The sequence below is a fragment of the Gobio gobio genome, assembly GCF_949357685.1.
Source record: "Gobio gobio genome assembly, chromosome: 1".
In the NCBI taxonomy this organism is placed as follows: domain Eukaryota; kingdom Metazoa; phylum Chordata; class Actinopteri; order Cypriniformes; family Gobionidae; genus Gobio; species Gobio gobio.
The window spans coordinates 32,458,228-32,741,563 of NC_137097.1; the positions used below are offsets into that span (position 1 = coordinate 32,458,228).

Here is a 283,336-nt window from a genome sequence, read left to right on the forward strand (position 1 = left end):
AAATTTGACACAACATGTGTTGTCCCTGAGCACACTCACTACATGTGTTAAAACTAACACAACATGTGTCATTTTTAACACATCTCTTTTTAGAGTGTAGTGTGTGGTAAGTTAACCATGAGATAGTAATGCCGTGCCCCCTGAAGTAAAGTCATGACACAATGATGCACTAACAATTCATTCATTACAAAATGAATATATACACTAAGAATCCTTATTCCTTTACACCCTTGGTACAAAAAAACTAAGACAAAAAGTATTTGTAGGCTAGTTCTTTTATTTATATTTATATAATTAAACATATATGGACTTAAAAGAAAGCCCAAACATACCTGTAAAGACACACATAAGGCATGTTTACATGTAAAACAGGGCGCTTCCACCTGCTAAAGCTAATCGAAGCATATAAGTTACATTTAAACAATTAAAAGATACAGTTAATTAAAGTACACACCTCCAGAAATATCCCAATACAACAATCATACAAACACGTCTTAAATTATTATTTCGGTTAACCAAAGCAGTCGACATATATTATTTGATGAAAATGCCAGGAATAGGCCTTTATCACAGAGGAATTGAATACCGGAAGTGCGCGTCGAAGCAGTGTGCTGATTCTTCCGGTTATGCATGTTTTCAATGTGCTGTGAACACCTAGCTGAACAAATGACAATTAAAATAAGCATCTGGAGGATGATTTAAAAATCCAGACATTTTCCGAGACAGGAGAAGAGATAAACTGATCATTACTGTGTACAGGATTTTCCAAACTCTGCTGAACTTGTAGTTTTTTAATCCGACATAAGCCGAGGTTCGTAAACACACGTGATTATTTCACCACACGGTGTCAGTGCACGTCTAAATAGTGTCCGCGATTAAGTGTGTGTGAGACATGACGAATAAGATCTGAATGAACATATTGATTTGTATTAATATTTTAGTCATTGTTCTGTCACTTTTCAATGACAATCATTTCACTGTAGCCTACAGTATATGTAATTCACACATTTATGCCAAAATTCAGTCACGCTGTTAACGTATTACTGTTTAAGATTAATTAGATGCTTAACATTGTTTACTTTCTTTAAGGCAGTTACCGCGCATTCATTCATCTATTTATTACATGAAAATGAACCATGGTTTTTATTAAAAATAAAATAAAACATGGTTATTGTAGTTTATCATGGTATTTGTAGTAAAACTAATACAAATGGTAGTCAATCCACGAAAAAAAAAAAAACTATAATAAAACCATGGTTAACTTTCGTAAGGGTGTTTATCAGTCAAATTAATTAAAAAATGTAACAACAGGTATGAAATATGATTAGCAAGAGAAACGTTGATGTTAATGTTAATGAGAAGACAATCACTGGACTGCGGCAGGTTAGAAATGTATTTATTATTCAGAATGCACATTTGGATGGAACATTTCAGCAGGCTGACGATATGAGACACGTAAACATCCGCAGTTTGGAAATGCATAGGCCTACAATACACAAACATACAACTTCATCCCACCATATCAGTCTCACCCATGCTCTCCTCTATTCTTTTAGTGTCAGGAAATGGTCAAATCTGAGGTAAGGATGTCATTAATTAGTATTAGAGCACGGGATCGCTGCAGTTACACCCGCGTTTTGATTGAGTCGCGATGGGACCGGAAGTAGAGGTGCGCTGCTTCACTTTCCGGAAATAGGAAGTGTGATAAAGGCCTATACCGAAGGAACACAACTAACGCGCTAGGAGCACCGAGAGCGCCACTAATGAGTATCCCACCAGAAACAAACCCTACACACTGTAGTTCCGGGAAGAAAACTAGCTGTAACTAAACGTACACTGTAAAAAATTTACCGTAAAATTTACAGTAATTTACTGGCAACGATTGGCCAGTAAGTTACTGTGAATACTTTTTACAGTAAGGGTACTGTACTTCCATTTAGGGCTGGGCGATATATATCGTGAGATTGTTATGCGCATCTCATCAGTAAAGCCGGTTAATTGATTAGTAGTAAATCGGCTTCACCTGCTTTCAGATGGCCCGGCATTTACTACAAAGAGCCGTAGTTAACTGACAAGCTGAGCCATATCGCATTAATATCGTGGACGTATCGCCAGCGATAATTAATGCGATATGGCTCAGCTTGTCAGTTAACTACGGCTCTTTGTACACAGCAAAAACTCCAGTGTTAAATTAACACTCCTGGGAGTGTATATGAGTCCACTCAAGAGTGTTGAAGGTAATGAGATAATTAAGTGATTAATTTAGTGATGATTGATCATTATTGAAGACACCTGATGATAACAAGCAGAATCTCTGAAGGAGAAAATCTCAAATTGTAAGCCACCGTTATGGGGATGGGTGTTTGCTTTAGTTGGGCTCTTGACCCTTATGTTATTAACTTTAGATTTTGTCTGGCTGCTGTATCTGAGTTATAACTGCCAGAAGAACAAAGATAAAAAGTGATCTGTTTATTATATTATGACAATCATCATTTGAACTATAATTTTGATTTATGTTGCGGTTTACAGCTTAACTGTGATTCTGTATACAAAGTTTTAGATATAATATAACGGAATTCTTAAAAGTTGTTTTAAAAAAAAAAGTATTTCTTTTAGCCACACACAGAGGTCAAGATTCAGTCTATGCATCTCAACAATGATGATGAGCAGAATATTCAATTAGGAAAAGAAAATTACATAGACAATTCAGATCATAATTTATCCATACCGCAATGCATGATGGGAGCCATTAATGAGTTGTGATTGGTGGTAGCCACTGCAATATGCTTTATTATTGTCACCATTGTTGAGACTCACAGGCTGATTATTGATGTCTGTGTTTCTAAATAAATTAATTAGAAAGTATTTTGATCAGAACAATGTTTATTAAATATTTTGGATTATAAGAAAAAATGATAATCACATACTGTAAAATCACAAAACTGCTGTTAACAAGTTAAACCAAACTATCTCAAAATGTTTCATTTTTCTGATCATAGCATGATTATGTCAAAACATAGCCAACACTATCAGATCACACTTTTCTTTATTAATTTGACTGCTTTAAATCAATAACAGCAGACAAACAAAATCTAAAGTTAAGAATATAAGGGTTAAGAGCCCAACTAATGCACACACCCATCCCCATAACAGTGGCATACAATTTATGATTTTCTCCTTCAGTGATTCTGCTTGTTAACATCAGGTGTCTTCAATAATGCTCAATCATCACTAAATCAATCACTTAATTATCTCATTAACTTCTCTAACTTCTTTCTTAATTTAACACTGGAGTTTTAGCTTTGTAGTAAATGCCGCTCCATCTGAAAGCAGGTGAAGGCGATTTACTACTAATCAATTAACCGGCTTTACTGATGAGAAGCGCATAACAATCTCACGATATATATCGCCCAGCCCTACTTCCATTTACATTTGAGCCCCTGCCCCTGACGAACTCTCTGCACGGCCCTGACTTAAAGCTCACCTTCGAGTATTTATATCATATTCCGGTAATGAATTCTGAACAACAATAATCTGGGGCCGTCCATGTGAAAGGGGTACAAAGAAAGATATGATAAAAAAAAAGGAAAATTACAGTAGTTTACTTTACTATTTACAGTACTATAGTGGCTAAATTGTGATTTTTTTACAGTAATGCTTTGACTACTGTGATTTCAACTGTAATGCTTGGACTACTGTGTTTTTTACGGTCTTACTGTAAACTTTACAATATTCTACTGTAAAAATCGTTTACAGTACTGTTACTGTGAAATCTACAGTAAATAACTGTCGATTTCACAGCCATTTTTTACAGTGTAGCCTAATTGAACTATAAAAATTAATTATAATTAAAATTAAAATGATTAGCGATAGTTATTAGTCTATTTTCCATGTTTGATTAGACAAATGTGTGTAATTAATGGCTCACAAAAATGGCTAAAAATCACAAAGCTGCAGATGGCAGATTATAATAGGCGATTACAGTTTAAATTATGACAGTATTAAATCACATGTTTAATTCAAAGTCAGAGTACTTCTTATTTATTCTTAAGGAGCCTGTTTGATTTAGTTTAACCATACATGTTAATTAATGCATTAATTATCAAACATGTACTAACATGTATTAATGCTGCTGTTATTCATGCATGAATCCTTATGACTCCTGTCTTAGTTCATGATAGCTCCTCATTTGTTCATGATTAGTTCATATCTTCACTAATCATGAGTTAATGTTTAATTAACTATTAATTAATGTATTAATACATGATTATTCATGTACTGTTATTGTAAAGTGTTACCATTTATCCTTCAGGAGGAAAGATCATTTTATTGCTATTGGTGCCAATACAGTTGACTCACAAGCTTAAAGTGGATATAATAAATGACTATTTGCCAAAAAAAGAACAAAAAACTTAAAATACAACATAAGACGCTTGCTTTCTGATGATTTAGTCATCAACAAGGAGTTGACAACACCTAATGTCGCTTTGTCTTTGCTCTCACAGACACAACTATTGTGTTTCACACACACAGTTAGAGCAGCCAAAGAAAAGCTAACTAAAATATCGGGACCAAGAGCCCAAATAAAGCAAACGCTTCCCACCACAATGGTGGCCTCAAATGAAACATAAATATCAACATCTAAAGCTCTGTTAATTCTCAGTAAGAGCTTCTGTAGATGTCTGACAGAAATAGTCAAAGTGTGTCTTATGTCTGTGATTAAGGGCAGCACCAGTGTCTCAGTGGGAAACACTGTCTCCTCACAGCAAGAAGATCCTGGATTGAATCCCACGATACTCTCACAATCTAAAGATGTGTGAATTACAGATGCTAAGTTGTCTAAAGTGTCCAAAGGTGTGAGCGAAGTTTCTTATATTTTCATGATTTCTGGACAAACACACACTGTCTGGGAGTTGCTTTGCAATTACAAATGGAAAATATGTCCACAATGAGCACATTTGATAGTTTATAACCTTGAGGTTCCATGAACGTCTATATCGGACGTGCAGAACACGTCAAAAACAGACGTCATAAAAACTTTCATTCTGGCTCCTCAGTGGACGTCTTTTCAACGTACGCCTCTAGGGGCAAAGACATTGAAAAGACGTCTTTTGGACATAACTTTGCTCAGTGGGATGTAAGATGCCATAGATACTTTAACCTAAACAACCTCTGACTCCAAGAGTAGAACAACCTCAGAGACTGGTCTCAGGTAAGTCCTTGGGGGGTTGTGGGAGGCCACCTTTACTTCCACTTTCCTAACCAGCTTCCGGGTCTGAGGAGACTGGTATCAATGGCCTAGAGTTAATTATGGCCATGACCTCTGCCATCAATGTGCACAGGACTTCATGGGTAATCTTCGACCTTCCTTCTTAGAGCAACATTGAATCCAGGATACGCCGTGCCGTTCTTATCATGCGTTCCCAACTGCCTCCCATGTTAGACGCATGTGGGGGGTTAAAGACCCATGGACACTTTTGACTGAGTAGGTATGCATTGACACTGTCCTCTTGAGAGTCTGTGACAAGCTTTAACTCGTTGGTAGCACCAACAAAATTTGTCCCGCAATCTGACCTAATCTGCTTTGCTGGTCCCCTGATCGAGAAAAACCTGCGGAGGGCATTTATGCAGCTTGAAGCAGTCATCGACTCTATCACCTCCAAATGGACAGCTCTTGTGGACATACAAGTGAACAATATCGCCCACCTCTTGCTGTTGGCACTTCCACCTCTGGTCCGGCGTGCCACGACTTCCCAAGGCCCGAACACGTCTAGCCCTACATAAGTAAATGGAGGCTCTTGCTGTAGGCGTTCTGGGGGGAGGTCCGCCATCTGCTGCTGTTACAACCTGCCACGCAATTTTCTGCACGTCACACATTTCACGAGTTCACACTTACATATAATTTATGGAGAGAAGTTTAACTGCGTATTTGGCGTGCTGTCCGGGGGAGGGCTTCGAGCTCGGAATTTGGCCCGAACCCAGAGTACCCCCCGTATATGAAAGTGGTTGATAAAATAAAAGTGTGGAGAAGGGGTGGTGGAGGGATGCTAGAAACTGTCAATGAATGGAGGTCTGCCTTGGTTAACTCAGTAATTGTAACGCCTTTCTTGCAGTAGTGCCATCCAACACATTCTCCGTTATGTGCTGGTTTGTGTAGGCTTCGTGCCACATGTAACAGTCGAGCTACAGCTCTTGTCAGTCGACTCCATGATGAAAAGCGTTCAAAACGCTTAGTGTCCAGTTGTTCTCCTGAGACCTTTGTCGAATGCGATGTGACCTTTGGGCGAAGTTCCACGTCCGAGTCTGGATTGACCAGTTCAAAGACCATAATATCTGTTGATGACTCCTCAGGTTCCAATAAAAATCTTGGTCCCATCAACCAACTGGTTCCTTGCAACTGACTTGCAGGCACGGATCTTGAGCCGAGATCGGCTGGATTATTTTCGGTGGCTACGTATCTCCACTGACCCGGATGGCTAGACTGTCTGATGCGTTGCACGCGGTTATTCACATATACGTAGAACCTATTATATATTATATATAAGAATTAGTTATATATCCCAAAACAACCTTACTGTCCGTGAAGAACGTGATCCTGTCCAACTTAAGCCCTATTTCCTCTCTGATCTGGTCTGCAATCTCGGTTGCCAACACTGCAGCGCAGAGTTCTAGTCTCGGGATGGTAAGCTCTGCCAGAGGTGCCAGTTTGGCCTTGCCAAGTACGAAATTGACTTCTGTTCGACCTTCGTCAGTTTCCACCTTTAAGTAGGCAACTGCTGCAATTGCCTTTACCGAGGCGTCAGAAAAGACGCATAACTCTGTAGCTTTTGCCCTGGTCAGTGAACATATAGCATAGGTGCGAATGATGTTCAGATCATTAAGCCCTTGCAGTGAGTCCTGCCACCGTTGCCACTTCTCAAATTTCTCCGGAGGTAGGGGTGTGTCCCAATCTATACCTTGAGACACTAGTTCTCGTAGAAGGAGCCTGCCCTCGACCGTCACAGGCGCCAGGAAGCCCAAAGGATCAAACACGCTGTTGATCGTCGAGAGCACCCCTCTGCGTGTGAAGGGTTTCTGGGACTCAGGAATGTTAAAGGTGGATGTATCCCTTGTCATATCCCAGGCTACACCCAGACTGCGCTGGATGGGTAAGTCATCAACCGCAAGGTCCAGAGTCTCCATACCCTTGGCTCGATCTTCTTTGGGAAAGGCATTTATAACATCAACCTTGTTTGATGTGATCTTGTGGAGCTTTATGTTGTAACCAGCCAACAGATTTTGGGCTCTCTTTAGAACATCAACTGCTTCAACCTCAGTCGGAAAAGACCGCAAGGTCTTGGCCACACAGTCTTTCTTAATGAATTCACAGATATCCCTGCCGAAATCTTTCTCTCCCTCCTGTGCTGTTCTCCTCAACCCGTAGGTTGCCACAGCAGGTGATGGGGAGTTTCCAAACACGTGGACCCTCATCCGGTAATCCACCACTTCACTTTCAGGGTTGTTGTCCTTGAACCACAAAAAGCGCAAAACATCTCGATGCTCTTCCTGGACCAGAAAGCAATAAAACATTTGCCTAACGTCCGCAGTTATGGCCACCGGTTCCTTCCTGAACCTAAGCAGAACTCCCAGAAGACCATTGTTGAGATTGGGCCCCTGAAGCAAGACCTCATTCAGTGAGACACCCTCAAAGCGAGCACTTGAGTCGAAAACAACCCTGATTTTACCAGGCTTATGCGGGTGGTAGACTCCAAAAATGGGAAGGTACCACACCTCCCTACTCTCTGATGGTGGTGCCAACTCGGCATGGTTGTTATCCAAAATCCCTTGCATAAACTCAGGAAATCTTCCTTCATGCTGGGTCTCTTCTGGAAAGCTTGCTGCAATGACATAAGCCGTTGGTGTGCCTGCTGCCTGTTGTTAGGGAGCGGCTTTCTTGGGTTACGAAAGGGCAAGGGTGCCACCCAGCTGCCACTTTCATCTTTAACAAACCCCTTGTCCATTAGCTGTAAGAAGGTCAAATCGTCGATTGAAGGTGCTAACTGATTGTCCCTTTCAGTCCTTTGAAAGACTGTAGCACCAAGGAGGTCCTCTTGCTTCTCCAGAGAATGAGGCCAAGGTAAAGAGGTGTTCTGATGAAGAGTCTGACCGAAATCCTCTTTAACTTTGACAAGGTTCTCACAAGGGCGCATATAACTGGGACGGCCATTGTCCATAATACATGTTTTAAATGTGTTTACTTCTGTAGGAGTGTGGGCTCCACCCAGACAGACGTCACTGACAATGACCCATCCGAGATCGTGCTTTTGGGCAAATGGAGCGTTGTGTGGGCCATTAAACTGCCGACGCACTTTATGGACCTGGAGAATGTCCTTCCCTAACAGGAGCAAGATGTCTGCAGCGTCATCGAGAGCAGGTATTTGGTCAACCATAGCTCGCATATGGCTGTGGTGGTATGCTGCTTCTGGGGTTGGGATTTCTGCTCGGCTGTTTGGTATATTCCCACTGAGCAAAGGCGTACGTTAAAAAGACGTCCACTGAGGAGCCAGAATGAAAGTTTTTATGACGTCTGTTTTTGACGTGTTCTGCACGTCCGATATAGACGTTCATGGAACCTCAAGGTTAAAAACTAGTTCAAATTGTGGACATATTTTCCATTTGTAATTGCAAAGCAACTCACAGACAGTGTGTGTTTGTCCAGAAATCATGAAAATAAAAGAAACTTAGTTCACACCTTTAGACACTTTAGACAACTTAGCATCTGTAATTCACACATCTTTGGATCGTGAGAGAATCGTGGGATTCAATCCAGGATCTTCTTGCTGTGAGGAGACAGTGTTTCCCACTGAGACACTGGAGCTGCCCTTAATCACAGACATAAGACACACATTGACTATTTCTGTCAGACGTCTACAGAAGCTCTTACTGAGAATTAACAGAGCTTTAGATGTTGATGTTGATGTTTATGTTTCATTTGAAGTCACCATTGTGGTGGGAAGCGTTTGCTTTAGTTGGGCTCTTGGTCCCCGTATTTGTGTTAGCTTTTCTTTGGTAGCTGTTACTGTATGTGTGAAACACAATAGTTATGGCTGAGAAAGCAAAGATAAAGCGGCTTCAGGTGTTGTCAGCTCTTTGTTGATGACTAAATTATCAGAAGTCTAGAATCTGATGTTGTGCTTTTGAGTTTGATATTCTTGTATGGCAAATAATCGTTTGTTTACATACTATAACCTCGTGAATCCACTGTATCGGGACTAATAGCAATAAAATAATCACTTATCCTGAAAGATGATAAAACTGCATGTGCACATTGTTTTGAGAAAATATTTCACATAGTCACACGCAGACATCAAGATTTTGCATATGATTCACAACAACGGTGACAATCATAACAAAAAAAACTTCATGCTGCAATGCATGATGGGTAGCTTCAAAGTACAAAACTCATGCTTGATTGTTACCGTTGTTGTGAATCATATGCAAAATCTTGATGTCTGTGTGTAACTATGAGATTTATTTTCTCCTAACAATGTGCACCTGCTGTTTTTCATCTTTTAGGATGTGATTTGTTTATTGCTATTGGTGTCAATACAGCAGCTTCACAAGGTTACAGTGGCTATAAAGAAATTATTATTTGCCGAACAAGAACATAAAACTCAAAAGCACAACATCAGATTCTAGACTTCTGATGATTTAGTCATCAACAAGGAGCTGACAACACCTGCAGTCACTTTATCTTTGCTTTCTCAGCCATAACTATTGTGTTTCACACACACACTGTTATAACATCCAAAGGAAAACTAACTCAAGTACAGGGACCAAGAGCCCAACTAAAGCAAACGCTTCCCACCACAATGGTGACTTCAAATTAACTATGGCCCGGTTTCACAGGCAGGGCTTAGACTAAGCCAGGATTAGGCCTTAGTTCAATTAGGACATTTAAGTAACTTTTATAAACGTGCCCAAGAAAAAAACATTACTGGTGTGCATCTTGAGACAAAACAATGCCACTGACGTATTTTAAGATTTGTCAGTGCAAGATTCTTTCAGTTAAAACAGCTCAAACATGCATTTTAGTCTAGGATTAGCTTAAGCATTGTGTGTGAAACCGGGGGCATAAGTATCAACATCTAAACCTCTGTTAATTCTCAGTAAGAGCTTCTGTAGACGTCTGACAGAAATAGTCAAAGTGTGTCTTATGTCTGTGATTAAGGGCAGCACCAGTGTCTCAGTGGAAAGCACTGTCTCCTCACAGCAAGAAGATCCTGGATTGAATCCCACGATTCTCTCACGATCCAAAGATGTGTGAATTACAGATGATAAGTTGTCTAAAGTGTCTAAAGGTGTGAGCTAAGTTTCTTTTATTTTCATGATTTCTGGACAAACACACACTGTCTGTGAGTTGCTTTGCAATTACAAATGGAAAATATGTCCACAATGAGCACATTTGAACTAGTTTTTAACCTTGAGGTTCCATGAGCGTCTATATCGGACGTGCAGAACACGTCAAAAACAGACGTCATAAAAACTTTCATTCTGGCTCCTCAGTGGACGTCTTTTCAACGTACGGCAAAGACATTGAAAAGACGTCTTTTGGACATAACTTTGCTCAGTGGGTTATTACACTCTATTAGAGTTGGAAGGGCGATACTTAGCTCTCCTGTGAGTGGCTCAACCATGTAACCATGAGCTCTTCTACCAGTCACCTTGACAACTTCAGCACATGTAGTTAGGATGTTTGGTATTCGTGGTCCTTGTATTTGAAAGGCATCAAAGAATTCCGTCTTGGCCAATGAGACGTTACTCTGGTCATCTTAAATCACGTACATCCTTTTACTCTGCTCTGGATGACCTTCAGGATAAACATTAACCAGACAAATCTTCGAGCATGATTTCCCTCCGAAGCCTCTACCACAAACTTGTGTACACAATGGTTTAGCTGCTAGGATTTGCCCATCATTGGGTGTGGTGACTAGCTCCCCGCCATGAACCTGGGAAGGGCTCTGTTCTTTGGAGCCTTTTTGCTCCTTGTAAGAAATCAGCTCCTTTGACTCTCTTGGAGCAGGGCCAAAGTGCATAGCGGCCACATGACGTTCACTTCCGCATTCTGCGCATTTGATAGAAGCACCACAGTCCCTGGCCTGATGGGAGACTGAAGCACAGCAGCGAAAACACACTCCCTTATCCCGGAGGAATTTCTTCCTGTCATCCAAGAGCATAGCTCGAAAGCTCTTGCACTTCTTAAGTGCGTGTGGTTTCTTATGTATGGGACATAGCATGTTCACGTCTTCTGTTTGGTTTCCCTCTCTATCTGTGGCCGTTTCTTTCTTGCTCACACTTGTCTTGTGCATAGACACAGGATTCTTGTAATTAAGATGCCCCATTCTCTCCTTTCTCAGAGCTGGTGCAGCTGTATTGGTCACATACAAACTTGGATCGTTTCTTGCCCTGGCTTGTCTCCTTACAAATTCTGAGAAGACTGAAAAGGGTGGGAAAGGTACCCTGTGATCTTCCTTATATTTTGATCCAACTGTTATCCATTTATCCTGTAAATGGAAAGGCAATTTTTCTACAATAGGACATTATAAATATTGACTTCCAGCTAAGGAAGTTTTCTGACTGATCATCAAATCTGGTCAAACCGCCTGAAACCAGCTGACTTCTTATTAAGAACTTAGCTAAGTCTGACGTTTTGCTATTTAGAACCTGGCCAGGAGAGGGATTAGGAGTGTAGTAGCTAAACACTTGCTGCTTTTTATGATTGGAAATATCAACTTGTTGCCTTTCCTCAACCTTGATTTTTTGATGTAGGCTTTGAATTTGCTGACTGGAATGCTGCTGGCTATCTAGCTTATGGGTATGTTGGTAGCTATCTGGCTGATGTAACTCAGAATGATGGAGATGTGCCTGATGTGGGCTTGAGTGGTTTGGCATCTCACAATCTCCATAAGAGTGGTGTGGTTTAAGACTGAGGGACTCAAATGCTTTACCAATGGTTACGTGCTCTTCATCCAACGTTAACAGGGCAGATGGCCTCTGTTGGCTTATATCAAACTGCTCATCTGGGTGAGAATCATCCCTTTGTGAGTGCCTTTCCACATATTCACTCACTTTGTCTTGTGGACTTTGCGATGGTAATGACTCAAAGTCCTGCTGGCTCCCATGAGAGCTTAATTCGACGGCAGCATTTTCCATGACAATGGCCTTCGCAATAGCTGCCTCTGCGTCTGCTTCTTGCTTGAGCGCATCTAATTCTGCCTCTAGACGAGCCTTTTCGATTTTAATGTTAATTTCCTTTCTGATGAAGGAGGCTCTGGCTTTAGCTGCTTCCGCCTCTGCCCGTGCCGTAGCAGCTGCCACGTTGACCATGGATCGTTGAGAACGTGTAGATCGACGTGCACTAGATGACGTGCGTGATTTTGCATCAGCGTTCCTTATATTGTCTTGTATTTTTGGGGTCTCAATCATTGAAACTTGAGACTGAGGTTCTTTCTCCGAAACCATCTTTTTCTCAGAGGACGTCATTTTACTGTACTGTTCTCATCTGACATGAAACAGCAAGCTAAACTCGTTCCTTCAAAAAGTTTTCCTCCAATGAACAGGCGGTGTGTTGTACTTGGCAGGTAATTTTAATGAAGAAAAGGTAAAACTGAAATAACAAACACATAACAAAGTACAGATAAGTAAACAAAGAATGTAATCAGCACAACAAATAAATTACTCCTAAATAGGGTCTTAAGTTATTAAATTAAATATACTCACTGACGATGCCCCATGAACAAATAAAAGATGGATGGAAAGAGATGGCATTAACTACAACATGTGCTTCTTCAACATGACCGCAACTGCAGCACAACAGGAAATGCTCTCACCCACAAGAAATCTAAATTACAAAATAAAACACACCCCTTCAAAATAAAGGCATTCCACATTAAACAGTCTCTTGCAACTTTCTTCATTACACCACAGCCCTCAACAACACAGACGACACTGAGCTTCAATTGAAAATGCAAGCAGCACAGCATGAGCTCAAAATGCTCTCAATGTTCACACAGTTTCTTGCAAGATCAAATTCCCCATTTCCACCTATCTACCAGGCACCAGTCCAGCCCTCACAGTACAACCCAAGACAACTGCCACTTCAGCCTACCTTTAACAACTTTACTCAGCCCCATGGGTAAATTTTGCATGGGTTCACCTCAGCCTCCGCCATGTAACCAGACAACCAACCAGCCTCTATCTTTTCTGCAAGATCTGGCTCAACCTCCTGCACATCCTCCAGATCTACCTCAGTCCTTCAGTCAGGTGTCAGCACACCCTCAAGGTCCAGCTCAGCAGCCCTTACACAAGCACTATCACTACCAAGTGTCATTAGCACATATGATCCTATCACACAATGTCCTTATTCACTATGTCTGTGTAGAGGGGGAGAGAGAGAGAGAGAGAGAGAGAGAGAGAGAGAGAGAGAGAGAGGGCCTATATTAGATCTTATTGAATCATATAAGCTCATATTATATTTTATTGTCACACTTTAATGAGTAAATTAATTTATTTAATGGACAAATTAAACACAAAAGTGTAAGGCTTTTATTTGTACACATAGCTTTGAAACGATGGGAGTGTGTTGCGGTTGCTTCATCTGACAGCTTCTTCCACAGGCTTCTGGCTGCTTTATTTTAAATAAGCACCAGATGGTGCTATTCTCGACACTCTTGAAGCTTCGACTCTTTTCCCGGAACAGTCAGGGGAAAGCCTCAGTGCTTCATGAGGCTTCATTTCCCCATCCCTACCTTATGCAAGTGTCCAAACATGTATATACAATCCAAGTGATAGTGAATCCAAATGCATGGAACTGGAAAGGTGAGACAATAAAAACTCTGCAGTCCAGGTTAGGTGATCACCAGTGCATTTGTAGTCCCCTGTTGGTTATCCACATAGACAGTAAAAGAAATGGACAGAGCGACTCCATAGACTTCAACGGGGAGAATTGAAGTCAGGTAGAAGCACTCACTCCCTGATGGCTGAGCGTACTGCGCAGCCGCAGACTGAGCTTGATGACGTAGATGTGACGTGATCAGCCTGTCGGACAGTGGCAAGTCTTCTAGTAGTTGTGCAATGTAAAATCTGAATCACCGAATCTTGCAGAGACAGAGAGGGTGAGCAGGAGCAACTTTTGATGAATGAAGCAGGATCTGCAACATCTCTATCTGTGTTTATGCCTCCACGTCCCCCCGATTGTCTCATAGACAGTAAAAGATTGCCTACGAGCTTCTCCTCGGGTCTATACGGTAATTTGCTCAACAGCGCGACACAGTCGCGTGGTTATGACGCAATGGTTAGCCTATATTTTACAAAAACATCTTCAACGGGGCGATAGAGTAAGATACAAGGTAATGGAGCCTTTTATACATTGTCGTAGGGCTGGGCGATATATATCGTGAGATTGTTATGCGCTTCTCATCAGTAAAGCCGGTTAATTGATTGGTAGTAAATCGCCTTCACCTGCTTTCAGATGGAGCGGCATTTACTACAAAGCTAAAACTCCAGTGTTAAATTAAGAAAGAAGTTAGAGAAGTTAATGAGATAATTAAGTGATTAATTTAGTGATGATTGAGCATTATTGAAGACACCTGATGTTAACAAGCAGAATCACTGAAGGAGAAAATCTCAAATTGTAAGCCACCGTTATGGGGATGGGTGTTTGCTTTAGTTGGGCTCTTGACCCTTATATTCTTAACTTTAGATTTTGTTTGTCTGCTGTTATTGATTTATAGCAGGCAAATTAACAAAGAAAAGTGTGATCTGATAGTGTTTGCTATGTTTTGACATAATCATGCAACGGTCAGAAAAATGAAACATTTTGAAATGGTTTTCTTATAATCCAAAATATTTAATAACCATTGTTCTGATCAAAAGACTTTCAAATTAATTTAATTAGAAACACAGACATCAAAAATCAGCCTGTGAGTCTCAACAATGGTGACAATAATAAAGCATGTTGCAGTGGCTACCACCAATCACAACTCATTAATGGCTCCCATCATGTATTGCGGTATGAATAAATTATGATCTGAATTGTCTATGTAATTTTCTTTTCCTAATTGAATATTCTGCTCGTCACCATTGTTGAGATGCATAGACTGAATCTTGACCTCTGTGTGTGGCTAAAAGAAAGACTTCTTTTTTTAAACAGCTTTTAAGAAGTCATTTATATTATATCTAAAACTTTGTATATTTATGCACAATCACAGTTATGCTGTAAACCACAACATAAATCAAAAAAATAGTTCAAATGATGATTGTCATAATATAACCAACATATCACTTTTTATCTTTGTTCTTCTGGCAGTTATAACTCAGATACAGCAGCCAGACAAAATCTAAAGTTAATAACATAAGGGTCAAGAGCCCAACTAAAGCAAACACCCATCCCCATAACGGTGGCTTACAATTTGAGATTTTCTCCTTCAGAGATTCTGCTTGTTATCATCAGGTGTCTTCAATAATGATCAATCATCACTAAATTAATCACTTAATTATCTCATTACCTTCAACACTCTTGAGTGGACTCATATACACTCCCAGGAGTGTTAATTTAACACTGGAGTTTTTGCTGTGTACAAAGAGCCGTAGTTAACTGACAAGCTGAGCCATATCGCATTAATTATCGCTGGTGATACGTCCGCGACATTAATGCGATATGGCTCAGCTTGTCAGTTAACTACGGCTCTTTGTAGTAAATGCCGCTCCATCTGAAAGCAGGTGAAGCCGATTTACTACTAATCAATTAACCGGCTTTACTGATGAGATGCGCATAACAATCTCACGATATATATCGCCCAGCCCTACATTGTCGTGTTTGTTTAGAAATAAACATTGGACGAATGGAGTCTTTAAATGCCTCAGATGTAAAGATATTCACTGTCAAAGTGAGGCCAAAATCAATGGGAGTCAATGGGATGCTAACAACAGGTGATGGCTTGGTTAGCAATGGCCGCGCCTATAGAGTGCCGCAGTTATGACGTCACTTTGTAGGCCAAAACAAGGAAGTGAAATAAGGCCTGTGGTTAACAAAGCCTCTAAATATTTTCACGTTTTGATCTATGACATAAAGCACATTAGTTAAAACCTGCTTGCGATTTTTTTAAAAGCTTTATTGTGTCTTAAAAACGGTGGTAGCTAACAAGTTGCTAAAACCCACTGAGCAAAGGTGTACGTTGAAAAGACGTCCACTGAGGAGCCAGAATGAAAGTTTTTATGACGTCTGTTTTTGACGTGTTCTGCACGTCCGATATAGACGTTCATGGAACCTAAGGTTAAAAACTAGTAATGTGCTCATTGTGGACATATTTCCCATTTGTAATTGCAAAGCAACTCACAGACAGTGTGTGTTTGTCCAGAAATCATGAAAATAAAAGAAACTTAGCTCACACCTTTAGACACTTTAGACAACTTAGCATTTGTAATTCACACATCTTTGGATCGTGAGAGATGTTTTCCATGATGGAGGCGATTTTAAAACAATTCCACACACTTGTTGGCGGAGATTCATCCTTTGAGGAGAATGAATGTGCTCACATTTCACAGAAATGTACCCAATTGATTTGGATTTGCTTTAACATGTTGAATGATGGGACAGATAGATTGAGTAAGCCTGACCAAAAATCAACATTGATTCAATGTTTGTCTTTTCAATACTGAAAAGCATGGAATTATCAACATTGATCCAATATTATTTAGCATTAACATTTCAACCTCAACCAAATTGATGATTCTGATGGAATTTCAACATTGACTCAATGTCACAATGCTATCTGTGGCATCTTGTGTGACAGTGTCACATGTTTTCGAATAACACGCAAACAAATTTTACGTAGTGTTTGCGAAAATAGACATTTGTATCTCCGCAATTCTATATTGTATTCTAACCAAACTTGGTACATATCATTACAAGCATGACCTGAAGCCACATGCTGCGTTTCGGCGCAGCAGCACCTACTTTGCGGAGATACGAAACATTTCTATTTTTTAAACGGTTTGCCCAAAAATCATAAAAATGGTCTCAATAGATTTGGGGCGACATGCTGAGTTGAATGATATCCAATTTTACCATATCGGCCGTTTTGGCTTTTGACCATTTTGAATTTTGTGTTAAAATGCTGTATTTTAAGAATGCATGAACGGATTGTTACGAAACTTAGTATGGGTCATCAGCACAATGCTCTGAAGGAGCTTGAGTAGTTTCAGACCAGCGCTACCTAGTGGTAAAATTTCAAACGCTTATAACTTTGGGTGTGGTCAACTTATTTTCACAGGAGTAAGATCAGCATGGGCACCCTGACTGGTCTGCGGCTATGCAGCCCCATCCGCAACAAACTGTGATGCACTGTGTATTCTGAATCCTTGCCGAGTCCAACGATCCCAAGCATGCCAGGTTTCACCTTATGGTTTGTGCAGCGTTGTGATTTAGTGCCTAAAAACATTTGCAAATATCTTCGAAACCGTTAGTCCGATCGAGACGAAACCAGCATAGGAAACACCCCAAGCATAAGGATTTGAGCAAGTTTGACCCAGTCGTCTAACCATCACAATTCGGCCCTTGTCAAAATCCTTACGCTTGCCCATTTTCCTGCTTCTAACACATCAACTTTTAGGACTAAATGTTCACTTGCTGCCTAATATATACCACGTCGTGATGAAGAGATCATTTCACTTCACTTTCATCTGTCATATAGGCTATAGCTTATATATATTTAGTTGTGGAAACTGATTGCTATACATTTCTCAAGCATGTTTTACTCAAAAGTTGTTAATACAAAGACAAAAAGAAATTGTTGGGACAACAATGAACCATGCATGTATGTTTAATAAACTGCAAATGCTTTGTTTATATCAATGCAATTGAATAAATTAAAAAAATAAAATAAAACCATCAACGAAGTAGGCCTAGTTAATAGACAAATAAAACAACGTGCAGCATATTACATGGAGGCGTTTGCAATAGGTACAGCTGTTGTCAGGTATTTAACCTTAGTGGACACGCACCGTAGACGGAGGAGCTGCTGAAACCCTCCAGATCGAGAGGTGGCGCGGGTGCTTCATGTTTCGACTCCTGCCCCTCAGTCTGCTTTTAAAGAAGAAGACATGGCGTCACGACTCTTCATAAACAGTTGCAGGTGAAGATATGGAGGATTTGAGCTGATTTAAACTCAGACAGGTTTTTCGGTAAGATCGTGCTGCTGTTGTTTTTAGATGTGTGTCTTTATCGCTTCCGGCGACTTCGCCTTTACTGTCACTCATTATTCGTGTGAATTACAGGAGGTATTTACGAACTGCATTAACCAGTCAACCCCCCCTTTAATGTGTTACTTTATCAGACAGTGTAGGAGTTCTTTCCTGCCTGTTGAATCTCTAATAATCTTTAAATATATAACACCACACGAGCATACATTATTTTATTCCTTTGTAGTCATTTAAGAATGATAAAAAAGGCAGAAAAGATCCAAAAGCTGAACTGCATTGATGTAATTTGACAGGTTGTTTTTGCATGTTTACCCCCCCCCCCCCCCCCGTCAAAATATCAGACATTTAATATTAGACTTGCTGTCATTATTATGCGATATATTTATACCTACATTTACATGTTGAAAATGAAATATATTTTTATAATACATTTTACATATGTGTATATATATTGGTATAACAGTTATATTAGTACTGTAAATATATCTATTTTTATAGAATTTGTTGCAATGACAAAGTTATATTTCATATTCACATTCATATTTTACTTGTGCAGTTTATTAACAATTACAATTTTAGCTTAAAATGTGTATCTGTTATCCTTTTTTTTTGTAGATATTTTCACAGTTTGTTTAAATTGTCCTGTGCTGAAACTAAGAACAAATATTCCATGTAGCCTGTCAATTGTTATAAAGTATAATAATAAATATGTATTAAGTTATGACAAGAATTAGAAAGTGCTGTAGTTTGATGAAAGTTTTAGATGATGTATAGCATGCTTGAATCGTGTGCTCCTCTGTGTTTCTCTCAGCCTGAGTGATTGTTGAGATGGAAATAATGGCAGTGAATCTGCCAGCCACCTCTCCGTCCAGCTCCACGCTCCCTCCGTCTCCCTGCGTGGAGGACTCCAGCTTCCCGTTGGCCTCTCTGGACAGCGAAGACTACGTGTTTGTGGAGGCTCGGCATCCTAACAAGGTGCTGGAAGGCTTGAACAGCTTACGGCTCAACAACGCCTTCTGTGACGTGACTCTGTGCTGTGGAGGCCAGGAGTTTCCCTGTCACCGGATTGTTCTGGCCTCATTCAGCTCCTATTTTCAGGTAATGACCAATCAGTCGGGCCGAAATTGGGACTAGTTGTTGACCAAAATTGTACAAAGGAAAAACTTATCAGTTTTTTGTGCATTATTGTCGTGTAAACATACCCTAAAACACACTTTTAATTTATTTAAAACCAAATAAATATTACAATGCATATCTATTATTACAATTACACTTTTGGCAAAGATGTTATTAATTCATATATACACCGATCAGGAATAACATTATGACCACATATGGGTGAAGTGAATAGCACTGATTATCTCTTCATCACAGCACCTGTTAGTGGGTGGGATATATTAGGCAGCAAGTGAACATTTAGTCCTAAAAGTTGATGTGTTAGAAGCAGGAAAAATGGGAAAGCATAAGGATTTGAGCGAGTTTGACAAGGGACAAATTGTGATGACTAGACGACTGGGTCAGAGCATCTCCAAAACTGCAGCTCTGTGGGGTGTTCCCGGTCTGCAGTGGTCAGTCTCTATCAAAAGTGCTCCAAGGAAGGAACAGTGGTGAACCGGCAACAGGGTCATGGCCGGCCAAGGCTCATTGATGCACGTGGGGAGCGAAGGCTGGCCCGTGAGGTCCGATCAAACAGACGAACTACTGTAGCTCAAATTGCTCAAGAAGTTAATGCTGGTTCTGATAGAAAGGTGTCAGAATACACAGAGCATCTCAGTTTGTTGTGTATGGGGCTGCATAGCCGCAGACCAGTCAGGGTGCCCGTGCTGAGCCCTGTACACCGCTGAAAGCACCAACAGTGGGCACGTGAGCATCAGAACTGGACCACGGAGCAATGGAAGAAGGTGGCCTGGTCTGATGAATCATGTTTTCTTTTAAATCATGAGGATGTCCGGGTGCGTCGCTTACCTGGGGAACACATGGCCCCAGGATGCACTATGGGAAGAAGGCAGAGGCAGTGTGATGCTTTGGGCAATGTTCTGCTGGGAAACCTTGGGTCCTGCATCCATGTGGATGGATTGCAGTGACACGTACCACCTACCTAAGCATTGTTGCAGACCATGTACAGCCTTTCATGGAAACGGTATTCCCTGGTGGCTGTGGCTCTTTCAGCAGGATAATGCGCCACCACAAAGGTTCAGGAATGGTTTGAGGTTTACTTGGCCTCCAAATTCCCCAGATCTCAATCCAGTCGAGCATCTGTGAGATGTGCTGAACAAACAAGTCCGATCCATGGAGGCCCCACCTCGCAACTTACAGGTCTTAAAGGATCTGCTGCTAACATCTTGGTGCCAGATACATTTATATTTTACATATATGCATTTGGCAGACGCTTTTTATCCTTACATTGCATTCAAGGTACACATTTTACATTTTTGTCAGTTCTTGCTTTCCCTGGGGATCGAACCCATGACCTTGGCGTTGCCAGCGCCACGCTCTACTGTTTGAGCTACAGATACCACAGCACACCTTCAGGGGTCTAGTGGAGTCCATGCCTCGACGGGTCAGGGATGTTTTGGCAGCAAAAGGGGGACCAACACAATATTAGGGAGGTGGTCATAATGTGTGTATATATAGATACTTGACTTCATTAATTAGTAGAAATAAATAATAAAAAAAACTAAAATATAAATATATATATATATATACCGTTAGCCTCGGTGTATATATATATATATATATATATATATATATATATATATATATATATATATATATATATATATATATATATATATATATATATATATATATATATATATATATATATATATATATATATATATATATATATATATATATATATATATATATATATATAATATATATATATATATATATATATAATATATATATATATTAGTAATATATATATTAGGTTTTTTTTATTATTTATTTCTACTAATTAATGAAGTCAAGTAATTATTGGCTAAAGGCCAAAATATTGATCTCAAAATAATGATATTCTAGAAAAGAGTCAATTGTGCACTATTTAAAGTAAAACATATTTGCTAATAATTACCATTATATTTATAGATGTGATTGAAATGACCAAAATCATAAATTGCAATATTAATACGTTCAAATGACTGCATAGTTGTTTTTGATTTAGCTGTTTAAAACGAAATTTATAAAACAGGTTTCAGTTCTTCTCAAATCACTCCTATCAGTCACATTATGAAAATGCTGTACATTTAAAACTGTTGTGAATGGATGGGTGAAGCCCCTGCTGAAAGCTTAAAGCTGTGGTGTGTTTTTGGCTCAGGCCATGTTCTCCACCGACCTGATGGAGTCCCGGCAGGAGCGAGTGGCCATCAATGGGGTGGAGCCGCAGATGATTGGCATGCTGGTGAGCTACGCCTACACGGCGGAAGTGGTGATCTCCAAAGCCAACGTGCAGGCGCTGCTGGCAGCCGCTAATCTGCTGGACGTGATGGCGGTGCGGGAGGCCTGCTGCAGGTTCATGGAGCGGCAGATGGATGAGATCAACTGCGTGGGCATCCACTGCTTCGCCGAGGCGCACTCGTGCCGAGAGCTGGAGCGACGCAGCATGGAGTACATCCAACAGCACTTCAGCTGCGTGTGCCAACAGGTGAACTCAAGCACTTTAGAGCAGCTCCTAAAGTCATGTGCACTTAGCACAGCAGGTCCATGTCAGCATCACACATTACCTTTCCCATTAAGGGTGGATATTTAGGTGCAATTTTTATAATTACCTTGTTAAGCCTTCTTCCTTCCCTTGGGTCAGTTTGACCTTAGGACTTTTGTCGCACTTGCACCATTAATACAAAAAAAATTGGATTGAATTTAAGGAGTTTGTGTGGTTGAAATAAGAAAGTAACAAATCCTTCCCTCGCGGGTCAATTTGACCCACTTTGGAATTAATGGAATGCGATGAGTGCTTACTAGAAAAACAGAACTGACTTTAGGACCCAGCGGAGCAGCTCATTTGCTCCATATAGAGATATAAGGCCATGTAGTGGCAAGAGTCATGAAATATCATGTTGTTTTATTATTTTTCCACAAGAGTTCAGCAAAGACACCCAATGTAAGATATTTTGAGCTGAATTAAAAGGGTTATGCATGAAATTATTTTGAATTTAATTTGAAAGAATGTGATTAAATTAATATTTGTTTCTTATTTATTGATTAAAAACGAATAATTAAAGGTAAATAAAAAAAATAATATATATAAAAAATATTATCAAAAATGAAATTATAAAAGTTTTCTGGACAATTATTTTAATAATTTTAGGTCATTTTGACCCGCGTGAGGGAAGGATGAAGGTTAAATCTGTCTGTATTCTGTAAATGTTCGACAAAAGAAACAGCACATTGTAGTAGGTTACCAATAAAATTGATAAGCATCAACAAAATCCATGATTACACTGCAAAGCTGGAACCGAAGCAGCGACTGACATGACATGACATTTACACTTATACAGACTGCAACTTTTTTTTCCTGCTGGTGTGACAAAATTTTGTTAGAGGTCGCACTGGTGCCACCACCACGTTGCCTAAATGATAAGAGCTGCCATTTCTGTTACATATGAGAAACTGTGAAAATGAAAGTGAAAAACAACCACGCTACTCGCTTGAGCTGTGCAGCTTGGAGCAATATTAGACAGTGCAGCGCAAGCTTAGAACAGGTTTACAATTACTACACAGCGCTGGGAGATCCAGTGAGAAAGTGTTTGAATTCACTCCAAAATTTTTAAGTTGAAAGATATAGGAAAACTAACAAAGGCATGAAATGACCACTATAACCAGTAGATGGCAGCAGAGGAGCATTTATTGACATATTAGCCATTTCCACTCCTTAATATATGGAAAAATAGGAAAAACAAAAACCTTTCTACAAAGAAAGCAAGCAAAGAGCACTCCTTTTATAATCTCTGAAGCTGTCGGTCAGTTCAGTGTGAGACTATAGAAGAGCAATGGTACATTTAATAAGAGCAGAATATTACATTTTCCCTATAAAAAATTAGGTTTTTGTACATTAATAAATTAATTAATAAAAGTTAATTTTATCTGCATGTCAATTAAAGCGCAGTGCTTAACTGTTAAATGTCCAATAAACAAGCATGTAATATTATAAGTAACTGTATAAATGCAAAACAATAGTAATTTTATGATTTAAATTAACTTTGATTTAAAATCTCCCCAGCACTACCAAATCAGGTGTTAGTCTGGAGCCCTGATGGTTAAATACATTTGTAAGTAATAATCGGCTTTTAATAGTAAGTAACAATAAACAAGTCTTTAACCAAATATCTCTTAGTAAAATTCATCTAAACACTTCTGATTGGCCATTGCATTCATATGCTCAACAGATAGGTGTGTGATTGGTGCAAAAACGGCAGACGTGTAATTTCGACACCTTTTATTGATTTTCATTTTAAACACGATAGTTGTAATCGTTTTAGTGTAATTCTTTTGGGGTTTTGATCTTATATAAAAGCTCAGTCGTCTGCATTGTTGTACCAAAATCAAGCTCTTTTCCTCTGTTTTCTCTTGTCATGTAGCACAGATTTCAGAAAATGTTTCACTCTTCTACCCCATAGACAGCCACATTTTATTAAAGCCCACCTGTCCATTGGTGAATTACCCCTTTAATGGCAAAATGTGGCAGAAATTACATCACTAAGAGCACATTTATCATTTATAAGTATTAGTATTATCTGTGTAAGTTAGCTATCTTAGTCAAGAAACCTTGACTAACATTGTAAGTTGGAAATAAAACCTAGAATTTGTAGAAAATGGTAATGAATGATAAAGTTTTCAGTTTTAGAAAGATGTGACATGATTTTAAGCCTTGACCTTGACTCTCTTAATTGTAAAGGTGTGATATCATTAGGAATCTAACTGTCATTGATATTTTTAGATGAGAGTTAATTATACCTTCTTTCTCTTCTGTCTCACCCTGCAGGAGGAGTTTCTTTCTCTTTGTGCTGATAAACTGACCGAGATCATTTCCAGTGACCTTCTGAATGTGCCAAAAGAGGAGACCGTGTTTGAGGCGGCCATTGTTTGGCTGGAGAAAAACCCCTCGCGTAGACAGAGCTTCGAGAAGGTCAGTCAGAAGCCCTATTAATATCTTCCCGACAAGTGATAGTTTTCTATGGATTTTAGTAATTCCATAACACTTACAGGGCAGTAACAATTGACTTTGGGGATGTAACATTTCTTCAGACATATGACATCACATTCTGCAACCTCTTATTTAAAACCTAAATTCAACATATAATAAATCCAAAATGTGGAAATATGCAGTCTACACTTCCTTGCAATGCTGCGAACCTTCAGCTTTTTTGTGTTCTTGTGTTCAACTAAGAGGTCATGGCACAAAGTATTACTCTGTTGTTCACATGTCTTCAAGTGATACTTGCTGTTCCTTTAATCATCTATGGCTAGTGCCCAAAAATATTGATATTTTGATATACATCGATACTGGAATATCTGAAATTGAATATATGAAAGTTCTATAGATTGTAACAATGTTCTATAAAAAGGTTCTTTTTAGAACTGATCACTGAGGTTCTCTGGGGAACCAAAAATGGTTCTTCTATGGCATCGCTGTGAAAACGCCTCTTTTGGAACCTTTATTTTTAAGAGTGTAGGATAAAAACATTTTCATATGGAAATAACAGGTCTGTTCTTAGTACTTAGTTCTTAATACATCTGAGATAATTTGACAGATCACAGATCTTCTAATCGTGATAACTGATAATTTTCTGGCTAATTTGGTTCTTCAAACCAATTTGTGGATTGGATTAAAATATTCTGGATTAAGTTGTCTAAGATTACTGTACGTTCCTGTGTTCCCTGAAGAGGGCAGATCGCCTGGATGTAGGGCTGGGCGATATGGCCAAAAATTGATTTTGATAAAATCTTTTCATATCAGTCGATATCAATAATTATCACGATAAATGTCAAATATTTATTTATTTCAAATTTAAAGGCAGATTTTTGCTCCTAAGTGAAGGTTGTACAAACCAGACTGTTAATTGTGGTTTTAAACTACTCTTTATTGTCAGAATATGACAAACACTTCACGTTTTTGAATTACTTACACTTTTCCAGTCATTTTTCCTTAACAAAATACATTTCTTAATAGAAAAAATTAATGTTTTAGCTTCTGCATGTTCTAATAGGTGATATTGTTTCTAGTCATGAAACAGGTTTGTGTTGCTATGAGTCACTTAGTTGTTGCTCTGGTTGGTTGTATCCAATTGAGCAGAGGCATTTTCTTTCCTGGTTCGGTTGAAACCAGAGGCAGACAGTATTTAAGTATTTTTACTTTCCAAGTAATTTTATTTTTCAAGTATATGTACTTTATCAGTGTTCTTCTTTGGAAAACTTTTACTTCACAACCTTGTACTGCACTGTTTCGTATTGAATATCATTTAATACTTAATTACATAAAAAATTTAGTATTGTATACTTTTACTCAAATAAAAGTAATTAATTTTACTTGAGTACAAGTAAGAAAGTACTATATTTTTTTATTATATAATTAAGTATTCAAGGTTAAAAAAAAAACTACTTTTATTTATGAAATGTAGTGCAGTAAAAAGTATGACATTATAAATTATGCTTTGGAATGTAATGAATAAAACGTTTTCCAAAGAAAAACACTGATAAAATATATACTTGAAAAGTAGAAAGTAAAAATACTTGAGTACTGTCTGCCTCTGGTTGAAACACGCCCCATAATCACAGTCCAATGGAGCAGTATCAGACTCCTATTCTGACCAGAATCTGAGTATGATGATGTCAGGCTATAGGGCAGATGCATCGATACTCGAAACCACAATCAGCAATGCAGCGATTGGCTGGTGGCAAGACAGCAGCGTAATGGCATCATATAATTAAAAAAGACACCTGGCGAAAAACAATTTCTGGACCTTTATAAGGAAACAGCCATGCAACCAAAACAACATAACATTACATTTAAATTTCAATGTTGTAATTCATTTAATTTTACCTGTGAAGCAGATTTGTTACATGACCGCATTAATTAAAGCTTCTTATGGGTCAAGATCAATTTCTCTGCATCAAGCCACTTCCATAATATCTGTGTCATCACTCAAATTAATGCACGGCTCAGATTAGCTGTACAGCATGTGTGTAAGACTCCAATACAATTATAAAGTAATTATTCCATCACAAATACATCTCTCAATCAATAAAACTGACTGTTTATAGTATTATACACATTTTACACAACATTATAATATTATTTTCAAATTAATTTTAATATTATTATTATTATTATTATTATTATTTTACATTATTATTGTCCCTGGTTCAGTAATGAACTCTTGTAATAAATGTATAAATGGGACACTTTAAGTATCAACGGCGCTTAAAAAGATGCAATCTAATCCTGTTTACATGAAATAAACCAAGATCAAGCCAAATCGTCAACAATCAAATCCAGCTGACTAAGTTAGCAACGTATGAAGAACGGACGCCTGGTTGGACACTGTTGTCAAGCTGCACTGTTTTTTGAGACATGAGGTTTGTGCATTTTGGTCTTAGTAGAGCGGGTGGGTCTCTCTCGCATGTCCGTGGTGGAGCTCTGGCAGATGTCTGGGATTAGCCGCCTTTGTGTGTTTTGATGAACTAAGCCTGTGAAAGGTCACATGCTCCGTACAGGCTACACTCACAGAAATATTTCACCCAAAATTTAAGATTTATGTAATTTTATTAAATGACAAATTCCCATTTATATTTTTTTCATAATTTTAACACAAATCTACCAAATAAACTTTACACAATTTATTTTCCTTAGGATAATAAAACCTATTTATTTAAAATACATAAAGTTTATTGTATAAATTGCATAATAATTAAGAGAACTAAATCAGGATAATTTAAAAAGTTAAATAACATTTATTTGAATCATGTTAAATGTATATTCATGGCAGAGTTAGTTTTTATGCATTTACATCTATTTGATTTTATTTAAAAACTCATATTTTTAAAATCTATACATTAAAAGTAAATAAACTCTAAAAGATTTAATCAATTTTACAATTTATTTAATGCAATTAGTTAATAAATACTAACATTGTTTGAATAATAAGAGTTATAAAACAAACAAGATTCTGTTATTTAAAGTTTATGTGATTGGTTTTCATCAAAGTTATGAAAAAAAATCCATTTGGGAAACAGGAAACGACGTCACTTTCGCTGGACACAAGCCCTCGAGATATTGTGGGAATCCGTCACACACATCCCACTGAGCAAAGGCGTACGTTGAAAAGACGTCCACTGAGGAGCCAGAATGAAAGTTTTTATGACGTCTGTTTTTAACGTGTTCTGCACGTCCGATATAGACGTTCATGGAACCTCAAGGTTAAAAACTAGTTCAAATTATGGACATATTTTCCATTTGTAATTGCAAAGCAACTCACAGAGAGTGTGTGTTTGTCCAGAAATCATGAAAATAAAAGAAACTTAGCTCACACCTTTAGACACTTTAGACAATTTAGCATCTGTAATTCACACATCTTTGGATCTTGAGAGAATCGCGGGATTCAATCCAGGATCTTCTTGCTGTGAGGAGACAGTGTTTCCCACTGAGACACTGGAGCTGCCCTTAATCACAGACATAAGACACACTTTGACTATTTCTGTCAGACGTCTACAGAAGCTCTTACTGAGAATTAACAGAGCTTTAGATGTTGATATTTATGTTTCATTTGAAGTCACCATTGTGGTGGGAAGCGTTTGCTTTAGTTGGGCTCTTGGTCCCTGTACTTGTGTTAGCTTTTCTTTGGCTGCTGTAACTGTGTGTGTGAAACACAATAGTTATGGCTGAGAAAGCAAAGATAAAGTGACTTCAGGTGTTGTCAGCTCCTTGTTGATGACTAAATCATCAGAAGTCTAGAATCTGATGTTGTGCTTTCGAGTTTTATGTTCTTGTTTGGCAAATAATAATTTGTTTATTTACTATAATCTTGTGAATCTGCTGTATTGACACCAATAGCAATAAACAAATCACTCATATTGAAAGATGATAAAACAGCATGTGCACATTGTTTTGAGAAAATATTTCTCATAGTCACACGCAGACATCAAGATTTTGCATATGATTCACAACAACGGTGACAATCATAAAAAAAAACTTCATGCTGTAATGCATGATGGGTAGCTTCAAAGTACAAAACTCAAGCTTGATTGTCACCGTTGTTGTGAATCATATGCAAAATCTTGATGTCTGTGTGTGACTATGAGAAATATTTTCTCAAAACAATGTGCACCTGCTGTTTTATCATCTTTCAATATGAGTGATTTGTTTATTGCTATTGGTGTCAATACAGCAGATTCACAAGGTTGTAGTAAATAAACAAATTATTATTTGCCAAACAAGAACACAAAACTCGAAAGCACAACATCAGATTCTAGACTTCTGATGATTTAGTCATCAACAAGGAGCTGACAACACCGGAAGTCACTTTATCTTTGCTTTCTCAGCCATAACTATTGTGTTTCACACACACAGTTACAGCAGCCAAAGAAAAGCTAACACAAGTACAGGGACCAAGAGCCCAACTAAAGCAAACGCTTCCCACCACAATGGTGACTTCAAATTAACCATAAACATCAACATCTAAACCTCTGTTAATTCTCAGTAAGAGCTTCTGTAGACGTCTGACAGAAATAGTCAAAGTGTGTCTTATGTCTGTGATTAAGGGCAGCACCAGTGTCTCAGTGGGAAACACTGTCTCCTCACAGCAAGAAGATCCTGGATTGAATCCCACGATTCTCTCACGATCCAAAGATGTGTGAATTACAGATGATAAGTTGTCTAAAGTGTCTAAAGGTTTGAGCTAAGTTTCTTTTATTTTCATGATTTCTGGACAAACACACACTGTCTGTGAGTTGCTTTGCAATTACAAATGGAAAATATGTCCATAATTTGAACTAGTTTTTAACCTTGAGGTTCCATGAGCGTCTATATCGGACGTGCAGAACACGTCAAAAACAGACGTCATAAAAACTTTCATTCTGGCTCCTCAGTGGACGTCTTTTCAACGTACGCCTTTGCTCAGTGGGATGTGTGTGACGGATTCCCACAATATCTCGAGGGCTTGTGTCCAGCGAAAGTGACGTCGTTTCCTGTTTCCCAAATGGATTTTTTTTCATAACTTTGATGAAAACCAATCACATAAACTTTAAATAACAGAATCTTGTTTGTTTTATAACTCTTATTATTCAAACAATGTTAGTATTTATTAACTAATTGCATTAAATAAATTGTAAAATTGATTAAATCTTTTAGAGTTTATTTACTTTTAATGTATAGATTTTAAAAATATGAGTTTTTAAATAAAATCAAATAGATGTAAATGCATAAAAACTAACTCTGCCATGAATATACATTTAACATGATTCAAATAAATGTTATTTAACTTTTTAAATTATCCTGATTTAGTTCTCTTAATTATTATGCAATTTATACAATAAACTTTATGTATTTTAAATAAATAGGTTTTATTACCCTAATGAAAATAAATTGTGTAAAGTTTATTTGGTAGATTTGTGTTAAAATTATGAAAAAAATATAAATGGGAATTTGTCATTTAATAAAATTACATAAATCTTAAATTTTGGGTGAAATATTTCTGTGAGTGTATGATTATGAAGAGAACAGTCACTTCACAGAGCTGTGTGAGAAACGTACAATTAGCCCTGATTGGATGGGCTTAGATTGCTGTGTTTGCATATCATTGTTGCTATGCAGTTATTTAAAGACCAGACCTTAGTTGCAGCTCTTGAGAAGAGCTCATTGCATATCTCATGGGAATGTTCAGCAATTCTGAATGTACAGACTTGATTTTAGATTGCAATTTCGTGGCATTTGCTAAGACAAGTATCATTATCATTAATCATAATGTGCTTATAAAATAATTGTTCACCCAAAAATTTTAATTATCGTTTACTCATCCTGATGTCGTTCCAAACTCATCCAACCTTTCGTTAAAGGGATGGTTCACCCAAAAATGAAAATTAGCCCTTGATTTACTCCCCTCAAGTCATTCTAGATGACATTCTTTCAGACGAATACAATCTGAGTTATATTAAAAATGTCCTGGCTCTTCCAAGCTTTATAATGGCAGTGAATGACAGCACCAAAATTTGAAGCCCAAAAATGTGCATCTATCCATTATATAACAGCTCCACACAGCTCCGGGGGGTTAATAAAGGACTTCTGAAGCAAATCGATGGGTTTGTGTGAGAAAAATATCCATATTCATGAAGTAAAATATCTTGCTTCTGACGGAGCGCTTTCAGTATTCAACTTACAGAAAAAGCGTAACTGGCGTGACGTTGCGACTTTGGCGTTTAGTTAGTTAGTCTACGTTAGTGAGTAAATTATGGGATGATTTTCATTTTTGGGTGAACTCTCCCTTTAATCTTTGAAACACAAAAGTAGACCTTTTTTATTGGAACCTGACAGATTTCTGTCCCTCCATTGAAAGTCCATTTTACCAAATCTTTCAAGCTTCAAAAAGTGCATAAAGACATTGTAAAAGTACTTGAGGGGTTTAATGTGTGTTCTGAAGTGACATGATTGCTTTATATGATAAACAGATTGCATTTATTATTTAATTTAATAATTTTGTTCATTTATAATCATTGATTAGTGCACATACTTGGATCACATCAAATATGGTAAACGGACGTGCTTGTTTGATGCGTTTATGCGGCTGAATATTAGCAAATATTCTGTGATTGACTGATCACATGTGATTATGGTTTGCAGGTTGTAGAGCACATCAGGCTGCCGCTCATCAGTCCGTACTACATTCATGACGTCATCGAGACTCTGGATGTTGTGAAGGAGTCGCTCAAGTGCCAGAAGCTGATCTCTGAAGCCAAGGACTATTTGCTGCTGCAGGACCGCAGAGGAGAGCTGTACGGCCCCCGAGCACGGCCTCGACGCGCAACAGGTGACCACAGTATCCATGACCCGAAACCTTTCCTGCAACAACGCTTTATCGCCACATTTACACCGTCAACCAATTCCATTTGTTTCTACATTTACATCCGAGCCAATTCCTTTGTAATTCTGGATTTTTAGGGGCCAAGCAAAGAAAGTTTCTTCCTCCGTTGAGTCTGTGGCCAGCCCATTGAAATTTGGCGCATGGATAGAGGAGAGACAAATCATTAATCACAGCAATTTTAGAGTCTCTAACTCAAACCCTCTAGCGCCACCAACTGACCAAATTTGCTCTCATTTTTATGCTAATAACCTTTGAACCGTAAGGTCTAGAAACAATATTTTTCATCTGATTCCTTGTCTCAAGACGATTTGATTGCAAAAAAAAATTTTGTTTTATTTTTTAACTCCTCTTTGACAGTTTCTTTGTCTTATTTTCCAAAATTAGCTGTACAGGCCATGCTGGCAATTACTGTCACATATGGCAGTTAATGTTTTATAATTAATTTTATACTTTATAAAGGAGTATCTCCACAAATATTTGGTGTATTAAGACGAAACTTGGTACATGTCATCACAGGCATGACCTGAGGGTACGTAGACAGTTTCGGCACAGTGCGTAGCCTAGTGGTCAGGAGATTTATATTTTTGCTTATAACTTCCGAACAGATTGACCAAAATCACAAGACAGGTCTCACAATTAGATTTGGTACATACCAACTTAAACGGAACCCAATTTTTCCATGTCAGCCATTTTGAATTTTGTAGGAAAATGCTATATTTTACAAATGCATTAGCGTATTATGAAATTTGATGTGTCATTGGCACCCTGCCCTGAATGTACTTAAAGTTTCGAGACTGGTCAAAAATGTAATTAAAGCTTCAAAAAATAGCTTTAAAATAATGTAATGTGTTTGAATTTGGTTGAAAACCTATTTTTCAAACTCCTTTTAGACCATTAGCCCATCTTTTCCAAATTTGCTCAGAACATCTACAGAGCATGCTGGCAAAAAAATTATCAAAAGCTTTTTGATGGATCAAATCATTCTCATTCAATGCACTGATGAATTTGATGGCATGATGCCAAACTGAATCAAACAAGCTGTATCTCTGCAACACTTTTGCATGTTGACGCCAACGTTTGTGTGTGTCATTCTCACGGTACACTGACCACACCACATCAATTTAACATGTTGCCTAAAATCATCTACAAATGTCTTGAATTACTCATTTTTTCAGATGGTGTGCTTGGCCCTGATAATGGCTGTTTGCAGCTATATTTTGGGTAACACTATTTTAAGGTGATGCAGTTACTACATGTACTTACTATAGTAATAACAGTAAATTATGCGTAATTACAAGTAACTAACCCTAAACCTAACTCTATAGTAAGTACATGTAGTTAATTAATATTACTCAGTACTTATTTGAGTAAGTGTAATTTGTTTTTGTTATTAGACAGATAGGTTGAGCAAGTTTGTGCCGCCATTGACAAGTTAGAGATTGGAGTTAACTTTCCATATTTTAGAAGTGTAGTAAAGTCATTGAAACTCTGAAATGACACAAATGGAAGTATTGTAATTATTTAATGTCCAAATAAATTCTGAGGTGCATCCTGGGATGCTTTGATGTGGAACGAGCACAATGTGTGGATGACTGTACTCATCCAGTGGCGGGCATGTGTGTGTTTGTGTCTGTCAGGCACAGCTGAGGTGATTGTGACTGTAGGAGGAGAGGATGATAAGGTTGTGCTGCGCAGCGTGGAGAGTTTCGATCCCCTCACCAGCCAGTGGAAGAGTCTGGCCTGCCTGCCCTTCGCTGTCAGCAAACACGGCCTAGTCGTGTCTGGTGAGTAGGGGTGGGAGAAAAAATCCATGCATCGTGATTCTCTCCCCAACGATTCTGGATCCATTCTGAGAATTATTGAGCTTAGTCTTTAACCGCAGATGCGCAATGACGCTGAGTGTGCTTTAGAATAGAGCCTGACTGATATGGGTTTTTGAGGGCCGATGCCAATATTAGGGAGTAAAAAAAAGTCAGATACCGATATATCGGCCAATATTCTTTGTGTATATTATAGTACAGTACCAGTCAAAAGTTTGGACACACTTTCCCATTGATGTGTCCAAACATTTAACTGGTACTGTATATAATTCATTATATACATATACATGCATACATTGTACATGAATACCACAGAACAAACATACAAATGAAAAACAGTTCTTTTCAGGTTTTTCATGTAGGTCTAAACTATATTTTAAGGTACAGAAATATTAATCAAATGTAAATGATCACTTCATAGTCTTCACTGTATAAATACAGATGAGCCCTTATTAAAGTTATTCAGTCATATATATATTTCAAAGTTATATATTTCAAGAGATCTGTGCATTAGTGTGAATGCAGATCTCCCGCTGTCTATGATGTCATCATTAATAATCAAACAACAGTAAAGATGAGAGAGAAAAATCACTCACAGCTCTTGAATGGAAAGCGTTCTGATACTCTTATGCCGCGTTCCAGGAAACCCGTAACCTGTTTTTTTTTCCAACCTTCTACCCGTGAAAGTGCACTGGAACGGCAGTCAAAACTGTGACTTCCCACCTGTGAACTCGTACTAGATCGATGTACTCCCAGTTACGCGCTCTGACATCACAGCCCGCGAAACAGCAATGGCAGCCACTACGGATGCAGTGTTTATGAAAGTCGTACATGGTGAGAAATAGACTTTAGGACAATATAATGTTGGAAGCCCCGTACGATCCACCATGCTTTGTTTACATCTAGCTATCACAATTCCTTGCGCTCAGGCAGTTTGGCGTGACTTTGCCTGTAACGCTACAAAGTCATGAGTCGTGGTTTGAAGTCGTAACTTACAGGCTCAAAAACCTGCCTGGAACGCAGCATTAAATACTGAAAGCACTCTTTGTTTACTGCTTGTAATGTTTCTTTGTTCCTCATTATTATTTACTACTTTTTAAGTTTTTAAGCTATGTTAATTTATACATTTTACATTCTTAATATACAATTGTTCTAATACAATGTTTTAATTTGTAATTATTTTAAAATGTACTTGTATATGTAATGAAATTTAATAAAGGATTTCAAGATTTTCAAGTCGGTAAATCATTAATTAATAAGAAAAGAAAGTAGATCAAGATTCGTTTTGGAGTCGGATCGTGAAGTGAAAGGATGTGACATAGCTGTTCAACTTCCTGACTCAATCGCTCCTTGGCGTTTTCATTTGATATATTTAACTAGGACTGGGCAGTATATTAAATATTCACTATGTATTTGTAATGATTTTGTTGCCGATACAAAATTAAGCAACATTGCTGGAATGTTAAAAGTGTAAACATGTTTTATAGGGTCATATACATGAACATGATTAAATATTAACCTTGTGTTCATTATATGGAAACATATCTTGACTGTTTTTAACTAGATTTTAAATAAATTATTTTACTTCTTGCACGGCTGTTTGTAAGCGAATACTTAAATATCATGAGATCAAGTCTCTTCTGTTCACCAAGGCTGCATTTATTTAATCAAAAATACAGTAAAACAGTAATAATGTGAAATATTATTACAATCCAAAATAACTTGTTTTCTATGTGAAATATATTTTAGAGTGTAATGTATTTCTGTGATCAAAGCTGAATTTTGAGCATCATTACTCCAGTCTTCAGTGTCACATGATCCTTCAAAAAATCATTCATGATCAAGAAACGTTTCTGATTATTATCAATGCTGAAAACCGATTAATGCCAAATACTATTTCCTTTTTTTTTATTTATTCTTTGATAAGTAGAAAGAAGAAACAACAGCATTTATTTGAGATACAATCTTTAGATGGATTCTTTTAGATCTTGTGTTACATTTTAAAGTGTTTACTGTCACATTTGATCAGTTTAAAGGCCAACTCACGCCACCCAGACAAATGCCAACAAACACCTACAAACAAGTTGGCTGTTAGAAAAATAACTGGCATGTTTACACTGGCCCAACAGATACGACAGATTGAACATGTTGGTTCGGATGAAAACAAACCCCGGCCAACGCCAACAGATGCAGACAGGGGTAACCCACTGATCCAACAAAACCCAACAAACATGTCTGTGCGGTGTGAATTGGCCTTAATGCACCATTGCTGACCCCAACTTTTTGTTGGTAGTGTAAATGAGTTGTTGTTTACCAAGCGTTCAAGTGCCAGTGGTCAGAAATGACCAAGCAGTGTGTTTTTGTGTGTTTTCACAGGCTCCATGCTGTATTTGGCTGGCGGTGAGTTTCCAGACGGCTCGGCCAGTCGAGAAATGTGGCGCTATGACCCGTGTTTTGACTCCTGGTTAGAGATGGCACCCATGAACGTGGCTCGATCAGAACTGGGTAACGGACACCAAATCTGTACAAACGTATACAAAAGAGCAGGTGGCTTATGCTGCGTTTCCAATAGTCTTGTTGCAAGGAGATGTTTTTGTCTACAAAAGAACACCTCCAAAGCTCATGGCAGGATTGCTGATTTTCTTTTTACACCTTTTTCCAAAAATATCAGGCAATCGAATACTCTCATGGTCAGAAGTTGGTGGAAACAAGTAGGAATATCCCACATCCGACTTGGAATGGAACGCAGCCTTCCCATTGTTTGGAAATAAACAAGACCCATTTTGTTTAAAAAAGTGTTGTTCTTTTCTTCCAGGGTTGGTGATGTTGGACGGATATGTGTTTGCTGTGGGCGGCTGGGAGGGCCGTTCTCGTCTGGACTCTGTTGAGTGTTACAACCCTCACACGAACACATGGCAGTTTATGGAGTCGGTCAAGATGGCGGTCACTAGTCCAGCTGTGGTGGCGCTGGATGGATTACTCTATGTGACAGGTAGCAGGTTTCCTCCAACAAAAGCTCCTTTGATTCCTGAATAAAACACAACATGACAGGATGTGGTCTGAAAATAATGTAAACATAGACAATAAATGTCTAAAAGGCATGCTGGGTACACTGCCAATCACACCGTTGCAGAAGTATGTGAAATTGTGAGTTTAACCCTTAAATGCATGAATGTTTCGCCAATCATTATAACACATTCGGGTCTTTAGCGACCTGGATCTATATCTAACACAGATGGATCTCTACTGTCGTGATAATATAAAACTCTCCTAATATTAGAGTAACAATTACAGAAGAATAAAATAAAGTATATTTTGTTATCTTCTGGAGCTTGTAAGGGTTCAGTTTGAGCAGATGTTTTATACCATCATCACCGTCCTCGTCAGAGCTCATTTCAGTACATTCAGCATCTGCCTCATATTCACCATCTCAAACATATTCTCAATACTATCATCTTCTAAATCAATATTTTGATCACTGTCAGCTTCTTCACCAGATCCACCATCGTGACAGTGACAGTAATATTTGATTGCATTCAGCTGTAAATCTCTGAGCCATTTCAAGTTTTGCTGATGATTCTTCCTATTCTTTTGTTTTCTGCCTGCGGTGAGTGAAACAACACTTCATTATTGAGTGTCAGACATTGACATCATGAGGAATAAAGATGAACTGCACTTATTCAGTCAGCAAAGATTAATTTATTGTTGTGCAGAAAAAAAAAATACTTCCACTCTTACACCTCGTATCGCTAGTGACCCAATACAATGGGAAAAACATTTAATTTATAATTGTATTAATTTTTTTCCCGAGGTATGCGTTTTTAAGGGTTAGCTCAGTATATCCTGTAGAGGCACACTAAATAAAAAAATACTATTTAATTAGAAGAAATGGCACAAATGTTTAAATGTTTTACATGTGATGAAGACTTAGGAGGGAGTATGACGGATGCTATTATTTCTGAGGGCCAGAATAACTAATGCATATTGTTAAGTCTACATAACTCAAGTCGTTTATGACCTTATGCTAGGGTTTGCACAACTACTAATTTATGCTAGGCGGTGGAGCATTTTGGAGAAATTATTATATCATAATTTTTTTTTCCATATGGTGATGTTAAATTGTATACTCCTAAATATGAAGGATTGATAATGTTTCCTAGCCTGGCTCCGCCCTCCTCACACTTCCGCTCAATTTTCATTTTCCTTCAGTATGTCGTCTGGGATTGCGGTATATTCGCTATTTTTCTCCGGCCAAATTTTAACCGGTCCAATCAGTGAACAGAGGGAGTGGCTGAGAACGATGGCGTTGATGTCGTGCGCTAGTTTGATGTAGTTCAGTAATGCCGGCGGAGAAAGATGCGAGCGAAGCCATTCATTCCGTTGTGGCACCACTGCCGAATATCCAGAAGTTAAAGCCGGAGCAAGAACAATCTTGGCTGAGTTCTGTTGGTGGCCATGATGTTGTGGCCCTCCTCCCCACGGATCCAAAGGGGCTCTGGGCAGATCTAATAGTTTTAAACTTCAACAGAGTACCTGCCTTTAAGGAAGTTAACACTTGTCAGTGGAGAGTGGCCAGACTCTCTGTACAAATGAAATGAACGAGAGGCTGATAGGACCAGGCTAAATGTTTCCAGCATCCAGTGTGAAAACCCCCTTCACTCAATAGCGACACGAGTGGTCGTTAAGTGAACTGCAGCCACAGATCTTCACTCAACTGTTTCAAAATGGTTTACAAAATCGGAATGATTGATAATGTTTCTCTTCTGAAATCACACAGGAGGTGCAGTTTTAGAAGATGGCGACGGCACAGACTTGGCGCAGGTGTACAACCCTAAAACATGCGTGTGGGCCGAGGTGGCGCCCATGCAGATTGCTCGCTCTGGATCTGCTGCCTGTATCCTGAAGGGAAAGATATACGTCATCGGTGAATATGGAGGCCTTTATTTCATTAGTCATGTGAGGTTTTTTCTGTAGCTCATAGATGTTCCTCTGTAGGCGGCTGGCACGCTTCCACCGAGAACACGGATAAGGTTGAGTGCTACGACCCCAAGACCAACAAGTGGACCATGTGCGCTCCCATGAAGGAGAGACGCTATCGGCCCGGCGTGGCGGTGGTGGACGGAAAGATTTACGTTTTGGGAGGAGAGGAGGGATGGGATAGGTGAGTAATGCTACACAAGAACCCTATGAAATTGCCAGATGTGGTGGGACAATTGCGCAATGATTTCGTACCCATATGTCTCTTTTTACCTCTTCGATCGTGGCATCTATGCAATGTATTATTATTTGCAACCTCCTTCTCATTTTATGAGATTTGAAAGGCGTAGCCCTGTGACTGAAAGTATTTTTTAAAAGAAACCCCAACACTTCAGGTCGACTTTTCCTGAACTTTTCCCGTTTTCCCATTACAGACTTATTTTAAATATTGAGTGTCAAACAGAGATCTGATCAGTTATCCAGATACAGAAGCCACTTTAATCCTCGTGCACTTATACCTTCGTTGTGGTCCGGGTCAAATTGACCCTAATTGGATTCAATACAATTCCCCAAAAATCACACTATGAAAAAAAAAATACAATCAGGTACAAACAATTAACTTTTAATATCAATACTTTTCACACATTTCAAAGAATAAATATCTGAATTTACGATTTATAAAAATGTTTTTAACCACTATTTTTCAGAACAGTCAACCCATATATGGAAATCGAAGAGTCCTTATATGGTGTGGTCATCTAGAGGAAAAGTTTGGGACTGAGCACAAAATAATCTTACTGAAAGTTCTTTTTTTTTTTGGAGATATCAACCTAAAATTTGGCACATAACTTGTTCAGTTATTTAGCTTTGATGTTCTTGAAGTTTTAGAGTTGAACATGTTTTGTAAAATGTATATTTTATGTAAAATATATATTTTATATATTTTACATTTTCATAAACTTAAACTTCTATAACATGTTTTTAAAATGTACTTTTACAATTTTTTTTTACTTCTACAATAATCTGTGAAGCGTTCCCCAAACTTAAGTCTGTGCTCCTGAAGTATTCAAGATTTGTAACAATTTAAGTTGGAAAAGTCAAATTAAAGTCTATGCTCAAAAAGTGGGACAGACAGTTAACACAAACTTTGAAAATAAAAAGTTGTTAAACTCAGCAAGACACTTGCACTTTAGGCCTAGAGTTAAAGAGCTCTGACATACAACAAAGTGTTTTTTGTTTTGTGTCCATACAGTTGCGTTTGAATAGCTGTCTGTATGGGTCAAATTGACCCACAAAACTTTCTGTATGCATATTTCACAACGCATTAGCATGTTGAAACTTTGCGTGCATGTTCATGACCTAAATGAGAATTAAGTCACAAAATGTCAAGAAAAACAATGTAGGATAGGTAGTATTTCAGATAGATTGAAAAAATAAATGGCTAACTTTTAAAAATCACGAACGTTAGCCTAGAAACCTAGACGCACACTAGCGGCAGCAAATCTAATTTCCCGCGAGTGTAGTCTAGCAACTCTCGGTAGACCTGCGAGCTGGAAAAAACTAACTCTGGCCAATCACATCGTGTATAGAGTCGGTGGGCGGGCTTAACATAATGACGGCAGAGTTGCGCCCGTTCCGCGTGCTACTCGTAAACAAAGAAGCTGACGAACAGCGGCCTTTCCAATCGGTTTTGGCCGCATCTCTGGAAGACTTGGAGTTTAGCTTTTCTTTGAGAAAAGAACAAAGAACGGCACTGAAGTCATTCTTAAGAAATGTGTTCACAATTTTGCCGACCGGATACGGTAAAAGTTTAATCTATCAACTAACGTTAGCTCCACTTCAACTTCTTCTTTGCTCTGGTTGGTTGTGGCGCTCATGGCGCTATCCAATTCCGTGCAGAGGGAATTTGAAAGACAACCCTTTATCCCGCCCCTCGGATTGAGCCCTGTCAATGGTGAGTTTCCAGGCCAACATCTTGATGTGGGTCTGGCTTGTCAGGCTACACGAACGTAACAGTAATTTAGTGTGTATATGTCAAAACACATAAGCGTGTTGAAACTTTGCTTGCATGTTCATGACCCTAAATGAGAAAGTCACACAAAACATAGGTTAACTGATATTTTTGACAACTTAAAAATAAAAATGGGAACACAAGGGTTAAACGCAGCCATACTTGAACCCATTGTGAAATCTGCATGGGGAAATGATGCGCCCTCTTGTGAAATTCCCAAACGTGTCGATTCCTATTGAACTTAAAGCTGGGTAAAACAAAAACTACACAAACACTGAAAAGATTACCACAAAAAAATCACTCAAAAGGCTCAACCCAGGATTTGGGTCGAAAAAATGACCCTGAAATTCTGCTAGCGCTGTCTGTTGAGCATTTCTGACCATACTGCCTTCCCCCGCAGGTATCATGACACTATAGAGCGGTACTGTGAGGAATCGGACAGCTGGGAGATCGTGGGAGAGATGCCCACCAGCCGCAGCTGGCTTAGCTGCGTCTCCCTACAGCTCCGGAAGGACACTCATGTAGGCAGCCGTCCCGGGACGGCTTTGGAGACAGAGTTCCCCGTGGACTGAGAGCAACAGGATGCCACTTGCAGCACAACCGGCCGGGACGGAAGGCCAGGGGCCAGCTTTCAGAGTGCCCGGCTCCATGAACGTTTCCGTGGGCTATATACGGAAAAGGTCTGACCCAACCACGGGAAGGTCTTCAGAAAACACTCGTGTCATAAGCTACGCCGTCTCCAGTGCCACCCACAGCCATGGTGTGAGGCTGGATGGACCGATGGATATCTGTGGTGATTGTAAGTCTGTGTGTGTTGTGCGCCATCCCAGAGTCTCCACAGTATCAGTTCAATGTGATGTTCACGTGACGTACAGGGTTTCGTGCGCCGAGCACCTCGTGATTGTGACTTGTAAAAGTACTGATTTGTTTTCTAATGAAGTGTTGTGGTGGAAATGTTTTGTACTTTTTGTATGGTGATATTTGTTGTTGTTGTATTTATTAGATGTGTTTTTTGTTGTACTGAGAAATGTATGGAGCAACTAGCACAGATACACTGAAACATGTTGACTGAAATTCATTAAAACCGTGAATAGTCTGCGTATTGTGCACAGTATTACATTTTTCTGTATGTATACCCAAATTACCTACTGCTTTTGCCAAAATCTGCAGGATACACGTTGTCCTGGGTACTGTATCCCACAATGCATCATGTTCAACTTGATTGTCCACAGTATGATGAATGAACCTGAATTACAGCTGAAATTTTTACCTTATCTTTTCCCGACTCATTATTTGTTTGGATTTCTGGAAGTTAAGGGGCTCTATGTAGAATTCAGAAACGCTTGCTGTTAGCGACATCCGGTGGCCGTTATATGGACTGCAGCAGCAACTTATAGACTGGTCTATATTTAACTATAACTTTTCACAAATTGGCAATAAAAAAGCGATTAATACATGAAGAATCTTACATATAGCCCCTTTAAGACTTGATCAGGTTATGCACACGTAAAGGAATGTGGGTAACACTTTACAATAAGGTTTAATTTGTTAACATTAGTTTACTAGCCCAATACTAGGGTAGGCATGAACAATACAGTTACTTTCTACACTACCTATCAAGTCAATCCCTGAATATTGAATGTACTTTTAATTTTAAATAACCAGCTAATATTCATTAAGAATACAGACAAACTAATATTGCTCTCTAAATTGACATTATGTGGGTAAAACATTTTTTTTTTCCAACATGTAACTTTAAAAAAAAAGATTTACATTTAGCTCTCATTTTCATTCATGCCATGATTTGTCCTTCTCTGAGGGAAGTTGTCACTTTCCATAACTGTTTATTTCACACAGTGTTATAAAACTCCCGTGTTAAAAAACTACAAACATGACGGATGTGGAGTCTGGCGGTTAGATAAAGGGGTTCGAGTGATCAATTATCAGTATTTAACCTGACTAAAAAACATTTATTCAGTGTTATCCACGTTATATTTCACCTGCAGCAGCATTGTGAATTTTTGTAATGATAGCCTACGTTTGGCCATTAACTTTTAAATGCATCATTCAATTTAAACTGCAAACACATGAGGAGAGTCTCTGCATTAAAGACCCACAACGTGCTACTACATTTCTCTCAACACGGCATGCAATTTCACTTTTTAAACTTTAGTTAGTGTGTAATGTTGCTGCTTGAGAATAAACAGTATCTGCAAAGTTACAGCGCTGAAAGTTCAATGCAAACGGAGATATTGTCTTTTAAAGTTATGGCAGTTTATTGCCTACAAAAACGGCCGGTTTGGACTACAACAAGCTTCTTCCCGGGTTGGTGACATCCTAAACCCTTGCTATTAACATAAACACTGCCCCCGCGAACACGCAATAAAGTGGACGAAGCCACGTCGCAGTCATTACAAAAGAGAGAGAGCTGTTGCAGAACTACAAAATACTTTTGGCCATCTAACCAATCTAATGCCGCGTTCCAGGCAACCCGTAACCCGTGTTTTTCCAACCTTCTACCCGTGAAAGTGGACTGGAACGGCAGTCAAACCCGTGACTTCCCACCCGTGAACTCGTACTAGATAGATGTACTCCCAGTTACGAGTTTTGACGTCACATAGCCCGCGAAGCAACAATGGCAGCCCCCTACGGATGCGGTGTTTATGAAACAAATATACAAATAACGTAAAATAAAAAGTATAACAGCTTTTCTTGCCGTCTGCGCTGTTTTTCTCCTCCGTTTCCCTCAAATAAGCAAAGAGTAAGCACCTTTGGCGATAGAAATGATTGTAAATGAGCATACACCCCGTACGGTCCGCCACGCTTTGTTTACATCTAACTACCACACAATTTCTTGCGCTCAGGCAGTTTGGCGTGACTTTGCCTGGAACACTACAAAGTCGTGAGTCGTGGTTTGAAGTTGTAATTTACGGGCTCAAAAACCTGCCTGGAACGCAGCATAAGACCATTGCGTTTTTCTGAGGGATGGGCTTCATAGAAGCAGGAAGCAAACGAGCCGTTCAAAGGACAGTGGAGACAGCGGTGTGGAATAAAGGTAAAATATAAGAAAAATACAGCGTTTTTAAAAAAAAGAAGTATTAAGACATGTTATACTGCACCCCATGAACACAAAAAAACCTAGAAAAAAAACGCGGCAACCTCCCGCAGTTTCTCTTGAAGCCGGAAGTGCCTTAAACTGCAATTCATCGACTGGCCGCTAGGGACAGGCTCCAGAAGGGAGCAGAATCTCATTGAGCCCTATGTTAAAATGCCCAACTTTACAGCAGATTAGAACATGTTTACAGCCTGGTACAAATTGTGGTTTTGGTCTATATGGCTAATTTTGCCCTTTATGACAACTGTGAGGGGGGTGAATTTTTTTATAACTCATTTGTTAACATTATATAAAGCATTAAAGTTCTGCATAATTAAGGGCGTGGCCACTTCAAGTGACAGGTGGATAGCCATTTATCTGCTGTCTGTTAAGTCATGGCAACGGCCATCTCGTCCATACTTTGCGCTTCAGAACGGCTCATCAGAATCCCATGGGTGACGTCACGGACTATATTTTTTTACAGTCTATTTTTACAGGGCAGTTTAAAGGGTCATGAATTGAGAAATCAACTTTTCATTCAGTCTTTGATATATAAAAGTTTATCGTGATATAAGAATATCCTGTTTCGGAGCTGAAAACTTCCTTGTAAGTCAAAGAAAAGCTTTTATTGACACCAGAAATATGCTCACCCTTGACGTCAGCGTGTGGTGAAACGCCGCCTCAACTGAAGAAGAGCCTGATTCTGTAGCCCCGCCCACCGACTCATGGAGCAGCTAAACCGAGCTAAACGCGTTACAGAGCAATAAACATGCCGAGGATAGCGAGATATTGCGCTGTGCCTGGTTGTGAAAGAACACAGTCGCTGCATAAGCTTCCTAAGGATTCTAATATTAGGAATGAGTGGTTGAACTTTATTTTTAATGAAGTGCCAGCTCACGTGGGGAAGACATTGAGCGTTTGTTCGCGTCATTTCACCGCGGAATCGTTTGAAAACAAGAGACAATACGAGACTGGGTTTGCAGACATATTGAGATTAAAACACAATGCTGTGCCTTCTATATTGGATCCGACAGGGATGGTGCAACACACTTATGTGAGTAAAACATGTTTTGGGTACTATTGCATTGTTAAAGATCATTTGAAACTGATTATGTTAGTGTCACCATTCACAGAAAGGTCCAACTATGAAGCATGTAGCCTGTCAAACAGACACACGGCAGTTAACATCACAGGGCACGCAGCTGGCGATCAAGACCCTGGGGCCGAAATTCAGGAGCAAAGGTTTGTGTTTGTTTGTACAGTATGTGTGTGTGCGCGCGCTCGTGTACACTTATCACTCACGTGACGTGAGTGTAGTAGCATCTCTGTCAACTCAACTTATTTTCAACTTTTTTAGCGCTAATGTGCCTATGAAGGTTTTTGCACAAAAATGTCTTTATTGTTGATTGTGGCCATTCATTGTAATGCAAATTGTGACATTGTACATTGTAATTCCTGTGCTTTACTGGTTGATTGTATTTTTATACTAACATTTTACATATATGCTTGTTTTTAAGTCTTGAAGTTAATGGTTTTAGTATAGAATAACACTTTTAAAAAAAATGCTAATTGTGGTCTTTTTTATAGGAACACAGACGCCGGTGTCATGTAAATGTGAAGGTGTTTCAACCACTACATCTGGGGACACTTTCACACCTTTGATGGATTTTAGGCCAGCAAAAAAAGCTCGTCTAGAACTGGAGGAGGAGGAAAGTGTGACCTCTGAGGCCTTTGATAGTCAGGACACAACATGCGAGTCAGCTGAGTCTGTCACAGAGTCATCGCAACTTCCGTGAGTGAATGTTATCTTCTTTATTCTCTTGTTATAGCCTTGTTATAGTTTAAGACATAATTAGTAATAGTTTTTTCTCTTTCATTTGAAGATGTACGTCGATAGAGAAGGATGCAAAATACATTGTATTTGAAAAGTGCCTCCTGCAACTTTTTGAAACCTGCCCAGTGTGCACGAGACGCTGTGATGTTCGGGCTCGGAGAAAAGGGACTTTTGTTGCAGTTGATCAATTGTGTCCACATTGTCACTACTTTAGAAAATGGCAAAGCCAACCTGTTGTTGGCAGCACACCTTTGGGCAACCTCCAGTTATCTGCTGCCGTATACTTCACTGGGGCGTCCTTCTTCAAATTACAAAAGGTATTTTGAAAGGTAATGCTGAAATTCAATGATATAATTCAAGGATTCATTATAAAAAAAATTGTATATAGGTATTCAACGCAATGCATGTGAAGATGATTACACACAGCACTTTTCAAAAGCATGCCAGCATGTATCTGGAACCTGCTATAATCTACACGTGGAAGAAAGAACAAGAAGAAGTCTTGCGGCAGCTGAGCCACGGGGACAAAGTGAAAGCCGGTGGTGGTATGAGAGCGGACTCACCAGGTAAAAGAAGAATCAGGTTAGCTTTTACTTAGTTTTTTTAATCGTATCATTTATTATAACCAGATGTATATGTGGTCACACATATGAATATCTTTTAGGCCACTCAGAAAAGTACGGTACCTATACCTTAATGGACCTTGAGAGCAACACCATATTGGACATACAGCTAGTGCAGGTGAGTACCAATACATCAATGAAACAAATTAAACTGCACTAACTACATATAACATGCGGTGCCTGTATGCACTTTTATTTATGTTGGGTTTTACTTTATTATTTTCCTTTTTTTGTGCATATTTCTAAAACTAGAGCAATGAGGTAGCAGGGAGTTCCCATATGGAAAAGGAGGGACTAAAAAGAAGTCTTGAACATCTGGAGGCACACGGTGTGAAGCTTGAATGCGTTGTTACAGATCGCCACCCACAGATCCAAACATTTTTGAGGGAGCTCAACATAACACAGTTCTACGACGTCTGGCATCTTCAGAAAGGTGCCTTTTCCCCTTGATTTATACATTTCGACTTTTACTCATAATTCTCTTATGTTGAATGATGTGATTATTTCCAGACCACCCTTGACATTGTAATTATTTTATTCAGGCTTGTCTAAGAAGTTGGAAAAAATCAGCAAAGGTAAGGACTGTGAAGTAGTGAAAAAGTGGCAGCAGAGCATAAAACATCATGTCTACTGGACCGCAGCTTCTTCACAAACACATGTGGAGCGAGCAGCAAAATGGAAGTCCCTGGTGAACCATATTCAAGACATTCACACGCATGACGACCCATCATACCCACAGTGTGACCATGAAATCCGTCAATCGACTTATCGCAGAAAATGGTTCCAACCAGGTGTTTATTTGTATAATATTTATTTGTTTTAATATTTTTTACAAATTGGCCAAATACATTGCAAAAACATTTTTACACAATTATAATTTTATTTGGTTACAGGAAGCAAAGCACTGTATGCCGTCGAAAAGATTCTTACAAACAAGAGAATGATGAACGATATCAAGAAACTCAGCCCTGACTTTCAAACTTCATCTTTGGAATCTTTTCACAGCGTCACTTTACGTTTTGCGTCAAAAAACGTGGTTTATCCTTACCTCGGAAAGTTGTGCAGGTGTGTTTGAGATTAATATAATGATTACAACCTCTATGAAGATGTCTTTAATACCTTTTGTATATCTGTTTTGTTGTCTGTATTTCAGACTTTATTTGGCAGGTATGCATTTCAACGAGAACTCCAGTCGTCCTCGGGTTAAAACATCGACTGGAAAGCCAAAGTGTAGGCTTTTGTTTCCCAAAGCCAAAAAGGGAGGATACTTCATGAGGTCATTAAAATCACAGGCAACATATTGTAAGTTAAACAAATGTATTAATGTTCACAATAAGTAACTCATTCTTTTTTTTTTACCATACATAATATTTATTGTGCAGTTATATTTTTACAGGCTATGTCATCAATCTGATGACATTCCTTTTTGAAAAGGTAATCCCAGACCCTCTTCCCTACATGGAGGAGATCCACAAAATCAAGGTCCCTGAAACTGCCCAGTATGACAGACCCTTCATGGAGGAAGCCAGCGCAAGGCATGTCTCGCGGTTCAGTCAAGCCAGAGGAGCTGTAAATCCCACGTAGCTGCCTCCGGCATCAGGAAACTCTTGGCCTATGCGCAGGACAACACAAGACGGGATAACAACCCTGATGTTCCTGACCAGATACCCCAGCACCAGCTCACAAAGCTCCTGTACATTAAGTGCCTGTAGCGCCTAATGTGAAAGACATTCATAAAGTCAGACAAATTGCTTTATCTGCTATTTTTGTGAATTGAGGACTATTGTAATTACAGACGTGCTCAAATTTGTTGGTACCCTTACAGCTCATTGAAATAATGCTTCATTCCTCCTGAAAAGTGATGAAATTAAAAGCTATTTTATCATGTATACTTGCATGCCTTTGGTATGTCATAGAATAAAGCAAAGAAGCTGTGAAAACAGATGAATTATTGCTTATTCTACAAAGATATTCTAAAATGGCCTGGACACATTTGTTGGTACCCCTTAGAAAAGATAATAAAGAATTGGATTATAGTGATATTTTAAACTAATTAGTTTCTTTAATTAGTATCACACATGTCTCCAATCTTGTAATCAGTCATTCAGCCTATTTAAATGGAGAAAAGTAGTCACTATGCTGTTTGGTATCATTGTGTGCACCACACTGAACATGGACCAGAGAAAGCAAAGGAGAGAGTTGTCTGAGGAGCTCAGAAAGAAAATAATAGACAAGCATGGTAAAGGTAAAGGCTACAAGACCATCTCCAAGCAGCTTGATGTTCCTGTGACAACAGTTGCAAATATTATTAAGAAGTTTAAGGTCCATGGAACAGTAGCCAACCTCCCTGGGCGCGGCCGCAAGAGGAAAATCGACCCCAGATTGAACAGAAGGATAGTGCGAATGGTAGAAAAAGAACCAAGGATAACTGCCAAAGAGATACAAGCTGAACACCAAGGTGAAGGTACGTCAGTTTCTGATCGCACCATCCGTCGCTTTTTGAGCGAAAGTGGGCTCCATGGAAGAAGACCCAGGAGGACTCCACTTTTGACAGAAAAACATAAAAAAGCCAGACTGGAATTTGCTAAAATGCATATTGACAAGCCACAATCCTTCTGGGAGAATGTCCTTTGGACAGATGAGTCAAAACTGGAGCTTTTTGGCAAGTCACATCAGCTCTATGAACACAGACGAAAAAATGAAGCTTTCAAAGAAAAGAACACCATACCTACAGTGAAACATGGAGGAGGCTCGGTTATGTTTTGGGGCTGCTTTGCTGCACCTGGCACAGGGTGCCTTGAATCTGTGCAGGGCACAATGAAATCTCAAGACTATCAAGGCATTCTGGAGCGAAACGTACTGCCCAGTGTCAGAAAGCTGTGTCTCAGTCGCAGGTCATGGGTCCTCCAACAAGATAATGACCCAAAACACACAGCTAAAAGCACCCAAGAATGGATAAGAACAAAATATTGGACTATTCTGAAGTGGCCTTCTATGAGTCCTGATCTGAATCCTATCGAACATCTGTGGAAAGAACTGAAACTTGCAGTCTGGAGAAGGCACCCATCCAACCTGAGACAGCTGGAGCATTTTTACTCAGGAAGAGTGGGCCAAACTACCTGTTAACAGGTGCAGAAGTCTCATTGAGAGCTAAAGAAAACGTTTGATTGCAGTGATTGCCTCTAAAGGTTGTGCAACAAAATATTAGGTTAGCGGTCCCATCATTTTTGTCCATGCCATTTTCATTTGTTTTATTATTTACAATATTATGTTGAATAAAAAATCAAAAGCAAAGTCTGATTTCTATTAAATATGGAATAAACAATGGTGGATGCCAATTACTTTTGTCAGTTTCAAGTTATTTCAGAGAAAATTGTGCATTCTTCGTTTTTTGTGGAGGGGTACCAACAAATTTGAGCACGTCTGTACATCTATTTATTTTATTATAAATCAATAACATTCAAGCTGTTCTTGTGTTAAAATAGTGTTTTCATTTAAACATTCTATTGTATGAAATTGACTTAAATTAAATTCTAATGTAATGCTTTACAAAATACTTATTTTCTTACAAACTGAATTATATAGACTTTACTGACATAACACAAATCTTACTGTTCTATTCCTCTGAGTCTCAGAGGGCCATAATCAGCTCTGTAAACATTGCATTCTGTAGAGAATACACAGGCACACTGGTTCAAAGCCTGGGTGATGGGTCCGGCACCTGGTTAATCCTTACAATCTGCAAAACAAAAAAACTGTCATTCTCCTTCTATTTACACACACACACACACACATATAAGTAAACAAAAGCATTCTGTGCCTTGTGGGCTACCTACCTGAGGAATCTCCAAGTGGCATATATTTTCTCTTTCAGTTGGCATTACAGCACAGTTACACCTACAGATTATTGAGAAAAAGTGATTGTTTTTCATTTTATTTAAAAGACAACATAAATGTTTTACACCTCACTGACCATGTTGACGGGCCCATATTGATGCCCGTTTACTAATATCTGATTAAAATCAGAAGATGTATCTTTTAAAATTAGTTCATAAACCCAAACTAACAATTATGTTTATATTAAAATAATTAATAAATACTGTAAAGAAAGCTTACAGTAAGTTAATGCATTAGTATCTAATGCAACCTTATTTTAAAGTGTTATCGGAAATGTAATTTGAATATTATCACAATCTGAAATCAGATTGGATTCATTTAGATATTAAATATTGCTGATGCATGTCCTAATACTCACATTCTTTCTGCATGCTCTACCGATCAAAAGTTTGGGTCAGTAAGATGCAAAAATTAATACATCAAGGATGCGTTAATTAAAAGGTGACAGTATACAAGACATTTATAATGTAAAATATTTTTATTTCAAATAAATTGTTCTTTTTAATGTTTTATGTATCAAAGAATCCTGATTCCACAAACATATGAAGCAGCACAGCTGTTTTCAACACTGATAATAATCAAGACATGTTTCTTAATAATGATTTCTTAAGGATCATGTGACACTGAAGACTGGAGTAATGATGCTGATCACAGGAATAAAGAGAGATTACTGTATTTTTGATCAAATAAATGCAGCCATGTTGAGGACAATACTTCTTTCAAAAGCATTTAAAAATAATCTTACTGACCCCAATCTTTTCAACCACAGTGTGTGTTCAATGTACTTTCCTATCAGCAGTGAAGTACCTACACACCGTATGAAGTATAATTGTACAAATAGGAATGCAGCACTTATCTATCAACGAACATGGGAGTCTCTCTTTTATTACAAAGTCTGTAAAATGACTATATATAACTTAACTTCATAACTGTCCATGTTTCAATGTCAAACAAACTGATCAAAGAAGTGGTTAAAAAAAATACAAAAACAGCAAATGTATTCTTTCAGTAATAAAATATACATGTACTTGTGCTAACCAATGGCAAAATGAGAAGGATTAAAAGTAAACACTTTAAAACTTAGCAGACAAAACAAATGGAGCTAAGAGTGTGAAATGAGGCGCAGCTCTCAGACCAGCAGTCTCTCGATGGCCGTCTGCACCGACTGGATCTGAGGCCGGAGCTGAGAGCCTTCTTTGATGGTGACGGAGGTGGCGATGACAGGGCGGGACACGCCGCACGCGCGACCCAAGGCCTGCTTGGAGCGCACAAACACGTACGGGACGTTCTTGTCCTCGCACAGCAGAGGCAGATGAAGTATGATCTCCAGCGGTTCAGCGTCGGCGGCCATCACGATGAACTCCGCAATCCCACGGTTCAGAGTCTTGGTGGCTAAAACCAATCCAAACGGACAATAGGAAATAATGTTAGGCATGTCCCGTGCAGCATTGATCATTTCTAGCATCAGAGTTTCTGCAGGTTGTAAGAAGATGAACTTAACACTTTTTAAATATCTTTTTAAGACCAATTTAAGAAAATTCAAGGAATTAATTGGAGGGAAAACAATGTTCTCCAAGAGGAAACATTTGTATAATCAAATAAGTGATGATCTTCCTCAGTATTTTTAAGCTGTTTTCCAGTGCAATAGTTTATTTAGATTATTATTCATAAAGCTGCAGTCTGTAAGTTGTGTCTCTTTGTCGCCATCTCTGTTTGAAACCTGCAATTGCAGTTATTTGCTGAATTATCTTTACGTGGGTTGTGCATCGGCACGGCTCCTCAGCGCGGATTAATCTAATGTTTTGAGGAGTGTGTGGCGCGATGCCAAGGAAACCCTGTTATTTTCATCCGGATTTCAGGTCTGGGGTACTTGCTCTGTTCAGCCTTCCTTGTGGGACGGGGGTGCGTTGCAGAGCGTTTAACACACAGCATGTTATATGCACGTGTGTGTTTGAGACGGAGGTGAACAGGCGCGTGCGGGGCTCCCGCAGCACATCTAACAGAGGAAAACATCCACCGTCTTCGCGATTTCAATGCCAGATTTGAACAACGTCAGCTGCGTGAGACAAACACTGCCAGTGCGTGGATGCACGACGCGCGCGCTGCACATTTCACGGAGGAAAACTTCCACCATTTTCGCGAGTTCAATGCAGGAATCACACAACGGCTTGTCCTGAAAGCTGGATTTACAAACAGAAGCTGTTTACGGGCCACAACCTTTAAGTCTGATTTATTTTTCATCGATGTGTTTTCCTGTAATAGGTTGTAGCAAGGAAGTAAACAGATGACAATGCTATTCTGCAAACCAGTCTGTTAAATGCTCATTCATACTTAACGTTATCCGACGAACACCTAACGTTACAAACACTAACGTTAAAATCTCAACAGCGAACTTGGCATTAGTGTAAATGATTCTTTGATTAGAGCTTTTATGTATTGTTTATCTTCAGGCTTGCTAAACATGCTTCTGTGTGTGATTTGGCTAACTTACTAGTAAAGCCAGTGCTTAGTGTTCGTTTTGGGTTAGTTCTTGCGACAGATATTTGGCTATAATCGTTCTAAAAATACAAAAGTAACAGTGCCATTCAGTAGCGATCACTATAGATCCGCAGTCTTTACTCTTGAGGAATGAACAGGTTCTGCTCGATCATCTTCACTCAAATGTTCTGGGTCTGATTCGAGCTCATATGGTTTTATTGACGCCATTGTTTCTAATACTGCCAAAGCACAGTCTACCGGTAAGGTAAGGGGCGTGACGTTTCCGACAAACGTGCACTGCGGTTAGCGAATCACAACACACTGGGCCAGCTAACCAATCTGAGCCCATTGCGTATTTTTGAGGGACTGGCTTCATACAACCCGGAAAGCATCAGACCGTTTTACAAGGAGGGACAGAGCAGTGTAGAATAAAGGTCAAATATATGAAAAATAATGATTTTTTTTTTAAAACGAAGCATGAACACGTTACAGTGCACCCCACAAACACAATCAAGCCTTCAAAAGAATGTGTTTTACCACCCCTTTAATATAATAATTGAATCTAACGATCACTTAGCTCACCTACTAACCAAACTCCTTTTATTTAGATTATGCCAATGGGGATAGCCAATAAAAACAAAAATCAACTTAATTCAAAAGTATGTTTTCATAACTCATAGCTTTTATTGAAAAAAGTTTCATGTTTTAAGCATAAATTCACTTAAAGCTACACTGTGTGATATTTTCCCCCATCTAGTGGTGAAAAGGTATATGACCATCCAGTGAATATTAGTTTCTGTTCCTCTCAATTCCGATTTCATTTTAACTCCTACAGTGGCCGATTTAGTCCAAGATTAATATGGCTTCCAGTTCGACCTCGTCCACATTCGACATGATGCCATCAAGTGTTAAAACGCGAAAGGCGAAGCTTGAATACACGGGTATGTCCCTCTTTGGCCTCTTGTACTTTCAAGATGGAGGGGCAACATGGCGACCTGCATTCGAACCTCTTACCCGTATGTATTTTCAATGGCATATTATAAACTTACGAGAATACTTTATTACTTGAAAGAAGTAAATATGCATTAATGAGCACATATTTTTGAAAGAACTAAGTGTTTTTAGCTAAGAACAAACTAAAAAAGTTACACAGTGTAGCTTTAATATTGTTGTTCAATTTTTTAAAACTTCATTTTTGCATTTGTATCTCAAGTAAATATCTTGATTTAAAGATGTTTAGATATTTGTATTGGAAACAGGACAAAAATACTGATTTTTGTTTTGTTTTTTTTGCCAGGCATGCAACATTTAATGCAATAACTCAAGGGCTTTCAAACTTTGTCAACTGAGAATAAGCACACAAAAGCATGTTAACCAGATTAGCAAGATAAGATAACTTAATGCTAATGTAGCTTATGGTTAACCTGATAGCTGAAAAGCCAGATTAGAAAGAATGGCAACTGGATAGCTAGCCAACAAAGACACACACAAACCCAGGCAGCGTCAACTTCGGAGACGTATTTCTCAGGAACGGTAACGAATATCAAAAATCCGTTCAGTCATTTCTGTGCAGCTCAGTCCAAAGATTATCTGAGACGATTTTGGACAGAATTGGGCAAAATTTGGAGGAGGAGCAGCGAAATAACTGTTTCATTCGCTTATCTCTCTGGAACACTAGGTGGCGCTGTGTTCAAACTTCTATACCTTCAGGATATCTGATACGAGCTCTACTAAGGCCCTGTCCCAAGTGGCACACTCCATATGCACTTTTGGTCTTGTGGAATTACAATGGATGCCACATGCGAGTGTCCATTAAAGGGTTAGTTCACCCAAAAATGAAAATTCTGTCATTAATTACTCACCCTCACGTCGTTCGAGACCCGTAAGACCTCCGTTCATATTCGGAACACAAATGAAGATATTTTTGTTGAAAGCTGATGGCTGAGAAAGGCTTCATATAGGCTTCTATTGGCATTCAGTACACTTATACTCCCAAGACGGATAAAAGGCACTCAGAACATCGTTACAAAGTCCATCTCACCACAGTGTCTCTACAATAATCTTACAATGCGACGACAATAGTTTTTGTGCGCAAAAAAAATCTAAATAACACCTTTTTCCAACTTGTTACTGCCTTCCGTGTGTGCCTCCACGACGCATGCGCGAGAATATGACACAGATCCGGCGTTCGGACAGATGACCCAGAAGTGATTTGTTTACAATCAGAGGAAGACGCGCATATCTCAGCTGTTGGATTCTACATTGATCGTGCTTTAGGTCTCGCCGTAGTGCTCAAAATGGGGTTAGATTGCGCATTTCATGGATTCTCGAACCCCGGCGCTACGTCATATTCTCGCGCATGCGTCGTGGAGGCACACACGGAAGGCAATAACAAGCTGGATAAAGGTGTTATTTTGATTTTGTTTTGCGCACAAAAACTATTGTCGTCGCATCGTAAGATTATTGTAGAGTCACTGTGGTGAGATGGACTTTGTAACGATGTTCTGAGTGCCTTTTATCCGTCTTGGGAGTGTAAGTGTACTGAATGCCAATGGAGGCCTATATGAAGCCTTTCTCAGCCATCAGCTTTCAACAAAAATATCTTCATTTGTGTTCCGAATATGAACGGAGGTCTTACGGGTCTCGAACGACATAAGGGTGAGTAATTAATGACAGAATTTTCATTTTTGGGTGAACTAACCCTTTAAGTCCACGAGACCGTAATGCTGCGTTCACACCAAACGCGAATAGAGCGTCAAAATGGTGTCTAGTTGGAAGCTTGAACATTTTGAATCCATTCACGCATATAAAGTAAGCGTTTGAAGCGAAATAGACGCACATTCAAGGCGCTTCAGGAGAAATATGTCATAAAACACCAATCTGCCTCTTTTCATTTTCATTAAAAATACATATTAAGCATTAATAGCCACACAAATGTGGTCCAGGAAACTCCTACATTATCATCACTGCTTGTATATTTAAATATCCTTAAAAAATAAAGTTATGAAACTTCTTTGCCCTCAGTCAAAACGGTTCGGCAGACAACAAATTATAGATTCATGACACCAAAGATCAGCCGTTAGATATGCAAGACGAACCACAACAGAGACATCAGAGCCAGCGGCAAACGTCAGAAGGACTAGCCGAGGAAAGGCTGTTCTCGCCGGGGTTAATGAGCGCGGAGCGCCCGGATCTTTTTAAAATAGGCGCTCTCTTTATAAATAAACCACAGATTTGAGCTTTAAACAACTACATTCCCACCTGAAAACGTCTTAAAACTACATTTTGTGACACAATAGTAGTATTTTTAAATTATGCAGGGTTTCTCATCACGTGACCGCAGCAAGCAGGCTCCTGATTGGTTAACGCGGCGCAAATTGACGCCAAAGTAAAAAAAATTAAACTCGGGCGTCAGATGCGAATTCCCATTTGTCATTTTAGGTCTCAGAAAGGGGTTTGCGAGCGCCCCCTTTGCGGTTGATATGCGCCCTTGGTGCGCACTTATGCCGAACCCGCATAAGTCAAAGTGACTTCTCCCGACAGTCAAAGTGGCGTTACGTCATGAAAGTGCGGACTCGTAGGAAGAACGTGAGAGTTTAGGGTGCCATTTGGGACAGGGCCTATATAGTAGGGAAGTGTGTGAGTTCGGATGCAGCCTATGTGTGTCATGGGAGTAAAGCGGTTGGAAACGTTCTGGGAATGTTAAGAGAACGTTAGCTGAACATTTTATTTCCATAAAGAAATTGCTAACAGAAAAAAAAAACCTTAAAAATTGCACGTTTTGGGAACGTTCTGTCCCGAGAAATTGTTAGGAAGCAAAAACAGCTAGCTGGGTAACTACTGTACCTTCATTGGCTCCTTTTCTCAGTTGTTTGTAATTGGCCGCTTGTTGCACCAGATCCAGGATGGTTTTGGTGAGAGTGGCGTCAGCCAGAGGATAAGCTTTAGGATTGACGTCAGATTCAGCCTGGAGGAGAACAGCATTAACCCTTGTGCGGAGTTCAAAACCCTGCGACACCTTTTGTGTTCCCGGTCAGAAATAACCGCCGGCCTTTTAAAAAAAATAGCTTGTAAATCTCTCGTCATGCTGTATTATCATCAACAACATCATTGAATTCAAACTCGTTTTCGTTCAATTAGGACAGGTTTTGTATTTTCTTTCTGAAACTGATTGACCTGAGGATGAAGTTCATTCCTGTGAAAAAGAAAGCCTGTACACATACACCGATCAGGCATTACATTATGACCACTGAGCAATGAAGTGAATAGCACTGATTATCTCTTCTTCACAGCACCTGTTAGTGGGTGGGATATATTAGGCAGCAAGTGAACATTTTGTCCTCAAAGATGATGTGTTAGAAGCAGGAACAACGGTCTGCAGTGGTCAGTATCTATCAAAAGTGCTCCAAGGAAGGAACAGTGCTGAACCGGCGACAGGGTCATGGACGGCCAAGGCTCACTGATGCACTTTTCAATATTTGGTGATGATATAGCATAATGAGAGATTTACAAGGTTTTTCGTAGGCTGGTCATTTTTTTCTCACAGGAACACCACAAGTGTAACAAAGTGGGGGAATCATAAAAATTCTCAAAAATTGGGAAGTAGTTGTTTTACACCCTGTGTGAGCAAAGTCAGTAATTTTTTGCCCAATGCCATAACATTAACTGCCCGCAAGCGTGCCCACATTTCTGTCAGATAAATGTAGTTATTTACATGTAAAGGGAAGATCTCTAACTGGACCAGGGAAACATGAGCCTCTGTAGAGACTCTAAACACGTGAGATCTGTTGTCCCATGTGTGTCACACACGTCAGGATGTGCGCCGGTAAATAACCATTAAAACTTTTATTTCGAAAACAATAGCGAAAAATGTATGATACAAAAGCAAACAGCAGCACGTGTTGAGTGGACAGTCAGAGATACTGCACACACACCATGATCGAGATCATCTAACCACATATGGTTAAAAAAAACACATATTTACCATTTCTGCGTGCGTCAGATGTGTGTAAACGCGATCGGTCCTCTCGGCGTGTGCAGCTTCACGGAGGACGAACTGAACAGATTCAACGTTACCGACTTCAGGCGTGATTCGCACGGTGAACGTTCAGTGCGTGTCGCTCCGTGTTGCGTCATCAAAACGAGACGTAAAACAGGGAAAACAACTACATAATAAGGGTGCAATCGTTTGAAATCAAAAGGTTTTTTTTTGACCGACCGGCCTAAAACAGGGTACAATATTTGTACCTTAACCCCTTAACTGTCACCCCCCTCTTTGAGAATAGACGTGAAAATAAACTTAAACGGCTGTAATTCAAGATTGATATGTTTGGTCTTGTTTTTAGGGCAGGCAGAAAAAAAAGCACTTAAAAAAATAACGTATGACAACGCTATGGAAGATTAAATTTACTGTAAATAAATTTTTTGTTTTATACAAAATATTTTTTACTCTAGAATTACTATAAAATCACAGTCATATGTCTAAACAAGTTGGGTTCCAAATTTGAAGTTTATATCACAAAAAAATTGAAGTTCCCATGAGATTTTGTTTAGGCACTGTACCAAAAATTGCCACCGGGTGTCATCCACATTTTTTTTATTATTAATTATCCTGTAACAAATGACTACATTTCTGTACAAATATCACTTCTATCACAATACAGTCAACAAATATGGAATATTGAGACTATGAACGCAGACGATATGCATTTTGTCAAGATTAGAAAAGGTATGACACCGCCCCCTAGGGGAGGAGCCCGCTAGAAGAATTTGAATTACCCCTTCCATAGTAACGCATCGTCCCATTTCAAAACGGTTTTCACAGGAAGAAATTTGAGTTTGTAAGTTTTCGAATGATACTTATGATGCTTACTAAAATATGCGACAGGAAAAAAATGTGATTAAAAAAGACAGTTGACAGTTAAGGGATTAAAAAAAATACACCGCTTGACCAATGAAATGAACTGAAACTTGCACAAATAAAGAATAAACGCAGTTTAAACGCTGTTCAAACAGTCTTCTTTCTTATTAAATATCTCTGTGGCATTTATAAACTCCACACACGTCACACATGCTATCATCTCTTCTGAAGGACTGTTAATACAGATGAGCATTGTTTTTATGGATCACATTATGTTACCATAATAAATTAACTGTTAAATAAATTAATATATTTTTTCACAGAGGTCGCTTATTCAAAACCAAGGCGTATATTGATGACGCCTGGATTTCGCAGAGCTTTTATTCTGCCGCAGACGAGCGCTTCTGCTTCTTCTGCTCATGTGTATGTGGGGTAACGCAGCGCTGTTTATCATATTACACACAGTATTTGAGTGTGTTGAAAGTTATGTTATAATGTGCTCGGTTTCGCTCGGCAGCTGCTATGAGACACTTGTTCACACTGCAGTAAGAGATCGATATTAGACATGGTAAAACATGGTACTCGTGGTAAATCAAGAACAGCAGATTTAAACAATAAGACTAACTGTGTTGAGCTGTAGAACAATGATTACTTTCTGTTAATGAATGTCTCCAAACAGTTGCTCACCTGCCTAATAAAACACATCATATAAAGCGTCTTTGGTGTTTCCATGGTTTCTACAAAATAAAACCGGAAATCGAGGGTAACGTAGGTATGATGTCATTCATTGACAGTCGACGCACGGACACGGTCCATGTCCTGGTTAAAAATGATTATTTCTCTGGATTGGATTTAAATATTCTTGAAAACGTTTGGGATAATGTAGCCTAAGTACACAAGTCAACAAAATATATAACAATGTTCTAGTGGTTTTAGATGTTTTAATCCCAAAATCTTACATATTGTGCCTTTAATGTTGAGCGTTTGTCATTATAGAGGAGCAGAACCAAGGGCTGAAAAGTGAAGCCAAAACATTTTGATCGCGGTTTTATAAATCAGATCAATCTTTCGTTTGCTTTTGGCTGTATATTTTATAACATTAGTGGAAGTTTTAAATATTTTTGTTTTGTTTTGTTTTTTGTTATTGTATATAAATATATAATAACACTTGTTTTATTTTATATGAGTTATCCAATAAAAATTCAGCTTTATTCAGTTTCAGAAAGATTCGTTTTATTCAGATTTTATTCCCGTTGTTTTGATTTCTCGCTCAGATCCCAGGTACGTCTTGAATATTTTGTACGTCTCGTTAATATTAAACAGCTTGGTGGTGTTCCTGTGTGTCCGTATATGGAGTGTCGCCGGGGCGCACTGGATTGTGGGTAGGTCTTCAGATCGGCCATCGCTGTCTTTCCTCACGGCTGAAGGAGAGGAACCGAGTCATGACGGGATTCAGAGGTTTCACTCATCTCTCCGTGAGTCCTCTTTCTCTCACAGCGCCCGGCTTTCTCCTCTCTGTTTAAATGTCGTGTTTTAAACGCATACGCGCTTTAAGAGTCGCCACATACGAGCCATTTCAGTGTTGCGGGCTAATGTGGCTATCGCTAGTGTCATTGATGAGCCGGTGTTTGACATGCAGCAGCTGCTGGAAACTTTCTTCCGCTCGCTCCAATAAACACACAGATGGACCCAACATATCTTCTCGGTTGTCCTGATAGTGGTGTTTATTTGTGAATCAGATAAGCTGCTGTTGTGTTTCTGCGATGAAGGTCATCATGACACACACTCATACTGTACTTTCAGTCACATGTGACCTTTGACCTGGTATGATCTGTGACCATCATAATCCTAGGATCATGATGAGACCTCCAGATCAAACACATGATGATGATGGAGTCATGGTTTCATATGAATACCTCACAGAAAACCTATAGGGATATCAGGAAATTTTTAAATTGTGATTTCTAGGTTTGGAAAAATACTAAAAATGGACAAATAAATGATTAAAAACAAAAAATAAAATAAACGTTTGGATATTTGTGACCCTGGACCACAAAACCAGTCATAAGGGTCAATTTTATGAAATTGAGATTTACACATCACCTGAATAATTAAGCTTTTTTCACTGATGTGTGGTCTTTTAGGATTGGACAATATTTGGTCGAGATGCAACTATTTGAAAATCTGGAATCTGAGGGTGCAAAAAAATATAAATATTGAGAAAATCACCTTTTAAAGTTGTCCAAATGAAGTCCTTAGTAATGCATATTACTAATATATTTTTGCTATATTTACAGTAAGAAATGTACAAAATATCTCCATGGAACATGATCTTTACTTAATATCCTAATTATGTTTGACATGAAAGAAAAATATAATTAAATAATAATAAAGGATCATTTTGACCCATACAATGTATTGTTGGCTATTGCCACAAATATACATGAAGACTTATGACTGGTTTTGTGCTACAGGGTCACATTTATGTAGAAAATGTAAATGTTCTACACTGAAGAAATAATGGCTTTTTTATTAAAGCAAGCATGTTGCACATGCATTTTTAGTTGCACTCAGTCAATGTTTTTATGTAATGTCAGCTCAATTATATTGATCATATTCCTGTGTGTTTTTGAGTAAAATGGAAGCGTTTGATGTTCCTTTATCCCGAACATCTGAAAGACTTTCTGCACACACAGCTCAAGTTGGAAGTGATTTGTCACTGCGCTGACATTAGCAAATTACATTATAGTCTTAAAGTTACTATTAGGGTTGGGAATCGTGAGAAATTTTCCGGTTCCGGTTCCGGTTCCGGTTCCGGTTCCGCCTAACGATTCCGGTTCCGATTCCGGTTCCATTAAAATTATTAAACAAATAGTGGTAAAGGAAAAAGGCACAATACGCAACTCAAACAATCCATTTTGTGTTTATTACTTGCTCTAAAATTTATTTACAGGTTGGCAATGTCAAAAAAGTCCTGTAATGTACATATATTACAGTATTAATTAAGCCATTCTTGCAACACATTTTTTTTCAAATGAACACCTCTGAAATTGTCTTATTACATTTTATCTCTCTGTCTCTGAATAAAACCAAGTTATAAATTATATTTATTAGTTATATTTATTAATTAGTTATATATTAATTTAATAGTAATTCAGTTATTCAGTGAACTTGTAAATAATAATATTGCAATTCAGCATTACAAAGGTAATTGTGCCTAAACGCTTACCTAAACCATGGTGACTCAACGGTTGACAAATATATATATATATAGGCCTTTCACTATAAATCTGGTATAAGCCCTGTGGCACTCTGTGCTGTAGCAAATGTTTTGTCAAATTGCTAGTGCAGCCTCCTTTGCATGTTATTAACTTTTCACGTGTTACATTTTGCTTCATTATCATTCATTCTTTGGAAATGAATCCATACTTGTGACTTTCTCTTCGCTATGCTGGTGGTCAACGAGAAAATATCTGACGCAAAACCGTAAATGTGTAGCGCGAGGGCTTTCAGTGCTGAACTGCGTTGCCCTCCTGGAAGCGGCAGGCAACGTAATTAATATTCATGATGAGGTGAGCCAGGGTTGCCAGGTTTTCACAACAAAACCCGCACAATTGCACAATCGTTTCAACCCGCGGACATGAAACACAGCCCGCGGCAACAGTGGAAAACGGGAAAGCGGGAAAATCACGGAGTTGGCAACACTGGCTGTCACTCGCTATGAAAGGATACGCTTCCAGCGCTTCGCACACACATTGCACCAGAACCGTTTTCGGAACCGAAACTTAGGAATTTTGCGCGGTTCTGGTATTTTTCAAAAATCAGTTTCGGTTCTGCATAAGAACCGGTTCTCGGTTCCCAACCCTAGTTACTATGAAATCGTGAATCGAAAATAAATTTTTTATGGATTATTGCAGTGTTTATTATAAACGATTTATCCGTGCACTTTAATCAAAACCGTTCGTCTTTGTGTCATTACATCACGTCTGTATACATAAAGGAGGAGTAGTAGTATTAATAGTAGTATCGCATGTGAGGATGCTGCAGGTGGCGGATTATTTAAAGCCTTTTCTCACAGAAGCTGGAATAATTAAATTTATAATTTTAGATGGTGGATTGTAATCCAGAAAGATCCAAATGACAATCATCAGTGACAACTGGAGATTCACCCGAAGTCAAAAACAAAAGATTAGACTGGAATCTACAGGAAACACGAATACACACTAAATACATCACGCAATGCTGATGTTAACATTTAACAATTTGAGAACAAAGTATAACAATAATAATAATTTGCATGGTTTGATGTGATATGAGCTAAGTTATCGTTAGATTTAATCACTGTTGGTGGCGCGATTTATTGTAATGCCTTTTTTTCTCAGTTGGTCAGAACAGGAGTGTCAGACATGTTAGTCACTTGTTCAGATGACATTTTCTGGTTAAAATTCTTATTTTGGTCATATTTCCAAGACGTATAATCTGTGATTCTGAAGTATAGTATCCACACCGGTGCGGTAAATGAATGACAGCCACACACACTCCTCAAAACATTAGATTAATCCGCGCTGAGGAGCCGCAGATGCACAACCCACGCAAAGATAATTCAGCAAATAACTGCAATTGCAGGCTTCAAACAGAGATGGCGACAAAGAGGCAAAACTTATAGACTGCAGCTTTAAATATAATGTTCATGTTTTCAAATACATTCAGCGCTTGTTTTCTGTACTATTAGGCAACTCTTGGCAAATACTAGCTATACACACACACTAAGAATTAACCTACATTACAAAACTGACCCGAGATCAGTTAGACACCTGGGGCCCGTTCTTCGTACGTTGCTTATTACATCTGAGATGGTTTGACAGATCCCAGATCTTTTAATCGTGATATTAGCCTGAGATCAGTTTTGATTCTTCAAACGAATTTGCGGATTGGATTAAAATATCTGGATTAAATGATCTAAGATCACTGCGCGTTCTTGTGTTCCCTGAAGAGGGCAGATGCATCGATACTCGAAACCATGATCAGCAATGCAGCGATTGGCTGGCGTCAAGACAGCAACGTAATGACATCATATAATTAAAAAAGCCACCTGGCAAAAAACTTGACAAATTATACAATAAAAACCCCACGAATTTCTGGACCTTTATAAGGAAACAGCCAAACCACCAAACCAACATAAAAGTTATAATAGATAAATGATCAATGTTTTTTGTTTTTTTTAACATGATTACCAATTATTTATATTTATATTCAGATTTTATACTGTATTTGTACACCCTTTACATTTTTATTTCAATGTTGTAATTTAATTTTTCATTAAATTTGGAGCAGATTTGTAACGTGACAGTATTAAAGTTTCAAGGGTCAAGATCAAATTCAAAATCTCTTGCGCTGCATCAAGACACTCCCATAATATCTGTGATCACTTAAATTAATGCACGGCATTAACTGTACAACATGTGTGTAAACCTCCAATAAAATTATAAAGTAATTATTCCATCACAAATAAATCGCTCAATCAAGTGGCTGTGTCTATATTATTATATACAACATTATAATATTATATACATTCTCATATACATATACAATATAACATTTTTATATTATTATTATTTAAAATGATTATTATTGCCCCTGGTTCAGTAATGAACTCTTGTAATAAAGTAGCAGTGGCTGGGACAGATTTTAAGTATCACCTCAAGATGCAATCTAATCCTGTTTACATGAAATAAGCTGCTCATGAGCAGGTTTAAGCTTACGGACCTGTTGCTATGACAGCTTCGAAGAACCAAACAATCCAAGATCATGCCAAATCGTCAACAATCAAATCCAGCTGACTGAGTTAGCGACGTACGAAGAACGGCCCCTGTTCATGGGTTCACAAAATCAATACCATCTATCGTCGTATCATCATCAGACTTTTGAAATATTTCAAAACCAAGGTTCGAAACAATTTGACGTAACAAAACCTTGTTTGTTGAAGCCACGTGGCTTGACGAGTTTGAAACGAGCTCTTATTCAAAACCAAAGATTCATGAGGCTGTGTTTGGAAAGCGGCGATCACTGGTTTACTGACGGGGAGTGTTTTCCACAGAGACGCTGTTACGCTGCCGCCAGGAGGAGCGAGGCGTTGACTGAGCCTCTGGTCACCCGAAAGCCTGCAGCAGCTCCAGCCCTCCCGCCACAGGACGTCCAGGTGAAGGGATTGGACATGTGCCATTATGCTCTCAGTTCAAATGACAATACAAACACACTGCTTTACTTATGATTACCCCGGTTTGCTTTAGGTGTCCAAGCTTCCCAGCGGTCTTCTCGTGGCTTCTCTGGAGAACTACTCCCCCGTCTCTAAAGTCAGCGTGTTTGTGAAAGCCGGCAGTCGCTATGAGACTGCGGAAAACCTGGGCACCACTCACATGCTGCGATTAGCAGGCAATCTGGTACGTTCAGAAATGCTATCACACTGTTGTTATCTGAATCGGCCCTTTTTAAACGCCTGTGAGAGTTGATCAGATGTGCCGAGGATCTTTTGTTGGGTAATGAGTGTGTGCTGTGTGTTTCAGACCACTAAAGGTGCGTCAGCCTTTAGGATCTGTCGGGGTCTGGAGGCAGCGGGTGCAAGCTTGAGGTCAGCTTTGTATCTTTCTATGAATACTCCCTGCTTCTCGCACTATCATTTCTCTCACTGTCATGTTTAATTTCCTGTTGTTTAGCGTGACGTCTTCGAGGGAGCACATGGTCTATTCTCTGGACTGTCTACGGGATGATTTGTGAGTATCTCACAGTAGATAGAGGTGAAAGCGTAAAGGTCCGTTCACAGCAAGGATGGTAACTATTAGGGATGTAGCGATACATCGCGATATAAAAATGTGACTATGTATCGTTGATGTAAATATGATTCACGATATAGAGTTAGTTTTATTTATAAGGTATAATTCACACAAAATGTAAATTGTCATCATGTACTCACTCTCAGTTCGCTTCAAACCTATAATATTTTCATTTAAATTCCAAACACCAATGAAGATATTTTTCAAGAAACCACAGATTTCTGTACCTCCATTTAAAGTCCATTCCTCGGAAACTTAAAAGATCCAAAAAATGTCATAAAGGCATCGTAAAAAATAACCAATCGAGTGTCTAATCCAAATCCAATCTTGTGAAGAGACATGATGACTTCATACGATGAACAGATTCACAACGACGACGCGCATACTGTAGTAAACACGGACGTTGGGTCACGTGCAAAAACAACATGAGAGTGAGTAAATGCAGAACTAACCATTCACAGTTTTAGTCATTTTGACACGCTTTCCTGGGATTTATAACTGAAGCGCACACTCCTCAAAGTGAACGCGCACACATCACCAGATTTTAGTTTTAGTATTATGATTATACAATGCGTTTTAGATGGTTTATTCTGATATGTATAGTGCATTAATAGCGGGAGAGGCGGAGCATAGTGAGCACAGTGAGAGGAGAGTCTGTGCTGCACGCGGCGCGAGTACTGCATGAGAAAAAAAAAATGTTTACGGAGTTTCAGATACTTAACTACATTAAACTACAATATATAATGCAATCAGGGAATATCTGTGTGTCCTGATAATATAACAACAATAATATTTAAATAATAAAAAAATAAATGGCTTAAAATATCGCGATAAATATCGAATCATGACAACATTATATCGTTACACCCCCTAGTAACTATAATGATAAAGGTATAGTTTTAAAAACCACACCAAGTATAACGATAACGGCACGATTAAGTTAATAAGATAACAATATAGTTGTCACTTTCTAAAAAAAATTTCCAGCTGATAAAAGATAAACATTGTCAGCCAATCAGAATCCATCCTGATCTAAAGAGCTCGAGAATTTAAAGCGGCAGACGACAAAACTGCAGCACGCGCTTGTAATAAACAGAACGACATCGCTTTATAGCTCGTTCATGTCGATGCACATTAAAGAGCCGATTTCCAAGGGTCTTAAAGTTTTAATCGGACCTTCCACAATTTAAGGCCTTAAAAATGTTTTGAACTGGAACAGAAAGTCTCAAATTCAATATCATGGTATTCAATTATTTCCCTATGACTTCTGCGATGCAGAAAATGTGGACGGAATCGCAGAATCCATTCATAATAATGTAATTTACTGTATAATGCTGAATTTGTCATATTTTGGATGGATAAATCAATAGTAGGTCAGTGTACTTAAAGGGACAGTACACCCAAAAATGAAAACTGTCATCCTTTACTCACCCTAATGTCGTTCCAAACCTGTAACACTTTCATATAAAGCAATCGAGTCTCTTCAGAAAATTTGGAATAAACCGCTTGATTCATATGGATTAGTTTTACAATCTTTTTATGAATTATTCGAAGCGTTTTTAATTTTTCATAAAAAATATCTTCATTTGTGTTCAGAAGATAAACGGAAGTCAGTCAACCGTTAAAGTCCAGAATAATTTAAACAGAATAAACTATACAACAAAAAATAAACCAGATTTCATAGGGCCTTAAATTAATTGCAAAATTTAGTTGCACCCACTGCAAAAAAAAATGATGTTCTTCCCCAATATCCTTAGATGGAGATGCATTTAATGACACTCAAAATGAAACAAGTCTTGTTTTCTGAGAAATTGAACAAAATTAAGTGAGTTTTAAAACAAGAACAAATGTCTGTCATTGGGTATGAAAATAACAACGTACATTTGAAAGTTGATTTTTATGAACCTGTTGGCAGATATTTGTTCTTGTTTTAATCATAAAATCATTTTCACAAGATTTCCCAATATTTCTTATCTCCAACTTTAAGCTATTTTTGTAAAAACAAATAAAGTAATGGAGATCTGTTGGAAATTGTATTTTTTAACTTTGAAATGTCAATATTAAAACTCATAGTGAGCTTAGAGGACATATTGATTTATTCCTTACATTTTCTTTAATTGGTTTTAAAAAGGTCTTACATTTACTTTCATAGAACTTACAGAAACCCTGTTAAACACACTGTTTTTTACCGTTATAATGAGATTAATTCACTAAAGAATACATTAGCTTACTTGTTTGTTTATTTCAAAAATAATATTTGACCACAGCTGTTTCCCATGATTTTTACCTCTGTAAAAAGATATCAGCAACAGCTGTGTAACGATGTTGATGGCTATTCATGTCAAGGTAATGTAATCATTAAATTGGACTTATTTGGACAGTCACGCTAAAAGGGTGTTGTTTTAATAAGGAGAATATAAGGAAATAAATAATAAAGTAGTGTGTAATAACGACTGCAATCTTGTATTATTCCTGAGCCTGGTTTGATGTAAAGTAAATTGAGTACTGCTGCACACAAGCCTTCTGAAGCCATGTGGCAGTTGTTAAAAAAAAATTAAAAAGTATAGTTTTATTCAGTGATGTAGTTATTTGTTTAAAATTTGGGTGAACTATCCATTTAAATGTCTGTAGCTGTGCGGTATATTTGAGTTTGTTTTAGAATCAACTGCGAACTTTAATCCCCAAGTAAATCAGTAGTTTTATTGTTGTATTTTACTCAAATCCATTCGCTCTATCAGAAGTCAGCAACCTTAGGCACAGTTTTATTGTTCAGTATTCAGTTTTATTATATCTATTGTCGTCAAGAATTGCTGATGTTATGTGCTACTATGGCAAACAAAGTAGATATAGAAGATATTGCAACGCTCACCTGCAAAATGTAAAATCGGATTTTAAAACAAACGGTGTGTTTTGTTTGTAGTGATGGCGTGATCGAGTACCTGGTCAATGTGACCACTGGTCCTGACTTCAGACCCTGGGAGTTGTCTGACCTCTCGCCGAGGATCAAGATAGACAAGGCCATTGCGGACCAGAGCCCACAGATAGGTACAGCGCACCAATACCAAGAAATGAGTGTGAAAAATCATCTGATTACGTGCAGAGTCTATGCTGATGTGCTTTCCCTGCACAGGTGTTCTTGAGAAGCTGCATGAAGCTGCATATAAGAACGCTTTATCCAACTCCCTGTACTGTCCAGACCACATGGTGGGCAAGATCAGTGTTGATCAAGTGAGTGACTGACCGCAACGCTCCTCATCTGTTATTTAAGCCGAGCCGTTTGGGAATCCTTATCTCTTTCTGCTCTCAAATTCTAGCTGCACCAGTTCTTTGCGAATAATTACACCAGTGCCCGAATGGCTCTCGTTGGATTAGGTAAGTCTTTCTCATGAATATAAGTCTACTTGCTTGGTCAAAATTGTGGTTGCTCTTATTGAAATAAAAATACCCTTTTATGTGTTTTATGTATTCTTTTTCACCTGAAACGAGTCATGAGTAATTACTGCTGATCCTTCTGACCAATCAGAGCAGGGTAGACCAATCACAACAGACTGGACCATCTGATCAATCAGAGCAGATCAATCACAACAGTCTGGGGCATCTGACCAATCAGAGCAGAGTAGACCAATCACAACAGACTGGGCCATCTGACCAATCACAGCAGAGCAGGCTCTCAGAAAGGAGTTTAGAGAGACTGAATCCCTTATCAAACTATTTCAGACACTGAGAAAAGAACTGTTGCTGCAATTCAGAGAAAATTAAGTGTTTTTTTTAAACTTCAGATGCATGTAAACCTATTATACAAAATGTGGAACCTTTAAAATAGCATAATAGGGGCACTTTTAGAATCGTAAAAGACAAAAATACAAGTTTTGTAGCTGTATGACAAGCCCAGACAGTGTGATGACTGAATGTTGTTGATGTTGCATCTTTGTGTGTGTGAAGGAGTCAGTCATGCTGCTCTGATGAAGGTGGGAGAGCAGTTCTTCAGTGGACACACAGGGGCCGGCGTACCAGGGGCTAAAGCCGTTTACCGCGGCGGTAAGTGAGAATGAACATTATGCCTGCAAATGTGCTTAAATGTCAACAATTCCTTAATTTTCTTTGTAACAATAATTCAGCAAGTGTTTTTTTGTGAAATGTGAGCTGGAGATTGAGTGGACGGTGTTGGTGTGCTGCAGGTGAGCTGCGGGTGCAGAGCGGTGGAGGGCTGGTTCACGCGCTGCTGGCCTGTGAAGGAGCCGTGACGGGCTCTGCCGAGGCCAACGCCTTCAGCGTACTGCAGAGGCTTCTGGGTGCTGGACCGCACATCAAGAGAGGATCCAACATCACCAGCAAACTCAGTCAGGGCATCGCCAAGGCCACCGCTCAGCCGTTTGATGTGAGCACTGGTCATCTGTCATCTCCTCTCCTAAACTACGCATGCTTACACGAGCTCTAGCTACAGTTGAGATGCTTCTGGTGTGTTTTCTGCACAGGCCACGGCTTTCAGTGCCCCATACTCGGACTCTGGGCTCTTCGGAGTCTATATCATCTCTCAAGCGGACTCGGCCCGTGAGGTGAGTGCTCTGTGAGCCAATCTTTTTTTCTATAGCTTCGTTGCCACACAAATACAGGTTTTCTTCTCTACTTTGAGCATAAATAAGTCATCTGTATGTGATATGTAAAGCGGTCTCATCCCTTTTACCTTGAATTTAACTCTGCACACACATAACTCCACCATCTCGTGTTTTTATAATAACATAAAATGCATATAAATCCTGAAGCTTTTCATCACGGACAGATGGACTTAGTAGACAAACTACATTGTTAAAGAGAGACTGACATGACGTTCGTCTTGCGCTGTATTGAGCAGACACATTCAGTTTTTATTTGTAGTGTTTGTTCTCTAACTGAACTGAATTATTTTTTCTATAAAAATCAAAGCAACGGTGGGGGTGGTACCGTGGTGGGCAAGTGATGTAACAGGTGTTTCGTCTGAACACCGGTAACACCGGCAACAACGACTATCGCAGCAAGTCTAGTACACAGTGTGTGTACATTCACACAAATATGTCTGCATTCAGGCAGGAGTGCCACATGTTCCTTTTAAAGGTGCAGTGTGTAAATTATAGCGGCGTCCACCGCTCGCCCCTCCCTTTCAAAGCACATAGAGAAGCTAGGGTGGCCGACACAGGACAAAGATGTCGTCGTCTGATGCTGCGTTCACACCAAACATGAATAGAGCGCCAAATTCACATCTATTGCATCTAGTGGGACACATTTTGAATCTGCTCTCGCGTCTACAGCGAGTTGGACACGCGTATAAATCGAGTGTTTGAAGCTAAATAGACGTGTGTTCAAGGCGCTCAAGGAGCTGTGTCTGGATGACAGCTGCTTTCATCGGTACTTCTGCCTGTCTCGCGATCAAGTTCGACTTGGGAGAACGAACTCCCGAGGACGGGAGGAAACAAGTCCAGTACTTTGCTAATGGAACAGCAGCGTTTTGATAGTGTCACTCAGCTCGCTCTCACTCCTGTATGTATATTTTAGGCTACAATAAAACGAAATATGTCATAAAACACCACTCTGCCTCTTTTCATTTCCATTAAAAAAATATTAAACATTAATAGCCACACAAACGTGGTTCAGGCAACGCATACCTGGATTATCTTCACTGCATGTATAGTTATAACAAATTAAATATAAAACGCAACCATGCCTCTTTTCGTTTACATTTAAAAAAATATATTTAACACATTAATATGTGGTTCAGGCAATAAGTGTGCATATATATGATTATCACTGTAATAAAATTAAATATGACATAAAACACAACCCAGTCTCTTTTTGTTAAATGTCAGTTTATGTGTGATCAATAATAGCCATTATAAAAGTATAAGTAAAAGGTATAAGAAGCTATACAATAAATAAAGCAAACAATTCAGTCACACAAAGTCAGCGCTAGTAGGCTACAACGGTAAAGTTAAATAGCCTAAAAAAATAAAGTTATGAAACTTCACTTTGCCTTCAGTCAAAACGATCTGGCAGGGAACAAATTATAGTTTCATAAGACCAAAGATCGCCCGTTAGATCTACACTATACAAATTATATCTCATGTTTAACCACTACAGAGTCATCAGAGCCAGCGGCAAACGTCAGAAGGACTAGCCGAAGTAAGGCTGCTCTTGGCGGGGTTAATGAGCGCTGAGTGCCACTGATCGAATGGATCTCACAACTCTGAAAATGCCAGATGAAAATTTTCAAATAGGCGCTCATCGACTCATTATATGGGGTTTCTCATCCACTATTGACTTGCCATTAGTTTATCACGTCACTTCACACAACAGCAGTAAGCAGGCTCCTGATTGGTTTACGTGGCGCAAACAGACGCCAAAGTTCCGATTTTTCAACTCTGGCGTTAGACGTGAATTTGTTTCAAACGTGTGAATGCACAAAAAGCACCAAATAAAATCACTCTCGCGTAACACACATATCGCTGAAAGATGCTCAATTAGTGCAAACGAGGTGAGAACGAGTCCATCACGCCGCGCTAAACGCGTCTATCGCGCCACAGGACCTCCAGGCGCGCGTCAACGCACCTTTACATTGTCTTAAAGGGTTAGTTCACCCAAAAATGAAAATTCTGTCATTAATTACTCACCCTTATGTCGTTCGACACCCGTAAGACCTCCGTTCATATTCGGAACACAAATGAAGGTATTTTAGTTGAAATCTGATGGCTGAGAAAGGCTTCAGACAGGCCTCCATTGGCATTCAGTACATTAATACTCCCAAGACCCAGAAAAGGCACTTAAAACGTCGTTACAAAGTCCATCTCACCACAGTGACTCTACAATCATTTTACGATGCGACGACAATAGTTTTTGTGTGAAAAAAAAATCTAAATAACACCTTTATCCAACTTGTTATTGCCTTCCGTGTGTGCCTCCACGACGCATGCGTGAGAATATGACGCAGATCCGGCGTTCGGACACATGACCCAGAAGCGATTTGTTGACAAGCAGAGGAAGACGCGCATGTCTAAGCTGTTGGATTCTACATTGATCGTGCTTTAGGTCTCGGCGTAGTTCTCAAAACGGGACTAAAGTGTGCATTTCATGGATTCCTGAACCCCGGCGCTACGTCATATTCTCACGCATGCGTCGTGGAGGCACACACGGAAGACAAGAACAAGTTGGATAAAGGTGTTATTTTGATTTTTTTTTTGCGCACAAAAACTATTGTCGTCGCATCGTAAAATTATTGTAGAGCCACTCTGGTGAGAGACTTTGTAACGACGTTTTAAGTGCCTTTTCTGGGTCTTGGGAGTGTAAATGTACTGAATGCCAATGGAGGCCTGTGTGAAGCCTTTCTCAGCCATCAGCTTTCAACTAAAATATCTTCATTTGTGTTCCGAATATGAACGGAGGTCTTACGGGTGTCGAACGACATGAGGGTGAGTAATTAATGACAGAATTTTCATTTTTGGGTGAACTAACCCTTTAACATGGAAATCACTAGCTCCAGAAGCTCTATTCGCGTTCGGTGCAAACGCAGCTTCAGACAGCAGAGAGTAGCTAGCGCTCTGTAGAGACGCTTGTCCCTTTAGAACTACTGTAGAAACATGGCGGTGCAAAATGGTCATGTAAGGGTATGGAGTGTATGGAGATAGAAATGCCTCATTCTAAGGTAATAAAAACATAGCGGTACATTATGTAAGGTCTTTATACACCACTGAAAACATAGTTGTGTATATTCTGTTGCATTTCTGTCAATAGATCCTCATAAATACTACACACTGCACCTTTAATGCTGATGGTGAGCGAGTGATGGACATCTGCATTGATCTCTCTCTCTCTCTCTCTCTGTCTCTGCAGGTGATCAATGCAGCCGTGGCTCAGGTGACGGCTGTGGCTGAAGGAAGACTTACTGAAGATGACGTCACCAGAGCAAAGTGAGTCTATTAACACTAGCCAGTCAGCAGACCAAATGAAACGCATTGGCAAAGCTTTTACACCCATAATGCACTGCCGTATAAGCAGTACCTTCAGAACACAAATTTCAGGAAATTTTTCTGTTAAATGTAGGCTACGGCAGGCTTTCAGAAATATGCTGTGGTCCAGCTCAGAGCTGCTTGTGTTGGTATATATGGAGGGATGTGGTTTTGAATGAGGTCCTGGTGTTGTGTGTGTTCAGGAACCAGCTGAAGGCGGATTATCTGATGTCTCTGGAGAGTTCAGAGGGACTGCTGGAGGAGCTGGGCGTTCAGGTGATCAGCAGCGGCGCCTACAGCTCGCCACAGTCTGTGACGCAGATCATCGACTCCATCACCTCCAGCGACGTGGTCAAAGTAAGCCTTTTAACCCAAGACAAGTCAACTTTTCCTTGATCCTTTGAGTTCGTACTGAGGGTACTGAACTCCTCCTGTAAATAAAAGCCGTCAATCCAATTATAAACTGCACTTGTTCACAAGTTTGGAGTCGGAAAGTATTCATATTTAATATTAATGATCTAAAACAATTCTTGTAACAAATAACAGACTATTGGCTCACCTTGTGGTTTTGATAGTGGCTCCACCCTTGCTCATGAATTCTGTTTTTTTCCTACAGGCTGCAAAGAAGTTTGTTGAAAGCAAGAAGACCATGTCAAGTTGTGGACATCTGGCAAACACACCATTTGTTGATGAATTTTGAGGGAACGTCCTAATCTAACGTGCACACATTGTGCAGCTGCTTATTCAAGTGTAAAAAATTATTCTGAAGCCCTGATTTCTGTTGACTGTTGTTTTTTTTTGGTACATTCATCATGAAATCTGGTGTACAGTGAGAGCACAGCCATCAGTTTTGTCCTTTTCACTCTACATCTGTTGTACATTCATTAAAGCAAATCTATCTGTCATAAATGCTGCTCGTCTGCTTCAGTTTCCCTGTAGAGTTTTTGGGATCATGATTTCTGACCCATTGCCCATCTATGTCAGTTCTTCCAGTGGCCGCCAGAGGGAGACAATGATAAGATAAATGAGGAAAGAAATAACATTTTCATATTTCTGATTGTGTTTAAGGTTTTAAAAAGGTATGTGTGAGTTATTAAAAGTAAAAGACTAAAACAAAAGATGTTTGTTTTGGCTGCATTAAAAATTATTTGTTCCCCAGGTAAGTAAGGCAATTTGAGCTACAGTAGCTCGTCTGTTTGATCGGACCACATGGGCCAGCCTTCCTTCCCCACATGCATCAATGAGCCTTGGCCGTCCATGACCCTGTCGCCGGTTCACCACTGTTCTTTCCTTGGAGCACTTTTGATAGAGACTGACCACTGCAGACCGGGCGGGAACACCCCACAAGAGCTGCAGTTTTGGAGATGCTCTGACCCAGTCGTCCAGCCATCACAATCTGGCCCTTGCCAAACTCACTCAAATCCTTACGCTTGCACATTTTTCCTGCTTCTAAAACGACAACTTTGAGGACAAAATTTTCACTTCTAAAGTACGTCTTTCATATACAGTGATTTATACATACACCTATATGATCAAAATATCAGTCAATAAAATAAATATGAAAAAACGACTTTCAACATATAATTTTATCATAGCTAAACAAAATATTGAGTATGTGTCATAAGGTTACCCAAGTATGAACACTAACACTATTGTTAATTTACTATAATTTGGCTATTTACAATTTCCACAATATGGAAATAACTTGATTCTTGTATTTTGAGCTGTGTCTATCCATATGCTCATACATATGTCTACTTTTCGTCTCTTTAATTTAGTTTTTTTCAGACATTATCCAATTATGTAAACATGAGCTGATTAATATAATTAGTGCACGAATGCAAAACAACTCGCATTGTTATGGCTATCTCAGGCTTTTGGACCCCGCGCAGCTCATCATTCATAAAATAAACACGTTATGGTCTCTTTCTCCATCGTGCATAACGCATATATTGTTCCAGAAATGTATTCTGAGATTACTCCCAGCATTAAGTGGGTAATAATTACAGAAGTGCTGACAGATGTTGATGATGCCCACACACAGAGCGAGACCCCACGGAGTCTCGCGAGAGCAGCGGGCAGAGCGAGATCTCGCGGGCCTGTTGTGTCTGACGATAGACGCTGCGTGGGGGTCTTCGCTTGATGTCATTGGGAAAGACGCGAGAGGTGCGCTCACACTGCCGCTTCTCATGCTTCTGCGGCGTCGTCCAGTCCTTTCTTTACAAATTCACGCAGTTAACGACCTTTCCCCGGACATTTTGACTAGTTTTTTGGAGGGGATGAAGGTGATGCGGCGTTGCTGTGCTCGCGCTCGGCGTCCGTGCAGATGCGCGTGCAGCTGAGCAGGAAGATGGACCACAACACCGTCGAACAAAACGGCCCCGTACGGCTCTAATTCGTTGCTTTTACGCCTTTCGCTGTTAAATCCCGCGGCCGAGACTTTCTTCGAGATGGATATGTGGACGTCGAGTGGCAGCAGGCCCTCCGGATGGCAAACAAACCGAGCGGATGATCTGTAGCCGTTAGCTAGGAACAGCAGAAGCCCGCAGTCTGTGAGGATGATGGAGCATCAGCCCTGAGCTGCTGTTAGGAGGAAGATCAGGGGCACAGCCTGGTCTTTAGGGGGTTTGTTTCCTTCTGAAGCTGCTGGACACCAGTCATATCATATCTATCACGGCATATCATGCAGACAGACTCGAGCCGTGTTGTTTACTGACCGCTTGTGAGAGACTAGCTCAGTTCTTCACTCCTGTGTCCGAGCCCAGGGAACCTGAGATGGATAAACTCACCATTATTTCAGGATGTCTCTTTCTGGCTGCGGATATATTTGCCATAGCGAGCATTGCCAATCCGGACTGGATCAACACTGGCGAGTCAGCAGGTGAGAAATCATCAGATCAATAACTCTGTGTGTGTGTGTGTGTGTGATGTTTAACGTTACATGCCAGCATTGATGTTTAGCTGTTTAGATCATAATAAAGGTCTGTTTCGGATTACATAATAAAGATAAACTTCATAGTAACTTTCATTAAAGGCACAATATGTACGATTTTTGGATTAACCCTTAAAAAGCATAACTCGGGTCTTTAGCGACCTGTGACATCATGCGTACTTTTTTTTAAGTTAGGCATCATCCTCCTTAGTATTAATGAATTAATTCATTAGAAATAAAATAACAAGAAAAAAATAATAAAATTATAAAAGAGTGCCTGTTTTTCCCAAATTTAATTGTTTGTAAACGTTGTATTGGGTCGCTAGGGTGAGGAGTGTAAGTATATTTTTTTCTGCACAACAATAATTGAATCTTTGATGACTGAATAAGTGCAGTTCATCTTTATTCCTCAAGGACGCAATGTCTGACAAACAAGGATTAAGTGACGTTTCACTCATAGTTACCGCAGGCAGAAAACAAAAGAATAGGAAGAATCATCAGCAAAACTTGAAATGGCTCAAAGATTTACAGCCAAACGCAATCAAATATTACTGTCACTGTCACTTGATGGTGGATCTGGTGAAGAAGCTGACAGTGATCAAAATATTGATTTTGAAGATGTTTAAAATGATAGTTTTGAGAATATGTTTGAGATGGTGAATATAATTTTAACCGGGACAATGACATCATACCCTTTGCCTGAGTAAAAGCAAAGACGCTTTATATGATGTGTTTTATTAGGCAGGTGAGCAACTGTTTGGAGACATTCATTAACAGAAAGTAATCATTGTTCTACAGCTCAACACAGAGCTTAGTCTTATTGTTTAAATCTGGTGTTCTTGATTTACCACGAGTACCATGTTTTACCATGTCTAATATCGATCTCTTACTGCAGTGTGAACAAGTGTCTCATAGCAGCTGCCGAGCGAAACCGAGCACATTATAACATAACTTTCAACACACTCAAATACTGTGTGTAATATGATAAACAGCGCTGCGTTACCCCACATACACATGAGCAGAAGAAGCAGAAGCGCTCGTCTGCGGCAGAATAAAAGCTCTGCGAAATCCAGGCGTCATCAAGATACACCTTGGTTTTGAATAAGCGACCTCTGTGAAAAAATACAAAATACATTGGCTTTTGCTTTAAAGGTCCCATGGCATGAAATTTTCATTTTATGAGGTATTTCAACATTAATATGAGTTCCCCTAGCCTGAATATTGTCCCCAAGTGGATAGAAATGTTGATCGGTGTAAACCCGAGTTCTGGCTGTCTTTCTCTGCCTTTGAGAAAATGACAGGCCAGACGAGCCAATCCTGAAGTCTCCTGGTTTGACGTCCAAGCAGGAACGGTTTCCTCCCTTTCCTCCACCCAGAGAATCTGGCACGCCCATGCAAACACTCGAGATCATTAACGTTACTTGTGAACGAGTGAACACTGGCAGTTTCTCAGTGTTTGGATGTACAAATGAAAACAGAAGTCTTTCTTCAGTTCCTTCTGATCTGTGATCATTGATTTCTTATGTGTAGCTTATTATTTATTATTTGTGGACACGCACCGGCTTCTCTCTCTCCCGACAGAGCGGTGTTTTCGTGTTTTCTATCTTGTGAGTCAGTGTTTTTGTACGTCCTTGTCGCGTCTATCTGTTCTAAAATGTGCATACAGTCTTTTCTGTTTAACATCAGCAGTCACATCTTTAGAGATAAACTTCACGCACGCCGAAGCTCGGCCTCCAACATCCCCGACCCCCAGTACTGGCCCACAGCGGAGGCACCAAACGCGGCGTGAGATTAAGCAGAAGGAGGGTAAGCGTGAGGGTATCCGGCTAGGCTAGCCAGCTAACCCCACAATAAACTGGATTACATTCGATTACAGCTGTTGTGTCTTTGTTTGCGCTGTGTAACGTTACTCAATGCGCGTCAATGACGCTATTCATATGATTGGAACATATCTAGAAATAATGCTATACTCAACACTTACTAACTCGTTCATCTCGCTGTAATGGTACATTGCATGTGTTACAAAGTTGGTAGAATAATGATGAAGAGGACTCTGTGTGACTGGGACTCGTGTTTATTCAGAACTCTCAGATACAAACACAATAAACTCGCGCTGACAGACAGCGCTCTCACAACTCAGTAGTTACTATAAATAACTTTGTTAGCAATCGCTTCGTCTCCGTGATGTCCGGTTCGCAAACGAATCATTCTTTTGAATCGGTTCTTTTTAGTGAACCGAACCAGTTCACCAAATCGGACTGAATCGTTCTAAACGGTTCGCGTCTCGAGTCAGCGCCGCTGATCCATAATTTACTAAAGTTACTAACTTTCTGACATGAGTGACAGCCCCTCCGACTAGAAATAAACTAATAACCTGAAGTATATGCTAGTAACTACAACAGCTCACCCTGAACTGAGACATGCTGAGAGAACTGATGAGAAGTGAACACAGGTCCATCCGTCTCTCTGGCAGACTCATGCCTGCTCGTGCCTCGTTAAACCACGCCCCCTCCGCTCATTTAAAATGCAAAGATGTCAGCCAATCACAACAGTGGGCGTTTTTACTGAAGTCTCACAGCAGACACGCCTCTTGAAGCAGGGCATTCAGCCACAGGGCAAACAGCAGTATAGAAAAAATGCCTTTTATTTCTAAATTATGACATTTTATGATGTAAAAATCATACTAATAATATAAGTACACCTCAGAAAACACTATAAAATAATAGAAAAATGCCATGCCATGGGACCTTTAATTAAATAAAAATTTAGTGTGGCTCAGTATTGACACACAATTCAAAACATTTTGGCTTTTCACAAAACGTTCAGACGAGTGGAAAGAAAACATCCAAATACACATTTAGGTGCATCTTTTAATAGCACTTTATATATTTGCATCTGTAGATTTAAATTACAGTGCATCTTTATAGGCCATATTCTCTGTTTATTCTCCTGCACCGAGTCAGAAATCGGCCTATAAAGACATGTAATGTAATTTAAATCTACTATGCAAAAAGATAAAGTCAGAAATATCCACTTTAGCAGCTTTACTTACAGTTTATTTAAAAAAAAAAGTATTTTCTGATATATGGAGTGACAAAAAGAGAGATCCAAAATCCCTTCTATTAAAACCTTTGACTCTAAGAATTGCGCACATTTTTTTATTAATTTTTTTTTTTACATATTAATGTAATCAATCAACTGGGGAAGTATGGTGATATTTCTTTGTTACTTTTTTCCCCTATTCATCTGGGGTGTCTTGACTTGAGAATCAATATCAGTTGATCAAAATCGAAGATATAATCGAGATATCAATATTTTCACCCCAGCCTTAATATTTCCTACAGGTTTCCACGGTCATTTGTATATTAGGGAATTTTAATGTGGTCATTTTCAGGTCTTGAATACTCATACAATGGTTTAATCTAAGTATTTTGTACTTGTAATGAAATATTACATCTTCCTATTCTAAGCTCGTTTAAAGAGGCATATAAATGATTTGGATTTTATATATTTGCATTTTATTGTAACTATTGCAACTTTTTATAACTTAAGCTCAACTAAACATTTTGTTAATTAATAAATATTATTATTAATAATAACTCGTATTTTGGTAATCGAGTAATTGGTCAGTTATTTTGAGGATTAATCGAGTAATCTGTAATTAATTTTTTTGTGGTGATAAAATTAGACCAAACCCTTTAAAAATGACTTGTGTAATATAGAAAGATATTAAAATGCATATATAATAACAACGAGGCATTTAATCGAGGAATTGCGACAGCCCTAAAAATCATTATTCAGTAATCTGGAGTGACCTAAAAGACACATTGATGTATTGACACATCAAGCATTGCAGACAAAAATTGCATTATGATTCTTTTGTAATATTTAACCACATCATCTGACCACCAAAAAAATCACTATGCACTACTTTAAAGCTTTAAATGAAGCTCAAGATATGATGATTAATTGTACCTAAAGCGGTTAATTCATATCGAGCTGTTCAGCTGGCCAGTGTTATTTATCAGCACATCTACACCGTTGTTATTAAGCGTTTAAAGCCGATCACGCCTGTGTTCAGATGTCCATGTGCCGGCGGGCTGTTGATAAACAGCTGCTCTTTGTTCAGCACTCATGACTGCTGGGTAAGTGGGTCAGCGCGGGTTCATGCACAATCCACTCGATTCAGCAACACTCACTGGCCTTGTGCTGTTCTCTTACGTGTCAGATGCTGCGGTGGTGAATCAGGTGTCAAAACAAGCTGCCATGTGAAGAAAATATTCCTTTGTGTCACTTTCTGCCGTCCGGCACAAGATGTTTAGCACATGCTTCCTATCGGATTCATTTATCCCACATGACTGAGGTTTCCTATTGTCTGTAGAAGGCATTGTTGCCCCATAGTTATTATAGGTGAATGTCACTGACACGCACACACACAAATAGACCTGTCACGATTATAAAAATAATCGTTTGATCGCGATGAATTGGTCTAATCGCGGTCATTACAGGTGATCGTTATTATTGCCCACTATTAGAAGACACAAGGGGGCCCTGTAGTTAGTAGCGGGAAGTTCGGATCATTTTACAGACTCGGATCTTTGAATCTCGTTCAGCAAAATGAAAAAAAAAAAAAAAATTGAGTCATTTCAGCATAACAGGAAGAACGAAAGACTCGGACCCGGCGGAACGCGAACCTCGAAAGATGAACTAATAATTTCTCTTTCCGGTTCTGACAGCATAGTCTACTATAGGACTGACAGGAAGAACGAAAGACTCAACCCGAACTCGAGGGATGAACTAACATTTTCTGTTTCATGTACAGAACCTATGGGATTTTGCGCACACGCGCGGCCAACAAAATGAACGGATCACTCTCTGAGACAACTCGGTAGTCCCGAGTCATATTAAAGAATCATTCGTTCATGAACGACGTACCTGCAGCACTCTACTTCTACCGGTCTCCCTCTGAATTCATTACGCTGAGCATTACGTTCAAATTATATTGCCCTGTTGATTTCTCCATCCTGAGTTAGAGCAGCCCAGTTATTCAACAAAGATGGATTTAGTTTCAAAGCCGAAAACGACAACGCCAATCAACATGACATCATGGCTTTGCTTAACTTTCTAAAGCCAAATGGCGTGTTATCTGTACGCATTTTGAGCTATCCACGTGTATGTCTACGCAGTGTGATTCCGCTTGTATGTGTACGCCGAAACGAACCATCATCACCGCGTGTATGTCTACGCCGTGTGATTCCGCGTGAATGTAAATGGATTTATAAACATACTAAATTATGTTTTTTTTTTTTGAAAATGTAAAAATGCAGAATGTTTCTTGTGATGGGTAGGTTTAGGGGCAGTGTGTGTGTGTGTGTGTGTGTGTGTGTGTGTGATGGGTAGGGGCAGTGTAGGGGGGTAGAATGAAACGGCGTTGATAAACACGTTAAAAAGCGATTATGCGTCTTGATAGCACTCCAAAATGGCATAGCGAATTGGCGTGTCATACATAGGTTTCCTTCAATTTCCAAGTTGGCGAGAAAGTAGCCTACATGTGCATATGTGCAACAAGTACTGCTTCTGAAAGAATGTTCAGTACAGCTGGCAACATTGTCACCCCAGTTAGATGCTGTCTTAAGCCAGAAAAAGTCAACATGCTAGTGTTTCTTTCCCGTAATCTACCAAGCCATTAAGGAGCATGATTGTTTTTATTTCAGAATTTGATTTTTATGGCCTGTTCTGTTATGGTCATAGTTTATATTTGTGATTCATTGTTTCTGTTATTTACAGAATTTTCAAAGTTGTAAAATATATTTATATTTTACTTTAGTTTGGAATGAGATATTGACAGTCTTTTATGTGTTATGGTAACTTTATGGTGATTGTTTCTATTATTTATACTTTCATATACATTTACATTGTTTCTTTAAATGTACACATTTCTGAAAGATACATATTTTTCATTTATTAAATTACTTTAATATTTAAAGGCTTTAAGTGTATTAATGTGTTATTGCAAGTGACAACTTACAAGGGATTCAATTAAATAATCACAACAATTTGTATGACAATTAATCGACAAAGCCCTAAAACAGGCAATTAATCACCAAAGCCCTAAAACAGACAATTAATCGTCATAATCGCAATTATTTATTGGACAATTAATCGTCAGCCAAATTTCATAATCGTGACAGCCCTACACACAAATCAAACTAATTATTTAAATTATAAGTAAATTAAGCTTTTTTTTTTGAGACATTCAGACCTTGTTTACACCTGTAGACGGTCTTTTGTTTCTGTTTGACACATTGGACCACATGAGCGTCTACACTACGAAAGCAATCTGGTCGAATGTTTTCAACTACCTCTGGAAGTGGACAAGCTCGAAACGTTTTACACCTGTAGTGTATTTAGAGTTGTCCACATGTGATCCGATGACCAAAACACGTTTAAAGGGTTAGTTCATCCAAAAATGAAAATTAGCCCATGATTTACTCCCCCTCAAGTCATCCTTGGTGACTATGACTTTCTTCTTTCAGATGAACACAATCAAAGTTATATTGAATATACTGGCTCTTCCAAGCTTTATAATGGCAGTGAAAGGCAGCCCAAAAAATTAAGCTCATAAAAGTGCATTGATCCATTATAAAATACTGGCTAATAAAGGCCTACTGAAGCAAAGAGATTGGTTTGGGTAAGAAAAATATCCATATTTAACAAGTTATGAAGTAATATATCCAGCTTCTGGCTTTCTTCGTAAGTTGAATACGGATGACGGTCCGCCAGAAGCTGGATATTATAGTTTATAACGTGTTAAATATGGATATTTTTCTTACACATACCCATCGCTTTGCTTCAGAAAGCCTTTATTAACCTAGGATGGCTTGAGGGTGAGTAAATAATTTTTGTACATTTTTGGTGTAAACTGGGCCTATGATCCACTGCATTATTTAATGCTATTTAATTGACATTTAAGCACATTAGCCAACACGCACCCTAGTTTTCATTATTGTAATGTGTCTAGGTGTAAGTAGTAAGTTTTGGTGTAAGTTTCTCAGTAGTAATTCTCATTAGAGGCCACAATAAAGTTAGAGTTTAGTCTCTAAAGTTATACAACACACTCATCTTATAGTCCATATTACAGTCCTTTTTTATACTGTTATGAAATGAGAGGATTAAAATAGATGATGGATCACACAAAGATCTTTCAAACGTTTTAGTAAAAACATACTTTGACATGCAAATACATTCTTTTTTTTTTTTTTTTTTTACATATATAGCAATGGCAATTTTTGGAGGGTAACATGCTTAACAATAGCTATGTTTCAAACCACCTATTTTTATGTGCATTTTGGGATATTGCATAAGAAAATTGCTGAATGGAAATGGCAAGATGTGCATAAATTAAAAAAATGCGCAATTTAGGGCTGTGCAATATGGACAGAATAATCATATTGCTTCTTAATGAATATTGCAATTGTGTTGTTTTTGCTTTTTCAAACATGCCAGTGCACAAGAAGTGCATAACACATTTCACAATGAAATAACATAGTATTAACAGCTTGATAAACAATACTGTTATAAACTGTCTTTAAAATAGACAACATAAAATAAATTAAGGTTCACTAACCTAAATTCCAGTCGTAACAATCAATAAACATCAAAACTGTTAAACTCATAAACGGCTCCATCGTTCTGCTGGACCACATATATCTGTGGTCGGGGCGTAGTAAATGTGTTTTTATTCACTAGTAACATTTGTTTCATAACAACTAGGGTTGGGCATCGTTTTGATTTGAACGATTCTGATTCCGATACCGATTCTTAGTTTCGATTACGGTTCTTTTCGATTCTCGATTCCGATTCTTTGAGGGGTGGAGTCACAACATGTCACAGGCTCATTTCACAGAGGAAAATTGTATTTTGATTCAATAATGAGTTTTAGTTTTGGGACTCTCCGCTGGCATTTTCACTTGCTTTGCTGCAAAGGTGAATGGAGTTCCACACCGAGTCCCGGTTTAACAATAGCATTAACAGCAGTCATTAGGACTGCTACTAGCGTCGGCAATTTGCGTATAGCTACATTTATCTACGAGGGGGAAAAATAATTTCAGTAACGTTGTTGTTCACCACAATTCGCAATTTGGTCAAGGGGTTTACACTACAATCACTTACCTGATTATGATGAGGTGGGATAATGTTAGTTCACCCTGAAATGAAAATAAAGCCATCTTTTACTCACCCAGCTGTTGTTCAAATGCGCGTGTTCCTGTATGTGCGCACTCCAAGCCGCAGTAGCCTCGTACAACCGGTACACAATATTCACTTAAGGAGGTTATATTATTAGTATTATTTCTTATCATATACGTTATAGAAAAGACGAGAATCACGTTTTTTTTTATTGAGCTTGATTTCTCAAAATGGTGCGCGCGTGTGTGTGTGTGTGTGTGTGTGCTTATCGTGGGTGCAATGACAACAGTGCAAGTTATTATAGTAGGCATGAGCGCCGGCGGCTGCTGACAGCTCATAGTGTAACTAACTAACTACTATTTACACAGAGGAGCGCGCTCAGAATAACGGCCGAGCTCAGTGTTTTGACTGAATAATACGGTTTCTTTCTCGCAAAACCTATAGTGTGCCCCCTGAACACTTTCCATGTGGCGCGCGTCTCCCTGTATCGTTGCGTGATACATTTGTTTACTTTTTGTAATGTTTTAGCTGATCGCCATTCACTGCCATAATAGGAAGGAGCGCGTGCAGGAACAGTATTTTAAATGTCATAGGACATAGGGCACTGGGACAACATCAGGGTAAGTAAAAGAAGGCTTTATTTTCATTTCAGGGTGAACTATCCCGTTAATAACGTTGGTTAGCGCAGGGTTGCCCGAGGGACAGACCTGCGCAGCATTTCAAACACGCTACACTCATTAATTTATACACCACATATTTGTAGTGCATCCTCCCGTGCAAGAAATAAGTTTGTCATGTGTTGCACTGTGCCGACCCAGGTTTTTTTTTTTTTAGTGAAATAAAGCCACACTTTTGAGCGCCACTTACCGTGCTCCATGGCTGCAACAGAACAAACGGGCGCGGCAAGCACTTCCGAAAACTTGCGCGTTTGGAACCGATGATCGGAATCGAAAACAAAATTTCTAAACGATTCCAATGGCATCGTTATTTTTTAAACGGTTCCAAGTTGGAACCGGTTCTCGATGCCCAACCCTAATAACAACAAATAAATACAGTGCATTGATTCTAAAATTGGTTGACAGATTATTTTTCAGATTAATTTTGACAACATTGAAGTTCTGAATATAATTTAAATATGTTGCTTTGGAATTATATTCATTGTGAAATGTGAGAAATCTTGAATGAATTATTCATTATGCAAGTGGGTGGTAAAAAAACTGAACATGAAATAAATATTTCCAGATAATTTTCTAAAGTTTTCTTTGGCATTATTGGCAATATAAAAGCTAATAATTCAAGGGTGTAGTCATTTCCCTTCAGAGATACATTAATAGAATTCAGTCCTACTTTAATTCATATAGACCGATTTCCCTCAGCCATCGCTTGTAAAGGTTGTAAAAACTCTCAGTTCTTTCCGTAAAGAAACCTGCACTGCATGATGTGTCTGTGTGAGACCGTTGCTAACTTTCTACTTCAATAAGTCAAACTAACTTTACTTAACAATATTTTTTTCTCATCACCCTTTTGGAGCGCGCTGGTGAACGTGCGCAGAGTAGCCTATACTACGCTGATTCACGCACCACCAATAAACCGGGCTTCCGCCGTGTTGTGCTGATAATCGGTCTTTTCAGTTAGCACAGGAACTTATAGCGCTTATAAAAGCTCCGAACGCATGATGCATATAACTCATTATTTAGCCTAATTCACTCACCACCATATTTGTTACGCTGTGTCCGCTTGGGCCGGTCCGCTGCAGTGAGAGAACTGCATGCGCTGAGTGAGATCTGATTGGTTAACATCTTAAACATGTGCACAAGAACGTTGTAGTATTCTGAATTCAAATATAAATAAATAAATAAAATTGCAGCCTTATGCAGTTTAGAAATTTGCATGTGCTCAAATTGCGTTTGTATTGCGATTATTGCACAGCCCTAGCTCAGTTGAGACAGATAAAATTTTATCCGATAAGAGCTACAATGGAAACACGTTTACCGAGTGAATCCCTCGATGTGCAACAAAAAGATGCGGACCAATCGCATGGCAGCATCTCAAATGTTGGTTTGGTCGTTCTGAAACGCCCGAGCCAAAGCCTGTCATCAGAATTTGATTTAATTCCCTCCCAGAAGCGTCTCACATGATTGCCTTCCCAGACACCAGCATCCGAACAAAAGAGAACATTACAGCTCTTATTGTGTTTCTTCTGTGTGCAGTGAGACTCATTTATGATGGAGGAAAACCGAGCCACAGTTTTGTTCCCCAATGTAGATATTTTGCTCCAATTTCCCAGGGAGTGACGGTTTTGTTCTCTTCAACACTTGGGGATGTAAACGCTGCTTTTTTCACAAATGTTTTGTGTGATATTCCAATATTGAGCATGGTAAATTTGCAACTTTGGATGGAAACATAGCTAATGAAAACAAAACTAAAGATTCACTCTAAATCGGCCGAAAGAATGACTAAATGAAAACAATAAAGTAAAGGCGTCTTAGATTTAGTTTGTTTGTGTCGTTGTTCTTTCAGTTTGCCAAATGAAGGATTCTCAGTCGATTGTTTAGCTCATGACCGCATGCGATTTCGGTAAACTGAATGGGCTCCTTTGTGAGCCATTGTCCTATTGTTTCCTTCCTGTGAATGGTAAAATCATTAAAGTGTTTGTAGTGTCCCTGCCCTCTCTTTGATGCGGTCTGTGACCAGAATGAAGCAGGATAATTGGCTGATGAGACATTGTTTGGGCTCTTTCAGGGAAACCGTGTCTTTGATCTACTTCTAGACATTTTGACTAAACGGTTGCATTTGAAGTTTTGTCGTTGTTATTATTTGTTAATTTTTTCCCTGTGTTGATGGGTACACAAAGAAAGACATTTTTTCTCAGTGCAAGAAAGGTTGCTGTCTCTTTTTAGTTACTAACTAACTTTAGTTTAGTGCTATTATAATTATTATTGCTCATAGTTGGTGCTAGTGAATCAAATAAACCATTAGTCCAGTGTCTCAAACTCTGCTCCTGTCCTGCATAGTTCCCAACATAGACTATATAAAAATATGGGCGTAATATTACGTCTGTGATGTCAACTGGAGGTTTTTGAAGAGCATTTCTGAAGCCCAAAGTGGGCAGCGCGTCAGGGATAACCGAAAATGGGCAAAGAGGGCAGGACGCGGGTGGAGCTGAGATGACGTGATGGCTAACAGACAGCAGACAAACTACAATCGACCTGTCACTCAAAGTGGCCACGCCCCTAATTATGCAGAACTTTAAGGCTTAATATAATTTAAACGGATGAGTTTTTTAAAAATCCACCCTGTCACATATTAAATCCGCTGTATAGACCAAAACACTTTGTTCCAGGCTGTAAACATGTTTTTTTTTTTTTGCTGTAAAGTTGGGCATTTTAACATGGAGGAGATACAGATTTAAGGTCTCTAGTGTCCAGACGATGGCTTCATGAGAGACCGCGGGAGGTTTCCGCTTGGTTCCCAACCAACTCCAATTCACCTGCCTGGAAGTTTATTAGGCTGTGTCCGAAATTGCCCCCAATACCCTTAAGTGGAGCACTATTTGAGGGGACGGCCATTTGTAGTCGTGCCCAAAACCATAAGTGGACATTATCGAGTGCACTCATTCAATCCCGTAATGCAACGGAATAACGAGTGTATTACCAATGTACGCTCAATGGCTACAAAATAGGGATGCACCGGTTGACCGGCCAAAAATCGGAACCGGTTTTCTTTTGTATTTTTCTGCCGATTTTTCCGAAAGTGCGCCCGCGTGAACATACGCCTATATTGCAATCATTCGCGAACATGTCACTTGTGTGTTACAAACGGAAACTGGAGAACTGAGGGAAGAAACGAGATGCGCTGAAGGGAATGAAGAGCCGCTTTCCTGCGCGAGCTGAAGTTGCGCGAGCTTCTCACGTGTTGGATCGGATGAGAACGAAACAGACTAACTTGTGAAAAAGCCGAAATACTTCTTTTTGTAGCCTAAAGAAGAACATGCATGCACTTTTGAAATGAAATACTATCAGGTCTGTATAGGATGATCATTTTTATTTGACCTTAAAATTACATTGACTTAATTTGATTTAAAAAGCACCTGCTGTAGCTTCTTAGTTTTTTTCGTTGCACTAAACATTATTTGATTTAACATTTTTGAACAATTATATACTTTGGTTTTATTTAATTTCACTGGTAAAGACTTTTTTTCTTTACACTGAATTTAAAAGCAAATGCTGATTTAAGTTACATCTTTGTTTGGATTGCAGAATATGCAGTTGTTGCCTTTAATTTCACCTTTCAGCCTTTTAATTTCCAATTCAATTTCCCGTTAATTTCAGGAAAAAAATCGGAATCGGCCATGTAAAATCATGATTGGTGCATCACTACTAGAAAATACCCATAATGCACTGCGAGAGTTGCGCGCTAAATTAATTCCTGCCTCTTGCCAGAAGAAGCTGATTAGCGTTAAGCTCACGCTCTCTTCTGAACTGATAAATGGTCCGTGTGGCACGCGGTTCAAATGGGAAGTGTTGGTGTTTTTTTTTGGCCATTATTATGTTAATGCGCTACAAAAATGGCAGCGCTTATCAGTTTAACAAATTGGTAGTGGCACCAGTGCGACCTCAAACCAAATTTAGACGCACCAGCTGCAGGAAAAAAAGGTCCTGAGTCCTGTACAGACATGAATGACCCCTCAAATCGCGCTGCTTGTTTCAAGTGATCAGTTGAGTTTCACCTTGTCATCATTGAGAAATCATTTTAAACCCTTACTTGCGTTGAAGGAAGCACCCAAATATATCTAGAGCCCGTAATATCAGACCTTTATCAAGAAGACTCTTTTGACTTGGCCTAGAAAGCAACAACAAAAACAACTTGCTTAAAACGACTCCGAACACCGTAGTAAAAGCATAGCAACACTTTGTGACAAGTTTTTCACAGCCAGGCCTGACTTGTTTTTCAATGTTTTGAAACCTTTTCTAGAGCATTTTCATGAGTCGACCTGCAGAGACTTAAGGAGAATATGCTTGCCTTTTAAGTCCCCCTGGTTTTTGCATTTAATGTGTGTGTAATTTTGCCCTTGGGAGTCATTGGTGTTACTTTATTAAAAATGTAGATAGCTTTTAATATCAGAATCGCTGTGTTTGTTCAGCAGAGCCGTTGGCAGCATCTCATGTTTCTTTGTTTTGACACCAGTGGTGCTCAGCTGTTGTGTGTTTGTTTGCCCTTTTGTAGTTTTGTATGTGTACAGTTGTTTCCGAGCTCTTAATCATTTCTATGTCCAGCCAACATTATCCACTGGCTATTACCTTCAGCAAACATTTAGCCTTTTTCCTGAAGCAAACATGTTTTGTTGTTCAGTTAGAATGAGTCTTCACATTGGCATTGTTTACATGTTCACATCAAAATCAGGTGATGTTGGGGGAAGTCTTGGCACGTATACAAGATTATCAGCATCGGCCAGTATTTAATCCTAACTTTTCCTAAAGGGCATTTAAACTTTATTTTGCTCTCCGACTCATTATGCTGTTTGACAGGAATATATCCATCTGTCCCCTCGAACACTAGCGGGAAAAAAACTGGAAAACGGTTTGATTGGCATTTACTGCTCCGCTTCACATCTGCGCTGCCAGCGAGACGGCTGAAATGATGGTATGTTTGTTGGCTTTTTCTAAAGGAAACGACAATTCACAGGCAGGAAATTATGCAGAGGAGACCTTCAAACTCAACCCGTGACTGAGAAACCCAAGCGCTCGCAGGGACAAAACACGAGTTGGTGGTCGTGACATTTACAAAATGAAAAAAAAGCCCTGCGAGCCTTTTATTCCCAGAGAAACTCTCGCAGTGCGAGGAATGATTAATTCGGCTCACTGTCTCCGTGTGACAGCATACAGTACTCATTTCACTCTCCAGGCAGGGAGCTGATTGTTTGGAGCTTGTTTTGGAGGTGTCGAAGGCATTTTTAACAGCACTGTTTCTGTTTGCAGCAAAATAAGCGCCCCGGCTAGAAATGCCACTTCCTCCCACTGCTTCTGAAGCACTTGCTGATGCTCAATTCTGACTCGAAAAACAAAATATTCAAGAGTATTTTCAACTGAGGGTTGTTTTCAAGTCTTAGTCCGGTGTCAGATACACTTTTAGGTTTTATCACATTTAGTCAATCTTGTCCGTTTCTTTTGTAGTCACATTTTGGTTGACATATACCCGGTGTCACAGACAAGACTTAAGCTAGTCCCAGACCCAGACTAAAATGCACGTTTGAGCTGTTTTAACTGAAAGTAACTTGACCTGATTTATCTTAAAATATGTCAATGCAATTGTTTTGTCTCAAGATGCACACCAGTAATGTTTGTTTTTAAGGCACGTTTATAAAAGCCACAATTGTCCTAATTGAACTAAGGCCTAATCCTGGCTTAGTCTAAGCCCTGTCTGTGAAACCAGGCCTAATGCTGCATAATGGTGAAATCGGTAATCGTGATTATTTTGGTCAAAATTATAATCACAATGATTGTTGTCATTTGAGAAGTTTTTTTAAAATCAGTTTCACTTAAAGCAGTGTTTACCAAACCTGGTCCTGGTCCCCAACCTTTTTGATGTCTCTCTTATCTGATACATTCATTTGAGATCTTGCAGTCTTTACTAGTGAGCTGATGAGTTGAATCCGGTTTGTTTGATTATGGAGAAATCAAAAATGTGCAGTGTCTGGGGTTCTCCAGGACCAGGATTGGGAAACACTGACCTAAAGGCACAAAGAGAATAAACTTGTGATAGATCCAAACATCCAAAAAGATGTTTATTACAAGCAGATGTGCAAATAAATATGGTTACCAGAAATAAAACAGGTTATCAATAAAAAGTCTAAAAACAAGATCTATTGTGTACTAAAACAGTACAAACTCTCCTCCTCATTCATTGAGGACAGAGTTTCGGAACAATAACCTGGTTCAAATAACCTCTGAAACCATGATCCGTCCTCCAACCCCTCTTCTACTAGTGACGGCTGCCTTAAAGGGATAGTTTTGAGAATTTGAGAAATCTGTCATCATTTATTCACCCTCAAGTTTCGAGTTTCTTTCTTCTGCTGAACACAAAAGAAGATATTTTGAAGAATGTTGTACTTCAATGGCTACCGTCAACTGTCTGGTTACCAACATTCTTCAAAATATCTTTATATGTTCAAGAGAAGAAAGAAACTCATACAGGTTTGGAACAGCTTGGTGGTGAGTAAATTATCATTTTCATTTTGGGTGAACTATCCCTTTAAATACACACATTCACGTTTGATAATTGGAGCATACCATTTTGTTTAATGAACTCTTGCCTCACCATATGATTAATAAATAGATACACACACAAGATGATTAAAAACAAGAGTTAAAATAAGTCAATAAATGGGACGAATAAACCCAACATTTTGCACATTTCCATAAATGGCTAAAATGAGCGCTTCCCTTCACTTTGCGCTTTCTTTAAGGCCACGCCCACTCAGTTAAAACAGGAAATGCAAAACCGCAAACCCCACGTAAATATTATAAAATACATAGGAACTGCAAGAACACAGTAAAAAAACAGCGACGGAAGACAAATTCAATGTCACAACACAAACTTATGGTTTATTTTACCTCACGTTTCCTGATTTGTTCTCTCTCCCACTATATGTTTCTCATATGGCAGCTCTTATCAGTTGGGTAATATGGTGGTGGCACTAGTGCGACCTCTAACAAAATGTAGTCCCACCGGCAGGAAAAAAGGGCATAAAATGCAACAATTTGGCCTCAAGGCCATTAATACACCGCAAGAACAGAGAAAAAAGTTCTCGCTCCCAGGGCTGCGAGAACAAAATTACATAATTTTGTTCTAGGAGCCCTGGTTTGGGAGTTCTCGCAGCTTGTTCTCGACACATCATATGAGCAGAACTTTTTTCTTGTGGTGGTCCGAGAACTAATGTGTAAGTGGGCGGGGTTAATACTGAGAAACGAAACCTGTTCGGCACCTGCTTTTCTCGGGAAGTATGGAAAGAACTGGCCAGAACGAACTTTGTTCTTGTTTTTGCCACCTCGATAAAAACTAACAAATTTCTTTGTTCTTGCAGAGTATGTACCAAACTTCAGTCTGGAGCCCTGTGCATGTAAACCTATTGTAGGAGACCTAGACAAAATTATGAACCTTTTAAAATAGCATTTTAGGGGCTCTTTAAACATAGTAAAACTCAGAAGTAAGAATTTTGTTGTTGTTGTTGTTGTTCAAAATTTCTCTCTTCCTGAAAAGAAGGCTAAGTGTTGCTAAGCTTTATTTATGACATTGGCAAATTGAAAAAACTAGGCTTATAATTATGTATTTTGTAAAATTCCACATTCCACATTAACACCTGCCATCTATAAAAAGGTTTCACATAAAGTGCATTTGAATGGGATGATCAAAGCACTCCAATTAAATGTTTAAAACAATCATTAAATTGGTTGAAAACCTGCATTTAGACTATTCAATGCAGCACCAAAAGAGGGACCAAAAATGTATTTATCCTGAAATAACAATTCAAAACAATGTAGTGCACTGTTTGTCATGATGGCAGCAACGTTTAAGGATGTGCTTCTGTGCGATATGTATTCGTCCATGTTGGACTTACATCTATGGCTGATGCATCACTGTTTCGTTTTTTGTTATTTCACAATATTTAGATGCCGTGCCAAGTTAAAGGTGCTGTATGTAAGTTTTTGACTGCACTAAAGCATACAAATATCATGTTTGCTGATTTTAGGAAACATGCTGAGTTCACATACTTGTTTCCCTGAAAAACCGCCAGAATGCTACAAAATGCTACAGCCAGTTATTCTACTTTGAAATGTTTGTTCCGTGTCGGCGTGTCTGTGCGATTAGCGCACGTTGCCAGTTTACCCAATAGTATTTCGACACCACAAACTATATTTTGAATTTGGACTGCAGTTCCCATTTCAACCACTAGCTTTCATTCTTACATACAGCACCTTTAAAAATAGTTTTAAAAAGTGCATCTTGAGAGCCCTGCGTTCTGCTCCATTCTATTGCAATAGTCAGTCCAGCTGTGTCCCGTCTTCACTCTTTTGGCCCTCCTCGCTCAAAGAAACTATGCATGCATTGACAGTCCTTCCTCTGGTCCAAACCTCTCACACTTTGGCCTCCATACCAAACCCTGCTCTCTTATTGGAAGCTGAGCACATAATCCAATTAGACCAAATATTTAATAAACAAGCATGTGAAAGCGCTAGACCATTAGCAGATTTTTGTGAATGCCAGGTGTTCCGGTTCTGAGGAAACCTGCTGAGTTTTCTTCAGGCACAGATTCCGTGCGGGCCTGGTTATTTTGTCCCGATTCATTGAACCCACATACTGAGGAGCTCTTAGGAACAGGGTTTTATGAAAAGGACTGACATGCTCTCCGCAATGCTTATCCGAATACATGAAAGGAATAATAAGCGTCTGAGAGAGACGGACCTCTTGAAATGTGATGAGGCCAGTGTGTTTATGCCACTGACTCAGGGCTGCTTGAGAAAATAAAGCCCATCTCGCTGACTCAGTTCAACATGCAGGAAGCTTTTCTTGAGCTCTGGCTGCTGACCATGTTTATTTTCTTAATATATGTCCCTGCTCTTACTGTTCATAACTAGTGGTCCACTGATACGGGTTTTCAATGGCGAATGATTTCCTATGTTTGATAGAATGCGGTTGTGTAAACTAAGATCATACAGTTTATTTAAAGCTACTGAAATGTATAAGTATATGTAAAGAACCGCCTCATTCCTGAATGAATCATCCATTTGAATAAATGACTCAATGACTCACTCATTAAGATGGTCACCTGGCGCTACCTACTGGTGGTTTAGTTTCATGTTTTCAAGTATCATTGGGTGCGTTCCATTCGACCGTAAGTGGACTGCGAAGTGGACTTCAGAGGGTATTCCACCATCTTGAGTGAGATTCCAATCCAAAGGGAGCGAACATGTTCAGTCCGAAGGGCACTGCGAACGGCGTAGGGAAGAAGGGAACATCGGTACATCATTTCACAGGAAGTGAAAAGTGAAAATCTCCCAAATGTCTTTGCGCGTCGCATGCATCACCTGTCTGAACTAATGATGGTGCAGAGCCGTTGGTTGGAAGAGTTTTTAAACAGCTCTGCGATGGAGGAGTTTACATATGCATTTGAATATTCATAGTTATTATACCAACTAGAGTATTTATGAATGGTTATGGCAATAACTGTTACATTCGTATATTATATTTTATGAATATGTAAACCAATTAAGAGTATTGAGAAGCAGCTGAGGGCTGTCATTTTTTATATTTTACTTTATTTACCTCAGGAATGTTATATGCAGCTGTGCTTGGGAAAGAAAGCGTAGGAGATGGGACCCCTACAAAGACCATTGATTAAGAATAGCCTACATTTATACATAGTTAACCAAATCAAAATGTATTTTCATATTGAATGACAGGCGCAGCTTCAAATCTGTTCATAGTCAATACAGGTAACTTATAAGTAAACTAATACAACTAATGGACAATGTTTTGATTATATTTTATACTGTGTGTTTTGTAAATGTATATGCTTATTATATGGTTGTCAATTTATAAGTGAAGTAGCTAAATTACAATATTAATTTATATCATAATCTGCACCCGTCGTTGTCTTTCTTTGATGACGTTGCAGGGCGTTCCAAATGAGCGATTTATTGTCAGCGAAGTCCACTTCAACTGATATACCGTGCTCAGGGAGTAGGGAGCAGTGAACAGTGCGTAGGGACCCTAAAAAATATTTAAAACAATCTTAAGTATTTAATGCAGTTGTACTTTTTCAGTGTAAATTATTTAATTTGATTGGTAACAATCCTATAGTGTCTTATTATTCTAATTAAATTTATTTATCTAATGTAAGAATTTGAAATGAAAGCTGAAGCATACAATTAATAAGATTAGGGGGAAAATACCCTCAGGTGTAAATATCACACACACACACATATTTAAATATTCCTAAACTGATGAGAATATCGCTTCAGAATAAATTATATTTACAACACAACAATCCTGTTTTTTTTTTTTTCCGGACAAGCACATTTTTTTTACTCTGACAAGTAGATGTGTCATTCACAGGACAAACACATGACACGGCTTAATGTCGTGCCCTGAGAAGTTTTCCATTATCTGTTGACAAAGCTGTTGATAGACTTTGGAACTAACACCAGGGATGCTTGAAAAATATTGACTAATATTAATACTTTCCTCAATACTAATTAACTAAACTGATCTAATCAAATCATGTGCTATTTTTCAATTTTTTATGGTTAGTGTTGTCATGATACCAACGTTTCAGTAGTTGGTACAAATACCTGTCAAATGTATTGGTTCTCGGAACAAATGTTGAAACCATAGCAAGAAACTATTGTAACGTTCTGCCGTCAACTATTTAAAAGTGGAATGGATGTACTGATTCTTTTGGATTATATAAAAAGGAAAAAACGAAGAGCAGGGACTTGGTTATATGCATCAATTGACACAAAGCTTCCTTGTGCTGTGTGTAAATTCCTGCATGACAAATACACCATTGTAAAAGCTCACATTCACTGGTTGAGCAAACATTTTAGGTGAGATATTCCCCTTACGATTTCAATGTGACTTTGGACAACAATAGCCGTTTTTCCACTGTCAGGGCTAACAGCCTGCTGGACGTGGCCAATAGCCTCGGACTTCAAGCAAAGCGGCAAGTTGTGTTTCAACTGTTGGGCCAGTAGTCCTGCAGTGCTACCCAAAATCCCGCCCTAAACACGCCTCCATAGAGCAACATCACACAACCTCACCTTTTCACCAGCTGAGTGAAAACTAGCTAGATCACAAAATGAAGCTGTTTTGGCCTTTACTTAAATACTTAAGATTCCAGCATTGATATCTGACCAATGTTTTAAATGAATGTTACAGTGACATTAATTTATCCATTTGTGCCAGAAGCGCACATTAATCAAACTCAATCAATCAAACTGGTATTTGCCATAAAAAGAGAACACATTCCTATTCGGTTGCACCTGCTTCAATTTATTTGCGATCACAGGAATGCGCAAAGCAAACTCCATTAAGGCTTTTAAGTCCAAAGGCTTACACATTTAGAAAAATGTTGATCAAATATATGTTTACGTCACATTTCTGAGCGTTTCTATTAATTTCCCATGAAATTGTGATGATTGCGATCTGAGGATGTTTGGGTGATCCCTCCCATCTCACTAATACTGCTATCCTTGAGTTTTGAACTGAAAATGGTTTTAAATGTCTTAAATGATTAGTTCACTTCAAAATGAAAATTTCCTGATAGTTTACTCACCCCCAGCTCATTCAAGATGTTCATGTCTTTCATTCTTCAGTCGAAAATAAATTAAGTTGAGGAAAACATTCCAGGATTTTTCTCCACATAATGGACTTCAATGGCAACCAACGGATTGAAGGTCCAAATCAATGCAGTTTCAAAGGAAGGGTTTCAGAGGCTCTGCACGATCTCAGCCGAGGAATGGGGTCTTATCTAGCCAAACTATCGGTCATTAATAAAAAAAAAAATGTATATACATTTTAACCTCAAATGCGTGACTTCTGTGTTGTGCTTGTTCACGACGTCATCACATCGGAAAGGTCACGTAGGTGGAAGTACTGACCCAGTGCCATATGTCGTGAAGAAGAACTGCACAGAAGTCGCGCATTTGAAAATGTTTTAATATGACAGATTGTTTGCCTAGATAAGACACTATTCTCTTACTTTGAAACTGCATTGATTTGGACCTTCAATCCATTGGTTGCCATTGAAGTCCATTATGTGGAGAAAAATCCTGGAATGTGTTCCTCAACTTAATTTATTTTCCACTGAAGAAAGACGTGTACATCTTGGATCGTTAAATGTTTGTTAGCTAGTAGCCTAGTATAATAACATGGGAAATGAGCGGCAGTGTTGACCGTCTCCTGTCAACCTTTCTCCTTTTGTTCATGAACACTCCTCAAGCCCCAGTTGGTCCACTTTGGACCAAGGTATTCGACGAGCCAAAAACACCTGGCCATTGGCCCCAAGGAAGCCCCAACGAGGCCCAATTAAGCCCCGGAAGTGACCGTGGAAACGCAACATGCACTAGCACACTAGAGGAGGCTTCAGTTTGACCATATTATCTTATTCTCATACTATATTATTTGGTTACATCAGCTGTTGAGCCCATTCAAGTTTTGCTATGATAAAATCTTATGGTTCCAGCAGAACATTATCCTTGTGTTTACTGTGGGTTCATCGCGGGCACAGGATGTGTGTGCGTCTGAGAGAATTTGATGCATTAAAAAAGAACAAGCCTGCAGCGGCGTATACGGCCTCCGCTTTCCACCCACTAGGGTTCAGAGGCTGTTTGACTCATCTCCATAACGCTCCATGTCTCCAGAGCTGCTCAGCCTGGACTAATGAGAGAACAGCCAAGCTCGGGAAGCATTTCCTGTTGTTTCATGCACAGGCTGCGAACAGGAGAGTGGTCCAGAGTATCTGAACGTGTCAAGCTGCTGTTGAAATGGACTCTCCCAAAGATTACTGGTGTTTACCGCTTTATCTGCCAATGAAATGCAAACAGTGCCCACTCGTTGTGAGAAAAACCATGGCGTGTGTCGCTTTTTGAGTATTTTTCACTTAAGTAAACAATGCTTCAGAAAAGACAACGGTTAGCAATAAAATGAAGAACAAATATGCAATAGAACACAGAGTGCTTGAAGTTTTTCAGTATGTAACTGTTGAGTGTCTATTACAGCTACTAAAGTTAGCCAGACGAGAGTATTGAGCTTTTTTTTTCTCAATACTGCTTAGGGCTGCGCAATATATCAAAATGATCGAAATATCGCCAATGTACATATCGCAATATGCATATCGCAAGGGTGCGCAATATCTGAATTATTTTAATATACTTCAACATTGTGAAAAGTGTACGTTTTAGGTCGACGCATATAGCAGAGAATAGACTGGGCACACGACTGTTACTTATGTGACTTGCTTTACATCAAAAAGAGTTATTAAACGCAATAACTTGCAAAAAACAACTCCTTGCTTGCAGTCTCGCACTGTCTGCTGTCTGACACACACACCGAAATGTGCGCACAAGCCGTTCTTTTTTTCGTGTCGTGTTACACACTCGAACTTTCAAATACACACACAGTTGTGTCAAAATGGCTGTCTTGATGAGTATTCATGTAAGCACAGTCGGTTATGCTTTAAGTGAAAGATATCAGTTGGGGAAAGAAATAGATTTAACACACTTAAAGCAATATCGAATATCGCATTATTTAACAAGGATATCGCATAGCGCATTTTTCTTCAATATCGCACAGCCCTGTGCTGTTTGATTTTTAATGACGTTACAGACAGCGGCCATCTATTGCCTTTGCTATTCCTCTACACTCCAAGACCTTTAAGTGCACTTGATAATTTGTATCGATGAGTTGAGCATTCACTATTATGCATGACGCATTCAAGTCGGAAACATAACAGGGAACAAAGCAAAATAATTATATTGTGAACAACTAGTTTAGTAATTAATGTTAAACTATTTCTGACAAACTTGCTGCTCGCTGATCTCCAGACTGCGACCAAATGGTGGCGCTTTGCGACTTTTTTTCCTGCTAGTGCGGCTAAATTTTGTTAGGTCGCACTGGTGGCTCCACCACTTCAAAGCTCTAAATATGATCTTATGTAATTTATTTTTAATGCAATGATTTGTAAAACTAAAAGTTTAAAGGTGTAGAAAAAATGAACACTTTTTGGCAATCAAGCACTTTTATTTAAAAAAAAAAGGCATGCAATTATCACTATAACCAGTGGATGGCAGCAGATGAGCACCTATTGGAATTATTAGCCATTTCCACTCCTTTAATATATGGAAAAATAGGAAAAGTTACAGTCTCATGAAAAACAACTTTTCTTAAAATTGGGATTGAATTACACAAAGCAAGTGCACAAATTAAAGAGCGCTCCTTTTATAATCACTGAAGCTGTCGGTCAGTTCAGTTGATACTATAGAAGAACGATGGTACATTTAATAAGAGTAGAATATTAAATTTTCCCTATAAAAATGTGTTTTTTGTACATAACTGTAGCTAATTTGATATGCATATCGATTCAATCTCAGTGCTTCACTGTTACATTTCCAATAAACAAATATGTTGTAATATTAGTAACTTCATGGCACCGGTGCCACTGCTCTCAAATGTTAGTCTACAGCCTTGTATATAGATTATCGCTGTATTGACTATATTATAGATAAGTGTTTACACCATGTTTTGAAATTGATGCTTGGCTCTTGTAGAATTACGAGTTTGCCACTTGTAAATATGACTTTCCTTGGTCATTTATATTCCCATTTCCGATTAATTTGAAGGCCACAAAATGCACAGATCTATCTTTACGTTTCATAACTGACTGTTTGCACAGACAAGGCTTTTGACCAAGAAGTGCATTCGGCTAGTCACATTCAATAGCCCATGAGCATAAGTATAAATTTGACATTTCTGATTTTACTGGAACATTCCTTTAAAATGTTAAAATGTAAGTTCTGGATTTGCTAGATATTCATGACCACATTTACTGAATTTGATTGCAGATAAATGTGTTATGTGTGTCGAGAAGGACACCTGGTCTGTGATGATCACAAACAGAAGTTTCGGTCAATAACACAATCTGCTGAATAGTATATCTCTAGTTTCCAGCGAGGAGTTTGGCAGAGCTCCAGCTCTCTGACTTGTTCCAGGTTTATTTATCCAGATGTGTTGTTCTAAACGACGTTCTTCTTGTGTGTGCTTGTGTGTTTGGGAAAAGGACACAGTGGGATTGTGCCCTATGAATGTATAAACTGCAGTTGTGGGTGCGATTCTGAGTTGTCTGTCTTTTTAGTGTACCATAGCGTGCCAGCTGGTTGTAATGATGGAATTAGACATTGAAGTTGTGAATCAGCGGGGGATTGGTGGGTGCTGGGGGAAATGTTTACCGGATGCAGACACTAGTCTTTATCAAGCTCTTTAAAGGCTTTCTTCCCACCAAGACAAAATGCTTCTTTCCCATCATCAAACTCGGCTTAAACTCGAAGGTCTGTTTTACATTTAAAATGTGAAATCTTCTAGATCTTGTAATGCAGATTAACGTTCTTTCTTTTTTGTTGTTTGCCTGAAGCAAAATGAGTACATCTGTTTTCTAGGGTTGGGTACCGTTCACATTTTTACCGGTACCCAATGGTATCTTTTTTCGGTACTTTAGGGATGACCTCAATATAACTGTAAGGAACCTGTAAGTTGTTTATAGAAGTGTTATTGACATTATGCCAGAGCTGCCCTGGTCGCTGTCTGACATTGTCTGTGATGTTTGTTTGTATACTGTAATATTTACTAGTAAATAGTAGGCTACTATGTACTTAATTTAATTAATAAAAACAACCATATTATTAATATTTTTTCTTTTTAATTTCATTTCTATGAAAAGATAATTTGGCCAATCTCACAAACTGATAGCAATTTAATGAAGCAACACTGTAAAAAGTGGCCGCCGCCGTGCATGTGAACCAGTGTTGGGCACGTTACTTTAAAAAAGTAATTAGTTATAGTTACTAGTTACTTCTTACAAATAGTAACTGAGTTACATCATTATAAAAGTAACTAATTACCAGGGAAAGTAATTACTGCGTTACTTTTAAAAAAATTTTTTTTCAAATGTTCAATTATGTAAAATACTTGGATGCCTGCAATATTAGATATGTTAAATGAATGAATTGGACACTAAATAGAATAAATTATTATTATAAAACATTGTACATTAATGTACACTATTGTAATGTTGCTGTGGGACAATGTGAGAGGCACCTATCAAATTCAATGCATTATTGTAAATATTATCAGTAGGCCTACTATAGTGTAAATATTGTGTAAATATTATCCGTACTATACTTTCCTGTGGTAGTGGAGCTCACGTTATCACCTGGGTTTTTAGCCACTGATTTTGTGGCATATGATGATGTGAGGCGCTTCAGAATCACTTGCCACCGGCGTGGAGAGACTCTTTCTTCCTGGGCATAAGTTGCATGTTACATAAATATTCTTACCTTTCACCTCAACGAGGGAAAAGTAGCGCTTATACTTCCAGTTTGCGAAAGCTACCTTTTGAAGTCGTTGGACCGTGTGTGTGTGTGTGTGTGTGTGTGTGTGTGTGTGTGTGTGTGTGTGTGTGTGTGTGTGTGTGTGTGTGTGTGTGTGTGTGTGTGTGTGTGTGTGTGTGTGTGTGTGTGTGTGTGTGTGTGTGTGTGTGTGTGTGTGTGTGTGTGTGTGTGTGTGTGTGTGTGTGTGTGTGTGTGTGTGTGTGTGTGTGTGTGTGTGTGTGTGTGTGTGTGTGTGTGTGTGTGTGTGTGTGTGTGTGTGTGTGTGTGTGTGTGTGTGTGTGTGTGTGTGTGTGTGTGTGTGTGTGTGTGTGTGTGTGCCATAGACCGTGAAAAAAAAAAATAGGTGTGAACTGAACTCAACCTATCAACCTAATCTCCCACCCACCAATCATCATCAGTGATGTGTAGCACCGGCCGCACCCACCCCAACACGCATGGCTGGTGCGTGCACACACACACATGTTGCAGGTCCGACTGACAGAGAGCCTGTTCGGATGAAAAGCGCTTCAGTGAGCTCAATTATAGGAACGCGACTAACGCCGCATTTTTTCCTCAATAACGCTAACGGTGTTGTAACGGGAGAAACAGTAATTCGTTTGATTACTCGTTACTGAAAAAAATTATTCCGTTTATCTGTAACGCCGTTATTCCCATCACTGATGTGAACAGTATACAGATGAGGCTTTTGCGCCATGTTCTGCTTTGCAAAACATTAGTTAACCATAGTAAGTCGTACGTCTTTATTTAGAGCTCGATTCAGACGGGACCACACACAACATAACATGATGTGTAGATCTTGAGAAAATCCTCATGGATTGACATATGTTGCTTGGTTATAGCTATAGGACTTCCATGATCCAATCGCGTCACAATCATGACTGTGCTTTCCAATTTGAAAGTTTAACCAATGGAAACTGGATCTCTGGTATGGTGGGTAGGGACAATGTGTCGAAACCAATCGAACACTGTTTTACAGCTGGAGCACGCTTGGATTAGATCGATTGCCCAGATTGACAGGTCTTGATTTACCATTTGCCATTGACAGTGTTTACCCTGTTAACTACGGTACACAAAGCAGTGTAGCACAACATTCTGTTTCAAACCTGCTTGTCATGGAGATTTACAACATTTACATGTTTTCAATCAGATTGTATGTACTATTGCGTTTATACCAAATACAAGAGTACAGAGACGAGAGCCGGTTCCAGATTGTTTCTCTGATATTCAATGTCAATTAGCAGAACGGTCTGTTTGGGAGTGCCAGGAAGTTTCCGAATGCAATCTTTAAAAGTTAACAGTAGGCTTGCTTTAAGCTCGGAACACTCTGCAATCCGAACATATGTTCCCACACAAACATATTAAATAATGTATGAATTAAGTATTCAGTCCATTTTATCACGAAATTCAAACATTAAATGCCGTTTTGACGCTCTTTAAATGTGGCTTGACTGATCATAGTTCAAGTGGCCGCGATCATCTGTGAACGCGATCGATCATCTCTTCCTAAACAATAAACATGAATGAACATCTGAAGGTATGTTGAGGATACATTACAACCTGCTGTCACGTATCATATGTGGTGTTATCGCTCAATCTGTGTTTCAACGGCGGAAAGACCTCAATATAACTGCTTGTTATACACAAAAAATACACTAAATTTTTCAACTAAACATCTATATAAATCTAATTAATAAACTAAATTAACCATTTAAACTAAATTACTGATCTAATTATTGATCTAAAGCCCACACTGTCACTGTATGATAATTGAAATGAACTGATGACATCCGCGTTTTTTCCAGAATGGCTATACAGCTGAATAAATTTATGCTGCATTATTTTCCTGTTTAACACTGTAAAGCTGCTTTGAAACAATCTGCATTGTAAAAAACGCTATATAAATAAAGTTGACTTGACTTGACTTGTAAACTAGACAATGTCATGTAGCATCACATTTACCTCAGGCAGTCATTCAGTGCCCACAGAATTTTATTCACTAGAGAAATCAACTCTTTCACTAAATACATGCACTATATTAGCCTACATATTCATTATATTCTACTGAACCTGTTAGTGATGTACATCTTGATTATTTCATGTCATGAAAATGACACACTGTGTATAAATGATATTTCAACAACGAAAACAGTAGAAAAAAAACTGTATTATAATTAGATTTAGAAGTTATTGCAAAAACTGCCTTATGTGAAATTTACATGTTTACATACTGTTATTTGAGTGTTGATTATTATACTTAAAAATAAATAGCAACTGCATTTAGGCTAATAGTTTGGGCTCTGTTGTTAACCTTTAATATTAATGTGCAAGTAAGGGCTCCCTATATAGTTTACAGCAATATTTTCAATAAACTTGTAGTTATAATTTAATTAATTTAAGGACAGACACTTTTTTTTTTCTTTTTCAGTAAACCACTGTTTTAAAAAAATAAATAAAAAGCAATTTTGTAAAACTGCTGTACCGAACCGTGACTTCAAAACCGAGGTACGTATTGAACCGTCAGTTTTGTGTACCGTTACACCCCTATTGGTTGGCCAGTGTTTTTTCTCAGTGGGATGGAAAGGAGATCTGCACACTGTAAAAAGAAATGTACTGCATTGATTGCATGCAAATGTTTGTTTCGGACGCATTAACAGCTGTTCATTTAAATGTTTAGTGCACCAAAAGTTTTGCACTGAATATTCATCTTAAGCCCAATTTATGCTACGTTGCCGGTCCGACTCAGAGGTGTGAACAGGCTTTCAGGGATCACCTCCAACCAAGTTCAACAAACTCAAATCGAAATCTGCGTCTGGAAATTTTGCCATGTGTGTCCTTCACAAGAAAATCCCATTCGCATGGAATCCTATCGAGATGACTTGATTTCGCCCATAGAATTTCACTGCGCACAGGTAAATGTGACCGCAGCTTTAGGGGTTTCCAAGGAGCTTTGGTGCCAGGTCAATAATCAAATACTATGTAGTAGTATGTGCTGACTCTCATTCAACAATATGTGCCATCTGATTAACAGACTGCTTTTGAATACTGTATAAACATTTCTGGTGAAACGACACAATTCTTGATACAGAATCAAAATATCTCAGTAATGGGCTGTAAATGGACCACTTTTGTCAGTGTAGCTGAAATGCTTCAGGCTTCAAAGCGTTGTCTAGCTAGGATTTATCATTTTCCCTGTATATGGAGTAAAGGACAGGATTTCCTTTGTTCTTCCATGTCCAGGATGTTTTCTTGGTGGAGTCTCCACAATCCACTGCCTATTTTCCAGGGAGTAATGTTAATTCTTCCTGTATGTGAACTCTAGTTCAGAGATGCTCTTACAGCTTCTTTAGACCTGCTCTTGGCCTTCACAGACAGTACGACACCAGTCTGAGCATCAGCGCCAGCAAGTTGCAAAAAGTCAAATGCTTTTGTTTTCATTTGGTGGCATGTTTCATGTGTATAATGTTCTCAACCTTCAGCCTAGTATGTACATGTAATGGCGGCTTCAGTAAGATGGGTCGGCAACCTACACTGTAAACCCTAACGCTCAAAATACTTAATTGGTTTGAGTTAGGAAAAACTTAAATTAAACAAATTAGTTCAGTTAAAGGGGTCATGAACTGTTGTTTTATTTTTTTATGATGTTTCCTGGGGTGCACTTATAATGTTAGAATGCCTTTTACATCAAAAATGGTCATAATTTATAAATAAAAAGCTCTGTTTTAAGGGGCGTGTCTGCTGTGAGACTGGGTGGAGCAGGTGCAATGATTTTACGCAGCGCCTGAAAATAGGCTAACTTCCGTCAACAACCAACGTAACAACCTGCTTGCACGGAGAGCGTGCTGGGGACTATTTTCAGACACTGCGTAATATCACTGCGCCTGCTGAACCCATGGTACGAAAGCAAAGTTCCTTGATCATTACGCAGGAATGAGAGTATAGTTCCTAGCCATATCTAGAAAATCACAACTTTTCAATTTTGACTTGTCGGCGTCACTGGTCTGATTTACCAACACGCAGACAAAGAACATTTGACTATATGAATCATTACATTTCAGATCAGGCATTGAATGAACACAGTTACTTACATGTTGCATTACTGTTGAGCCCAGGCACTGCACAATATTTTGTAATCCTCAAAGGCATGTTTAGTAGCTCGATCTGGTTTAACACTAGGCCTATGTTACATGTGCGAATCGGTGGGTGGGGCTAAACAGGCAGAGATGGAGTAGGCGTTGATCTTCTTCTGCAGAGGCGGTGCTTGCCTCCCTATGAGGTCATAGATCCCCACTTTGAAAAACCTGTCGTTTGCTGGGACTGGTGCCAATAAAAGCTTTTATTCGACTAACAAGGAAGTTTCCAGTTCTGAAACTTACAGGATATTCTTATAGTATGATGACCTCTTACCTGCCAAAAGCTCAAGGAAAATTAGATTTCTCAGTTAGTGTCTCAGTTTATTAGTTACATTAATGCAGTCCCTAAATTTGAAAATGAACTTACCCGTTCCATCAAACTCGTGCTCATCAGTCACACACAATTAAATTTTGTTGAATTTGTATTTTCTGCCATTTGTGGTGTTATAAACCTAAACATGTACTTCAACACAAATGATTTAACACTGAATTAACACTGTTCAAGCATGAATAACATACCATACGTGTTAAGACCGGCTCACACTGCAACAAAACACAACAATCGTGTGCCTTTACTTGTAGCTGTGCTCCTTTGAGAGAAGGCAATTGAAAAGGGGGAAGTCCTTTTTGGTCCACATTCATACACAAGAAACTTTATTAACTGTATTTTTTTAACTTAATTTTGGTAAAGCAATTAATGCATTCAACTCGTTTATGTATTCTATAAATGCTTGTACAGTAGAGCAGTGCCTATGATATTTACACGTTTAAGATTGCCCATTGCCCATTTTTTTGGTTCATTTAGTTTTTTGCTGTCTTAGAAATATGTAATCTGCTGCAGAAGTCTACCACCGTCTGGTGTCTTTTTATATATCCCATGTGTACATGCATTCTGCTTTTTCCTCACTACCCAAAATGTTACAGATTCACAGCCCTGTTATTTCTGCTCCACCAATGCCGTCGCACTTGCACACCTTCATTTCGATGAGTTGACAGTAACGCTTACCTCAGCGCCAGACTCGACAAACACCAATGGACCCCTTTCACAGACTGTGATTAGGGAGGGTACATTTGACTCTCTTTTTTCCCCTCCTTCTCTCTCTTCTGACTCTGTAATCGATCCTTCAATAGATTGTTTTTCTTCTTTTAGAAAGTCATGGGGAAGCAAATGGGAACGCAAGAGTCATGTTTGCTGTAGCCTCCCATTCAACACTATAGGGTCATTCCGAATGAAGAAAGCAAAACAATTGAATATTTTGACAAGATACATTTCTAGTTTCAACATTATTTATTCTTCAGACATTCTTCTTTAAACACAATAAGTATCAGCTGTTTAAAAAGTTACCCACATTTGGTTTTCGACCATTGAAAATGGGTAAAATTCAACGATTTAGACATGTCACATTGGGATCCCCATATCTATGGGATTGAACCATAAAGGACCTTAAAAATTATTACAAAAGAAATTTATTAAGAATGAGAATCTTAAAGGATATTGAGATCTCTTTAATACTTTTAGAGTTACAGGCATGCCAACTTTGGGGAAAGAACATTTATGGCACTTGGGTACATTCTATGTAATTGGGTTGATTTTTGGATCAAAATCAGTTTTCCATGACCGTACATTCATGACATTTAATATTTTGGCTTTCATCGCTGTTTGTTTTTCTTCATAAGAAAATATTAACAATAAAAAATTTGAGGCGGGGAAGTTTCTGAAATTTGGTTGATTTGACACCCTATAGAAGTTTACCCACTGAGAACCCCGGAAATGTAAAAAAAGTCCATCGAATAACGGGCTTAACACACTGATTCACCAAAACCCAACAGCAGTTGTAGGTGTTGGGTCAGTCTGTCTTGGCCTTTAGCTAGGATGCTCCATGGTAGATCGGTCTTTGGCAATGAATTGCCCCAACAGTCATTGAACATGTTAACATAGGTTATATCAAAAAGGTATCACATATCTACATACTCAAATGGAATCAGGGCTCTAGACTCATTCTTCTCACTGGTTGCTAACTTTCTCAGTTGGTCACACCTAATATATTAAAACAAATATTAATTACAATGACCTTGCATGTTGATGAATCGTTCTATTGATTCCTATATGCTGGTTTTGCATTGATGTAAACATTGACGTGACCTAAAAGCTTGATATTTGCTAAATATTTTAATCTGATCATTTGCTTCCAACAAGCATACATTACTAAAATATTATCACAACATGTATAATGAAAGTATTATTGCCATGGGTGTTATTTTATTAAAGTAATTTCCATGACAACGCGTCATGCCCTTAATGTGACACACCGCAGCCACAACAGCGCTGGATGGCAGATGTATCGCTTTTATTTCCTTTATTATTCCAAATATTCACAAACTTGCTGGCTATGTCATCAACTACCTGATATTCTGATTCTCAAATACATGCGAGTGAACGTGTTTTGTTGTTGAAAAATATAATAATCATGTTAGGTGAGCTATAATGCGTGATGGGCGTCGCCATGTTAGTCTGGCGAATTGGATCTGTCGGATTTACATCACGTCAATTCATCCACTTCTCCTGAAATACATGAAAGTGACCGGTAAAGTGGGAGAAGAATAGAGTAAACGTTATAGTTACTTACACAATGTGTATCGGATATGAATACATAACGTCATCAATGGATGGTTATTGCCACTTCCATAGACATCACTGTGTATTTTACGAACTATAAATGTATTGTTTTGCTATGGTGTGTCTCTGACTCCGGCTCAGCGCCAGCCAAAGCACGAAAGCATCGTGCACTCACACCAATGTGACCGTGTGAAATGTTAACTTGCACATTATCAAAAAATTATGGCATTACTAGAGCCCTGGGAATGGCATGCATAAATATAGGTAGGCATGAAAATAAAAAAATTGTCCATGTTTGGATAATGATTATTTGTATAGTGGATTATTTATAATGTGTGGTCTTAACTGGATTGTGTGACTGAGCCCTACAGGTTAACATACAGTCTCTGGTTAATCTGTTTGGGTGGCTGTGTGTGATCTGGCTGTAAAGCTGTCATAAGGGTTTAGCTGGCTGTGAAGACAGACCTTGAGTGTAATGTAGGGTTGTGTAGTATACCATCATACATCGTGGTACCAGAATTTTTACAGTACAGGCGTATAATATCACAGGGCTCGACATTAATGCTTGTCTGGGACAAGTGGATTTTAGGAAGGGGCAAGTGAAAGAGAATTTTACTCAACCGACCGGACAAGTAGCCTCACTAAAATGTCAATAACAAAAAATAACTAGGGAGTCACCAAAACGCCAGAATAATTCTGCATTTATTTAGTGTAAGTGGTGATTGATAGTGGATAATAATATAATATGTAATGTACTGACGGTAACAAGGTTGTGCTGTTGAGACTCGCAGCCGCATGAGAACTGGCAACAAATGAGCGCAGCTCAGAGAAATGTGGAGTTTTTATGTTTAACATACGGTACAGTTAAGCAACATCACACAACCAAGAATGCTGAATACCATCACGATTGAAAATGTGATAGTTTGTATAAATAACTCAATGGCTGAATCTGAAATCGCCCCCTAAACTCAATCACTATTCCCTACGTTATCCACTAATATAGTTCACTTGAAGGAGTGAATGAAAACAAGTCCTGAATTCGGACAGCCGCTGCTGAGCGTACATCAATTGTACACTCGTTATTGCGGTGCAACGTAGGATTGAATGAGTGCACTCAATAACGTCCACTATGGTTTCTCACGCCACTACAAATGGCTGTCCCCTCATATAATGCCCTATTTGAGGGTATAGGGGGCGATTTCAGATTCAGCCAATGACTCGCTCATTAAGACGGTCACCTGCCGCCACCGACTGCTGGTTTAGTTTCGTGTTTAAACGTTTCATTCTTTCAAACATTTCTTATTTGTATATTCAAAAAATATTCAAAGTAATCTCATTACATTTTTTTAATGCAGTTGTACATTTTCAGTGTAAATTATTTAAATGGATTGGCAATGCTTAATGCTTCAGAATAAATTATATTTACAACACAAAAAAATGAAAGCAAAAAATTCTGGACAAGCGTATTGTTTACTCGGACAAGTGAATGAGTGATTTACTTGTCCGAAGGACAAGCACATGAAAAGGCTTAATGTCAAGCCCTGGTAACATTGTTTTGCATATTTCAGTACCTGCCCCAGACATCAGTGTGCTTGCAGCACTTTTCAGCTGTTCAGGCAGTGAAATTTATTTTAAATCCATGTAAATGTCAGCCTTGAAAATGCTGAGGGTGTACTCGAGTACAGCTGCGTGAGCACAGCCTCAGGGACGTCTGACAGGTGCAGCGTGATTTTCTGCAGAACTCTATTCTCGACGGCTATATTATTTTTGTTTTTTTCTCGTGTGCCATGTTATAGTTTAGTCCCCAGCTAAACACCCTGATAAAGAGCAGATCCTGTGAGTTTTTGTGGGATGAATGTGACTCGCAGGTCATTGAGGTTGTTGTTTGTGATTCCAGGAGCTCTTACCGTGGGGCTGGTGCGTCAATGTCAGACCATTCACGGACGAGACCGAACCTGCATCCCCCCGCGACTCCCCCCGGAGTGGGTCACCACGCTCTTCTTCATCATCATGGGCATCATCTCCCTCACGGTCACCTGTGGCCTGCTGGTGGCTTCGCACTGGCGTCGAGAAGCCACAAAGTACGCAAGGTGGATCGCCTTCACAGGAAGTGAGTGACGTGTCTCATGTTCGAGTCCCTTGCCTTTTTTTGACCCCTCCTCCACAGATGTGCATAGTTTCAGCACACCAGGGATTAGAGCTGGGTGATATAGCAGATATTAGCAATATTATCGTGATAATTGAATCAACAATGTGAAATTACAGAATATTGTTGAAAATGTAAGATTCATGTGTCAAAGGCAGCACCATTTCCTTTTCCCCTCTTTTGCAAAACTAGCTAAGAAGGGATTCTGTTCCAGCAGCTTGTTCCCCATCTGAAAGAGTTTTAGTGCCTGTGTGGGGAACAGTCACACCACACAGCATCTCTTAAACCAGAGACTTGTGCTCTTAGCTAAAAACTTGTGAAACACTTGCATAATTTACCCCAGTTGTACAGTGTAAAATGCATTGTGTAAATTACAGTGCTCTAAAGCTGTCAGAATGTACTTTTTGTACCTATTTTGCACTCTTTTTTCATATTTCATATTCGTTTAATAAAAGTGGTAAAAGAAAAGCGAAATTTTAATGGGGCAAAAGAAAAGCAAATGCAAAAATATCTAAAGAACAGATATCCAGTCTAGAAATTTTGAGAGAGGAGCATTCGAGTGTTCATGCTTGCGTTTGCCGGATTTCAATCATTTAAATCCCCCAAACAGAGCTTTTCTGTTAAAAGAACACCTATTCTATCCAGAGTTTTACTTAAATTTTACAATCTGGTAACCATGTGCATGTGAGCTCTCTCACTCGCTCACGGATGATCGGGAAACGCTAATAAACAAGTAAGCTGCATTACGGCAATCTCCATTTGAGATTTTCTGCTTGTATTACGGTGTCATTTAGTCGGTCTGTGTTCTGTCTCTTGTTCTGTTTGTACGACTTAATCTACCATCAAACCACCTCAGTGATAAACTGTTATAAATCCAAGATCTCTCGACTATTTGCGATTGTGTTTGCCGAAAAACTGCATGTCTGATGATACCAAGTGTCTTTTTTGCTGTTTTTTTTTTTTAACAGAAAAACATTAATGTGAAATTTCAGAGTTTAAATTTTTTTCATTTAGTCGACTATAACTTGACTAAACAAAAACAGGATACGGTTAACTAAATATGATAACTAAAAGCACATTTTACACAGGACTGAGACTAAATAAAAAGATAGCTGACAAAATTAAGACTAATCTCAATAGGAACTTCCTGGTTAAATAAATAAAATAGTTGTGCTTTTAGTCAATCGGTTTGTTTGTGATAACGCAATGAAAAATGCCATATTGTATGTATGTAAGCCAGGTTGTCATGATACCTTAACCAGGCTTACCTTACCTAATAATTTTGTCAGATACCTTAACCAAGTTTAGGGTTTTGTTTAAAATACATTCAACAATATATTGTATAGGCCAAAATTATCCATTTTTCTTTTATGCCCAAAAATCATTAGGATATTAAGTAAAGACCACGTTCCATGAAGATATTTTGTAAATTTGCTAAGGACTTCATTTGGACAACTTTTAAAGGAGATTTTCTCAATATTTAGATTTTTTTGCATAGATTATTTTGGCTACATCTGTTTTACTAAGTTAACTCAAGTTAGGTATGGTTCGGGATGGAACGATTACCGGTGTCACGATAAACCACGATAAAATGTACTGGAGGTTAGTAATATAGTTTACAATTTAATTATCATTAAAACCATGTTTGATTTTCACGATTTTGAAAACTCGCTGTAAATCCTGTCCAGTCAGCGTCAGTCTGACGCAGGCGCAGCGCGGGACGTTGTTTTTGAATGAGAAGAAATGGCAGAAGGCAGTGATTTTTCAGCCTTCTCAAATCTGAGGTCATATTTTGGCTTTTACAAAAGTCCTGAGGGAAACCTAATCGAAGATGGTCACCCTGTTTGCATGCTCTGCAAGAAGAAAGTTGCTGTAATAGGTGAAAACACGTCAAATCTGCAACCGCAAGGCACGTTGACTTTGACCTCAATACTAAAACTACGTCTGGGAAATAATAATGTGAAGCTTGAGCCAAAGACGAACAAACAAATTCATAGAAGACTAGGTGATATTTAAGGGATAATAATGTATATTCATTGTACTCTTATTACACAGATTTTCTTAACCACATGCATAATTACAGGGACATAATGAATTGAGATTGTTTTCAATCTTACCTGTTTATAAATCCATTTTGTACAGTGTACAAAACAATCATCCAGACAAGATGATCACAAGAAGTTATAGTAATAATTAAGTCCACTGATTTCATTTTCAATACAATCAAAAACCGAGACGCAAGTTGGATTTGAATGAAAGGAGAGAGGAAAGGAAGTCCGTTGTGATACGTGGATGTGCACATTTATAATCCGTTGCTATTGACGACGGTTATTATAAGGAAGAATCTTGCTTAAAAAGTGCATAGCTTGATTTATTTGTTGTTTTTGATTTTCAAATATAAAACTTGAAATGTTTTCAGTGTGTGCATCTGTTCTTTTTGAACACTTTCATCTCATTTGAACAAAACCGTGCTAATATTGATAATCGTCGTGATAATTTGGGTCACTATATTCGTGATGTGAAATTTTCATACCCGTTTCATCCCTAGTTATGGTGTACAAACCAAGTACATTAATTATTTTGTTGGGAATGGTCATCACTTCTGAACCCCACAGTATACCTCTTTCTTTTATGCATACAGTGTGACCAACATAAATGCCATCAACAGCACTGTACGAACATTATTAATGTTTTTTCCCAGCTACACATGTTTGTTGGCACATACACTCAGTTTACACATACTCCCAACTAAACATGTGCAAAGACTTTTTTTATCGTTAATAGTAGACCAACATTGAATAAAATACCTTCAAATAATGACACAGGAGTCTCTACACAAAAGAGTGAATCAAAAGCTGAAAAGGTGTATAGACTTTCCTTTGAAAAGATGTAGGGATTATTTCACAGACATAACTGTTTCTCAGCTGGAGCTATACATGCGCTTGACAAAATATTAGTTTTACCCTACCAAATGAGGTGTTGGTTCCCAGCTGCAGGGAATATGTAATGGCGACCAATTTAAAGTCTTGCACACAAGCAAGCAGTCAGTGAGATAGATGATCTCTGTGGTTTGGGGTTGAATGGGGCTGCTGAGGTGTTGTGTGTCTGTCGAGCATGTGCGTAGCATCTGTTGTGTTCGCTCACTGGAGACACTATTAACTTTCTTCTCTCTGTCCCTCAAGCTAGTTTACAAATCCTGTGTGTATCCTATAAAGAAACCCTTCAATTTAAACTTCCTCCCAGGATACAAAGCATTCAAGGTTAAAGTGGGAAATAGCCGTAGTTAACAGTGCTGCAAATTCATCACCTTAATATAACGTCGCCTTAGCTTTTGTTTGGACTGGTTTTTAAGACATTGCTATGTGGTCACTGGGGTGTTGTTGGCAGGGTGTTATACTTTTACTAAGATTTTTAGAAGATTGCTGTGTGGTTGCTAGGGTGTATCTAGGTAGTTGTTTATAGACATTTGAGCTCCAGCAGCATTTGAGTTCCAGAAGTAAAAACTCCCATTCATTTTCTCCATAGAGAAATAATTTTTTTAACAATTACTTATAAAACTTTAAAGGCAGACCTACGGTGAGTTTGGAGGTTATTAATCGATTGAATATGCTTTTGTTGAACATTTATTTAAACTTATTTTTTACAATAGTTTAACAATGAGATCATGGTGAAAAAACATAAATTACCATAAAATAAATAATTACAGCAAATGTTTCCCAAGTTAGTACATTTACAGATTGACCAGTAACTCTGCAAAATGACGGTTTTCTCAACTGAAGCTTAACATATTAAATAGGGCTGTCACGATTCCTCGATTAAATTTGGGAACTCAATTTTTTAAAAATCCTCGATTGCAATTTACCCGTGTCGAGTAACCGGAAAAATACTGTTTGGAGCATTACACTGACGAGAATCCATGAACTGCATTATTAGACCGCTTTCTAAGGCAAATTCCCAAAAGAACATTAGAACTGATGACTTTATTAAAAAAAGTTATTTCTTTTTAAACTATTATTTAAGTTTGTAAATGTAATTTTTTACAGTAGTTTAGGCTGAGAGGGCCCTGAGGGTTTAAATTAATATTTTTTTTTCTCCTTCTTTAGTTCAGTTATGTAATATTTTAAGTGGATTCGGGGGATTGTAGTTCTTTCCCCCAGTAAAGTTCACAGTCTTCAGAGTATTTTCAAATGCATATTTTTGCTTCAAATAAAAGTTTGATGTGGTGGTTCACCTCGTAACTGGTTGGCTTGGTTCATGGCTTATAACACTTTAACAAACCCCTATTTTAAATGCCTTTAGGAAAAATGAAAGGAAAGTATATTACCAGTACCAATGCAATGCCACTGAAAAAGTAGGTCTCTGTGATATTCGAGATATGGCTCAGGTTGCTCCTTCAGTTCAAGTCTATAAAATTTAGATTACCATTTAATCGCCTGCCAGATTAAGAAAACCAAAACCATCTGATCTAGAAAGCAGACAGGAAGTTAGGAGTAATACCTCTCATGAACAAGCCGCATGAGTGAGTGCATTTAAACAAAAGCTATTTTTAATTTGACGCAAAACTTCAGATTAGCTCCTGTTTATGTCCGTCGCCTCCGTTGTGTAATCAAAAGCCCAAAATGTATAATCAGCGCTCTGGTGTGTCACAATAGCCAAGCATGGTGTGATTATGAAATGGTCTTTGGCAGTACATGCAGAGAGATGCTGTTTGAATGTAGAAGTCATTTTGCCGAGAATCGCATACGTAGTGGCATGGTTGCTGTGGTAACAGGAGAGAAATAGTCCCGATTGTCCAGGTTCCGCTTACCGTCTCTGAACCTCGGTGACTCACTTGTGTTTTTCTATCGCAGTGTGTGGGCGGTAGTTACGGCGTTTAAAAGAGCAACATCTCCTTAACTAGAACACCTCCGCAGGCTGGGATCATAACCTCCTCCATCGGGGGTTACATTTGAAGACCGACAGTTTAGCAAAATAGCGCAGGATTGCTACGCCGCAAAACAAATATTTCTTAATGGTGCTAATGGTTGAAAACTCTCCGGATAGGTAATTATTTTCAGTGTGTTGTTTTTTCTCAATGTAGGGAAAACATAAATGGGTAACACTTTATTTTACAGTATCCTTGTTACATGTACTTACCATAGTAATAAAAGTAAATTATTCATAATTACATGCAAAAACCCTCAACCAAACCCTTATCCTATAGGAAGTAGATGTAGTTCATTAATATTACTCAGTACTTAAATATATAATTACACTGTAACAATGACAACGTAACCAAGTTTAACCCATAAATGTAAAAAATTCTGATATTTCTGTCATTTTATTAATTATTTTATGTAAGAAAAACCAACTAATACCACAAAACATGACAAATCATCAGTTCCCACCAAAACATAATGTCACTTCCTGAAAGAAGGAACTGATTTTTGGTATTTTACAGGGATTTTAAAGACTAACAGGAGGCGGCGTGGTATTGAGGACATATTCCTAGCAATGTTTTGTTTGAAACATTTCATTTAGAGAATGAAAAAAGAATAAACGCTCTGAATATTACAAAATTGACAGTTTTTCATGTCGGCAGCACCCATGGACATGGCATTTCTGCTCAATAGCAGTAAAATCTCACCTGTAATCACATACTTGTGATGACCAAGCAAAAAACTAATATGATTTAACTATTAAACTTTTTTTTGTGATTTATTAGTAGGATTGCCCCCTAATAGTCGACTAAACGCTAGTTAACAAGAAGAGGCTTAGTTGACCTGTAAAAAAAAAAAAACGAACTAAACAAACAAAAACCACAGGATGTGGCGAAGTCAGTCTGTGAGGGACAGTGAGATCACTAACGGCTGCCACGAAAGGTGCATTTCTCTCTGAAGATGCGTCCACTATCATCGTCAGTTTATTAATAAATAATTAAAACGTCTCCTTACTATTTTTCTGACACATTTAGGATCATTACTTTTGCCAGTTCTTTGCGGCAAGCTTTGTGTTCGCTTGAGCGCGGAATAGGCTATATTTTATTCCTGTATAGTATATTATACGCTCAATCCCCCCAATATAGCGAGTGATTAAATTGGTAGGCTATAAACGTGTGATTAGTCGACTAGTGGCTTAAATGAACAACTACTAGTCTACTGGAAAAATCTTTATTTGGAGGCAGCCCTAAAATATTGTGTCCAATAAGGCTGTTACTAACGATTATTTCAGTACTCAAGTAATCGGACGATTATTTTGAAGATTAATCGAGTAATCAGATTAGACCTTAGCAAAGACCGAAGTCTTTACAATTACTATCAAAAATAAGTATCAAATAAAGTATCAAAAGCAAGTAATATGTTTTTATATAGAACAACACTTAAAATACATAATGTACATAAGATTTTTTTTTAATAAAATGTTTTGTGTACGTTATGTATTACAAATGCCTGAGGAGGGCGCCTGGGGCCTTGTGTTGTTACACTTCACAGCAGATCAAATCCTTGTTTAATAATATCCAAACGACATTTAATTCAATGTAAATTTAATTCATTTACTTAATCTTTAATATTTGGCCACTTCTATACGATAGAAATGCTACGGCCGCTGTAATTTCTAAAACAAGAATATGTGGATATCGTAACATGCAAACTCAGAGCGAGGGTTTAAACTATTTAAACTGTTATTTTAAAAATGCGATGAACAGTTTGCATATTTTAGAAACATATTGATGTATTCTCCCGTGTTGGCATAGGTTTATAAATGATTTAAATCTGATGAAATGTCGCACATTGAGTTCCCAGATGAACGCTATAAGCATCCCAAACTCACAGCATGCGCTTCACGCATGTATATTATAACACTTCATGTGGAGCAGTATTTACTGTGAATGGAGCCGCTCTGAGACGCATGTAAATAATTAAAGCACATTAAACCCGCAGGGCATATATATTTAATTGAATCACGGCCTTTGTGAATTCTCAATAGCATTATCTACAGTGTTTTTTTAAAAGGGTTTTAATGCGTTGTGCAGCTTTAGAGAGCGGCCTAATAATGCGGTTCATGGATTCTCATCAGTGGAATGCACCACTTCCAGTATTTTGCTGGTTACTCAACACTGGCAAATTGCAATCGATGATTTTTTTTTTAAATTGTGTACTCTAATTGAATCAAGGAATCGTGAAAGCCCTAGCATCTAATATATTAAGACATTTATGACGTAATTGGGACTTGCAAAATCTGCATGGCAAAAATAACCTGCAAATATTTTAAAAGCTTGTTATAGATTTGATGTACATACACAATGTTTCCACATCCCCAAGTAGTGTCGGACGGCCTGTGTATAATCCATTTAAAGCTCATTGCACGAGTGTTTGGGCTCCAGGTGGGGTTAACACAGGTGTCTGGGCTAAAGCAGCCGCTGGCCTCAAGCCACCCGAACCTGAAAGAGCAGCTTTGTGTGACGAACACAAGCCCCCTGTGTCCCCTCGCACCACGCCCAGCTTGACCAGGTTACACTCACGGCTCAGCGTCTGCTGTCATGTCCGCAGCTGTGGCTTCAGCATATGGTGCGTCAGCGGGGACAGACGTAAACATTAGCTGCTGTCGGCTCAGACTTGCACTGCTGGACAACATTAAATAGAAAGTAAAACAGAGACGGCCTTCATAACTCAGTGAAATATACTGTGCTTTGAGGTTGTTGATGTAACATTGGTTCTTTTGGAGTTTCAAGGCTGGCGTAATGTTACAATACGAGTATTTTGTGTATGTGAGTGTAGAACTATATGATATATTACTTATAAAAAAAAACAGGATTGATATTAGGGCTGGGTATTGACACAAATTTAGTTGCAAAGTTTAACAAAGTTATTTTGGATATATATCAGGTACAATACATGGCAAATTTTCTCAAGGAAAACAAATCTCTTAACTAATGCTGTAATCTATGGGTCACTATAATATTAAAGGTAAAAATTTATTGATTTGTATACAAACTCTTAAATTATACTCAATGATGTTTTTTTATAATAAAGTTATAATATGAACTTTACAGTTACATAATCATATTTCTACTCTAATTTGTTTTTTTAAATTTAAGCGTTTGAATGGTGGCTGTTATAACTTGCCAGATTTATTCATACATGCAGTAAATAGTGAAGAACATTTAATAATTATAATGAATATGTGATATGGGGCATATATTTTTCTGGCTGACTAATGAGTTTATGGAAACTGGATATGGTTTTTCTTAGGTAATGTGACGTGACATTGTTTACAAGCTGTTTTACTGACGCCTTTCCACGGTTGGAACACTGAGCGATTTTCATGTGACATGATACAGATTTCTTGAGTTGTATCTTTTAACACACTTTCAGATGCTCATTCTTGTTTATTTTGCGCTGTAACTGGTGTTAAGGTGGAAGAGAAGATCAGTTCATTTGCTGCTTCTCTTGAGCTGAGCTGCGCCAGAGCATCTCACGCCACAGCTCCAAAACTGTATTTATTATGCACCGACGTATCGGCCGCCGATATTTATCAGCTGATTTTTGATCAATTTACAACCATCTGCATATCGGCTATAGCATGAATAAGGCCGATATAACAAAACGATGGTTTATTAATGAACTGCGTGAAGGCACTGAGCTATATAATGTCTGCTGCATAATCCAAGATTATAATGTAAAATTCCTAAAGACCAACAAAAAAATAAATCGCTCACTACTCTTGACTAAACTTTGATAAGGATTAATTTCCGTGATGCGGACAATGCAGACAGAATCCAGTCATAAAAACGTAATTTACTGCATAATGTGGAATGGCTTCGAATTTGTCAGTTTCGTTGAATAAATAAAATGTTGGTCCGTACACTTAAATCAAATCGCGATACATACGTGTCTGTGAATATTAAGCCGCAAAAAGACTGTTTAAATGTGAATCCTGCATGTTTCTCTGTCTCTGGGAATGAATGAAGGAGACGCGCGGTTTCATTTAGCCTGCCTAACCCTTTCTCTCTCTCTCTCTCTCACACACACACACACACACACACACACACACACACACACACACACACACACACACACACACACACACACACACACACACACACACACACACACACACACACACTGAAACTAGCTGTTTTTCAGCCTCTGCCACCTCAATATGAAGAATGCATCTCCAGTCACTTCATGAGCATTTTACCATTTTCATTCAACAAAATCGATCGTCATATCATAAACACACACACAGGAACTCAAAGCCCACGGCATCCCGTCAAAATAAAAGTTCAGTTTAACAAAGTAATTGACCTATCGGTAAGCCCCTCCCATTGAAAGCCGATGAGCCAATGGCAGTTGAGTATCAGTCGCGCTGGGACCGGAACTAGGACATCTTTAGGTGTCAGCGCCATAGAGAAACATTGGAAAATCCGAAGCTCTCATTGGTTTGATGGTGTTTATGCTACAAAAATGGTAAACGTCGTGCCTGAGGTACTGTAACACTCATTCCAGGGATCCGGAGAGGATTTTCTGGTTGTCATACTCTCATTAAGTTACGATTAAAGTTAGTAATTCCCTGCTGACGTACAAACTGACTAACTATAACTGTTCCCATGCACGGTGGAACGTTAGGTCAGAAACATGAAGGTCTACATTTCAGTGCATTTCTCCATATTAAACTGATTAAATGTGAATTTATGTAATCTTACCCTGCGGTACGTGAACAGTGTTGATCCTGGATGTTATCATCTGTGATCGTAACAAAGAGGCTTCTCCCGTTTGTATTGAGATCTGTAAACCATCGCTTCCAAATTAATCTCTCACCATATTTATTTTATTTCTGTGAGTTTGGATATGTTTAAAGGTCCGCAATATCTGTCCTACTAAGGAGGACTTCTATTTTGACGGGTGTTATAGTCTACGGGTAGTAAAGGGAGAGCTCGCTCGCAGTTTATCTGAGTTGTTTTGCAGATACAAAGTTCACCAGTTATTAACTGCACCCCCGAAAAGCATAAGGTCTGTGTATATGTTTGTTTACTGTGAGTGTTTTTGTGTAATTTGCTGTGTATGTTAATGGTAATGCTACGAAGAGAGGGCTAGAGAGAGAGAGTTTGTGAATGAGACGTTAATGCGCACTTCTTATGCTTTGTTTGTTCAGCTCTTACGATGATTTTGAGTGAAAAACGATGTAATAAACTTGATAAACCATCAGTAAAGTCAGACAGAGGTAGACAGAGACAGGGTATACGCTACATTCTGTGTCCAAAAACCTCCTGGGATAAGGTTTTCACACTGACAGCTGTGCATTGTAAGATATAGCAACTCCGTTTGTTTGTCCGAGTAAGCAATAGTAACTAAGGGGGGCGGGGCTTACCGATAGGTCAATTGTGACCGGATTAATGTTGTACAGAAGAGCTATGTCTCAATGTAATATAACGTTATGTTTAATTTATACAGTGAAGAATATGCAGTGTTATTTAACATTAAACCTACTTAAAAAGCACTGTTTATTTAATATTTTCTGTTGTATTTGTATATTTATGTTGGCCTGCTGAATGTTAAAAGGATCCAGTCTTTGTTCATTAGAAATTATTTGATAATGCAGCAATAAACTAGCTAGTTGGCTATAATTTAATGTAATGTTTTTGTTTTTTTACTTTGCTGATTTAAAACATGATTAAAACACTCTATTTTAATGACAACATTTTAAATAGGGCAAGTGACAAGTATCGTATCGGCCAATCATTTTGTTAAAATCGGTATCGGCCCCAAAAAAATCCTATCGGTGCATCCCTATGTTTTTTAATTTTGTAATAAAATGGGCATAATTTGAAATCTGAGACTTGTCATATCAATAGTAACAAAGCACAAAGATTGTGATTTATTGGATGGGAGCCCTAATTGATATGACGATATACTATTCATATATAATTTTGCCTACTTATCATTGGCTGTAATGTAAAAAAATCATGTTTCTTTTTTGTTAAATTAACACTCAAAGCTAGCTTTGTAGCACAAGATTGTAGGTTTCCAAATGCATTTCTGTGTGCGTCAATCCACCCAACAGGAATAGACTCTCAGCCAGGTCTGCTAGCAACGTAAATGTGTCAGGGCCGAAGCCTGTTTCTATTTCCGCTCGATCCATTCAATTATTTTTTTCTTCATTGTGCTCAAAAAAGCACCTCACCTCTTTTCATGGAACATGTTATTCTGTTTTTAAAGCATGAACAGAGTGGAAGTCTGACATTTACCACAGCAGGAAGTGCCTTTTTTTTTACTCTGCGCTGAGGGCATGACCCTTTGTCCACAGCCTAGTTACCATTCATCTCCTTAACCCACTCCTTTGTGTGCGTCTAAGAGCAGAGACTGACTAAAGTGGTTTATGCAATAAATGTTCAAAGGCAGATGCTTAATGCTGACACGCACAGCCTCAGTCAGATCAGTGCACTTCTCTCAAGGCCGTCGTGTTTAATTGCAGAGCAGCATTCTACTGAAAGATGCTATTATCTTGCTTATGGGCATCAAGATTGAGCCGAGACTGCACTCAGGCATCTATTAGCGGTGTCTGTTTTTATCTCGCTAAAAGCCTTTCTGCCAGGCTAACATGAACCCATGCCGAGTGTTATCACTCTGGTCAGGGGGAGGTCTGTTTTAAACGTGACGGGCCAGAGGTTTATGATTGGGAATAGACATTCCAGGGCTTTGCTGTAGTCAACATGTTTTTTTTTTTCTCCCTGCAATTGAAATTAGGGGTCGAGCAACCATATGGTAAAGAGTTTAGGCAGGGTTTATCATTGGGCTTGGCGATATGGCAAACATTATGATCACACTTTTTCCAATATTGATTAGAAATTTTTCATATAGAACCCAAGAGGGTTCATTTAATTCAATTTTAGAATAACACAACATACATTTTTAACTGTACAAACATGCTTTTCTACCTTCTCTCCCTTTCAACTTATTAAAATAGTGGCAGCAAACATCTCATTCAAGTATTTGAAGACAAAAAGGTCACTATTAGATAAAATAAAGTTCCAAAAGTATAAACTATGCAGTTTTACATCTATGAAATGATTGAGGTAGACATTTGATTAAAAAGTGAAAAATTAGAATTTTTGTAATCTGCGGCATAATGGCTGGTTTACAAAGGGACCACATTTTCGTACTCTCGTTGTTGTCACTGGGATGGAACATTTTCAGGTGATTTTGAAAAGGTTTGTTTTATTTCCCGTCTTGGTAATTTGCACACTATTTGGCCTGGTTCACGCATTTTTACTGCGCTACTTTTCCATTTGTTTTTCTATGTTATTGTGCTAGATAGACGTATTTGACTGTTGCGCTCGCATCTTTTGCAGAGTACCTCGTTCTAAAAACGTCCCGCTCAAGTTAAACGGTCTCAAGAGCTTACTTTTTTTCTTCCCAACTGACCATTGTTCTGTGTGAATCGGCCTTTAATCTGCACTTCATCATTTAAGAAACCAAACCACTTCCGTATAATTGACGTTGTTACCTTTTTTGAACAATTTCCTCCTCTTTGGAGGGTTCAGTTTCGCTGTGTGATAGACTGGTAGGGTAATCCATTTCAGGTAAAAAAAAATGTCCTGAGCTTATCGTGATCAACATAAATTTTATCGCAATATAATCTGGTTTATCACCCATCTCGAGTTGCCACCAACACAACGAATTTTCATGTCACTATCACATCTCACAGCACTTTCACATTCAGTGTGGAGAGTTGGAAACTCGTACTATACCGCTTAATTAGTACATGGTGTAATGCCTGACTACATTTTTGTCTCTGGATTTTAGTGAAAATGTTTTTTGCTTGTCGTCCTACATATTTTGGCCTGTCTTAAAATATTACTTTGATTAATCTTCAGATCAAACCTCACAAAAGAGATCACTGTTGAAGCGGCAGCATCTTCTCTAATTTTATCTGGTCCAACCAGATATCGGGGCGGATTTGGTGTAAATAGCCTCTGCCAACAAGACGGGCTATTTGCACTTAGTCTAAATAGACACTCAGTTTTCCTAAATGTATAATTCTAAGTTTCCCTTATTTTATGGTCCAAATGAGTTTTGTTTCTGCCATGGTTGTCTTTTCCCTGTAATTGCAGATTTCTCCTAATTATTGTATGTTTAAATTCGTATTTTAGTCCTGATAATAACACTTGCTTTCTTTCTTTCTCTTTTAGTGATCTTGTTTTGTATGGCCGCCCTCATATTCCCAATAGGATTCTACATCAATGAAGTAGGAGGACAACCATACAAATTACCCAACAACACAGTGGTGGGCTCCTCCTATGTACTGTTCGTGCTTTCCATCTTCTTCACAATAGTGGGGCTCCTGTTTGCGGGAAAAGTCTGTCTTCCTGGCTGAGGGGGAGGTCCCAGCTGGGACAGGGGTGTTCAATGTGAAACGGAAAGGAACGGCACTCATCGAGAAGGGGCGACGACAGGGGATGGTATTATATGGTATAATAACTCATTAAACTGCAAAACTAATAAGACGATCACTGCACACACTACATATGAGTGTGTCCGACCACATGCTCCCCTTCGCCCAACCTGTGCTTAGTTAAACCTGTGCTGTCTTTATGTTGCACCTTTGAGTTTCAACCCAAAGGATTGGGGCGTTGAAGTACACAGGCCCATCCGGAAAGGACTGAGTGCATCCACAGCGGCTGCTTCCAGTACTACTTTACTTTGGAATATAGTTCCTTCGGTTCGTTTATGTTTCGCAGAGTTTCACGCACATGTATGCCCCCTGCCTTTGTGCGAAGGAAGGACAAGAAATTGGTGGAGAATGCGGGCAGGGGAAGGACAAGACATTGGTGGAGAATGCAGGCAGAGATTTGTTGGGCCGGGCGTTCAGTCCATCGGGAGGGGTCACAATTGGATTCCCCACATTCTCTCAAGTGGCCCAAGGACACTGCACTGTTTCAAAAGAGGGAAAACGGTCAAAGGGAACAGTATTAAGAACATTTTTGATCTCACACTACACAAGGCAAGCGCTCCAGGACTGCCGGTCAGGACCCTGCAAGGCTGTGCCTCGCTGTTAACCCACGCTCCGATATTGACGGACGCGTCTCTGAATTTGCCATCATACCAAAAGAAACTCCCGTCTGACCTCGCTTGATTATGGGGCGAGTTCTGTTGAGTCACAGGCGGATGTGTTCGTGCTTTGACTTTACATCTGTTCATCTCTTCTTGTTTTGATCTCTGGATTTGCAGAGCCCTTTACTTGTTTGGTTTGGTTTGCTAATGTGCCATAAACCTGTTTTTGTTGTATGAATGCTAAGGGCATGAGATCAGTTTTAGAGGAGCACTGTGCGGTATAGCCATTTCAATAGGTGAAGCACTACAAAAACAAACTCCTTACCTCATTATTTTGCGACCTTTTTTTTTTGTTTTTTGTTCCCCTCACCATGACAAAATATGTGCCCTGTAAGTTATGTTCTGCCTTGATCACGGACGTTTCATTTAAAATGCTGCGATCAAGGCGATTTTATTTATCTGACACTGAATAAAAGGAGCTCAAGAATGTGTGCCTGTTACATCAACCCAGTTTTATTTTTATTTTTTGCTGTTTTTGAAGCGCTCCCCATTTTTGGAAAGCAAATGTAAGAGTCTCTTTACAGTGGGACGAAACCAGAACTGTATTTTATTTATGATGGATGTGTGATATGAAGGTTACATTTTTGCCCACAATTTGTTGTTTTTCATAAAATCTCCTCTTAGTGTGTGTTTTGGTTTTATTTGAATGTGCTTTTCTGTTCAAGGTCATTTGCTCACAGACGCCTTTACGTTCTTTACGAAATTAATTTAATTGATGCTTCGAAAGACTGCACTTTCCTTGGAAACACTCATATTCATATTAGGAATGGCAAACAGATGAGATATATTTATTCAAATTTTAGATGATTCTCGTAAATATATGGGGTAAGAACATAAACTCTTGGATTTGAAGAATTGTTAAAATAAGATAAACTCCCACCTGCATTCAGGCAAGATGTGTACGATTGCTTTCGGCAAAAGACGTATCGCACCGGGACCTAAATTAATGTGAACTAAGAGAACAACGGTGGACGACATCACCTCCACGCTAAAGACTGCTTCTGCTCTGGATATTTTTGGAAACCCATCATAAAATGAAAAAAAAAAAAAAAAGCATAGGGGTATTGAACATCAATGACGTATAAGGGTAATGAAAAGCTTATTTATGATTTCAAAAGGGAAGGAAACAGATGTACGAGTAACAGTATTATCTATCAAAGGATGTTAGCAGTCCTTGTGCACAGTTACTGTTAACAGATTCATGTTACTGGCAAGACAACTGTTTTCTCTGCTACTCTTTGTTTCAGTATCTCACTGTATTCAATAAAAGGCATAAAAGAAGGTCGACTGCTTGCGTTCAACTGAGCTTTGCTTTATTGGGAATCCAGTTGTAACTATTGCTCTACTTTCTACTCTCCCTATGGCGGAAAATCAGCAAACTTTGCATGCATGAAGAGTCTGTGGCTAATTGCGTTTCGAGTCATTTTTGAAAACATTGGGTGTACGGTTGCCTAGCAACGAGCCGTTAAATTTGCAATATTCAAAGCATCAGCCCGCTACCCTTTTTGAGCTAGAGGAAGATTCTCACTGCAGACTCCCTCTGATCATGGACCCTGTTTTTTGTGACATTTAAGTCAAACCTATAAAAAAATATATTTTCTTATGAACTGCCATCAAATGGATGTGATTGGGATCATTTTATTTTTACTTTTACTAGTTTGCAAAATTGAAATCGATTTGTTAAATTCAAACGTTAGACTTGTAAATGTAATGTTAAAGGGTGCGGTTTCCTCTTCAGGTAGGCTGACAGGTCCTGGAGGGTGAGTTTTGAAGAGATGGAGTGAGCTTAAGTTGGCTTGAGAAAGTCAAATTGCTGAAATGCTAATAAACTTATTATTCTGACCCTAGATTTTCAACTCTCTCCTCCTAGAGCTTTAACTCTACAACCACCCAACTCGGCTCAGACCTTTATGCTGTTCTGACTTGAGTTTCTATATCTTTTCAAACTTATCTATATATCGTCTGTATATCTGTCTGTCTATATAAATATATAATCTCATGTTTCTATCTATCATCTGTCTATCTATTATCTATCTATCGTCTGTCTTATCATCTGTCTATCTATCTGTCTGTCTATCTATCTATCATCTGTCTGTCTATCTATCTATCATCTATCTATTATCATCGTCTCTTATCATCTGTCTATCTATCATCTGTCTGTCTATCTATCATCTGTCTTATCGTCTGTCTATCATCTGTCCATCTGTTATCTATCTATCATCTGTCTATCCATCTATCATCTGTCTTTTCATCTATCTATCGTCTGTCTATCTATCTATTATCGATCTATCATCTGTCTGTCTATCTATCTATCATCTATCTATTATCATCGTCTCTTATCATCTGTCTATCTATCTATCATCTGTCTGTCTATCTATCATCTGTCTTATCGTCTGTCTATCATCTGTCCATTTGTCATCTATCTATCATCTGTCTATCCATCGATCATCTGTCTTTTCATCTATCTATCGTCTGTCTATCTATTATCGATCTATCATCTGTCTGTCTACCTATCTGTCATCTGTCTTATCATCTATCGTCTGTCTAATTATCTATCTATCATCTGTCTGTCTATCTATCTATCGTCTGTCTATCAATCATCTGTCTTTCTGTCTATCCATCTTTCACCTGTCTTATCATCTATCGTCTGTCTATCTATCTATCATCTATCTATCTATTATCGATCTATCATGTCTGTCTACCTATCTATCTATTATCTATCTATCATCTGTCTGTCTATCTATCTATCGTCTGTCTATCATCTGTCTATCATCTGCCTATCTATTGTCTATCTATTATCTGTCTATCAATCATTTATCTATCTATCGTCTGTCTGTCTATCAATCATCTGTCTGTCTATCTATCGTATGTTTCTCCATCTACCAATCATCTGTCTGTATTATCAAATTCAAAAATATCAAATAGCTTTTTTGGCATGAATGTAAATCATACAATATTGCCAAAGCTAGGAATATATGAACATAAATAATAATACATATGAACATAAATAATACATATGAACATAAATAATTATACATATATGAACATAAAAATAATAGAGGAAAATATTACAACATAAACTTAAATAAACAGTGTAACAAATTAGAACATTTGATACCACAGTGTTTTAACATATATATACACTCACTTGTACTGAGGATCACTGTGGTGGATGGTAGGGAAACACACTAAGGTCAGACGCAATACACACACATTCACCTGCTGTCTCTCAGGCTGTGGCACAATCCACATGCATCTCGAAGGCAGTGCTGCTGTCTGTCCCTCTCCTAATATTATCTTTATCATTTGTTCTATTTCAGTCATGCCTGTAAAGTTCTTTATTAATGTATTGAATTTGTTTAAGTAGAGGTCTCTTATGGAAATATATTTGTGACAGTATTATATCTATCTATCATCTGTCTGTCTTATCTATCTGTCTATCAATCATCTATCTATCTATCTATCTATCTCTCTATCTCTCTATCTCTCTATCTATCTATCTATCTATCTATCTATCTATCTATCTATCTATCTATCTATCTATCTATCTATCAATCATCTATCTATCCAGATATTCACATATATGAGTAGGGTGTTATGTTATTGTGCACTTGCTAATGGATTCTGGGAAAAGTGTCATCTGTTCAGATGTCGACCATATATGGTTTACGTATACAGTAGCCTACACACCTGTTCTCAATGGGTCGCTGGAGTTCAATACCCGCGTATTATTAAGTCTAAGCAATAATAACAGTGATGCTTGTATTAATGGATCATGAATAAGTCAACATGAGCTCGTGGTCGCAGCAAGAATAGCTCAGTCGGTCGCTATGGAGACGCCTAACACAGCGTAGCTGTTTGGTTTGAACCGCACAAGGACGCATTTACCGATTTCTTCACGAGGATCATAAATACACTGCGCGCACGAGCTTCAGAACAAACACAGCGCGAGGAGCGCGTGAAGGTAAACATTCATAACCTGCAAAATATCATAGTTACTGCATAGCAGGGTCGTTGCTACGGTAAATCAACTCACAAGAAATGAATATAGAATCTCCTTTCAGAAACTTTCTTCCTTTAATTAACATATGCGCCTATTAAAATACACGAGATGAAAACTATGGAGATGTTACTAATAACAATAATAATATAGGTTTACTTGTTACTATTGTGCGTACAGTCAGTACTCAAACATTCAAGTACCAAACAAATATTAAAACAAACACAATATTGCTCAAACATTTGGGATCTGTAAGATTTTGTTAATGTTTTTGTTTTTTTTTGGCGGGGGGAAGTCCCACCAAGGCTGCATTTATTTCATCAAAACTAATTACCATTTTAAAATCACTGTTTTCTATATTTTAAAATCTAATGTATGTATTCCTCTATGGTGAATTTTCAGCATCATTACTCCAGTCTTCAGTGTCGCATGATCCTTCAGAAATCATTCTAATATGTGACCCTGGACCATAAAACCAATCACACAGGTAATTTTTTTATTGAGATGTATACATTATAAATAAGCTTTCCATTGATGTGTGGTTTGTTAGGATTGGACAATATTTGGTCGAGGTACACAACTATTTGAAAATCTGGAATCTGAGGGTGCAAAAAAATATAAATATTGAGAAAATTGCCTTTAAAGTTGTCCAAATGAAGTCCTTAGCAATGCATATTATTACTAATAATACATTTTTTATATATTTATGGTAGGTAATGTACAAAATATCTTCATGGAACATGATCTTTACTTAATATCCTAATGATTTTTGGCATAAAAGAATAATCGATAATTTTGACCCATACAGTGTTGTTGGCTATTGCCACACATTGGCTTTGTGGTCCAGGGTCACATATGTTGATTTGATGATCAAGAAACATTTCTGATAATTTTTTTCAGGATTCCTTGGTGACTAAGAAGGTTCAAAAGAACAGCATTAATTTGACACAGAAATATTTTGTAACATTATACACAAGTGAGATGTGTAGTGTCTTGCAGAGATGAATCCTCAGAGAGTTAATCACTGTTCATCGCATTACACTGTTATTATCTCATATATTGCTACTCACAGAGAACCTGCAGCATCAGGACGTTTATGGAGCAGAAGACAGAACCCCTCAAGTGGTGAATTTATGCAAAAGATTCAGCCTCTTGTTTCCATATTCATCTGTGCTTGATATGCAGCTTATAAAGAGCCATTTTCCTGTCTTATTTTAATGGTCTTTAGGGCAGAGAGCAGTGAGTCTCACATGGAGATGAGTGATCAGTCCACCATGGGCTTCAGACAAAACCAAACTTCAGATGTAACAGTGACTTCATTCTCTACATTTTTTTCTGTGGTTGCCACCTGCGCACCTATAATCATGCAGTTCCCAGATAGAAAGCCACCATCGAAACAATGGAAAATCAATGTTAATGTGTAACGTTAACTGCATTGAATCAACAACATGTTTGCACCTGCAAATAATGTTGAAAAAATGTTGAAATTTCATTCAAAAATCAATGGTAATGGCATTGAATCAATGTTGGTTCAACCTCATGCTTGTACTCTCAGAAAATGAAACGCCGCAACTTCAACTGACTTAAGGCCACTCAGACTGAAATCAATTGAAGATAAAAGAAGACAATACATCTCTCAAGATCTCTGCAGAAGTTATTTTTGAGAATTAACAGAGGTTTAGATGTTGTTGTTTTATTGAAAATGTTTGGTCACCATTATGGTGATCGGTGTTTCATTGACTCTTGGCTTGTTAAGTGAGTTTGTTGCCTTTGTAACAGTGTTTACCAAAACACATGATTTGTTGCAAAGAAAGTCAGAAACAAAGAAGATCAGGTGATGTAGTTTTCAGCATCAAAAAGTAGAATAATTCACTAATCGTACCCTTTATGACGCATTGATTTAACATTGTTTCGATGGTGGCTTGCTATCTGGGTTATTACTTTACTCATTACATTTTAAGTGTCATTGCTGTATGAAATGACCAAGCTGTTGTTGTTGCTCACTCACTGCTGTACTGTTGAGCTGTGAATCATCACTGATGTTCAGCAGAGGCAGAGGGGTTGCAGTGAAGCGTACGAGAGCTCAGGGCGCTGGCTGGAGTCACGCAGTCTGGAGAGCTGTGGACTGACTCTCTCTCGCCTCTTCTCTCTCTGCACCACTCTTCCTATGTGAGTTTACAACGGACTCTTTCACACCCTGTGCTGTTTAACTTACACCCGTCTACACCGAGACTGATACAGCTCGACCAACCTACAACCCTCCTGTTATAACTAACAAAGCTAAGTGTAAACGTGCCAGTTTGTGAACACATCACAGGTTTTTTGGCAAGAAATTCCCCACACAAAATCGGTTCAGCGGTCGTTTCAAAGCATGTGAATTAGTTTGGGTCAAGGAAACAAGTGATAGATAGATGCAAGCTCAAAATGATCTCCTTATTTTTAAGGAATTATAAACAATGCTTTCAGATCTAATACACATCACTAATGCAGACAATAAACATGCCATTATTTGACAGACAACTGAGTTTGAGGTAGTAATGTGTGGCCTCTTTTACAGTAAGAAAAGCATACTCTTGTGAAAAAGAAATGCACTTAGTTGAATTGAATGTGCACTTGTAGTGTATTTAAAATCTAAAAAAGTATATTTTAATAGCAGATAATATAATATTCATGACATTATGTATCACTCCCTCCAGGAAATAAACGACACCACGGTTCTGGTTACTGATGGATTTATTGCATTTGTCATCCCTTTCTCCGTCGTCATATTCACCGTCAATGAAATCCACCGTCAAACTACAGTATGACAATGTAAAAGATAAACACGTTCACATACACTATAAAGAGGTAAATACAAATACACTCGGGAAATACAAACGTAATACACACCTCGCTGGCTGCATATAACCAAGAGGGAATGAGATCACTTTAAAATACCCGTTTCAAAACACAAAAAAGAAAAACATCTTCTTGACTTCTTTACTCAAAACACGAGTAACACTTGTAATCTTCACACGGAGAACAACTTCTCACAAAAAAAAATAAACTTTTCCTGTTGCACCTTAAGAAAATGTCCGTGTGCAACGCAAATGTCTTTTAGTTCCTTGTTAACCTCAACACTCAATATTCATGAATAGATTAAACAAATATAACAAAAAACATGTTAAATAACAGAAATAATATGTATGACAGTTATACTCCCACCAAATGACTATTTGTCATTTCACCTCACAATTTAAACCTTTTCACACCTTAATTTCAACCATACAGTATGCCTTTAAACCTTACAGTAACATAAAATACTGTATTCATGAAATGGCAACCATAACCTTTACTCGGCTTCAAGCAGTACAACTGTCTTTTGTACAGGCCTATCAAGGTAGACTGGCTTGGAAATGCGTCTTCCCTGACTGTCTAAGGTTGAGTCACTAATTAACAGTTTCACCTTTCGAACCTTTCCATCAGTGCTCGGATACACCTCAGTCACCCTAGCCAATCTCCATCGGTTACGTGGAGAACTGTCCTCCTGCAGGATGACAATGTCGTTAACCTTCGTATTTCTCTTCTCTTTCTGCCATATTTGTCTTTGCTGAAGATTAAGGAGATACTCCTTCTTCCACCTTGTCCAAAACTCGTTTGCCAAAAACTGCACCTGACGCCATCTCTTGCGCAAGTATAGATCCTGACTCACAAACTCACCTGGAGGTGGGAATATTATGTTAGACTTCATCATAAGAATGTGATTGGGCGTGAGAGGTTCAAGGCTTGTTGGGTCATTTAAATGCTCGATTGTCAGAGGTCTGCTATTTATAATAGCCATCACTTCATACAGAAAGGTTCTGAGCGAGGCACTGTCGAGTCGTTTAGCAGACTGATCAAGGATTGCAGTTAGAACACTTCTGATCGTCCTTATTTGCCTCTCCCATACGCCTCCCATGTGGCTTGATGATGGGAAGTTCATTATGAACTCACATCCATATTCCTTTAACTGTTCATGATCCAAATTCTTCATTGCATTCATGAACTCTCCTTTTGCACCTACGAAGTTAGTACCTTGATCACATCTCAACTGTCTTACGTGTCCTCGTATTGCGATGAATCCACGCAATGCGTTGATAAAAGCATCTGTAGTGAGGTCATCAAGCATTTCAATATGTATGGCTCTAGAGCACATACAGGTGAAAACAAGACCATACTTCTTCAGTTCCTTTCTTGCGTCCTTCACATAGAATGGTCCAAAACAGTCTATGCCACAATATGTGAAAGGAGGTGTCATTTCCATTCTTTCTTCTGGCAAATCCGCCATTTTTGGATCTTGTGTGTTCCTTCTGTACTTTCTGCATGTTGTGCACTTGTAAATATGTGAGGCAACTGCATTGCTGCATCCTATGACCCATACCCCATTGGATCGCAATTCATTGGCAGTTATTCCTCTTCCTTGATGATGCACCTTTTCATGGTAGTGCTTAATAAGCAACGACGATACATGACTCTTATTTGGCACAATGGCAGGATGCTTGACATGAGGATGAAGAACAGATCTTGTCAAACGTCCTCCAACCCTAAGCACACCATGCTCATCTACAAACGGACTCAGTTTGTGTAGTTTGTTTACCTTGTCTTTGGGTTTTACTTCCTTGCCTTGCTTTATACTTCTGATTTCACTGCTGAATGCTTCCCTCTGAACCAACTTGATTATAAACAGCTCTGCTTCCTGCCTTTCCTCAATACTTGTAGCTCCACTTACTTTATCTTTGATGCCCTTGATCTGCTTAGCATGGCGCTTTAGAAGAGCAATAGCCTTGACAGCTCTTTTCCAGTCAGAGAACTTTGTTAAGCGGTCTAACAATGACCTCTTCTCCCTCACCTTGGTGTTGAGCACCAGGGCCTTTCTAAGTTCCGGATCATCATCATAGACTTCTCCCACCATAACATCTCCTCTGGGTAGCTCTCTTTCCCATAAAAAATCTGGGCCAGTGAACCAATTTGAAGCAACAAGCTGATCTGCGGAGAGACCTCTCGACGCATGATCCGCAGGATTATCTTCAGACTTTACAAAGTGCCATTGTGCAGGATCTGTAGTGGACTTGATTCTTTGGATTCTGTTCGCAACAAACACATGAAACCGCCTGGCATCATTGTTTATATAGCCGAGGACAACCTTTGAGTCAGTCCAAAAATGTTCTTGAAGACCCTCTATTTCGAGCTCATTTCTGAGCATAACACTTGTTCTTGCTGCTACGACTGCAGCTGACAACTCAAGCCGTGGTACTGTGGTTACCTTGGTAGGAGCAACCCGTGCTTTTCCCATGACTAGCGTGCAGTGAACATCTCCCTTGATGTCGACTGCTCTGAGGTAACTACATTCCCCATAACCGATGACACTTGCATCTGAGAAGTGGTGAAGTTCGTACTGCTTGACATCCTTGAAGTTATCTGGGATATAGCACCTTCTGATCCTTACATTAGATAAGTTTCGAAGATCTTTTAGCCAGATTTCCCACTGTGCTCTTAGCTCTAGTGGGAGCGGCTCATCCCAAGTTACTTTGTCTCGACACAGTTGTTGTAGGATCTGCTTTCCACGGAGAATAAAAGGCGCTACGAAACCCAATGGATCGTAGATGGAGGCTACTGTAGAAAGCACTCCTCTTCTGGTATTTGGGTGTTCCTTGACGGTCACTCTGAACTGGAAGTCATCAGAGGATACACACCATTGAACGCCAAGAGCTCTTTCCATGAGTGGTTCTCCCAAAGCCATATCCATGTCTTTGACACTTTCAGCACATTCGTCCTTCGGTATTGATTTCAACACCTCCTTGCTGTTGGAGATAAATTTGTGTAGTCTAAGCTTGCCTGTGCTGCACAGGTCTCTCGCTTCCTTAATCAGTTGGATTGCTTCAGCATCAGATGTTGCACACACTAATCCATCGTCAACATAAAAATTCCTTTGGATGAACTTAACAGTGCTTGGGTTAAATTTATCCTGACCTTGAGCGGCTAGATGCTTAAGTCCAAAATTGGCACATCCAGGTGAGGAGGCTGCCCCAAATAGGTGGACCTTCATCCGAAAAATTGAGGGTGGAGACTCTAGATCACCGTTCTCCCACCATAAAAACCTGAGGTAGTCTTGGTGCTCAGGCCTTACATGGAACTGGTGAAACATTTTTTCTACGTCACACATGATGGCAATCGGGCCTTTGCGAAACCTACAAAGGACTCCCACCAAGGTGTTTGTGAGCTCTGGACCAGTAAGAAGTTGGTCATTCAGTGACGTTTCTTGGAACCTTGCTGAGCAATCAAAAACCACTCGTATCTTCCCAGGCTTTTGGGGGTTGTATACGCCGTGGTGGGGAATATACCAGACTGGTTGATTGTGAAGCTCTTCTCCAGGGACCTTTTCTGCGTCGCCACGAGCAATGATGTCTTTCATAAACCCCAAGTAGTCAGTGCGGTATTGCTGGTCTCTCTTGAGCCTTCGTTCCAAGGACATTAGGCGTTGAACAGCACATGATTTATTATTTGGTAGATTTGGTCTGTCTTGTTTGAAAGGTAAGGGCATTTCGAAATGACCATCTTGCTTCTGTCTGATTCCGTCTTTCAGTTTAGCCAAGAAGTGAAGATCTTCTTGAGAGAAGGTTGTCTCGTCTCCAGCTCTCTCACTGAAATCAGATTCCAACATCTTAATTATGTCATCTGGAGTGACCATTTCACTGACCTGGGTGTTGCAAACAAAGTGGACTTCTCCTTTAAGCTTGACCATTGCATTCACTTCAGGCATGACTTGTTTTACAATGATGCGATGACTTACTCCAATTGCATCACCGTAGTGTTCACCTGGGTCACCATAGCTCACTATGCTCCATCCTAAGTCGGTCTTCTGAGCAAATGGCTGGCTTTCCTCTCCACAAACGACTTCTCGTGGCATTAAAGCTTGTGGGCAATTGTACCCAATCAACAGACCAATTTCGCAATCCTTTTGAGGCGTGATGTGGTCAGCAAGATGCTCCAAATGAGGCCATGCCTTTGCTGTCTCAGGCACTGGGATGTGTGTGCGATTAGCAGGAATGAAGTCACGAGTGTAAACTGTCGGCACAGTTAACTTCTTGGAGGAAAATAGGCCCCTTATTTGTAGGCTATTAAGTCTTTTACAGTGAATGATTGTCCCCTTTGATGACATTGTAGATAGTTTTAACTTAACTTGTTCAGTGTTTGTATCAAGAACATCTGCCACTTCATCAAGAATGAATGAAGAGTCACTCTGTGAATCTAACAGAGCATAGACGAGAACTTCCTTGTCTGGATCACTTGGCGTTGACACATAGACAGGTACTATTGCCGACGTCTGTGTACTATTAGTATCTTGTACAACTCTGTTAGAGGTTGTTTCCTTTGTGACGTCTTGTGGTTGAGTTCTTTCCTTAGATTGTTCCTTCTTTAGTTCTTGGTCCCTTTTCGAACGTTCTTCGTGCAGGCATGTGGGGTGCCTCCTTGAGCATGAATCGCAGACCATCCGGTTAGTGCAGCTCTTAGACTGGTGGCCAGGGCTCAAACAGCCGAAGCACAGTTTTTCACTTTGCATACATTTTACGCGGTCAGCAACTGGCTTCTCTCTTAATTTATAGCACTTGTGTAAGCTGTGTCCTGGCTTTTTACAAAACACACATGTGACTATTTTTCCTTCAGTGGTGTTTGTTGTGAAGATCTTGGCACCTACGGTTTGGTTCTTTGAAGTTATAATGTTCTGGCTCCTGATCTTCGATTTATCAGATTCACTTTGCCGTAATGCATGGAAGGATGTAATGGGGTTGCAAGCGATGCTAGCCTCCATTGAAAGGAACGTCACAAAATAACTGAAGTTTGGGAACCTTCCGTGTTCAAGTTGATATTGTGTGGCCTTTCGGTTCCATCCGGAGCTTAACCAGTCAGGTAACTTGGCAGTAAGCTTTTGATTCTCAATTCCATCATTAAGAATGTGGAGACTGTCATTGTTAGCCATAGCACTTTCGCAACTGCGTAAAAGGTCTACAAATTTTCTCAACTCAAAACTCTCTCTTGAAGTTATTTTTGGCCATGTATGTAGTTTGTCTCGGAAAGCCTTGGCAATTACAAAGGGTTGGCCATATCTTTCATTGAGCAGGTCCCATGCTGCATTGTATGAATCTTCTGAACCAGCCAGAAAATGACCTTCTAGGGCTTCTCTTGCAGCTCCTCCGACATATTTTTGAAGAAAGAAGACTTTCTCTGCGGTAGGAATATTCTTTTTCTCTATAAGTGTCTGAAAGGATGATTTCCAATGATTAAACTTGAGTGGATCCCCACTAAATATTGAAGGCTCTGGAATGGGTAGCCTGTTTGCTGTCATAGCTTCAGCTAAGACCTTCACCAGCTCTCGCATGTCATTTTGGAGTTCACCTCTTGGAGTCACATCTCTTGGCAGTGGTGGATGCTGATCAGCAATACTCGCTTGATAGATTATCTGCATATCTGTAGGCAACTCAGCCTCAGAGTTTTGTGGTACAAAGTCCTGGGTTGGATAGAACTCATTTGCATTGTACACGCGAAGCTTCGCTTTGGCTGCATTAAGCCTCTTTAGCTCTTCCAAACGCTCAAGCTCTCTTTTCAAATTTTCAACTGACCTTTTTCTTGCAGCATTCTCTTCATGCTGTCTCTTTAACAAAGCAGCCTCTTGTCTCTCTCTTTCTATCTTGCGTTCGATTTCTTCCTTTTCTCTTTGAAGACGGCGAGTCGATGCAGCTGCTTCTTGGTCTGCAACTATTAACTTATCCTCAGCTTCAAGTCTCTGCAGTTCTGCTTGGTGGCTTTCTTGCTCACCCATAATCTTCAATACAGCCTGTGTATGTGCATACTCAGCAGCAGCTTCTTGTCTTTTGGATGAGGATACAGCAGAGTGAATGGAATTAGACTTAGAATTATTGCTCTGAAATGAAACACTGGAGGTTGAAGATGCGAATACAGATGAAGCATCAGGCCAAATAATCTCCTCCTCATTTCCTTGAATTTGAGACTGTGCATTCTGTATTACAATTCTGGTGACGGATGCACATCTGTCCAACTTGCACCTCATGTCATGAGCTGGGCTGTCAATCTTTCGGTATTCATCATAAACACTGTTCAGCTCAGATTCTTCTCTTTGAATACCTTTAATGTGTTCTTGGAGGATATCACTGGGATCTTGTTTGATTACAGATTTTTTAGCCACCTTAGTCAAAACTTTCCAGCGTTCATAAATACTGCCAAAGCGAAGTAATAATCCTTTCACTTTGTCCTTCTGAAATTCCTTTCCCTTTTCTGTTAATCTTCGATCTCTTTCACTTCTACGAGGCTCTGCAGGCTGTACTGCTTGTTGTACAATGGTAGACTTCCCTGACACTAGTTCCCTTTCACTTGCTTGAGACATCTTACATTATCTGGGAATTGCCTGTACACACTTACAATTAGCTGTGTAGTTAACAGCAGAATTTATTTTGAAACAATCAAATTAAATTTGGTCAATGTCCTTTAGATCAACCCTTTGATTAAATCAATATTGTAAAGGCTTGGTAATATTGCATTTAAGTGAACATCCTTAGAAAATAATAAAAACTCAACAACAAAAAAAACCCTGAAAGATATTGGCTTGCTTAAATGTGCACAAAAATGTTTTTTTGTTTTTTGTAATCACTTACTTTCTTCAATAGACAATATCAATAAATTCCCCTTATACAATTTAAACCACAGTTGTTATTATTAAGGTTACACAGTCCCTTGTAGTGTTCAAACTTATTGTCACCTTTCAGAACACAAGCTTAAGTGTCTGACTTATGGACGTCTTAATGAAACACTGATGAACTGCAGGTCCTTAACGATAAACGTGGGCTTATCTGTGTAACGTTACATCCCGTCCTTCCGAGTGTGACACAGCTGGTGGTCTGGGCCGTGCACGAGCAGCTTCGGGAACGTTGAAGCGGGTTGACGCGGGTTCGCGCCGGGCACGAGCAGCTTCGGGAACGTTGACGCAGGTTCGAGTTTGACTATCACTCCCTCCAGGAAATAAACGACACCACGGTTCTGGTTACTGATGGATTTATTGCATTTGTCATCCCTTTCTCCGTCGTCATATTCACCGTCAATGAAATCCACCGTCAAACTACAGTATGACAATGTAAAAGATAAACACGTTCACATACACTATAAAGAGGTAAATACAAATACACTCGGGAAATACAAACGTAATACACACCTCGCTGGCTGCATATAACCAAGAGGGAATGAGATCACTTTAAAATACCCGTTTCAAAACACAAAAAAGAAAAACATCTTCTTGACTTCTTTACTCAAAACACGAGTAACACTTGTAATCTTCACACGGAGAACAACTTCTCACAAAAAAAAATAAACTTTTCCTGTTGCACCTTAAGAAAATGTCCGTGTGCAACGCAAATGTCTTTTAGTTCCTTGTTAACCTCAACACTCAATATTCATGAATAGATTAAACAAATATAACAAAAAACATGTTAAATAACAGAAATAATATGTATGACAGTTATATTATGTGTATTTAAAGGGTTAGTTCACCCAAAAATGAAAATTCTGTCATTAATGACTTACCCATGTTGTTCAACACCCGTAAGATCTTTGTTCATCTTCGGAACACAAATGAATATATTTTTGTTGAAATCTGATGGCTCAGAAAGGTCTCCATTGGCAGCAATGTCATTTCCTCTCTCAAGACCCATAAAAGGTACTAAAGACTTTGTTACAAAGTCAATCTCACTACATCTCACTTCACAATAATTTTATGAAGCGACGATAATAGTTTTTATGTGCAAAAAACCCCCCAAATAACAACTTTTTTCAACAAGTTTCTGTCTTCTGTCTGGGCCTCAAACGTGAACTCACGAAGGCACCACGACGCATGCTCAAGAAAAAGACGTAGAGCCGGCGTTCTGACACATGACCCGGAAGCGAGGAGGAGATTTGTTTACAAGCAGAGGAAGACGCGCCGTATCTAAGCTGTTGAATTCTACATTGATCGTACTTTAGGTCTTGGCGTAGTGGTCAAAATGGGGCTAAAGTGTGCATTTTTTGGATGCCCGAACGCCGGTGCTCAACATATTCTCGCGCATGCATCGTAGTGCTTCGTGAGTTCACGTCATAGGCCTAGACGGAAGACAAGCACTTGTGGAATAAAGTCGTTATTTTGTTTTGTTTTTTGCGCACAAAAACTATTCTCGTCGCTTCATAAAATTATTGTAGAACCACTGGAGTGAGATGGACTTTGTAACGACGTCTTTAGTACCTTTATGTTTTTTTACTTTTAATACTATATATGTATATATTATGTAGAATATATGATATATAATTTGTTAGCCTTAAGGTTATCTATAAGTTAGTGTGCTCCAAAACAATGACAATTTCATATTTAGAAGATACACTGATCAGGCATAACATTATGACCTTCCTAATATTGTGTTGGTCCCCCTGTTGCTGCCAAAACAGCCCTGACCCGTCGAGGCATGGACTCCACTAGACCCCTGAAGGTGTGCTGTGGTATCTGGCAAGATGTTAGCAATAGATCCTTTAAGTCCTGTAAGTTGCGAAGTGGGGCCTCCATGGATTGGACTTGTTTGTTCACCACAGATGCTCGACTGGATTGAGATCTGGGGAATTTGGAGGCCTAGTCAACACCTCAAACTCGTTGTTGTGCTCATCAAATCATTCCTGAACCATTTTTGCTTTGTGGCAGGGCACATTATCCTGCTGAAAGAGCCACAGCCACCAGGGAATACCGTTTCCATGAAAGGGTGTACATGGTCTCAACAATGCTTAGGTAGGTGGTACGTGTCAAAGTAACATCCACATGGATGGCAGGACTCAAGGTTTCCCAGCAGAACATTGCCCAAAGCATCACACTGCCTCTGCCGGCTTGCCTTCTTTACATAGTGCATCCTGGTGCCATGTGTTCCCCAGGTAAGCGACGCACACTCATCCGGCCATCCACGTGATGTAAATTAAAATGAGATTCATCAGACGAGGCAACCTTCTTCCATTGCTCCGTGGTCCAGTTCTCATGCTCACATGCCCAGTGTTGGTACTTTCAGTGGTGGACAGGGCTCAGCATGGGCACCCTGACTGGTCTGCTGCTATGCAGCCCCATACACAACAAACTGTGATGCACTGTGTATTTTGACACCTTTCTATCAGAACCAGCATTAACTTCTTGAGCAATTTGAGCTACAGAAACTCGTCTGTTTGATCGGACCACACGGGCCAGCCTTCACTCCCCACGTGCATCAATGAGCCTTGGCTGCCCATGACCCTGTCACCGGGAGCACTTTTGATAGAGACTGACCACTGCAGACCTGGAACACCCCACAAGAGCTGCAGTTTTGGAGATGCTCTGACCCAGTCGTCCAGCCATCACAATTTGACCATTGTCAAACTCGCTCAAATCCTTACGCTTGCCCATTTTTCCTGCTTCTAACACATCAACTTTGAGGACAAAATTTTCACTTGCTGCCTAATATATCCCACCCACTAACAGGTAATCAGTGTTATTCACTTCACCTGTCAGTGGTCATAATGTTATGCCTGATCGGTGTATAATCGTTCAAAACTTACAGTCTCTCACTTCCGGCAATATGGATCAATGATTTTGATGACATCACTCTGCACTTCAGCTTCTTATCAGATTTTCTGTCCAATCAAATGCTCTCTAGAATCTGAAGCCCCGCCATCTCTAGACGCTAAAGCTGTGGCTGAAATCAGTCACTTGTTCACACATTTACTATATTCTACATGGTGAATGGCACATAGTGCACTATATAGGGGATAGGGAACGATTCAGACAGTGTAAATATGCTTTCCACTCAGTTCAGTTTGCTTATTGTCTGGTGTTGACTGTGCTCCATTCCGTTAGATTGCTCTTTTGTTTCGTTTAATAAAGTTTATGCTGCTATTAGATGAGCTTGGCTTACCTTGTCTTCTCCCACGTCCTGATCGTGACAGTTTCAAAAACTTAAGTAATTATGAAATTACATATAAATATGTACTTATTTATGTACTTAAATTTGGGTACTTAAAAGGGACATAACACACACAGTTTCTGCCTGTCTCATGTTAATCTTGAGTATCTATAGAGTAGTATTGCATCCTTTACATCTCCGAAGAGTCTTTAGTTTTATCATATTTATAAAAGACAGATACTCTGTACCGATTCTTTCCAAAAATAGCCAAACTTGTGAAGGTGTGCAATGCGTGGAGCTAAAGGATCACAAGCACACAATACAATGGCATTCCCTGGATAGCTTTTGTTTCACTATACGTTCGTGTTGTTGACATTATATGTACTTGCGCACCAATTGCCAAAAAAACACAGACATTTGATGCAGTTTCACTCACCGCCTGCGGTTTCGACTCTGTTGCTGCTCCGGAAAAAACCAAAATGCATTCACTGTTTCCTTAACACTGGGGTATTTGCGAAGCTGAACAAGGTTATCTTTCCCTCGCAACCAGAAACACACTCTTTAGTGACATTGTTGATGTTAACCCGAATGAAGCTTGTTGATGGATGCTCTTGCTCTTGCTCTGGTTGATGTGCATACGTGCATAACCGAAAGAATTGCCCATACAAGGAATTCTACCCGTCTTCATTTTATTTATTTTTTGGCCATGTTTAGCATGAGAATCAACTCTTTAACAGTGTAAACAAGTCAGAATGTACGAAATAGTACTATACCTCCCCTTTAAGTCTTATTAAGTTGGTTATTAATGCTCTCATGTTTTCATGGTTAAAAATGTGGGGGCGAAATGTTGTTCCTCATAACAATGTAAAAATATAATAGTATGGGTCCTAAAAATAGGCAGCATCTTCTTTATTCAAAACATTTCATTTTTTTCCTTTTGCTTTTGAGGTGAAATATGACTCTGACATGTTCTTTGTTTTTGTTTTTCCAACCAGTACCAAACTGTAAATTGTGTGTGTGTGTGTGTGTGTGTGTGTGTGTGTGTGTGTGTGTGTGTGTGTGTGTGTGTGTGTGTGTGTGTGTGTGTGTGTGTGTGTGTGTGTGTGTGTGTGTGTGTGTGTGTGTGTGTGTGTGTGTGTGTGTGTGTGTGTGTGTGTGTGTGTGTGTGTTAACAGCAGATCTGAGAGAGGCGACGAGCTGAGCAAACAGATGCACATCAGCAGTGAGTCACTGGCTGACTTTGAGGAACAGATTTACATGTGAGAATCATCTCCTCCACTTGTTTACAATGGCCATGATGATGCTTTATTGTTCTCAGTGCTGCTGAATCCAGTACATGTCATTTATATGCAACATATATAGCCTCATCAAAGTTTCGAATTAATTACATGAGAAAATACAAAGTAAAGCATTGCATGGACCGCAAGTGGCTTTAGAGGTCAAACAAAGTCTCTTTAAGGCTGGCCACACACTTGAATATTTTAAGCACGATCTTGAGCCGATTTGCACCCCCAAGCAATCCGGGGCATTGCCCGCTTCGAGGCTTGTCACAAATGTCTTTTCGTCCAAAAAACCCTCAATTGTGTGGTGTCATTATGATTGCTCTACTCCCGATCACGTCGGAGCCCTCACACTCCCAAATGACTCGGGCTGCCTCTGACGTGATACCCATGATAGCCAATGAGAGCAATCAAGTCTCCGTGAGATCTCGTTATACTGTGAAAACATTCCTGCAATCAACAAGTGTGCTGTGTCGCGGTCCCCTGAATTATCTAGTGCAGGGGTGTCCAATCCTGCTCCTGGAGGGCCACTGTCCTGCAGAGTTTATCTCCAACCCCAATTAAACACACCTGAACCAGCTAATCAAGGTCCTACTAGGCATACTAGAGACTCCCAGCAGGTGCGTTGAGGTAAGCTGGAGCTAAACTCTGCAGGACAGCGGCCCTCCAGGACCGAGTTCGGACACCCCTAATCTAGTGTGTGCGTTCAGATGATTACTAATACTAAAAATTGGTTGAAATTGACCTTATGTCTGTGGTCTCCCACAGTTTGTGTACCAGGCCTAAGGCAAGTAATTTCACTCGGCAGCCATCTTTAAAACACCTCAGCTGTTTCAGTCATGCATGTGCAGCTCCTCTCTCTTTGAATGGGGAAACATCAAATTCTCCCAAGATGTTCACCAATTTTAGGATTACATTTATGCATTTGGCAGACGCTTTTATCCAAAGCGACTTACAGTGCACTTATTACAGGGACAATTCAACATGGAGTAAAGTGCCTTGCTCAAGGATAAACTGGTGGTGACCGCTGGGATCGAACCAGCAACCTTCTGCATATCAGTTCCATGGTTTAACCCACTGGACCACCATCTCACACTTTTATTTTTGAATGAAATATGACAACAATTGTCTCATAAATGTTGTTTCTAAACGCTTAATTCATAACAAAAAAAAAATGCATTTTCAGGCAGGACGAGCCAATTTTCTTTATTCAAAACGGTATAGGTAAACGGTTAACGGTCATAAACGCATCTCAGAACACTGACTGTTTCTATCACAACCAGAGCTTTTAACAGCAGCTGCATTGACGCAATGATGTTACCAATTGGCTTTTTTCCGCCATATTGCCATATTTCTCCCATTCATAGTAACATGAGTGCAGCGTCTTTGTATATCTAAAGTCTTTGGTTCAAATCTACCCTTTTCTCAACTCATCATATATAAGCTCAGAGAGGTGTTTATTTTAAATGAAAATGCAGAAAATATTCGAAAAGTGGAAATAACGGGTATTTAATAGTGGGAATAAAGTGTTTAACTGGTAAGGTTGGAGCTTGGGGAGGGGAGGGCTTTAGGGAAAAGGACAAGTAATGTCCCAGCATTGATTTTAGATTTTGATAAATACAATCATAAGAATAATAGATTGTCAGTATTGGATTTTAAAATGTACTTCAATATACTGAGTTGCAAATATCTGCCACTATTTGTATATAGTGCCACCAAGTATAAATAGCAAACTACTATCTACACTTAGTGCAAAGAATATACTGTTATTTGCACCTAGTGAATCTGAACGTTGATGTGTTAAATTCTGATGTTTTGATCTGTTTTTGTAGAGCCATTGAGATGTACCATGACCAAATTAAGTGGCTAAGTCAAGGAAACAGGAAGGTAACCTGGATCTCTGAGATATCTTCACTCCATGAATCTGGTTTAAACACGTGAACTTTGGTACCCAGTGTTGGTTTGATCTGTCAGGTGTTTGGGGTGGTGAACGGATCCCGAGTCGGTGTGCTTGTCGACACATCTGATTTTAACTGCTCTACAGAGAGACTAGCAGATCTACAGCGAGAGCTCTTAGTAGGGTCCCAGATGAGTCACTGCTTCATGCTTCATTTTTTAACTGAATCAATTACACTGCTCATTTTGTGGTTTTCCTTCTTACTTGCTCATGTTACACCACCAAAGACTCTCATTGAGGAGCAACTACGCTTCAAAAACCAACTGTATCTACTGTCCTATGGATCGGAGGTCAGCAGCCTTTGGGACAAACCGCTAGATATCAGCCCATTAAGGTGAGTGACATTGTTTACGTAGATACTCTCATTTGCGTAGTGTTATTTTCATGATTAATACGGACAGTGATCATGTCAGCCCTTTGGGTCGTAGAAACGGCTCCGCCTGGCCATTATTTTAATTAGGATGCTTAGTGTCTGTTTAGAGAGACTCCTTGTTTTCTTTTAGGTGGTCATGAGGGATGAGTAGGCACATGTGAGAACAGTTTGTACTTGTATAAGATGCCAAGAAATCACTAGAGAGGAGAGGATGAAAAGACAAGAGAGAGAACAGGGAGATCAGATAATGAGAGAAGAGGATAAAGGCCACGGTTCTGACACAAATTATGAAGCGTGGTGATTTTGGCCTCTCGTCATTCAAAATGAATCCTTCTACAAGACGTTTGTGTTTGAAGCATGGTGGTGATGAAATGAAATGCTCATAGACAGCAGCCTAACTCAAACAGAACCTCCTTTGAAACGCTCACACACGCACGCAGCAACTCACACAAAGAGGGAGAATCTCCCTACAAGTGATTTAAAAAAAGTTTATATTAGCATGTTGCTAAGTCTGCGGTGCAATTGTAGATATCTAGATACCGCATTCAACTGCTCCACACGTCAACTCGTCCACTATCTTAGAACAGTCAACATTTCAGGCACTGCTCATCATTCAGACTAACTCCATAGCATTGTGCAGCCTATGGTTGAAGGAAACGCATATGTCTAGGCTTATCTGATGAGTTTTAACCAATATTCTTTATTCTAACTTTATTGTTAAACTAAATCCTGTGAGAATCAGCTGCTAAAGACTTGTGCAGATATAGATATTCATAGCCAGGCTACATATCAATAAGTTGCAGATGCATATTCATCTTGGTCTCAAATGTGTTCACAGACCAACTTTGACTGTTCCAGTATGGTGAACAGCTTATATAGTGGCTCACAGGAACATGTATCTACGTATAGATATCTATGTGTGTAATATTAAACATACAAATATATTGCACACACCCAAATATTGTGTAAAATTGTCAATTAATTACACTGACGTATTCTATTAAAATCCAGCAAAGTACAGGCGTTTACAGCCGCAACTATCACAGCAAGTCAAGCGCAAAATGGGTTAAGTCATGTTTTTTTTGGGGCGTTAAATAACACAATAACCAGTAAATGGACTACTGCAAACCTTAATAAATCTTGCTTGATTTATGTGAATACTCTCCTCCCATAATATTTTGCGTCTGAAAGGGATACTCCTACAAATGCATATGCAATAAGTTCAGCCACAAAAATAACTGTCCACACCATTTTATTGCTAGTCGTTCACTGAGTGTCTTTAGTAAATCATAACAGTTATTAATGGCAAAAGAGGGTTTGCACTGATGCAAGCTTTTAGTAAATCTGGCCCTATGTCTCCACAAAGGAGGTATGTGAAGCTTCCTTAGAATATGGACAAAATAAGACATCTTTGAGTGTAGCATAATTAAGATAGCTTTCATGCAGGGAGCTCGTCCATGACGCCTGCGGAGGCAGCTCACTACACAGCAAAATCCCCAGTGTTAAATTAACACCCCTCAGTGTTCATATGTGTCCTACAGGGTGTTAAAATAACACCAAAGCAGTGTTGACGTTAATGAGATAATTAAGCAATGATTGAGCATTAGTGACAAACACCTGATGCTAATAAGCAGACTCATTGAAGGAAAGAGAAACAACAAGAACGGAAAAAAAGACAATAACTACAACTGACATCCAGCCATTACACATAATTTCATTTATTACTAACCAGTTTGACATACATTATATCTGTCATACGTCTACAAAAGTTATTTTTGAGAATTAATGGAGGTTTAGATGTTGTTTTATTGAATGTTTTGTCTGAAGTCACCATGATGGTGATCAGTATTTGCTTTAGTTGGTCCTTGACTGTTTAACTAGTTTATTTTTGGCTGTTGCAGCTTTGTGTTAATAAAGCACATTCAAAATAAAAATGTAAAGGGTGTACAAACACTGTATAAAATCGTGAATATAAATAATTGGTAATCATGTTGTTACGATCTAAGTCCTTAAATCGCAACAAACAAAGGGAGACGCTACACAACCGCTGCATAAATAATAAGATTTATTTAACATAATAAAATATGAAGTGTCAAGTATTCAGTTTACATGTTAGTCAGCGTGTAAGCGTATGAGTGTAAGTAGGAAATGCACATGTAATCAGTCCAACAAAACATCACCAAAAGGAAAGTCCAAAGCAATACAGTGAAGATGGCTCCACGTGAACTCCAATGCGGCTGTGGTCTCCCTCCAACTCCCACCTAACGTCAGATCTCAGGAACTCATGAGGAGCAAACGAATAACACTCTGCCAAGCCCAACTTGCTTTGCTCTCACGTGCTTCCCATCCTTTGCTCTCTTCCCTCTCCTCTGTTTGATCCAGTCCCTCTTAAAGGAACCTGATTAGGTTCAGGTGCGAAACCACACCCTCCATCAGCCAATCATCTGTAACTCAGGGATAAACAAACTCAGGGAACCGTCACACACCCCCGTTTAAAAGATCCGCCATCGCCAGATAAGGATCCTCAGAACCCCTTAACTAATAAAGTGAAATATAAACAAACCATACTTCCTTTTTTCCTTTTTTAAATATAACATCCGATTCCAGTAACACAGTGTTTTACATCAGTCATCTCCATACTCCCACTCTGCTCACCTTTACCCCCAGCAATCTGGATCCTGAAAGCATATTTAAGGCAGCAAAGAGAGCACAGCAAAAAAAACAGGAACAACTGATTAAACACTACAGCACACTACTCAAACTCATCAGGAACACGAGACAACGCATCTGCCACTACGTTATCTGAACCCTTGATGTGTTTTACAGTTAAACAGTAAGGCTGTAAAAAGAGAATCCAACGCATTAACCGCTGACTTGGAGACTGTAAGGAATGCAAAAAAGTAAGAGGGTTATGATCAGAATAAACCTCGACAGGTAATCCTCCCCCCACGTATACATCGAAGTACTGAAGAGCCCAAATTAAGGATAAGGCCTCTTTCTCAATCACAGAGTAGTTTCTTTGATAAGTATTAAACTTACGAGAAAAGAAACTCACAGGATGTTCAAGTCCATTCTCACTGTTCTGTAATAGAACAGCCCCAGCACCAATCTGGCTAGCATCTACCTGTATCTTGAAAGGCCTATCCAGCTTCGGAGCAGCTAGAACAGGAGCAGACGTTAACAACAGTTTGACATTTTCAAAGGCTTTCTGACACTTTATACTCCAGACAAATTTGACAGAATTCTTCAACAAATCGGTTAACGGGGAAACCACCGTTGAAAAGTTTGGACAAAAACCCCGATAATACCCCACCATCCCCAAGAATCGCATTAGCTCTTTCTTGGTTGCTGGAGGAGGAAATTGTTGAATAGCAAAAACTTTAGCTTGAATCGGGCGCACCTTCCCATGTCCAACCTCCTTCCCCAAATATCTTACAGTAGCCTTGGCAAACTCACACTTTGCCAAGTTAACTGTAAGACATGCCTCGGACAAGCGTGTCAACAGAGCACCAAGACGGTCCAAATGTTGTTCCCATGTGTCACTAAAAATGATAACATCATCCAAATACACTGCACAACCTTCCAGACCAGATGTCACTCTGTTCATCAATCTCTGAAAGGTTGCGGGTGCATTTCGCAAACCGAAACTCATAACAGAGTATGAATATAACCCTGATGGTGTAATGAAGGAAGTAACTTCTCGAGCTCTAGGAGTTAAAGGCACTTGCCAGTATCCCTTCAAAAGATCCAGTTTGCTTACAAAATTCGCACTACCCACCTGATCCACACAATCCTCCATTCGAGGAAGTGGAAAAGCGTCAGGTTTAGTAATAGCGTTTAACTTGCGGTAATCAGTACAAAACCGATACGTAGAATCCGACTTCTTCACCAGCAGACATGGTGAAGCCCAACTGGAACATGAAGGAACAGCAATTTCATTCTTCAGCATATACTGAACTTCAAAGTCCAACACTTCCCGCTTACTAACAGGAACTCTGTAGAACCGCTGACGAATAGGACGTGCATCTCCCACATCCACGTCATGCTGGATCAGGTGAGTACGGGTTGGCACATCTGCAAACAAACTGGGGAAATCAAGTATCAACCTTTTCAATTCTGACCTCTGTACCTCTGACAAGTGTGTAAACAGAACCTCCAGATTCTGAAGTGTCTCGGAATTCTTTAATCGTGGAAGCAAAACACAGTCTCCAGGGACAATCACATCTTCCCCTCCTTCTACAGAAAGTGGTTGAGAACCGTTGAGAGAAACACTGGCAACAGAGGCAACTGGTTTACCCAGTTGAAGTTCAGACTTACGAGAATGGTAAGGCTTAAGCAAATTTAGATGAAAACTCTGTTTAGCTTTTCTCCTATCTGGAGTTGCAATTTGATAATTTTGATCAGTCATTTTACGAAGAACAGTGTATGGACCAGTAAATCGTGCACAAAAAGGAGATCCAGGAGAAGGAAACATAACCAACACCTGATCACCTGGTATAAACTCACGACATTCTGCATGTTTATCAAAGTGCTTCTTCATTTTATTCTGAGCTCCGATAAGATTCTTCTGAGCACCTATTCCTGCCAAAAATAAGCGTCTACGGAAACCATTCACATATTCTAACAAATTTTGCGGCGGATCCTCCTCACCTAATCCCTCCCGCAAAACAGAAAGAGGACCACGTACACGGTGACCAAAAACTAGATCATTTGGGCTGAAACCTAAACTCTCTTGCTGTACTTCTCTAGCTGCAAGCAACAACCTTGGTAATCCTTCCTCCCAATCACGATTTAACTCAACACAGTAAGCACGTAACAGTGCCTTTAATGTTTGGTGAAACCGTTCGAGTGCCCCCTGACTTTGAGCGTGATAAGCACTTGATTGATTATGTTTCACCTTGAGCACTCTCAAAATCTCAGCAAACATACGTGAAGTGAAGTTGGTACCTTTATCGCTCTGAATAGTCTTAGGTATCCCAAAAACAAAAATGAATTGGGTTAATGCTTTCACCACTGATTTAGTGGTAATCTTCCTAATTGGATAAGCTGCCGGGTACCAAGTTGCCTGACACATCACAGTAAGCAAATATACGTTACCTGATTTAGATGTCGGTAACGGACCAACGCAGTCAATTATTAGATGTTCAAAGGGTTTGTTTGTAACCGCTATTGGACACAAAGGCACTGGTTTCAAGGATTGATTTGGTTTACCAGTTAACTGACATGTATGGCATGTCTTAATGAAAAGTGAAATGTCCTTCTTTAAACATGGCCAATAAAACTGTCGCAAAACTCTGTCATAAGTTTTATTTACTCCTAGATGACCTGCAACTTCACCATGCGCAATTCGCATTACCACCTCTCGAAACGGTTTTGGCACTACAACTTGAATCACCACTTCCTCCATCAACCCTCTCCTAAAAGGCACATATTTCCTCAAGAGAACCTCATCTTGAATGAAATATCCACTGACAGCATCTCTTACCTCCTGGGATGGAATCACATTATCAAACAACTGCTGTAACCCAGAATCAGTCTGTTGCGCGATCACCAAGTCCCGATGAGAAATCGGAGCAAGAGTGGATAAACCAGGCACAACACATTTTAGCACGTCCTTTTCTTCACAAAAAACTGCACGACTTTTTGAACGAGTTACAACACACGCTGTAAACACTTCAGGGAATTTTTCCCCCAGAACATCAGATTTTTCGACCAGTGGATTGGGCACTACAACAGGTGGTGGTATTACATCACGCCATACCCTTCCTCCAGCTAAGTTATTCCCAAGAATTACCATGACCCCCTCTACTGGTAATGATGGACGCACTCCCAGAATCACTTCTCCACAGACCAACTCCGAAATCAAGTTTACCCTATGCAAGGGAACAGAAAGTGTTTGCAAACCAATACCCCTGATCAGAACATTCCTCTCTACACTGGATGCATCTGAAAAAGGCAGGACAGATTCAAGAATAAAGGATTCCGAAGAACCTGTATCTCGCAAAATTGAAACTGGGACTTTAACTTCCGAATTAGTCAGAGAAACAACACCTTGTGTAATAAACGGTGCAAAGTGCTTCGTACTTCCAGTTTCTGGTTTAGCTACTGCATTCACTTCTACCAAAGATCTGCCACTCTCAACTTCATTTGCAATTTGAGTAGTCTCAGTCATTAACACAGGATTAACATTACCATGCGTCTTCTTTTGACTGGACTTCAGCTTTGCGGCCAAAACTGGACACTTATTTTTCCAATGCCCGATATTGAAACAGTAATTGCACACTAAATCTCGGTCAGCCTTCTCACGACGATTTCTCTCAAATTTTGGAACATACATTGGTTCAAATCGCTTTGGTGCAACTCTATTCTCGCTGAAGTTACCATAGTGACGCCCTGGTCGATCATCTCTGTATATAGTTTTATGCGTCAATATGTAATCATCCGCTAAGACTGCAGCTTTAATTGCATCATTTGGCCTCTTTTCATTAATGTATGTAGCAATATACTCAGGAACAATGCTCTTAAATTGTTCAAGAATAATGAGGTCACGCAACTTCTCAAAATCATCAACACCGGAAGCATTACACCAACGATCAAAGTGTGAAACAAGTTCTCTTACCACCTCAGAGTGTGTTTGGCGATCACCTTTTCTCCAGTTCCTGAAACGCTGGCGATATGCCTCAGGAACCAGCTCATAAGCTTTTAGGATGGACACTTTTACCTTGTCATAATCTTTTCTGTCCTCCATGGTAAGCGCTGCATATGCCTCCTGTGCTTTGCCTGTAATCACAGTTTGAAGCATTACAACTCGAACAGCATTTGGCCATCTCCCCTCCTCAGCTATGGTCTCGAATAAAGAGAAAAAAACATCAGGGTCATGTTCATTAAATTTAGGGAGCAATCTCAAATTACCAGCCAAGTCAAAACCACCAAACACATGTAACTTCTCACCACTCTCATGAGATAATTTACCCTCTTTAACAAAGTTCAGACGCTCCGCCTGCAACTCAAACTCTCGTTCGGATTTCTCTGCCTCTAGTTTCTCTTGTGCAAATTCAATTTCACGTTGTTTGAGCAAGTTATCAACTTTTAATTTTTCAATCTCAAACTCATACTGTTTGGTTTCCTTTACCAACTCTATATCATGATCTTGTTGCATTTTCAAAATCTCTTTTCTTTGCTCAAAAGACAACCCGGAAAAAATATCCAGCGAACTTTTTATAACCTCATGCTTTCTCTGTGCAGAAATGGTTAACAGATTATTTTCACTCAACCAATTTCTCACAACAAAACGAAGTTCATTTTTCTTTATTCGTTTATCCACGTCACCAATTCCAAAGTGTTCTACAAGTTCCCACAGCTGTTGTTTCATCAACAAATTTAACCCATCCTCTGACGGCGCTTTAACAAACTCTTCAACGGATGCCATATCGGACTTATTAGTTACTCTATAACTTTAAGGAAAAGTGCATTTATAAAAGTACCGAAAATACAGACAAACTCATTCCCTCTTTCCCCATCTACACTGCCTATCACCCACTAAACTATCCTTTACCTAGTCTTCGTGCAACTTTCAAGAGTAAAGCGTCATTAAACACCAAACTACCGCTGGTTTTGAAATTGAGCAAAACAGCCCAACCCGCAACCACGGCGGTGTGCTTCACCCAAAAGCCTGCACAAAAATAAGAAAGGCAAAATAACAAACCAACGCAAAGCGTTGCTCAACCCTAATGGGAAAGAAGAATAAGCTCTATCCGTAACTTAATGAAAAAAAATGCACTTACCTTAAAATAACGACTACCTTTGACCTCGCGGGACATTCCAAACATCATCTCACAAACGTTTATCTGCCTAAATCTCCAAAACAAATGTGAAAAACAGTACTCACTTATCACTTTCACATTTGCATTCGACAGAACACCACTAATAAGCAAAAATGAGCTTCAAACCAATCAAACAGACTCAGTTGCCGTAATCTAAATCTGTGATCTGTGTTTAAGACGAGCCCCCATTTGTTACGATCTAAGTCCTTAAATCGCAACAAACAAAGGGAGACGCTACACAACCGCTGCATAAATAATAAGATTTATTTAACATAATAAAATATGAAGTGTCAAGTATTCAGTTTACATGTTAGTCAGCGTGTAAGCGTATGAGTGTAAGTAGGAAATGCACATGTAATCAGTCCAACAAAACATCACCAAAAGGAAAGTCCAAAGCAATACAGTGAAGATGGCTCCACGTGAACTCCAATGCGGCTGTGGTCTCCCTCCAACTCCCACCTAACGTCAGATCTCAGGAACTCATGAGGAGCAAACGAATAACACTCTGCCAAGCCCAACTTGCTTTGCTCTCACGTGCTTCCCATCCTTTGCTCTCTTCCCTCTCCTCTGTTTGATCCAGTCCCTCTTAAAGGAACCTGATTAGGTTCAGGTGCGAAACCACACCCTCCATCAGCCAATCATCTGTAACTCAGGGATAAACAAACTCAGGGAACCGTCACATGTAAAGAAATTAAAAAAAATAAAACATTTATCATTGATCTATTATAACTTTTATGTTGGTTTGGTCGTTTGGCTGTTTCCTTATAAAGGTCTAGATATTTGTGTTTTTTTGTGTGTAATTTGTCAAGTTTTTTGCCAGGTGGCTTTTTTAATTATATGATGTCATTACGTTGCTGTCTTGACGCCAGCCAATCTCTGCATTGCTGATCGTGGTTTCGAGTATCGATGCATCTGCCCTCTTCAGGGAACACAAGAACGCGCAGTGATCTTAAATCATTTAATCCAGATATTTTAATCCAATCCGCAAATTCGTTTGAAAAACCAAATTAGCCAGACATCAGTTATCACGATTAAAAGATCTGGGATCTGTCAAATCATCTCGGATGTATTAAGCAAGGTATGAAGAACGGACCCCAGGTCCTGATGTTTATGTTTTGATGATGTAATTATCATGTAATGGCCTGATTCGCTGATGTCATTCAGAGTCTAAAGCTCTGACTATGCTTGATGTGTAAATTTAATATTGATGATTGTAGGCTGTTGATTCTACAGCTTGAGATCCAGCAGCGATAAACTTAACTATTTCATAAATACATTGAGCACAGAAACTACTGTATCATTTAGACAGACACACACACACACATCAAAAACCAGCATGAATCTGAACAATGGTGACAATCATCAAAACAGATCAACTCTGAACATCACAAAACAAGCTAGTAAAGTCACAACACAACAACAGCAAAATCAAAGCAAGTAGTATGAATTAATGAAAATAATAGGACCATTCATTCACGCCACAATGCATGCTGGGAGCCATGGGTGAGTTTTGATTGGTGACTCCCAGCATGCACTGCAACATGAAGCATTCTGTTTGATTGTCACAATTGTTGAGTTTCATATGCTGATTCTTGATGCCTGTGTTTTTTTGTTTTTTTTAAAAAACCTTCAGAGTAAGCTTGGCTGGATCACAGGCCTACTATAATGACAAATTATTGAAACATCTCCTATATAATCAGTTGTTAAATGTTTGATGAGATTAATAAATCAGGTTATTACATAATACCTGTATCACCATCAGTACATAGCCAACATCACATGACCACATTTCCCTTGAGTTTTGTTTGCCAAAAATCTGCTTTATAGACACAAACTTGCAACAGCCAATAAAAAAAAGTCATATTAAAAAGTCAAGGGTCAAGAGCCCAACTAAAGCAAACACTGATCACCATAATGGTGACATCAAACAAAACATTCCATAAAACATTAACATTTAAAATTCTGTTAATTCCCAATAAGAGTTTTTGTAGAGGTTTGACAGAAATAAAGTAAATCGGGTTAGTAATAAGTGCAATATGTGTAATGGCTGGATTACACTCTCTTTTTTCTGTTTTTGTTGTTTCTCTTTCCTTAAATAATTCTGCTTATTAGCATCAAGTGTCTTCAATAATGGTCAACCATCACTTAAAGCTGCTGTCCGTAACTTTTTTGTGTTCAAGATTTACAAAAACTATATAATGAGAATGTACGACATGAATCCATTTTCCAAACCATGTTTTTGTCTTATCCTGCGGAGGAGCACAGTCCCTGCGTGACTCGCCAGTCGCCATAGACATAAACAGAGAGAAGTAGCTCCGGCTGCAATGTTCTTCCGCAAGACGCATGCAGTTCTGTTTATTAACCGCTAGAGCGCAAAACGTTACGGACTGCAGCTTTAAATAATCACAATTATCTTATTAACTTCAACATTGCTTCAGTGTTACTTTTAACACTATGTAGTGTGGACACATATGAGCAGTGTTAATTTAACTCTGGGGATTTAGCTGGTTTAGGAATACAGTTATATTAAAATTTTTGTTTTACTAAACATATCCCGTCTTAGGCTCAGGGAGTGTTATGCGTGGGTCATGCAGCTTGGAGCGTGTGGAGGCTGTGATCTCCTGCAGGCGCTACAGAGGGCACTGACCCACTCACAGCTGGACACACTGCTCATCATCCTGGCCGCTCGGTGAGAGTTTGTTTTGCTATGAATCACTCTTTCTTAACTTAACTTGAGCCAGCAACCATTTCATTTCCTTTACATTTGCGCCCACCTTTAGACATATTTGCAGTCCATTGTCCTGAAATTCTTAGAGTCCTTTAATTGGTCATAGCTGAGGAGATGATTTTAAAATGCCAGCCAAGGCCTATTTCCTCTCCCAGCATAATAGAGTGCAACAGCAGGTCTATGGAAATAAAAATCCTTTTCACTTTTTCCATAGAGAAATAGATGTTAAGTGATAACATCAGCCACTTTTTCACATTCAGGTGACGGTGGAAAAGCGGCTTTACACACTTGTCAAGATAGATCTACCATGAGTTGTTAGGTTGTTAAGAGGTGCTATATTCATCTGTAAAAGTCAAAAGTCTGTGCAATTTGGGAATAAAAGGAGCTGAGCAGTGAAAGACAACCCCATGAAGCACAGCAAATCATGTCATTCACAGTCCTTTACACTCTCTTTGAATTATTTTTTGTTCCAAATCAGATGTGTTAAAGTGCTCCTATAATGCTTTTTCTGACATTACTTTTAATGCAGTGTATAATATAGCTGCTTGTGAATACAGTCAAACCGTTGCCATCGTTATGCCGGTTTCAGACTACACAAAATCAGCTTGATTTTGGCATGATCCATTTAACTTGTGTCGTGGTGATATATAAATGAATGGGCATTGGGTCGCAAGAATTATTAATTTTAACCAATCACAACAGACTGGACCATCTGACCAATCAGAGCAGAGTAGGCCAACGGGCCATTGAACCAATAAGCTGCAATTTATATTATGAGAAAATTAAAGTGTTTTTTGATATTGGATGCATGTAAACCTATTCTAGGAGACTTCCAAAATAAAATTAGGATCCTTTAAAATAGCGTAATAGGGGCACTTTATCATAATATAGTGGGTTAATTTGGCTCAGAACTCTATATCGTAGAATGTTCATGGAGGAAATAAATGGGGGGAAAAAATTATTTGGAACCAAGGCAGCTGAAAAAATGCATGGTCAATGTTTGCACTGTTTGAGTTACTCATGCGAAATTATGTTATATTTTATTTTCAGGCCTGATCAGACCATGGACGTTATATGTGATTATTTAGCTCTGAACCGAATGCCCTCTGTTCATGCAGTCGCCTACAACTGCAGCAGTCCCGCCGCCATTGTGAGGATTGACTGTTCTTTATTTAATATGCAGAGGGAGATTTTCCATCTCTGTCACTGATTGATGTGTCCTGTCATAGGAGACTGTGAAGAGAATGGCAGCCGTTTCTGGAGGGAGATATCACCTGTTTTCTGCTGCACTGGTAAACTGCAAAAAATCGAAATGAACGTAAAAATATTCACAATTATCTCTTAAACTGACATGTAACTGGAATTACATACAGTTTTGCCAAAAAGTATTTGGACACTTAAACCTATATACACTTATAAATATATGAAATTCATACTATTAGATATCAAAATATCATTAAGTGACATTTATTTTGTCAAACACACTTTTTAGGAAAAGCATTATTTCACAAAATTATGTTTTTTAGGTTTGAAATTATAGTAGATATAATGTAAAAAAATGAAGACAGAAAGTATTTGGAAACTTGTTATTGTCAAAGGTTTGTGGATCATGTTCATGCTAAAAGGTGGGGTAAGTGGTTTCTGGTAACTGATGTTGATATTTCAAATCACCAAAACAGATACATCCCTACCCCAAAAGGGTCTCGCCCCTATTTTGATAGCTCCGCATACGCACACATACGTAACCCAGGCAACGACTATGTCGGAATCTGCTGTGCCAGGCCAAGGGTATGATGTCATCAATAAGTGAAAGCAATGTGTGTTACTATGGTAATCCAGGTCAAATGCTCAGTGAAAAAGTCATCCCTTACATCCCAGAAACACAAACACAGTTCTCATGAACAACTCGATGGCACGAACAGTCCAACTAATCGATCATATTACAAATATGACAAGATTAGAGGGTTATATCGATCACGAAAAGAGGAACCAAAGGAAACAAACATATATTAGGAGTTTATTATCTTACTCTTCGGGACAGACTTTGGGAGCTGACACTTGAAACAGACAGCGAGGAGATTTAGACGCTCCAGGCTTATACAGTGTGGAAATGAATGTGTCTTTATCATCGCTGAAGTGAACGACGGTACGATCGCAAATGGACAAGCAAGTGAACATGACACATGAGCATATTCAAGCAAAAGCCAGCACATATTAGTTCTGTGAAACAAAACAAAACCAATGTTACTTGCCTATTGAGAAGAAATAAAGCAACCTCTGCCTTCGCTCCTTGAGTTCTCTCCAGCGCTGGAAAGCTGATCCGATATTTACACGGGTCCTACTTCTTGCCTGAAGATCATAAGCCTTCTTTTGTTCCACACACATCTTCCACATGTGTTTTTATCTGCCATCTCTCTCTTTCTGTCGTCGCTCGGCTAATGTCCGTCCTGTGTGTCGTGTCTTTTGAATAATGACGTCTTCTCTTCTCACCATCATTAGTAGACACGCCCCTTACTGCTGATTGGCTACAAGTTTGTTTTGGTACTCGGCCCGAGACACTTTTCTAAAGCATTTTTGAAATAGCTTACCCCACCTTCAAAGGAATAGTTCACTCAAAAATGAAAATTAATTTTAAATGAACTTTCATTCATCTTCGAAACACAATAGATATTTTTAACTAAACATGAGAGATTTCTGTCCCTCCATTGAAAGTAATTTCCACCGAAACGTTCACGCTTCATAAGAAAAAGTTCATAAAAATGTCAAATAAATCCATATGAATAGAGCGGTTTAATCTGAGTCTTTTGACACGATCGGCTCAAACACACAATAAAGTTTGTTCTCACGCGTCAAGCAATTACAGTTGAACTGCCGTCGACCATATTTTAAGTGCTCTATGTGCGTTGTTCAATATTTATATATGAATAAAAGTCTAAATTATACCTGTTCATTATATAAAGTGGCCATGTCTCTATAGAAGACTCAAACTGCTCCATTTATATGGATTACTTTTACCATGTCTTAATGAACTCATAGAAGTTTGACTTTCAATGGATGGACACAAATGATGAAAGAACATTAAAAATGTCTTTATGTTCCAAAGAAAAATGAAAGTCTTAAAGGGGTGGTAAAACACATTCTTTTGAAGGCTTGGCTGTGTTTGTGGGGTGCACTGTAACATGTGTTCATGCTTCGTTTTAAAAAAAATTGCCTTATTTGTCATATATTTGACCTTTATTCTACACTGCTCTGTCCCTCCTTGTAAAACGGTCTGATGCTTTCCGGGTTGTATGAAGCCAGTCCCTCAAAAATACGCAGTGGGCTCTGATTGGTTAGCTGGCCCAGTATGTTGTGATTCGCTAACCGCAGTGCACGTCGGAAACGTCACGCCCCTTACCGGAGGCTGTTCAGTATTAGAAACAACGGCGTCAATAAAACCATATGAGCTCGAATCAGACCCAGAACATTTGAGTGAAGATGATCGAGCAGAACCTGTTCAGTCCTCAAGAGTAAAGACTGCGGATCTATAATGATCGCTACTGAATGGCACTTTAACTTTTGTATTTTTAGAACGATTATAGCCAAATATCTGTCGCAAGAACTAACGTTAACCCAAAACGAACACTAAGCTCTGGCTTTAACTAGTAAGTTAGCCAAATCACACACAGAAGCATGTTTAGCATGCCTGAAGATAAACAATACATAAAAGCTCTAATCAAAGAATCATTTACACTAATGCCAGGTTCGCTGTTGAGATTTTAACGTTAATGTTTGTAACGTTAGATGTTCGTCGGATATCGTTAAGTATGAATGAGCATTTAACAGACTGGTTTGCAGAACAGCGTTGTCATCTGTTTACTTCCTTGCTACAACCTATTACAGGAAAACACATCGATGAAAAATAAATCAGACTTACAGGTTGTGGCCCGTAAACAGCTTCTGTTTGTAAATCCAGCTTTCAGGACAAGCCGTTGTGCATATCCTGTATTGAACTCGCGAAGTTTGTGGAAGTTTGTGTTGTCCTCCGTGAAATGTGCAGCGCGCGCGTCATGCATCCACGCACCGGCAGTGTTTTTTTCACGCAGCTGACGTTGTGCAAATCTGGCATTGAAATCGCGAAGACGGTTGATGTTTCCCTCTGTTAGGTGTGCTTAGATGTTAGATCTCCTCTGCAGGGAGCCCTGCGCGCGCCTGATTCCCCGCTGACTCAAACACACGTGCATATAACATGCTGTATGTTAAACGCTCTGCAACGCACCCCCGTCCCTATGAAGGCTGAACAGAGCAAGTACCCCAGACCTGCAATCCGGATGAAAATAACAGCGTTTCCTCGGCATCGCGGCAACAACACTCCAGCCTAACTATACCACAACAGCGCAGCGATACAAAATGGCCTCGACCCCCCCTTTATTTAATATTCTCGGAGGAGGGGTTTATGTAAATATTGAGCCTGGTGATGTCAGCAAGCCCTGGAGGAATGTGTGTAGTCGCCTGCTGGCCGTTTGCTGTAGTTCTTAGAAACTGATTTCTTTAAAAGCAAATATCTCCCTTTGCTTTAAACTTTGAACGTTGTAACTTTGCAGATGTTGTTTATGCTCAAGCAGCAACATTACACGCTAGCTAAAGTTAGAATAGTGAAATCGTGGTTTACCACCCCTTTAAATGGTTTGGAACAACATGAGGGTGAGTCAATGATGACAGAATTTACATTTTTGGGTGAACTGACCTTTTAATGTGATTCTCTGCTAGGACACCTGTGTGAACTTGAGAAGAACTGATTCAAGCAGCCACTAAAAATCACCAAAACACCATCTGATTAAAAGTCACTGAGCAAGAGCAAAGCTCCAGCACCATTTGAGCGCAGATGATATTTTGTTCCAATGACCTTCAGACACGTTTGTCTGTCATCAATGTTTAAATACCTTTTTTGGGACTGCTTTATCTTATAAATTGTATGGAAATATGTGTGTGTGTTTGTCTTACCAGGGTGTGTTAGACAGCAGTACAGATGTAGATCTGCTATGGGCGGAGATTAAAGCAGCTCGGGATGTTCTTACCCAAATACAGAACATGCGCCAGGGTCGACTTGGAGACACAGCTGTCACTGTTGAGTCAGAGGTGAAGTCACTCCAAAGGGAGTTATTCTCTCTCACTGTTTCTGATCTCCCTGAGCTCTTCTGAGTTTTCTGCCAGGAACGAACACATCAAAATAATCCTCATTTAAATCATTTCCATCCAAGGCATACAGAAGGGGTGGGACCTGGTAGAGTCCAAAAACAAAATCAAGACTTTGTAAAAGGGCATAATTAACACACCTTCAAAAAAGAGCACTTTGTAATAATGTCAAATTAAATTACATTTTAAATAATTATGTTTTAATAATCTTTTGTCATGCTTTAAACAAGTACACTTATTTTGATGTGTTGAACATAAAGCTCATGTAAAATACTTGTATTATACTACAAATTTAACTGTAGTGTGTTATTTGATATTACATTTAAAGTTAATATATTTTAAAAGTCCTAAATTGCGACTTCATCATTACAAATGGAATCACAAATATACACTATATTGCCAAAAGTTTTGGGACGTCTGCCTTTACATGCACATGAACATGACATCCCATTCTTAATCCGTAGGGTTTAATATGGAGTTGGCCCACCCTTTGCTGCTATAACAGCTTTAACTCTTCTGGGAAGGCTTTCCACAAGGTTTAGGAGTGTGTTTATGGGACATTTTTGACCATTCATCTAGAAGCACATTTGTGAGGTCAGGCACTGATGTTGGACGAGAAGGCCTGGCTCACAGTCTCCACTCTAATTCATCCCAAAGGTGTTCTATTGGGTTGAGGTCAGGACTCTGTGCAGGCCAGTCAAGTTCCTCCACACCAAACTCGCTCATCCATGTCTTTATGCACCTTGCTTTGTGCACTGGTGCACAGTCATGTTGGAACAGGAAGGGGCCATCCCCAAACTGTTCCCACAAAGTTGTCCAAAATGTCTTGGTATGCTGAAGCATTAAGAGTTCCTTTCACTGGAACTAAGGGGCCAAGTCCAACCCCTGAAAAACAACCCCACACCATAATCCCCCCTCCACCAAACTTTACACTTGGCACAATGCAGTCAGGCAAGTCCCGTTCTCCTGGCAAACGCCAAACTCAGACTCGTCCATTGGATTGCCAGACAGAGAAGCGTGATTGGTCACTCCAGAGAACACGTCTCCACTGCTCTAGAGTCCAGTGGCGGCGGGCTTTACACCACTGCATCAGACGTTTTGCATTGCACTTGGTGATGTAAGGCTTGAATGAGCTGCTCGGCCATGGAAACCATTCCATGAAGCTCTCTATGCACTGTGCTTGAGCTAATCTGAAGGCCACATGAAGTTTGGAGGTCTGTAGCCATTGACTCTGCAGAAAGTAAGTGACATGGAAGTGATTGAAACACCTGAATTCAAGGATTTGGAGGGGTGTCCCCATACTTTTGGCAATATAGTGTATTTAAAATACATGGCATACAAGTTTCAAAAGAAATGGCATTATATTTATGTAAGTATATTTTATTTTACCAATAAATTTTGTCAGTACATCCAGAAGCCTTTACAAAGACAATAGAAGTGATAATGAATTTACATATGAAATAACATAAATTAAGTGTCTGAAAAACACAGTTTAAACCCAAGTATATTATTGCCGTAATAAGTACTAAGAATGCTAATGAATTCCTGAAATGTACTTTAAGAAATACTAACATAGTATATGTCCACAAAAACATTGATATGGTACCCAGGCACGGATTTAGAAAGCAGAGGCCCCTGGGCACAAAATCGGAGGCCCCCCAGAACTCGTGGCCCAAACTCACACAGCTTAAAAAAAATTTGTCCTAAACATGACACAAGCTTATATTAAGGGCTTCAAAATAACTGGTAACACAGTTAACAAGTTTTAAGCAGTTTGCCCTGTGTAAAAGATTTGTGCTGTTTAATGCGTTTAAGAATTTTTTTTGTTGATTTTCTGTAGCATAAAGCCTCAAAATTACATTAAAATATAGGCTACATTTGTTTGATTTCATTAAATAAAAAAAGTAAAAAACAAAAAAAAAATAATAATTAGGCTATAGGCCTATATATATATAATAATAATTTTATATATAAGAACATTTTAATATAACCGTAGAAAGAAAAGTAGCTACACAGAATAATAGCTATAGCCTAAGTTACTTTTTTTTTGTAATTGCGATTACATTTTATTGAACGATTACATAATTGTGGCCTCCGTAATTGTAATCACGATTACAAATTCGATCAATTGTGCAGCCCTGTCAGGAGAGGACGAGCTTTCTGCAAGTGAATCTCCGCTAAAATTCAAGCTTCCGTGAATGAGCGCGCACAATTGAATAAATCAAACGAAGCACAATAGAATATAGTGCAATCATTCTGACTAAAACTGGCAATTCTAGGATTTTCATTTTATGGGGGCTCAGCCCCCAGTGAGGGTATAAAAAAAATGGTAACACTTTAGTTTAGGGTCCAATTCTTACTATTAACTGCATATTAGGATATTGGCTTGCTCCCCCGAGAAAATTTAGATTTCTATGATCTACCTAATGTGCATTTTAAGTTGTTCTGAACGCCAAAAAATTTGATATAGCAATACCTTGAAAACCATGTCAGTGGGTAGATATGAATGATATAGTTTTTCCATTTTTGTCAGTGAAGATATTTATATGTTTTATGAATCATTTTCATAGACATGTTAATTTACTGAAGGCTACTAGGAAAGCTAGGTAACTAAATTTATGAAATTAATTCACAATATGCACACAATCATTATTAATCTGCCCAATACAGGCTGTGAAAAAAGCTGAACTTTTTCATTTACTGAATGCTACAAATGGAATTATTAATTTACAATATGCACACATTCATTACTATTAATCTTATGCCTAATCGGATGAAAACGGCTTTGTTAATATTTCTTATTTGTTAATTAGCTATAGGCCTATTTTAAATGACATTACATTGGCCAATTAATTCAATTGAAAATGTCGAAATTAGACAAAAGTTTATTCATTTGAGTGAACATTTCTGACTTAGAGAAGCAGCTGTCAAATATGAAATGTTTAGTTTAGCTTCATATCTCGCACTTGACGTCGAGTCGTGCTGCCAAAATTCGCGCTCAGCCTCAGCAGCTTCTGTGCGTTCATAAAGCCTGCCTACTCTGATTTGATTGGTTTTCTCAAATATTTTGACATTGACATTTATGTCCGTTTTTAATTATTTTGTTAAATCAAGTTAAACTAAATGGAAATGACAAATGACTAGCTGAAATAAAAATATATTTTATTTTACTTGAGTTAACATGTTTTCATGTTCTTAGTTTTAGTTTGAGTCAACTTAGTTACTTATAACCCCAATAATAGCCCTGCATGTTAGATTATATGATTATTAGTAGCTACTTGAGCAAATAGTTTATGTAAAATGCATTAAAAAAAGCGCTTTTTAATCACATAAAATAGTGATTTAATCAGCCTAACGATTAAATATTAGCTTAAAGATTAAAAACAACAAAGCGATACTTCTGCAGTGATCTGACGGGAAAGACGAAAGATATAATTATAGAATTATAGAAAGAAAAAAATATGTGAAATATTACGTGAATGTAGGTTACCCTCAACTAGAGAATGAGTCCTACATATTAGGCTTTGCATTGATAAGCCTCGAAAGCGTATCTTGTCATACAAATGAACAGTCAACATTAATACAACAAGGTTACATGATTTAAAAAGCAACATATCGTACGGGGACAGATGGGTGGTGAAATCTTATGAAAAGTTTAGTTTATGAAAGGTGCTGGGCTTGCCTCTAGCTCGCTCTAGCTAAATCAGAAAAAAATATTTATTTAGGAGGTGGGTCGGTGGACGCAGATTCGGAAGGCTTCTGCGCCGATCCGGGCATTTAATCAGGGTTTTTAATAAGGGGGAAAAGTAATAGATGCCTACGGTAATGTAGCCTACGTTAACCTACCAGTCACCGCCGGTGCGCCGTGCAGGCAGTATCTGCGTCGAGCCGAGTTTTGAAAAAAGTGGAGATGGTTGGAATAATGCTAATTAAATCCTCTCTGGTATCCTTCTCCCTTTTTACTTTCCGTTTTGTGGCTCCACCGTTTTTTTTAATCCATGTCGGGTTTTTTTTCGATGTCCTCAACTCTCTTTTTTTCACACTTCTTCTACGTCTTGCAGCTATCAACAGTTTCCGCAGTAAGCTCATCAGACACAGCCGATAGGCTACTGGTCATGATACTTTTTTTTGTGTGCAAATAAATTATTGTTAACACGCATACACACAAACACACACTCATTCATTCATTTTGTTTTAATTTTAAATAAAAAAAAGGGATGAAGCCACACAGTTAGTGGGGTCTTGGAGGCCCCTAGAGGTCGGAGGCCCCCGGGCACCGGCCCAATCGGCCCGGTGGTAAATCCGGCCCTGATGGTACCATGTTAGTACCGTGGCACTTTTTGTTCATGAATCCTTTTGTTTTCCTATGATGCATGTATCACCCCACTGAGCAAAGGCGTACGTTGAAAAGACGTCCACTGAGGAGCCAGAATGAAAGTTTATATGACGTCGCACATCCGATATAGACGCTCATGGAACCTCAAGGTAAAAAACTAGTTCAAATGTGCTCATTGTGGACATAGTTTCCATTTGTAATTGCAAAGCAACTCACAGACAGTGTGTGTTTGTCCAGAAATCATGAAAATAAAAGAAACTTAGCTCACACCTTTAGACACTTTAGACAACTTAGCATCTGTAATTCACACATCTTTGGATCGTGAGAGAATCGTGGGATTCAATCCAGGATCTTCTTGCTGTGAGGAGACAGTGTTTCCCACTGAGACACTGGTGCTGCCCTTAATCACAGACATAAGACACACTTTGACTATTTCTGTCAGACGTCTACAGAAGCTCTTACTGAGAATTAACAGAGGTTTAGATGTTGATGTTTATGTTTGAAACACAATAGTTATGGCTGAGAAAGCAAAGATAAAGTGACTTCAGGTGTTGTCAGCTTCTTGTTGATGACTAAATCATCAGAAGTCTAGAATCTGATGTTGTGCTTTTGAGTTTTATGTTCTTGTTTGGACAAAGAATCATTTGTTTATATACTATAACCTTGTGAATCCACTGTAGCAGGACTAATAGCAATAAAATAATCACTTATCCTGAAAGATGATAAAACAGAATGTGCACATTATTTAGAGAAAATATTTCACATAGTCACACGCAGACATCAAGATTTTGCATATGATCCACAACAACGGTGACAATCATAACAAAAAAAACGTCATACTGCAATGCATGATGGGTAGCTTCAAAGTACAAAACTCATGCTTGATTGTCACCGTTGTTGTGAATCATATGCAAAATCTTGATGTCTGTGTGTGACTATGAGAAATATTTTCTCAAAACCATATGCACCTGCGGTTTTTTCATCTTTCAGGATGAGTGATTTGTTTATTGCTGTTGGTGTCAATACAGCAGATTCACAAGGTTATAGTATATAAACAAATTATTAATTGCCAAACAAGAACATAAAACTCAGAAGCACAACATCAGATTCTTGACTTCTGATGATTTAATCATCAACAAGGAGCTGACAACACCTGAAGTCGCTTTATCTTTGCTTTCTCAGCCATAACTATTGTGTTTCACGCACACAGTTACAGCAGCCAAAGAAAAGCTAACACCAATATGGGGACCAAGAGCCCAACTAAAGCAAATGCTTCCCACCACAATGGTGACTTCAAATGAAACATAAACATCAACATCTAAACCTCTGTTAGTTGTCAGTAAGAGCTTCTGTAGACGTCTGACAGAAATAGTCAAAGTGTGTCTTATGTCTGTGATTAAGGGCAGCACCAGTGTCTCAGTGGGAAACACTGTCTCCTCACAGCAAGAAGATCCTGGATTGAATCCCACGATTCTCTCACGATCCAAAGATGTGTGAATTACAGATGATAAGTTTTCTAAAGTGTCTAAATGTGTGCTAAGTTTCTTTTATTTTCCTGATTTCTGGACAAACACACACTGTCTGTGAGTTGCTTTGCAATTACAAATGGAAAATATGTCCACAATGAGCACATTTGAACTAGTTTTTAACCTTGAGGTTCCATGAACGTCTATATCGGACGTGCAGAACACGTCAAAAACAGACGTCATAAAAACTTTCATTCTGGCTCCTCAGTGGACGTCTTTTCAACGTACGCCTCTAGGGGCAAAGACATTTAAAAGACGTCTTTTGGACATAACTTTGCTCAGTGGGATGATTGTGAGGGCTGAAAACGTTTTGACTTTCAGTCTTAACTTCTACCTCCCCAGATCTCCGTGGGTTTGGACAGTCTTGCTCTTTCTGACTTCAGTCCTGTAAGTCCTGCTCTCGGTGCTCCGCTGTGCTTCAGACCCGCAGGTCCAGTTCCCCAAACCTCAAGTGAATGGCTGAAGACCCACGGCCTGAAGGGTATCTGCCATTCCTCGCCTTCTCAAACTTCTGTAATGTTACATACATTCTGATGCATGAAATATGACGTTTCCAAGTGAAACAGAATATTCAACAATAAAAAAGTAAGGTAGGAAATTGATTAAGAAAATACTGTATTATTCCGAATATAAGATGATGTTTAAATACATTTTACCAGTATTTACCATACAATACAAACATTTAAATATGTAAAATAAGCAATATGACAATTATTTTCATATAAAAGCATTTTCTAAGCATTTTATAAAAAAAATATTTCTAAAATGCAAGATTTGGTCTTCAAAAAGCTTTGAAAAAATGTGAAAAGGGGGGGTCGTCATATATTCAGAACAATACAGTAAATAGGGTAAATTGTGAATTAATGTCTTTATCAAAAAAGTCAAGAAACAGGTTGGGTTGTGTAGACTGAGTGAAACGGCTTCTCAAACAAGAACAAATGCAGGGCGGGGCTTGATTTTATCCATGAGGAATTGATTGGATGGTTGTGGTTTGCTATTGGTGGATCTCATGTGAGTGACAGGTTATTGTCACTGAAGAGAGGGGGGGAAGTTATTTTGATTAAAGATTATGAGGGCATATACGTAGATTAAAAAAATAATGATGTGCATGGATAAATCACTTAATAAATACTGCAATATTCCATAAAAAACTGTCAATTGCATTACGCCTTTAAGATGCTATAAATGTTCTCAATAGTCAGCACTATAACTACCAAAAAGCACAGTCTGACGGACATATTTATTGCAGCATGTGTCAGTTTAATTGCGAGTGTGTGTCTTGTGTGAGCTCTCTTGATCAGAGTGGTTAGTCTTGGCTTACAGTTGTGTTCCTGCAGCTCAGAAGCTGGATCTGTATCAGCTGCTGGCTCGTAATGCCTATTCTCCACAAGAGACGTTTGTGCCAATCTTGGGAAAGACTGTTTCCGCTACAGTTCATGAGGTGATGAACATGTCCTGCTGCATTTATGAATCCATTTTGAGTCCCATCTGTTCACCTGTACAGCAGACTCCCTGAACTAACTCTAGCTGTGTTTGTCTGCAGCGGGTCATGGTGCAGTTTGAGTGGCATGATGGAACAGTCAAGAATTTGCATGTCGATCTTCCATCACTGCAAAAGTACCAGGTACATTTTTTAATTCACAAACTCGTAACTTATGCTGCCTTCACGTGCTATCGGAAATGTCCTACTTCCCTGAAGTACAAGCTTGTCACGTTCAAGTGCTTTGCCGTCGGACAGGAATCATGGGGAATCGTGCCTGTTTCTTGGGGAAATCTTATTAAAGCCTAAATGTACTGAAGATATTTCATTTTGATTAAAATGTAGCGTCCTGTTTGTTGACAACCATATACTGTAAAAATTCACCATAATATCTAGATAGTAGCTTGCTGACAATTCTTGAATTTCGGTCAGATACAGGCTATTTTCGCTGTTTGTAAAACATACATGCTTCAAATTGTTATTCATTAAATATGCATTACTTTAATGACAAGACAAGGTGATGAGCTGTTGTGTAAAAACTAGTAAAGAATACCATTGCAGCATCAATCCTTCTCCCCCGCTAGAAATTTGATGTTCCCAGAATGTTCTCAGAACGTACCCGCTGGTGTCAAGGACGTCACCTAGTAATGTTCCCAGAACGTTTACGAGATGGTCATGATGTGGAGTTCTTTAAAGGGTTGGGGGACGTTAACTGGAGGACCTTCAGGGAACGTTCTGGGAATGTTTAGGGGACCATTACGATAGGACGTTTCCTCTACACTACATTCCCATAACGTTTGCAGGACCTTTAGGGGGCCAACCTAGAATGTTATATTTTTGGTCGTATTTAGGTCCTTCCATCACATTTACAGAACATGTTTAAGTGAATCAATGTACACTTGGCTACTTTGCAAATGAGGGTCAGTAAAACGCAGGATTTGCACAAAAGTTGCTTATCAAAAATGGATCAATACCAACTCTTAGTGATCCAACTTCAGAACACGCAAGTACATAATGTATGTGTTTGCAAATAGCCTTTCTGAATGTGCTAATGAGGCTTAATTTAACCCTTGTCTCTTACTGACCAGAGCTTGTTATTTTTAGCTTGAAAATGCTCACGCCTGTACAATTCAGAAGCGCACCTTTATTGCTTCTTTAAAATAAAACTAATGACATAGCTCTGCACAGTCACAAAAGGCGATTTGCATACATTCACAAAATATAAAGTGCGGTGCTTACATGTTTTGAATATGAAGTTGGACAACTTTGAGAAGCAACTTTTGCGCAAATCCTGTTTTACTGACCCTCATTTGCAAAGCAGCCCAGTGTACATAGATTCACACAAACATGTTGTGAAAGCATTCAGTAAACGTGATGGAAGGACCTAAATAGGACAGAAAAATTACATTATAGGTTGTCTCCTAAAGATCCTGCAAACGTTATGGGAATGTAGTGTAGAGACCACTGCACTGAACAAGATATGTTGCAGGGCATTCCCAAATGAAACGTCCCCATCTGAAATACAGGGAACCGTATGAGAACTTTCTGTTAATGTCCCAAATGTTCTCTTTGTAACGTGGCAATGTGACCATAGAATAACCAAAATGGAACGTCCCCCTAAAGTAATATCTGGAATATTTATGTTTATTGAATGACAAACAGAGGACCATGTGGGTATGTTGTTAACATCCCAAATATCCTCTTTGTCATGATTAAAGTTCATGGCCTGCCCATCTCGGGAACTTGGGTATCAAAATGATCTTTCCCAGTGGTAAATACGACTTGAGAGGGTGTTCATGTCCAATTTCCTACTAGGAAACTTGTATTTACGATAATTCCAATAGCATGTGAAGGACGCATTAAACTGGGAAACTCCTGAGCGAACAATGATTTCATTAGCTTTAATGATAGCGTACACCTATTACAAAAATATGGAGACATGTGCATTACATACAGGGCATAAAAACAGTGCATAAAAAACAAGATACTGTAACCATGAATGAATTCCTTCCTAAAATGTACAAATTCTAGTCTTGTGTCCACAAAGTCTCCACTTAATCTGTGGGACTCCATACTGATATACTTTATATTGCAGAGTTGCCATACACCGTATTTGATGCTGACACGTCCCTTCCAATGTACACACTAAAGTAAACACAATTTCACTTGGTTGTTCATCTCTACTTGAAGACTGCATTAGCCACTAGACAGTTCTCTAAAACCACTCCAAATGCATGTCTTCAAACGCTATTATTTACCTAACTAGAGCCGTCACAGAGACAGGTCTGATATCTCAGGACTCCCATTACACTGATGTCTGTCAGCCAGTGAGGACGTGTGCTATTCCATAAATAATTGCTCACTTCGTCTTTCATGTGCAGAAGCGGCTGATGGGTGCTGTGCATCTGTTTGAAAGGAGGGTTGAGTGGCTGAATGGGACGGCCAGCCAGCAGATATGGGGAACCGTGTGTGAGCAGAGGTGAGAACCTGTAGCTTTGAGACAGTGTGTCCCAATCCTTTCAGTAGCACCCTACCCAGTGGACTTCACAAATCATAGGGAGCATATCTCTTCTGAGGGGCACTGATTTCCAACACTTATGCATGTTACTTACAGTTAAATTAACATGTTATAGTTTAAATTTATATTAAATGCAATTAGTTGAACTTAAGAGTGTTTTTTGACCCACTTAAATGGATAATTCACCCAGAAACACTGATGATCTCTTCCTCACTGCACCTGTTAGTGGGTGGGATATATTAGACAGCAAGTGAACATTTTGTCCTCAAAGTTGATGTGTTAGACGCAGGAAAAATGGGCAAGCGTAAGGATTTGAGCGAGTTTGACAAGGGCCAGATTGTGATGGCTAGACGACTGGACCAGAGCATCTCCAAAACTGCAAAACTGAGCAAAAATGGTTCAGAAATTGTTTGAGGAGGACAACAATGAGTTTGAGGTGTTGACTTGGCCTCCAAATTCCCCAGATCTCAATCCAGTCGAGCATCTGTGGGATGTGCTGAACAAACAAGTCCGATCCATGGAGGCCCCACCTCACAACTTACAAGACTTAAAGGATCTGCTGCTAACATCTTGGTGCCAGATACCACAGCACACCTTCAGGGGTCTAGTGGAGTCCAACAACTGTTTTGGCAACAAAAGCGGGACCCACACAATATTAGGTCATAATGTTATGCCTGATCAGTGTATTATCTGCAAGTACAGATTTTTGTTTTTTAAATGCATTACAAGTGCACATTCAATACAATTAAGAGCACTTCTTTTTCACAAGGGATATCACTTCAGAGGACGTAGAGGGGACATTATTGATGTACAGCCATGTTTAGGGAGCAGTGAACACTGCCTAGGGTTCCTGTCACTTGTAGTTTTCGACTGGTTTTACTTGAGGTCTTGAGTACCAAAACTATTCATTGTACAAAAGTAAACAAAAATAACCTTAAAATCAATCATGGAAATGCATTAATAATCTCATGAACTGCACAGTAGCAACAACAGCAGACGTACACTTTACAGTCTTGACAGTTTGAGTGCTTTTTAAATGCTCTCAGCAGCCAATAATTGAAAAACGGCCCACATCAAACACATTGTGGTCAGCACAAACAATGTTTATCCCTGTAAGATAAACTTGAGTATTAGTGCATATTGATCCTTGTTTGCCAGCCTTTATCCTTTGTGGAAATCCATTAACGCTGGACTGATGTTGGGTCAGGAGTGTGTTTGTGTGTCTCAGTCTCTCTGTCTGTCTCCGTAAAGGGTGCAGGTTCTTCTGGACATGTCTGGGATGAACACGCACTACCAGCTCCACATCCAGCATGCCCTCCGGATACTCCTGCAGGAGCAGCGGGCTAATAAACACAGCTTCAATGTCATTGTGTAGGTCAAACACACTGTCGGGTATTTTCACTTATTTATAATGTGACAGATTATGATCTGCTTTGTCATTTGGTCCCAAAGTCACCTGTCGCTTTCTACCTAGAACTGATTTTATATCTTGAGATTTTCCTCTATATATACAATACAAGTCAAACGTTTGGACATGACTGACTGAAAATCTTTTAATCTAAAGATGTATGCTTGAATGCTTGAAATTACACAATTCTGTATACAAATATAAAATGCCTATTTGTGAATTTTGTGATCAAATTTACAACACAAAGGCTTTAGCTTATCTTTGAAACACAAAGGCCCATGCAACCAAAACATTCAAGCTTCCAAGACTTTGTAAAAGTAATGCAAAATAATCGAGCAAACCAATTCAGAACCAATGATGTTTGTGCACGTAAAGCAAGTACAATTGAGATGACCTTATAATACAACCTGAAATTAAAGCGATCGGGTCCTTTTTAGAAGACTTGGTTTAAACCGCTTGGATAAGTAATGGAATATAGACAAAGGGTGGAGATGGCTTTGATTTCACTTTTTAAGTCGCTACATAATTCCCATACTTCCATTTGTGTTATTTCATAGTTTTGATGGTGCCATTATTCAAAAATGTGGACAATAGCGAAACTAAAGAATTACCCAGCTAACAGATTTTTGTTATAAGAACTTTCTCCAAATATTCTGCGTTTTTTCTGGGAATGTAAACAATTTCCAGTTTTCTTGACGTTAGAGGATGTTCCTCTAACGTTCTTTCAACTTAATTTTGATTAAAACTTAACATTCCAACATTCTAGGAACGTCGCCATTCATCATCTGAAACGCAGCAATGTTAAAATGCAGCAAATGATCATTATCACATCAGCTGAGTTTAATACTTTTCAATAACGCTTCAAGTCAACAGTCACAGAAAAAGCAGTTGTTAAAACAACTTTAATGCAGTAATTTGACCATTAAAACAGCCATGTTGATCAGCTTTATCAATGCTTTAGAAATGTTTTCTGAAAACACCTGCAATTGCTGAATAAAAGTATCTTAACATAAGTCAAGGGTCAAGAGCCCAACTAAATCAAACACTGATCACCATAATGGTGACCTCAAACTAAACGTTTTCAACCAATCATCAACATCTAAACCTCTGTTGATTCTCAATAAGAGCTTCTGTAGACGTCTGACAGAAATAAAGTCAGTCTGGTTAGTAATGTGTGAAGCTGGTAATGCTGTTTGTGGAGTTGTTTAATCCTCCTCTGCTGAGAAGAAAGTTGTAGTTTGTGTTCTTATTTCTCTGTGTTTGATTGATTGAGAGAATGTTTCAGGAGCATCATACCAACCTTTAAATAACCTTTAAATAACATTATATTAACAATACGGAAACTGGACATTTTATGTTCTTGGAATGTTACAAATCATTGTTTCTAGAATGTTGAATTGTTAATCGAACATATGAGGAACATCATACCTTTTAAAACACGTTCCTGTGAAAAAAATAGACCAGAGGTGTCCAATCCTGCTCCTGGAGGGCCACTGTCCTGCAGAGTTCAGCTCCATCCCTATTAAACACATCTGAACCAGCTACTGAAGTCTACTAGGCGTACTAGAAACTTCTAGGCAGATGTGTTGAGGCAAGTTGGAGCTAAACTCTGCAGGACACTGGTCTTCAGGACCGAGTTTAGACACCCCTGGTCTATACTTTAAATTGGCATAATATGCTCATGTGAATCTAGAACAGAACAGCTCACAGAGGTGCATTCGGCACTTTGCATAAATGCAAATTTGCACTTTTCAGCTAAAAATGGGCCTGTGCATGACACAACTGTGCCAGAGCAACAGAATTGAGGTGCAGGTACAAGCAGGAACAGACCGACTATAAGGAGCACTGGGACTTTTCTCAGTGGCTTGGTCGACTTGTGGTCCAGCTGTCGATCCTGAATTTAGATGCTAAATAAATAAACAAAGGTTGTAATAGGAGAAAAATAAATTTTGATATCATCTGGCCAGCCTATTTAAGCTGCAGTGGTGGATCCTGTTTTGAACAGTTTTGAAAATATGAACTACACTATATTGCCAAAAGTATTGGGACACCCCTCCAAATCATTGAATTCAGGTGTATAAAGAGTCCTGACCTCAACCCGATAGGACACCTTTGGGATGAATTAGAGCAGAGACTGTGAGCCAGGCCTTCTCGTCCAACATCAGTGCCTGACCTCACAAATGCGCTTCTAGAAGAATGGTCAAAAATTCCCATAAACACACTCCTTAACCTTGTGGAAAGCCTTCCCAGAAGAGTTGAAGCTGTTATAGCGGCAAAGTGTGGGCCAACTCCATATTAAACCCAATGGATTAAGAATGGGATGTCATTAAAGTTCATGTGCATGTAAAGGCAGGCGTCCCAAAACTTTTGGCAATATAGTGTAGATAATACAGTAGGCAGCAGTTAGGCTAGTCCATCTTTGCTCCCTATATGTATTAAATTATCACTGGATATCATGGTACAGCTCCAGTATACACACTCTTAATAATAAAGGCTCTTTAATGGCATCTATTAAAGAAGCTTTAACATCCATGGAACCTTTCAAAAGGTTCATTATAATGGAAAATGTTCTTCAGATGATTAAAAATCTTCACACTAAGAAAAATTGGTTATTTTAAGATCTGATAGATTCCGGAACTAACAGGAAAGGTTCTCAGAACGTTCTCTCAAAGTTATGAACAAACGTTCTTCACTGTTAATAGAATGTTCATTCAGTTTGGTTAGTTATCTGGTCTTCAATAATGTTCTCAATGTTATACATCATTCTTAGAACGTTTCTTTTAAATGTTTTAGTTTTTATTACTTCAAAGAACATTCAACAGTTCACTTTCAATAATGTTTGCAAAATTATAAATTGGAATGTTAAACCAAGAAAAAACTATAATTTAAAACAGTTTTATTTTTAAATGGACATTTTAAACATTCAAGGAACATTCAGAAATACCATTTTCATAACTTAGCAAAACGTTTTAAGAACATATTTTTGTTAGCTGGGTCTTTGAGGAAACCAAAATGGTTATTCTATGACACTGGAACCTTTTGGTATCTTATTTTCAATAGTGTAAATTTGTAATGTTCTCTGCTGTGTGCACATGTACCTGTGCGAATCCCAACATTCATAAATCAGTTAACGTACAGAATGATTTTTGCATCGTCGCGCACACTTACACAGAGGAAATGAAGGCATTAATGGGCCAGTATAAAGCCTCTGTGCCATTTATCTTCAACAGTTGTCTGCTCCTGTTTTAGCATAGTCATGAGCGATCTACTTTAGTCTGGCATGAATAGAAGTCTTAATAGATTTTGCCTGGGAGCGCGTGCAGCGCACATACCTGCTCTTAATACTGCAGAGCAGCTGCACGCTTCACCCCAGAGCATTTCATCAGGTCACATGACTCAGGCCTTACCTTGAGGAACAGTGTCACTCCATTATTTAATGAATCTATTACATTTATGGTGGACCCACATTTACATACACACCTTGTATGTGTTATTATCTGGATCATTTGTGTTCTACAGTAGCCTTTGAACTCTGTTCATTTACTTGTAATTTCCATAGTATTTCCATAACTTGATAGTTTATATATGGCAAATTAATGCCCAACAGGATTTGAAGTTAGCCGTATTTTTGTAGGCCAACCATAAATTAGCTTCACCATCATCGACCCAGCTGACAAAAATATCTTCTAAGAATGTTTTGGTAACGTTCCCATTAAGTTATTTCTGAATAATTTCTCTGAACATTCAAACCATCCATTTTGTTTAACATTAAAAAAAAAAATCTTGGTTCTTTCAAACGTTAAGGGAACATACCATTTTATCACTCTTCAAACATTATGAGAACGTTAGTTTTGAATGTTATCTGAACATTCCGAAACAATTAGTAATAATTGATGATGGGCCGTTGAATTATTGTAAAATTATTGCACACAATGTGAACCGCGGGTGTGCATTATTTTTCAAATAATTCAACGGCCCAGAGTAAATTATTCCACTTATACTACAGTTACCACACCTCAAAACATTGTTCAGATGATGTATTTCAAGATATTTGTAAGGTTTTGACCTTAAAACACTAATAAAAACAGGACTAATTTCTTACAAATCTAAACCCAAGCCTCCGTTGCTAATTCCAAAAAGTAATTTTAGAGCTAGTAACAGAGGCTTGAGCCACTGATAGCAGACTAATGCAGTTATATTAGTTATTAGAGAGAGAGGGAGATTAAGCGTGTGTATTACCTGTCTATTATTCTGTGTGTCTCTCAACAGTTCGGCAGTATTCTACTAATAGTGAAACTGTAAGTTTATCTGCTTCAAGAACAGCGCCGTTATTGCCACACTAGTGAGAAATGCCATGTTGCTTTTAAGTTGCTAAACTATTTACTGATAAAATTGTCAAGAGCTCCACTGACAACACGTTTCTGTGTGTGTGTGTGTCCGCACTATGTGTGTGTGTTTGACTAGGAGAGAGCTGGAGAAAGAGAGTATGTGTACATGGAAATAATTTGTCATTTTTATCCTATTGTTTACTATATTTCTTTGCTTGGTCAGTGTCGCTGTGGGTTTTGGTTATTTTGCTGTTGTATATACTGTAAAGACTTTTGAAATAACTGAAATCATTTTGCGAATTGAGTTGTAATGCGGTCAAGACCTGCCTGGAACTACTTTAACCGTGCGTTTCCCTGAAAATAATTCCAGACCTTAGAATGTTTGTCAACCAATCAGATGCAAGCATTCAACAGCCCCGTAGTATAAATATTGATCATGTTTTTGTGCTGACCTTTTGAGAACATTATACCTTTGAACAAACGTTACTGGAAGAACGTTTGTTCATAACTTTGAGAGAACCTTGCCAAAACGTTATGAGAACATTCCCTGTTGGCTGGGAAGTCTTTATTTATAGTTTGCAAGAGGGCGATTATGAACACAACGAGTCTGTGAAAGCGACTAGTGAGTATAGATGAGTTTACCTCTTTTAATGACACTTGCTAGCAGCCGCCTTTTAAAACACAAGTAAAAATCACAAGGGGGTATTACAGATGTATTTTATGTTGTAAAATAAAACGTGAAAAAACGTTCACCACACATCTGAAGCATTTAACTAAAAAAAACATTCAAAAACCCATTGACTTTGGTATTATGGACCCGGAAGAGCTTTGCCTACAAAAATAAGTCATCTTTTCAGCACCCTTTAACAAATACGATGAAGATCTGAAGTGTACTGTATAACAGGAATCATGTATCTGAGTTTATTTCCTCTTTGTAACCGCATTCACTCTTCTGTATGTGATCTTGTTCACAGTTTTGGATCAGATGTCAAGTCATGGCAGGAGAAGATGGTTCCCTCCACCCATGAAAACCTTCAAGCAGTTTGGCAGTAAGACGAGAGAGGATGTGCTTTTGACTTCACAGTCTGTCGTGGTGTTTGCTAAGGCATCACTATTGCTTGTACTGCACTACAAGACCCTTTTATCAAACTCAATAAAAAAGGACATTCATCGGGTTACTAAACTAATTAGTAATTGCTGCATTTCGCCTTAGTTATTTCATTCTGAGTCCACTTAGTCTTACTGCATTTCAGTGACTGAATGTTTCAGCCTAGCACCTGTTTTTGTTCCCAAGTTCAGTTTAAGTTCATCCCAAAACAGCAAATCTCTGCAGCCTGCGTGCATTTCCTAATATAGCCTGTTCTGCTTCTTGAGGTCTAAAGTTTAATTGAAGCCCTGTAAGAAAGTGTCTTTTGGTGATAAATCTTACAACCTCCCGAGACCTCAGCGTGTGTGTGTGTGTGTGTGTGTGTGTGTGTTCAGGTGGATCCAGACATTAGAGTGTTTTGGGGGTCGTGATACTCTGGCTGCTCTACGGCGCGCTCTAGAGGAGGAACCGCAAGAAGAAGCAGCGCTGACTCATGGTGTTTACCTCCTCACCACCGGCATGCCAGATCAACACATGGTTAGTCGCACATTAATGGTTCTGTTTTATCGCACGCAAGACAATTCCTGTCCCATATTGTATTGTCTATACCCAGCTGACAAAAATGTTATAAGAACATTTTGCTAACATTCCCACCCAAAAATGAAAATTACCCCATGATTTACTCACCCTTGGGTCATCCTAGGTGTTTATGACATTCTACTTTCAGACGAATACAATCAGAGTTATATAAAAAAAAATGTCCTGGCTCTTCCAAGCTTTATAATGGCAGTGAATGGCAGCCCAAAATATGAATCCCAAAAAAGTGCATCCATCCATTATAAAATACTGGCTAATAAAAGCCTTCTGAAGCGAAGCGATGACATTCACTGCCATTATAAAAAATATGGGGTGACAGTTAAGGGGTTAATTATCTCATATTCATGTTTGAATGATTAAATTGATAACTTATTCCTTAATTTTGTTTGAGTCCTCCATATTATTGTTCACATTTTGATGAAGTGATGAATAACCATGTTGACCCTTGTAAAAATGAGCATGCCACCCTCTGCTGTTCATGTATTAGAGGTGCAGTTTCTATATTCTAATGTCACATTCAATAAGCGGTATTTTTCATACTATCCTCCTCAGGTGTCCGTCACTGCTTATGTGTCTGAGCGCTGCGGTGCAGCGAACCTGAACCTCCACGTGTGCCTGTTCACCGGAGAGGAGGACACCGTCCGCTGCCCTCCGCCTCGTCACGCCACACGAGCCGAAACTGCACACGCTCTGCGCGGCCTGGCACATGCAGGCAATGGACGCTTCCTCTGGACGACTGAGACTGGTGAGGAGAGGGTGTTGAATGAGTGTCTGAATGAGGGAGTTTTTTAAGGAAAAGAAGTTTGAGGTACTAAAAGGAAGTTTCGTTTCGAGACCATCATTCAGTTTTTACTCTGAATGTTATGCTGGTTTTCTCTCTGTCATATGTGCAGCACATGGTGCCTGAACCCAGTTTGTGTGAGTGTTTGTATTTGTGTGTGTGCAGTGGAAAATATGAGCCTCTCCCTTGTCTTTCCCTGCAGGCATCGTGGAGAGTGATGACATCAGTGCCCTAATTGGAGAAATGGAGACGGCCGCTAATTATTGTCAGAAGGTGAGTTCAGAGCAGTGCGTTTGGGGCGCTTTTCTCGCATGACCTGGACTTGACCTGTGTCCGCCGTGTTTGAATAATTCATGGGAAACCAAAGAAAAGTTTGAAGCACACCTGCAAGAAATGATCAGTTGTTTATCAAGGTTCATCCAGGTCTTGGTGTTCGTCCAGAAACAGCTGGATTTGTTGAAGATGTTTCATTACTCATCTGAGCTGCGTCCTCATCCTCAAGGGCATTTGTTTTTAAAGTCACACTGACATCAATAAATCTATCAATAATTGACCCTGTTTACTTTCTAAATACATACAGATTCATTGAATAATCAAATGTGACAGTAAAGACATCTGTAATGTTACAAATGATTTCTATTTCAAAGTAACGCTGTTCTTTTAAACTTTAACGTTTCCTCTCATGTATTCCTTACCTCAAACTACCTGGCTTCATTCCTAGGGGTGTAATAATATATCGTGTCACAATATATCACAATACAAAAACGCAACAATCTGTATTGTGTACATTTCACCCAAAAATGAAAAGTACAGAAACGTTTACAGAGTTTAGAGTACTAAATTAACCTCTTAACCTCCTAACCCTGATTATATTTACACTAATTTACTCTGGGACCATTTCCACCTGGATTTGGCCTACCCAAATTGAAAAGCTTCCCATACCCACATACAGTGGTCTAAATACACAATTTTGGTGTAATTTTACAGAAAACTCTTTGACGTTACATAAAACACTGCTAAAAGTGATAAACATTTAAGTATATGTTGTCTGAGCTGTAATAAGCCCCCCAAAAAGAGGCGCTTTCTTGCCAATTTGATTGGTCAAAACAGCTCTGGTTCAAGTGAAGTTGCTCCACAACGGATCAAGTCCAGACCAAACTTCCCGACCTCAAATGTTGTGGGCTGAGTTCGGCTGGCATCCAAGCTATAAATAAGTAATCTGAAGAGTGATAAATGGAGCGATCTCATTCTTATCTCTTTGACCTCAAATTTAACTTTGCACACACGTACAATGCTCTCCAACCTAACACTCACAGCACTAGACATCATATAAATGTTATATTCATAGAATACATGTTAAATATTTGCCCATTTAAGGCTTTTCTAGGAAATAAACAAAATGATAAAGCATTAGATGTAATATATTAGTTAAAAATGTCAATTATAAGGCAAGGTAATTGTATTCTTATGCATATTACACAACACTTTCTTATATTGGACTTTCATCCTTGTTTTCCTGCAGTGCTCTGAGCTACTGGACGCTCTGATCCAGAAGGGCTCCGGAAGAGGTTCAGGAGAAACGAGTACCCCGTCCCTCAAACCCCAAGCCTGGACCCGCAAAGCAAAACTGCCGTCTCCCAGACCCACAACACTCAGCCTGGCTCGACTGGTCAGATCACTGTCCTCATCTCACAGTCAGACATGACACTTGACATGCAAAGCAACCAATCACAGTTTGTTTTGTTCCACGTCATTTTTAGGGGTGTGAAAACGTAATGTCGACGTCCAATGACAAACCAGTGTGTAAAACTCTTGGACATATTTAAAGAGTCTGTACCGCAAATTTTACATACTTCACATACTTTTGAAAATCCAGCGTTTAGTTGATCCTGATAAGCGCTCATTGTCACAGTTGTGAACACAACGTCTTCATTTTTCCATTAGGGGGTTTGGCTTCACAACGGCTTTGTGTCCAGGTGGACCATTAAAGAACGCGACACACACGTCTCCTGGAAATCCTGTAGAATTCAACCAATCAGATCATGACTTTAAAACTCCCAAAGATTTCCAATTTTGTGTGCCTTATGCATCAGATGTACAACCAATGTCTACACATAGCCAGACATTTGACTATCAGCAAGTCCTGGGGCCAGTTGCATAAACTGTTAAGACTAGTCTTACAAGTTAGACATACATTTTTTTCTTTAAAACTGTTCATCATTTTTTAAAATCAGTTACATAAAAACATAGACTGGCCTATTTTGATACGATAAGTAAGACTGAATGCCACTTGCCTAACTGCTGGTGGATCATACTAGATCTTAAGACACTGTCTTAATATAATGGCTTAGTTTATGCAACTGGCCCCTGTTTAGCTTATTCTCGCCAAGAACTTAGACAGGAAGAGACTGTATGTCAGACATGTTTTGTTGTTATGTGCTGCTTAAGTGCAGCTTTATATGAAGTTGTTGATATCACGGATTATGTTAACCATCTTAGAAAATCATGCTGGTCTAAAAGATGGTCTTTTCATTAGGACACTTAAAGGGATAGTTCACTGAAAAGTCATCATGTTGTTCCAAACCTGTATTTCTTTCTTCTGATGACCACAAAAGAAGATATTTTGAACAATGTTAGTAACCAAACAGATTTGATGATCATTTACTTCCATTGTATGGACAAGAAACACTGAGGCATTTCTCAAAATATCTTCTATTGCGTTCCACAGAAGAAGAAAAAAGTCATACAGGCTTGAAATTACATGAGTATATGATGACATAATTTGTATCTCTTTAAGAGACTCATTACGAAGATGTTTTGACTGATCATGATGTATGATGTGAACAGGAAAGCAGGTTGGCACAGAACGGCTTGGCTTGGAGGCCGAACAGCTCTAAAGCAGAAATCCCAGCAGGTGTGACATCTTACCAACATCCTGACTCAAATTAATAGAGATCATATACCAAATGGTCCCTATTTGCCATCTGGACTGTTTGTTTTAATTCATTCTCTCTCTCTCTCTCTCTCTCTCTCTCTCTCTCTCTCTCTCTTTCTCTCTCTCTCTCTCTGTCTCTCTTTCCATATATATATATATATATATATATATATATATATATATATATATATATATATATATATATATATATATATATATATATATATATATATATATATATATATATAATATATATATATATATATACTGTATACATATACACCGATCAGGCATAACATTATGACCTAATATTGTGTTGGTCCCCCTTTTGCTGCCAAAACAGCCCTGACCCGTTGAGGCATGGACTCCACTTGATCCCTGAAGGTGTTAGCAGCAGATCCTTTAAGTCCTGTAAGCTGCGAGGTGGGGCCTCCATGGATCGGACTTGTATTGAAGTGATGCTCGATTCGTTTGAGATTTGGGGAATTTGGAGGCCAAGTCAACACCTCAAACTCGCTGTGCTCCTCAAACCATTCCTGAACCATTTTTGCTTTGTGGCAGGATGCATTGTCTGCTGAAAGAGCCACAGCCACCAGGGAATACCGTTTCCATGAAAGGGTGTTCATGGTCTGCAACAATGCTTAGGTAGGTGGTACGTGTCAAAGTAACATCCACATGGATGGCAGGACCCAAGATTTCCCAGCAGAACATTGCCCAAAGCATCACACTGCCTCCAGCCTTCTTTCCCCACTTGCATCAATGAGCCTTGGCCGCCCATGACCCTGTCGCCGGTTCACCACTATTCCTTCCTTGGAGCACTTTTGATAGATACTGACCACTGCAGACCGGGAACACCCCACAAGAGCTGCAGTTTTGGAGATGCTCTGACCCAGTCGTCTAGCCATCACAATTTGACCCTTGTCAAACTCGCTCAAATCCTTATGCTTTCCCATTTTGCTTCTAACACATCAACTTTGAGGACAAAATGTTCACTTGTTGCCTAATATATCCCACCCACTAACAAGTGCTGTGAAGAAGAGATAATCAGTGCTATTCACTTGACCCATCATAATGTTATGCCTGTTTGGTGTATATAGGGTGATTTCAGGGTGATTGGGACACTTTTTGCCATTGAGATGACTTGGAAAAAGTGTCCCAATCACCCTGAATTCATTCTATATATATATATATATATATATATATATATATATATATATATATATATATATATATATATATATATATATATATATATATATATATATATATCTACGTTAGATTCTGAAAGCATGTCAGTGTCTATATTTGGCTCAGTATAAAACCTCATCTGATTGCCTCTCAGACTAAATGCTTGGCTATTTATGTGACTCATGGTGCATTCGTTATTTTTTCAGAGTACTTATTTTTGGTCTTTTTTTAGTCCAGTCAGCTGATTTCAGCACACCAGCTGGGCCGTCAAAGCCTGCTGATCAGAGGAGAACCATTGTGTCTCAGTCTGTCTTTTTCTTGGAAGATGGCAACTTGGGTTAGTGGAAATGGATTTTCCATGTTTGTCTTGTCATAGCCAGAAACATGTACAGATGTGATCCACTCATATACATCTCTGGATCATATTGTGTCATATAGCATTGATTGTCTTATCTAGGTGCTGTCTTCAAGAAATATCCAAAACCCAAGAGTGTGCGCAAGTCTATCAACACCATTAAACTGCCAAAACATGAAGACATCTGTTCAACTAAACAGGTACTGTACTGTATGATCCATCCAAATGCCTAATGTTTTCCAAATTCGTCCTAGAGTTTTCAAGCTACATCCACCTCCTAAACTGGCACATCTTTCCCCAGCTCACAAAATATGTTCTAAAAACGTTTTGCAAATGTTTCCATTATGTTATGAAAACGCTATTTCTGAATGTTCTCATAACATTAAAAACTAATTTTTTTATGTTTTAAAAAAAAAATTCTTGGTTATACGAATGTTAAAGGAAACATTTCATTTTATCATAATGTAAACATTATGGGAATGTTACTTTTAAATGTTTTCATTTAAAAAATGTTAGAAAAAATGTTCCATGAGCATTGTATAAATGATGATATTGAGCTAAAGTTTTGAGAGCATTATTAAAGACCAGATAACTTATGAACGAACATTCTACTAATGTTACTGGAAGAACGTTTGTTCATAACTTGAGAGAAAGTTGTGAGAACGTTATGAGAACATTCCCCTGCTGGGTTTCTGTTCTGACTTAGTGCGCTATATCTTTTCTGATTTCTGAACTGATCTGACCTTATTTTTCATATAGCAGATGATCAAATGTTTCATCTGTCTCTCGTTCTTTCTATATCTCCTTAATAACTGTCTGGCAGCACCTTAGCATTCACTCTGAACTCTTTAGCAACCACTTAGAAACCTAGTAGAAATGAGAAACCCCAAAGCAAACACTCAGAACACTTTAGCAAATGTGATAGGAGGGATGATAGAAATTGTTTTAATAGCAATCCAAAATTACACACAGCAGCTTTAAACAGGATCTATTATGCCCTTTTACAAAGTCTTGATTTTGTTTAGGTTTTCATGCCTGAATGTTCAAAAAACACATTATTTTTTCCTATGTTTGACATTATTGCAGCTCCTCTCTTCCCAGTCTGTCAGTATCACTCTGTTTAGTTCTTGTCTCTATGAAGCCCCTCCTTCTGAAAAGCGCAGTGTGCTCTGATTGGTCGGCTGGATCAGTGTTCTGTGATTGGTCAACCACACAACAAGTGTGTTTGGGGAAATGTCCCGCCCCTTACCATAACCGCGAGTTTCAACCATAGACTGTAAATAAATAAGGACGTAGTGTCCGTGACGTCACCCGTAGGTTTCTGAAGAGCATTTTTGAAACCTAAAGTCGGTCGCCGCCATCTTGGCAGCGCGTCACTCCCGGATAACTTAAAATGGGCAAAGAGGCGGGACGTGGCTGGAGTTCAGGTGCCTGGTTGCTGAAACCACGCCCGCCTAGCTCGACCATAGTGGCAATCCACCTGTCACTCAAGTGACCACACCCTTAATTATGCAGAACCTTAAGGCTTAATATAATTTCAACAGATGAGTTATAAAAAAATACACCCCCCTCACAGTTGTCATGAAGGGCAAACTTAGCTGTATAGACCAAAATTACTTTTTGTACCAGGCTGTAAACACAGATTTGACTCCATTTTGGAGCCCGTCTCTAGTGGCCAGTCGGTGAATTGTGTTGGATTCAAGAGAGAGACCATGGGAGGTTGCCTAGGTTTCAACACACTACTAATTCAACCAGACTCCGCCCCTTTATTTTGCATATGGCTTGAGCAGGAACTATTTAAATGAGGAATATTGTGACGTGTTCGTTCCCGGAAGAAAACTCAAGACTACAATGAAGGCATTTCAGGGAGTTCAGAAACAGCGACACTGATGTAGAGATCGAAATAACTGCCTTTGGAGAGACTTTGTGCTTTGACCTTTTTCACGCTCAAACTGCAACATTACACACTAAAGAAAGTCGAAAAGTGTAGGTCCTCTTTAAATTCTAAAGGATTGTTTTGTGTGTGTCCTTTAAGTGGCTGAGAAGGTTTGGTATAAAGAACCTGAAGTTGGACCTTCACAAACTGATATCTGGACCTGAATGCTGCCATCACAACAAACTGGTGCCGTCCGTCCAGAAGAGAGTGTCTGCTAAGTACTGCGGCATATTCCCTAGTGTCCAAGTCAATGTAAGCACAGTGCTGTGAAACACCGGTCATACTGAAAATATTAGTTTTCCATGTTTAGTATATGGTACGTCTTGATGTTCATCATAGGGGGCTGTGAAACACTTGCATCTGACTCCTGGTGAGTTAAAGCACTACCTCAGTCAGACGGAGAAGCTGATGCAGCGCTACGGCCGAAGACTGGAGTGGTTACTGACAGGTACAATAGAGGTGGCACTCTTATTAAGCTCTTTCTGGAGAGAATGTGTGCTTGCTTTAATATTTAGTCTATTTGTTAACTGTCACCCTCATTTTTGAGCATAGATCTGAATGTAAATAGTTCCCTTTCTGTCGGTCACTTTCGGCGTTATGTCGAAATACCGTTCTTGGGACAGACACCTCTGACGTATTCAGAAAAAGAAATTCCATTGATATAAAAATTTGCAATTGGGTATAAGAAGATCTTCACTTGTTCAGCTTTGAAAAAAAAAATAGTTATGTTTCTATGTGATCAGGTTGGTGGTACTATATCAGTATCTGTGTAAGGATAATATCAGTACCAAACTCAACAATTACAGTATGGCTCTTATCCAAAACATAGATAAATAAAGCGCAGGCATTATTTTAAGGGCCCAAAGGCTGTTCCTGAAGGATGAGGTTTCCAGCTAGCAGTAGATAGCATGGAAGCTCCCTAGGCTCACTAGGCTTTAGAACAGATCCCTTTTTTCCTGCCATGTGGATGTTTTGTTTGCGAGCAGGCAGCAGGCGTATGTTCGGATCAGTGCTGGAAAAGGACGTCTGTGTTCTGCTGGATGTGTCTGGATCAATGGCCCCCTTCCTGGCTGAACTCCAGAAGGCACTGACCTTACTGATCTGGGATCAGCTGCATGCCAACAGCGTGAGGTGAGTGAAATGTTTTTGCTCTAGATGGCGATATAGAAAAAAATGCTTTCACACTCACCCGTCTTCCATTGTTTGGCTGAACAAATAGTCCCGGCCTGGGTTGGGTGTATGGACCCTTCTCACAGACTGTGATTTCCACAGTTTTGGAGAAGATTAGAAATGTAAAAAGGGCCCATAATACACCTGAAAATGTCCTATCATTGCCTCCGAACAAGGTTAGTGAGTTTGCCGGCCGGTGTCTTAGTGACTGGTGTGTGTGCGTCAGGTTTAATGTGTTGGCGTACTCTGGAGGGGTGCGGATGTGGCAGTCGGCGCTGGTCGAGTCCACTGAGGATCTGTGTACGGAGGCAGCGCAGTGGTTGAGTCAGCTCAGCTCACATGGCACTTCATCCACACTTCAAGCACTGCAGGTACTCGCTGCAACACTCACAATAACTGCCTTTATATGTGACCCCTGCTGGCAAAATGAGTCGCAATGAGTCACAAAAAAAAAACATTTTTGTTCTCAAGTTATAGTTTTAAAGGTTCCAAAACAAAATCACCTAGCAACCATACCTTAAAATCTCTGGTAACAACACCAAATTTGGCACACACCAAGTCAACACCAAATATCTATAGGAAAAATATATAGTCAACTTATTTTTCCATGATACCACAATTGTTTGATTAACATTAATGAAAGAGACAGCCGTTTTCATGGACAAAGGAAAGGTCCTCTCAGAAAACGTACAAATAAAGATACTTGTAGATGGTTAATTGCTATTTGGAGCACTGGGATCGCTAGACAAGGGCTTAATGAACTTGTTTTTGTGAAAACCTCAAAATAAACATTTTTCACTTGTTTTGCCTGTAGCTCAAAATTATCCTGTGCGCATTCGGACTAATTTTGCCAGCACTGGTCACATATAAACTATCAGTGCATGACATCAACCCCCACCAACCCCCCAAATGCGGGTGGATTTCAGCAGTGGCGTGTAACACTCCTACTAGCCACTATGGCAGATTGAATTATTGAAATATATATATATATATATAATTCAGTTGTAGTCTTTTAAAAAGGCATCTAAAATAATAAAAGTGTAGTGTTGTTGTCAAAAATAATAATTTTTACGAATCGATACTGAAATATATCTGAATCGCTTCCAATACTCATTTTCTTCAAAATAGATACACAATACCAGCTGCTCTTTCTCACTCTCTCATGTCTCCAACAGCAAGTGGCACACAAACCCGCCTCCACTCACTCACTCGTTTCATTTGCTCCGGATGAATATTGTTGCTGTTACAGGGCTTGATTTTTGGTACACATTGCGCATAATTTTACTCATTCCCGCAGTTTTTTGTACTCAAGTACGTGCGTATAAAGCCGCCTCTCAGGACTAAATTTAGTTCTTTTTTGCTGCTTATTGCGCTTAAACAGTTAAATACACACAAAAGAATGTCAAAATGCCATCTTTGGTGAGTATTCACGTAAACACAGTCAGTTCTGTTTAAAGTGAAAGTAAACAGTTGAGAAAGAAAACGCATGTGTAACAGTACGCTGTGAGTGTGTGTTAGAAATCAGGAATGGAGAGAGAACATTGTGCTTGGTACGTTTTTCATCTTCAAAACAAACTTGGGTCTTCAGGTTTAAGGGTCTTCAGGTTAAGTTTAAATCCCGTCTAGCTAGCGCGCTTCCCATAATGTTTACGCATTAGGTCAGTAGATGGAGACTAGACTGTCTTTTGTCACCGTTTGAACAAATTCGACCACATGAGCGTGAGCGTTTACACTACGAACGCGAAAGCGAATGTGTTTTCAACTATATCTGGAAGTGATCAAAAGTGGACAAGCTCAAAACGTTTTACACCCCGTTTACACCTGTATTTAGCGTCGTCTTAACACCAGGTGTAAACAGGGTCTTAGTTGATCTTGTGTGTGTGTGTAACCGTGACTGTGTGTAATGCTGCTTTGCTCCAGACAGGCTGTGGCTTGGCAGATGATGTTGGTCTGTATCTGGTCTGTGATGGAAGCTGTGACTCCAGCCACAGTCTAATACTGACAGAGATAGAGACACTGAGACGAGAGAAGAGCTTCACCGTCCACACCGTCGCACTCAACTGCCATGACAGGTCAACTAACTCTACTAACTATAAGTAACTTTGCAACTACATATCAACTAACTCTCATTAGAGTATTAGTAGACTGCTAGGTTAGGGCTCAGGTAGTCTCAGTCTCAGACATCTCACCCATGGACCGTTGGCTGAACGTCTGATGCATATGGCACACTTATCTGGAAACACTTCAGGAGTTTTGTCTGGAAACAAATGCCATGACTCCAAACTCCCTCATGGAAGAAGAACACTGTCAGTTTACGAATGTGACAATGAGTGCTTACCAGGATCAACTAAACGCTGGATTTTCAAAAGTATGTGAAGTCCGTGGCTCCATTGTTGCAGTAAACTTGAACATCGTTCTTGAATGAATAATTTATAGATGCATTATGTTATTGCAGGGACGTCGACTTTACATTTTCACGCCCAAAACGAACTGTGATTGGTTGCGTTACATGTTAGTCAGACGGCTACGTGAGACTAGGGCTCGGGTTAGTAGAATAAGTTGAATGTAGTTGCAAAGTTACTTGAAATTAGTAGAATGTCTGAAGTTGCCATAGTATGTTGAATAGGGTGATTTATCATTTCAATCTTTTTGAACAGATCCGGCAGTGAGTTTCTGAAGTCTCTGGCCCATAAAACAGGAGGACGATTCCATCAGGCTCCGGACAACACGGACACGACTCTGATCAGAAAACTGCTGTCAGACCCGTGCACTGCAGTACGTATACGCTGACTTTTACTCAACATTTTCAAATGCATTTCTGCAGATTCATTGTTATGAAATGATGTGTTGATTCTTGTATGTCCACAAAGGACCCATTGCTTCCAAAATTTGAGGGGGACGATCTAAGGAAACTGTCAGAAGAGATTGAGAAGCTGAGATTGTTCCAGAAACAAGCTAAAGCTTTCAGGTTTGTGGCTTCCTGTGTGTGCTTAAGCGCTGATGCAGACGCCTAGAGTTGATGTAATGATTGATGCTGTTGTGGAGTTTTTAATATGGTGACTCGTCTTTTGTTTTCATAGGGAAACTATTTTGGAGTCAAGGAACCTTGAGGGAACTTAGACGCTGATCTCCATGCCTGTTCAAATCACGACAGATTTAGTTTTACCGAATAAACCTACTTTATGGAGTGAAAAGTGGTGGAGTGTGTTTGAGTAAATATAGTGTGTTTCACTCATCTATCTACAGTGTTTTTACTCACTCAAACACACTCTAAAATTAAAAGGTTCTATATGGCACCAAAAATGGTTCTTCGTCGTAATCATAGAGGAACCACTTTTGGTGCTATAGAGCACCATATCTTAACATGTTCTGTATATGGTAGCGGTGCTATATAGCACCTTAGTTAGCGATGCTATATAGCACCTTAGTCAAAGAACCAGTGAAGAACCGCTGAAGAACCACTGAAGCACCAAAATTGGTGCTATATAGCACTAAAAAAGGTTCCCCTATGATTACGAGCCAAAAACCATTTTTGGTGCCATATAGAACCTTTTTATTTTAGAGTGCATCTTTAAATAATTTGACGAGGCCTAATGTAAGAATATTTGTTAATAATTAAACTTATGGCTAAAAATAATATTTTGGAAACATAATAGGTATCAGTTATAAAAAGTATGGTTAAAAGAAAAGTTACATACATAAAAAAATTAAAAAACACGACCATTTGTGATTTGTCTGGCTTATTTTACCTGTTCAAAAACAGCCCGTTATGCTGCTTTATATTACAAACTGGCATCATAATCACAAACACTGGGTTGTAGCGCAAATAGTTTTAACGCTTACTGCACTTTATTCTTGTAGGTTAATGAATTGGAGCGCTTATTCCGCGATATGACGTCAGGAATATTTTAACAAGACGTTTGTCTGTGTGACATCACTGGGCTTGTCTGTACGCATCTCTTGATGAGGCTGCGCTGGTTTCACGTGCACACCCTGTGGTTTTAGGGGAACAGAATACTTTACTTTAGATTAGATCTGGAGGGGTTTGGCGTTATGGACACCCAGAGGGGAACCTTGTGAAGCTGGAAGTAGGGCTTCACCTGCAAGGAGGGCGGATGGGAAGCAGGGGGCGCTCTGGCATAACCACACATTTTTGTTACTGTGTTTCCAAAGACATACTCACCTACACTCTTCACACTTCATATTATATAGGTTGCATAGGCCTACATGAATTCCAGTACTTACTACATGTACCATGGTATTACTATCTGACACAGTATTTTATGTGAGAGGAAGTTGTGTGACACAAGTACTCTATATTGCCAAACGTTTCGGGACGCCTGCATTTACATGCACATGAACTTTAATGACATTCCATTCTTAATCCGTAGGGTTTAATATGGAGTTGGCCCACACTTTGCAGCTATAACAGATTCAACTCTTCTGGGAAGGCTTTCCTCAAGGTTTAGGAGTGTGTTAAAGGGAATGTTTGCCCATTCTTCTAGAAGCGCATTTGTGAGGTCAGACACTGATGTTGGACGAGAAGGCTTGAGGTCAGGAATCTGTGTTGGCCAGTCAAGTTCCTCCACACCAAACTCGCTCATCCATGTCTTTATGGACCTTGCTTTGTGCACTGGTGCACAGTCATGTTGGAACAGGAAGGGGCCATCCCCAAACTGTTCCCACAAAGTTGGGAGCATGAAATTGTCCAAAATGTCTTGGTATGCTGAAGCACTAAGAGTTCCTTTCACTGGAACTAAGGGGCCAAGCCCAACCCCTGAAAAACAGCCCCACACCACAACCCCCCCTCCACCAAACCTTACACCTGGCACAATGCAGTCAGGCAAGTCCCGTTCTCCTGGAAACCGCTAAACTCAAGACTCGTCCATCGATTGCCAGACAGAGAAGCGTGATTGGTCACTACAGAGAACACATCTCCACTGCTCTAGAGTCCAGTGGCGGCGAGCTTTACATCACTGCATCAGACGTTTTGCATTGCACTTGGTGATGTAAGGCTTGAATGAGCTGCTCGGCCATGGAAACCCATTCCATGAAGCTCTCTATGCACTGTGCTTGAGCTAATCTGAAGGCCACATGAAGTTTGGAGGTCTGTAGCTATTGACTCTGCAGAAAGTCGGCGACTTCTCTGCACTGTGACCCTCAGCATGTGCTGACCCAGCTCTGTGATTTTACGTGGCCTATCACTTCGTGGCTGAGTTGCTGTTGTTCCCAAATGCTTCCACTTTGTTATAATCCCACTAAAAGTTGACCGTGGAATATTTAGTAGTGAGGAAATTTTACGAATGGACTTATTGCACAGGTGGCAACCGATCACAGTACCATGCTTGAATTCACTGAGCTCCTGAGAGCGACCCATTCTTTCACAAATGTTTGTAGAAGCGTCTGCATGTCTAGTGCTTGATTTTATACACATGTGGCCATGGAAGTGATTGGAAAACCTGAATTCAATGATTTGGAGGGGTGTGCCCATACTTTTGGCAATATAGTGTACATTAGTAGATATTTCGGTAACACTTTAGAATAATGGTCATTAGTTAACATTAACTAATAATGAACTGCACTTATAAAGCGTTTATTAATCTTTGTTAATGTTAATTTCAACATTTACTAATGCATTATTAAAATATTTTTAACATTAGTTAAAGGGTTAGTTCACCCAAAAATGAAAATTCTGTCATTAATTACTTACCCTCATGTCGTTCGACACCCGTAAGACCTCCGTTCATCTTCCGAACAGAAATGAAGATATTTGAGTTGAAATCTGATGGCTCTGAAAGGCCTCCATTGGCTCAATGGCACGTTACACTCTCAAGACCCTTAAAAGGTACTAAAGACGTCGTTACAAAGTCCATCTCACTACAGTGGTTCTAAAATAACTTTACGAATCGGCGATAATAGTTTTTGTGTGCCAAAAAACCCTAAATAACGACTTACATAGTGATGACGATTTCAAAACAAAGCATCATGAAGCTTCGAAGCGTTATGAATCAGCGAGTCGATTCAGCGGTTTGAATCGCCAAATTTCAGCAGTTTGGTGGTTTGACACGCGATCCGAATCATGAATCGACTCGCTGATTCATAACGCTTCGAAGCTTCATGATGCTGTGTTTTGAAATAGTCATCACTATGTAAGTCGTTATTTAGGGTTTTTTGGCGCACAAAAACTATTATCGCCGATTCGTAAAGTTATTTTAGAACCACTGTAGTGAGATGGACTTTGTAACAACGTCTTTAGTACCTTTTAAGGGTCTTGAGAGTGAACCGTGCCATTGTGCCAATGGAGGCCTTTCAGAGCCATCAGATTTCAACTAAAATATCTTCATTTCTGTTCCTAAGATGAACGGAGGTTTGACGGGTGTCGAACGACATGAGGGTAAGTAATTAATGACAGAATTTTCATTTTTGGGTGAACTAACCCTTTAATGCAGTGTGAACTAACATAAACAAACCATGAACAGATGTATTTGTATTAACTAACGTTAACAAAGATGAACAAATACAGTAACAAATGTTCTGCTCATGGTTAGTTCATGTTAGTTAATACATTAACTAATGTTAACTAATGACCATTATTCTAAAGTGCTACCAATATTTCTTTGCTATTGTTCATTTGTGATGCCAAACATCTGATACCTCTACAGAAATTAGATAGACATACAGCACTGTATAAAATGCATCAATAATATATTTTTATTCAAGGTATTATAAAGTGTTTTCTAATTATTATTATTTTTTTTAAATCGTTAGATGGAAAATGAATGAATGAATAAATGAAGTAAAGAGTTGCTCAAGCAGATGGCATGGACGCAAGTGCTCATTGGCTGCTGTGTAGGTTCGCGCGCACTCGCTGTTTTACGGTAACGCGCTCATGCAGGTGAAGCGCAGGTGATTGACAAATGCAGAACTCCAGAGACACGAGCGGGATGACGCGACGCGCGCGCAGCTGATGGACACAACACACATATGACCAGTGACTGACAGGTAAAGCATCGTTTTAAACTTCATCAACTATCAAAAAATAGATTGTGCAATTGCTGGGAAAGAACAAATTACATTCGGGCTAGCTATTAAATCGATTACAGTTTAAATGTTTTTTTTGTTTTTTTTTAATAAACGTAAATGTTTTAAGTTTATTGTTATTTTCTACGTTTTTCTTCTATATTGATAATGAAACGTGCATCCTTTTGTGTACAGAGCACTTAAATCGATTATTATAGGCCTATTATTGTCATATCGGTATTGGAGAGTTAGTTTCCATTCTGGGTCACACTTTATTTTAAGAGTGTTCATGTTTCATGTTACAGAGTGACTCTAATTAACTAAATGCACTTGTATTTCATTTATTTTGAGCGCCTTGTAAATACTCACAGTAACATGAACACTGTTAAAGCTTAAACACAGACTATTGTAATTATAGAAATTAAAATGCTTAGGTATAATAACCTCCCACACCTTCCAAAAGATTTTTTGTTTGTTTGTTTTTTGCTTATTATTCAATATTGTTTAACATCGGTATATATATAAAAAAACTTAAAATACTTTTTTACTTTTGCTCCATTTATTGAATTCAATCTGATGTATATATAAAAAAAAATTATATTACACATTCATGAATTTCATTAAGCCATTCATTCATAGAAACCATTTTCAATTATGGAAATTATTTCTTTACAGTTTGATCAAAAGAGCTGATATATTTTGTGTTGTAACTGTGACACGAAAATATAGGAAAAATTACCAAACATTAGTGATAAGAAAACCTGTCTGGGGGAAAAAGATCATCAGAATGAATGCTGACTTTGATATGCCTTGATTTCATAAATATTGGATGATGTTGACAAAAGTAGATACACAGTTGAGCTTTTAGGATTAGTTCACTTCAAAATGAATAGGCATATTTCCTGATAATTTACTAACCCCTATCTTGTCCAAGATGTTCATGTCGTTCTTTCTTCAGTCAAAAAGAAATTACGTTTTTTGAGGAAAACATTCCAGGATTTTTCTCCACATAATGGACTTCAATGGCAACCAACGGTTGAAGGTCCAAATCAATGCAGTTTCAAAGTAAGGGCTTCAGAGGCTCTGCTGCACGATCGAGGAATAGGGTCTTATCTAACCAAACCAAAAAACAAACAAACATTTATATACTTTTTAAACTCAAATTGATATGGTAAATTGGTATGACGTCATCACGTTGGAAAGGTCACGGTGGAAGTACCGTCCCAGTGTTAAAAACAAAAATAGTGCAAAGACTAAATCAAATTCCCTTTACAAAAATAAAGATAAAACAACAATGTCGGATGATTTTAAAGTTGGAGGAGAACATGAGATGGAGTTTTCCGGCACAGGGTCGGTACTTCCACCTACATCACGGACGTGACCTTTCTGACGTGATGACATCATACGCCATGAAGAAGCACATCGAAGTCGAGCATTTGTGTTTAAAAAGTATATAAATGTGTATTTTTTCTTGAAAATGGCAGATGGTTTGGCTAGATAAGACCCTATTCCTCGGCTGAGATCGTGCAGAGCCTCTGAAGCCCTTCCTTTGAAACTGCATTGATTTGGACCTTCAACTCGTTGCCATTGAAGTGTATTATGAGGAGAAAAATCCTGGAATGTTTTCCTCAAAAAACTTAATTTCTTTTCGACTGAAGAAAGAAAGACATGAACATCTTGGATGAGATGGGAGTGAGTAAATTATCAGGAAATTTACATTTTGAAGTGAACTAATCCTTTAACATGCATTCTGTCAAAATAATGGATAACACTTTACAATAACGTCTTTTTTTTGTATTAACTATGTATTACTAACATGAACTAACAACACTGTATAAAGTGTTGCTGCCTTAAAGTTTTTAAGTACAATTAACGTTATGTTAAATTGTAATATATATCTTAATGACATTAAACTGACTTGAATCTTGTATAACTTATAACAATTGTAAAATTGCTTATTTGAATGAGTTAAGCAATTTAAAAACATATTGTCATAACTTATTTGATCGTATAATGTTTTACAGTGAATGAGCGATACGATTAATAAATGTTGTAGAAGTATTGTTCATTCTTTGTTCATGTTAACTAAAGTAGTTAACTAATATCAACTAATGAAAAATTATTGTAAAGTGTTAAAAAACAATGCTTGTATATTTATATTTCAGTTTAAAGGGTTAATATTCACCCTCATATCGTATCAAACCTGTGTAAAAGAAGATGGGCTCCAGTGTTGTTTTACAACCCAATGATTTTTACTGTATGCACAAAATATTCTCTTTTGTGCTTCACAGAAGAAAGAACTTCATAGAGTTTTAGAACATGAGAGTGAATAAATGATTTTACATTTTTGGCTGAACTATCCCATTAAGTTTATTTTAGTGATGCTGTATCATTCTAGTAATAATTTTTGATTAATTTGAAAAGTGGAAATGTTGCTAGCAATGTGTGAAGACTCGATGAGCAGTTTTTGGCAAGGCGAGTGTAAGGAAAAGTTTGGAGTCAGCCTCTTTACATGGAGAGGTGAATTATGCATTCATTCACTCACTCATAGGCAGATCTGTTTCACAGCGGACACTCGTTCATTAGACTCTCACTGTCTCTGATCATCCCCAGACAGGACGGACGCAGTAGAGGTATCTGAAGCCCCTTGTGCATTATGAAGGAGAACAGGTCCTTGTGTCAGGTGGAGCAGCTGCCCTGTGCGTGTCTCCTGGACTGCCGCCGGCAGACCCACAGCCGCACCGCCGCCGTCACCAGCGCCCCCATCAGACACAGAGCCAACGGGGCGGTGGGCGCCTTGTGCAACAGTCCCAATTGCGTGGTGGCCAGCGGGCTGGAGGGTCCAGAGCTGGGGCAGGGCGGGGCCGGCAGGGTGCTGGTCACCGGTGGAGCCGGGTACTTCGGATTCAGGCTGGGCCGCACTCTGGCCGGTCAAGGGGCCACGGTCTTAATGCTGGATCTCCACAAGCCGCCCTGGGATATCCCAGATGGAGCTGTCTTCCAGCAGGTACAGTGAAACTGGAGAGGAGCGCATCGGTGTCACTGGGTTGTCGAGGGGCTGTTGGGCAGCGGGGCGTAACAGAAGCAGGTGGGTGCCAGGTGCACCGCTGAGACCGAATGGTGGCCTCCGGTTTCAGCACACGTTTTCATGACTCGGGTGTCTCGGAGAAACCGCTAAGCTTCGGGAATAGCCATGAAAGTGAATCTGAACCTGCCATGTAAAACAGAACTTGACATGGTGTCAGTATTGTGTTGAGCTTCTGTTTTTACATGGCGTATGATAGTTATAGGCAGCCCAAATGTGACCCTGGACCACAAAACCAATCATAAGGGTTATTTTTTTTAAATTGAGATGTGTACATCATCTGAAAGCTGAATAAATAAGCTTTCCATTGATGTATGGTTTGTTAGAATATAGGACAATGTTTGGCTGAGATACAACATCTGGAATCTGAGGGTGCAAGAAAATCTAAATATTGAGAAAATCGCCTTTAAAGTTGTCCAAATTAAGTCCTAACAATGCATATTACTACTAATAATACATTTTTTGATTTACGGTAGGAAATTTACAAAATATCTTCATGGAACATGATCTTTACTTAATATCCTAATGATTTTTGGCATAAAAGGAAAATGAATAATTTTGACCCATACAATGTATTATTGGCTATAGACGCATGACTGGTTTTGTGCTCCAGGGTCACATTTGGTCTGTTTACAACGGGGGGAAAACAATGCTCAGTTCAGCTTATAGTAGCATTGTCCATAGTTAGGACAGCTAAATAAAGAGGGAGGAGAAAACATTTCCATATACTTGATGTCAAAGTTTGTGCATCTAACTTGGTAAAAGCCAAACAAGTTAGACAGATGTACAGTTGCATGACATGTCCTTGAAAATCATGAACAAATCTGTGCAAAAAGTTCCAATTATTCCTGATAAACAAACAATATTTGTCTCAAATATTGAAGTCATTTAATTTCCAGCGAAACTTAGAAACCAAAATTGACCATTTTTTGGGTTGCACTTTATTTTACAGTCCTGTTCTGCATGTACATACTATATACTTATTATAGAAATTACAATAACTGGGTCCTAACCCTGAAGTTACCCCTAAACATAACCTTAACCCATGTAGTTACCTTAGTACTTTCTTAGGTAAGTATACTGCGAGTATACACGTACTGTAAAATAAAGTGTAACCATTTTTTTGTATGTCCCATTAATCATTTTTGGAACTGTGTGGTTGTTTTACATGGTAATAATAACTTTCAAGTTGAAGTTGAAGGGCATTTTTGTAACCAGTGGATTTATTACTGCATTAATGTCTAGAGTAAAATCTGGGCAAACACTGATTGAGAACCAGTAGGTTAGTGAAGAAATTTACATGATAGATAGTGATACCAAAAAATAGTAAGTTACACCCCATAGCCAGGTGATATTTGATACAATGTTGAGTTTTCATCCAAACCATCTATGGCAAGCCGTTTTGACCTTTAATCATTCTCATGATATGAATTCTTGATATCAACAATGATGTCGTCACTCACAGAAATACAAATTCTTGACATCAAAAATTTAATTTCAACTAGTTAAAATTATAATTCTTGATATCAGACATTTTTATTTTTACTAGTAACAAATCAATTATTGATATCATAAATTATGATTTTATTAGTATGAATTGTATTTCTGATATGTGAAATTGGAATTTTAACTAAGAAATCAATTCTTGATACCAACAACTGAATTTGAATGGCAGCCTATGATGGAAGTAAACTATGGTTTACTAGTGGAAACTGAATTGTTGAATTCATACCCTGGGAATGAATAAAAGTCAAAACGGCTTGCCATAAACCATCATTTTGGGATTGAGATTGACATTTCAGTGTTTAAAGTATGTTGGATCAGCATTAAAATTTTGATGAAAGCCGACAGCAGAAAAAAAAATCCATTTGTAGTGTTAATTCAATGCAATTAATATTGACGCATCAACATTGTTTCAATGGTTTCTTGCTATCTGTGATATAGAAATATTGTCTAAAAGTAATCAAAAGGTTTCAGGCAAATTGTTGTGATTCTGTCAGGTCCAATCAAACTTATTTGCAACCCTAATCAAGAATAATGTGAATATGCATTCCCTGTTTAGTTGTTCTAGACTATTTTATGGATTAACAAAATTCATATAATGCGAGACCCAAATATCGAAAACTGTAATGAATGATTTCTGCACAGATTGTATTATTTTGTCCATCACTGTGAATGAATGGGCTTTGTTTTGTTTCAGTACATTTGTGTGTGCTTTACTTCCAGATTGATATTCGGGATTATGATGCCCTGTATAAGATCTGTGTGGGAGTGGACGTTATATTCCACACCGCTTCCTACGGGATGTCCGGTCCTGAACAGGTCAGTGAATGTAACATGCATCTAATGAGAGCTCGGTTTGTATTAGAATCGACTGAAACACTGAGACTGATTCCATTTAACATTACTTGAGTGAGTCCCAATTTTGCATTGAATTACAGTATATTAATATTTACATGTAGAACATTTGGTAACACTTTAGTCTAGGGTCCAATTCTTATTAACTAGTTGCTTGTTAGCATGCATAATACTAGGATATTGGCTGTTTATTAGAACTTATTAAGCACAAATTAATGCCTTATTCTGCAAGACCATATTCTACATCCCTAATCCTATCCAATACCTAAACTTAACAACTACCTTACTAACTATTAATAAGCAGTAATTATTGCTAGTATACAGAGGCAAAAAACGTATATCACATAATTATTTTATTATATTATTTTAAAGGATGGATTATAATAGCTTTAAAGTGAAAAAAGTGACATGTGCTGACATGTTGTTTGCCATAATATCTTTATTAGTTATCATTTTCTACCTTCCCCAATGTATGCAATCGAAATCGGTACAACTTTGCTCACATCTGCATGTTATCATTTAGTTATGATAGAAATTAGAAATGACAACAATAAAACAAAAGTGACCGTTTGAAGATCAGAAAAGTCATTAATTTTAAACACAAAAGTGTCCCTGTGTGGATCCATAACAGGTTAGCACTATCTTAACATAAAAAGAAAAGAAAAAGAACAGTTTGTTAATGACACAATGACACGCACACTGTAAAATCCAACAGTGATTCCAACGAACACTTTTTAGTTTACTTTACTTTTTACTTTAATTGTAAAAATAAAGTAATCTGTACTATTCACATACTATTCCTTTTTACTTAGAACCCCCAAGTTAAGATTAATTGATTGGTTTGAGTGCCATTTTGTCAAGCAAAATAAAAACACCATTATGGTGATCAGTGTTCACTTTGGCTGGGCACTTGGAACTAGCCTGCACTCACAGAAATATTTCACCCAAAATTTAAGATTTATGTAATTTTATTAAATGACAAATTCCCATTTATATTTTTTTCATAATTTTAACACAAATCTACCAAATAAACTTTACACAATTTATTTTCATTAGGATAATAAAACCTATTTATTTAAAATACATAAAGTTTATTGTATAAATTGCATAATAATCAAGAGAACTAAATCAGGATAATTAAAAAAGTTAAATAACATTTATTTGAATCATGTTAAATGTATATTCATGGCAGAGTTAGTTTTTATGCATTTACATCTATTTGATTTTATTTAAAAACTCATATTTTTAAAATCTATACATTAAAAGTAAATAAACTCTAAAAGATTTAATCAATTTTACAATTTATTTAATGCAATTAGTTAATAAATACTAACATTGTTTGAATAATAAGAGTTATAAAACAAACAAGATTCTGTTATTTAAAGTTTATGTGATTGGTTTTCATCAAAGTTATGAAAAAAAAATCCATTTGGGAAACAGGAAACAACGTCACTTTCGCTGGACACAAGCCCTCGAGATATTGTGGGAATCCGTCACACACATCCCACTGAGCAAAGGCGTACGTTGAAAAGACGTCCACTGAGGAGCCAGAATGAAAGTTTTTATGACGTCTGTTTTTGACATGTTCAGCACGTCCGATATAGACGCTCATGGAACCTCAAGGTTAAAAACTAGTTCAAATTATGGACATATTTTCCATTTGTAATTGCAAAGCAACTCACAGACAGTGTGTGTTTGTCCAGAAATCATGAAAATAAAAGAAACTTAGCTCACACCTTTAGACACTTTAGACAACTTATCATCTGTAATTCACACATCTTTGGATCGTGAGAGAATCGTGGGATTCAATCCAGGATCTTCTTGCTGTGAGGAGACAGTGTTTCCCACTGAGACACTGGTGCTGCCCTTAATCACAGACATAAGACACACTTTGACTATTTCTGTCAGACGTCTACAGAAGCTCTTACTGAGAATTAACTGAGCTTTAGATGTTGATGTTTATGTTTCATTTGAAGTCACCATTGTGGTGGGAAGCGTTTGCTTTAGTTGGGCTCTTGGTCCCTGTACTTGAGTTAGCTTTTCTTTGGCTGCTGTAACTGTGTGTGTGAAACACAATAGTTATGGCTGAGAAAGCAAAGATAAAGTGACTTCAGGTGTTGTCAGCTCCTTGTTGATGACTAAATCATCAGAAGTCTAGAATCTGATGCTGTGCTTTCAAGTTTTATGTTCTTGTTCGGCAAATAATAATTTGTTTATATACTATAACCTTGTGAATCTGCTGTATTGACACCAATAGCAATAAACAAATCACTCATATTGAAAGATGATAAAACAGCAGGTGCACATTGTTTTGAGAAAATATTTCTCATAGTCACACACAGACATCAAGATTTTGCATATGATTCACAACAACGGTGACAATCATAAAAAAAACTTCATGCTGTAATGCATGATGGGTAGCTTCAAAGTACAAAACTCAAAACTCATGCTTGATTGTCACCGTTGTTGTGAATCATATGCAAAATCTTGATGTCTGTGTGTGACTATGAGAAATATTTTCTCAAAACAATGTGCACCTGCTGTTTTATCATCTTTCAGGATGAGTGATTTGTTTATTGCTATTGGTGTCAATACAGCAGATTCACAAGGTTATAGTATATAAACAAATTATTATTTGCCAAACAAGAACATAAAACTCGAAAGCACAACATCAGATTCTAGACTTCTGATGATTTAGTCATCAACAAGGAGCTGACAACACCTGAAGTCACTTTATCTTTGCTTTCTCAGCCATAACTATTGTGTTTCACACACACAGTTACAGCAGCCAAAGAAAAGCTAACTCAAGTACAGGGACCAAGAGCCCAACTAAAGCAAACGCTTCCCACCACAATGGTGACTTCAAATTAACTATAAATATCAACATCTAAAGCTCTGTTAATTCTCAGTAAGAGCTTCTGTAGACGTCTGACAGAAATAGTCAAAGTGTGTCTTATGTCTGTGATTAAGGGCAGCTCCAGTGTCTCAGTGGGAAACACTGTCTCCTCACAGCAAGAAGATCCTGGATTGAATCCCACGATTCTCTCACGATCCAAAGATGTGTGAATTACAGATGCTAAGTTGTCTAAAGTGTCTAAAGGTGTGAGCTAAGTTTCTTTTATTTTCATGATTTCTGGACAAACACACACTGTCTGTGAGTTGCTTTGCAATTACAAATGGAAAATATGTCCATAATTTGAACTAGTTTTTAACCTTGAGGTTCCATGAGCGTTTATATCGGAACACGTCAAAAACACGTCAAAAACAGACGTCATAAAAACTTTCATTCTGGCTCCTCAGTGGACGTCTTTTCAACGTACGCCTTTGCTCAGTGGGATGTGTGTGACGGATTCCCACAATATCTCGAGGGCTTGTGTCCAGCGAAAGTGACGTTGTTTCCTGTTTCCCAAATGGATTTTTTTTCATAACTTTGATGAAAACCAATCACATAAACTTTAAATAACAGAATCTTGTTTGTTTTATAACTCTTATTATTCAAACAATGTTAGTATTTATTAACTAATTGCATTAAATAAATTGTAAAATTGATTAAATCTTTTAGAGTTTATTTACTTTTAATGTATAGATTTTAAAAATATGAGTTTTTAAATAAAATCAAATAGATGTAAATGCATAAAAACTAACTCTGCCATGAATATACATTTAACATGATTCAAATAAATGTTATTTAACTTTTTTAATTATCCTGATTTAGTTCTCTTAATTATTATGCAATTTATACAATAAACTTTATGTATTTTAAATAAATAGGTTTTATCATCCTAATGAAAATAAATTGTGTAAAGTTTATTTGGTAGATTTGTGTTAAAATTATGAAAAAAATATAAATGGGAATTTGTCATTTAATAAAATTACATAAATCTTAAATTTTGGGTGAAATATTTCTGTGAGTGTGGTCCTACCATACTCTTGTACATTTCATTTGTACATAGAGTCTGGCCACTCTCCATTGACAAGTGTTAACTTTCTTGAAGTTGGGTACTCTTGGGTAGTTTTAATAGTTTAAAACTATTGGATCTGCCCAGAGTCACTCTGGATCTGCCATAACCAATCACTAACGTTTGGTCGTGACATATGTCATCTCAAACTAGTGCGCGACATCAACGTCATCTTTCTCAGCCACTCCCTCTGTTCGCTGATTGGACCAGTTAAATTTTGACCGGAGAAAACCAGAGAATATATCGCAATCCCAGACGGCTTACTGAAGGAAAATGAAAATTGAGTGGAAGTATGTAGGAGGGCGGAGCCAGGCTAACTTGGAACATTCATTTGATTGTAATTCTCTTCCTAATGATGCAGCGATGCAACAAGAAATCACTGTCATTTGGTTTTAAAGGAAGAGAAGTAATAAATAGGTTGTTTTTAAAAGCTGACCTAGATTCTGACTGAATAATTAACTAGTTAATGATTTAGTCAGAAATTAGGTCCCCTCCCTTCATGACATATAAGGATTGTTTACAATTTTATTGCTAATACTTACTTCATAAACACCTGTGAAACTTTTTATATAATCCATCTTTATTTGTAACAATACCTTGCAGTTGACCATACTTAAGTCACACAAAGACTTCAAAACACAACAATGGTATCTACACTAAGTCAGGAGTAAATCTAAAGTAAAAGATCAAGTACACTCTACAGGTCTTTTTTAGTCACTAGAACTCTTGTGTAAGTGAACTATACTAACTAAGCATTTGGCAATTGTTTTGCATACTTTTTTTAAGTAAGTCTAACTAATTCGATTTTACAGTGTGTAAAATTGTTTAAATTAATGTCTAGTTGTTAGGCCATAATCCGATTCGTTATGTTGTGATAAATGCTTTAAGTTTCATTTTAACATGACTATTATTGTTGCATTATTATATGTTTAAGGAGTGAACCTAAGTCAGGACTGAAGTGAAATACGCTGGTCATGTATTTTCTTGTTCTTCAGCTGAGGAGAAAGCAGATTGAATCAGTCAATGTTGGCGGCACGAACAATGTCATAAACGGTGAGCTGTCAACATTATATAATTGGTATTGTAATAGCCTGTTATTCAGATAAGTGTTTCTCACTAGAGCTTGTATTCTAATGGTATTTGAAATATTCCCCCTTCAGTTCGTTCCCAAGAGCATATAGATTCACAGCAGAGATTCAAAGGCTAAAGAGAGTCCTACATTTAGTGAGCTGTCTATGTAGGCATCATACACAATGTGCACTAGATTATAAGATCTTCTAAGATTCACAGGCAACACCATGTGTAGGCAGGCAAGCTTCGCTAAAGACATATTTAAGAAAGAATTAGGTTTAATGTCATTTAAAGTATGCTTTTGTTTTTGGTTGGTGTGTTGTAGTCTGTACAGAGCGAGGCATTTCCAGACTCGTCTACACCAGCACTGTGAATGTGGCGTTTGCCGGCAAACCCATTGATGACGGAGATGAAGACTCAGTTCCTTGTGTGCCACTGGACATGGTGAGATGCGCACTGAGTGTGCTATGATTTATCTTGCATTCAGACAGTTTGTGAAGTGCACATGTTGGTTTGTTCAATATTGAGACTTTTTTGAATACCAGCCCCGTTCTAAAGCCCAGCTCCAGCTTTGAGCTGCAAGGTGAAAAAGGAGCAGGTTTTGAAAGGGACTATTAGTAACACTGCTTTACTGTTTTGCTTCTGTTTAGCTTACTGCTCATTTTAGAAAATTCTGTAACAAAATCAGTTTTGTTCAATGTTTTATTTTAAGACATTTGTCAGGTTTTTGTCCTTAAAACATCTTGTGTTTTGGACTCACATGTCATCCCATGCCTCTATTGCTAATTCCATTAGCTTCATCCATTGGTATCAGGCTAATGCAGTTATTGGAGAGTGATCGATTGATTAAGTGTGTGATTAACCTCAGTCTGTGCGTCACTGTGGGCGGCAGCAGCGTCTCTTATTTACAGTTTTCCACCTTATCTGATTTCATGAAATACACCAATTTTGTCCTGATTGGGTGGGCCAGGCTCCTGATTGGGTGGGTCAGGCTCCTGGTTGGATGGGCTAGGCTTCTGATTGGGTGGAACAGGCTCCTGATTGGGTGGGTCAGGCTCCTGGTTGGATGGGCTAGGCTTCTGATTGGGTGGAACAGGCTCCTGATTGGGTGGGCAATAAGTAACATGAATTGCTATCAATTAAATGTGTCATCATGTACTAATTCCTTATCAACATACAGAAAGGGTCTTTAAATGGGGGTCCATGGGTTGGTCTGCGAATTATTGTTGATCACAAATAATTCTGTTAAAAAACATCACACTAAGTCAAATTTTAAAATTAGCTCCCTCAAACGAAAGCAAGTTGATACTGTAATAATATCATACTGGCGAAGCAGATTTGGCAAAAGCTCCAGTGTGTTTTTGTGTTTGTGCTCTGGAGAACAAATGTTTCGATTTACAACATGTTTTTGCAGTGGTGAGAAATGTAGCCAATCACAGTCATGTTTGTTGATCTCTTGAACGCAATGGCCAATCAGAGGCATTTAATTTTGTCAGAATCATATCACTGCTTGAAACGCCGGAGTTGTCCGCTTAAAACGCGGTGACACAATCTGTTTGCGAATGCTGCCTTAGAAGGATGCAGCCTCTGATTTGGGACGCAGCTCATGTCTACACCGGACACAATGCGGCACAACACAATAACCCATTATAATCAGTGATGCTGTCTACTGTACACTGGATGTACTGATCTCTTACATTACTGATCATTGTGATCACAGGCATCAGGAGTGGATAACTTTCACTAGGGATTAGTGTGTCATGTTGAAGCGGACTCTTGCTTTGCTCCAGTGTGCTCCGGTTCACTGTCCCGAAGAACAGTAGACTGACGTTAAGGAAGGTTAATGGAATCAAATTAGTCTATCCGACACCTCACTCGTGCTACAGAAGTCACCCGCTTTTGTCTGCCCAAACTTCATACATGAATACATAACATCTGATGAATCATACAACGGTACAGCTTACACACTCAGATTTCACTGGTGCTCATTTTCGGGCCGAGGTTGACTAATGTGTGATGACTTTCACTTTCTTTCACTAATAGAGTTAGTAATATGCATTATGTTTATTATACTTTTTACCAAGCCTGGGCACCAAATTGTGACCTTATTGATAGCTTATATATATATATAATATGTTGTGGTTTATAGTATGTTTTGTTCAAATATTTAAAAAAATCATTGAGATTTATCAAATGCATTGGACACTTCATATTCTGAGCACTTTTATTTGAGAATTGATATCCTGTATTTAATTTGAAGAATACTATCCCATCATTAAGTCATTGTACAGTCTACAAATGATCATGAGTTCTTGTCATTTGTTTAAATTTGAAAAATTATTTTTCTTCTCTCTTCAAGCACATAGACCATTACTCCAGGACTAAAGCTATCGCCGAACACATGGTGCTCACTGCCAATGGAAGATCAACAAAAGGTACGGAAATGGAAACTTGTTGATCTCTGAAGTCAATCCTGTTATTGCGCACAATAGCAATAAGCGCAAGTGGTGTCATGTACCCTGATCATATTATGTGTATGTGTATGTGTATGTGTATGTGTATGTGTATGTGTATGTGTATGTGTATGTGTATGTGTATGTGTATGTGTATGTGTATGTGTATGTGTATGTGTAGATGTGTGTGTGTCCACTGCTGATGAGGTACTGAGGTAACGGCTGCTATGGTAATGACCACAGCCTGCAACCCAACCCAACCAGACCTGATGACACTGTTTTAAATTTAGACCTAGGCTTAATAATAAAGCCAAGCACGGGGGAGGCTTATTCTGTGTGTGTGTGTGGGCTCTGTGCCAATAAGTGCACACCTCCTTACAAAGCACAAAGTGAGAAACAACATCGCTATTTCAAGCAGTCTAAAATTATATAATTAAATGTACATTTTATTATTTTTTCTGGTTTCATTAATATTATATCATTTTCAAGTACAGTTTAAAAAAAACTTTTAAGACTCGAAGTGCACTACAAGTGCACATTCATTAATGATTTAGTACACCAATACACCAATCAGGCATAACATTATGACCTAATATTCCTAAAGCCCCGTTTCCACCGAAATTACCCGGAACAATTTGTACCAGGAACTTTTTTACAGGAACTTTTACCCCCCCCCAGACCTGCTACTGTCTGCGTTTCCACTGCGGTCTAAAGTACCGTGAAGATTAGGCAAATTAGTCCAGAGACGTTGGACTGCGCGCGGCTGCTCCTCACAGTCAGCGACGGACAATAATCATTTTTGTGCGATACTGTCTGCAACAATAACAAGTATGGAGGAGATGCAAGCAGCGCTGCTTTTGCTAGTTATGTATTGGTTTACTAAATATGTAATTAATAAAACGGCAGAAAAGAGACGAGCACTGATATTAAAGCGTATTCTGAAATCTTGTAAAGCTAGATTTAAAATAAGACAAAGTATGTTATTATCAGCTATTACGGACATTGACCGTGCAATTGCTGAGACAACGCCTGCCATCGGACAGAAAGAGCAAGACTGATATTAACTGAAGGCAGAACGAACCTCGCAAGACTTTTAAAAATGCTTGTTGAAATAAAATGCCGCGTGAGCTTAACCAATCAGCATGTTCAGCGCCCAAGTCCCACCCCCGAAAGTTGCGGAACTTTGAAAAAGTACTACCTCGCGAGCAGGGCCGTTTGGAGGGGGAAATATTTACCCAGAACTTCATTTAGACCCTGGTTCCTGTGGTCGCAACACACCGAGTACCACCCCAAAGTTCCTAGTTCCTGGGGAAAGTTCCTGCGGTGAAAACGCGGCTTAATATTGTGTTGGTCCCCCTTTTGCTGCCAAAACAGCCCTGACACATCGAGGCATGGACTCCTGAAGGTGTGCTGTGGTATCTGGCGCCAAGATGTTAGCAGCACCTGTATGCTGTGAGGTGGGTCCTCCATGGATCGGACTTGTTTGTTCAGCACATCCCACAGATGCTCGATTGGATTGAGATCTGGGGAATTTGGAGGCCAAGTCAACACCTCAAACTCATTGTTGTGCTCCTCAAACCATTCCTGAACCATTTGTGCTTTGTGGCAGTGCACATTATCCTGCTGAAAGAGCCACAGCCACCAGGGAATACCGTTTCCATGGGTGTACATGGTCTGCAACAATGCTTAGGTAGGTGGTAGGTACCTGGATGGCAGGACCCAAGGTTTCCCGACAGAACATTGCCCAAAGCATCACACTGCCTCCCGTCTTCGCTCCCCACATGGAGCCAATGAGCCTTGGCCGTCCATGACCCTGTCGCTGGTTCACCACTGTTCCTTCCTTGGGCCACTTTTGATAGATACTAACCACTACAGACCGGGAACACCCCACAAGAGCAGTTGTCTAGCCATCACAATTTGGCTCTTGTCAAACTTGCTCAAATCCTTACGCTTGCCCATTTTTCCTGCTTCTAACACATCAATTTGAGGACAAAATGTACACTTGCTGTCAAACATATCCCACCCACTGCCATGATGAAGTGTTATTCAATTCACCTCATAATGTTATGCCTGATTGGTGTATATCAAAGTACCATAGTATTACCATCTATAGCCATCTCTATACCAAGGTACAACCACAGAATGTAAAACATATATTTATTTCTCACTAGCTGGAATAACTGGATTCAGAGTTGGGTCAAATAATAAAATCTTGTTTAGATAGGCATCTATTAATGTATATGTGAAAATGCATGGATATATTGTTTATAATACTGAGGTATTATTGTGATAGGTGGTGGTCTTCTACAGACGTGTGTCCTACGCCCCTCTGGTATCTATGGTCCTGAAGAGAGAAGACATTTGCACAGGGTGATGGTGAGACCCCGGTTCAGCTGTTTCTTTTCCACTCTTTTTCCTCTTTTACTCCCTCTCACACCCCTGAGCCCCCCCCCTCTCACAGATCCCAGACAGTTGTACTTTGCAGGCTCAGCTGTGCCAATGTGCCCAGAGCTGTACAATATTAATGGAGTCTGTGGGAAGCTCCTGTTACAGCATGTGCTTGTGCTGTGCCTGTACCTGTACCTACATACAGACACATGACTGTCTGCACTTATACAGACGCATGTGTGGCTGTGCTTCCTCATGTAATCTCTACACAATTAATCTTGTATTCTACTCACCCTCAGTTAAGGCCCCGATACACTCACTGCAAAGTTATTTTTCATTGTTCGATTAAGGTAAAAAGTTTGAAATACATGACCAGAGGTATACTGTTCAGTGGTGACCAGTGGTATAATGATTACAACATTTTCTACTATAAAGCAGCCCCGATTCTCTGACACATCGAGTGGAGAGATCCACCTATGGGAAGGGCATCCGTACCTGACCTCTGCATAAACATCTTATTTAGCCAAGTCTGGCTTGACAGACAGGAGCGTGTGCCCAATGCCAGGTAAGGGGCCGCCCCTTACCGAAGTGCATAAAGCACTTGCACATGCCACCTTGAGCATATTCACTTCTCGCGCAGAAAGCAGGGCAAGCTTGGTGGATCTCTTCACTCAATGTTTCCGAGAACTGGGGTTACAAACAGTTAGAAACTCGTATTTGTGAGGATGCTACACCAGCAAAGAAATTAATTGCATGTAGTAAAATGCATACATAAACCTGAAAATGTGCACAATGATGGAAATTTTGGTGTCAGGTGAGGGTACAATGACATGCTTAGTGACATGAATAATCTGGGCTCTACAGGTTTAAAATGGGGAAATGGGATACCCTGTGTTTGTGTGTGTGGATGGTGCATGAGGAATGAACAGAGAATGCATGAAAATAACTGACATGGCAGAAGCCAAGGCCAGGAACAAAGCTGACTTGAAAGATAGAAGCTTAAGGGAGATGTTTCCCGGGGGCTCAAAAGACTGTTGCAACAAAGACTTCAGCACCATGGAGAGGTCCCACTCTGGAACTACTCTTCTAGTGACTGGAAGGGAACAGCGAGCACCCTTCATAAATCTACGAATAAGGGGGTGTTGCCCCACCCTGGTGCCGTCAAAACCAACATGACATGCAGTGATAGCCGCTAAATAGAATAGTCAGGTCCTGCAAAAAGCCCAAAATATCAGAGACTGAGCACTATCAACAGTGTCAACAGGCGCCCCTCAAACCACTCTTCAATCACATTCTGAATAGTGGCAATTACAAGTGATAACAAGGGTGGTAGATTTCCCTATTCGCTTGGGACAAGAGGTCCGTACATAATGGGAGAGGGATAATCTCAGAAGTGGCACCAGCCATGGTGCTTTGGGCCACCTGGTGCTATCAAAATCAGTGTCAGGCTTTGCTCTCTCGCCCTGGCCAGGGTAGACATTATTAGGCAAAGGGGAGGGAATGCATAGAGCAGCATGTTGGGCCATGGATGGGCCAGTGATTCCACGCCAAGGGGGGCATCCTCGTCCTGTAGTGAGAATAGCATAAGGCAAAGAACTAGGCGAAGTGATTGATGGTTGCCTGGCCTAATCCGTAGCAGGGGGGATAGGTAGATGTACAGAGGGTGTTTGGCAACCGGCACCACAGCGATGCACTGCTTCTCACTATCTGGGAGACCGGATAGATTAAGCTACAGTGTACAGTCTCCAAGAGAAAGCCATAGCTATAGCTTGAACACGCATAGAGAGGCCATATCCATAAATTTGAGACCTGCAAAACTTGTTTGATGTAGAGCGGATCTACCCAGCAATGCTTTGTGTGTTTTGCACATGCAGAGAGGGCAGGGAGAAGCTGCTTCCAAGGGCCAGGAGGGTGTCCCAGAATGTTCCCGTCAAAAATGTCCCTCTCTTGCTCCGAGGCATTCGATATCGCGGCAAGCAGTCGCTCACTCAAAAAACTCTTAAGAGGACCGATTGGGACAAGGCAGTGTGTACTTTAGCCTGAGGGGCTACAGACAGCGGGATGGTGTCCTAGTCATCCGAGTCGCTGAGAAGTCCTGCATCACCCTTGTCAATGAAAGGGGTTTTAGGTGATATATATCTTCAAAAATAGCCGGGCCAGCTTAGAGAGGCCGCACCACAAGAGGCCCCTGTGTGCACACAAGCATTGCCTTTTTCCCCATCAGAGTCGGACAATCCTACGCTCTGTGTAGCGGCCACTTTGAGCCTTCGGCACCAGAGCTTTTTAGGGAGTGCCAAGCAATAGCTACCATTCTGTGGGGAAGTTGATTGCTACTTCAGCTTAATTAAGGCCCACGCAAATAACAAAGAAGGGATGGGAATCCCTCTCGGCGATGAGGGTGCCACACACGGCCGGACAGGCTTGCGAGTGTATCCCGTGTTGATTTTGAAAGCTCCATGGTGGAAAAAAGGAACCAAATTAAGATTGCAAAAGGCAGACAACCAGAGGAAAGGGCAAAAAAGGCAAAATAAGAGGAGAGCAGCCTAATAGAAAGTACAAGTGTGGGCGACTTGCAGGAAAAGGTCAGCTAACCTGGCTAACAAGACAAATACGTCTAGCAGAGGCTAATCCAAAGATGTGTCCTCCTGTAGGCAATCGTGAAGTCCATAAACCAACGAGCTGTGAGTAAGAAGTTTTCGCTTGAAGGATAACAGGGCCTTTAGAGGGGTTTGTTAGCTAAGATCTGTCGATTGTTGAATGCAGAAACAAGGTTTTATGATTCTCTTCTCTTCTCAGGTAAATGTGGAGAGGAGGTTGTTCAGCTTTTGCTTTGGGGACCCTAATGCCAAGATGAACTGGGTGCATGTGGATAATTTGGTGATGGCTCATGTTTTAGCAGCAGAAGCACTCACTGCAGAGAAAGCTTTTGTGGCGGTATGTGTGGCATGATAGAGATTTGTTTTATTGCAATCAGCAGTACTGAAGCCAGATTATGTATAATTGTTTATGTGTAATTTTTTTTTAGAGTGGACAGGCTTACTTTATCAATGATGGGGAGTCTGTCAATGTCTTTGAATGGTTGACACCTCTGGTATGTAACAACCAATCCAAGTATATTTAATTAACCCATGTATATTTGAAAGAATTCAATTACTTGCTATTTTAAGCAACTATACCTTTATCTATTTCCAGTTTGAAAGACTGGGTTATGGTCGGCCACTGATTCACCTTCCTGTGTCTCTGGTCTACTCAGCAGGTGTGACTAAAGTGAAATTAAAAGTATTATTGTTTGTTGTTGTATTTATTTCCAAATGCAACTATTAATCTTATTCTTTATTTGTTTTAATCCCATTTTTTGTGCCTGGAGCTTGAATTGAGAAATTAATTTGTTAAATGAACTTTCTCACCTTCTCCAGCCATTCTGATGGAGCGACTGCATGTGACTCTGAGGCCTATACTGGAAATACCATTGCTTCTGACAAGAAATGAGGTAAATGTGTTCTTTCCAGCCTTCATTACATTATGCAGTTTGCTCTGATCACTTTTTCCTACTAAAGTTGTTTTGATGCCATCTTGAGAGCAGTGTGACATTACATTGCCCCTCCGCTATTATAGGTAATTAAACTCCATTAACAAACAGAGAACTCAGAGAAACACACCCAGAGGAGCTGTAATCTAGGTAAACATACAGTAGTAAGATGAACCAATATTAAGATATTGAATATCAACAAAATTATATCAAGATCATTATATCAATATAAAGATTCACCTGTTCAACTGCTTGTTAACGCAGATATTTAATCAGCCAATCACATGGCAGCAACTTTGGCTATGTTTAAGTCTTATTTTGTTCTCAATTTGTTCTCAATTGTTCTCAAGGATATTATCATTGATATTTGTCTGAGAGGGGCACTTTTGATTCATTTTGAAAAAGTGCAGGGGCTCGAGCACCCAAAGCGATTTATTTCTCCCAACAATCTGAGAAAAAATCTTGTTGGTTCCTTTGTTCGGTGGAGATTATCTGGTAATGTGAGGTGTTTACAGATCAAATCTTTAACCTTTAATCAGTGTATCAGTCGTTCAGTTGGTTTTTGATTTAATATTTAAAGTCTAAAAATGAGAAAACAGCTCTTTTTTTTTTTTTAGATAAACGAAAAAACAAGATTACGGCTTGATTTTTCGTTTTTCGTTCAGAGATGGAAAAATGAATGTTGCAATATCACGACTGCTTGTCTAACGTGTCAATGAAAACATGACACAACCGTACGGACAAAGAGAAGAGCTGGAGAGAAATCACCTTGATTTTGAACATACCGGTTGAGTGTAGAAAGCTGCTTGCAAATGTTAACATTACCTGTTGATTCTCGGGAGGGGAAAATCGAAGATAAATCGGCCTGAAACTCCTGTAGTGTGAGCCCAGCTTAAGGGACTTTATTGGTGCCAGACGGGCTGGTCTGACAATACAAGATTGGAAAAACAATATTGATCTTGAGTCTTGATTTTTTGCTGCGATATTCAGATGCTCAGAATTTGGCGTAAACAGCATGAAAGCATGGATCCATCCTGCCTTGTATCAGTGGTTTAGGCTGCTGGTGGTGTAATGTTGTGAGGGATATTTTCTTGGCACACTTTGGGCCTCTTAGTACCAATTGAGCATCGTTTAAACGCCACATCCTACCTGAGTATTGTTGATGACCATGTCCATCCCATTGATAACATGCCATCATGTCACAAAGCTCAGATCATTTCAAACTGGTTTCTTGAACATGGCGATGAGTATCTCAAATATCTCAATCCAATAGAGCAGCTTTGGGATGTGGTGGAAAGGGATATTCACATCATGGATGTGCAGAAGACAAATCTTCAGCACTGTGATGCTATCATGACAATATAGACCAGAATATCTGAGGAATGTTTCCAGCAGCTTGTTGAATCTATGCCAAGAAGAATTAAATAAGTTCTGAAGGCAAAAGGGGGTCCAACCAAGTACTAGCAAGGTGTACCAAATAAAGTGGCCGGCGTGTGTGTGTGTGTGTGTGTGTGTGTGTGTGTGTGTGTGTGTGTGTGTGATACACTGAAGGTGCTGGCGCCATGGCAATAGCTGAAGCCTAAGTGGCAGCTTAGGTTACCATCAGCATATAGCTACTTCCTTCAACTCTCCTTAACATGCACAGAAGCTCTAGTACTCCTGCACTCAATGTAATGAATGTAGAGTTTACATTCAATAATCCATCGGACCTCATAAATCATATGAGCAGGCATCATAGATATAGATAACAGTCTGCATGTGCCTCCTCTAGCCGTTTAAGCATCACAGATCCTGGGATGGTAGTAAAGGATGACAAACAAGTTGGCATGAAGTTTGAGCAAGAAAGAGTTTCTTTAGTAGAGCCGGGCGTGGACTGGTGCTGTGACATGCATTAGTCATGAGAAACAGAAGCCAAGGCCTGAAGGGGCGATTCTGGTCAGATGGCGGCAGGTTTGATGATTGCTTTGTGAATAAAACATGAGGCACCAGCTCCTTGCTGGAGCTTTAGGTTTGAGATGGACAGGTGAAGTGCCACAGAGGAAAGATACACATTAGCACACGAACCAGGAAATGAGAATGTCAATCACACAATGGCAACCTCCATCCCAGTTTCTGATCCAAATCGTACACTATTATATACAGTGGCACCAAAACGATTGGGACACATTAAAATCACACTTTTCCAAGTGGTTTGGTTGAAAATGAATGGATCTATTATTTTATAATTTAGAACTAAACAAGCCTCTGTTTGGTTTGATATTTTGACATTCATAGTGTGGCTTAAGTGTCCAAATACTTTTTGTGGCCACCATACTATATTTATATTAGTTTTGCCATTTGAGTGTTGCAAGTGTGGTGTTCTGTCCACTAGATGGCCATAGTCTGTTTCATAGCATGATCTGATCACAGAGTCCACCTCTAAATAATCCAAATGTGGGATTTAACGTTCTGAGCTGAAAGTTTAAAGATATGTTATCAGAATAAAATGTCAGATCTACCCGTCTGCTGGTAGCTATTCCTGGGTTTATGCCAAGTTATCTATTAAAATTATCTAACTAACTAATTTGTTTGTTCCAGGTCTCTAATATGATTTGATTCAATTCAGTTCAAGTTTATTTGTATAGAACTTTTAACAATACATATTGCTTCAAAGCAGCCTAAGATTATCTTGATTACAATAAGATTGCCTTCATCTGAAAACTTTGCAATTGGCCAAACAGTGTTTCAAGAGTGCTGACACTGGGACGTTTCACTATTCAATGGATCTCTCTGCTTGTCTGTGTTTATACCCTTTGGATATGGCACTTTGGATCCACGCTTTCATGTTGTTCATGCCAAATTCTGACCATATGAATGTCACAGCAGAAATCGAGACTCATCAGACCAGGCAATGTTTTCCTATCTTCTATTATCCAGTTTTGGTGAGCCTGTCTGAATAGTTGCCTCAGTCTGGCCATTCTCCTGGATATTTTCTTCTTTTTTAGACCATTCTCTGTAAACCCTAGAGATGATTGTGCGTGAAACTCCATGTAGATTCAGATTGGCCCGTCTGGCACCAACAACCATACCAACAACTTAAATCACCTTTCTTCCCCATTCTGATGCTCAGATCGTCTTAAAGGATTAGTTCCAGTGCACTGAAACATTCGCTCCCTAAAAAGTCCCACAATGCACCGCAAAACTCAGGGTGCATCGATGCTCACTATGTTCCCTTAATGGAAGTTCTGAAGTGTGAGTCAACTCACTACACATAACAACCGATAACGATATGTTTTTAAAAATAAAAACCATTATTTTATTATATTTCAGCATAAACATACATTGTTTTAGTAATGAACACAATCTAGCTATTATTTATAATTTATTTAAAGCTGAAATGTTGCACATACTAGTAACACTCTAAAAAAGGCTGGGTTAAAAACAGCCCAAGTTGGGTTGAAAATGGACAAACCCAGCAATTGAGTTGTTTTAACCCAGCGGTTGGGTTAAATGTTTGCTTAAAACAACCCAATTGGTTTGTCTATTTTCAACCCAACTTGGGCTGTTTTTAACCCAGCATTTTTTAGAGTGCAAGCAAAGTATTTTTCATAATGTACTTTAAGTAACATTACAAGTAATGTCAGAGATATATCATCTCGGCTGTTGTTCATAAATACCAGTTATGATGTTGTACAAATGAGGATGTTGTCACATCACCGGATATAGAGTCATCAGTGTCCCAGTGTGTCGTGAGCCAGCGTCCTTTACTGTCCTTACCAGTGCCCCGGATTCGTGTATGCGATATACTAAATCACAAGCTAGGGAACTGAATGAGACGCACCCATAGACTACATGCCTGTGAGTTGCTGCCATGTGATTGGCTGAAAAGACATTTGCATTAACGAGCAGTTGAACAGGTGTACCTAATACATACACACTTCCATGTTTAAAACTTTAGGTAGTAAGATTTTTTTTTTATTCAGCTAGGATCATGTGAATAGCTTTGTGTCACAAGAATACATTACATTTGAGAATGTATTCAAATAGTAAACCTTTCTTTTAAATTGTAATAATAAACAAGTATACAGACTGTATATATTTTTTAGAATCTTAAGTTCACATTTTGGGGGAAAAAAGTGTTGTTTTGGTGTGAATAAAAAAAAACATTTGTAGTCAGGTGTGTAAATAAGAACAAGCTATGGTTCTTTTCGACTAATCTGTTGCTACTACTAGGGAAAATTACATCAGCTTAATAAATATTTATTAGCTGAGATGATAAGCTTAATAATGTGCCCGGTCACTACACACACACACTTCAGACAGCTCCTGGTCTAGACAGCAGTGTGTTGGGTCAGGGGAAGCGACAATGGCTCTTGGCCCAGTGGAGATTTTCCATGTAGATACCCAACCTGAAGGCTGGTAAGGGGAGAGAGACCGCGGGGGCATTTTATGGTGCCAGGAGAGCACGAGGGTAAAGAGCCACTTAATGTAAAAGTAATGCCAGGTAACAGGAGGTCATTAAAGCCATTAGTAAATGTGAAGCCCTCAGAATCTGATCTGAGAAGTCAAATCCAGAGCCCATCTCTCAGCGCAGTGTCCAGCTTCAGGACAATCAGACAGTGACACCTCTTAATCAACCTAAATTCTCATCATGTTTTAAACCAATCCTTCAACTGGAAAAGTACTCCCAACAACTCAAATAACAGACATTTGTTACTGGCTAGCGATTGCTTCAAACTAAAACAGATCCTTGCGAAAAATAAGTACACTTTAGCGTACTTTAAAAAAAGAAGTACTAAATACTATTTACTATTTTACTATAATTGGTAGAATTTAAGTGTTTTTTTTAACCCACTTAAGTAGGACTTAAGTACATCTTGTAACTATTATGTAATTTCATAATTACTTCTATTGTCTTTAAAATGTGGTTAAAGCTGCTAAATGAACTGCCAAGCATTTGATAAACTAAATTATATTTTAATGCCATTTTTATTGAAACTTGTAAAACCCATTTTTATTTATTTATTTATTTTTTATTTGAGTGTTCATCAGAGTGGTCCAAGACCTTAGGACTTTTGTCGCACTTGAACCATGAATACACAAAAAAAATTACTGGATTTGAACGAATTGAATGCAAGGAATGCTTCAGTATACATACACAGCAAACTAACGCAGTTAAATTAACTCTGCTCAGAGTGCATATGTTCCCTCTCTAAAGAGTGTTAAAGTAACTCTGAATCAGAGTTAAAGTTAATATGATAATTAATTATTAAGTAATGATTGAGTAATGTCTGATTTGTTGCAAGAAAGTTTTGTTGGTGAATAAAATCTGTTAATAACAAATAACCACTTTTGGTCAGAGAAAAGATCCAGTTATTCTGAATTATTCTACTTTATGAAGCTGAAAACGATATCACCTGATCATCTTTGTTTCTGGCTTTCTTCGCAAAAAAAATTATGTTTTGGTAAACACTGTTACAAAGACTACAAACTCACATAAAAAGCCGAGAGTCATATTGCCCAACTAAATGAAACACTAATCACCATAATGATGACCAATTATTAACATTTTCAATAAATCATCAACATCTAAACCTCTGTTAATTTTCAAAAAGAACTTCTGTAGACGTCTGACAGAAAAAAGTCAATAATGCGTGAAGCTGGTAATGCTGTTTGTGGAGTTGTTTAATCCTCATCTGCTGAGATCTTCAGAGATTTAATGTCTTCTTTTATCTTCAGTTGATTTCATCTAAGGCTGTGGCTGAAGTCAGTTGTAGTTCTTGTTGTGTCCCTTTCCTTCAGTGATTCTGTTAACATCTGCTTTGTTAACATCAGGTGTTCATCATTAATGCTTAATCATCACTTAATTAATCTCTTAATTATATCAATAACTTTAACACTGCCTCAGTGTTACTTTAACACTCTGTAGAGTGGAATAATGTGTACTCTGAACAGTGTTGATTTAACATTGGGGATTTTGCTGTGTAGAAAAGCCGAAAAAAAACTTAAAATAAAAACAAAAAATGCTAAAACTTTACCAAAAAATTATTTATAATGTCTACATGTAATTCAAATGCATATGAAGAGAAATTAGAAATTTATAATTTTTTTTCCACAGAGGTGACACCCAAATTGACCCAATGTAAGATATTTTGAGCTGATTTGAGCTGGTTTATGCATGTATCAGAAAAATATTTTGAATTTAAGTTGAAAGAATGTAAATAATGTACTTAAATTATATTATTTATTGATAAAATCTAGTAATTTAAAGTTTTTTTTTATGGAAAAAATATTAAATGATATAACCTTTCTGGACAAAAAAAAAGTATACTTTTCGGGCTTTGGGTCATTTTGACCCGCGAGGGAAGGATTTCTGATCTGATATCACAGAGACTGATCAGTATCATCTCATCTCTGTCTCAGATGAGCTTGCTATTAGCATGTTGACCACTCCTGACATGACCGTCTGACCTCTGCATCCCTCGCAGGTGAGAAGCATTGCTGTCAGTCACACCTTTAAAATTGAGAAGGCACAGCGAGAACTGGGCTTCGTTCCTAAGAAGTACAGCCTGACTGACTCAGTGGATCAGTACCTGCGGAGCCGACCGGCGCGTCCAGCCGCGTCATTTCCCAGCACACAGTACCTCTTCCTGCTGCTCCTGCTGCTTGTGATCGGACTCCTCGCCCTCATGATCTGCTCTGCAGCCTGGGAATAATACACCTCAGCCTTACTTCTACTAGAGAAATCCCTTGTAGTGTTTGAACTAGGGCTGGGCGATACAGAGAGTTTAAAATCACTTGCATGGCAATATAAAATGATACAGCATTGTGAATTGCCACTGAATTTCATAAAAACTATCATCAAACTAGTTTAAATGCTTCTTTGTATCGTGAGATGTTTTAAGTCTTTTCCATGAATCAGTTTAGTCACCATGCAATCAGAATTCTTGTTTTTTTTTTTATGGAATATTGCCGTATTTATTGTAATCGATTTATCCGTGCACATCATTATTTTATCTTCTAATTCATGTGTCCTCATAATCTTTAATCAAAATAACTTCCCCTCCCTCTTGCAGCGACATCTCTTCTCTTCTCTGATGACGAGGGCGGGACAATAACCTGTCACTCACAATGAGATCCACCAATAGCAAACCACAACCATCTAATCAATTCCCCATGGACAAAATCAAGCCCCGCCCTACATTTATTCTTGTTCCAGAAGCCGTTTCACTCGGATATGTCGCAATAGAGAAGAAAAGACTATTGCAACTTCCGTTAACTGAATTTTTTTTAATTCATGTGAAATAACTTCCTCTCCCTTTTGCAGAGACTTCTCTTCACTCTCATATGAGATCCACCAATAGCAAACCACAACCATCCAATCAATTCCCCATGGACAAAATCAAGCCCCGCCCTACATTTGTTCTTGTTTGAGAAGCCGTTTCACTCAGATATTCATCATGTAGGAAAGAAAAGACTATCGCAACTGGCATGCTGGCTTTGTACTGTCCACTTCAATGAACCAATTCAAAACCAAATCATTTGCACCATCACTAAAAGAAAATCAGGCATAATTGCTGTTTATTACTCGTACATAGTTAAACTTATGAAATATTATTTAAAATGGTGTGGAAAACATGCATGGGTTATTTTAAACTACATGTTAACTTTCTTGTGTTAAACATTTGGAATCTAATGGGCTACACTGGCTGTTTGGTTCATATTATGTTTTATGTTTTTTTTTCTTTTTAGCTATATCGCTCAGCCCTAATTTGAACCTGCAACTTTTTACTCACCAGGGCTGCGTTTCCTAAAAGCACCGTAAGCCTATAAGTAGAACCATTGCCACCAATAGTCTCTAAACGATAAACTTAGCTCACAATGCTTTTGAGAAATGCAGCCCTGATCAGATCTTTAATCACAACGCCACACCACCTCAGAAACAAAAATCACTGTATTGTTGTACATTGGATATGATCTATGTGGATAGATTTGAGGGGTGTGATTTAGGGTTTGTGTAAACTTGAAATATAACCTGCAGAGCTGCTTGGGAACTATATCTTTGACTGGGACTAAGAGAGAAATAAATTGCTAGTAGATATTAAAATTATGCTAGTTAGTACTTAGACAAGAATTTAAAATGTAATATTAAGGCAAGTAAAAGTAACAAAAAAAACAGCAGTGTGATATAGGTAGGCAGCAGTTTGTGATGTACATTAAACATGTTGCTTGTGATGTTGAAAAGTTATATCACTGAGTTTATTTTACACCAAATGGACAATATTATTTGCCCATGGTCTTCCAACAAATGAAGTGTATTAATAGTTGCACTTCCTAAATGTGTGCGTTGCAAAAGGAATGTGGTTTTGTTTCAGCATACAATATATATATTTATATACATTCATATTCATAATTAAGGACGCACACAGTTACAGTATATTTTGTTCAGATAACCCAGGATAAAGGCCTTTTGTCTCTACCTCAGCTAAGAAGTTTAAAGACAGAACAATGCTACTACACTCTGACAAATGCTGGGTTAAAACAACCCAATTCCTGGGTTTGTCCATTTTCAATCCAACTTGGGTTGTTTTTAATCCAGCATTTTTTAGAGTGTACCTAGAGACAGACAGACAAATACTGACATGTGACTTTCTGTAATTTCTTAATTGTTTTTTAAAAATAATTTTGTTTCTAGTATCACTTGATGAACCCCGTATGAACTGTGATGGTGTGTGTCAGGGTAACGAGTGATGTCGCTGTGTTCACATCCCTTCAAGTGTTACATTTGTGTCATGTGTTCATATTTCGAAACACAAGCAACGGAAACTCAGATGACATAGACGTAAAAGAATGTTTGGAAATATTATAAATGTTCAAAGTGAGATATTTCTGATTCCCCCTGGTGTCTGTAAAGGTTTATTGGAGCAACTATATTTAACATTTTGTTTTGCATTTAAGGCCATGCGTGGCATTCATGAATGCCAATGAAATGTTTTATATTTTGAAGCTGTGCTTGTAATGGCAAGTGTAACCTTATATAATCTTTGATTTTGCTTTGTACATTATTGGACAGTCCCACGTATGTTGTCTTTAGGACTTTGCACGTTGTTTTTCCACATGATGTATCGGTTAGGTTTGTGATGTCATGTAAGCTACAACTGTGATATTAGACAAGTGTTCAGCGGTTTTTAAATTAATAAACAGTGCTGTGAATCCTCTTGCTATTAAAATATTGCATTTTTCTTATGATATTTCGAGGTTAACAGAAAGCATCTCATCAAAATTCCCAAATAGACAACAAGGGGGCGCCAAAAGTTATAAAACAACGTGCTGTAAGCCCTTCTTTGGCTATACACCGATCAGGAATAACATAACGACCACTGAAAGGTGAATAGCACTGATTATCTCTTCATCACAGCACCTGTTAGTGGGTGGGATATTATGCAGCATGTGAACATTTCGTTCTCAAAGTTAATGTGTTAGAAGCAGGAAAAATGGGCAAGCGTAAGGATTTGAGCAAGTTTGACAAGGGTCATGGGCCCATTGATGGTGGGGAGCGAAGGCTGGCCTGTGTGGTCCGATCAAACAGACGAGCTACTGTAGCTCAAATTGCACTAGAAGTTAATGCTGGTTCTGAATGAAAGGTGTCAGAATACACAGTGCATCACAGTTTGTTGCGTAATGGGCTGCATAGCCGCAGACCAGTCAGGGTGCCCATGCTGACCCCTGTCCACCACCGAAAGCACCAACAGTGGACCAATGGAGAAATGGAAGAAGGTGGCCTAGTCTGAGGCACTATGCAGGCAAGCCGGCGGAGGCAGTGTGATGCTTGGAAACCTTGGGTCCTGCCATCCATGTGGATGTTACTTTGACACATACCATCTACCTAAGCATTGTTGCAGACCATGTACACCCTTTCATAGAAACGGTATTCCCTTGGGCTGTGGCTCTTTCAGCAGATAATGCGCCCTGTCACTAAGCAAAATGGTTCAGAAATGGTTTGAGGAGCACAGCGAGTTTGAGGTGTTGACTTGGCCTCCAAATTCCCCAGATCTCAATCCAATCGAGCATGGATTGTGGGATCCGTAATGTCCGATAATGTGAACTCCGTTAGAGAGCTACATGTGGCAGTTTATCTGTTCAATAAAATAACTACTTACTCACCTGTGGATTAATAAAAACACCATCATCTCTGTGTATCTTTTACATTTCAAATCCCTCAGTTCTCGCCATCTCCAAAAAGCCAAGCCAATGATGATTCAAGTTTCATTACAAGCTCTACCGTGTTCTCTTTTTGCCAGAGAGACATTTGTATGCAATTTCCCACGAAAACCATCCCCACAGATCTAAAATGTAAACTCTTATAACTATAAACATAAATATGTGAATCAGGGTTTTGGAAGAAGGGTTATGTATTGACTCATCCGTTAAATTTTGGCCAAGAAAAAGTTAGTGTACCACATTCAAAAAAGCTAAATACACAACTGAATCTCAGGATGATTTTGTCTTCTTGGAAGCATTTATTAAAGTATTATTGTTAAACTATATTGTTCAAACTAACTTTATTCAGCCCTGGACCTGCTGTGAGTACTAATATTCTCAATGAAAAATTATTTCTACTAAAAAACATTAAAATAAGCAAATATTGTTATGTAGGATTGGTCATGATTAAATAAAACCAGAACATTCATAATTGGTTCATTCATAAATTTTTATTTAGGCTACTGGATATTTTGTAACCTAAGTAAAATGTTAGTCATGCCATTATTCATACACAAATCACAGATCTTCAGAAAGGCATTGGTCTAGTCTATTGCATATTCTGCACCAGTAATATTCAGATTGTGCATTCCTTCAAGCATGTCAAATTTTATCATCTGCAGCTGATAACAGTAACAAATCATGTAAAACGTTTTTTACTTAAAACAATGAACTCCGATTCCAGATTTATGCTGAAACAATCATCAACTCAGTACAGAAGAGGTAACATATTCAATTTTATACATTCTCAACACACAATTTGCATGTGGTTATCACGAATTGATTGTTTTATCTGCAAATAAATGTTAGACAATTATTTACAGACAAGATATTTGGTCTGCATTTAAGACTAAGTCAGGCCATTGTACTATTTTTACATTTCGAGGAACACTGCTGAAGTCAAACTCATTTTTTTTCTCTCAAGCACAAGAGCTATATTTCTGCTGCACACTAACCTGTTATCATGCGCACTGTAGCCTTCTAACACAACAAGCATATAATTCTGCAAAAGTTTGGCGTTGTCGTTTAAAAGCGCTTGCAACAAACTTTTGTAGCTGTAATACAGTAGCACCATTTTCCTAAACACTGAAATTAAGCAATAAGATCAAAAAATGCAAAACACAACAATATATTTTTCCTCCCTCGTGACAATAGTCAAATATTTTTCTCATCAATGAACATTTGCTTTCTCTGCCTGCTACTGAAGACATCAGTCATATCTTTCTTTTTCTCTATCCGTCTGTCACTTTCCTAGACATCTACGCAATACATTGATCCAAAAAGTTGCTAATACTGTCATCTCCAACTCAAGGCATTTAACAGCTTCGAAATGTTGCAAAATGAACATGGTTGATCCTGATTAAGTATTAAGTAGCACATGGTTTGCGTTTTGAAATACAACAGTTATCAAACACATAAGCCGATAATAAGTAGGTACTGTTAACTGTTAAACCACACTGACCAGAAAACTACTTGCATCATAAAATGTCCTACTTTGTGCTGGTGAAACATTTAAGTAACTCAAAGTTCAATAGCCGTCAATCTTTGAAACAAAACACCCTCAGTCAGTACATTTCCAACATTTTCATCTCCATCAAGACATCAGTAACATTCAAAATGTTGACCTAAACCCATAGGTGGGATAAAATTGGAAAAACAATATCAAACAAGAAAATAAATAAAATCTCTGAATTACAACAAATGAAAAACTTTAAATAAAATTGGAACTAAAACAAAACAAAACTGACCGCAGGCCTGTCTAAAGTGCATAGATTCACAGTGGTGTTTAGATGAACATCCAAAAAAAAGAACCAAAAAAAAGTGCTGGAACTTGAGCGAGTGTGTCAGCCAAACATTTATCTACGATTTGCGCTAAACAAACTACACACACAAATTCACGTGAGAATTTCAAGCATATTGTTTACATTTACATGAGCTGATTCAAACTATTTTGCCAGCACATCAAACCATTGAGGTAAACTCTTAACCAGACGATTTATAAAAGCAGCAAACCATATTGCTCAAATACAAGAAATAATTTCAGTAACGTCATTGAAAATCACATGCAGTATTTTCTTTAAAAAAAAATTAATATTGCTTGTGACACTCGAAATATATGGCTACATATTGTCCTACTGAATTCCTTAAATCATTTTTTTTAAAAGGTTTTTAAAGTTTATCAGATGAATCTCACAAAAACATCTGGGTCAAAATTTCAATTCACAATATAATTTAATCTTTTAGATTCTGGAGTGAAACTTCTCTTCTCGTTTTGTGAGGTTGTCACCCTATGACATTTACATTAAGTTAGTTCATTATCGGCGTTAATGGTTAGTATTAATAATTCATTCTAGTCTCTGAACATTGGATGTTGAAGTCTTTAAGTCTACACAGACGTGGTTCTACGAATTCAAGAGGTGCTGGCAAACCCAAAACACAGATGCGCTCGGGCGTCACGTATGGCTGTATCGCAGAGGTTCACACATCTCAAATCACTGGCATAAGACTTATACAAAAAGCCTGCATTCTGCAGTTGCAGGTTGTGGATGGTTTGGTGTTGTATATTGTGTATAGGCACAGGTGTTATAGTGCAATCGACACACACACACAAAGACTATTAAATCTGTCGACACATTTGGGAGTGCAAAGCCCCAGATCATTACACTGAAGATGTATAACACTGCCAGCTCTGCCCGGGCCTGTTCTCACTCAGGTCCTCTTTGGTTTTCTGAATGCAGGTGAAGATCTCTTTAAAGAGAGCCTTGTATTCGGGCTGATGGAGCTCGTCTGTGAGGCAGGCGGTCTCTGTTGTTGTGGCAGCCTGACTCTTGCGGCGTTGCGCGTGGACTGTGGGCGTCTGCACGGCCTTGTGGCTGAGGCTGTCTGCCCCCTGCTGACAGCGGTGGAGCAGCTCTTCGTACTTCACCTGTAGCGCGCTGTACTGCGCGTCCACCTCGTTGAGCAGCGAGATGCCGCGCTGCTTCACCGCCTGGGCTCGGCGGATGCACGTGCGCTCGTGTTTGCGCCGGATATCATCAGCTCGAGCGCCACGGACGTAGCTCTCGCTGCTGCAGCGCCTCCTCCCCTGAGGAAACTCCGCCTCCAGCCCCTCCTTCTCCTCTTGCTCCACCCTCACAATTTCTTCAACACCAAAGAAGACGTTGTCGGGGAGCAGCGTGTCTGTCAGTCTTGCGCCGGACGACTCTGAGCGCCACAGCTGCCGCAACTCCTCCACTTCGGCCTCCAACTCGGCCTGCCGACGGCGCGCTCCCTCCAGCAGACTCAGGCGCTCTTCCAGTGCACCGTTTTCTTGCACCGTCAGCTCCGTCTCGCGCTCGGCCTCCACCCGTCGGGCTCGCTCAGCCGCCAGCTGCAGCTTAAGGTTGTGGAGGGTGTGCTGCAGGGTGGAGGTCTCCGCTTCCTCCACACGTCTGCCATCCAGTGCAGGGCAGGACTTCTCTTCATGCAGGCTCTCTGAGCTCAAGCACCTAAAAGACAACAGGATCTTGAGTCCCCTGCTTTTCAACATCAACCATTTCTTCAGAGATGTTTTTTAAAGATTCTTAATTTTGTTTTGGAAGTCTCCTAGAATAGGTTTACATGCATCCAAGATTAAAAACACTTTACTTTTCTCATAATATACATTGCATACATTTCTCATAATACATCGACTCGCTCTGATTGGACAGATGGCCCAGTTTGTTGTGATTGGTCTACTCTGATTGTTCAGATGGCGCAGTCTGTTGTGATTGGTCTGCTCTGCTCTGATTGGTCAGATGGCCCAGTCCGTTGTGATTGGTCTGCTCTGATTGGTCAGATGGCCCAGTCCGTTGTGATTGGTCTGCTCTGATTGGTCAGATGGCCTAGTTTGTTGTAATTGGTCTACTCTGCTCTAATTGGTCAGATGGCCCAGTCTGTTGTGATTGGTCTGCTCTGATTGGTCAGATGGCCTAGTCAGTTGTGATTGGTCTGCTCTGATTGGTCAGATGGCCTAGTTTGTTGTGATTGGTCTAACGCTTACAACATGTGTCGGATTGTCTATGCTGTCCAAACACCCTTTACCACATCTGAATTTCAGCTCTGGATCTTCCTCAACACTTGATACACAGTGACACAAACAGAAACAATGGTGTCAGTTTTATCATATCAATTCCAGTGCTCATTCTTTGGAAGAGATGCAAAGTGGATTTGCAGCACAGAAAATGCTTTTGACAGCACATACCAAACTCTTCCAGTCTCAGCTACAACTACAGTGTTTGAGGGGCAAAGTAGACATTGTTTGCAGGCAGTGAAGACCGTAGTCAGGGATTATACAAATTTGTTACAAATCTATGATTTACCTATTATTTTATTTCTGTTTTGCAACCAAAAGAACCTGTTGCTAATTGCATCACTGGGCCTGTTGCGCACTGTTTACTTCTAGGTCCATATTAGCTTCTCCAGCAGAGTTGGATTAGATCAGGGATTACTGGATTATGGTAGAAGGGCCGGGTCAGATTATGATGTCTGGCGGCCCTTAAAATGCCCAGTCAGCGTATACTAACGCTGCAGGTGGGTCGACCAGACAGATCAGAGAGGTCATCCACGAGCTGGACATCACAAAGAAACATCTACTTCAATTAGTCCTACTAGGGTCCAGCGACTCTAGTATAATTACAATGTTAAAGTCTCCATTAGATTGGTTTGACAAACATAAATTACTTTCTAGAATGGATGTATTGCCTACTAAAACAAGACGTTCGGACTGGGCTTGTCCTTTAATTAGTCGTAAAAGTTCATGTTAAGCTGGGGAAAACCCCACTTGACATTTTGTACCATGAATGAACCCACTTTTAATTAATTTGAGGAGGATTTCTCACCATCATCAACTCAAAGATAGCATGTACTTTACACTTTTCTAAAAAACATGTTGAGACATGAGTGCATGGTCGTTTACGTGATGCTGATGTGAATGATAAGGGTTTGTTGGCATCATTTGGCTCCAGACTCACTTATCTTGTTGCAGATCATAGATTTCTTTCAGACAGGACATGCTTTGGGCACCAAGGCTGCGGCGCACAGCTGCGAGATCTCGCTTGGACTGAGACATCTTCAGTTCATCCACCTGTTTCTGAAGGCCCTCCATGTGAGTCTGCAATCCATCTATGGTCTCAGTTAGACTGCGGACAAAGAAGAATAAAGTCACGTCAAGAGAGGCCAAACCTCAGCAAGACCTGGACTCGGACTCGTCCTCACCTCTGGATCCTGTGCTGGGCTGTGCGGTTCTCCAGCACCAGCCTCTGGTTGCTTTTCTCCAGGTCTCGTGCCGCTAAATCCAGCTGCTCATAAACTTTAGCGTGCTGGTCGTTCATCTGCCTCAGGAGATCCACTTGCTTGGTCAGGTACTGCAAGAGGCAATACAGACACAAGCCTTCAAATATTTTGCTTGTCAGATAGATCAATATGGACCTACCCACGATAGACATGATCTAGAGCTGGGTGATATTTTGAATATTCACAATTATACTACGGGGCCGTTGAATGCTTGAATCTGATTGGCTGATGAACGTTCTGAGGTGTGCAATTATTTTCTGGGAGATGCACAGCGAACGTAGTTCCAGGCAGCTCTTGACCGCATTACAGTTCCATATCACTTCGCATAGCTAACTGTAATAACGGAAATTACAGGACTAAAAACAACAATATGACAGACGATTTTCCTAAAGTAAATCTTAATATTTACGGTGAAAATATAAAACGTTCAACTACTGGGCGGCAGCAGTATTAGACAGTCCAGATGAAAACCAACAAACGGAAGCAGACACCAAAGGCAAGCTTTTCTGTCTCATTACTGAAATCACACATGCTCGCACACGCACTACAGTTTGCACAAAAAGGTGTCAGCGCTGCCCTGATGATTTAATCAGTTAGCCCATATAGTGGAGCAACTTAAAGGCTACACGTGACATTTTTTCACTAGCGAGGTAATAACAGCTGTTTAGAGACGCACAGAGGTAGCCTAATTCACACAAGCACTCTCTCTCTCTCTCTCTCTCTCTCTCTCTCTCTCTTTCTAATAACTTCATTAATAACTGCAGTAGAATGCTATCAACGGCTCAAGCCTTCGTTAACAGCTTTAAAATGACGTTTCGGAACTAACAAAAGAGCCGTTGGATGAGAAGCGGAAGAAATAGTCCTACTCACAATAGCGATTTAAGTACAAAAACCGGACGAATCCCTTTAAATATATCTTCGGATCGATGTCTTGAGGTGTGGTAACCGTAGTATAAGCGGAATAATTGACTCCGGGGCGTTCAATTATTAGAATAATAATGCACACCCGAGGTGTAACGGCCACTCCGCTTCGCGTCGTGACCGCATCACCACCTCGGGTGTGCATTATCATTCTAATAATTGAACGGCCCGTCGTCAATTATTCCTTACTTATATAGCTGACAATGTACAATTTAGCTACTTTTTATTAGGCTTAAGTTTCCAAAAGACACTGCTATTAGACTAGTATCATGCTCTTGTCTCATGAGAGCGTTAACACACCAACATTAGTTAACCCTAATGTTAGTTAACCACTAACCCTAACCCTAGTGCCCGCTGTTTAAGCCCTATTATATTTTATACTAGCCCTAGTTTTGTTTTCAGAAAATATTTTTTTTGGCCCCTAGTTTCTGTAAATAAAATACCAAATAATAATAAATTGCTACATTACATGATTCCATGTTTTTGGTTCTTCAAAAGAAACAAGAAACAGTGTTGAGGGGGGGATTTTTTGTGGTTTAATCTTATTTTAATGCTTGTTTTGTGTCATAATTTTAGGTAATCTTGATGGCCCCATAGAAAATTGTGTTCCTCCCTGGCTCTATTCCAATATTTTCTCAAATTAATATCAAAAGCTTGAAGAACATCAAGATTTGTCTGTTTTTAGATATTTCCAAGGCCATAACCATGTCTTAGACATAGGGGAGACCACAGTTTGTTTGTTTTTTTGCATGAGGAAGGGTGGGGGGGGGGGGGATATTGGTCTTATTGGTTTATTTAAAGGAATTAAAAAATTAAAGGATTAAAAGGGATTTAAGGAATTAAAGAAAAAGAAATAAGAACGGTAAAAGTTCCTGTTCTATTGTAGTTATGAAGTAAACTATATACATATAGTCAATATGCCAATAATATACATATATTTTTTTATGTATGCACACATTCACTCTTATTTTCGTCTGCCTAATATATAAAAATGCAAAACGTTTCTTGTCACGTCAAATTCAGTAATGATAATAATGTCACATTTTCAAATAAAAAGAAAAAGTGTCAAGTAGTTTACATCACTTGATATTCCTGTTGGGCACTGAACGTTTTTACAGTTGTCAAATATTAAATGTTTAGCTACTTTCATCTTACGACGCACTCTTTCACTGCTATAACTTTAAGTGTTGCATTGGAATTCGCATTAACAGTTTGGTTATTTGATTTGATTGGCCATCTCACATTCTGACAGTGACGAGCGCTGAGGCAGACCAACCTAAAAATGTAACATTTACTTTTGTCATCCTAGCAACAAACAGAGGCCATGTCTAACATTTAGAGAATGGTTGACAAATGTGTTTGTTGCTGCTTAGTGGCACAGAAAGACATTATTTTTTTTCATTTGCGCTCCCATCTTGGACATTTGTGACCCTAGAGCACAAAAACGAGTCATGCGCCTCACGGGTATATTTGTGGCAATAGCCAACAATACATTGTATGGGTCAAAGTTATCCATTTTTCTTTTATGCCAAAAATCATTAGGATATTAAGTAAAGATCATGTTACATGAAGATATTTTGTAAATTTCCTACCGTAAATATATCAGAAATGTATTATTATTAGTAATATGCATTACTAAGGACTTCATTTGGACAGATTTAAAGGCGATTTTCTCACTATTTAGATTTTTTTGCACCCTCAGATTCCAGATTTTCAAAAAATTTGAAACCCTTATAACTGGTTTTGTGGTCCAAGGTCACATTTATCATAACCCCTGAAAGTGCACAATAGACCTCATCATTCAGAGTAAGCCAATGCTAAATACGCTCTAAACTAAAGCATCTGTTGCTGAACCACAGGCACAAAACTGCATGAATACTCACAAGTTACAATGACATTTCACAACCAAATACACAAGTGTCTGTGCAAACGTTTCCCTGCTCTTTCGTAAATGTTTCACTACATGACACGGAAGAGTAAATTCATGTTGCAATTAACAACTTCCCACTGCATTGTTTCTGAGAAAGGCTAGAGAGACAACATGCAACCCAGTTATAAAGCCAGGATCAAGTGAACATCCACTATTAGACACTAATGCTGATGAAGTCTGCTTGAGATGTAATGCTACATACTGCATACTGTTTAAGTAGTACATAAATGCATTATGCATGATAAACTTTTAAAACATTTATAAGCTACATTTTTGTCACATGACTTCACTTTGCATTCGAATGTGGCATTCAGTTATCATCTTTGAAATAAATTGCAAGCACTTCTGATTTTGGTAGGCCAATAAAATAATGGAAATGATGTGGTTTGTAATTACTTGGGGTTTATTTGGAACAATGAAAACCCTAGAATGTCGAGTCAAGTGCATTGCTGGATACATCATTCTGTGCAGTGTGCTTTGCTGCATATTTTGTGCAAATGTGATGTTCATGGTGTTCTGTGCACACAATAAGGATAGTACGCCATTCCAAACATTAGAAAATCAATTGCATAAGACCGTATAGCCACGCCAGGCCATTAGCCAAACGGGACACCATGAATCTCAGGATTGGTGTCATGCCAGACACAGACACGGAGTCAGAAATAGCAGTAGTCCTGCTGCACGATGTCCTCAGCCTGAGGAGGAGGAAAGAGGATCAAACAGGAAATCTCCCGCCGTTTACGCATTTCCATTAAGTGAAGGACTAGCTGAGTTCATACGAGTACAGCGACAGTGAAACCAAACTAATTTCTGCCTTTTTATTGGATTTTGCTCTTAGATCAAGTAACTGGCCACCATTTCTTTGAAGTTTTCCACCATTTTAGGGGTCGTTTTCACGACATCGTTTTAAAATAAAACTTCAAAGAATTTTTTGGGAGCCTGAAAACTCAAACTTTTGAAAACAATACCGTTATCGTCTCCGTGTAAACTACAAAAACGCGAATTTACGTGTTCAGTCTATAAGCGCATAGTTTCTTCACAAAGTGGCATCGCCATCTACTGGCCTGGCATGAATAATACAGCATGTTTAGTCGTTTTCACGGATCCGTGTGAACGGGCAACGGGGAACGTTTTGACTACTTTGTTGTCTGTACGCGGAAAATGTAAAGGAAAAATGTATCCATTTTTAGTACATCGTTGTCATGTAAATGTACACCAAATCAGCTTCACTAATTCATTCAAACCATCCAACTAGGTGCCAAATATTCCATATAGTCTCTCAATTTACATGAGACCATAAAAACTGCATGCATAATTACTCATAAGGTCACAATGCATGTCTAATTGATAAAAGCACAACAACACAAAGGGCATTTCCAAACCACAGAACACTATCCATACAACATCTGTGCCATGTGGGAAGAGTTAAACAGAACAGAAGTGGTGGATTTTGGGAGCTGTGGGAGAAATGTCACCTCAATCTCCTGCAGCTGCTCGTGATTGGTGGAGTACATCTGCTTAAGGCCCTGCTCCAGCTCATGGTTCCGGTCCAGCAAAGTCTTGCCCAGCTCAGCGGCCAAATGGAGATCTGTCCCAAACACACACACACACACAGAGGAGACAGGGCGGTAAACATCGAGTATAGACGTTAGTGGGTGTTATCCTGCCAAACCCAGCGGTAGGAATGAAAAACCAGACGCCCAAACAGAGTCACAACAACAAGTCTTTCCACAATAGCATCACTTTTTAGGCGTGATCCACAATAGCAGTCCTCAAATTAGTAGCTTGACTGGTAGTGCATGATGCAACGCCAGTCATGGGTTTGATTCCCAGGAAACACGCATGCGCTGCTGAAATGCGTCTCTGAAATATGAAAGTTGCTCTGGACAAAAGCATCTGCCAAAGTAACAGTAAAACATTTAATCCACTTATTCAGAGTGAAATAAGGACATTTAGATCTAAATGAAAATAAAAGTACACTGCAAAAAATGCTTTTCTTATTTAGTATTTTTGCCTTGTTTCCAGTCCAAATATCTACAAATTCTTAAATCAAGATGCATTTACTAGACAAGTTAAATTACATAAGATATTTTTTTCTTGTTTTCTGGGGGGAAAAATCTAAATGAATTGAATTATCTGCCAATGGGGTAATAAAAATAATCTTATCTCTGTTTGGGACAGAAACAAAATTATTTTTCTTAGCCCATTGGCAGATGATTTTGTTTGTTTTAAGCTTAAACCATTTCATTTTCCAGAAAACAAGAAAAAAATATCTTCTGTCATTTGACTTATCTAGTAAATGCATCTTGACTTAAGAATTTTTAGATATTTATACTGGAAACAAAACAAAAGTACTAAATAAGAAAAGCATTGTTTTTGCAGTGTATAATGGACATTTCACATTTTGTATGCATTTATGCAAACATGCAGACAAAATATTAAACTGGAAAAAAAAGGTTCTTTTGAGGGAACCCAAAATGGTGTGTATATAGTACACATTTACAAAGACACATTTCACTGCTTATGTTGCATTTGCAACTGTACTTAATGACATTTAAAGCCAATAAAACAATGGTTTCCTCTTTACAGGTTTTAGATTAACCAAATGTGACCCTGGAGCACAAAACCAGTCATGCGTCTCACGGGTATATTTCTGGCAATAGCCAACAATACATTGTATGGGTCAAAATTATACATGATTCTTTTATGCCAAAAATCATTAGGATATTAAGTAAAGATCATGTTCCATGAAGATAATTTGTACATTGCCTACCGTAAATATATTTAAAAAATTATTATTATTATTAGTAATATGCATTACTAAGGACTTAATTTGGACAACTTTAAAGGCGATTTTCTCATTTTTGCACCCTCAGATTCCAGATTTTCAAATAGTTGTATCTCGACCAAATTTTGTCCTATCCTAACAAACCACACATCAATGGAAAGCGCATCTATTCAGCTTTCGAAAAATGTCTTAATGACTGGTTTTGTGGTCCTGGGTCACAAATGATATTCAATACACCGTGACATGAACACGGTATACTCGAAGATGTTTCAGAGTATCCTCATCAGCTGATGACGTCAGGAGTGCGCATTTAAAGGGTTTATATGGGCGTGACCTTCAGTTGGACAGCTTAAACACTGCCATGTATCACCACTACATATGAAGACATTCCTCATTCATTTCACACAAAAATTACCCATAATTTTTCACCTGACCTTCGAGAAAGTCAAGTCGAATGCCTTTATCCATTCATTTTCCAGGTGCTATAGTCAGCATGAATGTGGATATTTGTAATTAAATGACCTTTGATGTAAAGCACAAGCATCTAGCATCTTTCTAACGTGTATATATATATATATGAGCATTATTGGTGAGGGAGTCTTACCATGCTCCAAATCCTTCCTGCTGTACCACAGCTCCTCCTCATTGCGATCAAAGTCCTCCTCTACTATCACGTCCGTCAGCATCTCGACTGCAAACAAAGCTTTGAGCGCCCGTTTAGTTTCTCCTCCCGTTTAATTTAAGGCATCAGCACCCTTTGTCTGATGGATAGACGCCGGTGAGCCCGGGATTTCAACGCTTCAATCCCTAGCGGTGTGAACCGGCGTCTACAGCAACGTGGCAGAGTCAGACTCAGCGTTGCCGGAGTGAAGAAGACGCGAGGATAACAACAAGAACGGATCTTCTCGCTGGCCAATCAGAGGACGAGTGCGGGGACTATAGGCCACGCCCACCTCCGAGAATCAGGAAGTGGTGCACTGCACACTGTTTTTAAAATGAGCTCAGTTGTAGACGGATATAATCATAAAAACTTAAGTGTTTTAACTATTTATTTTCTGGCAATATTCTCTTGATGTGTCTTGTGGAAATTAACGAATAAGCTGCGAGTGCACGAGTTTTATAATAGTGTTAAGTTCCATTGTATTTTGCTTACATTTACATTATTTCCGTGTTATCATCATGGCCATAAGGGACTTTGCTCATCCTGCGGCTTTGGCTTACTCCATGACAACACTTGGTGCTGCCATGATGAACAGCATTTTTAGTTTCTACTATGTAAAGCTGTTCTTGAACAGGTACAAAATATCAGAGACAGCCTTCCACCAGTCGCAGGTGAGAGTTTACAAGTTCTAACATTAATTTGAACTGCTATGTTCTCGGCTATATGAAAGTTGCGGAAAACTATATATTTTTGTAATATAATTCATGTGTTATAATAACTTATGATTTAAAAACACCCCCAAGCGCTACTTCTCTCTCTGAGTCTGAACAGCAAGATTCGTAGGAGGAGCGACCAGCACTTCTTAGCCAATCAGAAACGAGAGAGAGAGGTGGTAGTAATAGGACCATAGGACGGTATAGAATACTATAGAATATTTTAGCAAAATGTCCAAAACTTGCTTAAAGGGATAGTTCACCCAAAAATGAAAATTAGCCCATGATTTACTCACCCTCAAGCCATCCTAGGTGTATATGACATTCTTCTTCTTCTGCACAAAAAAATAAAACATAAGTCCTTATATTTTGAAAACTGGTTTAAAAATGGGATCGGGTTAGTTAAAGGAACTGTGTGTAAGAAATGTATTTAAATTAATCATAAAATCGCCCTGATATGTCACTAGACATTAAGAAATCATGTTAATTTCAAATATTTATTTTTTTATAGATTTATATCACTGACAATAGTTGTCCGGCCAGGATATTGTCATTTCAAAAGTGAAGTTGCAGCCCTCAACTGATGTTGATGTTGACATGTTGTGTTTTGGCCTGAAGCACCACCCTCCTCCTATCTACTAATCACGAAGTCAGTAGTGTTTCGGCATCCGGGTTGCCAGCTCTGCTCTAGTTACCACAGCTGCAACTACAAACTTTTTGGATAAAAAATAAAACTTTACGAAACCTAAAAGACCTCGTTATGAATCAGAAAAACGTTGTGACAATGAAAAAAACAAAGAACTTGCTGTGTAGGACTCGTCACTTGCCATTGGAAGCTCCTTGTAGCAGCCTACGTTCCTGCTGGATCCTGCTGCCTATCTGGCAACCTCGAGTCAGGGGGAGGGGGAGAGGGGATACACCGCTCTACAGTAATTTGAAAGTGATTGCAGTTCCAGTTTTGGCCACAATCTTACATACATTTCCTTTAATGGTTTAACCAGGATGGTGACCTATTTATGGATCAGCTGTGTAGTAGCTCAAAATGCACAAAAATTAAAAAATGTGAACCTGGAGCACAAAACCAGTCATGTGTCTCACAGGCAGGTATATTTCTGGCAATAGCCAACAATACGTTGTATGGATCAAAATTATCCATTTTTCTTTTATGCCAAAAATCATTAGATAGTAAGTAAAGATCATGTTCCATGAAGATATTTTGTACATTTCCTACCGTAAATATATAAAAAATGTATTATTATTAGTAATGTGCATCGCTAACGAAAAACGGCGATTTTCTCAATATTTAGATTTTTTTGCAACCTCAGGTTCCAGATTTTCAAATATTTGCATCTCAGCCAAATATTGTCATGTCGTAAACCACAGATCAATGATAAGCTTATTTAGCATATACTACCGAATTCAGCTTTCACATGTTTTGTTTACTGTTTTGTGGTCCAGGGTCACATATACTTTGAGGTTCCTAGAACAATTAATATGCAACACCTAACCTAGTCAAAGTTTAGAGGTAATATTAAATAGCCATTATAATACAATAACATACAGGATGTTCTTTCTCAGTCGAGAGAAGATCAAAACCCTGAAATAACACTGTAAAAAAGTTGCTGCCTTAAATTTTTAAGTACAATCAAGCATGGCTAAAACTTGCTTAAACTAACCATTAAATCAAAAGGGACAATTCCTATTTTTTTATGGAATATTGTAGTATTTTTTATTTAAATGATGTGTCCGGGCAATCAGGGCAATCTAGACATTTGGAGGCACTAGGCAAAATTTATGTTGGAGGTCCCCCACAACCACACCACACCACACCCCCCTAATAAAAAATAACACCTTGAAAACACTTGAAACAAATATGATTCCCAACCTTTTTATTTATACAACAACTGTTAAGTATTTTTACTTCTATATCCATAACACTCCCACCCACTGTTTGGGATAATGAACAGTTTTTCCTACTCTAAACTAGGGTTGCAAAGAGGGCAATTAACAATTAGGCTATTTCATAAGACATGCTGTTTATCACTATCATACTTGCTTCAATGAAGGGATTATATTAGTAAAACAACTGGTTAATCCCATTGGATATTTGTTATCATATGCTGAACTTCTACACAAATTTTAATTACCAGTTAAACCAAAAGTTTGCAATTGTTCTTGACGCGATTGCAAAGAGTGAGATGTTACTCTAAATCAATATGGGCAATCTTTGTGGTAACATTCTCATTGATAATGTTAATGTTTTAAAACATAGGGATATAAGAAATGCTCTTTGTTCTGTGTCTTTTCCTGCAGAGAGATTCTTTTGGTTATCTTTATCTGGTAATATTGGGTCAAAGCATGGAAATTGCCAAATACGTTTTTGTTAATAACAAAATTAAGGAAGTGTCTTACAAAATACTTCACAGATAAGCATGTTTTGGAAAGATTTAAGCTTAATGTTTCATATACCTGTGAATTTTGTGCACTAGAAAAAGGAACTATTTTGCATCTGTTTCTTTCACTGTATTTCAAGATTATTTTGGAAAGATTTGGAAACTTTTGTTAAAGGGGGGGTCTAATGCTATTTCATGCATTCTGACTTCTTTACACTGTTAGAGTTGATTCTCATGCTAAACATTGACACAATTTCAAAAAAACGAGTTGGACGTAGGGCTGCACGATTAATCGCAATTACATTAAAAATCGTGCATCACGCTCTGCGCGTAGGGCACCAAGTGGTCAGGGGGGCACCACAAGAAAATGCTCTCTCTAACACCCCCCCCTTTAACACCCCCCCCCTGTATAACCCTTAAATATCATAATAACACCATTAGTGATAGCAGCAAATACAGTGGCAATTTTGTTTTGGAGTAACAAGAATATTATATTGAGAGATAAATGTATGATATTTTAGCACTTTGAGATATTGTTTAATGTAAAGTGCGTTACAAATAAAATGTATTATTATTATTATTATTATTATGTAAATAGATCACCATCCTGGTTAAATCATTAACTAACCCGATCCCCTTTTTAAACCAGTTTTCAAAATATAAGGACTTATGTTTCATTTATTTGTGCTAGAAGCCGTTTCACTTGGACGTCACAACAGAGAAGAAAAGACTATAGGGGTGCGTCTCAATTGTTCAACCATCCTTTCTGTCGTTATAATGAAACAAGTAAAGACTAAAGTTAATATAAGCAAACAAACTTAAACCAGTTAAACCAGATTAGCTGGTTTAACTTTTTGAAATTATTTCCATGTTTAGCATGAGAATCCAACAATCCAACCTCTTTAACAGTGTAAATAAGTCAGAATGTATGAAATAGCATTAGATTAGCTTGGTCTTGCCCGGTCAAGCTAATGTTCAGCTGGTCTTTCAGCCTCGCCACCTTACAACAACACTAAACCCCTCGAAAACTATCAAAACACACCAGCGTGAGCAGGCTGAATGGCCAGAGAATCACCTGAACGAGCTCATATACTTCATGCCAAATCAAGGAAGGAAATGTTCTTTAGGCTAACTAACCGGCTAAAATCAAGGTGTTTTTGAAACTGCCTGTCGGCACAAACGTTCAGTTTTTAAAGGGATAGTTCAGCCAAAAATGCAAATTCTGTCACTCTTCCTCATTTGCTCCTTATTTTCCTTCTGCGGAAGATATTTTGAAAAATGTGTCAGTTTTGTCCATACAATGTAAAGTCAAAGGTAATCCAAAAGTGTAACCAACATTCTTCATTTACCATATATTACCATAATTAAAAGTTATACAGGTACAACCCTTGTGAAAAAGGTGTACACTTATTATAGCAAACAAAAGAGTACTTATTATGTAAATAAAATACTTAAGTGCAAACTGAATGTAATGTTTTCTGACACTTAATTTGCATGTTATGTACAATTATAGTTTAAATGTTTAGTATATTATAGTTAAATATATAGTTATGCAATTTGACTGTTTTTATGACCCACTCAAGTAGCACAAGCACACCTTTATATGTATTATCATAATTATTTATATTGTCTTTGAAATATGGTTAAAGTTACTGCCGAATGTACTGACAAACATTTATGATAAACTAAAATATACTTGAATTTAATTTCTATTGAAACTTAAATGTAATGCATTTAAATATATTTGCAATTACACATTTGTGATGAAGTTGCAATTTAGTACATTCAATCAAAATATATTAACTATAAATGTAATATCACATAGCACAGTAGAAAATGTGAGAAAATGTATAGAGAGGAATCCTTTTATTTTTAATATTTAAAAATGTGTGCGTGCTGCTGCGCATCCCTGTGTGTGTAATAAGCAGAGTGTACACACGTTGTGCGCCGCCTACAGGCACACATTACTAACACACCCTTTAAATAACACGAAAATACTGTGCTATTGACTTTAGACCAGGTTTTTGTTGGTCAACGGCACAGACGTTTTCAGTTCCTTAAAATAGGCTTTTAGACCAGCACGCCCATGGGCGAACAGATGGCCGCGAGTGCATTTGCTATTTAAACAATGTGGCGCGGGACGTGAAAATGATAACTGCGTCGGACTGAAACTAGCAAACATATGTATGCTGCGTGTATGATAGGGCCCAATGTTGTCAGCAGCACTAAACATAATGTTACTCATGGGATGTTTTTTTTAATATCCTGTTATCATACACACTGAATTTGAAGTAGTATTTGGAGCAGTAAAGATCTCACAGTTATGTCTCTCCACAGGTTGTCTATATGATCTGGAATGCACTCAATGACCCCGTGTTTGGATATTTACAAGACAACTCGCGCATGGAGTGCTGCTCACGGCGGAGGCTCTCCATTTTATACGGAGCGCCCCTGTACGCTCTGTCTTTCTTGCTGGCGTGGTTCCCGTGGAGGACGTATGAGGCGGGCGATTGGCTGAGCGGCGTCCACCTCATGGTGACCCTCTGTGCGTTTGATGGCCTGCTCACGTTCGTGCTGTTGGCCCAGTGTGCCCTCTTCGCAGAAATCTCCGGACACCATCAGAACAGACTGAGGCTGATCAAATACAGCCAGGTGGCGTCTCTGGTGGGCTCGTCCAGCGTGCTGTTCAGTGGTCTCATCTCCGCAAACATGGACGATTTTGCTGCCTTCCAGGGCTTCAGCGTGGTGGTGGCCGTGCTGGCCTGCGCTTGCATGTTGTACACAGGCTTCCACAGCGAGAGTCGATTCGACAGTAAAACCTCAGAGGAAAGTTCCCAGAGTCCGCAGAAGCCGCCGCTCTCGATGTCGTCTGTGCTGTCCATGACCTGGCAGATCCTCACCAACAGAGACTTCCAGCTCTTTGTGATCATGAACTTTTTCCAGGTGTTTTTGCTGGCTTTTTACAACAACTTCACCTTGATTTTTGCAGAGCACCTCATTCCTCAGGACGTCCTGCCGTCGCTTGCCAAGAGCGTCATGTATGGAGCGGGATTCATCTGCCCTCAGGTGCTTTTCAACAGCTACTGTTACTTATATTGTCATTCATAATACTTGGATTTGAATATACCCCCGTTTCAAGGATAGACATATTTTTATAGGGGTGATTGGGACATTTTTTCCAAGTCATCTCAATGGCAAAAGTGTCCCAATCACCCTGAATTCACCCTAACTAATCATCACTTAGGATTGACATGTCTAGTTTGATTAAAATGAACCCTGGTGCGATTGCACTTTGAATAAGTGTGAACGCTGCCATCTGAACTCTTTCCACTTCCATACAAACTCTGCTGTGGTTCGAGTGATATATGAATGCAACAAAACAAAATGATGAAGAATGAAGAAACAAAAACATTACGTGATGTGACTCTAAAATGGAAAGAATGCTCAAGCATACCTGTTTTTTTCCATCATAGTCACAGTGTTGCCCATCACAGTTTGGGACAGGTGCTGGAAACACGGTCTTCTTGAAGATATTTTTTTTGTGTGTGTGATGGTGGGATTCCTGCCGCTGTTTTGACTCCTTTACACACTTTATAAGCTCTTCACGAGTTCTCAGCTGGACAAAATACCATCACATGTAGCTACGCACATACAACGAGCGCATTTATCCCAGCACACAGCATTGTTTTGGATATTCAGTCTCAAAATGCCTGTACCGAACTGTGATGGGCAACATCGCGACTATGACGATGAACTTTATAACAGGTCGCATCTTGTGACAACATCATGTCCTGTTTTTAGTTTGTTTAAGTCTTTTGTCCGTATTATGTTCATATTTCATTCGAACCGCACCAGAGTTCAGATGGCAGCATTCACACTTAAATGAACCGGACTAACAGAGCAATCGCACCAGGGTTCGTTTTAATCTATCCAAACATGCCAAGTGTGAACACACCCTAAATGTTTAATTTTCTGTTCTGGTCCGGGCCAAAAGAATCAATAGAACCTACAAGTGTGAACACACCCTGAGATCCACATCAAAATACAAATTAGTGTGTTCACTTGCCTCACAAACCCAGTTCACTTACTTATGCACTATTCAATGTCGTTTTTTAGTATAAACTGCGTGAAAATTCCAATAAGAAAAAGCTAACTTTAAATACTTGCACTTAATTAACTGACAAAACAAAGTGTGTAATGTTGGACACTTCATGCACTCAATCAACTGTCACAGCTTTAGTTACAGTATGTTGCAGAGAGGCTATCAGATCCTGAGGTTGAATGACAAAATAACCTCATAATATCATTCACTAGACAATTGAGCATTAATATAACATAAGTAAGTAATATATCAAAAGTGCATAGTGTGTATACAGTTCTGCTCATAAGTTTACATCCCCTTTGCAGAATATACAAGATATTAACTAAATAAAACTGATGATCATAAAAATTGCTTATTTTTTTAGTGCTGTCCTCACTCCTCAATAAGCGGTTTTACATAACAAATGTTTTCATATAATCCACAAGACATAATAAAACTGAATTTACACAAATTAACTAGTTCAAAAGTTTACACACCCTTGATTCTTAGTACTGTGTGTCGTTCCCTGGATGATCCACGGCTGTTTGTTTTGTTTTGTGATGGTTGTTCATGAGTCCCTTGTTCGTCCTGAGCAGTTAAACTTCCCATTGTTCTTCAGAAGAATCACCCAGGTCCTGTTGCACTTTCTGTATGATTTTAAGATCCATCTTTTCACACTGAGGGCAATTGAGGGGATTCATACACAACTATTAAAAACATTCACTGATGCTCAAGATGGCAACACGTGCATTTTCTTATTTTGTTTAAAGATATATTTCTTTCATTCTGCCCTTAAGAAACTACATGAGATATTTACACATTTGCCCAATGGCAAAACGAGTACAATTTACCCTGGTCATCATCCAAGTTTGCACCCACCGGCTCTAAATGCATATCATGCAAGGGGTGTGCAAACTTATGAGCAGAGCTGTAGTGCGTCATTTGGGACGGAACAAATAATGGCCGCTTAAACGTCACCTAAGGAAACCTTTCTGTTTGTTCTACAGGTGTTGGTTTTGTGCAGCCAGAATTTTCTCCATAAGTTTGGCTACTACAGACTGATCCTGATCAGCTTCTATGTGGAGGCCGGAGCTGCGGTGATCATGTTACTTCTGGGTCCAGGCAGCTACTATTTCCTCGCATTGTTCCTCACTTCCAGCATGTGAGTAATTACTGCTCTTTCTGCCCTCAGCTGGGCTAAAGGAATAAATATGTAGATACCACAAGATATGTGCTTCCAACAAGAGAGCGACTACAACTGTGGCATGTTCACTGGGGAAGTTTAGCATTTAGAGATTTACGCTACCGTTCAACAGTTTGGTGTTGGTGAACTTTTTAGTGTCTCGTCTCGTCTGCTCACAAAGGCTGCATTTATTTGATCAAAATACAGTAAAAACAGTAATATTGTGAAATATTATTAAAATGCAAAATAACAGTTTTCTATGTGAAGATATGTTAAAATATTATTTATTCCTTTGATCAAAGCTGTATTTTCAGCATCATTACTCCAGCCTTCAGTGTCACATGATCCTTCAGAAATCATTCATGATCAAGAAACATTTACGATTATTATCAATGTTGAAAACAGTTGCAGAGAAGGTTCAAAACAAGTTATTTGAAATAGAAATCTTTTAAATGTAAAAGCTTTTATTGATCATTTTAATGTACCTTTGCCAAATAAAAGCATTAATTCCTTTTTCAAAAAAGAAAAGTCTTGCTGAGTATTTACCAGTGTATAATGGTTTTAAAATGTAGGCCAGATTATGTGTTTTCTGCTAATTAGTGTATAAAGCATTCTTTGATGCATACTAACTGGGCTTATAGTACGTGTTTTCTGAATAGGGCTGGGCAACATTATTAATAGGTATTTCCTTTGAAGTGATTTAAAAAACCTTTATCCCATCAGAAAAGTACTTTTTGAGCAAGTACATAATCAGCCAGTGTTCTAAATGATCTCCTTCCCTTAGCCCGATTCACAACGGTAAGCTTGTAATAATGTGTTATAATTTGAGTGGTACTGGTAGATTTCCATGTGAAATTCGAGCTTCCGCCATTCGTCTTTACACCATTAAGTCACGTCTGTATACATAAAGAAAGAGTCCGGCTAGTAGGCAATATCAGGTGTGAGGATGCTGCAGGTGGCGGATCGTTTCTGGCCTCTTCTTACAGCAGCTGGAATAACTAAACTTGTCACTTTGATGGCGGATTGTAATCCAGAAAGTTCAAAACGACAATCATCGGTGACAACTGGTGCGTTGATAAACATACTCCTCAAAACATCCGATTCATAACTGCAATTTCAGGGTTCAAAGAGGTAAAACTTACGGACTGCAGATTTAATGTAACCTCCTCCATTTAAATACTTCAAGTTCAGTTCAAGAGTAATTTATGCAATCGTATATTATTTATTTGAAACAATTTAAGAGCTGTTTCATGTCTATCCTTGTATTGTTCAACTAGCCGAGGTTGATATGGGATGTACAAAGTAATAAGTAATGCAATACTTTATAGAGCGAGTCATTTCTACAGTAATCTAATTACACGGTTTAAGATGTTGAAGATGATTTTTAGAATAACTTACTCAATATAACAATGCATAGTACTAGTAAACAGTAATGTGGATATATTCGTTACTAAAACAATTTAATGAATGAAAAATGTAACGCAGATGTGAATAAGTGATTATGCAATGAGATTCACTTATGAAATTGTCATAAAATGTGTAATAATACCATAGGCAGAAAAAAATGTTGCTAAATGGACCTAAGGGAGAAAAAGTCAATGATTAATAACCCTGTCTCTGAATGTATGATGGTGAATTAGGGTCCTGGTTCAGGCGTCCTTCAGTCTCTTCAATCTGCCTCTGGCTGACATCATCGACTCTGACCTGCAGAGATACAAGCGCAGGTATTTGGGCTTTCTCCTGTGTGAAGCACTTAGTTGACCTGCAATACATCGTGTGCTAAAGGCATTATAACTAACTGGCTTCTTAAGTAGTCACACTCCTTATGCCACTATTTGCTAATATTATTTCTGTCATTAAAATGTCTCTAAATGTTTCCAGCTCTCCTCTCTCGTCAATGGTTTTCGGGACCAACGCTCTTTTCACGAAGCCGGCGCAATCTCTGGCTCCGATGATGGCCGTGTCCATTCTGAACCAGTATGGCTATGCGGAAATGCATGAGGTTGGAAAGGCCGTGGATCAAAGGTGCGTTTACCTATCAGATATTCCAATACAGTGTGTCAACACAAAAGACTGTCCTGGGATATTTATTTCAGCCTCCTCTTTAAATCATCCATGCGCACATAAATCAACATTGCCAGGTCTGTGTAGCAAAACCAACCCAAAGGCCAATCAAAAATACCCCAAAAGGAGCCCAATGACCCTATCCAAATATCAAGACTCAATATATTCCACCACTCCCATAAATAAAATACATGTTTTATAGTCACTGTTATGCGTTATACACAATTTCAACTTGAAAAGGGTTGAAAAGGGTCTACTTTATCCCTTAAAGGCATGAATGTTTCTCCAATCATTATTACACATTCGGCTCTTTTGCGACCCGGATCTACATCTAACACACGGATGGATCTCTACCTTTCGTGATAATATAAAACTCTCCTGATGTTAGAGTAACAATTACAGAAGAATAAAATGAAGCATATTTTGTTATCTTTATATTCCTCATATTCACCATCTCAAACATATTCTCAAAACTATAATTTATATCATCTTAAAAATCAATATTTATATCACGCTTCATCACCAGATCCACCATCAAGTGACAGTGACACTCATATTTGATTGCGTTCAGCAGTAAATCACTGAGCCATTTCAAGTTTTGCTGATGATTCTTCCTATTCTTTTGTTTTCTGCCTGCGGTAACTATGAGTGAAACATCACTTCATTATTGTGTGTCAGACATTGTCATCTTGTGGAATAAAGGTGAACTGCACTTATTCAGTCATCAAAGATTAAATTATTGTTGTACAGAAAAAATATACACTGTTACACACATGGGCGTCGGAAACAAAAAAAATGTGGGTGGGTCCTCAGAATTTTTTTACTGGAGTAGATGCCAATTACATTAAGTACAAATGAAGAGTTCAGATGCAAAAGCCTCTAAAAGCCACTTTGGTCAAATATGAGATAATTGTACTGAGTGAATGCTCTCTGCATATAGTATACGTTCATAAAATACTTTAAGTTCAAACCCACTAAATCCCAGCCTCAGCCCATTCAGAAGTACCAGTACTTAGGTAGAAACCTATACATAGAAGCCTGACAAAAATGCATATTTTAAAGAAAAACATCAGACGGACTGGCTTTTGCATCTGAAGTCTTCAAATATACCGCTTCGCTTGCTAAACGTATTGTTCGGAAAGACAAAATTACGGAAATCGCCATATCATTAAGAGCGGCAGTAGTGTAGGGGTAAGATGCACGGCATCTAGTTTTGACACAAATCGACCTGCGGTTCGAGTCCGCCTTTCACCGAACTCAATCTTCTCCCTTTTCCCATCACATATCAGATCGGAAAGGCATTCATTTTCAATCAAAATTAAGAAAATATTAGAAAAGTGGAAATAAAGTGTCTAACATATGTTTAAGAATAAGTGTGTATCGATTAGGGGTAGGTAAACAGACATGTGCTGAATGTTAGAGACGATAAAAGTGAGTGGGTCCAATATCATTAATCGTAAAAAGTGGGTGGGTCTTGTCCCACCCACATACAATGGTTCCGACGCCCATGATTACACACCTCGGGTCGCTAGCGACCCAATACAATTTTTTACAAAACGTGAATGGGAAAACAGGCACATTTTTATAAAAAAATGTCTTGTTATATTGTTTTTTTAATTTATTGAGGAATACTAAGAAGATTGATGTCTAATGCTCCGAACAAACTTATAATCCCCTGATACGACCCGGAATGCCATTAAAATAAACCCTCCACTTGTTAATGACCCTGTGATCCTTCTGAAGTCTACAGAGACACAAACAATCTGTTTAAACTGGACGTGTCAAAGGGAACGTTCTTCCATTTGTCCTGTTGTCTGCAAACTCAATTGCCTGGAAGAATGTCAGAAACTGAACACACATCTGTATACTGTATCAGTGTAGACATCTTCGGAGATTAGATTATAATGGGCTCTATTTGCTTTTGACGTGGCGCTCACATCCAGCCGTAAAGCGTCTGAATGCCACTGGGTGATGATGTATAACTATTCATTGATGTCTTGCTCTGGAGGCAGTCATTTGCAGTGTTTGCCCATGTGACGTCACAAATCCCTCAAAATCCAGAGCTGTTTTGGGGGTTTTAATCATTCAAGTGGATGCTGACACTGCTGGTCGAGGAGAGACCCCTGATAAAGCACTAAATAAACGCCCCATTCATTCAAGCTATGAAACCTGCAAGATATTTTAATTGTACAAAGACCTCTTATATGTCAAAAGATCAAGGCAAATTTGATTTCTCATGTCATGACCCCTTTAAAAGTAGCCCAATTCCGCGGGAAAACCACAAACTTGGCAACCCTTAAAGTAACACTCATTGTGACCTGCAATGGTCTGTCTTCCTCTAGTGGTGGAAAAGGTGCATTGCATTCAAGTATTTACGCTTGCTCTCTGTTCTGTTCTTCTCTTCCTCCCAGTGCTCTTGAGTCCCTGCACAGCATGATGTTTTACCTGGTGTGTGTGGTGCCGCTGTGTGTCACTGCCCTGCAAGTGCTGGCCTGGAGGCCCTTCTCCATACGGGACAGCCACACTCTGGACGCAAAGTACATCGATGGCTGAATTCAGCTCATCCTTGTGTGCTCTCATGTGCCACAGCTTATTTAGATGTTGATTGTCAAACTACAGACCATACTGTAGTGAGAAAGGGAATTTGTAGATTAATCAGGAGTCAGGGATCTCCGGAAAAGCCGGTCTGGTTTTTAGAGGTGTTGTTTCTCAGGCTATATTTATTGTTTTAAGTAGCCTATATGCTCAGATTACGTCACAGAAATGCAAGAAATCAGATACATTATCTGAAATGTTGCAAACTGTAATATATGTAAGGGAAATATACAGTCCGTCAGATGTTTTATAGATGTTAAATAAACCCTGACAGTCTGATCATGTGATGTCTTGTATATCCGAGATAATGACCAGCTGTCTGTACATTTTCCCGCTTATTTCACGCTGCTCGCCAAGTAATGGTTTGAGTGTAAATGATTTGATTATACGTGAAGAGTGACACAAGAGACATGAGAGACAAAAGGGAATAAATATTTTAGTTTCTGACAGCAGAATGCTGTGGTTGACCAATCAGAATCAAGTAATTCAGAGACTGAGAATTGTGCAATATGTTTTTAATAAGATAATGAACTGCTGCTGGACGTATTTATGATTGTAAAAGACCAAATCAAACGCAATTCACAGTAAGCTATTAAAGGTATAATTCAGTCATATACCAGAAAAGTACATGAACATTCTCTGTTTTTTTATATAAATTTGATAATGAATGCATATTCGTGCCTTTCAGGTTGATGTACCCAGAACACTTTTGGTTTATTTATTTATTAGTAGGCCTAAGTGTTTTCATTTTTGTAGTTACTTGTTATTTGATACTGTCAATAAACTTGGCCTTATAATCAAACACTGTGTGATATGTCATAATTATATTTGATTTGATTTAAGATAATAGCCCTTTTATTATAGTAAAAGTGTAGTAACCATGTTTTTTTGGCTGATTGATTACCGTTAACCACAGTTTTATTACAACCCCAAATCAGAAAAAGTTGGGACAGTATGGAAAACGCAAAAAAAAGAAAAGAAGAAGTGATTTCTAAATTTACTTTGACTTGTATTTCATTGCAGACAATATGAACACAAAATATTTCATGTTTTGTCTGGTCAACTTCATGTAATTTGTAAATATGCATCCTTTCCTCTCATTCAGACCTGCAACACATTTAAAAAAAAGTTGGGACAGGAGCAATTTAGGGCTAGTAATGACGTAAAATGGTTAAATAATGATGTGATTTGAAACAGGTGATGTCAACAGGTGATTGTAATTATGATTTGGTACAAAAGCAGCATCCAAGAAATGTCTAATCCTTTAGGAGCAAAGATGGGCCGAGGATCGTCAGTTTGCCAACAAATACGTGAGAAAATTATTGAAATGTTTAAAAACAATGTTCCTCAAAGAAAGATAGGAAGAGATTTGGATATTTCACATTCAACAGTGCATAACATAATTAAAAGATTCAAGGAATCTGGAGGAATTTCAGTGCGTAAAGGACAAGGGCGTAAGCCTAAGCTGAACAACCGTGATCTCAGATCCCTCAGGCGGCACTGCATCAAGAATCTTCATTCATCTATAAGCGATATCACCACATGGGCTCAGGACTACTTTGGCAAACCTTTGTCAAGTACCACAATACGTAGTTACATCCACAAATGGCAGTTAAAACTGTACTGTGCCAAAAGGAAGCCCTATGTTAACAGTGTCCAGAAGCGCCGTCGACTTCTCTGGGCTCGGAGGCATCTGGGATGGACCATCACACAGTGGAAACGTGTACTGTGGTCAGATGAATCAGTATTTCAGGTATTTTTTGGGAGGAATGGACGCCGTGTGCTCCGGACCAAAGAAGAAAAGGATCATCCTGACTGTTACCAGCAACAAGTCCAAGTCATGGTATGGGGTTGTGTCTGTGCCCTTGGCAAAGGTAACTTGCACTTCTGTGAAGGCACCATTAATGCTGAAAAGTACATAGAGATTTTGGAGCATAATATGCTGCCTTCAAGAAGACATCTTTTCCAGGGACGTCCATGCATATTTCAACAAGACAATGCAAAACCACATTCTGCACACATTACAAAGTCCTGGCTGCGGAGGAAGAGGGTACAGGTACTTGACTGGCCTGCCTGCAGTCCCGACCTGTCTCCAATAGAGAATGTGTGGCACATTTTGAAGCGCAAAATGCGACAACGAAGACCCCTTACTGTTGCCCACCTTAAGACTTGTTTGCAGGAAGAATGGGACAAAATTACACCTGAAACACTTCATCACTTGGTGTCTTCAGTCCCTAAACGTCTTTTAAGTGTTGTGAAAAGGAATGGCAACATTACAAAGTGGTAAATGCTTTACTGTCCCAACTTTTTTTTAAATGTGTTGCAGGTCTGAATGACAGGAAAGGATGCATATTTACAAATTACATGAAGTTGACCAGACAAAACATGAAATATTTTGTGTTCATATTGTCTGCAATGAAATACAAGACAAAGTAAATTTAGAAATCACTTCTTTTTTTTCTTTCTTTTTTTTGCATTTTCCATACTGTCAACTTTTTCTGATTTGGGGTTGTACAAATACCATGGTTAAACTAAGGTTAGTGGCTAATTTGTGATTACCATGATTTGACTACAATAACCATGCTTTTTTTTTTTGTTTAATTTGTAGTAAAACTGTAGTTAATTTTCTGTATTAGTAAACTAATGACATAATGACAGAATAATGAGAAATTATTATGAGAAATTATGAGAAATCAAGTTAAATGGCAAGTTAAATTCAAGTATAATTTTCTGATGCATTTACGGTAGCTACTAGTATTTGGAATTTAATATTTATTTAATTGTCATAATATAAAAGAAATGTGACAATATAAATGGTGAAATGTGAATTTGACACATCCATGAGATCACCCTTTTTTCCCACATTGAATATATTGAATATATACTTTTTTAGATGACCAGGCTGGTCTTAGCTGGTCAAGCTAAAACCAGCTGAACACCAGCTTGGCCAGCCTGGGAGACCAGCTTAAAGGGATAGTGTATCCAAAAATTTAAATTAGCCCATGATTTACTCACCCTCAAGTCATCCTAGGTGTATATGACATTCTTCTTCTTTCAGATGAATACAATCAAGAGTTATATTAATAAATGCCCTGGCCCAGAAGCAAAGTGATGCGTTTATGTAAGAAAAATATCCATATTTAAAACTTTACAAATTGTAATATCTAACTTCCGCTAACTGTCATACGCACGTTCACGAGAGACTGGCGTGCCAGCGTAGCCTGGATGCCAGCAAAACTTAGCCCCGTCCACAACAGGTCGGGAAGTTCGTCCTGGACTTGATCTGCTGTGGAGCAACTATGCTCAAACCAGAGCTGTTCGGACCAATTAATTGTCAGGGCGGGCTTTATACGATGATGGACAGATGATCAACAGTAACGTAATCATCCAAGTCACCAAAGAGCGCTTGGGCTGAATTTGTTCTAATCCTAAACGCAGAACTTGCTCTTGTAAGGATCGGTTTTGCTGCTAAGACAAAAGCTGAAATCCATCCCCCAGCAATAGAACAATAAAAGTCACTAATCTTGAGAGAAGATCTCACAGAAACTGTGGGACATCACCCTAATCAAACCTTTCCCCCCTCCCCATTTTGCCCTCCCTTTGCCATGTTTCAAGTCACAGAATGCAGATATACCAATGATGATGTATCTTGTAAATCTATTGTTTATCCCTTTCATGTTTGGTGTCCTTTCAAATGTCCCAGTGCGAATGGGTAAAATGGTCTCAGTTTCACTGTAGTCACTGGTAGTATTAGCAAGATTGAAAACTAATGAGAATTCTGTTCTCCCTTTTGAGCGGTCTCTTCAAAAATATCTGATCCTCTCCCCCAAAACCAGGTGTTTGTGTGCAAATATTTACAACCCTTTTGTTCTGGTCTGACTATTTAAGGAAGGGTAACAGAGCTGCCATTGGGGAAACATTCTGCAGCCAGAGCCCCCATGCAGTCTGTGTCAGTGCCTTTGAAACACTTACACACACTGCGTGTATTGTGCCAGACACGATGACTCTTACTTTGCGATTGTGTTTTATGTTTCTACGCTGATCAGTAGTGTACCATGAATTTGTGTTTAATTCTTTTTAGATAAGTTTGTCTGGCCAAAAAAAAATTTTTAATCTTGATTTATTCTGCACCTTTCTGAAATCATTATTCTAGTAGTGTCGCATGCGGAGTAAATAGGAGTTACCGCAGATCTTTCTGTCAGGGCAGATCACACCGAGGACTCCACAGCGGGAGCATTGCGCCAAGCATGAGAGAAAAATCTGACTGACACTGTTATTAGTCAGCTTTCGTGACTATTACTAAAATTACACTTTGTTATGAGTAAACATGTGTGAGTCACTTAGAGGTAAAATTGTTCACTCTGTAATATCAGAACTGACTAATCTGTGTCATGAGATAAGCAAATCCAGACGTTTAGCCTCTGTGTGACTCCGGGTCCCATGGTGGAACTAATCGTAAAATCAGCCGATAAACTCTAAATGTAACACACTTTATGGAGTCACATAAAATGGAGTCAGATTAAATTATTCATGGAGTCAGATTATCAATAAATTAAGAGAACTCTTAGAAATTCTAGGGGGGGGATTCGTCCATGCATTCACCTTTACTGTTTCTCTAAAAAATGATGATCGTGTTGGTAAGTACTCGTGTAACCTTAAATTATTTTTACAACACTGGCAAAGATTGTTTACACTCATCTTCTTCTTCTACTTCTTCCAGCGTGTGTGCAGTTGAGTTATGTTGACAACTATGCATCGCTCAACATATGTCACTTACTCCGTTGCTCTGATTGGTTGTAGGTCTATCCAATTGAGTGCAGAGGCACTCTAAAAAAAAAAGGTTCAATATGGCACCAAAAATGGTTCTTGGCTCGTAATCATAGGGGAACCTTTTTTAGTGCTATTATATAGCACCAATTTTGGTGCTTCAGTGGTTCTTCAGCGGTTCTTCAGAGGTGCTATATAGCACCTTAGTCAAAGAACCGATGAAGAACCTCTGAAGAACTGCTGAAGAACCACTGAAGCACCAAAATTTGGTGCTATATAGCATTAAAAAAGGTTCCCCTATGATTACGAGCCAAGAACCATTTTTGGTGCCATAAAGAACCTTTTTTTTAGAGTGTGGTTCGGTTAAAACCCGCCCCTATAATCACAGCCCAATGGAGCAGTGTCAGACTCATATTCTGACCAGAATCTGTCTCATTTCGAAAGGCTGCGTCCTCCAGAGGTCGCATTCGAAGGCTGCAATGCTGCATGCGTCATCAAGGCTGTCTCATTTCAGAAAAGTAAGTAGGACAATACGCCCTTCTATCACAGGAATTCACAGGAGTGTGCATGAGGTGTATCCTTCGCTGCTGCAGATAACCCACAATTATTTGCGTCGCCATTAACAACCGTCATGTTTTTTAAATATTTGAAAAAATGCCGACGCCGGCAGATATACATGCAAGCGAAGATGTGGTGTTTAAATTTAAGTAGTTTCAAGCTTGTTTTTGTCATCTGCTGGAATGCCAGTCTCTCATGAACGCGCGTATGACAGTTAGCGTAAGTTAGAGATTACAGTTTGTAAAGTTTTTAATATGGATATTTTTCTTACACAAACCCATTGTTTCACTTCAGAAGGCTTTTATTAGCCCCCCAGAGCCATGTGGAGCACTTTTATGATGGATAGATGCATTATGGACTTCAAAACAGAAACAGCCATTCACTGCCACAATGCTTGGAATTAGAGCCAGGACATAATATGGGGTTCCCTTTGTGCCAAAAATAAGTTGACTGATTTGTGCTTTGTAATACATTTGTTCTTGTCAACAGTCATTGCCTACTTGTTCAGATAAATTAGTATATGTTTATGTATGCTCTCTTTTTATGTCGTCTTACTATGTTGTCTTTATTGTCATCTTGCTATGTCGTCTTTGCTGTAGTCCTTATTGTCGTCTTGCTGTGTCATCCTCCTTGTCACCTTGCTATGTTGTCCTCACTGTCATCTTGCTATGTCGTTATAACAAGATGACAAGGAGGACGACATAGCAAGATGACAGGGAGGACGACAAAGCAAGATGACAGGGAGGACGACATAGCAAGATGACAAGGAGGACGACATAGCAAGATGACAGGGAGGACGACATAGCAAGATGACAGAGGACGACATAGCAAGATGACAAGGAGGACGACATAGCAAGATGACAGGGAGGACGACATAGCAAGATGACAGGGAGGACGACATAGCAAGATGACAGAGGACGACATAGCAAGATGACAGAGGACGACATAGCAAGATGACAAGGAGGACGACATAGCAAGATGACAGGGAGGACGACATAGCAAGATGACAGTGAGGACGACATAGCAAGATGACAGAGGACGACATAGCAAGATGACAGGGAGGACGACATAGCAAGATGACAGGGAGGACGACATAGCAAGATGACAGAGGACGACATAGCAAGATGACAGTGAGGACGACATAGCAAGATGACAGGGAGGACGAGATAGCAAGATGACAGTGAGGACGACATAGCAAGATGACAGGGAGGACGACATAGCAAGATGACAGGGAGGACGACATAGCAAGATGACGGTGAGGACGACATAGCAAAATAACAGGGAGGACGACATAGCAGGATGACAGGGAGGACGACATAGCAAGATGACAGTGAGGATGACATAGCAAGATGACAGAGGACGACATAGCAAGATGACAGGGAGGACGACATAGCAAGATGACAGGGAGGACGACATAGCAAGATGACAGGGAGGACGACATAGCAAAATGACAGTGAGGACGACATAGCAAGATGACAGAGGACGACATTGCAAGATGACAGAGGACGACATAGCAAGATGACAGAGGACGACATAGCAAGATGACAGGGAGGACGACATAGCAAGATGACAGTGAGGACGACATAGCAAGATGACAGAGGACGACATAGCAAGATGACAGGGAGGACGACATAGCAAGATGACAGGGAGGACGACATAGCAAGATGACAGGGAGGACGACATAGCAAGATGACAGGGAGGACGACATAGCAAGATGACAAGGAGGACGACATAGCAAGATGACAGGGAGGACGACATAGCAAGATGACAGAGGACGACATAGCAAGATGACAGTGAGGACGACATAGCAAGATGACAGAGGACGACATAGCAAGATGACAGTGAGGACGACATAGCAAGATGATAGGGAGGACGACATAGCAAAATGACAGGGAGGACGACATAGCAAGATGACAGTGAGGACGACAGCAAAATGACAGGGAGGACGACATAGCAAGATGACAGTGAGGACGACATAGCAAGATGACGGTGAGGACGACATAGCAAAATAACAGGGAGGACGACATAGCAAAATGACAGGGAGGACGACATAGCAAGATGACAGGGAGGACGACATAGCAAGATGACAGGGAGGACGACATAGCAAGATGACAGTGAGGACGACATAGCAAAATGACAGGGAGGACGACATAGCAAGATGACAGTGAGGACGACATAGCAAGATGACAGGGAGGACGACATAGCAAGATGACAGTGAGGACAACATAGCAAGATGACAGAGGACGACATAGCAAGATGACAGGGAGGACGACATAGCAAAATGACAGTGAGGACGACATAGCAAGATGACAGTGAGGATGACATAGCAAAATAACAGGGAGGACGACATAGCAAGATGACAGTGAGGATGACAGCAAGATGACAGGGAGGATGACGAGCAAAATGACAGGGAGGACGACATAGCAAGATGACAGGGAGGACGACATAGCAAGATGACAGGGAGGACGACATAGCAAGATGACAGTGAGGGCGACATAGCAAAATGACAGGGAGGACGACATAGCAAGATGACAGTGAGGACGACATAGCAAGATGACAGTGAGGACGACATAGCAAGATGACAGTGAGGACGACATAGCAAGATGACAGAGGACGACATAGCAAGATGACAGGGAGGACGATATAGCAAAATGACAGGGAGGACGACATAGCAAGATGACAGTGAGGACGACATAGCAAAATGACAGGGAGGACGACATAGCAAGATGACAGTGAGGACGATATAGCAAGATGACGGTGAGGACGACATACCAAAATGACAGGGAGGACGACATAGCAAAATGACAGGGAGGACGACATAGCAAGATGACAGTGAGGACGACATAGCAAGATGACGGTGAGGACGACATACCAAAATGACAGGGAGGACGACATAGCAAGATGACAGGGAGGACGACATAGCAAGATGACAGGGAGGACGACATAGCAAAATGACAGGAAGGACGACATAGCAAGATGACAGGGAGGACGACATAGCAAAATGACAGGGAGGACGACATAGCAAAATGACAGTGAGGACGACATAGCAAAATGACAGGGAGGACGACATAGCAAAATGACAGTGAGGACGACATAGCAAGATGACAGTGAGGACGACATAGCAAAATAACAGGGAGGACGACATAGCAAGATGACAGTGAGGACGACATAGCAAGATGACAGTGAGGACGACATAGCAAGATGACAGTGAGGACGACATAGCAAGATGACAGGGAGGACGACATAGCAAAATGACAGTGAGGACGACATAGCAAGATGACAGGGAGGACGACATAGCAAGATGACAGTGAGGACGACATAGCAAAATGACAGGGAGGACGACATAGCAAGATGACAGAGGACGACATAACAAGATGACAGGGAGGACGACATAGCAAAATGACAGGGAGGACGACATAGCAAGATGACAGTGAGGACGACATAGCAAAATGACAGGGAGGACGACATAGCAATATGACAGTGAGGACGACATAGCAAGATGACGGTGAGGACAACATAGCAAAATGACAGGGAGGACGACATAGCAAGATGACAGGGAGGACGACATAGCAAGATGACAGAGGACGACATAGCAAGATGACAGGGAGGACGACATAGCAAAATGACAGGGAGGACGACATAGCAAGATGACAGTGAGGACGACATAGCAAAATGACAGAGAGGACGACATAGCAAGATGACAGGGAGGACGACATAGCAAGATGACAGGGAGGACGACATAGCAAAATGACAGGGAGGACGACATAGCAAGATGACAGAGGACGACATAGCAAGATGACAGGGAGGACGACATAGCAAAATGACAGGGAGGACGACATAGCAAGATGACAGTGAGGACGACATAGCAAAATGACAGGGAGGACGACATAGCAAGATGACGGTGAGGACGACATAGCAAAATGACAGGGAGGACAACATAGCAAGATGACAGGGAGGACGACATAGCAAGATGACAGGGAGGACGACATAGCAAAATGACAGGGAGGACGACATAGCAAGATGACAGGGAGGACAACATAGCAAAATGACAGGGAGGACGACATAGCAAAATGACAGTGAGGACGACATAGCAAGATGACAGTGAGGACGACATAGCAAAATAACAGGGAGGACGACATAGCAAGATGACAGGGAGGACGACATAGCAAGATGACAGTGAGGACGACATAGCAAGATGACAGGGAGGACGACATAGCAAGATGACAGTGAGGACGACATAGCAAAATGACAGGGAGGACGACATAGCAAGATGACAGAGGACGACATAGCAAGATGACAGGGAGGACGACATAGCAAAATGACAGGGAGGACGACATAGCAAGATGACAGTGAGGACGACATAGCAAAATGACAGGGAGGACGACATAGCAAGATGACAGTGAGGACGACATAGCAAGATGACAGTGAGGACAACATAGCAAAATGACAGGGAGGACGACATAGCAAGATGACAGGGAGGACGACATAGCAAGATGACAGAGGATGACATAGCAAGATGACAGGGAGGACGACATAGCAAAATGACAGGGAGGACGACATAGCAAGATGACAGTGAGGACGACATAGCAAAATGACAGGGAGGACGACATAGCAAGATGACAGGGAGGACGACATAGCAAGATGACAGGGAGGATGACATAGCAAGATGACAGGGAGGACGACATAGCAAGATGACAGGGAGGACGACATAGCAAAATGACAGGGAGGACGACATAGCAAAATGACAGGGAGGACGACATAGCAAGATGACAGGGAGGACGACATAGCAAAATGACAGGGAGGACGACATAGCAAGATGACAGAGGACGACATAGCAAGATGACAGGGAGGACGACATAGCAAAATGACAGGGAGGACGACATAGCAAGATGACAGTGAGGACGACATAGCAAAATGACAGGGAGGACGACATAGCAAGATGACAGTGAGGACGACATAGCAAGATGACGGTGAGGACGACATAGCAAGATGACAGGGAGGACGACATAGCAAGATGACAGGGAGGACGACATAGCAAAATGACAGGGAGGACGACATAGCAAGATGACAGGGAGGACGACATAGCAAAATGACAGGGAGGAGGACATAGCAAAATGACAGTGAGGACGACATAGCAAGATGACAGTGAGGACGACATAGCAAAATAACAGGGAGGACGACATAGCAAGATGACAGGGAGGACGACATAGCAAGATGACAGTGAGGACGACATAGCAAAATGACAGGGTGGACGACATAGCAAGATGACAGTGAGGACGACATAGCAAGATGACAGGGAGGACGACATAGCAAGATGACAGTGAGGACGACATAGCAAGATGACAGGGAGGACGACATGGCAAGATGACAGTGAGGACGACATAGCAAGATGACAGGGAGGACGACATGGCAAGATGACGGTGAGGATGACCTAGACAGCAGTGAGGACGACCTAGACAGCAGAGAGGACGACATAGCAAGACAACAGTAAGGATGACATAAGACAGCAGTAAGGATGACATAGCAAGATAGCAGTGAGGATGACATTGTAAGGAAGACAGCAAAGACGACAGACAAAATAGTAAGATGACACAACCAGAGAGCATAAACATATACTAATTTAGACTAAAAAGTAGGGACAATACAGTAAGGAAGACATAGTAAGACGACATAAACAGAGAGCATACGCATAAACATATACTAATTTATCTGAACAAGTAGGCAATGACTGTTGGCAAGAACAAATGTATAGTACAAAGCACAAATCAGTCGACTTATTTTTGGCACAAATGGAACCCCATATTATTTTAAAATAACTCTGATTGTATTCGTCTGAAAGAAGAATGTCATATATACACCTATAGGATGACTTGCGGGTGAGTATAATCATGAGCAAATTTTTTGGGGGGTGAACTATCCCTTCAAACCAGCTAAGACCAGCCAACCAAACTGGTTTTTTATCGTTTTTCTCAGCAGGGTTGTAACTTTTAAATGTGTAAATTCATTATTCAGCATTATATGCTGTTATTTGTTTTATGGAGAAGTGTTTGACTTGGCCTACTCATGATCATTTGGCCTTTTGTTCTGAACATTGGGCTTTTATTTTGAAAACATCTCTATTGTGTTGCGTATTCCGGCCGCCATGTTTAGCCGGAATCACACAGTTAAACAGAAGAAACTGCCTTGTCCTGCTTTCGCCAGTAGTTTTACTCTTTTGTATGACTAATCCATATGTGTTTTAGACCAGATACATTTTTTAAACCCCCGTGCCTTTGATAAGATGTTCAGTAACAGTGGGCGGTGAAGGGACGCGTTCATCCTCTGGTGAGAGTCTGCACTGACACCTGGTTAGCGTTAGCTTCAGTGTTAGTGAGTCAGCCTGCCTGAGTTCATCCATATCACTCAATAGATACATCAAAACATCACGCAGCGCAATAGAAACAACATTACTGTGCCTCATATTGATGTGTGCGCGCGTGAAGGACTGTTAAGCTCTTGGGTGTGTGTCTTATTAGCCTATTCATCCTGATGTTGCTGTGGGATGATACCTGTTTTCAGGTGAACTTGGAGAGCATCATTAAAAAAAGATTGACCAGTTTGTTCTTGTTTAAAGAGCACTTTATTTTAACCTTAGATGGGACATACGTAATTTATAAATGACGCTAAGAAAAAAAATAAATGTCATGACATCCCCTTCAGCCAATCTATCCATCAAAGTCTATCTGTCATGTGCTTGACATTTTTTTGCCAACAAGGAAGTAAAGGTCACATGCTGTCAGGCTTCATAGAAAGTTCATTTTAGACTAGAATGTATATAAATTAAATTTTTCTTTTAAAAAAATGTACATCCAAACGTGCTTCATTTTCATTTTGTTAAAACTCTTAATACCAAAAAAAAAAAAAAAAAAACCTGCGTTATGCATAAATGACAGTCCTTTTAGTTGATGTATTTTCTGTTTTAGGTTGATGTTAGTACATTTTATAGAAGACGGAGAGGAAAAGCTGTACTTTTTCCAGAAAATATTGATAACGACATCAGAAAATAAAGTCATATAAGAAAGGAAGGAGTTACAGATAAAACAGAATTTTTGGTGGTGTAAAAATTATTTATTCTGAAGCAATATTTTCATCAACTTTTACATACTTACTTAAATCAGTATGTTTTTACCCCTAGTTGACTATCTTTATTTACCCAGAGGGTGTTCTTTACCTCTATAAAGGCCAATTTTTTTTAACCTCTTTAAATGTATGCATTATCTTTCATATCAAATTCTTATATTTGATCAATACATTTAATTATAGTAAGATTACACTATTGGGGCGTTACCAGTCAAATTAAATAATTTACACTGCGATAAATAATGTTATGAAACCGCCAGTAGGTGGTGGCAGCTGACCGTCTTAATGAGCAAGTCATTCTATCAAAGGATTCGGTCAAAACACTGAACCATTCAGTAACAAAACATTATTACTGTGAGATGTGCTATGGTTCTGCTATGATCTTTGTTTGGAACCATTTTCGTTGGTGAATTAGAGTAAAATCAATGTAACATTTGCAATCGTGATAATAATTGGCAAAACAGCTGCCTTGGTCATGTTGTTACTTAACTATCTGTTATACTTTTTTTTTTTTAAATAAACATAATTTTTACCTCAGTATGTTTCTTCTGGAATTTTTGTGTGTGCTGTATACTCATTTGAACCTCAGCAGCGTTACCAGAAGTATCTATTATCAATCGCAATCAATCACAATCAGAATCATTCTCGCATTTCAAATGCTTCCCTAGTAATTTTTTTCACTGAAGATTTAATCAGGTCACTTGTCCAGTCAGGCAAGTAACCCAGCAGGCATAGTACGTCAATGTGACATTGGACATTGAAATTCTCTCAAGATCTCAGCAGAGGAGGAATAAACAGACAACATCATCTGATCACATTTTCTGGCTGTTCTTGCCATAACAAACATAGTTTCAGCAGCAAGAGAAAAACTAATGTTTAAAACTCAAGGGTCAAGAGCCCAACTAAAGCAAACATTGAACACCATAATGGGGACTTGATTATTTTCAAGAAAACATCCAAACCTCTGTTGATTCTTCAATAAGAGCTTCTGTAGACGTCTGACAGAAATAAAGTAAATCTGGTTAGTAATGTGTGAAGCTAGTAATGATGTTTGTTGAGTTGTTTTTTACTATATTGGCAGCAGAGTTCACATTAACCATGTTATTGACTCCTGCATTTGGTTTCTTTCAGTTATGGACCCTCTCGACCAGGTCGATGTCATGCACCTTCAGGAGTCTCGTTCCTCAGCTCTGGATCTGTCTGTGGGCTGCAGGCAGGGCTCGTTAAACTCCATGGAGGCTTTGGATTTGGTGAAGAAGCCCAGCTGGTGTGGCATAACCTCAGGGAGCAAGAGCGCTAACATGTCCGAGTCTCGGTCCGGTAGGTACATCACTCGGCCTAGCAAACAGATTCCACCTGATCACCCAGAATTAGGATCAAAGCATCATGGGATGTCGTCCCACGGCTCCTACTCTATGCCTTTACCCCTGATCAATGGATTGCCGTCCGTGGCTCAGATACTGTCTCAGTGCCCACCAACAAACCAAGAGTTTGTGGATGATGCTGATTACCATGTGGGAATGGACGAAGTGTTGACACAAGCGAAAAGATGTCGTAAGAAAGCCCATTGCATGTTAGAAAACAGCACACTAGGAGGTAGGATAGCACACAATCATCCACAAGACATTTTGACCAGTTGTGGTGAAGCATACTTGAGTGACACACTGTCACAGACTAAGGGCTCGTCATGTTTACCTCAGGACGCATACGCACTACGTTCCACCAGCTCAGCGGTTGAGCAGACTGCCATTGAAACTCTCGCATCCGAATGTACCGGCGCTAAAGAAACATCTCCATACTCCGCTGAATACATCTCCAGTGACGATGACAGTGACGATGACAGTGACATCATTGAGGTGCCAGTGAGCAACTCCAGATGCAAGACGCCTCTAAACTGGCGCACCCGAACTGAAAGTGTTATTGTTAGCGACTTGAGCCATGGAAGACGAACAAGAAATTCCACTGCGAAGCAGGAAGTCGAGTGTGACCATCAAATGGACCGCTCTCCCAAAAATGTGAACAACGTCTACGCAGTGGATGAACCCATTTTTGAAGGCCGTGACGGTAGGACAGGTTCCGAATCCAAATCGCTGCTGTCGTGGATGGAGTCGGTCTTGATACCCATATCCCCGCAGGACAGCGATCACAACATGGATGCTGCTTTTTCCCAAAACTTCCCGTCTACCTCAGATGCAGAAAACACGAGCGTCTTTGCGTCTCCGCAGATTGGGGCGTCAACTTCAAAGCCAAGCCGCTCGCGGAAGACTCCGGCCTCAAAGAGTAGGAAGCGGACAAAACCGAGGCCCAAACCCAGACCCAAACCTAGATCCAAACCGAGGAAACCAGCTAAGCAGGTGAGGGCGTCACCAGCCAGCAAATCAAGTACGGCTAAGCGAAGACGCAGAAAACCTCGGACAACTGGAGCTTCATCCATGTTTTCTCCTATAGAGCCGGAGATCAAACTCAAGTTTGCAAACCGCAAAGAGAAGACGCACCCCAGGCTGGACAGCTTCGCCCCCTACATTCGCATGGAGTTCTCATCCTGTACAATCGTCAATTTTAGGGAAGAGGACGATTCTTCGACAAAGAAAGGGTCACAGCAGGCTGTCTCTGGGGTCATCCCAAAAACCTCCTGCTTGCAGCTGGGCCGCGTTGGCTCCGACGCCAGGTTTCAGCTCAGGCGTTTCTGCTGTCTGTGCGGAAGGGCTGGCAACACCGAAGGCCTTGGGGACTTGCATGGGCCGTACCACTCCAGCGGAGCTCAGCCCGTCTTCAAGGCCGACTGCAGTCCCGCGGCCCAGAAACAAGAGCCCGACTGCAGTGATTTGGAGTCTGTCTACAGTTTAGAGGACGGCACGTCCCAGTCGGTCAAACGGCAGAGGAAGGAGAACTGCTCGGAGAACGCGGATGAGTCCAGTGTCTGTAGTGAGCACTGGATACACGAGGACTGTAGCATCTGGACTGCAGGCATCTTTTTGGTTAAAGGGAAACTCTACGGATTAGAAGAAGCCATCCGACTCGCACGAGGAACAGTAAGTTGTTGTTTTTTCTTACCCCTTCCATCTGAAAAGTCATTGCTTTGTTGTTAGTGTGGGTGATGAGGAACAGTGTCATGTTGACTGTTCTAAGATGGTGGACGCATTGACGTGACTGAAGCATCTACATTATATCTGCATATACGTAATTTATATGATTTCGTGAGGGATTTTCTTCCTTTGATACAAAATCTTTTGGTTAGATATGGTAATCGACACATTCCTGAAAGGAATCGTGAGATTCTATTCCCTTATTTCTTATAAAAAATATTGTCTGACTTTGGCTATTTAAAACAATGCTGTCTCTGAATCTTCAGAAGCTGTAAGGTGCTGTTGTGTTTGGTTGTTACAGGTGTGTTCACACTGTCACATGGTTGGTGCCACTTTGGGATGTTTCTTCAAAGATTGCCCCAATAAGTACCACTTCCCCTGTGCCCTGCAGTCAGGTAATGCTCATCAGTTTGCCTGTACTCTCACAGTCTTGTCACACCATAACGACTGAAACCAAATACAATGTACAAAACAGTTTGTTTCAAATGATGATTATGATAAAAAAAAAAAAAAAAACATTGTTTTAAGGCAGTGGTTCTCCACCCTGTTCCTGGAGCCCCCAGGACTGCATACTTTGAATGTCTCCTTTGTTTCCTATACGGACATAACTTGTTGCCTCCCTAACTCTGTATGCTGCCTGTGTACGCATAATATAATACATAATACAGTATGTGAGCACGGATTAGGAGAGAGAAAACATTAGGCAGAAAGAACACAAGTACGACGTGGTGACGTCACGGATATGCTAATTGACACATAGCGTCATCTAGCGACATTTAGCAACTTTTTGGGCAGCATTATTGTTGGCTAGCTGCCCTATCAGCCAATATCAAATTAAAGGGTTAGTTCACCCAAAAATGAAAATTCTGTCATTAAATACTTACCCTCATGTCGTTCGACACCCGTAAGACCTTCGTTCATCTTCGGAACAGAAATGAAGATATTTTAGTTGAAATCTGATGGCTCTGAAAGGCCTCCATTGGCACAATGGCACGGTTCACTATCAAGACCCTTAAAAGGTACTAAAGACGTCGTTACAAAGTCCATCTCACTACAGTGGTTCTAAAATAACTTTATGAATCGGCGACAATAGTTTTTGTGCGCAAAAAAACCCTAAATAACGACTTGCATAGTGATGACGATTTCAAAACACGGCATCATGAAGCTTCGAAGCGTTATGAATCAGTGAACCGAATGATGATTCGGATCGTGTGTCAAACCACCAAACTGCTGAAATTTGGCGATTCAAACTGCAGAATCGACTCACTGATTCATAACGCTTCGAAGCTTCATGATGCCTTGTTTTGAAATCGTCATCACTATGGAAGTCGTTATTTAGGGTTTTTTTACGCACAAAAACTATTGTCGCCGATTAATAAAGTTATTTTAGAACCACTGTAGTGAGATGGACTTTGTAACGACGTCTTTAGTACCTTTTAAGGGTCTTGAGAGTGAACCGTGCCATTGTGCCAATGGAGGCCTTTCAGAGCCATCAGATTTCAACTAAAATATCTTAATTTCTGTTCCGAAGATGAACGAAGGTCTTACAGGTGTCTAACAACATGAGGGTAAGTAATTAATGACAGAATTTTAATTTTTGGGTGAATTAACCCTTTAAGCTTCCTCACAAAACTGGTTTCGGACAGACTTCTGAGGCAGCGTGACGGTTTAATGATCTAGCTTTGGTGATAAATAAGCAAATATTTGATTACTACAGTGTAGAGCTTTAGCTGCTTTCCTTGGAAAATAGTTGGGAACACTGGCTGCACAGAGCGCACTGACAAATCAGATGTGCGTTTAAAACACAGACAGCGAAACGGTATGAATACAGAACACTTCAGTACATGTTGTCAAATCATTATAAAGTAATTAATTTGTTGACTAGATGCTGTATTAGCAGGGAAAGAACAGCAGTATGTACTGTACGGGAAGCTAACAGCATTACCTCAAGCAGTTAAAACAATATGACAAAAATACACACAAGTCCGAACCAAATGTTGCATATATAAAACTAGTGACGTGAGAAAGCAAACTGTATCGTCATGCAGCCGACAGAAAAAACCCCAATCAGAAACACATTCAATTTCAATACATATTTTGTTATTTTGATTAGAAAACCATCAAGTGTTCTGAAAAAGCAGACTGTTTGGATTTAGATGAAACGGTAACACTTTACAATAATATTCCATTTGTAACATTAACTAAGGTTAATAAATGCTGTTTATAACCTTAAGTTTAAAACCACAATTAACAGTCTGGTTTCTACCACTTTCACTTAGGAGCAAAAATCTGCCTTTAAATTTGAAATAAATAAATATTCAGATCGATATCGACTGATATGAGAATTTTATCGAGATATTTTTTTGGCCATATAGCCCAGCCCTATGCATAATGCATAGCTCATGTAAGGCAACTAATACATCTTTGTTAACAAATGTAACTTGCAAAGTGTCACCTATGAAATGTACATGCATGTTTCTAGGTCATACCTAAAGTAACACATTTGACCTGTGATTTTTTTTTAATTTATGTTTACATAATTTTCTGTAGAATTTGTTCTGTTAAAACTTCTCATTTTAATATATTCATATTTATATATGCATTTCATTTAGCACATTTTCCTGATTCAGTACTGTTTTTTTTTTGTTTTTTTCATTTCTTGCAATAAAGTTCAGCATTGTGTTATGTTTTTTTTTAAATAAAATGTTATCCAGTATCCATTTTAAAAACTATCGGGTGATTAATCAGTAATCGGCAAGTACAGTCCAACCTAGTTATCGGTATCGGTAAAATCCACTATCGGTGGACCTCTATAAGTAACATAATAGGCTACTCATTTTCTAAAAAAAAAAAACCCTGCTGTTAAATAATAAAGATATAAAAATTATTATGTCTATAATAATATGCAATAACTTTCAATAGGTTATGACATTTGTTTGTGATGTTTTGGTGTATGTATAGTGCATTGGCCGTTATAATATGCTGGGACGGTCAAGATCGCAGCACATCTCAATTCTCGCAAGGAACTTACTGTGTCCTCGCGTCCTTCTGAGTTCTTTCTTTCGAGCTCGCCTATGATATGACTTGTTGAGTTTGTTTGCTTGGTTTTATTGTATTTATATGATATTTGTATTTTTGTAATTACATTTTTGCCATAAAAAATAGCCTGAGATGCTGATATGGCATGAAATAAAACAATCTGAATCGAGGTCGCCTGGCAAAACACGGAAACACAAGTCCATTCTTTGCGTTCTTGGAATTGAGAAACAGCCAAGGTCTTGGAGTCTCTTCTAATGAGCCGATGAGCTGAATCAGGTGTGTTTGATTGGGGAGACATGCAGGAAACAGGTTGGGAACCACTGTTTTAAGTCATTTCAGAGCAATGAAAATGTCGAGATTTTAGCTGCTTCTTGTAAGGCATCAGCTTATGTCCCATTTCCGGCTGCTCTGGAGTTTCTCCCTCATCTGATGCTTGTGTTTTGAGGTGTTTGTCTGTGCTGTTGTGTCTCCACAGACAGTGCGCTCAATGAGGAGAACTTCACGATAAGATGCCCGAAGCACAAGGTGACTCAGAGATATTGTTTTTAGTTGAGTTAAGTTTTGAAAATGACATGAGTTTGCAGCACAATAGACTGCAGTAGTGAATTTCTCTGCTCTGTTGACTTCCTCTTGCATCATCTTCAGTGCTGATAACGATCGCTCGTGTGTTTGTCTTCCCAGAATAAAACATCCAGATTGAGCGTCAGCAGGCTGAAGAACAGATGACATTTGGGAGGTGTTGAAATGACTTTGAAGGTATTTTACTGCAGCGTCTCACTACTTATGCCTTCATCAAGAAATCTCAAAATCATTTGGCCAGAGGTCAATTTTCCTTATTAGTATCATTAAGAATTTATTTTTGTTTTGATTTTGACTGGTTTCTAGAGCTTTAATCATGATATTCCTCACTTTTAAGTAACAGCATCTTTAACTTCTGACCCCTAATTTTCACCCCTAATTCTCATTAATGTAATGCAAAAAAAAACTACTGTAATGTTAAAACACTGTTTTATATGTTTTATAAGTATTCTTAGATCATGGTAGAATTCGTAGTACTACATGTGATAGTCCATACAGTATTTTTTTTGTTTGTTTAAAAAGTTGCTATAATTAGATTGTAATGAGAACTGACATTGAGACAAACAAACAAATAAATGAAAGGCCTGACCCAGGCATGTGCCAATGAGCTTATGAGCTGAATCAGGTGTGTTTAAATAGGACAAAAAAAAGTGTAGTATTGGTGTGCCTTCAGAAACCGGGTTGAGATGCATAGCAGTATTAGGGGTAAGGTAACACATTACAAGTAACCTGAATCGGATTACTTTTTAAAGTAACTAGTAATGTAACGCATTACTTTAAAAATTACAACAAAATATCAGTTACTTTTTCAAATAATTGACACAAGTTTTCCCATTTATTGACTGATAGCTCTCCTGTATTGAATATTACTAATGTCACATACTATTTAGGATGGATAGCCTGTATCTCAATGTGCATACTATGTCCCTATAGACCAGAGGTGTCCAATCCTGCTCCTGGTTGGGCCACTGTCCTGAAGAGTTTAGCTCCAACCCCAATGAAAAACAGCTGAACCAGCTAATCAAGCTCTTTCTAGGCATACTAGAAACTGCAGGTGTGTTGAGGCAAGTTGGAGCTAAACTCTGCAGGACAGCTGCCCTCCAGGACTGAGTTTGGACACCCCTGCTATAGACTGAAACATAGACTGTATAAAACAATGAACACCGTGTCTATGACGTCACCCCTAGTTTTCTGAAGAGCATTTTTGAAGCCCAAAGTGGGCGGAGCTGCCCGGCGACATCTTGGCAGCGTGTCACCGCAAGTCACCGCAAGTCACTCCCAGATAACGGAAAATGGGCAAAGAGGCTGGATGTGGGTGGACAAAGGGCGCATTTACATCTTTTAAAAGCGACCCGTATCCGATATTTGCGTTTACACTATACACTGGCGAAACAGCCCAAGACGTTCTGACCCGGAAAAGGAAGTAAAACGGCGCGATATGCAATGATGCAGACGAAATGATTATTCAATGTTTTGCTTTCCGCACTCTCTTTAAAGGTCAGCAAAACGTTGCTCTTGTAAGGCGGAGAAAAAAGAGGAGAGCCCTTGATAACAATTTGTGTCCTTCATTTGCCTCCGTCCCTTTTTCAATGACGGACAACTCGCATGGACAACTCGCATTTACTGGGGAATATCCACTTTAATTTGACCGCTTGCATGGTAGACGCAAATGCACATATCCGAATCATATCGGATTTATTACCACATATGAGTGAGGCCTGAATCCGATCGGAGGATATCGGAATTCATGCGTTTTTTTCCTGCTTACACGTTCACATGTCATATCCGAACTGTGCCATATGAGAGGGAAAAATCGGAATTGGGTCACTTGAACTATGCAGTGTAAATGGGGCCTAACAAACGGATAGTATTGCCCGCAGCGGCAATCCACCTGTCACTCAAGTGGCCACGCCCTTAATTATGGAGAACTTTTAGGCTTAATATAATTTAAACGGATGAGTTACCAAAAAAATTCACCCCCTCACCGTTGTCATGAAGGGCAAAATTAGCCGTATAGACCAAAACCACTTTTTGTACCAGGTTAGAAACATGTTTTTTTCTGCTGTAAAGTTGGGCATTTTAACATGGAGGGTCTTTGGCCGTGGTGGCGAACGTCGGTCCTGGAGAGCCACAGTCCTGCAGAGTTTTGCTTCAACCCTAACGCCCGTTTCACACATACTCCGTTTGCAGTGCGTATGCGGTGCGTATTTTTTTCCGTACCCATGTTAACGGATTACAGCTTTCACACTGCGCGCGGATGCTGTCCGTCAGTCCGTTCCAGGTGCGGTGCGTCTGCAGCAGTGCGGCGATCGTTTCCGTACCAAGTCTATTTTTTGCTGTGCTGCACTGCGGAATTAAAGTGACAGAACATTGTTCGCTTTAAAATAAACATGTACTGACGCGAAAATCTAGTAATTTTACCACAGATGCATATAATTTAAAATATAGTCTGTTTCAAAGTTAACACATGGCTTTTTTTCTCGGGTAAAGCAAGGAAACGACACCTTACCTGGCATTTAGGTTAAAAAAAATTTAAATAATGGATATCACTCGTTCGTTCCTGGAGGGGGAAAAACAAAGGTCTTTATGACCTGCTTTTAAAAGGGTTTAAAAACGAAAGAAAAGACGAGAGTCGGCTGTTTTTGTATATAGCCTATTGTACGTTTCTAATTTAAAATGTTTATAGGCTATAAGTTATATTTAAATGTTTTGCCATTTGTGTGAGCTAAATCTATAGGCTATAAATATAAATAATGAATTGAATAAAACGTTGTTTAAATGTACTACTACGTTAAAACGTGACATCTATGAAAGTGTAAACAAAGAGAATTGCAATTCTGACAAGCCATGTTCAGTAACAACTTTGGGATTTGAAATAAAAAAAAGAATGAATAAATGCTGTGTTTGTGGTATCAACCGCGGATCAGTTGCGTGCTGCAAACGTAGCATATATGAAAGCACAACAGCGCGTGCTGCTCCTACACCGCATACGCACCGCAACACGCACCGCATACGCACTGCAGACGGAGTATGTGTGAAACGGGCGTAATCAAACACACCTGAACAAGCTAATCAACCTATGAAGGGTTACTAGGAAGCTAGTACAGGCCGGTGAGTTTTATCAGGGTTGGTGCTGAACTCTGCAGGACTAGGCTCTCCAGGACCGGAGTTCGCCACTCCTGGTTTATGGGATTGACTCCCTTTTGGAGCCCGTCTCTAGCGGCCAGTCGATGAATTTTAAGTCACTTTAAGTTTAAGTCACTTCTGTGTTGGATTTAAGAGAGACCGGAAGGTTGCTGGTTTTCCAAAGTTTGCATTTTCTGGCCCCCACAATGAACGAGGCCTGAAAATGAACGAACAAAACAAGTTTTCTGTTTAAAGTTGAAAACGGTGTAATGTAAACTAAATTTGTGTTTTTAATGGTGTAATGCTCATTTGTTTTTCTGTGATCTTCCTCTGCAGGTAGACTTCAACAGGCATTCGGTTATCCGGCTGCGAAGGGGATCCCTGAAGTGTTTACAGATTGTTCCAGTTGATTTTTGTACTTCACGTGTTTGAGTGTTTACATGTACTCTCAGGCAGCTGAACAGATGAGCTGTATCTGCGCGCCGCAGACAGCCGCTGCCTTTTCACCTGTCGCTTGAGTTGAGTGGTACCCTGGACGACGCTGGATGATTTTCACTGCATTCCTCCGCTTTCTGAACACGCAATATATTCAACCTCTTACACGAATTATCTCTCTTTCACTGAAGGTCAAATATCTCCATGCGCTTCAGACTGAATCCTGTAAAGCCCTTTGCAAGTTAATAATGAGAGCTTCGTTTCATTTGAATTTACAGTACAAGCGCACTGAGCAGGAAGTGCTAATTTTTTGTTTGTTTTTCTCATTTTTATATGAATTCCAGTATCTCATTGTGGATTAAATATGTAACACGAACTGACCATTCTTTCACAGTGATGTCTTTATCACTTAAATTTGAAATGCTGAATGAACTAGTCTCCTCCAGTGGTACCGTATGCACTAGTATGTGAACATATTTATTTCTATTTATGTTTAATGCACACGTGTGTATTTATTTGCCAATGAACAGCCTCCTTTAAGAAGACAGAGTGTGTTTTAGCACCTTGTATGAATGCAGTAAAGGAACATTATAATTTGATGTTGGAAACCGCTACAGGGTGCTTTAAATATGAATCTGATTTGAGTTTTGAATCTTGTGGCCTGGGAATCAAGGAGTCGCAGTGTCTGTAGGATTTTTCCATTTCACCTGATGCCTTGTGATGTCTCGAGTTCTGTTTCAATAAATGTTTTTATGTTCTACATTCCTAACATGCGACTGTGAGACTGTACTTCATGTTGCATTGGACTTGTGGTGTTGACCCGTGTTTGTCCAGATGGTGGTGCTAAACAACCTCAGACAAACTCAGGTGAGCATTGCTTAGAGTCGTTCATGCCTCTGTTATAGCAAATTAATCTCAAACTGAACAACGGCGACTGCAGACTAAACTTTTGTGTAACGAGTGGTCCTAACCTCTGCAAAAGGTGGGGGGTGTGGGTGTTTGTCACGGTGTCACTATCCAGTTGATAATGTTTTCTCTGGATTGCTATGCGGTTCATTGAGCAGTTGCTAAAATGTTTTGAGAGATTTTTCTGCAATCCTCATGGATGGTTACCATGGTTTTGCTAGGTGTTAATACGGTGTTCTGGGTCATTCCTTACTGGCAGAAGTTACAATGGCCCCCTCCAGACATCAGCAGAATGTGTGTGAGTCCTATGGTTGTGCTCACACATTAGTAGCTGTGGCATCACTATAGCATCAGGAGCTGGTGGTTTGGCAACGGCGGCTGGAAGTAAACTGTCAATTGCCAAATATTGCAAAATCACTACGCAGCAGCAACAGAGAGGACGACGTAATACAGCGTTTAATCATTTATCAACTGATTTTTTTCCTTTAGTAGCTAGGCCATAACATCCTGCCACGCCTTGTCTACACTATACGCGAGCGACGTGATGCAACAAAAGCAACTAGATAAAGTTCAAGACAAACTTTGAAGTTGGTTTGAGAAAGCTAGACCAGAAAGTTTGAAAAAGTTTTAAGTTTGAAATGGTTTTAATTCAGTGATTTTAAAGATGGATAGATAGAGCATACTTAGCATGTTGTTAACATGTTTTGGCAAAATGCTAACATGATTAGCATGTTAACATAATGCTAACATGATTAGCGTGTTGTTAGCTTAATGCTAGAATGTTTTAATGCTTCAATAGGTCTTGCTAGCATTTGTGTTAACATGTTTTTAATGTGTGCATGTTTAAGCACATAGCTAAGCAATGCTAAGATGATTTAACATATTTACAGAATGCTAGCACATTTTGACATTAATAATTAGTAATTTTAACCTGTTTTAGCACTTATCTCATCGTTATTAGCATCATTGGTAGCATGTTGGAAGTCCTGTTTGCTAGCATGAGTCAAAAGAGCCAACCACCATGTCTATGATGTTCTAATGCAGAGATATAGGTTGCAAGGGTACTCTGTTTGGTTGCTAGGGATTGGCTTGGCGGCTGTACTCTATATAAACTAACGCTCATGCCTCTGTGACATTCATATTTGAAGATATCCCTCTCTGTGTTTGAGTTGCTAGGGTGCTCTAAATGGTTGCTAGGACGTTGCTTGATATCTTCACAATGATTCTGAGAGACTGTTTGGTCGCCTGAGGAAAATGAGCCCAGTCCCATGTCTCTATGACATTGTGCTGCAAAGATATCCTTCTGGGACTTTTATAATGCTAGTCTTTTTAGGATCAGTTGCTAAGGTGCTCTAAATGGTTGCTGGTTAGTTTAGGACATTTCCTGACCATAGACATTTAAAAAAGATTGATGTCTCAGCTTCCTTATACTGTAGAAAAATTAAGCTATACCTGTTGACATCTTGCGTTGATAACATCATTTGGAGCCAGAGTCTGAACAGTAGAGGTGGAGCCGCCATATCATAGGCTGCGTCCGAAATCTTGAGCAAGTGCTTATTTTGTCCATCGTATGTACACTTCAGAATCTCGCCGGAATTGGTAGGTCAATCGGATACTTTTTGCCTACTCTTTTATGAGTACTGTGAATTCAGACATACTACTTTTGTCACATACTGTTTTTCGCCTACTATATTGTAAGGAAGTGTGCGATTTCAGACACAACCGTACTTCCACTCCTATCACAAGCACAGCTGACAATCATGACGTTACAACCTGTCAGAGTGATGATTGGATTTTTGTTTATTTGGCTTGTGTTCCATTACATTACATGAAAAGGGTGGGGTTTATGACCTATGCAGCAGCCAACCACCAGGGGGCGATAGAAATGGCATAATTAAAAAGTAACAGACCTCACAGGGCATTGTGCCTGAACCGTTGTCTAACAAATCTATTATTCAGCTTTTCAAAAGACTCTCAGTAGACAAAAGCTCCATAAAACTATTTTAAATGTTGTGGGTTTGGAAAATGACATTGCCATTGTAAAATACTATAAAGGCTAACAGCCTAATTTTCATTCCTGTTGAAAATGAAATATGGCATCTACCCTGATTAAGGTCTTTGGGCACAAATAGTACAAATGGGGCGAACAAGGTTCGACATTTGTTAAAATCCTTAAACTTTAGGAATAAGATATAGTAAGGCCATGTTTCCACCAAAGCGGTTTCCCGTGGCTAGCATATTTTTCCAATGGTTTTCAATGGGAGCGCTCATCACTGTCACTTTTTACCCAGCCGTCCAATCACAGTGGAGGAGGGGCGGGACAAATACATCACCAACCAACCGCCACATTCTGTGTACAACGTCAACAGATGAAAACAACGAGCATAACAACAACAGAACAAAATAATTTAAAACAAGAGCCAGAGCGAACACTTTACATTGTATATGCATTTTTAGATAGAAACAATACAGAAAGCAACTATCTGTGAAATGAGATACTAGTAACCGTGGATATTCCGTATCATAGCAAGCAAAGAGTCTCGACTGAAAAATGCTAATAATAATGCTTGCCTTAGGATAAGATTTCAGATCCAAACAGTCATGTTAAACACAGAACAGTGCTTGTGAGAGATTCACAGTCTGAATAGTCCCTGATCTGTGCTTATTTTTCCTCTAGTCAGATCTTATGACTCATCCCCCTCATTTCCCAATCAGATCACTAGTTCTGCTGGGCTGCCAAGGTCCCTGCTGACATCCGCCTTGTTTGTGGTGGAAATAGTGTGCTGGTCTCTTAGCAGTGTGTGAACGCACTGATCCAATGACAGTGCTGGTGTTGCTGCTTTTGTGAGACTTTATCAGGCTCCTACAAATTAAGTTTGTTCTGTGATTGTCTATAAATCAACATATTACTTTGTACTATTCCACTTCTTCGGTACCTCACTGTGACTGAACAGGCCAAGATGAGTGAATGTGGACAGTTGTGTTGTATCAAAAAAATCTTAATACTAGGTTGTTTTGTCCGGGTGTGGAATTTCTGTGTTCTGAAAGCTCTGTTCAAAAGCCTTTTGTGACATTGTATGCCGACATGAGGTCTGATCCAGAAGATCGACAGCTTGAATATTCTGATGCGGCATTCACACCAAATGCGAATAGAGCGTCAAAATCACGTCTACCGCATCTAATTGGACGCTTGAACATTTTGAATCCATTCGCGCGTCCACAGCGAATTGGACTCGCGTATAAAGTGAGTGTTTGAAGCTAAATAGACTCGCGTTCAAGGCGTTCCAGGAGAAATATGTCATAAAACACCACTCTGCCTCTTTTCATTTTCATTAAAAAGATATATTAAACATTAATAGCCACACAAATGTGGTCTAGGCAACTCCTACATTATCTTCACTGCATGTATATTTAAATATCCTTAAAAAATAAAGTTATGAAACTTCTCTTTGCCCTCAGTCAAAACGATTTGGCAGACAACAAATTATAGATTCATGACACCAAAGATCAGCTGTTAGATCAACACAAGACAAACCACAACAGAGACATCAGAGCCAGCGGCAGACAGCAGAAGGACTAGCCGAGGAAAGGCTGCTCTCGCCGGGGTTAATGAGCGCTGAGTGCCGCTGATCCACTGGATCTCACAACTCCAAAAACACAAGTTTATTTTTTTTTTAAAAGGCGCTCTCTTTATAAATAAATCACAGATTTGAGCTTTAAACAACTACATTCTCACCTGAAAAAGTCTTAAAACTACATTTTGTGACACAGTAGTATTTTTAAATTATGCAGGGTTTCTCATCACGTCACTTTACCACGTGACAGCAGCAAGCAGGCTCCTGATTGGTTAACGCGGCGCGAATTGATGGCAAAGGTCACATTTTTTCAACTCGGGCGTCAGACACGAATTCAGAATGGAGAAAAACAACCTTGGGATAAAGCAGTGAATGATTATGATTCAGGCAGCATTACAGGTCAGAAGTCAGATTGGGATTGGAATATTCAAAATATTGAATCCAATTCTATCTGGTTGAAGATCAGATTCAACACGCCAGAGACGGGTTTGTTGAGGATCAGTGCCACTGTCTGCCGAGTCGATGAGGCCTTCACAGGGGAGAGTACAAATCCGGCTGACTACATTATGCATTGTGGTCGTGTCTAAGCGCAGGTCCTTCGTCTGATCTGGATACAGTCTGGATCCGGCTGACTAGTCTAGGCACAGGTCCACGATCTGATCTTGATAGGTCCGGATCCAATTGACTACATCATGCGGTGTGGTCGTGTCTCGTCGCAGGTCCACCATCTGATCTGGATATGGCCCAGATCCGGCTGACTAGTCTAGACGCAGGTCCTTCATCTGATCTGGATCCGGCTGACTACTATATAGACTGGGTAAACCCAGCCTGATCTGCCGGCAATTTGTTACAAATCTGCGGGGACCAATCACAAACCGGCTTATCCACCTAGTGCACTGTTGGTGGGTTTAACATGATGACGATAGAGAAGCGACGGATCGTTGATCTGATTGGTTGAAGGACTATCCAATTGCGTACAGAGTCATTTGAACTATGCCCGTTCATCACGCCTCTTGTGCAGTAGAAAATACAGAGCAGACTCCCCAGACAATCTTGAACCCTAAGTTCAATCTTAAAAGATTGAGCTTGGTCTGGTGATAGCCAGCTGACTACGGTAACCTCAGGATAAACAGAGAGACTAATATTAGTGTAGATGCTATTCTTCTCATGATGTAATGAGCACATCAGGTGTTATGGGAAGTTCTCCTGGTTCCGGCTGACCTAGTTAATGCAGCCTAACGATCATTTAACTGATTTGAATTATAGAAATTGATAATGTGGTATGTCTATGCCAGATTAAAGAGATGTGTTTTTAGTCTACATTTAAACTGACAGAGTGTGTCTGCTTTCACTATATTTAACACTGCTACAATCCATCCAAGATGGCTGACAAGCCGAGAATTTTACATTTTAAATTGTGTCAAATGTAAATAGTTCAGGAATAAAACGTAAAATAGTTAACAGTTGATGTAATTAATAGTTAATTCAAAATAATAAAAGGTTTTGGATGACATACTATGCTTTCAAAAGAAAATTTCAATCTTTCTGTTAGCATGGTCACTCAGCCCCATACAGTTTTGTGGCAAAAGCATCTTTCTTTAATGGACATTCAAAAGTAGGCGAATGACTAAAAAAAAGCATTCAACATCTGGAACACTAATAACTCTTGAAATGTCAGGTTAATAGAGTGGAAAGGTTATGATAGCCTTACATTTCAAGCACAGCACTGGTTCTATCTGCCCGTGTGTTGACTAATCTGTCCTGCTTATCTCAAAGATTAACCGTGAGAAGATGAGAGAGAGAGAGAGAGAGAGAGAGAGAGAGAGAGAGAGAGAGAGAGAGAGAGAGAGAGAGAGAGAGAGAGATGAGATGCAGGATCTGTCACGCCTGCATAAAGTTGCTTTATGGCTGATGCTTGCAGCTAATAGCTGACACTCTCCCTCTCTCTCTCTCTCTCTCTCTCTCTCTCTCTCTCTCTCTCTCTCTCTCTCACTCTCTGCTTCCTTTCGCTCTGGGCATTAACATTATCTCAGCACCCAGAAATTCAACAGTATAATATGTTTTTTTGACTTTATCGTAATCTGCAGCACTGCCCAAAGGTTTTCTGATCATCCAAATTTTGCATCTCACTCTCCCCCAGTGGCTAAGTATCTTTTCCCAACCTTATCAAGTAGAAATGTAGGAGCAAACAGCCTAGCAATGTATACCTTTGAATCATCTTCATCTAGTCATGAGGTAATCTGTGTGGAAAAAGAAGTATGCACTTTAGCTTACTTTTAAAACAAGTACTTATTACGGAAATAATGTACTTTAAAATAATATATATTTAAGAGGGAACTGAAAGTTTTTCGGACACTTAACCTCTTAAGCCCGAAGTGTACCGCCGGCGAAATAATTCATAATCAAATTATTAAGCAGCCACTGAATGGAACAACAAAAAAGGAATAATTTTAAAGCTTAGATTATTTGAGTAACTCCTAAGTAGTGCTGAGTTACTTGCTGATAAAAACATATTTTTTCAGAATTTGTGAAATATATTCATACAGCTTGGACAGTCATATGTAATTTTGAAAGGTCTCATCGAGTAGAATACAACAAGTATAATTGTTTAGGGCTTTGACTAAACTGGAGCGAGTTTTTGTATGTGAAGATGTCCCCAGACCTTTGTGTAAATACTATAATGATGCAGCATTTTTGTCACTATTTCACTCATAAATTAATTAAACGTACTTATATCATGGAAATGGCTTATCATTATTTACAGCAGGCTAAAAATAGACCAAACTCACCAAAATCCATCTCTCAGATTTTAAGATATTACTCATGGAGTTATAATAACAAAAACCCCACAGATGCACGAGCAAGGTAGCTTTGACATGTCCTTTTCGCTCGTAACTTCATGAAACATGTATCGATCATAAAAAAAAAAAATGCCCATCATTATTTAAAGCAGATTCGTGATTAAAAAGAGCAAACATAAACAAACATAATCCATTACTCGGATCTAAAGATACTCCTCAGTGAGTTCTAACTCAAAAATCCCACAGACGCATAGCCAAGTATATACTTATGAAGTATTCACGTTACGTGCTTTATTTTTAATTTTACATTATTACAAAGTGCACTTTTTAAAAGTCTCCTTTTAAAATATGCCAATTACTGCATTTTTAATAACATATTACTGAATATGGTCAACTTACTGTAAACATTTCCTTTTATTTTTTGTTTTCAGTAAGTCTTCAGTTAGCAAGATAACAGTGTAGCCTAGCTTAGCAAATAACAATTATACAAAAAAATACTTGGTAGTGCTTGTTAGCATGTTGCTGTGCAGTTACAAGGGTTTTCTGGGGCTCATAAGTCAAAAGAGCACATGCACTCCCAAATCACATTGATGTTCTCTCAATTTTTGTTACTAATAGCACTGATAATGATCCAAAATGTGCAGGAAAAGGTTTTTTGATTGTGCTCATATGATCAGCATGCTTCACCATGTGTTCAGTGTGAATCACTTTAAAATCCATATGCTACTGCATACAAATAGTCTACATCACTGTCTGATGAAAAGCTCTTGCCACCAAAAACGGCACGACTTCAGCATTTGTAAGCCTTAAAAGAGGCTGATGTTGGTATCTTGGAGTTCCATTTTGAGCTTTAAGCTAAAAAAAAATTATCATTAAAAATCCAATCGGACGAATATAGATCAAACTGTTCTTTCTGTTCTGACTGCCTGTACCAGGCTTTATTTCACTACCTCCCACTGCTAGATGGTTGACAGTCAACACGATCTCCTATTCATATCCATATAAATCCTCCTTGTGCAAGAACAACCACTGAGTCACCTCTTTAGATGTCCAAAAAAGCACCACAGGGTTGTGATTTTTCGTCTTGCTTAACCGCGTTTGGCTCTGAGGTGTGAACGAGGAGGGACGGTAATAAGGTGGGAGTTTGATAAATTCTCTCCTTACCCAGCACTTGTTGTGGGAACAAAATGTACAACATAGCTGTTGTCTTGTTTTTTTCCTTGTCTTGCAGTCTGAGCTGTGCAGATGGCAGAAGTACTAGAGCTGGTGCTTTAGTCGAGCTTTCCAGCTAATCTTTGACATATCACAGCAAACAAGATATCCTCATTAAATTTGTATTCCCTTTCATGTTTGTTTGTTTTTAGAGGAAAGGGAAAATGTTAAATTAGGCTATAAGTGCAGACCAACACGCACAGTCCTCTAGGGCTCTTTCTCACATCGCTTCTTTGATTCTCATTAGCATCCCATAATGAGTCGTCTCACTTCTGTCACTTTAATTTGTGTTGGGGAACTGGTCAGCACTTGCCCCAGTCTTCACCAGCTCTCTGATCCCACACGGTGGGACGGTGGCTCAGTGGTGTAGCACTGTTACCTCACTGCAAGAAGGTCTCCATTCCCAGTCCCGGCTCATCCAGGAGGCCTTTCTGTGTGGAGTTAGCATATTCTCCCATGTCTGTGTGGGTTTCCCCCACAATCCAAAGACGTGCAGCATAGGTGAATTTGAGACTCTAAATTGTCCGTAGGTGTGAAATGGCCATCCATTCAGGGTGTTTCCTCGCCTGTAGCCCAAGATGCTGGGAAAGGCTCCAGCCCACCACATCTCTAATAAGGATAAAGCGGTTTGGATGATGGATGGATGGATGGAATTACCTCTACCTACATTTTTGCAAATCACACACAAAAAAAAGTTCAAATACATACAAAACTTCGCAGCTTCCAGCTGAAATGAACAGTACAGACAGTAAAACAGCAAGCACTTGTAACCATTAAAGGGTCTTTAGTGACCCGGGACATCATTCACTACCCTCCTCCTCATTCTTTTTTTAAAGTTAGACAACCTTCTTAGTATTCCTCAGTCAATTAACTATAAATAATATAACAATAAAAATAAGGTTAATCTTTGATGACTGAATAAGTGCAGTTCACCTTTATTCCTCAAGGAGGCAATGTCTAAAACACAATGATGAAGTGACGTTTCACTCAAAGTTACCGCAGGCAGAAAACAAAAGAATATGCAAAGCAAAACTTGAAATCACTCAGAGATTTACTGCTGAACACAATCAAATATGAGTGTCACTGTCACTTGATGGTGGATCTGGTGAAGAAGCGGTCAGCGATCAAAATATTGATTTAGAAGATGATAGTATTGAGAATATGTTTGAGATGGTGAATATGAGGCAGATGCTGAATGTACTGAAATGAGCTCTGACGAGGACAGTGATGATGGTATAAAACATCTGCTCAAACTGAACCCTTCCGAGCTCCAGAAGATATCGAAATATGCTTTATTTTATTCTTCTGTAATTGTTACTCTAATATCAGGAGAGTTTTATATTATCACGACAGGTAGAGATCCATCTGTGTGTTATATATAGAAACCCGGAAAAGACCCGAATGTGTAATAACGATTGGAGAAACATTCATGCATTTAAGGGTTAATCCTTTTCATACAAATTTCTGATTACAGGTGCAGATTATTGATTAATAAAGATTTATTTGCACAGTGCAATATTATGATGTCAGAACAGCAGGTCCATACACTCACCTAAAGGATTATTAGGAACACCATACTAATACTGTGTTTGACCCCCTTTTGCCTTCAGAACTGCCTTAATTCTACGTGGCATTGATTCAACAAGGTGCTGAAAGCATTCTTTAGAAATGTTGGCCCATATTGATTGAATAGCATCTTGCAGTTGATGGAGATTTGTGGGATGCACATCCAGGGCACGAAGCTCCCGTTCCACCACATCCCAAAGATGCTCTATTGGGTTGAGATCTGGTGACTGTGGGGGCCATTTTAGTACAGTGAACTCATTGTCATGTTCAAGAAACCAATTTGAAATGATTCGAGCTTTGTGACATAGTGCATTATCCTGCTGGAAGTAGCCATCAGAGGATGGGTACATGGTGGTCATAAAGGGATGGACATGGTCAGAAACAATGCTCAGGTAGGCCGTGGCATTTAAACGATGCCCAATTGGCACTGAGGGGCCTAAAGTGTGCCAAGAAAACATCCCCCACACCATTACACCACCACCACCAGCCTGCACAGTGGTAACAATGCAGAAATCGAGACTCATCAGACCAGGCAACATTTTTCCAGTCTTCAACTCTCCAATTTTGGTGAACTTGTGCAAATTGTAGCCTCTTTTTCCTATTTGTAGTGGAGATGAGTGGTATCCGGTGAGGTCTTCTGCTGTTGTAGCCCATCCGCCTAAAGGTTTTGCGTGTTGTGGCTTCACAAATGCTTTGCTGCATACCTCGGTTGTAACGAGTGGTTATTTCAGTCAAAGTTGCTCTTCTATCAGCTTGAATCAGTCGGCCCATTCTCCTCTGACCTCTAGCATCAACAAGGCATTTTCGCCCACAGGACTGCCGCATACTGGATGTTTTTCCCTTTTCACACCATTCTTTGTAAACCCTAGAAATGGTTGTGCGTGAAAATCCCAGTAACTGAGCAGATTGTGAAATACTCAGACCAGCCCGTCTGGCACCAACAACCATGTCACGCTCAAAATTGCTTAAATCACCTTTCTTTCCCATTCTGACATTCAGTTTGGAGTTCAGGAGATTGTCTTGACCAGGACCACACCCCTAAATGCATTGAAGCAACTGCCATGTGATTGGTTGATTAGATAATTGCATTCATGAGAAATTGAACAGGTGTTCCTAATAATCCTTTAGGTGAGTGTATTATGTGCAGCTTTTCTGATGAAGTAAACTTGCTTGGGAGCTCATCTGATACAGCACTGCACTTGTGATTCGGAATGAATGGGTACCATTTTAAATAGTAAAAGACTGCCAGATTCACATTCATCTGTTTTGGATAAAACTGAACGCGTTTAGAGGCACTCACTGGGCAGGACATTTCACTTTGAAACCACAAAACGTGCACAGTGCAACGTAATATCTGTCGCCACAGGTACGTTTTTCATTCCCATTCATCTCAATGGGAACAACCCCGACACCAAAAAAAGAACACTGTTGCTTAAAAATATATGTATCTAGTCAGAATACACTGCTAATGGCATCATTGCAGAAAGAGTTTCAATCCAATCAGAATTTAGAGCTGGAAAATAAGCGCTTTATAGATTTTGTTGTTCCTCTCTCTTTTTTCTTCTCCATTGCTGTCACTTCCCCAATATCCCTCCTTTCTGCTTCCATTCACTTATACTCAGTCATCCACTCTTTGAACTCTTTCCCATGTTAAAGGTGGGGTAAGCTATATTTAAAAAATGCTTTAGAAAAGTGTCTTGCGTCGAGTACGAAAACAAACTTGTAGCCAATCAGCAGTTAGGGGCATGTCTTCTAATGATGGGGAGAAGAGAGCGCTCAGTGCACGTCATTATTCAAAAGACGACGACAGAAAGAGAGAGATGGCAGATAAAAAATAGAATGTGGAAGATATATGTGGAATAAAAGAAGGCTTATGATCTTCAGGCAAGAAGTAGGACCCGTGTAAATATCGGATCAGCTTTCCAGCGCTGGAGAGAACTCAATGAGCGAAGGCAGAGGTTGCTTTATTTCTTCTCGATAGGCGAGTAACATTGATTTTGTTTTGTTTCACAGAACTAATATATGCTGGCTTTTGCTTGAATATGCTTGTGTGTCATGTTCACTTGCTTGTCCATATGAGATCGCATCATCGATCACTTCAGCGATGATAAAGACGCACACATTCATTTCCACATCGTATAATTCAATTCAATTCAAATTTATTTGTATAGCGCTTTTCACGATACATATCGTTTCAAAGCAGCTTCACAGAAAATGCATCTACATTACAATTTAATTGATTTTTACATGTTATGCATTTCAGAAATGCACATATACAAGCACACAGATTAGCTAACTATCTATTATTAATCAATATAATAGCTATGGCATAGAAATAAGAATTCAGTTTGTTAATGAATAGGTATATAGATGAGCATGAGTGCGTGTTGATGCAGAGCTGCGTCATCTGAAGTCCTCGCAGGAGTTGAGTCGTCTCTTCACAGGTGTTGGTCATCTGAAGTCATTACGAGAAGCTGGATCCAGACTGGAGCTGACGGACTCTAGTTACCTCGGGATGGGCGTCCCAAAATAAAACAGAACAGAAAAATAATTAGCGTAGCTGCTGTTCAAAGCATTAAGCAAAGACAATCATGTACATTGATATAACTATAGAGTACAAGGTTAGGAGAAGCATCATGTGTATGCCTGGCTAAAGAGACTAAAGAGTGAGTCTGAGCCCCGGACATTATTAGGAAGGCTATTCCATAGTTTAGGTGCCAAATATGAAAACGTTCTTCCTCCTTTAGTGGACTTAGATATCCTCGGTATTACCAGAAGCCCAGAGTTTAGTGATCTTAAAGATCGTGATGGGTTATCAGGCGATAGAAGATCAGTTAAATACACAGGAGCTAAACCATTTAGTGCCTTATAGGTCAGTAGCAATACTTTATAATTGATACGAAATTTAACAGGTAACCTGTAGAGAGATGGTAACTGTGTAGAGATGTTAGAATTGGTATAAGCCTGGAGCGTCTAAACATCCTTGCTGTCTGTTTCAAGCGTCAGCTCCCAAAGTGCCTCCGAAAAGTAAGACAATAAACTCCTAATCTTGTCATATTTGGTATATGTTTGTTAGTTGGACTGTCGTGCTCGTGTGCTAGTATTGAGTTGCTCATGAGAACTGTGTTTGTGTTTTTGGGAGGAAGGGATGACTTTTTCACTGAATATTTGACCAGGATTACCATAGTAACACACATTGCTTTCACTTATTGATGACATCATACCCTCGGTCTGGCACAGCAGATTCCACCATAGTCGTTGCCTGGGTTACGTATGTGTGGGGCGGAGCTATCAAAATAGGGGCGAGACCCTTTTGGGGTAGGGTGTTTGTTTTGGTGATTTGAAATATCAACATTGGTTACCAGAAAGCACTTACCCCACCTTTTAAATGTGGAAGTGCCAATTTATCATGATGTTTTCTCAACATTCTTTAGATTTTTCTCCATGTTACTGCCATTTTTCTTGTGTCATTTGTCATGTCTTTGAAATTTTCACCTCATTTTTGAAGTTTACAACTCATTGGTCTACAGCTACCAACAACTGCATTGGTCATGAGTTCAAATCTTGCTTGACTGAATATGTCATAGCTGGTTAGACCCAATCACATATTTTAATAATCATCATAAATGATGTATCATTTGAAAGCTTAAACACTCAACATTCATCTTGTGAAAATAATTTTAAAATGAGATGTTGCGTTACCACAGGAATTGTACTTTAAATCTCTCAATCTTTGTGATATGAACTTCAAATTTGGAACACAGCTTGGTTAGGCATATGGCTCTGATTTTATAGTAATTTTAGAGTCAACATTTTATAATTTTTTTATTATACCTTCACCTTCCATACATTTATCCTCAGTCATCCCCTCTTTGCACTCTCTTTCCCATGTTAAAT

The 283,336-nt window shown here is 39.2% G+C and overlaps 11 protein-coding genes across 13 annotated transcripts; 8 read left to right on the forward strand and 3 right to left on the reverse strand.

Annotated features, from left to right (window-relative positions):
• Positions 1–18,121: 18,121 nt before the first annotated feature.
• On the forward strand, positions 18,122–41,397 carry LOC307133025 (kelch-like protein 24). Of its 2 annotated transcripts, none has more exons than XM_079827757.1 (11): positions 18,122–18,222; positions 19,052–19,338; positions 21,563–21,889; positions 24,227–24,370; positions 31,076–31,262; positions 32,954–33,100; positions 35,513–35,641; positions 35,952–36,128; positions 37,914–38,060; positions 38,132–38,297; positions 40,525–41,397. In XM_079827757.1, exons 2-11 carry the CDS (start codon positions 19,069–19,071, stop codon positions 40,694–40,696), a joined length of 1,866 nt encoding a protein of 621 aa, XP_079683883.1. In that variant the 5' UTR covers positions 18,122–18,222; positions 19,052–19,068; the 3' UTR covers positions 40,697–41,397. The 2 variants fall into 2 exon arrangements, with proteins under 2 accessions (XP_079683883.1, XP_079683882.1); XM_079827756.1 differs by having other exon boundaries at positions 18,133–18,222; positions 32,960–33,100.
• A 2,538-nt stretch (positions 41,398–43,935) lies between these two features.
• LOC307138114 (uncharacterized protein) lies at positions 43,936–48,368 on the forward strand. The gene is made up of 11 exons (XM_079836261.1): positions 43,936–44,272; positions 44,352–44,460; positions 44,806–45,010; positions 45,102–45,369; positions 45,441–45,618; positions 45,717–45,793; positions 45,928–46,108; positions 46,218–46,466; positions 46,569–46,740; positions 46,829–46,977; positions 47,072–48,368. Exons 1-11 carry the CDS (start codon positions 43,988–43,990, stop codon positions 47,257–47,259), a joined length of 2,061 nt encoding a protein of 686 aa, XP_079692387.1. The 5' UTR covers positions 43,936–43,987; the 3' UTR covers positions 47,260–48,368.
• On the reverse strand, positions 46,507–57,187 carry snu13a (SNU13 homolog, small nuclear ribonucleoprotein a (U4/U6.U5)). 2 transcript variants are annotated; one of them, XM_079836272.1, is made up of 5 exons: positions 57,035–57,187; positions 55,897–56,017; positions 49,512–50,964; positions 49,288–49,414; positions 46,507–47,390 (listed from the first exon to the last, which is right to left on the reverse strand). In XM_079836272.1, the coding sequence occupies exons 1-3, from the start codon at positions 57,035–57,037 to the stop codon at positions 50,702–50,704; spliced, it is 387 nt and encodes a 128-aa protein (XP_079692398.1). In that variant the 5' UTR covers positions 57,038–57,187; the 3' UTR covers positions 46,507–47,390; positions 49,288–49,414; positions 49,512–50,701. The 2 variants fall into 2 exon arrangements, with proteins under 2 accessions (XP_079692398.1, XP_079692399.1); XM_079836273.1 differs by having other exon boundaries at positions 47,033–47,287.
• Positions 57,188–59,273: 2,086 nt separating this feature from the next.
• uqcrc2a (ubiquinol-cytochrome c reductase core protein 2a) lies at positions 59,274–73,635 on the forward strand. Its single transcript, XM_079822215.1, has 14 exons — positions 59,274–59,385; positions 64,008–64,109; positions 64,201–64,350; positions 64,474–64,538; positions 64,624–64,680; positions 67,661–67,785; positions 67,871–67,968; positions 68,055–68,112; positions 68,683–68,778; positions 68,919–69,118; positions 69,216–69,296; positions 72,598–72,674; positions 72,917–73,070; positions 73,330–73,635. Exons 1-14 carry the CDS (start codon positions 59,353–59,355, stop codon positions 73,411–73,413), a joined length of 1,380 nt encoding a protein of 459 aa, XP_079678341.1. The 5' UTR covers positions 59,274–59,352; the 3' UTR covers positions 73,414–73,635.
• A 122-nt stretch (positions 73,636–73,757) lies between these two features.
• mosmoa (modulator of smoothened a) lies at positions 73,758–125,266 on the forward strand. Its single transcript, XM_079822232.1, has 3 exons — positions 73,758–75,594; positions 109,639–109,851; positions 123,059–125,266. Exons 1-3 carry the CDS (start codon positions 75,489–75,491, stop codon positions 123,241–123,243), a joined length of 504 nt encoding a protein of 167 aa, XP_079678358.1. The 5' UTR covers positions 73,758–75,488; the 3' UTR covers positions 123,244–125,266.
• A 5,402-nt stretch (positions 125,267–130,668) lies between these two features.
• Positions 130,669–133,386, reverse strand: LOC307129151 (uncharacterized protein). The gene is made up of 2 exons (XM_079821353.1): positions 130,870–133,386; positions 130,669–130,776 (listed from the first exon to the last, which is right to left on the reverse strand). Exon 1 carries the CDS (start codon positions 133,289–133,291, stop codon positions 131,312–131,314), a length of 1,980 nt encoding a protein of 659 aa, XP_079677479.1. The 5' UTR covers positions 133,292–133,386; the 3' UTR covers positions 130,669–130,776; positions 130,870–131,311.
• An 8,768-nt stretch (positions 133,387–142,154) lies between these two features.
• Positions 142,155–189,046, forward strand: vwa3a (von Willebrand factor A domain containing 3A; the record flags this gene model as incomplete). Its single annotated transcript, XM_079807930.1, has 29 exons — positions 142,155–142,204; positions 144,058–144,112; positions 144,200–144,301; positions 144,410–144,516; positions 154,942–155,067; positions 156,157–156,256; positions 156,336–156,398; positions 160,093–160,224; positions 166,486–166,624; positions 167,481–167,584; positions 167,687–167,767; positions 170,005–170,102; positions 171,393–171,512; positions 176,852–176,926; positions 177,360–177,501; positions 178,114–178,306; positions 178,545–178,615; positions 179,865–180,011; positions 181,190–181,256; positions 182,698–182,802; positions 182,923–183,020; positions 184,856–185,008; positions 185,096–185,204; positions 185,743–185,887; positions 186,153–186,297; positions 187,847–187,998; positions 188,584–188,701; positions 188,800–188,894; positions 189,007–189,046. 29 exons carry the CDS (start codon positions 142,155–142,157, stop codon positions 189,044–189,046), a joined length of 3,132 nt encoding a protein of 1,043 aa, XP_079664056.1.
• A 6,556-nt stretch (positions 189,047–195,602) lies between these two features.
• sdr42e2 (short chain dehydrogenase/reductase family 42E, member 2) lies at positions 195,603–218,484 on the forward strand (the record flags this gene model as incomplete). The annotated part of the gene is made up of 11 exons (XM_079808038.1): positions 195,603–195,953; positions 198,258–198,353; positions 203,344–203,401; positions 203,745–203,863; positions 205,779–205,854; positions 208,166–208,248; positions 211,057–211,194; positions 211,286–211,351; positions 211,453–211,516; positions 211,677–211,750; positions 218,257–218,484. 11 exons carry the CDS (start codon positions 195,603–195,605, stop codon positions 218,482–218,484), a joined length of 1,353 nt encoding a protein of 450 aa, XP_079664164.1.
• A 3,978-nt stretch (positions 218,485–222,462) lies between these two features.
• cdr2a (cerebellar degeneration-related protein 2a) lies at positions 222,463–233,911 on the reverse strand. The gene is made up of 5 exons (XM_079816187.1): positions 233,585–233,911; positions 231,668–231,780; positions 227,264–227,412; positions 227,020–227,187; positions 222,463–225,516 (listed from the first exon to the last, which is right to left on the reverse strand). Exons 1-5 carry the CDS (start codon positions 233,664–233,666, stop codon positions 224,688–224,690), a joined length of 1,341 nt encoding a protein of 446 aa, XP_079672313.1. The 5' UTR covers positions 233,667–233,911; the 3' UTR covers positions 222,463–224,687.
• mfsd13al (major facilitator superfamily domain containing 13a-like) lies at positions 233,647–247,470 on the forward strand. The gene is made up of 6 exons (XM_079816174.1): positions 233,647–234,312; positions 239,085–239,813; positions 241,836–241,990; positions 243,652–243,735; positions 243,893–244,036; positions 246,487–247,470. The coding sequence occupies exons 1-6, from the start codon at positions 234,160–234,162 to the stop codon at positions 246,626–246,628; spliced, it is 1,407 nt and encodes a 468-aa protein (XP_079672300.1). The 5' UTR covers positions 233,647–234,159; the 3' UTR covers positions 246,629–247,470.
• A 10,664-nt stretch (positions 247,471–258,134) lies between these two features.
• On the forward strand, positions 258,135–270,146 carry LOC307138246 (uncharacterized protein). Its single transcript, XM_079836454.1, has 6 exons — positions 258,135–258,319; positions 260,246–262,146; positions 262,502–262,595; positions 265,715–265,764; positions 265,921–265,995; positions 269,281–270,146. Exons 2-5 carry the CDS (start codon positions 260,248–260,250, stop codon positions 265,963–265,965), a joined length of 2,088 nt encoding a protein of 695 aa, XP_079692580.1. The 5' UTR covers positions 258,135–258,319; positions 260,246–260,247; the 3' UTR covers positions 265,966–265,995; positions 269,281–270,146.
• Positions 270,147–283,336: the final 13,190 nt, after the last annotated feature.

What these genes read in the sequence shown, in the direction of transcription:
- LOC307133025 (XM_079827757.1), top strand. Translation starts at nt 19,069, where the DNA reads ATGGAAATAATGGCAGTGAATCTGCCAGCCACCTCTCCGTCCAGCTCC. An exon ending in CATTCAGCTCCTATTTTCAG is followed by an intron (nt 19,339 to 21,562) that starts GTAATGACCAAT and finishes TTTTTGGCTCAG; the next exon opens with GCCATGTTCTCCACCGACCT. An exon ending in TCAGCTGCGTGTGCCAACAG is followed by an intron (nt 21,890 to 24,226) that starts GTGAACTCAAGC and finishes CTCACCCTGCAG; the next exon opens with GAGGAGTTTCTTTCTCTTTG.
- LOC307138114 (XM_079836261.1), top strand. Translation starts at nt 43,988, where the DNA reads ATGCCGAGGATAGCGAGATATTGCGCTGTGCCTGGTTGTGAAAGAACA. An exon ending in ACAGAGTCATCGCAACTTCC is followed by an intron (nt 45,011 to 45,101) that starts GTGAGTGAATGT and finishes TTTCATTTGAAG; the next exon opens with ATGTACGTCGATAGAGAAGG. An exon ending in AAAATCACAGGCAACATATT is followed by an intron (nt 46,978 to 47,071) that starts GTAAGTTAAACA and finishes ATATTTTTACAG; the next exon opens with GCTATGTCATCAATCTGATG.
- snu13a (XM_079836272.1), bottom strand. An exon ending in GAGAAAAGGAGCCAATGAAG is followed by an intron (nt 50,965 to 55,896) that starts GTACAGTAGTTA and finishes GATTGGTTTTAG; the next exon opens with CCACCAAGACTCTGAACCGT.
- uqcrc2a (XM_079822215.1), top strand. Translation starts at nt 59,353, where the DNA reads ATGACGGGATTCAGAGGTTTCACTCATCTCTCC. An exon ending in TCCCGCCACAGGACGTCCAG is followed by an intron (nt 64,110 to 64,200) that starts GTGAAGGGATTG and finishes GGTTTGCTTTAG; the next exon opens with GTGTCCAAGCTTCCCAGCGG. An exon ending in TAAAGCCGTTTACCGCGGCG is followed by an intron (nt 68,779 to 68,918) that starts GTAAGTGAGAAT and finishes GGTGTGCTGCAG; the next exon opens with GTGAGCTGCGGGTGCAGAGC.
- mosmoa (XM_079822232.1), top strand. Translation starts at nt 75,489, where the DNA reads ATGGATAAACTCACCATTATTTCAGGATGTCTCTTTCTGGCTGCGGAT. An exon ending in CAACACTGGCGAGTCAGCAG is followed by an intron (nt 75,595 to 109,638) that starts GTGAGAAATCAT and finishes TTGTGATTCCAG; the next exon opens with GAGCTCTTACCGTGGGGCTG. An exon ending in GTGGATCGCCTTCACAGGAA is followed by an intron (nt 109,852 to 123,058) that starts GTGAGTGACGTG and finishes TTTCTCTTTTAG; the next exon opens with TGATCTTGTTTTGTATGGCC.
- LOC307129151 (XM_079821353.1), bottom strand. Translation starts at nt 133,291, where the DNA reads ATGGGAAAAGCACGGGTTGCTCCTACCAAGGTAACCACAGTACCACGG.
- cdr2a (XM_079816187.1), bottom strand. Translation starts at nt 233,666, where the DNA reads ATGCTGACGGACGTGATAGTAGAGGAGGACTTTGATCGCAATGAGGAG. An exon ending in CAGGAAGGATTTGGAGCATG is followed by an intron (nt 231,781 to 233,584) that starts GTAAGACTCCCT and finishes TGTTTGGGACAG; the next exon opens with ATCTCCATTTGGCCGCTGAG. An exon ending in GCCCAGCACAGGATCCAGAG is followed by an intron (nt 227,188 to 227,263) that starts GTGAGGACGAGT and finishes CTTTGTCCGCAG; the next exon opens with TCTAACTGAGACCATAGATG.
- mfsd13al (XM_079816174.1), top strand. Translation starts at nt 234,160, where the DNA reads ATGGCCATAAGGGACTTTGCTCATCCTGCGGCTTTGGCTTACTCCATG. An exon ending in CTGCAGAGATACAAGCGCAG is followed by an intron (nt 243,736 to 243,892) that starts GTATTTGGGCTT and finishes AAATGTTTCCAG; the next exon opens with CTCTCCTCTCTCGTCAATGG. An exon ending in GGAAAGGCCGTGGATCAAAG is followed by an intron (nt 244,037 to 246,486) that starts GTGCGTTTACCT and finishes TCTTCCTCCCAG; the next exon opens with TGCTCTTGAGTCCCTGCACA.
- LOC307138246 (XM_079836454.1), top strand. Translation starts at nt 260,248, where the DNA reads ATGGACCCTCTCGACCAGGTCGATGTCATGCACCTTCAGGAGTCTCGT. An exon ending in CCCCTGTGCCCTGCAGTCAG is followed by an intron (nt 262,596 to 265,714) that starts GTAATGCTCATC and finishes GTGTCTCCACAG; the next exon opens with ACAGTGCGCTCAATGAGGAG. An exon ending in TAAGATGCCCGAAGCACAAG is followed by an intron (nt 265,765 to 265,920) that starts GTGACTCAGAGA and finishes TTGTCTTCCCAG; the next exon opens with AATAAAACATCCAGATTGAG.